At 35.0% G+C, this 288,358-nt stretch overlaps 3 protein-coding genes across 4 annotated transcripts; 1 reads left to right on the plus strand and 2 right to left on the minus strand.

Moving 5' to 3' along the window:
- Positions 1–17,952: 17,952 nt before the first annotated feature.
- On the plus strand, positions 17,953–30,731 carry LOC123314653. The gene is made up of 3 exons (XM_044899981.1): positions 17,953–18,153; positions 23,055–23,249; positions 30,388–30,731. Exons 1-3 carry the CDS (start codon positions 18,081–18,083, stop codon positions 30,615–30,617), a joined length of 498 nt encoding a protein of 165 aa, XP_044755916.1. The 5' UTR covers positions 17,953–18,080; the 3' UTR covers positions 30,618–30,731.
- A 4,948-nt stretch (positions 30,732–35,679) lies between these two features.
- Positions 35,680–221,151, minus strand: LOC123314026 (irregular chiasm C-roughest protein-like). Of its 2 annotated transcripts, XM_044899139.1 has the most exons (12): positions 220,692–221,151; positions 184,600–184,659; positions 135,869–135,923; positions 93,398–93,684; positions 68,876–69,309; positions 54,115–54,394; positions 48,617–48,868; positions 47,664–47,957; positions 47,248–47,334; positions 46,808–46,927; positions 42,909–43,168; positions 35,680–38,299 (listed from the first exon to the last, which is right to left on the minus strand). In XM_044899139.1, the coding sequence occupies exons 4-12, from the start codon at positions 93,663–93,665 to the stop codon at positions 37,760–37,762; spliced, it is 2,535 nt and encodes an 844-aa protein (XP_044755074.1). In that variant the 5' UTR covers positions 93,666–93,684; positions 135,869–135,923; positions 184,600–184,659; positions 220,692–221,151; the 3' UTR covers positions 35,680–37,759. The 2 variants fall into 2 exon arrangements, with proteins under 2 accessions (XP_044755074.1, XP_044755077.1); XM_044899142.1 differs by lacking the exon at positions 47,248–47,334 and having other exon boundaries at positions 220,692–221,150.
- Positions 213,961–214,986, minus strand: LOC123322578 (histone-lysine N-methyltransferase SETMAR-like). Its single transcript, XM_044910523.1, has one exon. The coding sequence runs from the start codon at positions 214,984–214,986 to the stop codon at positions 213,961–213,963; it is 1,026 nt and encodes a 341-aa protein (XP_044766458.1).
- Positions 221,152–288,358: the final 67,207 nt, after the last annotated feature.

The following is a 288,358-nucleotide window of genomic DNA, read 5'->3' on the forward strand; positions in this document are numbered from 1 at the left end:
GAACTTACAATTCGAAGATATTGCCGCTACCGTTGAATTCATTAGAAAAATTGATAGAGTGTTTGACATTCTTAATTCTAGAAATCTGTTCCGGAGAGGGTTTAAAGTCTTTTTCCCTGAGGTATGTTGAGGAAATTTTCAGTGAAACTATAGAATATTTAGAATCATTGGAAATTGATGATACCAACATTCTTTTTCACTATCGAAAGACATTCGCTTTAGGATTTATTTCGACCATGAAGAGTGCACTAGGGCTAGTGTAGAATGTTCCATCAATCAAAATTAATGAATGATGAACTTCATGGAGATCCTCTACTATTCGTCAGAAAATGACTAAATTAATTTTATTTAATAATTGTTAAGCAAATGTAACATTTTTGTCCCAATTATGTTAAATAAAAATATTTCAGCAATTTTGTTCTTTACTTTTTGATATGATTCCTTTTATATATTGAACTATTTTGAATATTTAAAATCTCTCGCACTGACACCAGAGACGACTGTCTCTGCTCCAGAGACAACTCTGTCTTTGCTGACACTGCTTTTCATGATTCCAAAGCTTTATCCGAGGCTTTTCAGAAGATCATTTCCTATATTCTTGCCTCAAGATTATAATTAATATTTATATTCAAATTACTCTAAAGCTTCTATTTTATTAATTCATCAAGGCTGCAAGGTTGATTATTAAAAATTCAAGAAATTATGATTAACATCATAAATCACTAAAAAAAGTGCAAAATTTTTAGAAATTTCGATTAGAATGACAAACCAATGATTAATTATTTTTAGAACGAACCGACTCGTTGAAAGATTTGAACAATTTCGGAAATAGAGAAAGAAGTGAATTTTTCCAATCAGTATCAAACCTTCAAATATTTTCAGTTCATTCTTTCATTCCCGCACATTGAAATGTTTACGTTGCTAATAGCAACGGCGTGCGAGAGAGAAAGGTTGCTCTACATCTTCCCTTTCACTCTTCCTCATTTTGCCTGTATCGCGATGCCATTCCAGTTCCCATAGAGTTCAATGGATAAGTGATGTGTGCTTCAGAATTCTTCTCAACTTCCTTTGTATTTTGTTTCCGGCGATATGTCAAATCAACATAATTATTAAATATACAACGAATATTTTGGTTCCACTATTTATCGTATATTATATTATTCAGTATTTTTTGGTTAAAGTTTTACTCAAATAAAACAACCAACTTCCTTAGCAACATTTCGGCGGACTATTGCGGCCGTCTTCTTAAGGCTCATTCAAAATATGACTAGGGATTATTTAACAGCTTCTGCACTTCAGAAGAAAAATCTTATCTGTTCGAGATACCTGAAGGTTCTCGAATGTTTTATAATTTTTTAGTTTTCTTTACTTCGTTTCATTCGAATATTTAAATTGCATCATCGATGCTGTGGGCTGTGGCACCAATGTATTCAAGTTCGCATTTCTTCATTCTTGAAGAGGAAACTTATGAGAATAATTGTTCCTCAGTTTGAAGCTTATGTGCTGTAACGATACTTGATTGTTTTAGGCCTGGTACTTTCACCTTCGAATAAATGTTATTCAATGTGAACATAGATTAAATTAAAATATAGATGGATCACTCTGACAAGTGGCGCCACCTATTGTTATGGTACACTAATCACAAAAATTATTCTAAATTTGATCGTTAGGTGTCACTGCATTTTGAGCTTTCGATCGTTATCACTCGTGAATGACCGTGATCTCCGCCGAATATTCAAACGACTAATCAAGATATCTATAGACCGACAGATGTATTTTTGATTATCTATCAATTTACGATTTGACATAAATTCCTAATAAATTATTCAATAGGCGAAGCGAAATGTCTGCAAGAGTGAGGTCGTGCTGTGTTTTTGGGTGCAAAAATCGTGATGCAATCCCAAATAACCCCCAATCTGAGCAAGAAGGTAATTCATTACATTGAATTAAAAAGACCTCAAAACCTTTATTGAACAAGTTCATAGGATGTTCGCTACTTCCCCAAAGTACAATTAAACATCGCTCTACTATACTCTGGAGGAGGCAGGGTTTTCTCACTGAGGTTTCTTCTCTGAGCTCTTGTATCATACGCCGAATTGTATGGTACCTCATTACATCAACCTCTACTGAAACTTTTTCATGTCAAACATATGCTTTATTGTTTGATATTAAAAAATGTATTGCTGATATTCAATAGAATTTGCGTATATTTTGTATAAATATTGAATTGTTTTTGTGATTACGAATTATGGTACTTTATGAGAAATGTTTTTGTGTAATGAATAAGTTTTGTAATTAGAATAAAGTGAATTTAAAAGCTAATTTCAATTATAAAATGAATCCTTGTTTGAATAACAATGCAATAAATTTTTCAATTATGAACTGATTTTTTTTCGATTCAGGATCAGAGAAAAGTCCAGATAAAGATTCGTATTATTCGTTATCTCACTGCAATTTCTTAATGAGCAATTCATTTTGAATCTTTCTTTGGGTTTCACTCAGAAATTTTCAAATATATTCTGCCTTGATCATTACAAGCATAGATTAGAGTTATGTAGATTGGAAACTTCCATACCACGAGACGAAACCGTTTTTTTGCGCCCTCTCTTAACCTGGGGTGAATTAATAGGTGTTTCTTTCAATATACAGTTAATAGATGACGCTAGAAAAAAGTAGATTTCCTTCAACTTCATTCACAGGACAAGGAGAGAAGTGTGTTCTGTCATTTGAAATTTTGAAGATTAATCTTTTCGAATTGAAATGTTTGAAAATATTTTATATATCCTAGTTTAGGCAGCGAGTTATTATTCCTATAATTTTGTGAGGTTTTTTTCATCCCCTTCAGGTAATGCGAAGAACATTTTTAGTTAACTGTTTTATTTTTACCTATTGAATTATGCATTTTCAAATGGACTTGTGAACATTCGATACATGTTTGAAGTTGTAACGAACGATACTACCAATTTTACTCACTTATGAAATGACTCAATTTTAATATTTTTCAACTATTGATCAAAAAGGTATCGGAAAGAGTAAATATCAAAAGGGAAAATATCAAACTAGATTTCCGGATATCCGATTAGAAAAAAAAATTCATTCCCGTGCTGGAGAAGGCGTAATTCTACGTGAAAGTTACGATTGCGGCGACTGTGAAATAGCTTATCATGAAAAACTTTCCTATACCTACTAAAATGGTTCGAATTTAAGACTGGACTCCTGGTATAAACGAAAAAATAAACCTTTATAGAGTATATTTTATTACTTGTTGATCCATGCAATTAATAAAATAATACTCTAAAGAATGCCATATTATCCTTATTTTTTCCTTTGCATTAATCGGTTTTTTACTTTGAAAATTATGCGAATGAAAGAATACTACTGCGGTGATTTATTCGTATCATAAAAACACTAAACTACTGATATTTCAGCTGAACTAAATACCAGTACATTGGTGTTTATGTTATTTGATACGAATAAATTGTCAAGTAGTTTTCTTGCGTTCACATGGACAACTCGAATTTCCTGCAATGTATGGAGAATATACTGAAAACACAGAAATTATACTCGTTCTTTTTGTTTGACAACACACAGCTTTTTTTTCAAAACCAGATCTACTCAAGCTTCACCCCAGTCCACCAGAGGTCGCGGTGAACAATGTTTCAAAATATTGTGAGAGTTTCCTATCTACACCACCTTAATCTATGATTACAAGAAAATTAAAAATGAGCGTTACAGATTCCCTTTCTATTTGGTTTCGTCGAAAATTAGTACATGTACCGTAAAAACAGATGACGCTGAAGTTTGTTTTTCGAGTGGTCGATCTATTCTCTGTTCATTTAATCTATGAATGTGAATAAGTATCTGTCAAATAATTTCCTATCTGAAGGATAACTTATTTCGGTGCTTTCAGATGAAATTATTTGACGAATAACAATTCTATGAAAGTGTGGTATACTACTTTTCACTGATTAACGTAAAATTAGACACCGCATTGTAGAAATTGTCATAATTCCAACTAGAAAGCAAATATTTCGTGAAAATCACACAAAGAATAACCACACATCAAGAATTTAAAAAATTCAATCCATAATGATGTACCGACATTCAATCTATGACAAATAAACTCTTATTATTAAGATTCAATGACAGATTTATTCGATTAATAACACTATCTGAAAGTGAAAAGACAGCATTTTCACTTATCCTACGAATAAGACTTATCTATCGAATAAATTTATTTATTCGAACGTGAAAGTACTGGGCCTTAAATAAAAATCAAGCCTCGTTTTCTATCCGTTTCCCTGAATTTTCCAGTTGAAGCAATGCAACACCGTCTGATGGAGATTTCAGTTTTAATATAGTTATTCCGTTTCAGTTTAGAAATATTTTTCAGGTCCTGAAAAATTAAATTCAAATTCCGTAAAATTTCCATCAGTTATCCGCCGTAATAATTCAAAACAAAGAAAAAGTGTCTTTCTGCATTCGGCGTTGTTTTTCCGTCCACAAAAACACACCGAATTCAGCATAAAACAACGTAGATTGCAGATAACGACAGTTTCTTTTTCCGATAAAGAGATAACCGCCACCGAGAATAATTCTTCTGGGGAGAATATTCGAGAATACCGAAATTTTGGATGCAATTTTGATCACATGACCGTCCACATGTTGGAAAGTTGATAAATAGGGCCGCACCACCAGACGAACGTCATTTCTTTCATGATTCGTTATTCTTGATTCATTCTTTATTCGATACTGTGTTCTTAACTAAGGCCCGGTACTTTCACCTTCGAATAAATTTTATTCAACGAATAATGACGTACCGACATTCGATCTATGACAAATAAACTCTTCTAATTAAGTTTCAATGACAGATTTATTCGATGAATAACACTATCTGAAAGTGAAAAGACAGCATTTTTACTAATCTTATGAATAAGACTTAATAAATGCGAATAAATTTATTTATTCGCACGTGAAAGTACCGGGCCTTAGTCATTCTTGATTGATTCATTCTTCCTTCCTATTAGGGTTTTTTCTTTTTTTTTTCATTTCTCTAAGTGGTGGTGTGACCGTACCGGAACAAACTGTAAGTCTTTTCTTGATACCGCATACTTCGTGATTCAAAGTTGAATTCTTTTATTTGTTTAATTGTGTTAATCCTTGTTGTTAAGCCCCCTGTTTAACGCAGACTTCTGTCGCCTGGCTCTCTGGTGAACCAAGACCGATCGACAGGAGTCTCGAAGTCGTTCCGCTGGTAATGCTTGGCGTGTACACCCAAGGTTGATACGGAAAGACCACAGTAACCTAGCCCGTTCTACCCCTGTTGTGATCCGTTTAGATCTCCCGTTTACCGCATGCTTCTGTCTCTGGCCTGGCTGTCTGGTGACGGAAACCAATCGGCAGAAGTCTCGAAGTTTTTCTGCTGGTAATGCTTGGCGTGTACAGGGTGGGCAAAATTCGTTGTCTACTGAAGGGATCTCGAGAACTATAGCAGCTAGAAGAAAACGGATGACACATTCTCGAGCTCTTTTTTCCTTACTATTCCAAATCTGAAAACAGATCCAGCCTAACGGTCATAGATTTTGAGATATGAACGAAAATTGAGAAATTGTCATTTTCAATGAATCTGAATAACTCGCTTATTTGAACTCGTATTCGAAATTCGTTGCTACATTCTGCAGGCACTTTTTTATGAGGAATTCGAATATGATATTAAGAAATTTTCCGATTCAGTCATTTTCGAGATACGAAAGGGATATCTGATTTTTCAAATGTAAACTATAGTTGAAAGTTTTTTCTTAAATAAATCAATCAGGAGTACTACGGTGTGAAATTTATTTATGTCAAAAACCAAGCGCTTTCGGTCTAAAACAAGACCATCATCAGGGTTTTCCTAGAAGGGTGAAAGAGGTTGTATAATACAAACAAATACATAGATATAGTAGTTACCCGTCTAGGAAACTATCGCAATTGTCGGCGAGTAAGTAAAGGCATCGCAACAATAGATCAGGTACACTCAAAATGGTAAAACTAAAAATTTCAGAAATATATGAAAATCATATCAACGACGCAATTAAGGGGATCATAAACAATCATAAGAATGACATAAATGTAGTAATGACATGAATATCATAACCTCGAGAAACCCCGAGAAAGACAGGAAAGACACATCTCAACTATCAACATATTGTTAAATATGCCGACCGTAGGGTGACCTGAAATAAATATGGTCATAGGCGTAGTGGTCAAGGGGAATCTCGAAATCATTACAAATTAAAATTAAAAATTAAATATTAAATTTTTTTTCTTTTTCAAATCAATTACATTACATTAAAATTGGGACACAATGCGGAAACGAACACCCAAAAGGACACCCACATGACAAGGACCTCAAGAGTTACATCAAACTCTTAAATAAAGGAGTGAAACTATTATTCAAATTTAAGTTCACCTGAGTGTTTACACAATTCGTATTTGAACTCAACTCACGTAATATCTCGATATCTTCTAAAAGGTTCATCTTAATGCTATATCTATTTGTTGTAAGTCTATGGAGGATCTTGGAGTTATGGTTGGGGCTGAATGAATGGCCCGTGAAATTTAGATGGTGACCAAATGCCGATGACTGAGGCCTATTTAAGTGCTCTTTTATTCTAACTTCCAATCTTCTTCTTGTCTGTCCAACGTATGAAACATCACACTCGTTACATCCCAACCTATATATGCCGCTACAATGCAAACTTTTCACTCTATCTTTGGAATTACATAGAATATTTCCCAGGAAGGAGGAATTAGAAAAGGAGATCTTCACCCCATCACAAGAAGCCTCAAGTATGCGTGAAATGGCGTTAGAAAAATGTCCCAAGTAGGGAAGAGAGAAGTATCTCCGATTCAAGTCAAGAGGCCTAGAACAATAGGCCAAATCTTGTCTTTTTCTGGACAATATGTTGTTACGGAGCCGATCCACTAAATCTGGGTTGTAACCATTATTATAGGCTATTTGTTTAATTATGTTGAATTATTTTAATAGGTTTTCTTCAGAGAGGGGCACATTGAGGGCTCTGTGGATGTAGCAACGTAAAGACGCCAATTTATGACTATTAGGATGATGGGAATGTGCCGGAATGATGTGGTCTGTTTGTGTGGGCTTCCTGTATATTTCAAAATCGAGAAAACCGCTATTTGGTCTGGAGATAGAGAGGTCCAGAAAATTGATCTTCTTATCAACTTCCAATTCAAGGGTGAAATTCATGTTGGGGTGAATGTCATTAATGAAGTTGAGTAAGGTGTGGGCATCATCAGGGGAACCATCCAGTATGACAAAGATATCATCGACGTATCTGTACCAGCGGACTATACGTGTCCATCTGCTTAGGATAATTGTCTCAAATTTTCTCTCAAGAAAACGGTCAGCTAAAAAGGGGGATAGAGGACAGCCCATGGCTAATCCTTCAATTTGTCTGTATACTGTTTCGTTGAAGACGAAGAAATCCTGGGACAGAGCAAACTTCAGCAAGGTAAGTATGTCAGTCAGATCAGATTCAGGGACATTGAATTCACGGAGAAGCTCAGCGACGAGAGGAACACAATCATTCCTTGGGACAGAAGTGAACAAGTTACAAACATCAAAGGAAAGTAGGATGTAACTATCCTTCATCTCAACATTGCATAACTTATTGGCAAAGTCAACTGAGTTCAGGACAGAATATTTAGGTTTATAATTAGTTAATCTCTTTATAAGGCCATTCAGAAAGGAAGACAGGTCGTACGTCGGGGTATTGGAGCGGCATATATAGGTTGGGATGTAACGAGTGTGATGTTTCATACGTTGGACAGACAAGAAGAAGATTGGAAGTTAGAATAAAAGAGCACTTAAATAGGCCTCAGTCATCGGCATTTGGTCACCATCTAAATTTCACGGGCCATTCATTCAGCCCCAACCATAACTCCAAGATCCTCCATAGACTTACAACAAATAGATATAGCATTAAGATGAACCTTTTAGAAGATATCGAGATATTACGTGAGTTGAGTTCAAATACGAATTGTGTAAACACTCAGGTGAACTTAAATTTGAATAATAGTTTCACTCCTTTATTTAAGAGTTTGATGTAACTCTTGAGGTCCTTGTCATGTGGGTGTCCTTTTGGGTGTTCGTTTCCGCATTGTGTCCCAATTTTAATGTAATGTAATTGATTTGAAAAAGAAAAAAAATTTAATATTTAATTTTTAATTTTAATTTGTAATGATTTCGAGATTCCCCTTGACCACTACGCCTATGACCATATTTATTTCAGGTCACCCTACGGTCGGCATATTTAACAATATGTTGATAGTTGAGATGTGTCTTTCCTGTCTTTCTCGGGGTTTCTCGAGGTTATGATATTCATGTCATTACTACATTTATGTCATTCTTATGATTGTTTATGATCCCCTTAATTGCGTCGTTGATATGATTTTCATATATTTCTGAAATTTTTAGTTTTACCATTTTGAGTGTACCTGATCTATTGTTGCGATGCCTTTACTTACTCGCCGACAATTGCGATAGTTTCCTAGACGGGTAACTACTATATCTATGTATTTGTTTGTATTATACAACCTCTTTCACCCTTCTAGGAAAACCCTGATGATGGTCTTGTTTTAGACCGAAAGCGCTTGGTATTTGACATAAATAAATTTCACACCGTAGTACACCTGATTGATTTATTTAATAATTTATCCTCTGGTGTGCACAGCCATCCCCATAGAAAGTTTTTTCATCTTGCTGCAATTTTTTTGCTGATTTCAAAAATGTATCATATGTTGCTATTCACATGAATATTACACGAGAAAAAAATTCAAAACATTTTCCTGCTTTTCGATTCTCTGTTGAATTATAAGTAGGCTGGGTTACCATAGCAACCGTTGAATATGCATTATATTTTGTGAACCTGAGCCTCTATGATTGAAATCACGGATTGCTGAATAAATATTTCGATGATTAATTTGCCATCGTTTGTTCTCGCGATGTTTGGCATGCTTATCTTACGATGGTTCACAATTCGAACACTACCGTTGACATAAGAACCTATTTTTCATCATCTTACTTCTGTAAAAATAATTATAGATAGCCATCGTATTTTATTAATAATATTACTGACTCTTATAGTTTCCTTCATAAATAGAAAAACGATAATTGAATAAATTTTCTTCTTTAATAATCAGACGAAAGACTTTTACTCTCTTTAAAAGGATATCGATTTCGATATCGATATATAAAAGAAATAATTATTCGCCAGTAGGTGATTCCTATCGCAAAAGGTTGAGTTCACATAGGATTATGTGAAGTTTACGAACCATAATGCATTTTCAACGGTCGCTATGGTTACGCCAGCCTACTGAAAATTTAACAGTGAATCGAAAAGCAGGAAAAAGTATTGAATTTTGTTTCATACATTATATTCATGTGAATAGCGACATATGATACATTTTTGAAATCAGCAAAAAAATTGCAGCAAGATTAAAAAACTTTCAACTATAGTTTACATTTGAAAAATCAGAAATCCCTGTTGTATCTCGAAAATGACGAGATCAAAAATTTTATTGATATCATATTCGAATTCCTCATAAAAAAGTGCCTCTAGAATGTCACAACGGATTTCGAATACGAGTTCAAATAAGCGAGTTATTCAGCTTCATTGAAAATGACAATTTCTCAATTTCCATTCATAACTCAAAATCTATGAACGTTAGGCTGGATATGTTTTCAGTTTTGGATTAGTCAAGAAAAAAGAGCTCGAGAATGTACCTTCCGTTTTCTTCTAGCTGCTATAGTTCTCGAGATCCCCTCAGTAGACAACGAATTTTGCCCACCCTGTACACCCAAGGTTGCCACGGAGAGACCACGATAAACTACTCCTTTATCCTGTAAATTGTTGCATTGTGTTCACCTGCATCAACCCCGTCCCGTTTATTGAATAGTTTCAATTCTGATTGGCCTGTACACTGAAAATCACTGAAAGTGCTCGGGATCAAACCCATTGCTAAATTAACCGATTACAGAGACTTGGATCTTTCTGAGACACCCGGTTACTATTTTTGTATAAACCCCGTACATCCTTGATTGTCTCAGAAGGAATCAAAGTGACCGCTATTGATTATTTTCTTTCTTTAATACCTGATAGTTTGACTGAACATGATTAATTCGAATATTGTTTAATTCATTAATTTCACTGTGTTGAGTTTGAATTTCTGATCACCGTGACAAGTTAATTATTGCATTTCTGTTTTCCTCATTTCTCGACTTGGAAACAACTGTATGGTTCACTGTAATTTAGATTGTTGTAATAAATTCGGTTTTAAAGTACTTGTTATCGCTACCACTTTAGATAACCCCGAACTCTGTCTTCGACTAGTAGGTACCTGGGTGGGTTTGCTATTTCTCCCTATTGAAAGAATAGCTGGCGCTTGAGATTAAACCCTTTTTGCGAACCCGTTACAGTGCGCATAATACAAGGTGAACTCGTACAAATATTTTCAATGTAAATTATTGAGATCAAAAGAAACACTCATTCCTATAACATTCTTTCCGAATCGGATCTGTTTGAAAGATACAGGCTGTTGGAAAACCATAAAAAAAGTTATTTTCAGTTCTATCCAGTTTTATCGAATGAAATGGATTTCGGAATATAGTTTTTCATTTATTTGGTGAATCTTTTTCGAACAGAAGATATCACCCACGTTTTCCCGTATTCTAATTATGACCATTATGTATCATAAAAATACCAAAAATTCAAAGAACCCAACTATTGAAACTAAGTTGGACGTTATCTAATGAATATTTAAATGTTTTGTAAAATAAAAGTATTCTTCATATTTTAACGAATAATGCGCCGTTTTCGAGTAATTCGATGTTCAAATATATCTGTGATATTCGGAAAATTGGGTAGGTACTTTGGCTGAATGCAATCCTGTTCAAATAATCCACAGACGTGTAGTGTCATAGATTTAGCTTCTTATTTCTTCAGGGGTGGCATAGCTCATTGTGAAAACTTAAAATGGCTACATCTTTTTATCAGGGCCGAATCGGCAAAAATGGTATGGAAAAAAGTTTTTTTTTTTTAATATTTGAACGAGTCAAAGACTCACCCTGTATATATCGACATAAGATTTGCCCTTGCCCTCACCGCATCAATTTCGGCTTTAATCGCCAATAACTTCATACATCATACATACCAAAGTTGCTCGACACCCTACTAGTGAAAAAAATATCACCATGCTTCAGGCATATATTTATAGACGAACAGCAAGGATTCATACCGAAAAGATCAGTCGCGACCAATCTTCTGACTTACTCAAATACAATATTAGAATCCATGAAGAATGGAAAACAAGTCGACTCTATACAGGGTCTTTCACGAGGAACCTCACCCATATTTATACGGGAAACTACTGAACGTATTTTCATGAAATTCAGCACTTATAAGTATTTCACGATGCTGATGAAATCTAAAATATTTTCAAGGCATGAGCACCTCCGGTTTTTCCGGAAATTACGTCAACTTCCGTTTTTCAAATTAGAACACCATTTTTTTATTGCATAAATAGATTCCTTAGAAAATTTCAAGTTATTTTGATGTAACATTTGGTTGGAAAATTCTCTCTGAGCGGGAAAATTCGAAAAAAAAATCGAAAATAGAGCTCCGCTGAAACAAGATTAACTTCGAGGTTTTTGGATGGAAAATTTTCATTTTTTGGATTTTTCAAGATGTAAGATTGATGTATCCACTTTAAAAATCGAAATCGCGATTCATGGATACAGGGGGTGAAAAAATCGCTTTCAAAGTTAGGGATGACAAAATCGTGAAAAATCAATTTTTTCAAATTAGAACCCCATTTTTTTATATCAGATATTGAATCTACTTTAAAAAATAATGTGAGTGTATGCATCACACCCTTGCCCTAAAATGGATATTTTCTGAGTTATTCACAAAAAACTGTTTTTCGTCTTGAATTTTCAGCTATTTCTTTTCCCTTCACGTCAAAAAGATGAAATTTTCAGGAACTGTTATTTGAACCATGCTGTAGATTTTTCACCCCTTCTTGAAACCGACTTCAAGTTACTATTAGGAGAACCATGGCAAACTCTCGCAGTTATAACTAGAGAAGATGCTCAAAGTTTTGACCGTTAATTTCTAGACATTTATTTATACGTCTCAGGAATGCTTCGTTGCTCTTCCTATTTCATCGGGAGGAAGAGATCTGCAAAAGTGTTTAAAAACCAAATTGAGTTTCAAAACTATGAATCTAAAAATCTAAACAAACCTGAACGCATTTCTGACTCGTTCTATGCAGTCCTCTTTATTAGTCAGGGGAGTTGAGTAGACAATATTTTTTATCCTACCCCAAACATAATAGTCTAAGGTCGTTAAATCGGGAGAACGTGGTGGCCAAAGATGTGGACCATTGTTCGCCAACCATCGATCTTCAAATAGCCTGTAGAGGATATTTGACACATTGAGTGAATTGTGTGGAGGCGCGCCATCTTGTTGATACCATAAGTCATTATGGTTCTGTACTAGCGGCTCAATTATTTGAGTCAATATGTCAGAATATCTATCTCCTAAGGGAGAACATTCTTTAAATAATGCAAACATGTGTAATGTTCTATCTTACCCGTTAAAGTCCCATCATAAATGTGAACATCGAGAATTGCATTATTTTTGATGGCGCAAAAAACATTGAAACTCCAGGTCTCTTGAAAGTTCCATTGTCTGAAGTGGTGGTTTTTCTCTTCATCCCAATAATGACTGTTATGCCTATTGAAAGAACCATTCTTTGTGAATTTAGATTCATCTGTCCAAATTATACAGTCCAAAAAGTTTTCATTCTCTTGAAATCGAATCATCATAGCTTCGCAAAACTCTGTTCTCCTGACGAAATCAGTTTCCTTCAAATGCTGTACCCTATTGAATTTATATGGGTACATTTTATGTTTTTTTAATATTCTCCAAACACTCGATTGAGATAATCCCAGATCAATCGCGGCATCTTTGAGAGAATTTTGAGGATTCACACGAAAATATGCAAGAACTATAATTTCGTTGTTCTCATCTTCTACTACACTTTTTTCTCTGTGTATAGTTTTCTTAACGAAAGATTCGACATTTCTCAAGTTTGTCATGGTTCTGTTAATGGTATCTCTCGTTGGTCTGGGTCGGTCAGGAAACCTCTCAATGAACAGTCGAATCGTTCTATCTACAACTTTATTACATTCTCCATGAAGTAGAATGAGATTTAAATAATCTTCATTGGTAAAATTAGGCATAGTGATCGATTTTATAACTTAATACGAATTATCACCAAATTAATAGTAAACAAAAAATGCTACTGAATAAAGAGGAATTTGGCAGATGTAATTAATGATATCTATCATTAAAAAAAAGAATGTAAAACATGGTAAGTTTTTGCATATGGTTCATAAGGAATTATTTATTTATCACTGGAGAGAAAACCGATGGCCGATTAGTTGAAATAAAGAGGTTTCCGATACAAATTCAAATCAAAATTCGCCATCTATTTAGGAACAACCTGTAACTTTTTTCTCTTGCATATTAGGGTAGTAAAATCTAAAACATGGTTTAAGTAACAGTTTCTGAAAATTTCATCTTTTTGGCGTGAAGGGAAAAGAAATAGCTGAAAATTCAAGACGAAAAACAGTTTTTTGTGAATAACTCAGAAAATATCCACTTTAGGGAGAGGGTGTGATGCATACACTCACATTATTTTTTAACGTAGATTCAATATCTGCCATAAAAAATGGGGTTCTAATTTGAAAAAATTGATTTTTCACGATTTTGTCATCCCTAACTTTGAAAGCGATTTTTTCACCCCCTGTATCATAAATCGCGATTTCGATTTTTAAAGTGGATACATCAATCTTACATCTTGAAAAATCCCAAAAATGAAAATTTTCCATCCAAAAACCTTGAAGTTATTCTTGTTTCAGTGGAGCTCTATTTTCGTTTTTTTTTCGAATTTTCCCGCTCAGAGAGAATTTTTCAACCAAAACTGAAAAATGTTACATCAAAATAACTTGAAATTTTCTAAGGAATCTATTTCTGCAATAAAAAAATGGTTGAAAAACGGAAGTTGACGTCATTTCCGGAAAAACCGGAGGTGCTCATGCCTTGAAAATATTTTAGATTTCATCAGCATCGTGAAATACTTATAAGTGCTGAATTTCATGAAAATACGTTCAGTAGTTTCCCGTATAAATATGGGTGAGGTTCCTCGTGAAAGAACCTGTATATACAGATTTCAAGAAGGCATTCGATTCGGTTGCTCATTGGTAAGCTCATTATAAAAGCACTAGGGATCGAGTCCCCGTTATTAGATTGGTTAGCCGATCGAATAAAGAACATTAAACTAAAAGTGCTCATATCAGGTATATGTTCAACGGAATTCATTATGGACTCTGGTATACTTCAGGGTTCACCTATTTCGGGACTCTTATTCCTGGTATTCATTAACGATATAGGAAAAGCTATTAGATTCTGTTCATTCCTACTTTTCGCAGATCACTTTAAACTCTTTCGTCAAATAACATCACTAGAGCGCCTGTTACATTAATCTATTACATTCAGATACAAAATAAACTCGATTTGAATGCTATTATGGAGTGGAGTTCAGCAAATGACATGGAATTCAACATAGAAAAATGTCAAGTGATGAGATTCAATAGATTAAAATCACCACATCTGTTTGAGTACAAAATGGACCAGGTAGTCTTGAGAGAGTAGTCGATTGTGAAAGATCTTGGGATGTATTTCGATACGAAAATGAACTTTATACATCAGATACAATATGTTACGAACAGAGCGTTCAAAATGCTCGGATTCATGAAAAGAACAATGAAACATTTCAACAATTCAAATGTTTTAAAGACAGTTTACTGTAGCAATGTCAGGAGTATCCTTGAATATTCCACCATCGTTTGGTCACCGGGTTATGCTGTACACAGACAAAATATCGAACACGTTCGAAGAAAATTTTTAAAATGGTTAGCCTTTGAGTTGGGTCTTCCCTTATCAACCGAGAGCTACGAGGTTGTTCAAACCGAAATGAATTTAAGATCACTGGAAACGAGACGAGAAAACTTCGACATAATGTTTGTGTACAAACTATTGAACAATTTTGTCGAAAGTGTATACCTATTGAATCGAATAGGACTAAACTGTAAGCCAATATTGTTGAGATCCAGGGAAACGTTTCACGTAAGGTTCAACCCTACCAACTACACTATGAATGGTCCAATCGATAGAGCACTTCGTTCAGCGAATGGTTGCGACATGGATCTATTCTCTGCATCAATTTTTTCACTTTAAGCGATATTTCGAATCGCAAGGCTTGATTACTAGATGAAAATTTGGAGAGTTTTAGAAATTCATGTTTATTTTTGATATTATGTTTTGAATAGTACACTCACTTTCAAAAGTTTTGCACCCCCCCTGTAGTGGAGATAAAATAATCAAGATTCACAACAAATTGTTACTGACAACAACAGAAACTTTTTGACCACCAAATTAAACGATAACATTACGAAACAAAAAATTTTCTTGCGTTTAAATATCGATTTTGTCAAATGTGTGCCTTTCTGCGGACCAGTAGTTTTTCGTTTTAAGTACCGGTTAGTTCAAAAACTGTGTAATATGCCCAGAAACGAGTTGTCTGAGTTTGACAGAACTAGAATTATTGCTCTCTGGCAAGGTGGGCTCTCACGCCATCAGATAGCCAATAGACTAAACATTATTCGAAGCACGGTTAGCAGAACGATTAGGCGCTATGAGGAAACTGGTGGAGTGCATAATAGACCTCGAAATGGTCATCCTCATGTTACCACGATTCGAGAAGATCGGTATATTGCCCAATCAGCCCGTAGAAATAGGTCAGTGACGGTACCAACACTCAGGTCGGAATTCCAAAAAGCCCACAACCGTGTAATTTCATGTGCTACAATTCGTAGAAGAATGTTAACATCAGGATTGCGGTCCAAAAGGCCTCTCAGAGTTCGTTTATTAACAGTTCGTCACCGAACCGCTCGTCTTCAGTGGTCGCGAGCTCATCAAAACTGGCATTTAGAAGAATGGAGGAATGTGCTATTTACAGATGAGTCACGGTTTGGGTTAGTAAGTGATGACTACCGCTTAAGAGTTTGGAGGGAACCAGGATGTCGAAATAGACCTGAGAGAGCTATTCAAGTTGCTCCTTTTCGCGGTGGCACTGAAATGTTTTGGGGAGGCATAATGTTTGGAAGAAGAACGCCACTAATTCACATATCCGGGACGATGACTGGTGCATATTGCCTCGAAAATATCATAAATCCTGTAATTATACCCATGGGTAATGAATTAGGGGCTCAATTTATCTTTATGGACGATAATGCCAGGCCACATAGCACTAGAGGTGTTCAAGAAGCCCTGGAAAACCAAAACATTATCAGATTAGAATAGCCCGCGATGTCTCCTGACATAAATCCTATAGTGCATATATGGGATCATGTCTCCAGAGCCGTTTTCCGTCGAAATAATCCACCACGAAATTCACAAGAACTTATTGTAGCTGTTACCGAGGAATGGATGAATATTCTGCAGGAAATAATCAATAATTTAATTTTTGGAATGCCTAGACGAGTGAATGCATTGCTGAGCAACAGAGGCTCAAATACTGCATATTAGTTTGCTCTTTTATTAATTAACTTTTAATTTTCCGTTTAAATTTAATTTTTGTTTTTGCAATTTTTGATTCCTAATTTGTATTTGTTGTTTCAACTTCATAATTCTATGAAATGAAATTGATTTCATTTTATTTCTGTAAAAGCCTTTCATTATCCTTGAACCCGAGGGTATTATTTTTTTTTTCAAAGTTTGAGATAGCCTTAATAATTAGGGGGTGCAGGACTTTTGAAAGTGAGTGTATTCTTTTTATTATAATGTAAAATGGCTTGTCCGTATAAATAAATAAATAAAACTTTTCAACCCCCTTGTCGGGAATAAACTATATATTGTAGGTACTGTTTTCGCAAGTAATAAGACATTCTAAGAGTGACCACGTTCTTGTAAGGTGTATAGGCGGCTGGAGAATTTACCAGAAATGGACAACGGCAAGTGGCACTTTGACCGTCATCGACGGTGTGAGGAACAGCGGAAGGAACTTAACTAGAAGGGAATTTACATAACTTTTTAAGCATTTATAGAGCTATCGAACACATAACACTACCGTTAACAGCAGCTGCCAACTTCTTTGTGCTATTGGCTCAGATCTTTGAATGAGACTCCACATCCAATCAAAACATCAGTACTGCCCGGAAAAACCTATTATTTGTGAGCGAAATCATCCGCCGAAACGCTTAGCCTGAAGAAGGCGGCAATAGTCCGTCGAAACGTTGCTAAGGAAGTTGGCTGTTTTATTTAATTTCCTTTAGCCAAGAATTTCTGCTGATTTGCCACTGATATCGTGTTGAGGAACAAAAAATAGGTATATTGTTCCATTTCATAATACGGTAAAGGGTTCATCAAAGAATAGCACACATGACGTGAATTCTGAATTGAACCAAGAGTTTAATTGGAGTTTGTCATGCGTTCGAAAGATCTCAATGGAATTGACGATTGACAGACCTTCGATAATGGGGTCAGACCTTTGGACACATTACAAAACATTCAGGGCCTCTAACTTCCGTTATCAGGTGTTTGGAAAAGAAATGTTTTCGGCTATTGAATACTGTAGAAAACTGATGTCTTCGATCATATTATTTAAACACCTCAAATCAAGTTTTTTCGATATTCCAATTTATGTATTACCTGAAGAAATGATAGATGGCAGAATTGTCAGCCCTTTATTGATTCCTCCTGACGTCACGATGATAAAACAAGGGAGGGGATAGGCGCTATGACGTCACGGTGGCATCCACGACTAGGCGCTAAAACTCGGACAGACAAGCAGACGTCTCTGACTGATAAATCATTTTGCTACTAAGTGTTTTGTTTCGTTCTCATTAATACTCAGTTTTCTATGTTTGTGCGAGGACGATCAACGTGAAAATGATTTGCACCACAGTTTCGTCCATAAAAACTATTTGTGCAATGGTACTGCTCATGTTGGGTTATGCAGAATGTGAGTTGATCGTTAATTCGATTACGTTTGATCCGTATTCGAAATAGATTCGTTATAGTCTTAAAAATCCATATCTGTGGAGTGACAAGCCGGTAAAATTTGAATATTTCAAAGAGAAGCGCAAACTTCTGATACAGTGGTGTCATTGGAGCTCAGAAATCGAATATCAAATAGACATGGATTAGTCAATCCAATGATAATTCTGATTTGCTTTCCTTATTCCTTTTCTGATTCGAAAAAAATTTGTTTCATGCATTAGTAATGGTAATCCGAACGTCGATCCTCGATCGACCTAATTTCTTCCTAGGCAGGTGTAAAACATCGGAGCTATTTTGACAATGCGGTCAATGCGAATTTCTCCAATGATATCCATCCATTTCCAAGCTCAAAATCATAGTTAAAACAAAAAGAAACGATTAAGTGCAAAATATCAAGTTTGTTTCCGCCTATTCTAAAGAAAAGCAAGAATAGTGAGGTATTGAAAACAGATTATAGCTAATAAATAAAATACAAATTTTTTTAATATATTTTGAAATATCTGTAACTATTTTTAGAATTTCGGCACTCAGGTATATTCTTGCATTTCGACGATTTTTCAATATGAATTTGGTCATAATTTCGATGAATTTCTCATTCAGCTGAAAACCATTTTAGTAATTTTTATATAATGTTCTGCGTTCTGCTAACCGTTCTTTTTTGGTTACGTAAGGTTATTCATTGAAAAGAGGCAGAAGGCAAACTCTACGTAATGACCACACGTGGTTTGATGGGATCGAATATGGAATTGCTAAGTGAAGTTAAAATAAAGCAAATATTTTGTTACGTAATGATCGAAATTTCTATTGTTTTCTCAGGTGTTGCTAACCATTTAACGAAAGTCACTCATGAAGCAAATTCATCTGAAAAAAAGGTCCTTTTTTTCGATGAAAACAATAGAAGCACATAAATAAGCAAGCCCTCACGTCACTGCCGGTTTACTGGGTGCTTGGGGCAAAAGGGACCAGCAAAATTTTTTTGAAATAATAATACTTTGCATATACCAAGTCTACTCTGGTCTCATCAGTGAACATGGCCATCCACTATGTTCCCTTGGCCATTCTATAATGAGCAGTTCTGTGCCGTTAAGTTGGTATCCTCAAACACCTCGTGAGTGAAGATGAAGTCGCTTATAACATAAGAGGTTGATGAAACACGATCAAATGTATGCTGGATGCGATTTCTAAAGGCAGTGGAAGGATCATGTCGATGTCTTTGAGCGTAATTGACCAAATTACTGGAGAACTGGAGGTCTTCCACTACATGGTATATTTACGACAGTGCAATCTTCCTCGTATCTCTAATCCGACACATGAATAACCGAAAATGTCAAAAATTTACCCCATTTTTAACGTGTGTTCAGAAAAAATTTGGGTCAAGTAGGCTATGGAATTTTGAAAGTCGATATTTCGTGTCCAAACGTATTTCTTAGCTTTTGCTGTACTATTTTAGTTAGTACTTTTTAGTATATTTTAGTAGGCATTTTGGATTGTTGTTGAATATTAAAATTATCAGGAAATTATAAAGATGATTTTTGCGGACGTGTAAAAAGCATTCATCATTGAATCCCACTTCAAAATTGGGGAGAAAATAGAAGGAGAGTGAGTGGAAAGAGTTAGCGACATTCCCAATGTATATCCAAATGTTGCTGAAAGAATCAATATTTCGAAAATACTGTTCTGCGATGCCTTGAAGGAACAGGTATGTTCAAGTAAAAAAAAGTAGTGGTCGACCAAAGAAGAAAACCTCAGAGTTATTCAGCAATAATGAAAATATGATGACTGAAGACAGAAGCTCCACGAACCTCTGTCTGGGTTTGATCTCAAGTGGCTGGGGTATCTGTTGGCATATTTTATGCCTCACGATTTTGAATGAAAGTTTGTTTTCATAAAGATGGACATGTTATCAGAAAATTGAAAAGATTGATAACCTATTCTTGTAGCATCCAAAAAAAATTGGAGTTCGATATGCATCAGTCAATGGCAAAATGTGGGACCTATTTTCTTTTATGGAACTTTAAGAGTAGAACGTTATGAATAAAGAGAAAGCATCATGCCTTTTTATTGCTAAATTGAATTTTGATAAGTTGTCCAATATTTATTTTCATATAATTCAGTTCTTTACTTCAGTCATAGATTTTCAGAAACGACCAAATCAATTCAATATTTATACAGAACAGAATTAATGGACGTATTGAGATTCTTACTGTGCTTTATTTATATTATCGAAAAAGTTAGAACTTTTTTACAAAAAAAAACATAATACCACGATTCGTTCAAGATTCATGTCTCTTACGTATGAAAATATACATCTGTTAAAATTTTTGCCAAGAATTTTTCTAACGGCCTCAGATTGTTTGGATTCTTGTGATCTGACTCAATGAAAGAAATGCTTTCGCAAGTTAACTCTTCCTTAAAAGTGCCTTTCCACTTTCTATACAAAATTATGATGTATAGTTTAATGTTATCATTGTTTACATTTTGGGAAGATGAAGTTATTCAAGAAAAGACTTACGGTCAGACAAGGAATATAAACGTTTAAAATTCCATAGCCTACTTGACGACAAATTTTTTTGAACGCACGTTATATCACCTAGCAACAAAAGAAAAAGAATATAAATCGAGAACTTTCACAGAAGGCACATTAACGCGCGAAATACAGAAGAGCAGATGATTGCTGCGGTGGAATAACATTCCCCAGAATAAAATTGACAATTTAGTTGTTTCAATACATTGACGTGTGAATTCTGATTATTGATTCATGCAGAGTTGTTGGGATATTCCACAAATTGTTTTTTTCTATAATTGAAAAAATGTATATTTTTTAAGTATGGCTATTTAAATTTTTTCAACCCTGATCAAACCTTAGCGTCTCCAGGAACGTTCTCAGTTATAAACCTTTTTTCCTCAACGAAATTCAATTTTTGTAAAACAATTTTCAAAATACCAAGGCTTTAGACGATGTGTTTATTAATCTCATACATTCATATCATACTTATTATAGGAGGGTCATAGGAGTTATCGTAATAAGTAAACAAGCTATATTTTTTATTCAATTAAAATTTTACACTAGATTGACTTTTGTAATGATAATTGCACGGTCAGTTGTGTGGATGGAATTTTATTGAAAAATATAGAATATGAAATACTATAGGGTACTCAATAACGAACTCGGAGAGTAAAAGGCCTGAATTCATGTGCTCTAGAGATGGGGCATTCTATGGATTAATGACATAACATTCTCCCCTTCGATTTTATTTTTAATTTAATCGATTATTATCATGCATATTGTACAACACTATTGATGTTCCAGCTATAAGTAGGAATTAACAATTCTATCACGCACATACCTTTCTGTGATGTAATTGCAATTTTCCAGAGCACGAAAGCAGAAAATATTTCATACCAAACTAAAATAGTAAACAGAGAAAAAATGGTGTGGAAGTACTCTTTCCACACGTTTCCGTTGCACTACATTTCGCTCCAATATACAGGGTGTTTCACGAGTAAACCGACATATGAAAACCGCGAATAGAGGGCATTGAGCTGGTTTCAAAACACCAGATATAGGTGTCATATGGGTACTCCATTTCCGTTATACAGGGGGTTTTCCGAAATTTCTCAAATTTTCGTTCGGATTAAACTCCAGACATTCTTCATGGATTCAACTGAAAATTAATATTTAGGTTGATGTTGCTAGTTTTAAGGAAACAGAACATTAAAGTTTGACAAAAATGAGGACCGAACTCTGTGAGGCTCATAATTTCAACATCTTCGTCATCTGCATGTATTATTGTCTCAGAATGAATGAACCATTGGTATGCCCCACATTTTTTCGAAGTCAGGCGTCTTTAGAGAATAGAGCACTCCATGAAAATGGCTAATATATTACTGTTTCAGTATAGTAAAACTTTTGATACCTTTAATAAATATTTCTAATTCATCGATAATTGTAGCTAAATGACTTCTTTTCGATAGGAATTCCTCTTACGATTGAGTCATTTGCTCAACTACACACTGTGTCCGTAAAGTATGGAACAATAAAGTCATTTTTAGCTGAACAGGCCGTTTTAAGAAATAATCCTGAAACACGTCGATTTTTTATTTTTATTCACCGTATTTTAAAATAATAATCTAATATACAGGGTGAACTACTTTCGAGTGATGACGTCACCGTAATTTTTTTTAAACGGAACACCACCATGTTGTCTCAATTTTCGAATTACTCTAGCTGAGCTGATACCAAAAATGTATCACATGTTGATGAGAAATAATTTCTTTCATATTCTGTCTGCTAGACCACAAGTACCAAACATGTTTGGAAACAGCTCATTTTTATTAATCTGAAAATGTAACAAACTACAGGGTGATACATTTAAACCAATTGCCGCTAGACAATAAGTATTTTTGATAATATTGTTAATTTGTCTAATAAAGAATGTTACGCGTTACTTTATGAGCACACACAAAACTATTGTATTTTTGTCCAGCCTGTACCAATTGCAATCAACATGTGATACATTTTTGAAATCAGTTCAGCTAGAGTGATCTGAAAATTGAACCAAAATGGGGGTGTTCCATTAAAAAAAATTACGGTGACGTCATTACTCGAAAGTAATTCACCCTGTATATTAGATTATTATTTTAAAATACTGTAAATTAAAATCAAAAATCGACGTGTTTCAGGATTATTTCTTAAAACGGTCTGTTCAGCTAATAAAAATGACTTTGTTCCATACTTTACGGACATAGTGTATATTGAAACGTATATTATTTAATTTTATCAACATGTATCAATTCAAACAAGTTGCAGTATATTAGAAAATTTCAATGCATAATATGTCAAAATTCATATTTCTCTTATAGGTCAAGCAAAACACCGACAAGATAAACGATGGGTAGATAAGTCAATACTTTGTTACGAATGTAACTCAGAGTATGATCCGAGGTGTGGAGATCCATTTGATAATTACACTATTGGAATCGTTAATTGCTCACTGAAGCGGCAACCAGAATATATCGAATTTCCCCCAACGCTCTGCCGGAAAACAGTTCAAATAGGTAAATATAAATATATTAATATGGATGAATTATATTTACAGAAAAACATCACAAAATATTTTCACTAATTTGTTTGTTCAATTCAGTATTTATCAAGGTTAATTGGTAGTTATCTCATTTACAGGTTATTTCTAAATTGAGGCGAAAGATTTCAAGAGGGAAGCCCTAATTTTTTGTTTTGGGCATACAAGTTGATGCATCATTAAGTTAGGGGAGAAATCTTTTCATTGAATATCTTCTAGGTATATGAAACAATTTTAAGAAAATCCACCCCTCTAATATTTTATATCATAATTTTTTATGTTTACGAAATTACGAATCAGACAATCAATTTGAAAAAATATATTGAATAGGCGAATTTCCTGTTCTCATACGTTATCTCTAAAATTTTTACAAAAAATTATAAAACTCTTTCTATATGATTAAAAATTTGTTGAAGAAATTATATAAATTTAACCCTTGAAATATTTTCGGTTATTTCTTCAGGCTTTATTTAACATTTAACAGCAGCCTGCCATTTTTTGCCCCAAACATACTATATGTTTTTTGAGTTATTCAAAGATTCAATTTTTACACAATCCTACTGAAAACTGTGCAGGAAATTTGTTTTCCATGATAAATTGACTTTTCTAATTTTGTCATATAAAGTAACACTTTCTAAAACTCATTGACGTTTTGAAACGTTTAACTTTTCGCAACCCAACCAGTTACGTAAAGTAAAATATTTCGCAACTTTCATAGTAACGGAGTGAAAAATTGAATAATTTCCGTCACTAGACGACTTTGAAGGAAATTCCGGGAGGAGCTTTCAAAGACGTTTTTGGTACATTTAAATTGAATTCATAGCAACATCCTATTCAAAATTAGAACAAATATTGTGTGAACACGTTGGGAAACACTATTATTAAATTATATGTATCCAAGCTGAGTTTTTGACTAGTGTAAATATTTTAACAGTAAGATACAGGGTGTTGAAAAATCATAAAAATGTTCTATATCTCACAAACGGTTTTATCAAATGAAATGAATTTCGAAATAAAGTTTTTCATTTATTTGATTAATCTTTTTCGAACACAAGATATCACCCACATCTTCCAGTTTTCTCATTGTGACAATTACGCACCATTAAAATAACAAAAATTTAAAGAACCCAACTCTTGAAACTACCAGTAAATTGGACGCTATCTAATGAATATTTGGTCGTTTCTTCATATTTTCTCGTATAATGCGCCGTTTTCGAATAATTTGATGTTCAAAAATTAAAAAGTATCAGTGAAATTTTAAAAATTGGGTACTTTGGGTTAATACAACTTTGTTTAAAACAGCGGTTCCCAACCTTCTCTTGGCCAGGGACCTCTTTTATATTATTCTTATTACCAGGGACCACCTATAATAAACCTGTAATAAATCTGAAAATATTGATGCAGCCGTTCGGTCTTGACGATTATTTAATTGATTACCTACATCTTTTTGGAAATTTTTCGAGTCACCTTTCGAGTGGATTAACTCTCAATAACAATAACCGTAGATGGAATTGTGCAACAAATTCTGAAAGAGCAACTCTTCTAGTAATAAATCTGAAAATATTATGGAGCTTGATGCAGCCGTTCGGTCTTGACGATTATTTAATTGATTCCATCTTTTTGGAAATTTTTCCATAGTCACCTTTCGAGTGGATTATCTCTCAATGACAATAACCGTAGATGGAAATGTGATACATATTCTGAAAGAGCAACTCTTCTAGTAATAAATCTGAAAATATTATGGAGCTTGATGCAGCCGTTCGGTCTTGACGATTATTTAATTGATTTCATCTTTTTGGAAATTTTTCGATAGTCACCTTTCGCGTGAATTAACTCTCAATAACAATAACCGTAGATGAAAATTTGATACATATTCTGAAAGAGCAACTCTTCTAGTATTAAATCTGAAAATTTTCTGGAGGTCGATGCAGCCGTTCGGTCTTGACGATTATTCAATTGATTCTATCTTTTTGGAAATTTTTCGATAGTCACATTTCGAGTGGAACGGTTTTGTTACTAAAAATGGGATTGGTGAGAACTTGTCCTACTATTTCCTCAAATTTGAATAAAACGCATTGGTTGACAAGGATATATCTATTTATTTGCGCCCTACAACTTTCGAAAGAACAAATCAAAACATAAGTAAGACCTAAGGAGTAGCTTCTATTATAATAATGTTTTCCAACTTCATTCTATTTCATTTTGTTGTCAACAGAAAAGGACAGCCCATAGTATCCAAGATATTTTGAAAATAATATACCAATTATGAATTACAATATGAGAAATGAATAAAGAATATAAACTCAGTTAATACAAAAATCAATATCCATCATCCAAATTTTATATTGATCGCATTATTCCATTCAAATCGAAGTCAATCATCGTGAAAATATATTCGAAAACATTAATACCGGGAATTTCTCTTTCGCCGAAGAAGTAGGTTATTCTGGTTACTCTAGGTAACTGTCGACCCCGTGAGTGCCGTGCCACCAGGCAATGCATGCAGCCAGCACACCCTGAGCACCTAGCGTGACCCTAGGATGGATAAACGATTATTTCTGCTGGGTCGTTTTAACGATTATCCATAAAACTGTATTCCACTATACACAGTGGGAAAATTTAGGTTTCTTCATGTAGAATTAATGGAGGAAAACGAAAAGATGTAGCTACGAAGTTTAAGAAACTTTAGTAACCGTATTTTTTTAATGATATGGGCCTTAAGAGGAGTTTATACCACGAGACTTTCTCGCCATCCGTATTAGTCGTAGGGGTAAAGACTACCAGAATATGAGGTGTTGCCAGAACACTAGAACGATCACTAGAAGTTGCGAATGTTACAATAGATTCCACTTTCGTCGAAATGATTGCAGCACTTAACGAACGTCTTTTTTCAATTTCATCAGGATACGAATTGTAGCGAATGGAGAGACTTTTCAATACTTTTTTTATGTGGAAATACATTGAAAAAATCGTTTCACCTCGAAAATTGAATAACATGAATGAACATTTGTTTTTTCCATTTTTTTTTCATTTCACGAATAAAAAAATTTCTGGCTTTCCGGACAGACGAGCTGAGTGAATTGAATTTTAATATAAATCAGTTGTTTCCATAGAAATACCAAACGAAAAGAAGTCCGACTCCCGTACTAAATTTATTGACACTGTTATTTGTAATCTATGATTTCTAGGCACTACAACAGCGCTGCTCCAAAATCGCACCGACGGAAATCGGAACTACTGCTCTGCGGCATCGGTCGTAGGTGGCAGGCCAAAACCTATTCATTCGATTTGAAATTTTGAACCCCAGTAAACTTTGCGTCGTCTTACTTGTAATTCACAAATGAAACTATTTTATTCATTTGCAACAAAACTAAAGATACTACATTAGGTACCGATAAATTGATGACAAATTTGTTGATTGAAAAATGAATCGTGATTGTAAAAGTATTCAAGTACAAATTATTGGAAAATAAAATAAAAGCAGTTTAGGAAGGAGCGGAATTTTTATTGACCCTTAAACCATATCTCTAAGGAGTTGTTCTGCAGAAAATGATATTGGCTAGGAATATTTTTTTTTTTTTTATTTAAAATTCTTGTGCTTCGACCGCTGAGAGTCATTAGCACAGGCCACTATTTAGAAATTTGGAGTCACATGTGTGATTATGTGCTATATCATTTTGGGTGTATACTCTATATTAATGAGAGTTAGTACCTGATCTATATCTTATAATAAAGTTCGATTTCTTTGAGGAAGTTAAGTGTCTTTTCTAGTTCTTTGTTGTTATTTCCCAACGCAACTTCTATCCGCGCACTCACTCCGCACTCATGCCGTTTTGCCTGAAATTTTGTGCACTCACTTATTACGTGTTTAACTGTCACTCGTGTTTCACATAGGTCGCACTGTGGAGGTTCTTCTCTTGAAAGAAGGAATCCATGTGTTAGTTTTGTGTGTCCACTTCTCAAGCGGCTTACTTTAATCTGGTTTCTGCGTCCGCTTGGGTAAAATGATTTCCTCAATGGGGTTGGCTTAACGTTTTTGAGATGTGATGGGCTATCTATCCATTCTTCTTGCCATTTGCTTTCTATTTTCCTCTTCACCTGAATATTGGCTTCTTCTCCAATGAAGACTCTCTTACAGTGTTGGCTTTCAAGTGCCTCTTTAGCTGCTTCATCTGCTAACTCATTTCCCTTTATTCCGGTATGTGAGGGTACGTATATGAAGGTGACTGTTCTATGACGCTGGTTTAGTAGGTAAAGTAGATGTTGTATTTGTTGGGCCAGAGGGTGACGGGGGTATGTTTGTTCGATGATTTTAATTGCGCTCAAGGAGTCTGTACATACTACGTATTGAGCTTGTTCATGTTGCTCATCGAGTATTTCTAAAAGTGCGTGGTGTATTGCCGTCAATTCTCCTGAGAATACACTTCCTTCCATCTTGTATTTTCTAATTTCTCTAGGACTAACTACCGCGAATCCAACTGTTTCTCCTCCGTCTGTTGATGATGCATCAGTATAATAGAATTGTGCGTTGATATATTCATCCTGTATACTCTTGAAATGGTTGTGAATTATTTGTTGGTTTATGTGGTTTCTGCAGTACTTTGTAAGCCTGGTGTTAGTGTGAGCTATAGGGACGATCCAAGGCGGTGTATGGCTGTTATACGCCTGAAGCTAGGAATATTACGACATAACTATGTATTACATTAAACCAGAAATGAAATATGAGTATTCTTGTAATTGCTCCTGTTGACTGGATATTCGAAGTCTTCTCTTCGGTAAACTCTCTGTTTCTTCTGGTAAACCATTTTCGAGAAATATTTGTTGAAGGAATGTTGAGTTTTCAAATACTGAAAATACATCCATAAATAAGTAGGTACTCAGTTGCAAAATTGTACTTCATCTCAAATTAGTAGGATTTTCATAAGAATAACGCTTGGTTTTGTATGAACTTTGGGTATTCAACTCGGTCGTATTCCTTTGGCGGTATGTGCTGGGGTGAGTTCACGCCATTTGAAGAATGGCGTGCTCTTGGGTGATTGTTTCGTCCCACTGCTAGGGTCGGACTCATCAGGTAGGTTAATGAACCCTAGCAGCTACCTACGACAATCGCCGAAGCAGCGTAGTTTGTGCCTGCTATAAACGCCGGTTACGTCGAGGGTATCGAGTTATGTGTCGCCGGTGGCGCCATCGTTTGGCGTATGCTGCACCGCAATAGACGTATAACCTACCCTGTGATCGCAACCGTCGTGCGCAGTGATGCCATCGTTTGGCTACCCTTGGTACCATCATGGTGAGATGGAGTATTCCTCTACCATGGGTACAACTACGCCGCCACAACACTCCCCCACCAGCGGCGCTGACTGGGGAAGCGATGCGATACGGTAGGCAGGGTACCGCCGTTTACGGAGATGGGAAAGGGCGTCTAGAGTAGCGTCAGAAATACCAGAGATGGGAGCGTGCATTGTGAGCGAGCTATTGTCTCAACCGGTCTGGCCTTCTGGGATACGTCGTTAAGACGGCCCTCCCTCATCACGTCGGGGTCACCACTTTGGCGGTATGTGCTGGGGTGAGTTCACGCCATTTGAAGAATGGCGTGCTCTTGGGTGATTGTTTCGTCCCACTGCTAGGGTCGGACTCATCAGGTAGGTTAATGAACCCTAGCAGCTACCTACGACAATCGCCGAAGCAGCGTAGTTTGTGCCTGCTATAAACGCCGGTTACGTCGAGGGTATCGAGTTATGTGTCGCCGGTGGCGCCATCGTTTGGCGTATGCTGCACCGCAATAGACGTATAACCTACCCTGTGATCGCAACCGTCGTGCGCAGTGATGCCATCGTTTGGCTACCCTTGGTACCATCATGGTGAGATGGAGTATTCCTCTACCATGGGTACAACTACGCCGCCACAATATTATTGAAAAAGATAGAACCTATTTACAAAAAATAAAACATAATACCACGATCCGGTCAAGATTCATGTCTTACGTATGAAAATAGTGGACATCGGTTAAAATTTTTACCAAGAATTTTTCTAACAGTCTCAATGGAAGAAATGCTTTTCGCACTTTCGGCGAATTCAAATTTTCCTTGAAAGTGTCTTTCCACTTTCCATACAATACAAAATTACAATGTATAGGTTAATGTCATCATTGTTTACATTTCGGGGAGTTGAAGTAATTCAAGAAAAGACCTACGTTCAGACACCGAATATCAACGATTAAAATTCCATTGCCTATTTGACGACAAATTTTTTTGAACGCACTTTACTGAAGGTAATTTTGTTTTTTCAAGATTGACAGCTCATTATGAAAACTTAAAATGTCTATATCCTTTTATCAGGGCCGAATCGGAAAAATTGGTATGGGAAAAACGTGTTTTATTTGACCTCAAAAATCTACTGTTGAAATATTTCAAGGTCAAAGTCAAAGACTCACCCTGTATTGTGTATATTTAGCTACAAGCTGAGCACTTATTCCAGCACAATATGTCAACTCTAAAATTTCCATGGAATATTTGATCTCTGTTTCGATAATCGTTCTTGATTTTTAAGTTCAAATAGGTAATATTGGTCGAGTTGAGATCCTCATGTTTAAGAGGAGTTTATACCACGGGACTTTCACGCCATCCGTATAAGGCGTAAAGGGGGAGAGACTACCAGAATGTGAGGTGTTGTCAGAACACTTGAACGATAAGTAGAAGTTACGAAAATTAAAATAGTTTCCACATTCATCGAATAGATGGCAGCACTTAACGAACGTCTTTTTTCAATTTCACCAGGATACGAATTGTAGTCAATGGCGAGACTTTTCGAGAAATTTCTTCATGTGGAAGCTCATAGAAAGGATAATTGCATCTCGGAAAGTTAATAACATGAATGAATACTTGTTTTTCAATGAAAAAAACATTTTTTTCGTTTGACGAATAAAAATTTTTTTATTTTATTTCTGACTGACGTAAGATATTCATTTTCTCTTTTCAAACTGACCACTATAACGGTGTTGACCCCTCTTAAGGAGCTGAAACCTTCTGGTTTCTGCTCAGCTACCTTTTAATATACATGATGTTAATAACTAACTCAGTTTTTCAGGAAATGGCTAATCATTTATAATTTTTCAGTTAATGGAAAAACTCGAGTCATCAGATCATGTGGTTATATTGTTAGCGACAGAGACGACCGCGAGTGTGCTAAGAGAAGTGGAACTCATGATGTTCAACTGAGATACTGCTCTTGCACAGGATCTCTTTGTAATCACAGTTACAAACTTGGTCCTTCCAGTTTGATTATATTATTTTCGGCGATCGCTCTACTAGGAACAAATTTACTTAAATTAGGAAACAAATTTTAATTTCAGAGCCTGGCGATCCCGACCAACAAAAGGTCACATTTAAAAATGATAGAAAATTTCAAGCTCAGACTGGAAATCAATGATTTGAAAAAATAATACATTCCGAAAAGTTGAAAAATTTCATTTTACTTTTCTAGTTCATTATGAATATTTCCTTTTACCGATTCTGAATATTTGAAATTTGTTAAAGAATTCAAATTATGGTGTCATTCAACCTTTTTAAATTTAAAAATTAATAGTCTAGAATTATCATATCAATTCTCGTGAAAAGACTGAAAAATATCAATTCAGAAATTTTGAGCAATCTTCATCTTTTGACTAAATATTTTTTTCCCTTAAAAATTATTCGAATCATTGATGATCAGAATCAAAGATTAGTGAAATCGGCAAATTCGATCGAGGTTCAAAACTCATTGTCGAAGTTCCTCGAGTTCAAATAATTCTGAATCGATCTCGAAAATTTTAAGCTTATAGGAATTAAGGATCATTCAAGGCTAAGCTGAGAAGAAACTTTTTGATAGGATTTTTGCAAATGAATGCTGCCATAGTGGGCTTTCTAATAGTTCAAAAGTTAGATTGTTCAAGGTAACACTCCCCTGTTCGGAGAAGCAATACAAATACGTATAAAATGGCTTCGACACCGGATATGTTATATCCGAGTGTAGGATTAAAACTAGCAATGGACTTTTTTCGTTTCGGAATGAAGTGAATCATGATTCACTTCATACAAAATCTCGCCTAAATAATCACTCTTTTCACACCATATTCTAATACCTTCGATGAAGAATTCACATAGCTTCTTTTCAAGAGGGAAATATAATTTTTTTATTCAATTTTTATACATAGATATCAGTTCATAATAATCATTACTTGAAATGAATAAATACCCTTCTATGCGAAGTGAATTGTTCCAGTATATTGAATAATCCCAGGAGATATAAAACAAAGGGGTCACTATTTTGAAATTCAATAAATCGACAGCTTAATTTTCCCTCATTGTTTAGGAGAACCGGAATTTTGAACAATATATCTGATTTTATGTAATACCTTTATTCTCAATAGAAATAGCACGATATTAAAGTGAATTGACAAAAGAGCAATTGCTGTGAACAAATGAATAATAGCATAGCACTATTCAAATTTGTGCATATCATTTTCATTTTGCTAATTTAATTAAGAAATAATTGATCAATTTTAATCGAATGGAATAGGCGGCATCACACGGACTCAACTCTGTTAAAATTAAATGTATGAGAAATATTGTGAAGTAGACAGATATTTGTTTACTGTATATTATTGAATGATGAATGTTCAAAACATTATGTCGACAAATTTCTGAGGAATGGCTCTGTTCTGAATTCTGTCAATTCTTAGAATTTCTTGATGTTTGATGAATTTGAAAAAGTTTCATTTTACTGAAAACTATTATATAATCATTGTTGTTTGGAAGATATTTCAATGTTTCCAATTGTCTTTATTGTGGAATAGACCATTCCTGAAATTTTCTTAAACACTGTTTTGGTATTTGTTTCCAAATCAAAATACCATAACGCAATTTTCTCTGTAACCAGAAATTATATGTTGAATTTGAATATTGAATTGAAAATTAAACATTTTTATTGAATGTCACTGCCATATGGCCGAGGCCACACGTTTTTAATTTCTAATATGCTTTTATTGATTCTTGTTTTATTTCAGTTAGGGAAATAGACAATGCTTAAAAATTTTAGAAGAACCTGCTGATAAATTAACAATTATACTTGAAACACGTTAACTTTATGATGTTGCATTATTATTACAAAATCTATAGTTTATACTAGTTGTTGTTTACAATATGAATTCAAATTAGCTATTTAATGTGTTTTTATAATAGGCTTACAATTAAAAAAATTTAATTTAATTTTTTATTGAATATTGTTTGATATTATGGTGGATCAACTATGTATTTGTATACATGTTCCATTCTGAAAAGTCAAAGAACTGTGGTTGGAAAATATAAATATGTCCAAGTGGATCAAAAGTTCTGGATCAGCCATAGACAGCTTCCCATAATAAGAGATAAGATAATTGGAAAAACAGTTCATTTCAATATGTCACAATATGCCTTAGGCCAAATAAGATCAGAACGAAACCATCAGTTTTAATTGTACAAAAGCATTTAAGATCGATCGGATGATTGTTAAGTACAACAAAAAGTTATCATCCTTACAATAGGATCACCTTTTTGGATCAGTGACATTTCTTACATAAACCAATAAAACATTTGACTGCGGCGAAGAAAAACTCTTAATATTTGGAGTAAAACTAGTGGTTAATCGAACTTTAATCACATAAGGGAACAGGTTGAGAAATGGTGTATTCTTGAAATCAGAAAAAAACGTTTGAAAATAATATCATAAGTATGAAAAACAATATTCAATATTCTAGCATTACGAAAGAACATTTTTCTAATTTTCAAATATAAGCAAGAGGAACACTGATAATATGTGGATAATTTATAATTTGAAAGAAGTAAATTGTAGATAGGGACAGATACCCTGTCAAACTGTGCCATTCAAAATGTTAAATTTAAATATTATCTCTGATCTTTACATCAGCCATCCAGTTCTTTGACATTGAGTAATTTTCACAGGGCATATTTATTGAATTCATTTTTGGGTTTAAAAAAAAACAATCATACTATTTTATATCGAGAGGACTATTATATCCATTATTGAGTGCTTTACTTCGTACCAAAACAATTTCAGAGATTACTATGGGCCTGTTCCGATATTGCTGGTTTTACTGGCCCGCAATCGAATAACAATAGAACTCGAACGACTGGGCCAATAGGCATCGTCTCTGAAATACTGACAGTACTGTTCAGGAATATCGGAACAGACGGTATGTAGAGCACTATGCATATTTATTGGGTTCATTTATAACTTTTAACAAATCACTGTCAAATTTTCGAGACATTCAAGGTTCCTTATGATTTCTACTTTTGTTTTGTTATACCTATAATATCCACATGCTGTAAATTACTCAATTTGCACTGACAAGGGCGACTAAATGACAATTATCCATTTATATGTGACTGTGCCTATCTGTTGAGTAAAAATTGTAATTGTGAATTGAATGAAACCTCTCGAAATATTGTTCGAGAATATCTATTGTAAATAAAATAAACTAGACTCGAATTAATATTTTGGCATATTTTCAGATGGATACTTATCCAAAAATTGTTTGCACCGCTATTAATTTTTAAGCTCAACTGTAAATGTTGTATGTTGAATATAAATAGTTTTGGAACTCATTTTATTCCAACTTGCTTATCCTAGCATTATGACTAATTGCTAAAATTTTATTTTGGGGTGGGTTTATTGTAAGAATTTATAATAATGAGGCATTCAGATGCAGTAGAAACTAAAGTTAACTGCACTACGGTGCAGTGGCGTTAGACTGTAAAATGGGAAAATGTAGGAACCTACGAAACATGCTTCAATTTCGAAATAAACTTTTATATCGTCATCTGCATATTTCGTATAGTAATGTTTGTGAAAGAACCTATACGCTGGACGACCAAAATGTGCAGAGCAAGAAATAAGCTTAAGTCAGTGGCGGATTTGCCTGAAGGCCAAGTAGACCGGCGTCTAGGGCGGCTAGATATATTAGACGCGGCCAATCGTGACAAAAACAAAGTGAAAATTATTTGACTGAATTCAAAATTCTACATGGCAGAGGGCCTAGGTCGGCCAAGACTCCAAATCCGCCACTGCCTTAAGTCATATGCATCCTTCTGGCCTAGAGTTGAGGCCCCCGCAAGTTGGAACAAGCGTAATGAAACGGTAGAAAAATGAATGAGCATTTCTGAGAATAATATTAATCAATAAAGTTTCAGGATTTTTTCTCAACAATATCACTTAAATTCGAACTTTACTAACGATACTGAAGTTTTGAATATGAGATATTTTGAATATCTCATTAAGGTACTTCAAAAAAGATACTAAAAATATCCTTTAGGCGCGAATGGCATTTGTGATTTCTAGGGGCGGATACGACCAAGTTGAATCTGTGCCTTATGCAACGATGATACAGGCTTTTTCATATCTCCTTTGCAATAATTTCAGAATACTGTGAATATTTCCCGCCATTGCAGACCATCTGTCCTAGCAGTCTAGTTCAGAACCTTTCTTCTTGGCCAGGGACCTATTTTATATTATTCTTGTTAGCAGGGACCACCTGTAATAAACCTGTATCAAATCTGAAAATTTTATGGAGCTCAATGCAACCGTTCAGTCTTGACGATCAATTTGATTTCATCTTTTTGGAAATTTTTCGACAGTAACCTTTCGAGTCGATTATCTCTCAATAACAATAACCGTAGATGGAAATGTGATACATATTCTGAAAGAGCAACTCTTCTAGTAATAAATCCGAAAATTTTATGGAGCTCGATGCAGCCGTTCGGTTTTGACGATCATTTAATTGATTCCATCTTTTTGGAAATTTTTCGATAGTCACCTTTCGAGTGGATTACCTCTCAATAACAATAACCGTAGATGGCATTGTGCTACAAATTCTGAAAGAGCAACTCTTCTAGTAATAAATCTGAAAATATTATGGAGCTTGACGCAGCCGTTCGGTTTTGACGATTGTTCAATTGATTCCATCTTTTTGGATATTTTTACGTAGAATCACAATTGAAGTTTGCAAATAAGAACTCGAAGCGAAAATTATAGATTACTCTATAATCTTTGGCTCGAAGGTTATCTTCAAAAATGAATATATTTGCGACGTTCTAAAATTTTTTAGTTTGTATTGACTCTACCACTGATTCTACAGTGACTCTAACGAGACAGTGGCGACAATCGTGGTCTCGTTTTTCATCGTTTTAGCAAGAATATGGCGGATTTGGTCACGTGAGGTGACGTGAGCCATTCCGCATTCCGAATTAGAGATCATAGCATTGAAATCTGTGCTTCTAAGCCGCCATATTCTTGCTAAATTTCCAATTGTCGCCACTGTCTCGTTAGAGTCACTGTAACTGATTCTATTCACTAAGAAGAAGAAAAGACACTTATCAAATATTTAGGCTCTTTATTTTACAATCACAATGTTTTATAAATATTGCTATCATAAAGAATTAAAAAAAATTATACATAATGATAACATTTCCTAATAGGATAGAAAATTCGCAAGAATATTTCAATATATACAATTTGAGCTATAATTCTATCATTTATAATCACTCGTAACACTTTCATACTCTATAAAAAACAAGTAATAAAGTATTTTTACACTGAAATACAAATGATAGTTCACAATGTTGAAAAACAACGATTTATTTACAATGTAAAAATATACAGTAATTTACATTAACTATGTTTTCTCAGTATCATAACTAAATTTGTTGTGGCACATATTGAAATTATTTCAAGACAAGGTAAGAAATTCCTTCGAAATATCGGCGAGTGTTGTTTAAGTACAATAAAATAGATAATCAGCAATACAAACATTATTATACTTGAAATTATTCACTGAGTTCAAATCAAAAAATTTTGACTGCAGCCGTTGCAAAATATCAAGAAGCTATTTATTGAAAAAAATATACATATACATTATTAAAAATTTTTACTATACAAAAAATATCTTTGGTATATACTTTTCTCATTTATAACAAGAACATGTCAATAACAATTCAAAATATCTAGTACAAAGCATAGTTTCCAAATTTATTACTCAAATATCAAGAATTAATTTTTCTAATTTTGTGATTTTTAGTACATCAATTTGTTAGAGAGTATTCACTGTGAAATTAATAGTGTGGAAGCTCACAGATACTTTCTGCTCATTTCTGATGTAAAAATTCAGAAAGCTCCTTAATCACGACATTAATTGAAGGGTTTTGTGGAAATTGACCAGTATATTCGATTTTTGATATGTACAGAAGTGAAAAACGACAGATATGTTAGGCTAATCTATTGTTGGCCCAAAATTATCCAATTAGTATTATTATTGGGAACATCTACATGCATGAAAAATTCACACTGACTTCAAATGGCATCTAGTTGAACAATTTTGCGCAACAATCACATTCGATGTTATGTGTTATAAAAATCATTCAATTATATATCAATAAATTATTACATAGCGTTGTTACAAAAAATAATAAGTTCTGTAGAAAAGTCGATATGACATAACGTAACTGATGACGATTTTTATTCAAACAAAGTATCCAAGTATTAAGTATCTAATTTTCATTGATGCAATGAATTTCAAAGTCTTCAATCCGTTTCACGAACTTTAAAAACGAATCAATTTGAGGCACGAGAAATTTAATCCTAAGCATAAGGAAATACTCAACAATTTTGGATTTGATGACAAAGGGATAAGTTCTTAACGTATGGGCAAGTATTGATTGTATGTTTTGAGGATAGACTTATATATGACGAAATCAAATTCCGAAGATGAGATGAGGTGATGTATAGTACTTTGGCCATCATGATGACCTTCAGTGAAAAACTCGGTTCGTAGGAACGATGTATCGGAAAATTAAAAATATGTTAAATAATATTTTATTCAAGCTGTGGACGGAAGCGACTGGTTTTAACCTATGGAATACACATTATATGTATTGATAAAAATATCATGGTTTCTACCAAACACGATCTATTAAAACAGGATACAAGAGTGGATTTCTTTGGTTGTATTCCTTTATTTTCTCTGTATGTAGTAAAGGTTCTCTGCATGTTGAAACGACGGAATTTGTATGTTCAGATACGGATACGAATAGAAAAAATTGTTCGATTACATGATCAACAATACCATAAGCAGATAAAGATACTGGTATGCTTGTTCCTGTGTATGACACCATGAAAATTAAGTATTAAATTGTTCATCCTGCAGAAATAGCATGCATATTTTCCCTCACTCTATAATACTGAATTGGAATTCTTAAAAATATGGACAGTAGCAGTTAGAACGACTTTTCCACAGAACTGAAAGGAATTGACCAATACTGATATTATTTACATAGAACATTTTCGCATAAAAATCTCTACAGAAAAATAGTGGTAAAATTGATATCATTTTCGATTGATAGATTCTCAGTCTTTTCGTAATTGAAAATCACTTGAAGTCACTGCAGTGTCCACGCTTTATTATACATGAGTCGCCATCGTACCGCGTTTGATGGTTGTGGCATTCGATGTGGGAATAATGTACTGACTCGTGGGTGAGTTCGGAAGTCTTGTCATCTGCGGTATGGAACCGTTCGAACCGGTCGCCATGACACTATTCACTACATTAGCACTTGCGGTCATCATGGCACTAGAACTTACTATTCGCGAATTATCTCTAGAGTATGGAGGGGGTGCTGGAGTAGCCACTGGATTGGCTGTATTTGGGGTTGGAAGCCCTACCGAGGAGCTCCTGAGGTACGGATTACCGTATGTGGCACTGAAACGGGGATCTATTCCCAAAGAGGGTAAGATCCCGTTGGGGATACTGGTAGGCATGTCGTTCAGTTGCATACTATTGGCACCTGAAGATAGCTGGTGAGATTGCAATGAGTTCAGTTGCAGTCTGGTGGATTGGTTGATCGTTGGATCCATCGATGTTATCGGGGGTTGCATCATGGGGGGATTATAGTCCCTCGAATAATCTACGTAAGGTACATAGCCGTTGTTATTATGACCATCCTGAAACAAAGTATTTCATGGTTACAAACTAATAGGCTGGAAATAAATCTTTTGCGACTACAGCGTTCAAAGACAATTTCGTCTTGATGGCTATCTGACTTTGACCGCTGAAAGCACTATCAGGGAAAACATACGAATCACTGGTTGCCTGGATTTCTTATGGTGAACAGAGAATGTGTTTATGTATAGACGGTTATGTTACTCGATGAGGCTCCTACCTACTATTGAAGAAATGCTAGATATTATCTAAAATCTAAATAATGTGTAGATGGATAATACATGGTAGGCCTGCAGTATCTCCAAATCTGAATACCTATGTTTTCGTTCTTGGGAGTAATTTGAGAACTGTCGTGAAGGAACCATACATGGCGGATTATTCATTGCGGGGTGAAGTGAGTGATGTGAGCCTTTGACTCGAACAAATATCTAAACAGTAGATTCTTGAGGTCAAAAAAAATACTTTTTCCATGTAGCATTTTTTACGAATCGACTCGGTTTAAAAGATAGAGGGTGTTCAAAAACCATAAAAAATGTTTTATTTTTTTCCTTTACCATTTTTTCCGAATCGGCTCGGTTTAACAGATACAGGCTGTTGAAAACTCTCAAAAAATGTTATTGTTAGTTTTACCTCACAAACGGTTTCATCGAATGAAATGAAATTCGGAATATAGCTTTTCATTTATTTGATGAATATTTTCCACAAGATAACACCCAATTCTTCCAGTTTTCTTATTCCCAACAAACACAACATACAGCAACTGTACAAATACTGCACAACAAGTGCCACCAGAATGCAGCACAGAGATTGCTGTACTGAAACTGCACAGATTCTGTATTGATAATTCTGCATTTTCAAAATGCAATTTTTAATGTACAGTAACTGCACAGTTTCTGTATTGATAATTCTGCATTTTCAAAATGCAGTTTTTGATGTACAGTGACTGCATAGTTTCTGTATTGAAAATTCTGCATTTTCAAAATGCAATTTGTGATGTACAGTAACTGCACAGTTTCTGTATTGATAATTCTGCATTTTCAAAACGCAGTTTTTGATGTACAGCGAGTGCACAGTTTCTCTATTGATAATTCTGCATTTTCGAAAAGCAGTTCTTGATGTACCGTAACTGCACAGTTTCTGTATTGCTAATTCTGCATTTTCAAAACGCAGTTTTTGATGTACAGTGACTGCATAGTTTCTGTATTGCTAATTCTGCATTTTCAAAACGCAGTTTTTGATGTACAGTGACTGCATAGTTTCTGTATTGATAATTCTGCATTTTCAAAACGCAGTTCTTGATGTACAGTAACTGCATAGTTTCTGTATTGATAAATCTGCATTTTCAAAACGCAGTTTTTGATGTACAGTAACTGCACAATTTCTGTATTGATAATTCTGCATTTTCAAAACGCAGTTTTTGATGTACAGTAACTGCACAGTTTCTGTATTGATAATTCTGCATTTTCGAAACGCAGTATTTGATATAGAGTTAATAATAGAATCTAGAATAATAATTCATAGGAATTCCTTAAACTTAAACATATACCTTCTTCAAGAAGTTGAGAATTCGATTATGAAGGTTAAAGAAACATTTCGTAAACAGATTTAATTCAATAATTGAAGAATTACCAAAATATGGATTATACCCATGGTAGAAGAATACTTCATCTCACCATGGTGGTACCAGAATTAGCCAAATGATGGCATCACTGCTCTTGACGGTTGCGATCACAGGGTAGCATACACGTCTATTGCGGTGCAGCATACGCTAAACGATGGCGCCACTGGCGACGCATTACTCTATATCCTCCACGTAACCGTCGTTTATAGCAGGCACGAACTACGCTGCTTCGGCGAATGTCGTAAGTAGCTCATAGGGTTCATTAACGTACTGTCACCCCCAAGAGCAGGCCATTCCTCAAATAGCGTGAACTCATCCCTGCACTTAACGCCAAAATAACAAGTGAAATTGAAAATTTCCGATTTGCAGAATCGATTTCCTGTTTATAAATAGGAAACTTTTCTTCATAGAATATTAATTGCAAGTTTCTATATAGTTGTTACACAGTGACTGCTACATTTAAAGTGCACCTTACTGTACAGTTTGAGCAATGTCTATTGTATATAAAATACAGCTTGCTGTACAGTTTTTGCACTTAACTGCTCCATTTGAAGTGTAGCTTGCTGTACAGTTTTTGCACAGTGACCACACTGTATTTAGAGTGCAGTTTACTGTACAGTTTTTTGCATAGTGACTACTGCATTTAAAGTACAACTTGCTGTACAGTTTTAGCACGTAACTGCCGCATTTGAAGTGCAGGTTGCTGTACAGTGATTGCAACACCATCGCTGTTTTTGAAGTGCAGCTGTGGCTGTATGTCGAATGCAGTTTGTACTGTACAGTAACTGCAAAGTCCACCGGGACATATACGGTCCTTTTTGGTGCAGTTATTGCATTACCGTCACTGCAGTCAATTGAAGCAACGAAGTACAGTTTTTGTACAGTGACTGGATTTCAGTGTTTGCTGGGTTATGACCATTACGTACCATAAAAATACCAAAATTCAAAGAACCCAACTCTTGAAATTGAGTTAGACGCTATCTAATGAACCTTTGAACGTTTTGTGAAATAAAAGTATTCTTTATATTTTCTCGTATAATGCGCTGTTTTCGATTAATTTGATATGCAAAAATTAAAAAGTATTTGAAAAATTTGGTATTTTGGCTTAATCCAATCCTGTTTGAAAAATCCACAAACGTGTCACAGGTATAGCTGGTTCTTCTCAAGGTAATTTTGTTTTTCCAGAGGTGGCACAGCTCATTGGGAAAACTTAAAATGGCTATATCTTTTTATCATGTCCGAATCGGAAAAATTGTTATGAAAAAATAGTGTTTCTTTTGACCTTAAGAATCTACTGTTGAAATATTTGTACGAGTCGAAGATTCACCTTGTATATTAGGTATACTAGATTTCAGTTAGCTTTCTGACAATGAAAATAACACTCCACCTAAGGTCAGATCAAGATCTATTCTTTCGACGATTTTCTCAACTTCGTTATATACAAAATTTTGCACAGGCGACTAGGACATTTATACACCATAGATAGGCATTATGAAACTAAGGACAACGATGGAAAGAAGGATACATGTTCTGATAACCTTTTGATTCGAGTAGCGCCTTATATGAAATAAAAGAGCGGTGCTTTAGGCAATCAATAACCTTCCAAAAATAACATTACAATGCCTTACAAATTTGAAATTTAATAATATGAAATTTTTGATAGCAGGTGCTGTTACCTGTTATTATCAATTCACAATTAGCTGCTTTGATTGGAGAAGAACCATTTTGATGATTGATTGAAATTCGTACGTAATTTGGAATTTGTGTGTACCCATTTGAATCAGGTGTTAGAAAGTTTCAGTTTATAATTATTTCAAATGCAGCCTTCTTGCAAATATCTTAAACGTGGTATAACGTTAGGTATTATCTCGATTAAAGCTTCAGTTGTGTATGAAGATAGATTATATGGAGAAGTATGTAGCAAAGAATATTGCAGATGATAGATGATTGAATATGTGATCATCGTAACATTTATTGATCAATTTTATGGAAACATGGGTTGATGCTGCTTCAAGGATCGATTGTGAAGCAAAACTCGCAGATAAATTATCTCCTGCGAATCAGCAATCAGCTGTAATGCATGCTTCATTCGGGAATAAAATTTCACGAGAAAGCGAAAGAGCGGAAATGAAATTCGCACAATACATATTTCAGCTTTATTCCGAACAGGTCCAAAGTTAGGACAGGGATGCGAAATTTCCCGCATTCCCACTTGTCATTTTCAATTATATTATAACGGTTCATTTGAGCGAGAAACGAATTAAAATTTGAGAAACTGCGAGTGAGATCCGAGTGGATTATTAGCTCGTTCCGCTCCACTAATCAATCGGCGATAATATATTTGGGAAGGCGAATTTGTATAAGAAGAAAGTTTTGTGGTTCTTCGATAACTTAAATTAGTTCGCGGTACGGAAGATTGATCCCATGGAAATATTGATTGCTTGTTACCAGCTATCTCTGGAGCTTTGAAGTTCACTTAGTAAAAAATATTGTTGGTCTCACACTGAAACAATTAGTGAGAGTGAAGAAATGCGCACCCTTCATCTGAATGAAAAGGAATATTGAATTGAATTCATGATATATTGTTCAATTTGATAATATTTGTAGACTATTGAAAGAAGCTTGAAAACAGAAGCGAAAGCTAAGGAGTTTATAAAAAGTATAACGAAGTTATACCTATCTTCGAAGATTCGATAACATACACCTACCTTGCAAAGTAGTGAAAATATCAATATACTTTTTCTGAAAAATAATGATTATTCTCTGAAAAGTGGGTCAAAAAATGTGAAATTGAGGAATTTCATAGTAATTTATCATATTATATTTTATACTCCCGAGATTTCTATATTAATAAATCAAATTCACGCTTTGAGACATCTGATAATTGAGACTTGTCTGTTCAGTGTTCATCCTCCGACAATTCTCAGGTACGACAAAGAAATATCTTAATGAAGGGCATTTCAAAGGTTTAAAAAAAGTCTAGCACTCACCTTAGGAAAGCTGGGTTCAGTATAGTCGGCTGAATACCTATATACATCCTGTCCAGATAAGTTGACAGGACCGGCAAGTGGCACACCAATCCTTGTGATCACTGATTCACTTCCGGTTTCCGATTCTGCCCCTGGAATATAATCCAGATCGCAGTGGACGTTACTGTTCGAGGATCCTGTTCGTAGGTCGAGTTTCAAGTCGGAAATATTCGAAGATCGGTCGGATTCTTTACATTGTTTTTCCATCGTGTTCGTGTCGCCTAAAAAAGGATAAAAAAAAAACTTGAATAATGGAGATTGCAGATATCAACTTGAAGAAAAGCTTAGTTTTCATAAAACTATTTGAAGGTGAGGCTTTTTTAAACAGAAGGTAGAACTGGTCAAAATGAAGCGTTTCACCAAAAATCGCCTATATAAGTCTTTCAAAATGACAAAGTTGAAAAAAAATTGAAAATGATTATTGAAATAGATCCTTATACGACCCTATAGTCTATCCAAATCCGAGAGGCCAGCGTAAACAAACTGACTAACGCGTGATCTTATTTGAGGTACTCCTCTTATTGGTCAAAGCTTCAAGAACGCCATATATGTTTGCAGGCGGGAGTAAGAAGCCCTCCGCAGAACCGCATTACGTTTGATTCATTGATTGTATGCGTAAGGGTACGTTCATACCGAAGATGCATGGATGAGCGCGGTGGAGGTCGCGGTCGCGGTCGAGGTTTACATCGACGTCTGGCAATACATGTCGAAGATGCTTTCCTTTCAGTCAAAGCTCATAAACGAACTGAAAAATAAATACGTTACCCTGGTGAATGTCACGTGATTTGAAGAGCGCCACTAAGCGTGCAAGGTACATCGCGGCAACAGCCCGATCGCCATATAAAATCAAACTATTTTGTTCTGCTATCGACATCGCTGAAAACCGCGATGATGAGCGACGAGGGTGAACGGGTGAAACATCCTTGGTATGTACGGTTTCATTAGAATATGAAGGTTTGTTCTGACATCGATGTAAAGATCGCGACCGCGACCTCCACCGCGCTCATCCAGGCATCTTCGGTATGAACGTACCCTAAGCGTATTGTTGTGCAGGACTGCAGAGGTCATTCATTGCTTTTTCTTTCGTAAATTGGTTTATAGTTGTAGCAAGTTATTCAAGTTACAAGCATTTAAGATAACGCCAAGTACTGATACTGCTGAGGAATCGCGTGTTGACTTAAGTCCTCCAAAAAAGGGACGTCTGAAACGACACTTCAGTGCCGATATAAAAGAAATGATTTTGAATACTTATAAAATTGAGATTATTCAAAATGCAGGAATGTGTTTTTAGAACTCCGAGTTGCTGAGAGACTTGGCTCGAAGTGTTAGGAGAATTATTTCCGAATACATAAATTCCGGTGTTCTATCACAGCCGGCAACAAATCAAAATCGGACCACCAAATGGGAGTCCTTATCAGATTTCGATGAAAATGTAATACGGCGAAAAGTTCACGAGTTTTTCTTCAGAAATGAACACCCGGCTATAGAGAAAGTATTAAAAATAGTTAATGAAGACTCGAACTTGCCAAATTTTAAGAAGAGTACCTTTTCTATTATATTGAAAAAACTTAATTTCAAATATGGACGTCGCCAACGCAACAGTCTTTTAATGGACCGTGACGACATTAAATGATGGAGAAGAAACTATCTCACGAAAATTAGGGCCTTCCGTGAATAAAACAGGAAGATTTACTACATGGATGAAACTTGGGTAAATGCCGGTCATACTAAATCCAAAGTGTGGACCGATGAAACAGTTACATCTTCTCGGCAAGCGTTACTTGCTGGACTATCTACTGGATTAAAAAATCCGTCTGGTAAGGTCTTGAATTTTGAGTGTAACCCTCGTTTAACACTCGGTTTCATAAAGCTTGATCAGAGAATCAACGATCGATTGACGGATGAACGTCAATTAGTTTTCAGTCGATAAGTTGGTCATAAGCATTCTGAATATCATTGTTGCGCCAAATAATTATCTATACACGCCCATTTAATGATTCTCAACTGATACTCCTCCAATATATTCGGAAATATGAAAGTTTCAATGATTTCCTTCGGGAAATCGAATGCCAAATCGTTGATCGAGCAATCAAAGTTTTGTGAAACTTGATGTAAGTTCCTTTTTGGTGGAAAACAATTTCAACATTCTCTTTCAAATGAAGTGAATATATTTTTCCAGGCAATGGGCAAAGAATTATAGTGTGTCATATTGGCAGTGACACTGGTTTTTTAACTGGAGGACTCTGGATTATCCAATCCAAAAAAACTGGTGACTACCATGAAGAAATGGATGGTCAGTCCTTCGAAAAGTGGTTCGAGGGTATACTTCCTAAATTGGAGGAAAATTCTATAGTAGTTTTAGATAATGCTCCTTACCATTCAAGGAAAATGGAAAAAATTCCTAATTCACAATTCAGAAAGAGTGATATCCAACAATGGTTGAGGGAGAAAAATATTGATTTCACCCCTGACCTCATAAAAGCGCAATTGTTGACGATAGTCAGGCAGAACAAAGAAAACTTTGAAAAATACATCGTGGATGAAACCGCAAAGGCCCAAAATATTACTGTACTTAGATTACCACCCTACCATTGCGAACTGAACCCTATTCAATTGATTTGGGCCGATGTCAAGAATTTTGTGGCAGATAAAAACACCACATTCAAAATGGCTGACGTCCAAAATCTTTTTCAAGAGGCTCTCTCACGGGTTACTTCCGAAAGATGGAGAAAGTGCGTGGAACATGTCAAACAAAAAGTTGAGGTGGACATGTGGAAATTGGGAAATATTATGGATGATATAACACCAGTCATCGTCAACTTAGAAGAAAGTTCTGCATCTTCTGACGACACTACGTACTAGTCACTTTTACAAAAAATACACATTTATATACATAGTATGTATTAAAGTGGGAACTTTAGATTAATTGTTCATTACTGAGACTCGTAGATAAGCATACATATTTTTCACCGGAACTGGAACACTCAAAAAGTTTTAAAATATAACGCTCTCGGAATAAAATTTATTAGTACACCTCTTCGTTATCACGTTCTTCACGCGTGATCACTGCATGCTGCAATGTTTACGGCTGGCCTCTTGGATTTGGATATACTATAGATTGTTTGTTAGCTGAATGTAGTGGGAAAAAACTTATCTCCTGATTCGACCATGTGGTTTCGTTTAGGATATTGGCACGTTCGATATTTACGTGGTAATGAAAATGGGAACTTAGGATTGCCGAATTTTTCTCCTTATTTTTTAGTAACTTACACGATTTTATGAAATGGCTAATTTCGATACGAACTGACAGAAGAGACTTAGGACACAAGTGTAAAAAATAGAATATCTACTTCAAAATCTCACCAATGAAATTCGTCTAAATTATTCACGAATTTTTTCAAAATGGGCATCACAATCTTTTTGTTCGAACATTCCAACAATCGTTGTAAAAATTGGATGAAATGGGGAATCATAGCATTTTGTCAACATAACTAATATAAGCACTTTCAAGAAACTGCCTCGAGTTTCTACATGTTTTTTAACCCTAAATTGCACGATACAACAATTATGATTCTCTCAAAAGTGACCTGATGCATCTAATCTGATGAACATGGTACTGAACCATTCATTGGCCATATGTTTATGTTTTGTTTCGTTTTTGCGATGCCGGATTCAATTTCCACAGTGCCGTATTTGAAATTCAATGAAATTTTGTCAAACTTCTAGGGGTTGTATCTCAGCCATCTTGGACATTTTATACAGGCAATTTTTGGTTGAACGACTTATTTTGATGAGTTCTACCTCCTGTCAATAAAAAGCCTCACCTTCTAAATTCGAAAGATAATTTGTAAAATACCCACCTTCTCGAGATGGCTTCTTAGCGCTTTGTCGTTGGCACAGGAAAATGATCATTATGATGACAATTACAATGACCACCAATAGAACTCCGCCAATGATGATGATAAGTAGCGGGAAACTTTCTGCGGAAAAAATGGAAATACATGCTTAAAATGAAGTTGTCAAAACATATAAATTTCTATAGTGCGCTACTTGATAGAACAAGAAAAGAAAAAATACTCAACCATTATGAATCAAGGTTATATACAGAATTGAAATATGGATCTGAAAATGTTTTGTTGCTATACCAAAATTGATAGTCAGTTTTGCTACATTGAAGAAAAGAGTCCCAATCCAGACAATTCCGAAATTTTTTAAACTATACCAATATCCAAATTCTACTCCACATCAACACTCCCTCTATTAAGAGGCGAATGCGAAATTCTAACTACGTTTTACCTACTTTCAAGTTCCAAAAAGTTGTCAACCAAGCATTTCCAGACCCACACACTCCGGTAAGAATTTTTCAGAAACTCAAAGATTGTGCGATCTATAACAAAGCATCATAATAGTTTCCGAGTTAATGCACAAACAAACTTATGTGGAATCACCAACTTTTTGATATAGGAAGTATTCATGATAAAGAAATTTTATTGAGATCATTAACTTAAAACAGATCACATGATTTTCACAAAATGAGTTTTTAAACCACGCACGATACGTGTTTCGCTATCGCAATAGCGTCTTCAGGTGAGTGAAGGCAAAAATTTAGCTGAAATCTAGTCAGGTGATGCTTCTGCAAAATACGGGGTGATTCAACATTAAGTCCGGTGTAATTCTCTCACTGAAGTATGATAGTGTAGGAGAAGTCATACTCACTTTGCGGCATGAGGTTAATTTCGACTACATCACTTCCGTACGGGTTCGATACGCTGCAGTTGTACATCCCGAAGTGCCTTTCCTGAGATTCCCGGATGATTAACGTGGACTTGATTCCTTCAGGAAGGGGATCTTCCAATATGGAATAGTCTTGGTCGTGAAGGTCAACCTCTTGGCCGTTGAAAGTCCAAACTACGCGTTCGGGTGCTGGAATCGAGAAGGCTGTGCACTCGACGCGGACGTTGTCGCCCTCTATGCCGAACTGGGTCTTGTGGCTGACGATTGCTGGAGGACCTGAAGAAATTTCCTTTTCAGTAATGAATTTCATCGTGTTTGAGGACAACAGGTGTCAGACTCGTAAAAAGTGGAGAGCTTGAAAGGAAAAGTTCCTCTCGTCTTTACTCAGATCGTGGGAAATCAAAAACATCAAACTCAGGTTAGGTTAGAATCATGTGCCTATGTTAATATCCTATTTGAGATACAGAAAGGTTGCTCGAATCTACTCCGACTATATTCAGTTTCTAATTAGGCTGTAGATAAGATCTGTCAACGGATAAATGACCTGTCACTTCAATCTGAGATAGCACCTGAGCATCCCAAGTTTTCAACCCTATGTAGCTTGATTAGGAGACTGTCTTTTGCTCTGTCATTTTCATGATAAACCTCGTGAAGACTATTGATTTTAATTGAGGTACAGCACAAAGGTGTTATTCTTTTTGGAGAAAGCTTCTTTTTCAATTTGACAAGCCATTATTGCATAAAATCGGAATATTTAATTCTGAACTTATTGAAACAATTTTTGTTTGTAATGAATAATTATCATTTGATGGTAGATGTTGGTTACATAATTTATATGTAGAGTGAAGCAATGAATGAGACATGAATGAGTTTTCACGGTTCTGCACTAGTTTGTAGCATGATAAATCTTCCGCCCATTCAGTCAGAGTGATTACCTTTCAAATAGATCGAGGCCTCAGCTCCTATTTCAGGATATCCAGGGACATGAGCCGTGCAGAAATATTTTCCTGCTGTACTTTCGTCGACGACCAGAGTCAAATTTGGACTAGTACTTATTTTCTTTCTGTGGTCTTTATGAAACCAGGCTATATCAGGAGAAGGATTGCCGTCTACGTCACAAGATAATGTTATACTGGAACCAGTATCAGCCTGCGTCGTTTTAGGTCTTGATCTGAACTGTGGTCCGTCTGTGAACAAAAAGAATTAATCAACTCTTAAAATTTCCCACTTCATCTACATTGGTTATGCGAAGAAATGTATCTTTATAATCGTAATTTCAAATCTTTTTCTATCAGACTTCTGCAAACAGTTACTTCTTTCCAGAATCAGATAGGTATTTTCTTCAGTTCCGTAAACTAAAATGTGCTCCTATAGTGTTTCCACGGTTTATTATTCCCCACAGTCTGAAACTTTATGAAACCGCACGAATAGCTCAAAACCAGAAGGCAATAAATACTGAGCGTGGTGCACGATGAGGTGAATAATGCATTTTCATACACACATACTAGATACGCTCTATTGGCTTGTTCCGGTCTGCTTTGTTCACGAACAATTTCTAAGTTTTCTAGAATCCATAGATAATTTTAATTTAGAAGGAAGTTTGAGGAAACTATAGGTGAATTGTGAGATAATGCATCCAATAAACGATGTGCAGAATTGTGCCTATAGAGTATAGAGACTATTATTACTGACTCGAAGTCAAGGGCGGCCCGAAGCTGAATTTCTAGGGGGGGGGTAAAAATAAACAACATGATTGTGTTTTCAACAAATATATAAATATATACATTATATATGAACTGCGTATGTACAGGGTGGGCAAAATTCGATAAGATTGAATGGCAGCTCTGTAACCGTATGGACTAGGGCATGTTAGATTCTACAGATACTTTTTCATGTAGATTGCAGTGGCATGATGTAGATGAATTGCGACAATCAGCTAATGATATATGTAGCATAAATCTTTGCTCACAATGAAATTGAGTTCCGACAATGTTGATGAGGTTACAAATGAGTTTTCTAAAGGAAAAAGAAGTTTCCCTGAATTTATCAATTGAACTGAATTACTTTATACAAAGCCTTATAGTCACTGCCCTGTGATTTTATTCAAAGTGCATGTAAATTAGTAATGTTTTATTTATTTTGCTGTTAATTTTATTTTTATTATTTCTTCTGTCAATTTTATTCGATTATTATATTATTTTGAAGCCTTAGTCGTGGCCCTTTTGATTGGAGCCAAAGTTGATATTATTGTTAATTTAATTTCATTATTATATCTTTTTTCATTGCACACAATTTTTTATCGAATGGTACAGGTACTCCAAGGGTAAAATGGAAGTGTAGATACTTTCGAATTAATCAAAAGTGTCACACATTGCCAGCGTCGTCCATCAAGTTCAAAATTCGACATCTCTCAAAAGTTACAATCGAGGATTTTAATACTAATTAGGTTCAGTGCATCCTTTTTCATTTTTCATTCGTTTTGAAGTGAATTAAAACATGATAGTAGCATAATATACTATAACGATTTATTTCATACTGGTTTAATAACTTAAACCTCGTATCGTATTTGTTGTTGTAGCCATGTAGCCTCACTACGCTAATCCATATAGGCCGTTGGATGCTACACTGTCGCAGTTATTAACACGCTGGGATCCATCCCATCCTTCGGATAATTTCAACAAACTTGATCAAGAGAAGAACTCCCTTGATTGCTATGAATTTTACATGAAGCGTCAACCGAATTTTGTAACTCGTTGGCAGAGTGTTCGGTGCATGAATTTTGTAAATGAAGGGGTAAATATCGTTAAACTTTCTTCTGGGGTGTGAAAGTTGAAATTTTTCTGGCTGAATGTCAAGAAGTTCGGACAAGCCGGATGGGCGGGCTGATTGGATAACGACTCTTTCGAAAAAGTTTTCAAGGAAATGGGGAGACTACACTTACGTTGTGGTAAGCGCAAAATGGTTCGTGTTTATCGTCATGGATGATTATTCACCCTAAAAAAATTATATAACGTCGAATCAACTAAAAACCCATATTAAAATGAGGATTCCAAGAAAATGTTGACAAAGAGGCTTTAGCATCTACTCAGTTCCAACTCTACCATTTCATGGTTCACTCAAAGATTTAATGAAAACTTCCAAGTTAGTCTCCAGAATTTTACCATTTTATCATTTTTCTTTAAAAGCTCCTCTTCTTCTAGATATATAGAAATATGTACATATGTACACGTGATATTTTCAGTATGCTGCACTGAATTAACTTTCAAAAATTCTTTTTTTTTGTTTGTCGATGCAAGTCACAGTTTTTCCAGGACTACTACTACTGTTCATGATGACTTCTTGAGCTCCAAACGCTAGATAATATCCTAAACGCTTCAGAAGAGGAGCACGGCTAATGAATATCTTCATATTCATTTTATGAAGAACAGATTGTCCAATGATCACTGCTGGCTTATGATCTTACATTTTTTCAGATACATTGGCAATATTAACTGCTTGCTGTCAGGTGTTCAGTTAGGCGGTCGTTTATTTGACATATGAAGAACATGAAGAGACATGGGGTCGAATATGCATCCCTTCTGAGATATGGGGTCTCAAAAAACTCACTTTTTCGTCGATAAAATTGAAAGGGCAAGGGATACTTCGTGAAAATTGTTGATCTGCTAGTTGTTCTTCATTATACTAAATCTAAACAGAGAAATGAGGAATTCCACCTAATGTTTACTGTAGTGGTGTTTTCAGGCGTGACCGCTATCAAATCTAACTTCTCTCAAGATGCAAAAAAATCTCATTCTCTGGAACCTTCGAGTATTGCCAAAAAAGCTACTCTTGGTCTAAAAAAGTAGGAAACATTGACCAATTTCCAAATATTGATATATTGCTATGAAGAAATTTCTCTTACCCTTTCAATTATATCATTTTTATAAACCAATATACAGGGTGAGTCTTCGACTCGTACAAATATTTTAACAGTAGATTCTTGAGGTCAAAAGAAATACTTTTTTCCTTTTCCATTTCCTCCGAATCGACTGGTTTAATAAAAGATACAGGCTGTTGAAAAACCATTAAGAAAATGTTATTTCTAGTTCTATCTCACAAACAGTTTCATCGAATGAAATGAATTTCCGAATATAGTTTTTCATTTATTTGATTAATCTTTTTCGAACACAAGATATCACCCACGTCTTCCAGTTTTCTCATTATGACAATTACGTACCAAATTTTGAAACTAAGTTGGACGCTATCTAATGTTCACGAGTAATTTGATGTTCAAAATTAAGAAGTATGTGTGAAGTTTTAAAAATTGACTGAATACAACTCTGTAAGAGGTTCACAGATGTGTAGCGTCAAAGATTTAGCTAGTTATTCTGAAGGTAATTTTGTTTCTCCAGGGGTGGCACAGATGATTATGAAAATTAAAATGGCTACATCTTTTTATTAGGGCCGAATCGGAAAAAATGGTACGACCATTAGGTACCATAAAAATAACGAAAATTCAAAGAACCCAACCCTTGAAACTATTAGGACGCTATCTTATGAATATTTGAAAGTTTTATAAAACAAAAGTATTCTTCATATTTTATCATATTATGCGCTGTTTTCGAGTAATTTGATGTTCAAAAATTAAAAAGTATTTATGAAATGTGAAAAATTGGGTACCTTGGCTGAATACAACTCTATTTAAAAGATCCACAGATGTGAAGTATCACAGATTTAGCTAGTTATTTTAAAGGTAATTTTGGTTTTTCAGGGGTGGCATAGCTCAACATGGAAACTTAAAATTGCTATATTCCTTTATCAGGACCGAATCAGAAAAAATGCTATATAAAACGTGTTTCTTTTGACCTTAAGAATCTACTGTTGAAGTATTTGTACGAGTCAAAAACTGACCCTGAATATTGAAAATAGTTGAGATGTAATAGATTTTCAAAATTGACGCCCACTACCTTTTTACAGTCATACGCTTCATATATTTAGAAATGATTCCCAAAATTCTAAACTTTCTATTTGAAAGCCACTTTTGTTTTCAATGAAACAGTTTTTCTTCCAAATGTTTATCAAAGTAATAATATCTCTTTGCGATTCCTGAATACAACTCATTCACTTCTAGTATGAAATTTTACATAATAGAAGGTATTTTCTCAGTGAATAGTTTACAATAATTGGAATGAGTTTCCCATTGAAAATTTCAAATCTAATGGAAATATTGCATGGCGAATCATTCTGAACCAGCGCATTCGCCAATCTGCAATATATCCATCACCCTTAATTTTGGATATACACTATACAGAGTGGGTAAAATATCCAATCAGATAACGAAAAGTTCTTGTGGAAACGAAAGCGTTACAAAGTTTTTAATTAGTAATATAACTTCAATTTGCTATTCACCTAACATTATGTACACGTTACACTATACAGGCTGGTCCAGATCGTAACCAAGAAATTTTAACCACGTATTCTACATAAAAATAAGCCCTATTTTGTCAAATAAACATATGTCGAGAAATGTTTCCTCTCCGAGATAAGGGGTGTTAAAATTATAGAAAAGAAAATGTTTTTTATCAATAACTTTCACACTGCTTGAAATTTTATTATGAAATTTGAGAAACAGGTTTTGAGCGTCAAGGAGCACTTTTCGTATAATATCATTTCTTTTTTATTCTACCAGTGGCGTCCGTACTGCAGCGAGACTGAATATTTTCAGATAAAAAAATGATACGCACTGGTTTTTCCGACAATAAAAATTACTATTTAAATCCTTATTTAATTTGGTACTTTTTGCTGTACGAGGCACCGTTTCCGCTTAAAAAAATAAAACACATTCTCATGCACGAAGAAATAGCCAAAATTTGATATAGCAAAAATAGTCTTATTATTATGTAGGTACCTACCATATCAAATTTTGGCGATTTCTTCATGCATGAGAATGTGTTTTATTTTTTTAACCGGAAACGGTGCCTCGTACAGCAAAAAGTCAAGAGACCGAATTTGATCCAAATTAAATAAGAATTTAAAAAGTAATTTTTATTGTCAGAAAAACCAGTGGCGTATCATTTTTGTATCTGAAAATATTCAGTCTCGCTGCAGTACGGACGCCACTGGTAGAATAAAAAAAGAAATGATATTATGCAAAAAGTGCAACTTGACGCTCAAAACCTATTTCTCAAATTTCATAATGAAATTTCAAGCAGTGTGAAAGTTATTGATAAAAAACATTTTCTTTTCTATAATTTTAACACCCCTTATCTCGGAGAGGAAACATTTCTCGACATATGTTTATATGACAAAATAGGGCTTTTTTTGATGTAGAATACGTGGTTAAAATTTCTTGGTTACGATCTGGACCATCCTGTATAGACTAGTGAAAGTCAAAATTTGCGAAAACCAATAAATATCAAATGCGTTTATGATATGGACGAAAGTATTCACTTACAGCTGACGTCTAGAGTCTCGCTCTCTTCGCTCTTCCCAACAGCATTGTGGACCTCACATTTCACGATCGAATCGTGATATTTCCTCGTGATGTTGTGCATTATCATCTCCGTCGTATAGTCGCCAATGACTTGCTCGTCGTTTATGAACCACCTGTATGTTACATCGGGAGGGTTGGCGTCAGCCTTGCACCCCATCCGGACGTCTGCGCCTTCTGGAATTCTGCCGTTTGGAGAGGCTCCAGAAATGATGGAGACAGTCACCTTCGGTGCGTATTTCACCTGGAAAGGAAAGGAATGAAGATGCTAAGGACGGAATATTCACATGTGACGGGGACATATTGTAGTTGCGGAAAAATCAATATGAAGCACTTCCAGATGACCTTTATGTCAGCTTCGGAATTCATCCATAGTAAGAGATTGAATAATCCGGTTTATGCTTGCATTCGGACATTTTTAAAATGGTAATTGAACGTGTTCACAAAACATCTTGAGAAAGAATATATTCAAATGGCAGACTTCGTCGAATTTTTGTTTCTAGAAATCGAAAAAAATTAGGAATATTCGAAGTTTTTTTGATTTCATGCGGCAATATAGAATGAAAAAAGTATGTATATAAAATCGTTCTGCAGCTCCAGCCGAAACTTAAGCCACAACAAAAAAGAGATACTCGGGAACCAATAGGAAATACTCCTTCTGACGAAAATGATGTATTTTTTATGAAATATCTTTGAAACGTCACATTTTGAAATAACCATTTCAACCGTTTCCCAAAAAATTATTCTAAGCACTTAAAAATGAAAAATAAAAATGGGTATTTAAAATTTAAAGCGTTCTGTGAGAATTGCACAAGCTGGCAACATCGACTGAAATATGCCTTGTTAATAAAGGACAACAAATGCATTATCTTGATGAGATAGACAAAGATGGCTGTCTATGAAGTCTGCGACGAACGAGGAAGGTCGTAAAATTTTATGGGATTTTTATGGCCGGCAGTTGAAGCTCGCCAGTAAGTACGCGCCTGTAGATCAACCGCTGTTATTTTATAAACAAGCCATTGTTCTTTTTATTTTCTAGTAGACGCTGTTGCCAAATCTTAAACTTCGCACAAAGCGATTTAAATTTTAAAACCTCATATTTGAAGGATGATTTTGAATAGTTTCCGCGGTGAATTTGAGAAAATCATGAGTGAAACTCATAATTATTCAGTTTGAACTTGCATATGCAGTGATAACCCAAATTGAGGAGAATTCCCCATTCTCGATAACTCCCGAGTTCTGATTTATAGGGTCTGTTCTACTCTTTTAAAGAACAGTTTCAATAATCCTTAGAATGTTCAGTTTTAAGACGTGAAAGCATAAATATAGTTCAGTTTTTGGGAGCATATTTCTAGAAATGATTGTAGGATTGTTTTGTGTATTCATACATTTCTTCAATAAAGAATAAATTTTTCCAGTCATTCCAACCATTGGTTCCGAAATGTCGACGAAGTTATAAAAAGCTTTTGATTTGTCCAACTCTCTACGATACCACTTTCATCCTATAGCATGGACGAGAATACAACCGATTCAATGTTAATATTAATTTAATTTTAATTTTCGAATTGTGAGCCGAAAATGGTTCGATTCAATAATGAACAATAATTGATCCAATGGTCAAAGTCAGTTCTGTTCATTGCTCTGGAGACAGAGTTCGGAATTATCTAAGCTAGTAGCGATTACAAATAAACTATTCTATATATGTAGATATATAGACATGGGTTCACACGTTATGGAGGATTGACGAAAGAAATACCTGTAGAATAACCATGGGTTCAGACGCCAGGATTATTCAGGATATTCGGATTAGCCTTCTCTACTAATGTGTAAGAAAACCTTAAAACAAAGGCGAGAAAAAAATTTGGAAATATCTGTCGTCGTCGATGAGTTTAGACGCCATGAAGGAAATTCGAGAAAAGAATACCTTTCCACAGGGAGCATGCCATAGACAAGTCTTTGACTCGTACAAATATTCACAGTAGATTCTTGGGGTCAAAAGAAAAACTAAAAATATTATTGTTTTTATACTTTCCAACAGCCTGTATGTGTTAAACCGAGCTTCAAGAATCTACTGTTAAAATATTTGTAAGAGTCAAAGACTCACCCTGTATAAGGGTTTTCAAAAATGATATAATTGAAAGGGGAAAAAAATTTCCTCATAGCAATATATTAATATTCGGAAATGCGTCTATGTTTCCTACTTTTTAGGCCAAGAGTACCTTTTTTGGCAATACTGGAAAGAGCTATGCCACCCTTGGAGAAACAAAATTCCTTTCAAAATAACTAGCTGAATCTGTAAAACACTACACATATGTGGATCTTTTGAATGGAGAGTTGTATTCAGCTAAAGTAACCAATTTTTCGAATTCCACAGATAGGCACATTTTGATTTTTGGTATTTTTATTGTAGTAATGGTCATAATGAGAAAACTGGAAGACGTGGGTGATATCTTTCGTTCCAAAAAGATTAATCAAATAAATGAAAAACTACATTCTGAAACTCATTTCATTCGTTAAAACCGTTTATGAAATAGAAATAAAAATAATATTTTTTTGATGGTACAGCAGCCTGTATCTTGTAAATCGAGCCGATTCTGAAAAAATGGTGACGGAAAAAAGTGCTTCTTTTGACCTCAAGAATCTACCGTTGAAATATGTGTACGAATCAAAGACTCACCGACTCACCCTGTATAAGGGAAAAAGTATCAAATAACTTCAAGAGAAGCGATTATTTTTCGATTCGATTGTTTAAGATCATCACTGACACCATTGTGAGCAGATGCAGCATTGAAGGTAAACGATTTTTCTCAACAGTATTTATGAAATCTTGGAAGAACCAATGCAGTAAACCTTTTAACACAAGTTGGTTGTTAGGACAGTCGGAAACCCGCTTGATTAAAATTTTATATTCTTTAACTGTCAAACTACACCAGAGTACTGGAAATGCCTCGAGTAATCAGAAAACACACGGTTTTTTTCAAAATTAGATTGAAGGTTGTCTGGAAAGGAATTGGATGATTCGGTTGTCCAGGTGCTTCAGAACGCAATCGGCGAATCGGAGTTTAGTAATCCTACGAGCTTTGATGAAACGGTAATCTGAGCATTGAATCATGCCGTCCATGCATCATTCGATATTCTGGAGGTTTCAAGCACGTAGATAACCAACAAGTTGACAATAAATCCTTCTCAACAACCATGGGGTAACATCCTACCATTAAGCGGCGTGAATGGGGCGAATCAGACCGATTGGCATAATGGGAAGAGATGGAATGCAATCCCCAGTCTCAGAATTTACGGGAGGATCATTGCTGATGTATAAGGCAGGATTAATTCGTATTTTATTCTAGGTAGCATGAGTTCATACTGGCAATGAAGACAGACTAGATAAAAGGCCATTATTCACTTTAATCTACTTATAAATACTACTTATAGTCCATTCACTTTTATTTTAGCACTCGTTTGGCCATGGAAATTTGACATATTTCACTTTGTATAGTACGAAAATGTGGGTTTTAAATCGGCGCTATGTTATACGTTTTAAGCAAAAGTCTCAATAAATACGTGTTTTCTTCAAAAAATAAATTAATTCGAAAATATGTGATTAACATAACTATTATACATTGTGTCCGCGGCATGAGGCAGTGGTCGATTACTCTAATTCTATTAACTTTACAAAATAGAGTTTGAAATAAAACTTTCCTCTTTTTATGAATGGCATCTCCTAAAATTATTTAGAACTATACAAAGTGTTTCGTTTCTTCTGCACAGCTATCAACTTCGTTATTTTAAATGGAACACCCGATATATTTTTACATTTTGAATTTCTTGTTAAATTTGAATATAAGTTTCATAACACCACTATATCTGAATTCTCAACAGTTTTCGAGAAATTTGATTTTTTATTTATTTTGACAGTTTGAGGTACTTACATAAAGGACTATAGCTCCGTCCCTATTCTATGTAATCGATTCAAATTTTGACTGTTTCTAGTCAATATATGATACACAGAAAATTTTCTTTGTAAATAACCATATTATATGCAGGGTCCACGAAAACGTAGATCCATAATCAAAACAGAAATTCATCAAAATCTTCATTTTTTTTAAATGGCGACCCATATTTTTTTTCTGTTCATTATAAAAACAACTAAAAGCGAAGAGAAAATGTTTGAATAATGAACAGAAAAAAAAGGGTTGCCATTTAAAAAATAAAGATGTTGAAGAATGTTTGTTTTGATAATGGAGCTACGTTTTCGTGGAACCTGTATAATATGATTATTTACAAGAAAATTTATAGTGTATCATTTATTGACTAGACACAGTCCAAATTTGAGTCAATTACAATAGGGACGGAGCTATAGTCCTCTATGTAAGTACCTCAAACTGTCAAAATATTAAAAAAGTCAATTCTGAATAGCACTTCCTGATACTCCGCCCTTGCTTTTTTTCAATAACTTTCGGCATTTTGGTAATATTAATCAGAGACTCTGGTATTAATGAATACTAGCAAAGATATTGTTGATTTTAGTTGTGGCAACGTAGCGTTGACATTAACCGTATTTCATGAGTGCCAACCTTACTCCGTTCTAGTTACAAAAGCTCTAGAAAATTATTTCATGGCCAACCGAATGCTAAAATAAAAGTGAATGGAGTCATAAGTTTGAACTTATGACAGATAATAATCATACTCAAACTATATATGTATAAGATTGAAACTTTTATTCTGTAAAAAGTACCAATAATAAAGATAATAATATATTTATTTGAAAAAATTACGAAAAGAAACATTCCTCTAAGAAAAAAAGTTCGCCTTTCGCCTACAGTATTCGCAATTTCCTTTTGAACATTGGTAGTCTCGGGTGCACAAGTCCCTAGAGCGTTGAATAATTTAATTTCGACGTGGAGAGAAGATTTTTCAGTCAGAATATATTAACCGAATAAATAAAAAAGGTTTTATCTGCCCTGCAATGTTGGTGCTTCTATACACATTCAATTAGTATGGATGTAGAGACATTAGTAACAGTACTCTATAGACGGAAATACAAAAAAGAGTCATCCACTGATGCTTTCAAATTATCTATGTTACATTAAAAAATTATTGCCATCAGAGTAAGCCTTGAAAGTCCAGACCCAGATTAATATCTGGTCAGAAGATCCCCAGAAATTTCTGTAGTCTCGGTCGCAGAACTGAACTATATAAGTATAACCTACCTCTATTAATATTCAGACCACAAAAAAAAGTTCTCTATAAAAATTTATATATAAAATCCCATTGAGTATTGGAATTACCAAGATTTGCTTAGCAGCAGGCTCATACGGCTGATGTGGAAATTTGTCTGAATGGTCTAAGCAGCCTTGGACATAGTAAAAGGAAGAAGAAGAAAGATTCGAATTCATAGCAAATGAATCCGCATTCAAAATTGATACAACCATTCTCTCAATTTGTTTCCATTGACAATATAAACAAAAGTAGAAAATTTAAAATATCTTCCGTCAGTGCATGGACATCTAATAGGTCTACGAATCAGAGTGTATTCCCAATACCAACCTGAATTCCGCAAATCAAAATCTTACTTTCTTATGAGCTATTACCAACCATCATCACTGGTATTCGTGTCCTGACTTTTTAAATATTCAACTATGTAGTGGCAAAGAGGACAGGGGAAATAAAAATCCTTAATGAGATGCCGAACTTGTGACCTTCAGAGAGTACACATGTTATTCTGCTTTGTTCTCAAATAAAGTGTGTTATTCGCGATCGGAAAAATTCAAAAAAGTTATAATTTCAGTGCATAAGTTCAAGAACAGTATCTTTACTGACGGAATTTTCATTTTTCGCTCATATTTCCGCGGAGACGCGGAAATAAGGAAGCAAACAATTTCTATAAACAGTCCATTTTTTTTGGAAGTAAACAACACCTGGAACAAGATAAGGTGAGCCATCAATGTGGTAAAGCTGACCACACACAGTGAAGACATAAATATGTCCTCAAATCAGAATCATTCTGCGTTCATACAGAATCAAGACGATTTCCTAGGATTTCAACCAACTCAAGAAACATCAAGGGCATTTCAAATAATAAACACAACCGTCAATAATCTCAGCAACACCCTGTCACAAGAAAGACAGCCAAGTTCAGAAGATCCAAGACATAAATGGCAGTGTGTTGGAAAACGGAAAAGGATCCACTCACCAGATGATAACAACAAAAAACTACATACATACCCAACACCAACAGAAAATCGTTTCTCAGCGCTACAGTCTATCGAAATAGAAAATCAAGAAAATGAACACTCTACCGGTACACAAAACCATCATACCCAAAGAGAAATTACTCCGCCAAAACCACCGCCAATATATATCTACGGTGTCAATGATTTCAACGCCATGATCGAGAACCTGAACACAGTAATAGAATCAAATTCATATTACACAAAAGCATTAAGTAATGAAACTGTAAAAGTTTGCCCTCATACCTCTGAAACCTATAGGAAACTTGTACGACATCTACGAAATGAAGCAATAATACATCACACATACCAAATCAAGGAAAACAGAGCCTATAGAGTAGTCATCAGAAACCTCCATCATTCCGTACCCCCTGAAGTAATAAAAAGTGAACTAGCCAAATCAGGCCACAATGCACGCAACATAACCAACATCAGACACAGAATAACGAAAAAACCTCTGTCAATGTTTTTCATCGACTTAGAACCCCAACCTAACAATAAAAAAATATTCGACCAAGAGTTCATTAGTAACACTAAAATTACAGTGGAACCCCCAAGGAAAAAAAGGGATATAGTGCAATGTACCCGCTGTCAGGAATATGGACACTCAAAGACTTACTGTTTCAAACCATACAACTGTGTGAAGTGTGGTGATCAACATAACACCAAAGAATGCCAGAAACCAAGAAATACTCCAGCAAAATGTGCGCTATGCGATGGTGACCATCCGGCAAACTACAAAGGTTGCTCTGTCTACAAAGACCTTATCCAAAAACGAAACTCAAGACACAGGTCAAACAGAATAACGAATCCCTCACAACCCCCCTCAGCCCATATGATGATGATGAAAAACAAACACAGGAAATAGGTTCACAACTCGTGAAGTTCCTAGAAGAATTCAAGAACATGTTTTCCCAACTGATGAATCAAAACAGCATGATTTTGAATCTGCTTCAATCTGTCATTCAAAAGATAAATTAAAAATGGATACTAAAATATTGAGAATTGCAACATGGAATGCAAATGGTCTGGCAAACCATAGACAGGAGGTGATTACCTTCCTAGACATCAATAAGGTGGATGTACTACTAGTTTCAGAAACTCATTTTACTGAATTGACAACCATTTCTATACCATACTTCACCTTGTATCACACCACCCATCCCGACGGTAGAGGACACGGCGGGTCTGCAGTTATCATCCGGAACACAATCCCACATCATGAACTAGAAAAGTTCCAAACCAGAGAAATTCAGGCTACGACAATTCAAATAAACTCCAACATAGGAAACCTCAACATCTCCGCTTTATACTGCCCACCACGACACAACATCTCTACAGACTTGTATAACCAGTTCTTCAACACCCTAGGAAATAAATTCATCGTGGGAGGCGATTGGAACGCTAAACACACCCATTGGGGTTCCAGACTCATCACCACCAAAGGACGCAACCTACTGCGAGCTATGACGGATGCTAACTACAGTCACCTAAGCACTGGGGAACCAACTTACTGGCCAACCGACCCTGGGAAATTACCTGATTTACTTGATTTCTTCATATTGAACAACATTCCAACCCAAACTTGTTCTATAGAATCCAACTACGATCTGTCATCCGACCACACACCTGTCATCACTACCATGTGCCCCACCATAATAAACATGAGTGTTCATCCCAAGTTGACCTCAGCACGAACAAACTGGGATAAATTTACGACCTATATTGAGAACAATTTGAACACCAAAATCAGCATAAAGCAACCAATAGAAGTTGACGAAGCTGCACAACATTTCACCTACATCGTACAACAAGCTGCATGGTTTGCAACCCCCCAGGAAGAACAACCCAATGAATACATGAGAACCCCTTTATTCATTAGAAAATTGATTGCCGAGAAAAGGAGAGCCAGAGGAAAGTGGCAGAGATCCCGTAATCAAAATGACTTGCATCAATACAGAACATTATCGCGAAAACTTTCAAGAACACTTAAGGAAGCACAAAATTCTATGTTCGAGAACTACATGCAGAACCTATCTCCTGATGATCGTAGCCTGTGGAAAGCAACAAAAAAGTTTAAAAGACCCACTCCTCGAGCCTCTCCAATACGAGCCAACAACAACCAGTGGGCACGCACAAACCAAGAAAAAGCAGATACATTTGCAGAGCACCTCTACAACGTGTTCGAAGAGCCTGATGAAACATCTGACTCCCCAAATATAGAAGAACTGCTTGATACACCTTGTCAAATGTCACGACCGATCCGACACATAAGCCCAACAGAGGTTAAAAGGGAAATAAAAAAACTTAAAGACAGAAAATCCCCCGGGTACGATCTTATAACATCTGAAATCCTCAAAAAACTGCCTAGAAAAGCAATTGCTTTCCTCACCACGATTTATAATCGCATTCTGCAATTGTGCTACTTCCCTGTCATATGGAAATACGCCAACATCATAATGATACACAAGAATGGTAAACCCCCAGAAGAGGCAACATCATATAGACCCATCAGCTTGCTACCCATACCCAGTAAAATATTCGAGAGACTACTACTCGAAAGAATTCGCGAAGAGCACAATCTGGCAAATATTCTTCCCAACTACCAATTCGGCTTCAGGGAGAACATGTCCACTATTCACCAAGCCCACAGAATAGTCAACACTATTGCTAAAACTCTCGAAGATAAACAATACTGTACTGGAGTATTCCTCGACATAGCGCAGGCCTTCGACAAGGTGTGGCACACAGGACTGAAATTTAAGATCAAATGTACCCTGAACCACAACTACTTCCTCCTTTTGAGTTCTTATCTAACAGAAAGATATTTTTCAGTGAGGTTCAACGACGCCACGTCAGACCATTACCCTATAAGATCTGGAGTACCACAAGGTAGTGTTCTAGGTCCTTTGCTCTACCTCTTATACACGTACGATCTGCCAGTTAGTAATTCCACGACCGTGGCCGCCTTTGCGGATGATGTCGCTGTTCTCTCAGTTGACGAAAACCCAATCATCTCATCAACTAACATGCAGAACCATCTGAACAAACTGAACTCTTGGTACAAAAAATGGAGACTCAAAATGAACCACTCCAAATCAGTTCAAGTGACGTTCACAACTCGCCAAAGCAATTGTCCCCCAGTGGCAATTGATGGATTACCTCTACCAGTTAAGAACAATGTAAACTACCTTGGCTTGCACTTGGATCGACGACTCACTTGGGAAAAGCACATACAAACAAAGAGAAAACAACTAGACATCAAATCCAGACAGATGTACTGGCTACTGGGGAGAAAATCTAAACTTTCGGTCAACAACAAGGTATTACTGTACAAAGTAATGCTGAAACCCATTTGGACATATGGCCTGCAACTTTGGGGTTGTGCGAAATCATCAAGAATCAACATAATACAAAGATTCCAGTCAAAAACTCTCCGTTCTATGGTAAATGCTCCTTGGTACGTAAGCAACAAAACCCTACATGAAGACCTTCAAATACCGTTTATAAGCAAAGAAATCAAAACAGTTGCCACCAACTACCAAAACCGAATAACGGGCCACACAAATGACCATATCGAAAATCTGTACAGGAATGGACCACCCAACCGAAGACTAAAAAAATTCTGGCCTGAAGACCTACTAGAGCATCAATAAATAAGTGCTGGTGCCAGTGGGCACCTCAGTTCCACGACTATTACTTTCATTTGTTTTACTTAATACTCCCTGTGAAGTAGATTGTAAAAAAGCAATAAACGATACTAAAAAAAAAAAAAAAAAAAATGAGATGCCGACGTTTCGACCTCTCGTTCAAAGAAATATGAATCATCTCACCGATACATCTCCTTTTATAATTTTTTTCCTTTTCTAAGATGACGTGGTTTTCGTTGAAGTGATGGCAGCTAGAGCGGTTTTTTCATTTTTAACTTCATTAATGGGTCTACAATCATATCTGTGCTGGTAGACTCTATTTTTAAGATACTGTTTGGTCATACCTATGTAGCATCTGCTGCAGTCTTTACAAGGGATTTTGTATATTAAATCCGACTGCAAACCATCTGGAGTTTTATCTTTGATTTTCGAGAAGAGGGAACTGACGCATTTCAGTGGATAGAAAGCCAATCTTGTAGAAGGGTTAGTTTGTTGTAACGCTCTACTCATGTTTTCAGATAAACCCTGTATATAAGGAAAACGGTAATATCTGGTTCGTTCATCACCTCTCGAGCCTGCATTGTCAGTGAGCACTTTCCTTTTATATTGATTAAGAACACGTTTGACCAAGGTTGTTGGGTAATTCTTTTTTGTTAGTAACTCAGTTATTTTCAGTTCATTTTCTCTGTGAAATCTTTCATCACTCAAATGAATAGCACGGAACATCAAGTTTGTTATCGTTGCTATCTTTTGGGATGTGGGGTGTTGTGATCGGTAGTTCAACATTCTACCAGACGAGGTGGGTTTGGTATACCAATTGGTGCTTATAGTTCCATCTTCGTTCCGAATCAACAGTATATCTAAAAATGGTATTGTTGCCTCGGACTCCCGTTCAATGGTGAATTGCAATTTATGATGAACGTTATTGAATTTGAGTAGTAATTCGTCAGATTTCCCTTTCGGTATTGAGAAAATAGTGTCATCTACATATAATTTAATGAAGTGGACATCAAAGGTCAGCGTTCTTAAGCTTATCGTTATCACTTCATCCTATTACCAACTTGAATTCGGTTTTCCACAGCCGCCTGAGATGTCCATAATTCTTGAATGAAGTCTACACGATTCTGATATCGATATTAAGCATAGTTCTTGAAAACCTTTCTGGATCAAAAATATTTTATTATATTCACATTTGCCGAAAAATGATACCATAAAAGATAGAAACGGATGAAAACTGGGAAAGTGTTTTCAGAGTTAAGAAATAAACCTCATTTCTAAGAACATTTACGTTTGAAGTGACACTGTTCAGGTATATTCTACATCCAGGGAAAGCCTTGGAAATTATGTTTACGTTGATATTGTAACATTTAATTCGAGAAACTTTCAGTAAATTGGATTAACGCTTGCTCGTAGTAACAGCCATGATTTTCTTCTTCGTTGAGCACCAATCGGATTTTTTCAGCATGATTTTTTCAATATTTACCTTCCAGAACCTGGTTGAGAATGTCAACTTCGGCATCTTCATTACTCAAAACCTAAATATACCAACAAAATTTGAAGAAAGCTTGGAATTCTTTCCTTTGAGCTCGACTCCAAGAATTTATTATTCAGAATAGTGAACTTGATGAAATAATAAACTACACAGCTAGACAGCAATTAACTCTCACCAATTACTTCTAAGCAATTATGTGTCCGCCTTCACTCGTCATGAATTTTTCACAGTTCTGGTTAAGAAGTCATAAAATATTTAATTCGTAAAAACTGATCGCGTTCCTTCAGCACACGAAGACCAAATCAATTTCACTTGTCTGTCGTAATGCCAAATGATAATATCCGCCATGCAGTGACAGTAATGCCAACCTACGCCAGGGCTTTCCATTTTGGGAAGATCGATGTGTCTTTTCCGCCTATAAGTTGAGTGATGCGTGAATTTTCGTATTCTGGTAATTTTCCCGGAAAGTTAATTTCGTCAGTAATGTCTGGATGAAAAGACTACCCATGTTCTTCGATGAGATTGCTATCGTACATATTTCGTGATTGATGATGATTATTTACATGTATAGTTATTAGTGTTGATCTCGGCGAATCACTATATAGGCCTGATGTCCACAGTAAACAATTTAAACATTAATCATTTATAAGGGCTGATTCTGAAATGAAATTCAATTGCATAAAACGTGTAGATACAGAAGGTCGCCTTGTATTGGCTTTTTTTGTCAATTTTGAGAAATAAACTGTTTGATGTACCATCGAAAAATTTACTGGACGCTCAATATTTCAGAAAGAAGAAATAGAGGTAGTCCCTCCAAACAACAATAAATTTCAATGTACATGTAAATAGTCTTAATCAAATAAAGCGTAATTAATTCAAAAATACAATTAATGAAAAACTTAACACTGTATTTGGTTCGTACAAATATTCAAACAGATTTTTTAGGTCATAAGAAACACTTTTTTCCTATACCATTTTCTCCGATTCGGCACGGATAAAAAGATATAGCCATTTTGAGTTTTCAAAATTATCTTAGGAATAACCAGCTAAATCTGTGACACCGCACATCTGTGAAACTTGTATTCAGCCAAAGTACCCAATTTTGAAAATTTCACACCTACTTTTTAATTTTTGAACATCAAATTACTCGAAAACGGCGCATTATACGAGAAAATATGAAGAACACTTTTATTTAACAAAACGATCAAATTTTTATTTGATTAAAACTTGGTTTCAAGAGTTGGTTTCTTTGAATTTTTGGTATTTTTATGAAACGTGATGGTCATAATGAGAGAACTGTTCGTGCTGGATGATATCTTGTGTTCGAAAAAGATTCACCAAATAAATGAAAAACCATATTCCGAAGCTCATTTTGTTTGATGAAACCGTTTGTGTGATAGAACTGAAAATAAAATTCTTTTATTGGTTTTCAAGCGCCTGTATCTCTTAAACCGATCCGATTCGGAAAAATGAGAAAAAAAAAGTTTTTCTTTTGACCTCAAGAATCTACTATTAAAATATTTTTACGAGTCAAAGATTCAAAGAATTTGAAGTGCATTTAAGCTTAAAGCTTTCTTCAGTGTCATTTTCACGGCCAGTGCTATAATCAAATTTAAATTTTTAGCTTGAAGCTTCCTTTAGTGTAATTTTTAGTAGGGTTAAAAGAATATTAAAGGAAATAATCTTATACACTATATATTCTGAACTCCCAAATTTATTTCATACAGGCTGACATGTTTCGGCGGTTAAGCCATTATAAAGAAAAGGAACGTTCCTTTTCTGTGACATAACCTCATGTTGGGGATTTTAATCATTCATATGCCGACAGTTTCAATAACGGGATTTTTGGATTTACGAAATTGAAGGTAGTTTCAGATTGTTTTGTTCTCGTGGACATTTAAAGTTTTCTCTCGACTCGAACCAGAGTTGTTGATTATTCCATTATCTGACTTGAACTCGATGTTTCATAAAGTAGGTTACCATGTCCTTAAGATTTTGGTTCTCCAAATATTTAACAACTTGAACAACTTAATTCTGGTAACTTTGGTTCAATTTTAATGTTCTTCAGATGGCTTTCATAATGGCTTAACTGCCGAAACATGTCAGCCTGTATGGAATGAATTTGTTCAGAATATATAGTGTATAAGATTAATTCCTTCCCTATGAATTTACACTATGGGTTTTCGAGATTTGATTTTTTCAAGGGTTGAAAGAAGCTTTTAAATTAAAAACTTTCAGTTTGATTAGGGTTAAATTTTAAGCTCGATCATGAAACCGGCCGTGGGTATGACATTTGGAAAAAGAAATTGATGCTATGCATAAAGTGTCAAATTTTTAGGTTAGGAAGAATGGCATTTTGGATGACGTCACTGGAGGGAAAAAACCTATCTGTGATATTTACCTTTTAAATTGTATGAGTCAATATTGTCGATGATAGTATTGAGTATCAAAGTGAAGTCAATGATAATAGTCAATTTTCTATCATACTTTCAAATCACCGCTAAAGGATAAATTAGTTATTTTTGTATCTAGTGCGCGAAATGCTACTTTGGTGATCGAGAACTGATTTTTTTCAACGAGGCGCAGCCGAGTTAAAAAAAATAGTCGAGATCACCGAAGTATTTCGCGCATGAGATGCAAACAAAATTTTTTCTACAAACGTCAAAAATATTATTCTAAAATAAGTAACATGCTTAGCCTAATATGAAAAAGAGTATTGAAATTTCAGGATCAAGTGCTGTCACCTCTACGGCAGTTGCTTGCGAATCAAAAATGGATAGTCTTATCCAACTCCCAAATCTACGATATCACGAGCTGAATCTGAGATATCTGGTTTAGGAATATCTAATTATTGGTTCGTGCACTGGCTGCACCATTAATGTTAATATTGTGAATAATAAATTAAATTAGGTAGTGTTAAATTTTCTCACAATTTGAAAGCCTTAATTTTTGTTATACATACATTAATAAATGAATGATTTCTTGGATTTTTGCTTGATTGAGGAACATGAAGGTTAAGATATAAAAATCCCATATAGTTTACATCCAGTGTGCGAAGTAAGTATTTCGCACACTACTTCGCGCACGGTGTCATGGTAACGAAGCAAAATGAAAAAAAGGGTCACTTCGCATATTTTTGTCAATGCGCGAACCTTGTCATTTTTTGACGTTTGTAGAAAAAATATATTATTAATCCTGTGATTATAATCACAGCACGAAATTTTCTCAGAAAATTGATAAGGATTTATGACAGCTACTCGAAATCACGAAACACTTGTGTGCCCACATGGTCCTGTCAAAGTCAGCTGATCCGAAATGCCTTATAGTCAGAAGAAATATTCGTAAAAACTAACCTCTAATTTCAATTTCGCCGATCTGTGAGTTCTTTCCGCAGTGTTCTGAGCCTGGCACGTAAAACTCGTATTGTGGTGATCCTTTCTCGGTGTCAATTTCAGAATGGACTTGGCGGTAAATCTTCTGCCATCCGATAACTCCTCCACTATGTATTCTATGCCCTCCGTCAATACGTTTCCCATTCCGTCTATCCATGTGATTTCCGCGGCAGGCTTGCCACCGTGACTTATGCATTCCAGTTCTATTTCTCGGTCCTCGGTTGTTACCAAATAATCGCCCTGTACAATTTTTGGAGGCTCTGGAGGAACCAGGACTGTCAGAGTCGCAAAATGACTGCGGATTCCTAGCTGACCCAGTGGCCCTGGTAATACCTGGCACTGATACTTGGCATCATCTTCGAGCATGACAGGGTATATTTCCAAAGAAAAATCACCTGAAACAAATTAAATTTATGTGGTTTTCAAAACGGAAGAACAATGATATTATATTATTTTCGTGAAAAATATTCGTCCATTCTTGTTCTTGGACAATATTAGACAGTTTCTATGTAGATCATCGTGATGTTCCACGAGAATGAAGAATAACACATCTGTGGATCTTTTAAACAGGCTTGTATTCAGCCAAAGTATCCAATTCTTCAGATACTTTTTAATTTCTGAACTTCAAATTAAGTGTACTTGAAAACGGCGCATTATAAGAGAAAATATAAAGAATACTTTTATTCTACAAAACGTTCAAATATTCATTACATAGCGTCAAACTTGGTAAAGGAAAAAAGTGTTGCTTTGACCTCGAGAATCTACTGTTAAAATATTTGTACTTGTACGAGTCTAACCCCCGGGTTTCATTCAAAGATTGATCGAGGAATCAACGCTTGATTAACGAATAGACGTCAATTTGTTTTCAATCAATAATTCAGTCATGATCGTTCAGAATATAATTCTCGTATCAAATTGAGATGTTCATACGTCCAATCAATCATTCTCAATTGCTACTTCCTCAATATATTCAGATATTAAAAGGTTTCAGTGATTTCGTTTGTGAAATCGAGTGACTGTCAAATCGTTGATCGGGCAATCAAAGTTTTATGAAACCCGCTGTACGTCTCACACTGTATGAAGCATCAGTTAACACATAATCCATACATCATAAATAAATATATAAAAGGTTTATGACTTTTCCAAACTCTCCAGTAATTGAAAGCTGGAAATCGAGAAATATTTCACTGACGCCTAAAAAGTTGAAATCATTCATAAAACCCTGTATTATTCATAATTTTCACATAACTATGAATGTGATAAACGTGTTTCGAATCGTATGACCATTTCTGATGCTAAACAAACTCCAACTTCCACTTTGTCAATATCTAGTTCTGAACTTTTTCCCTAAGGCCATTAGTGTTTAATAAAAAAGAAGGTTTCTCTTCATTAACTCATGCTATGAATGTAACATGAGGCTTAAGTGGAAAAGTTTATTATTTATACCCTATAGATTGGGCAACTTTAAAACAGAATATATTCCAGAAGTTCAGTTAATAAAGTTATTGTGACTGCCTTAGGGCTCGGAATAATATACATCATGGGACCCGTGTTTAGACAAAAGTTGGGATAACTTCTTGCATAATTAACAGCGCAGATAGTGGAATAAACTAAAGAAACGATAGGAGGAGAAAGTTGGAAAGATACGAATTCGCAGTTGTGAGATATAAAACTTAAGGGTGTCCAAATGGATGGAATAAAAAATTACTTATTGGAACTTTAGCATCTAATTGACAGTTTGAGAGAGATCAGATAGATACACTATGGATTTCTTCCACTTTTCTTCATAAATATCTAGATGGTGACAGGCTTTTTTCTTCTTCTACTCTTGACTACTCTTGAAACAAACAATCTCAATTTTCCTTAAATATAACCTCCATTCACGTGAAATGTTTTAATACTGATACCACATACTGTTTTTAGAATAATGTGACGAAATGTAAGATATTGATCACGAATGACAATGCAGAATAGGTCTTAAAGCTCCAGGAAAATATCCCCCGGTTTCACAAAGCTTGATCGGAGAATCAACGCTTGATTGACAATTTGACAACGACAATTTGTTTTCAATCGATAATTCAGTCATGAGCATTCAGAATGTCCTTCTTGCATCAAATTATAATCTATAAATGTTCAATGATTCTCAACTCCTACTCCTTCTCAGAATTGAAAAAAAGTTTCAGTGAATTTGTTTTGGAAATCGAGTGACTGTCATATCGTCGATCAAGCAATCAATGTTTAATGAAACCCGCTATCATCAGACAAACACACTGATAATTTCTTTATTATGCCAAGTATAATTTTCTAATTGGGATATTTTTCGATGCAAATTAATAGTTTCTCGATCTAGTAAAACTTTTTTGTTCATATTTATGATCTGCTCAATTGAGGGGAACGGTTCAAAGATGTTCAGGAATAATAAGTCATCTTGTGAAAGTTGCAGCTTTTTTCAATTTATTCAATTTTCCTGTCCGCAGGGACGCGTATTTTCCACAGGTCGAGCACGCTGACATTGGGCTGCCTGATTTAAAAATTCAATTAATGCTTATCGAAACGGTAGACGATAACAAGACTTAAGGTTCTATCGAAAGCTGAAGCAATTTTCGTTCACAAATGGAAAGCGACACGGAAGGCAATGAATATTATTTCAGGCTGGCGGTTGAGTTTGACAGCTCCAAGAGCTAATGGTGGTTTCTAACTTTTATTTTCATTGTTAATGAGGAAAATACGAAACTGGAAAAGCGACGTCAATGACGGTATATAAAAATTTATTCAGCGAGAATCGATTAAGTGACGAAACTACCCGGTGAAAAATATTTGACGTACATTTTAGCGTATGATTGATTGGCGGTTTTTTACAGATCGATGTGAAATTCAGGGTGCTATTATCGAAGCCACACCTATTAAAATGAAGACAACACATTTTTTTGATATGTATTTTTACGATTTTTTTTTAATCTTGGACAAAAATAAAAAATCCTCCTACTGTTTGTCCCATCCACAACAATACACTTAGATAACTAGTCATACAATTAATTCTCCCAAAAGCTGGAGTTTTTGTTAGGGATTCTATTGAATGATTAAATGACTTCATCCTATTATTTTGCTTGGAAATTGTTGTGGATTTTCTCTCCCAACATCTAAAACCGCAAGGAATAGAAATTTAAAATTATTTGTAGAAAAAGCTTCACAAATAAGAAGCTCTCAAAAGAATAATGATGTTGATTTTTCGTCTGAGGAAGCAGTTTGAAAGAAGCTATGAAACGTTGTGATCTTTCGTATTATTTCGTATTATTTCAGCAACACTGCTGTGAAAAATCTACTTCTGAAAAATACATGCCTAATGTATAACTTTTACGGGAAGCGAGCTCAGAAGAGTGAGGATTCCTACACTACGTCTTCTTGAAGATTCGTCCTGCTTAATCGAAAAAAAATATCAATTTCGGCCTCCTCAGGAGCAATCTGAGCTTTTTTGAAACTCTTGCAGAAAGTGGTACTTGCCAGCACGAAACTCTGGTTTGCATCGTTCGGTCAAGCAGTTGAGTGCGGACAAGACACTTTCCGCAAGAGTGGAGAATAATATTTTTTCTTCAAGGGCTTGAAATATATAAATATATCCATTACACGAAGCAAATCAAATTTGATTCGATTAATTCTTATATAATGACAGACATAATTCTGCATGTCGTTACCCAAAGATTATAGAGTAGAAAGATGGGAAAGCGACTAAAGTGATGTGAGCGCCATCTGTGTTTCAAATGTGTTACTAAAACCATATAAGTGGTTAAAATATAAATTTCAGGGCCATTTGCAGAAACATATGAAATTTTGTAAAATTTCAGATGCTATATCAGATAATATGTTTGATTCTTGAACCACCTCTTGTTTATCTGGCTCCTTCTATTTGCTGATTATTATATTTTTTTGTCAGGCCCGGATCTACGATTTTTTCTGACCGGGGCAAAAATTCATGATGGCGCCCCCCCCCCCCCCCTTCTAAGGTTCGTAGGAAAAATCTAATTGCATATTCGTCATCGCTTTCAACCCGAGTTATTTTTTTCACTAGTTCGAGGTCGTATAGATTATGCAATTCGATTTTTCCTAAGATGAGTACTTTGGGAAAAAAATCACTCTTATTTTTTTCCCATTGTTCCATCAGAAGATATTTTTTCTCATTATTCCTTTAAAAGTTATTCTTTTCCCAAAATACTCCCAAAAATTGCATATTCGTAATCTACGACCTCGAATTAGTAAAAAAAATGACTCGGGTTGCCATCGTTCGAAAAATAAAAAAGTTTGTATTTACAAGAATGTCGTTTGCAACCCGCCCTCGTCTATCGTTTTTACCCGCGCTTCATGAACGAAATTATTCCGAACAAAAATTTATTTTTTTAGCTATATATGTCGACCCGGATCATTTTACATATTAATTCAAGGTCGAAGATCACGAATATGCAATTAGATTTTTGGAGGATCTGTATTTTGAGAAATAAATCACTTTTAGTGCAAAATTTCGGAAATATTCGTCAACTTTGAGGAGCTGTAGCAGCTAGAAAAAAGGCACTAGTCATATGCTGTTTTTTTGGTGCTGAATTGGTTCTTTGCAAATATAAAAATCCACACTTCATTCATCTATCACGAACAGTTCAGATTTTATGAATTTTTCCTCGAAGGTCCAAAATTTCCGATTTTCCATCGACCATAACTTGAAAAATGATTTTTTTTTTAAATATCTGTTTGCATATTCGTGTTCTACGCCCTCGAATTAGTGTACAGAATGAAGTCGGTTTTGATCGGAGACCAAAAATATTTTTCAAAAAATCGCCAACTCTGTATATCTTTCATTTTGTGACAAAATTTTAAAACACTCAATTTCGTGAAACTTTTGTATAAGACATTTTTTTGTACCTCTCTTAGTAACAAAGTTAAAGGGGGGCTCATATTATGGTGAAAAACTCGGTACATCTATGGAAAATTTGAAAAAATTTCAATCTTACCGATTTCCACCAAAATTGGTGTTTTTACTAAGGCATAGATTACGAATATGCAACCAGAATTATGCTGAAAGGATTAGTTTTCAAGTTATTGTCTATAGAAAATCGGAAATTTTGGCCCTTACTTCCAGATGAGAAGGCGATGAGTCGGCAGGCAAAGAAATTACTGCTTGCGACGCAGTGTGAACATATCAGATCTTTCAACCTATTTCACCCAAGTGTGGCGGTCATTCGTAGATGACTGAATAATATGCAGTTAATTGATCCCTCATTGATTTTAGGCATAGTGATGATATATCATGTTTCCATTCTACACTTTCCATTTTAGAACTAGGAAATTAATTTTTTCCGAGAAAATCAAAAGTAAAAAAATTTTAACCTCTGGTTGATTTTGGCGCCCCCTTGAGCTGGCGCCCGGGGCAAGCGCCCCGCTTGCCCCCCCCCTAGATCCGGGCCTGTTTTTTGTATAATTTCTTGGCGGAAACCTGAAAATATCGTTCGAAAATTATTGCTTGGTGAAGAACTGTGAATCAAATAAAATGGATTTTCCGAAATTAAGTTTTTTACTTTACTGAGGTAAGTATTAAAGCTCGTAACAAGTGACTCGGTCAGTCATTAATTTTATTTTCAGTGCTCCGAAGTGGATTAAATTTTCAGGGTGTTAAGACAGTGACTTGAGCAAACACTAATGACTACACAATGTGCAGTGAATATTTTACTGCAAGTCAATTGAGGAATGATTATACACGTAAATTGTTTAGTGCACGAAGCATCCCTTGTATGAGGGGCTCATTTAGGGTAAATTATGACTTTTATACGTCCATTCAATGATTCTCAATTGCTAACTTCAATATATTCAGAAATTAAAAGGTTTTATTGATTTCGTTTTGGGAATCGATTGACTGTCGAATTGTTGATTGGACAGTGTTTTATGAAATTTGCTGTGAGTGTTTTGTTCATTCATTAATCGATTTGTATATTGGGTCATAAAGAGAGCCATAAAAACAACTATATTGACGGTCTAATATGTAACTTACTTTTGTGTCCTATTCACAAATTTCAAAGCTCTATTTGTTGCCAATTTTTTTACATTGCAAATAAAATATAGAACATTCGACAGCGTTTTTCATTGCTATGAATTGATTCCAAACAATGTTCAGATGAAAATTAACATCCTGATCACAAAACAAAACCATATTTTTGTTTTGTTGCTCAAAATGTTTCTTTTCTGGTATCAACAGAGTCCATATTGAAATTCAATACCAGAAATGGAATTTGAATTTCATAACAGTTTTCTGTATTGACACTACGTTTTCATCTCCATCTCATTGTCAAATGTGTGAAATACAGAACTAAATGTAGTCGATTGTTAGTACTAGAGATACGAGGGTGTTTCTTATCTTTCTACTCTATAATCTTTGGTCGTTACCACCGTTATCTCATCGTTTTAATTTAATCTTTAACATATGTGTGCTGAAAAATCCCCTGCTACTTCTTTCCAGCACGCAAATACGTGTTTTTCACGCACTGCTTGGAAAAGTGACTCTTTGCAACTCGAAATGCGTGCGGAAAAAGGGTTGAACGAGCACGCTTGTAGAAAATGCCGTTTCAATCTCACTAAGAGGGAGAAACACCATGTAAGGCAAACTTCAGACTGAATAGTGCATTTTATTCAATATGTATAGATATAGATAGTGTAGTCTTGACTGCTTTGAGGTATGAATTAGGAATGATCGGCTGGGGCTTGAACTTCACCTTCCTGAAATACATGAATTATTTCTGGAGTAGGTCCACTTTATGGGTACCTAGGAAAATACGATTCCGAGATGTGAAACAAGATTACTTAGGTGCAATAAGACTCAACATAATGCCGAATTTATTAGATTTTACGATGTAATCTGCTGAAGTTGATCTAATAAATGATTAATAATGTGTCGTCCCTCCGTACAAGGAACCGTAAAAGGGTACCTTCATTTACAGCTTTCCAGTCATCACATGCCCCCATAAATTCCAGGACCCGGGACGGCCAATAATATTATTATTTTTTACGACATAATTGTCTGTGATGGCTTTATCTCAGTCTGCCAGGTCCCGCGGCAGCACTTCAGACTTGTTATATCATTGGTTATTTCCAGCTATAGGGCCTGGTCTCCCGTTTCAAGATCCTCAGCCTGACTGTCTCGGATAATTCCTCCCAAGGCGATGGCGATATTTACCCTTAACCTGTCGTTTCAGATAACACGAACTTGTGTGTGGGTATATTTTAATGTAATAAGTTCGCCATTTCCCTAGTCTTATCGCAATCATGCGGCAATAACAATGGATTTCCTGAGGATATGGATATTTTAAACCAACAGAACTCTTTTCTTGCTGGCAGTCGGTTGGCCATGGAAATTTGACACATTTCAATCTGTATAGTACGAAAATGTGAAGTTATGACGCTTGTCAAAACATTTTTGGGTTTTAAATCAACGCTTCAAGTTTCTGTTATTACGTATTTTATAACATACTCGAATCTCTTCGGAAAATATGTGACGAACATAATTGAAGTTTATGCAAACTGATTGAAGGCATATCAAATCCAGTTATTTGCATGGAATATACAAGAGATTAGTATAATATCATAATATGCAAGAGCTTGAGGAGAGTTTATGTTTGTTATCTTGTTTGGCTAAAGGTTGAATACGTTACATCAGTTGTAGATTTCAAAAATATTAACCCGAAGATGAAATGCATATGATGCAGTGGTTGGGAATAGGTATCTCCCGAAGGAATTAACAGATAATTACAAGAATGTTAAATTCTTCAACAAAAATCATTTTGCATCCATATAAGTAAAAGGAATTAAAGGAAGTTTCAATCAAGATGAACTTCACCTTTGAACAAAAATTTCACATGAATAAACAATTAGCAGAACAACTGGCGCTATTTGTGGCTGTTCATCTTAATGCATTGATATAATAATAATAATTAGGTATTTATTGGTAGCTGAAGACATTTACAAATTATAGTAAAAAATAGAAAAATCCATTTTCGGGAACTTATTCTACGATGTCGTTCATCGCAAATCCTGTAGTAAACTTTTCGCATTAATTCACTCAAACATAAAATTCTCAAATGCCACCACATTTTTGGGTGTCCCAATAGAAGTAAATTCATTGTCATCCTCTTCATTCACAATCTTTCTGATTGTTGAAATATTCAGCTGAAATATAAGTGGTTTAGATTCAGATGAAACATAATATAAATTCTCTTACATTGAATATGTTCGCTACCGTCCGACGTATTGTGGATTTTAGAATATCAGGGTATAACTATTTGAATGAGCGGACCTGAATTTTAAATAGCATTTCCTGAAACCCTGTCTCTTTTTTCAATCACTTTCGGCATTTTCGTAATATTAATTGATATAAGTTGTGGCAACAGCGTTATGACATTGACGCAGGGGCGGATGGGCTACCTCGAACCGGCCCGGGAATTTTCTTCCAGACCGGCCCACTTCAAGAACGAAAAAAGTACTTTTAAGGTGGGGGTTCAATGGAGTAGCTAGCATGAGTTACCATGAAAAAAAAAATTTTGATGAGCAGCCCCTAAAGATGGCACCAAAAGCAATTTTCAAATGTTTTTTTACAATTCAGAAAAATGTCAAAAAATTGAGCAGACATTTTGTGGGAGCGAGAAGCCAATGAAAAAATTGGGCCATGTTCCCATATAATTGCAAGGGATATTAAAGAACACCTCTAAAATCGTTTCGCGAGAATTTTTTTTTTCTTATTTAAACAATACTTTCGAGAAATTAATTTTTGATTTCCTGCTTAAGTTAAAATTTTCACCTAGTTGGCGGATAGCATGCAGACAACCACCAAAAAATTGGTATATAGAACAACTACTCAATTTGATTTTTGTACATTTTCTGGTTTCTAAGAAGAAAATCAAACATTTCTTTTCATATGCTTTCTTCAGGAAGCTGTATATAAACATGGGCTGCTCAAAAAAAAATATATTATAATATATGAAAGACCCCACTGTTTTTCGACTATAAATCGACTCTTAAATTAACTACTTCTTTATAATCTGCATTATGTTAGTTTTATATTTATTTCAATCCATTTTATTCCAAACAACTCTGAGTAAATAGAATCAACGAAAAATGCATCTATGTTGTCTATAGGTATGGTTGAAAAAATGAAAATTTTCAAATTTTCTCACATTTGACATCAAGTATTTTTTGAACCATACACAACATGGATGCATAGTTTTGATTTCAAATTTCCTATAGCGAGCAAGCTTCTGTCAAATAATATTAAATAAAGTAATAAAGTAAAGTTTGGTAGTGTGATATTAAAAACAGAGGTTTAATATCACATAACTAAATTTTACTTTCACACCCCGTGTCCCATGGACTGGCAACTTAAAACATTCGTATAGGGCAAGTTCAGCATAATAATCATACAAACACGTGTAGAGTTTTTTGCAACTTCTATATTTCATTACGTTTCAAGCCACCCTGTTTATGCCAGTTGTTCAGGAATAATTTATTTTTATCAATATTATTTTCAAAACTTATTGAAACATATATTTATTGGTAGTTTTCCCAACATTCATTTCGAATTGGTTTTCAATATTTGTAAAAATAAAAATATCGACGTCAAATATGTTCCGCCGAAGACAAAAAAATGGTACGAACTGACCAGCCCTCTGGCCCAACAATCGACCGGCCCACCGGGAATCTTCCCGGTTTCCCGGTGGTCCCATCCGCCCCTGCATTGACGACATTTCATGAGTGCCAACCTTACTCCGTTCTAGTTACAAAAACTTGAGAAAATTATTTCATCGCCAACCGACTGCTAAAATAGATGCGAATGCAGTATACCTACATGGTCATTCGTCATTCCATAGATCTCAAACACTGTCAATCATTGGCAATGATTATATGGGGGGGGCACCCATAGGTTCTGGAGGGGGCACATATAGCTTGATAGCTTCTGAAGGCTTTTTTTAAGGTTCTTGATACTCTAGAATCTAGATGATATTCTAAATTTCAAAAACAATTCAAATCCGATACTAACTAACAAAGGACGTAATTTTTCGAACCGATTTAAAGACTAATACTAATACGAGAAATTTTCAGTTAATTCGGTTTCTAACAACGTTTCAAATGAATGCATTATAATTCATGGCTTGTTCATGCTTGTCCTTTGTCATTGTTTTATATCCCTGCAGCTATGTGTCTGAAATTCCATCTGTACATTCTATCATTGTATGGCGTACACAGTTGATTGGAGAATTATTTCTGTATTTATAACTGGAGCATCCGCCACTCCGAATCCAAACATAGTTCACAGACAATTCGAACGATCAATACATTATCGGATAAGTATTTAATTTGGATTCCGGAAACATGGAGCACCGATTGAAACATTAATAAATATGAAGTCTCTGAGAATGATTGTTGCATGGTATATTACCTACGCGTATACAAAGGTCAGGCAACGGGACATCTAGGGACAGGAAATATCCCATGAGAGAAAGAGAGAGGAAAGTTAGAGATAAATCGCATCAGTTAAACAAATGAAGAATTCTAAAACAGTTTCCCTCGCTTGAACTTTATAAGCTGTGCACAATTGATATAAAATAGGTAGAACAGAACATCTTATATTCAGTCACGTTATTCGTCTCTTCATTTCGCGCCTGGTTTTGTCTATACATCTTTGTTCAACTTATTTACCTGCCACCTCTAGACAATTTTTGCCGAACATGTATACGGGATTCGCAACGAAACTGAGTGGTACATCTACGGTGGCTGGATTCATAAAGAGCACCAGAAGTTCGAACATTATATTCCTCCGAATATAAAACTTAATCAATATTTCTCAGCAGTGAATTGATTAACGTGGGTATGATTAAGTTTTTTTTACTCATTACACCAGGGTTTCATTAAGCTTGATCGGGGAATCAACTCTTGATTGACGAATAGACGTCAATTTGTTCCCAATCGATAATTTAGTCATGCTCATTCACAATATCATTCTTGCATCAAACTATGATGTTCATACGTCCAACCAATTATTCTCAATTGCTACTTCTTCAATACATTCAGAAATGAAACGGTTTCAGTGATTTCTTTTGAGAAATCGTGTGACTGTCAAATCGTTGATCGGACAATCAAAGTTTTATGAAACGCGCAGTTACTCTAAGGATGTACCTTTGAGTATTCAACTCACTTGATTTTGATACTCAATGGCTGTACAAAAACATGTTGTATGGAAAAATAAACTGTAAAGTTATACGAGTATGAACCATAGTTATTCAGCTATTGTATTTCCTATGACGCCAATAGATTCGAATTAAGTACAATATTTCGCGTTGAGCAGATTGAAGTGCAGAGGTATTCGGATGTGAAAATTTAATAGGATCTGCATATTCAATTTCCCAGTCCAAGTAGAATTAAGTCATTTCACGGAAGTTTATTTGGTACAATTAGACCTCCAAGTGTGTATTCCGGTGCATGGAATATTCTCCAATTAAAACCAGACTAGCATATCCCACAAAACACGTTTTAATATCTCATGGAAGTATGTTTCTTCCGTCCCAGTTTCCCTTTTGAAATTCACCTCGATATCTGGATTGTGATAGAAAACTAATTGGTTCGGTGTTTACAAAAGTCGTAATTTCGATGAAAACCTAAGAGTTTCCGATAAGTCCGATGACGTATTTTGTGCAAATTATTGAACACCTAGATTGGCCATACATTCGAATGATGGTGTCTCTTGAAATACAAAACTTTAGTGTTAAAACGAAAATAGATAAAGCCTAAAGAACGCGAAAGCATTCAACACAGTTGGTCTAAACTGTCTGGGAAGCGTTTTATTGTGAAGTAGGACAACAAAATCGATTTATACCATAATCCAAATTTGTTATCGTTCCTGTGAAACAGTCTGAGTTAATTCAGGATGAGATGCAGAAGTGGTATATTGCACCTACCGCAGACACAGCATAGCTGGTATATCAAAAGAACTACTCAAATAGCGAAAATAAACAGAGTGACATGAACACAACACTCTCTGTACCTGAATTCGTTTGAAATATTTTTTAGTCTAGTTAATCAAGGATAAGGAAGAAACAGTTTTTCAACCATATTATCTACAAAGTGATTTTTGTGTTGCAGTTTTCATAAAAAAATTAGTGCCTATGCGATAATTGTGTTTGAATATTATGACATGGTATTTTTTCAAAATATCTCCTTTCCTGCATGTCTAATCGTTTCTGTATCCAGTATGAAAGTTGCAGATGATAAAATTCTATACAACTTTTGTCTGAAGCGATTTTTCATACCCTTAACCGTTTTCGAGATAAGGAAGAGGAGCTTAGCAATACATGCGAAAGGGCAAGGCCAATGTTTAATCCCAGTCTAATGTACATTCATCGCCATAATATACCTATATCAAAAACGTTCAAACGTATAAAAAATTACTTGAATCAAATTTGTAGAAAATGTTATGCTCTACAACTTCTATAATGAATGCGAAACCAATTTGAAGCCCAGGGGAGGGGATAGTCCAAAAAACTGATTTTTGTAACCTTTAATTGTTTCGGATTGTTAAAACTGTCAAATTATATTTTTTCTGTTATTTTTGAATCATAAGCTTCATATTGAGTAAAGAATCCACCGCGTTATGTTTTCACTGTCGTAAAAGTGAAGAGTGAATTACATGTCCGATTTATCGACACTTTTTTTTTTTTTTTTTTTTTTTTGGTGTAGCAGGGGGAAAATCTGCAAACAGACGAACACACCCTCTCCTGAGGGGGAACAGTGTGGGGATTCTCACTCTCCGAGCTCGAGACCCACTAAAAACCCTTAACTGCTTCTTCATAGGTTCCGGGCATTTTGCCTATTAACCAGTTGACTCTTATGGTTTCTGGACTCTCACACGATCATAGTCGTGTTGATATTTGTATGCTGCCTATAGCTTTTATAGGTTAAGCTCTTCTTTGGTTACATTTAAATCCTTACCTGATCTCTGGGTCTTCGGTAGTAGGTTCTTGACCTTCTAGCTTCTTCCGTTGGATCGTAGTCGACTAATCTTCGTAGTTCCTCATTTGGATGTTGTTTGGCTTTGTCGAATATCCTTTCCGCCTTTCTCTTCATAAATTCTGTAACTGGTTCCCATTCCAAGTCCTTGTAGATTTGTTTGTTCCTAACAAACCAGGGTACGTCCATCGCCATTCTAAGGAGTTTATTCTCAGTGGCCTGTATTTTCTTGATGTGGGTCTTGGCTGCGAAGCCCCATGCCGCCGATCCATATGTGAGTTGTGGTCGCGCAATTGTTTTAATCATCGTCAACTTGATGTTCTTATTCATATGACTTCTTCTGCCTATGAGTGGATAAAGTTTACTCATTGCGGCTTTTGTTTTATCAACTGCACATTTGATGTGGTTTTTCCATGTAAGTCCTCTGTCAAGCGTCACTCCTAGGTATGTTGCTTCATTTTTCCATTCAACCTCTACTCCATCAACTTCAAGGTTTTCTTCCATCCTCAATCTTCTCTTTTGCAGTAATATTGCTTGAGTCTTTCTTCCATTGATTTGGATTTTCCATTTGATGCACCATTTGAGTAATTCATCTATGGCTTCCTGCAGTCTCCGGTGTATGATCTCTGGGCGTCGATGTCTGAACGCTATTCCTGTGTCATCTGCGTACAATGTGAGCATATTTCTAGCATTCTTCGGGATATCATAGACGTATATTACATAAAGCAGAGGTCCAAGTACCGATCCTTGAGGCACTCCCGCTTCTAATTGTCTGATTTGAGAGGTTGCTCCATCTATTTTCACATAAAAGTTTCTATTCCTCAGATAGTTCCTTATAATCTTGCATAGCTTGGTCGAATATCCTGCTTTTTTCATCTTGTAGATTAGGCCTTCGTGCCATACTCTATCAAAAGCTCTCTCGATATCCATCAGAACTAATCCTGTGGCCTGTTTGGTCTGCATTCCTTCGGTGACGTATTCTATGAGCCGTAGTAATTGGAGTTCAGTCGAGTGTTCTCGTCGAAATCCAAATTGTTCGGGTGGAATTATCTTCAACATTTCTGTTTCCTCATTCAGCCTTTTGGCGATAACCCTCTCGACGACTTTTCCTAGTGCTGATAATAGGCTAATTGGTCTATAATTTTGAGGAAATTTCCGTTCCTTTCCAGGCTTGTTGAAAACTATCATTTCTGCAGTTTTCCATCTCTTTGGGTAGTATTCGGTCCTCATCACTCCGTTTGTTATATTCGTCAAGGCTGCTATTCCTTTTCTAGGCAATTTCTTCAACATATAATTCGTTATCCTATCTTCTCCTGGTGCTTTCCGGTTTTTCAGTTTCATTATTATCTCTTTGATTTCTGTTGGTGAAGCCGGTTTTGGAATGATTTCGGTTTCCGGTGGTTCCATCATCAGTTCTTCGTTTGCCTCCACTTCTTCTTCTAGATCTTCATTGTCATCATCATTTCTATAATTTATTCTGGCTTCTCTCTCAATTGAGTCGGCAAGTGCTTCGGCTTTTTCAAGTCTCGTATATACCATTCCGTTTGCTCCATGCAGTGGAGGTATAACTGTCTGTTCTCGTCGTAAGCGTTTTTGCATTTTCCAAGCCGAGTGATCTATTGTATTCAGTTCCCTTAATCTCTGGTGCCATCTGTTATTACGCAGTTCTGTTAAAGCATTTTTCAATATCTGACTATGCTTATTCAGTTTCTTCTTGTCTTCTTCTCTTTTTGTTGTTCTGTAGATTTTCCTGAGTCTTCTGTTCTTTTTTATAAGTTCCTTTATATCCCTTGGCGTATCTCCATGTGAATGTTTCGGAATTGGTTTCCTTATTCTCTTGGTGCTTTCTTCATAGGCTTCTTTTATTTGATTTTCCAATTTTTCAACTGCTTCATCTAATTCATCCCGGGTGTTTATTTGGGGAATTTCCGTGATTTTCTCCTGAAGTAAATTCTTATATTTCTCCCAGTCTGTGCGATCCTTGGTTTGTGTCTCTTCTTCGTTTCTTGGGCCATGTCCCACTATGAATTCTATGGGATTGTGGTCTGAAGTTCCGTCTTCTATTGTATCAATGCTGATTTCTTCAGTGATGTCTTTCATTACGACAATGTCCAGTACATCGGGTAGTCCATTTACTCTTGGTATGTAGGTCGGTATATCAGGTCCTATCACAACTGCATTAAGTTTTTCAGCATAAATCTTCAGTCTTCTCCCTTATCTTATCGACACACGAAGAAGAAAGACATTTTACACCACCTTCAATTCCGCCAATCAGGTAGAAAAGGGGTTCAATTCGTTCGAACCACCCTGGCAGGTTCAGTTTTCCAGAAACCGTTTTTACCCGAAGGCAATAAAGCTGCTCCTTTATACACCTATACTCGTTACGCGTCGTACGTGTAGCCCGAAGCTTTTTTATCGTCAATCAACCCCGAATGTCTATTCTACTGACCCTTCTTCCACCCCGTCCGGCGTATGTTAATTGGGTACTAAAGCTAACGGCAGAATTGGAGGCCTTAATATTCAGTGTTTACACAGGCGAGCATACGCTGACAAGTTGGTCATGCTTTGTGTTAGAAAATTCAACAATATTATCAGGCCAGAAAGATATTTGAGCGCTGTCAACCCTCAAACCGCTACTTTTCTTCACATCCAAAGACTATTTACAAATTCAGGATAAGAGACAGCAAGCAATTGATTTACTATAAATAATAATAATAATGACGGAAAAGTCAAAGGATGGGGTTGCCAGAGTTGGAAGAGTAATCAAGTTTTGAAAACAATTCGAAGATAATAGAGGATACTAAATTTTACCTAGAAATAATTTTTCTCAATTATTACCTTTCACAATATGACCCCATCAGAGCACATACCACATTCGAATAAATGTTATTTCCCAATATTCAAATTGCGCGCTTTTTGGCTGTCACAGTGACAATTAACGGATGACAGATCGATATGTGACTAATGGCATGTGGAACGCGGATTGGCCACGTCACGTGACAAAATCCGCCATGTTATTGAAAAAACGAGACCAGTGTCAAACGATTGACCGGTACAAAACGATTGATCAATATATATGGGGAGTCCGGGAAACTTGCTCAGGTAGGAGACTTGAACCACCTCAAATATTTCATATTCATTTCATATTGTTTTTAACACTATCTGAAAAGTTTAATGAGTGCGTGGTGTTATTTAATTTTGTTTGTCTCATTGGTTAATATTGTTTTACAAACGATGAGCCTTTCTAATAATAATTTCAAGGAAACATCTGTTGAATAGACTGAAAGGGAGAGCAGGAGACTTGACCCATGCTATGGTCGTGAGACATAATCAGTGGTCCAAGTTTCCCGCACTGAGCTAAGATAATAGTTTGCTTCAAAAAAAGAAAAGTGAATAATAGAAATAAATATAAAAAAATCTACAAAGGTTAAAAAAAGTAAAAAAACTTTCGGAAATAAGCGAGAGTGACACAATATGTACATATTTCATTCGCTGATACATCTGATGATAAAAATCTTGACATAGAATATCGTTGGTCATTGAAAATTGTTTTCTTTCAATGTTTTTCCTGATAAACAAACCTATGGTCAAGTCACTCTCGCACCCTGTTCAACTCGACCAAGGGTTAGGGAGACATGAGCCAGTTTTCGGTTCCTAAAAAAAGAATTGCTGTACCTACTCAACTATACTCATAAAAATTCAGTAAGCTGTGGATAATAAATTCACTGTTAGTTTTGATACATCGAATGAAATTCGGTATTTCTATAAATGAATGTGTTTTCACAACTTGTTTTGATACCAATCCAAAAATTTAAACTTCAACACCTTGTATCTCAAAAGAAACGCTTGCAGTTTCATGTTCATTGGACCTTTTTTTCTTGAATCTACCCTCTTCGTTTGCGCTTCCAGTTCAGGAACAACTTGTAGATATATTGTACAGATTTGGGCTCTACGATATATTCGGGTGTTATTTTTTTTATTTTGTTCAGTATTTTCAATTCTATAAACATTTTCCATTTACCTGAATAAACTGTCATTATTATAGTACTTAATTTGTGTGAATTTGTAATATTCGTAAAAGTGAAACCCATGTACCGTTCTCTTCATCATCGCTCAATGTTCGATTCTCGATTTATTCGAAAATCCCGACTTCATAAAAATAGCCGACAATTCGGGAAAACAGAAATCACTTCTATTCTTCGCGCGTCCCTTCGCCAAACGTATTGTTGTCAATCAATCATGATCCAGCTTTCTGTTGTTCGGCGGAACTCAATTCGTGGTCTTTCAAACAGGATGATGATTTTTTACCTCGCCATTTTTCAATGGCCGTATCTGCGACGGTTAGAAATCGAAATATGAACAACTGAGGCTGGCCATTCGAAGCGATCGCCAGATTTTGTAATATTACACCAAAAACAATGCGTATTGTACTGATCGAAATTCTATACCTATATATATGTGAGCCCGTTCAATAGACCTTAAGGTCGCAGTGAACTGTAACCCCTTCTCACTATAATAATAATAAATGTGAGCCCGTTCGTCCAATTTTTCGATATGTTGTTGATTACTCGCTTCTACTTTCGACGTGATTTAGTCTGTTAAACAAAAAGGACAGGTTTTTTTGATGCACTCGGACTACAACAATGGATCCGTATTTTGTTATGAAAAAGCATCCGTTCAAAATTGATGCCGTTTGAAAAACTGAAATTAACCGGCAAATGTTTGGATTAAACGCCGGCAGTCAGATGATAACAGACCTAGGAACTGAAGCTCTGTTCAGTTGAATTTTTTATCAGACTATTATAGTTGGGGAGTCCAAGAGAGAAATTGGGAATTTACTTGAGCGTGTCAGATTAATACAAGGGGACATACCTTGGACCCTGTAGAGTACCTCTACCAAAAAGTAGACCTGTATATAGGGGGAATTGTCTAGGACAGCCTGTCAGAATAGTAAAAAAAAAACGATCATTGTACATACTCGAGCGTGTCCGATTAAGATATACTTCATTCAATTTTATTTTAGCAGTCGGTTGGCGATGGAAATTTGACACATTTCACTCTGTATAATACGAAAATGTGCGGTTATGAAGCTTATCAAAACATTTTTGGGTTTTAAATCAACGCTATGTTGCTCGTTCTACGTAAAAGTTTCTGTTATTACGTATTTTATCACAATGTCGAATCTCTTCGGAAAATATGTGACGAACATAATTGAAGTTTATACAATCCAGTTATTTGCATGGAAAATACAAGAGATCAGTATAATATCATAATATGCACTAGCTTGGGGAGAGTTAATGTTCGTTATCTTCTTTGGCTTACATCATTTGTAGATTTCAAAAATATTAACCCGCAGATGAAATGCATATGATGCAGTGGTTGGAAATGGGTATCTCCCGAAGGAATTAACAGATAATTACAAGAATTTTAAATTCTTCAACAAAAATCATCTTGCATCAATATAAGTAAAAGGAATTGAAGGAAGTTTCAAGTTAAGATGCAACTTCACCGTTGAACAAAAATTTCACATGAATAAACAAGTAACAGGGTAACTTGCGCGTATTTGTGGCTATTCATCGTAATAAATTGATGTAATAATAATAATAAGGTATTTATTAGTACCTTAAGACATTCACATTGTATAGGACAAGTCAAATGAAAAATAGAAAAATCCATTTTAGGGAACTTATTCTCCGATGACATTTATCGAAAATCCTGTAGTAAACTTTTCGCATTAATTCACTCAAACATAAAATTCTCAAATGCCACCACTTTTTTGGGTCTCCCAATAGAAGAAAATTCTTTGTCATCCTCTTCATTCACAATCTTTCTGATTGTGGAAATATTCAGCTGAAATATAAGTCGTTTAGATTCAGATGAAACATTATATAAATTCTCTTACATTGAATATGTTCGCTACCGTCTGACATATTGTGGGTTTTAGAATATCAGGGTATAACTATTTGAATGAGCGGACCTGAATTCTAAATAGCACTTCCTGAAACCCTGTCTCATTTTTCAATCACTTTCGGCATTTTCGTAAAAAAATTGATATTAGTTGTGGCAACGGCGTTATGACATTAACGACATTTCATGAGTGCCAACCTAACTTCGTTCTAGTTACAAAAACTTGAGAAAATTATTTCATGGCCAACCGACTGCTAAAATAAATTTGAATGAAGTATATATGTGGTTAATTATACTCTGTGTCCGTAAAGTATGGAACAAAGTCATTTTCAGCTGAACAGATCGTTTTAAGAAATAATCCTGAAAAAGGTCGATTTTTCATTTTAATTTACCGTATTTTAAAATAATCTAAAATGTATACAGGGTGAATTACTTTCGAGAAATGACGTCACCGTCGTTTTTTTTTAAATGGAACACCCCAATTTTGTCTCAATTTTCGGATTATTCTAGCTGAGCTGATTCCAAATATGTATCACAATGATTCCAATTGGTACAGGGTGGACAAATATGCAATAGTTTTGAGTGTGCTCATAAAGTAACGCGTAGAATTCTTTATTAGTCAAATTAACAATATTATAAAAATACTTATTGTCTAGCGGCACTTGGTTTAAATGTAACACCCTGTAGTTTGTTACATTTTTAGATTAATAAAAATGAGCTGTTTCCAAACATGTTTGGTACTTGTGGTCTAGTAGACAGACTATGAACAGAAAATGTATCAACATGTGATACATTTTGGGAATCAGCTCAGCTAGAGTAATCCGAAAATTGAGACAAAATGGGGGTGTTCCATTTAAAAAAAATGACGGTGACGTCATTACTCGAAAGTAATTCACCCTGTATATTAGATTATTATTTTACAATACGGTAAATTAAAATCAAAAATAGACGTATTTCACGGTCTGTTCAGCTAAAAATGACTTAGTTCCATACTTTACGGACACAGTGTATGTTGAAAAGTAATATATTCTCTCAACCTGACAATTCGAGCGTGACGAAAATGCGTGGCCAAACTTCCAAAAAACAAAACGTCACGTGTATATTCTCGAGCGCGTTGGCTTTTTTTCTTATATCGAGACTAATCATTCGGGAATAACGGAAAAAATATAATCTGACAGTTTCAGCAAGAAAAAACAATAAAAATTGGTCATAAAGGTCACAAATATCAGTTTTTTTGAATTATCTCGTCTCCTGGGCTTCAAATTGTTTTCGCATTCATTATATAACTTGTAGGGCATAACATTTTCTACAAATTTTGTCCGAAGCAATTTTTTCTAGGTTTGAAGCTACATTAGAGTGGGTTTCTGCATTGACCTTGGCCTTTCGCATATGTGGCTAAGCTCCTCGCCCTAATCTCCTCTAACTCGAAAACGGTTGAGGGTATCTACAACTTTCATGATGAAGACAGAAATGATTAGAGGTACAGGAAGGGAGATATTTAAAAAAAAACACGATAAATATCAAATTCTCGTTGGATTCAGATTTGGAAAATAAATCGACATACGTTGTATATTCGTTATATCCATTACATAATGCTACATATTCATTGAGAAGCTCTGGATGGAGTTCACATTGACCCAAATAAATGAAACATGTATCATTAACATACTCGAGTGTAAATGGTTAGGTACTTCCTATCTATTGTCCGGGAGAAATCATGCACATTTATGGACGTACTCACCGGGGAAACATTTTAATGTAAGCCCATGATCGTAAATAATATATATATCATTATCACAGACCTATTAACAGCACGAATGTTATCATCTATATTTTAAAAGGGTATACATACATATCCACTGAATAATCACGACTTGAAATATTGTATTATCTCATGTTAGCACATAGATAACAATTCTGTCGGAATATACGGATGCTACGTATATGTGGGTTAACATTCCTGCCCACCTACACCTAACTTTATATCTCAATTTTACACCCCGCGATATTTTTGAATCTATTTTACTAATGTTTATACAGCTGATATCTCTTCCTTTCAGGTAACTCGAAACAATGGATGGAATAATGAATACAGGTTGACATCATCTTGTCATTTTTTATAGGCTTGAACTAATTTTTATTCTTAATCCAACTGAAGGCATAAGTGGGTGATTGAGTGATTGATTTCGAGGGTTGTAAATTGGTGTCTGAGAGCAGTAACTGACGAAGTTAGAGTGATCGAAACAATATTTGGTGCTTCAAGGGAAGCACCTCCGAAACATAAGAACTATACAGTGTGCGTCTTTGACTCGTACAAATATTTCAACAGTAAGTTCTTGAGGTCAAGAGACACACTTTTTTTCTATACCATTTTTTCCTATACGACCCTGAAAAAAGATATAGCGTTTTCAAGTTTCCATAATGAGCTGAAAAAAAACAAAAATTACCTTCAGTACATCTGTGGATGTGTAAACAGAGTTGTATTCAGCCAAAGTACCCAATTTTTCAATTTCACAGATACTTTTTAATTTTTGAACATCAAATTACACGAAAACTAAGCATTATACAAGAAAATATGAAGAACACTTGTATTTTACAAAACATTCAAATATTCATCATATAGCGTCCAACTTAGTTTCAAGATTTGGGTTTGCTATTTTTATGGTTCGTAATTGTCATAATGAGAAAACTGAACCAATCTTGTGTTCGACAAACATTAATCCAACAAATGAAAAACTTTATTTCGAATTTCATTTCATTCGATAACAGCATTTATCTTTTAAACAGAACCGATTCGGAAGAAATGGTAAAGGAAAAAATTGTTTCTTCTGACTCCAAGAATCTACTATTGAAATGTTTGTAAGAGTCAAAGACTCACCATGTATATCAAATTGAGAATAATGAAACTTTATTCGCCAGTTGACAAATATAGAATGATTTTTCAATTGAATTATGATTATTCGTTATTCATGACGATTTACGAAGTCTAGAATAAAATAAAAATTCAGCGAAGAATAGAAGCAATTTCTTAGAAAAACAAAATCAATATTTTTCAAAAGTAAAAAAAAGAAATATTGATCAGTTGAAGAATAGAAATTTTTATCAATCAGATTAAGATAATTTAAGTCGATTTTCGAAATGATAAATAAAATTCTGTTAAGAGCAGTGATAATAAAAAAAAAGAATATTTTACAAAATTCAACCCCCAATTTTGAATAAATTTCTCGTTTACAGTAAATAAAGTCATGAAAATTTCATAGTAAACTCCTCTCATGCCACCATCGTATCAAAGTTCGAAATATAGTAATTGTTATGTATATCTAATCCTATCCTGCATTATTTCATAGTTAACACTTGAAGATATATATTTCCTTATCCAAGGAGGAAAAAATATAGGTCCTCCTCCCCTGAAAACGGAGACAATAGTGGAAATAAAAACCACGTTGCTAAAGTCCCCGCTTCGAGCTTTTGTTGTAGGTTAGTATGTGTATATAGGCAACAAAAGGAAATAAGCACTAATGTGAAAGAATGGACAAATGAAGTTTTCTGTCTTTCTCCACTTATTTCTATTGTCAACTACGTACTCTGCTCGAAGCGACACAGATTTCAGTTATTTTCGTCGGATTGTAACAGGAAAAATCTTCGAGTACGCAGCCAGATTGTTCCATTTTCCACTGCTTGTGCAGAATGACATTTAATTCTGTGGTTATAACCAATGCCTGTAGAAGTTGAGCTGATGGTTCGTTTTAGTTGTTTGGGCTAGGATTAATTCCTCTGTGAATAATTCACAATAATCACATTTGTAACAAGATAAAGTTTAATGTGGTTTTATTAGCTCGTTAAAAGTTATAATCGAAACTAGAAAAAATAAAAATATTCTCTAGCAAACTTCGAAGGTTCAAATCTTCGGAGAAATGGCCTGAGATTTTGTCAAGCTAACACAAGATTGATTAATAAACCTATAGAAATTGAATTGCAAAACTTTTTTACTATGATGAGTTATTTGACCACTGCATCGCTCTCGAGCAGTGAAAATAAGTTTCTACTTTAGTTATGGATTTAAATCAAGCTACATTAATTCAATATTTCGAGGTTACATAATAAAAAGGTTTCCAAATTTCACAGAAGGCTTAGCTTCAAAATATAAAAATTTAAACTTCGCTATTCAAATTCAAATGGAGTTGAGAGCTTTTTTTGAAAATTACTGAAGATAACTTGTAAAAATCGAGTATAAGTATGTGCTGATAACTTGCTAATTTATATAACTTTTTTACCGTACGAGTTTAGTTCGAGTGGCTTTTTGATTTATGGTAAATTCACAATTTCTCCCATTTATGTACAACTGCCTGTTATGTGTGGTGAAGAGTTCTAGTGCTTTTCATTCGGATTTGGAAAATCCGTGTGGTATGTCAGGTGTTCTTAAATTATAAATATGGTTTTAAAACTTTAACTATTTTTCATAGGAGGGTTATAATTTTGTTTCCTTTGTTTGATTCCGAATTTTCATTATTGAAAGAGATTAATCAATATAGGGATGTGATGAATAATGAAACGTTAACTGTTTATCTAAGCTGTTTTCTTTCACGGTTTGTTTGAAGGCTTGAACATAAACAGACTGATGAAAGTCATCGGAATATATTTTATATCCGTATGCCTGAAGTGATTGATTATGTTTACCATTATGTTTGTATTCATTAATTGGGAACCACCCTTTCACCTTCTATTCCATTCTCCATTGTTATTCTTTTTTTCAGCCCAATTTTTCGGCCAATGCTTTCATCGTTTTCCATACATTCTATATTTACTTTCCCCTGAAATTAATTTCCAGGAGTTTACTTTGCCCTAATGGATCTTCAAGATATTATAGCAACCATAAATCTACCCGATATTCATTAAAAATTTGGACAGCTGGTTTTATGTGGCTATTCCACCGAGGCCACAATCGAGCTTTCAAGTAGTGGCTTCTTTTAACACCTCTATAATTTTCACCTGGTTGTAACAGATTGTTATTAATAGTTTCTAATATAATGGAGGCGTAGGATTTCGAATAATAGCGCTTCCTTTCAATTTTCATGAAATCACTGGTTGTAGTACAGCGGAAAAAAGTACGATGAAGAAGAAGAAAATACCCTAATTGGAACATCTCCGAATGGCCAGCGACCGAGGTCTTCCAGCCAGAGAATAAACGAATGAAACAGAAAATAAGAACACGTGTGAGACAGTACTTCAATAAACAGTGTCCAATCGTGAAGGGTTGCCTGACTCGAGTCAGGCGCTTTTTGTCCCAGTCGCTTGCGACACCTTGCGGTCAGAAAAATAACACTTAGTCTGTCGATCACGACAATAACAATTTCATCGTCAGACGCGCCGAAATTTTTTCTCGTATAACAAATGTAGTCCTAGCCGCATCTGTCATTATAAGTGAAATCATCTAATCATTAAACCAGAGTGATATTGAGCAACTTTGAGTGGTGTACCTTGTGTCTTCTATATCAGCGAAGTGATAACCACATGACTGAAGTAAATTGAGCGAAAAATAAAAATACTAACCTTCCTCGTCACTGCCAATCATAGAGTATCTGTCAAATCCAGTCAGATTTCTATGCGTGCCAAGTCCGAAGTCGTCTTTGGTCCATTGCAGTATTCCCGATTTATCTATGACTCTACAGGGTAATGTAACCCTGGATCCAACAACCGCGGTCTGATCTTGTGGTTCCATGGCAAATTTTTGTTCTTTTAACATTGGCGATGCCATCCCTGAAAGGGACATCATTGCTATCCGTAGGAGGAGAAGGAGGAATTTGTGAGATGAAGTCATCGTGATTGTCTTGGAGATACTGCAACAAAATAATGTGATGAGTAAATTTTTTTAAAAGGAATATTGGGAAAATATTCATACTAAGACGTTTGGGTATAAATAGCTACTAGAAAATGTTGTGGTGATTTTGATGAGCGTTTTTTTTTTAATCTTTGAGAACCTGCAGACGCTTTCCCCACCGCTGAAAGTGCATACATAATAGAACCTTTTTTTGTTTCTAATGTAATCTTTAAAATTCACTAGAGATATTCGATAACTTCTGTGAACTTTAACTGCAACGTATACCATAAATATTTTGTCATCAAAATATAGTCAGAGAACACAAGAATATCTTCCTGAGAGCACTCGCCTCAAATACAACTCGAGCATAAAATCATTTTCAATTTTTTCTTTGGGAAAGGTGCGTTATTGTTCAAAAACTTCAGATTTTCTAAATTAATCTTGAATCTTGAACATTCATGAATACAGGTTAGATATATCATGCAGTTGAAAGATAATATCTGGCCGCCATTTCGTTTTATCAAAGTCAGAAAATGTTGCTTTTGTACTGTAAAAACAGGGTCTTTATAAATGATTGTAACATCGAAATTAGCTTTTAATCACTCTGTGCTAATCATTACTAAAAGTGTTCGAACTAAATTCGAAATTGACACAATACGATATTACAAATTACAATAATCCATAAGGACCTCAATAAGGAACTTTTATGACGTTAAGAAGAGAAACACTCTAAAAACAAGAGGATTTGCCACCACTAAATCAAGATTGTTCTCACTGGCTAAGTTAGTTCAACTTGGAGGATAACAATGTAATTTAATGTACAGAGAGTGACTCAAACACGAACAATACGAAGAGGAATTTATTTTGCACGTGAAGCAATAAATTAAATAGAAGGATATTTCTTCAGTTCGTTAGCAACAATTTCTCACCGGTAATGGGATCGGGAACTCCGACCGCAAGAACATAAACTTAATTCGGATAAAAAGGAAATAGATAGCAACGTATTTAGGAAGGTATTACAGCCGTCCGACCCAGATCTCCGACCACAGATATATCTCCTGGATACCGACTTTGTGCACATCTCTGAACTGTTGAGATTATCGCGATTGTCTCGCGAAATACGATTCGAACCAGAGTAACGGGAATCTGAAATCCGGGTTGACCAACGTCAATTTGATGTTTCATTAAACAAAACGTAGGTACAGGCTGGCAGACACCCCTCCTTTTGGAACGGTCTGAGGAATGTATTCGTAAAATTCTAAATACTCGGCAGATTTTATTTGAACCTATGATACTTCATTCATTGGGATCTTAAGTGGGAGAAAGAAACTAGTGTAAATATGCAAACCAATTTTTTTTCCTAAAAGAAAAATAATTGTCAAATTTGAAGAAGAAATATCTATTTCGGTTTGGTGACCCATATTATTGAACAGAGGGAGTAAAATGTAACACACAAAATTTTTGTCTTCAGTATTAACTATTTTGTAGGAAAATGTTGGAACAGGCCAATTTTTATGCTAAATTACGCAACTTTTCATGTACGAGGATGTATTGATATCTAGTCAGCCTAGACTAGTTCCATGCATAAAAAAATATTGCTTTACCATAGCAACGAACAATAACTCATTAGAAGTGTCAGTGTGAAGTTTGAGGTAAAAGAAGTAAACCAGAGTTACGCGATAAATTAAAACAAAGAAGATGTCCACAGAAATTGTGAAAATCGAAAAGTTGGAGTATCGAGCCATCATCAAGTAGGTACCTGTATTTAAAAGGGTTAAGAGGTAAGCAGATTTACGAAGATATGCTTAATAGCCTTGGTGATCAATGCCCTTCGTATGCGACCGTGAAAAATTGGACTGCAAGCTTCAAAAGAGGTAAATTTTCCATTCAAGATGATGACCGATGGGGAAGGCCAGTTTCTGTGTCAGTCCCCGAAAATATCGATGCAGTTCATGACATGATTTTATCAGACCGTCGAATTGGGCTAAAACGGATATCTGAATCACTGAATATTTCATACGAACGCGTTCATCATATAGTTCAAGTCAATTTGGACATAAGAAAAATCGCTGCAAAATGGATCCCCAAATGTTTGAATGTTGACCAAAAGCGTGCCAGGGTAGAAGCATCGCGTTCGATCTGTGCTCGATTTGAAAACGATGTAGACTTCTTAAACCGAATTGTTACTATGGATGAGACTTTGGTACATTTCTACGATCCAGAAACAAAGCAACAATCGATGGAATGGCAACACTTTGGTTCTCCAAGACCTAAGAAGTTTCGTGTCCAAAAATCAGCTGGAAAAGTTCTTGCTTCAGTTTTTTGGGATTGCCATGGAGTAGGTAATCATGATTAATTTTTTGGATAAAAGTAGAACAATAACCGGAGGTTACTATTCGACATTACTGACCACCGCTGACCACTCTATAGGAAAAAATTAAAAAGGAAAGATGCGGAAAGCTATCCAAAGGTGTTTTGTTTTTGCAGGACAACGCCCCTGCACACAAATCTAAAATTCAGATTTTTGGCAGGTTTCTGCAAAACGATTTCATTTAGAATTCGGAATTCGTAAGATTTTGTTTCTATCAAGAGAATAACTCTGGAAATTTTGCTTTACCAGCTGATTCAGACTATGGAAAGTTGGCTTATAGTTGGGGAGCCGAAAAGGGAAATTCGGGGTTTGCTCGAGCGTGTCAGATTAATATAAAGGGACATACCTTGTACCCTGTAGAGTATCTCTACCAAAAATTAGACCTGTATATAAGGGGAATTGTCTAGGACACCCTGTCAGAATAGAAAAAAAAAAACGATCATTGTACATACTCGAGCGTGTCAGATTAAGATGTATGTGGTTAATTATACGTTGAAAAATAAGTATTCTCTTTCTGAGAATTTAAGCGTGTCGAAAATGTGTGGGAGGGCGCCAAAGTTGCCAAAAAAAAACCGTCAGGTGCACATTCTCGAGCGCGTTGGCGTTTTTTCTTATTTTGAAGCTAATATTTCAAGAATAATGGAAAAAAAAAATCTGATAGTTTTAGCAAGCCGAAACAATAAAAATTGGCCATAAAGTTCACAAAAATCAGTTTTTTTGAATTATCTCATTCCCTGGGCTTCAAATCTTTTTCGCATTCATTATAAAAGTTGTAACATTTTCTACAAACTTTGCTTCAAGCAATTTTTTCTACGTTCGAACGTTTTTGAGATATATGGCGATTAATGCGAGGTGTTTAGCGATACATGCTGAAGCGAAAATTCACTCGTTGGAAAAAAGTATATTCTGAGGTTCAGTCACAGACAACACTAAAATTTTCGTGACTTATTTCGAAATTGTCATCATAGAAATACCTTGTCATTTTGACAATTGGATGAATGTAGATTAGACTGGGATTCTACATTGACCTTGCCTTTTCGCATGTGTGGCTAAGCTTAAGTTAAGAGTATGTAAAATTGCTTCAGACAAAAGTTGTGTAGAATTTTATTATCTACAACTTTTATAATGGAAACAAAAACGATTAAAGGTACAGGCAGGTAAATATACGAAAAAAAAAAGAATTTTTATCATATTCAGATTGTCAGATTGAGAAAACCCCCCCTGATTAGTGTCAGATTAATGGGGGTCAACAGGTTTACAACACCAAGATTAATCATTTGTATGAAAATCTGACCCGCTCGAGTATGTACAAGTAACGATTCTTTTTTACATTTTCAAAGGACCACTGTGTCCTTGCGTCACGTCCAAATTGTCAGTCCCTTGAAAAGTAGCTTCCTTTGGGTCCAATTAACATATCCTCCAAAAATCTGACACGCTGGAAAAGAAATTTTTTTCACCATTTTCAACTCTTCCGTACGGCCAGTCCCACCGCTCAAACTGTCAGATAAGCATGAATTCATTATCAGAGACACGTAGGGCATATATAGTACCTTAATCTGACACGCTCGAGTATGTACACCCGACGATTTTTTTACATCTTTGAGACCCTGCAGACGCTTTCCCCACCGCTGAAAGTGCATACCTCATAGAACCTTTTTTTCTTTCTACCATCTAATCTTCAAAATCCACTAGGTCTCCACGACGCTCGAGTAAATCCCGATTTAGCATCGTCGGCTCCCCAACTATTATTTCAATATCATTTTATAAGCAACATAATCTCCCAACTTCTTCTTAGAATCACAAGCATCTAACGTAGAAGCATTTCTACATACAAATTACTTTTCTTTTCAGATATTGGGCGAGAAACCCTCAAAGTTTCAAGAGAGAATATTGCACCAGACCTGCAGATTTCCCCTGAAACGCATTGTTTTCATTCCATATTATAGAAGGAACCAGCTGATCGTCAAAGAACATATCAATTAGTTCCAAGATAGGAATAATTACATTAGCAACGTAGGTCGCGTCTTGAACTCCCTCCAATGGCAGTTCCAATTAGACATCGCTGGGTGGCACTCTTCTGCTTGTCGTTCGACTTATCGCCTATAAAGCCAGGAAAGAGGGAAAATCTCAATTGCGACTCGGCATGTTGCGATCGCTAATTACGTAATTTATTTATCCCGAGCTTCGACTATATCGAACAGGGCCTTTGAGCTTCAGGGGATTTCTTAGACCTTTCCCCTGAACAACTCCGACTAATCTGGATGTAAATGTCCCTTTGATAACAAGGTGGCCTTTGTGAAATATTTTGGGAGGATTTCCTTACTGAACTCGGAATCATTGAAGGATGAAATAATGATAATCTATCCAATAAGACGTGGGAGGTAAAGGTAGATAATACCAAAGATAATAAGAAAATTTTCGTCGAAGATGAAAAACAAAGAGAGCAGAGGTTGATTTTAGGAAATTACAAGCATTTCACGAAACTGTGCCCGATCAGCTATATCATGTTGGATTTCATAACGAAATCACTCGAATCTTTTTCAATATTATCAATAAACAGACATTTTCCTTATTATTATTCTGTCCCAGTATGAATTCGAAATTCATAGATATGTATTATGGCAATCAAAAAAGGAGAAAATCCATTGTTGAAAACCATCACGTTTATCTCTATGGAGAGTTGAGAGAAGGAGAACGATCACGGTACTAAAAATGTGTCTCCAAAATCGGGAAAATAGGAGTCGCTGCGATCGCTAGGTTGATCGATAAGGGGTGGGGATTTAGGAGTCAATTTTAAATGAACAGCCTTCATTTTATTTTAGGTTATGTGTCATCGTAGTTCTGATTTTTCAAGTACGTTTCTGCAAATCTATAATAAATATGAATATTCTGAATTATATGCAATAAAATACAATTCACATTATAACGAGTAATCAGCTTTATTCATTCATAATAAATGACGAAATCAATGAGATTCGAAAGAAATCAATGATCAAAAAAACGATACCTACATATTATGTTTAGCATTTTTTATTGAAAACAGGATATGTTAGTTGGTTTAATGTAATCTTCAAAATTAGAATCATTCGGGGCAACTGTGCGCACTTTTGCCTTTCAAGCCATACCCTGTTTCAATTGTTGAAGCTAGGAAAATTAAAACATATTCATAAGATAGAGAATTTTCTGATCTATAGAAAAACATCAAAAAGCAAACCAATAAAAACGTTTTTTTTCCGCAAAGAAAAATTTAATAGTGAAAGTCGGAGTGCGTTCACATGCCCCGAATTGCGGGTAAGTGTGCGCACCCTCACGGGGTAAGTGAACGCAGTGCTTAGTGAACCACACAATCAAAACAAATTACAAAATAATGTCATCCAAATGTTACAATATTAGAGAAATGCTGTTTATTGTCAATATAGAAGCGAATTTTTACAAGCACTGCATTATTGTTCGTGCCACCATTCCTGGTAAACGCAACACTTGATACATTCCCCTGTTAGTGGCTCTTCATATTTTTCTGAACAAATAGGACAATATTGATCGAATCTTAACCAAGAAAATCAACAATGTCATAATTTATTCCTTACTGAACTAATGCCCATATAATGAATCAATGCGCACACTTACTCGCGCACGCTTTCCCCAGTAAGCCAAAATTTGAATTGACGTTCTTATAGAGTTGGGCAGCTAAGAGAACCTAAATTTTTTTATTATATATTTAGATTAATATGCCCATGATCGAATAAAATATTGTTTAACACTGTCGGACTCAGAACTTGGACCTGGCAGAATTTGCAGAGATGCTAAAAATTAACGAAAAAACTAGTGAATTTGATTGATTGCAAATAAAAAGTTAACGAAACGTTGCACGGCGCACTCCTATGAAAAACTAATATGGCGATTCTGCGCCCTTGCTTCACCCAAATGAACCCCTCTTTCATACATTGCATAGTCGAGATATACGCACTGCGCACACTTACCCTCTGAGCTCAGTTACCCCGACTGACTCTATATACAGTCTCAGTGAGGAGTAGAACATATCAAGACAATAAAAGGCAGCAATCTCAGATTTATCACTCATTAGAGTAGATTCTCTTTTCAATACTCAGCTGAGAACCGTTATAAACCATATATTATGTTATGATAACAAAATTCTTCAAGAATATCTATTTCTGAACCATGTAGTTTTATTGGTTAGATATTCTTTTTCAGAAAAGTCCACTTATCACGAGGGATGACAATTTCGATTTCGTTTATAATGAATCCATCATCTTTTTTGATATCTTCATCGCAAAAGTGCTCTTGACAAACAAATTGATTCCGAGTCGATTCTTGAGGTAAGGTTTTTTCCAATTATCTCTCAAAAATACAGTCTGAAATTTTATCTCTTCTCTTTTTCTTTCCGATGCCAAACCACTCTTACACTATCGCACGCTTCAACATTTCACCATGGTCATATGTTGTTCTCTTATCAAAAATCAAAAATATTAATAATATTCTAATCATCTGTCACCAGGAAGACAGTTCACTCAGCTAACTTCAACTAGTTTAAATCAAAATTTCGCCATCTTGTGATCGCCAGCGCGGCCTTTGGCAAAAACATGAACTACCTATTGGTACATATTTCAGAGGACAAATGATTTGTTCTCTCAAAGCAGCGATCGTTCTCCTTCCCTCTATTCTCCATATTTATCTCTCAGAACCATGTGGATATAGAACAGCTTTCCAATTTATAAATTCTGTGACAAAAACATAGAAACGTCTCGCGTACTCCAGAGAAAAATACGAGAACCCGAAACCGACCGCATTTTTCCAGCGAGACGGAATGGGGTTGGAATTTTTTGTCGTTGAATTAGGAAATGGGAATCCCCAACCTACTTTGACCGTAGTTAACGCTTTACAAGGGCTGAGATATTCGCCGCTGCAACCCATCTCAGAAAGCAATAAGTCTCTGTCTTTCTGGACCGCTAGATGGTGGTGCGGCAGCAACAAGTAAACCATAGATCAAGATCATTTGTCCGTCTCCACGGAGTGCCTTTTGTAATTAACTGGTCTTAGTATTTGACCCTCGATATGTCAACTCTGAGCTGAGGATTTGCCACTCGGCGCCTATTGTTGAGGGGGGTTCTGAGGGAACACGCTAATTTCCGGATATCCGGAATAATGAGACCTGAATAATGAACGTGCAAATGGAAATTCGTCAAGATGAAAAAAGTCCACTTTCACCAGATCTTTGCAACCATCGTACTCCATTCTTCCGCTGCTATCATGGCAGAATGAGTAAGCTGCTAGATAATCAGGCAAATAGTGAGGCCATTCTAAGGACATGTAGAAGAGTTTGTTTGAGGACTGAGAGGTTGGGCTAGTTGAGCATACATATACTCCATTCACTTTGATTTTAGCACTCGGTTGGCTATGGAAATTTGACACATTCCACTCTGTAAAGTACGAAAATGTGAGGTTATGACGCTTGTCAAAACATTTTTGGGTTCCAAATCAGCGCTATGTTGTCCGTTCTACGTAAAAGTGTCAGTAATTTCGTATTTCATTACAATGTCGAATGACTAAGGAAAATATGGAGTCGAAAACTAGCATAAATGACGTTTATACGAACTGATTGAAGGCTGCGCCCCAATATTTATTTTGTCGAGTTCTTGGAAAGCGATTAATTCTTACAACTATTACTACCTCAATAATCCCCTATAACTTTCAGGTTTGGGCTGAGGCCCAATTCAGAGATCTTCGATCAGACACAAGGGAAATTCTGTTACAAAGCATTCAATTCAAGTTCTGTCTATTCAGTTCCCAAAGGGAGTATTCCAGATGAAGTTTCGATCAAACCAACAGGTCCCCTATTGACAGTGATTTCAATTACGCGTTTATTTGTTCCGAATGACAACGATTCCCTCTTGAAGCCGATTGCAGGGCGTTCAGATGGGTTTTTAATTGATTGATGGGTACTCTGTTTGTCTATACAGAATATACAGAGTTCTGTGAGATTCCCTGAATGTCGATTAAATCTGGAAATATGGATCAGGTTCTAGAACGAAACCTATGGCATGAGAGGGCATCTCGGAGGGCATACACAAAATTAAACCCATCCGTTGAATATATTATGAAAGGTATACTTCATTCACTTTTATAAAAGAAGTCGGGTGGCCATGGAAATTTGACACATTTCGCACTGTAGGAAAATGTGAGGTTATGACGCTTGTCAAGTTGGGCTGCTCTCGAAGATCAATCTCGATTCCAGCTAATCCTAAAGACCTTTCACCTATTTATAAAGACAAAATATGGAAATTATGGAATGATTCCAGATCAGTCAAAAGCGAAATTTATCAAACTATGATCCCCTCCCCCTTGACTAAAAAAACTTCCTAGAAAATATATAACTATGACCTAAGATATACCTTTTCGCATTTTGAACTGACCACTGAAACGACTGTAAACCCCTCTTAAATGCTGTGCCCCAATTAGTTTGGGCACACTGCAAACGATAAGGCTTCACTAACAGACGTAGATGTAGATGAAAAATGAAGGAAAGCTTTCTGGTGGAATTTAATGGCACTATCAAATCGAGAAGCTCATTGTGGGTTTCTTAAGGCCCCTTCACGTTGTATTCGACCAGAAGTCGATGCCGATCTTCAGACGTCACATCTTTCATTAAATTCGGATCAGAGAAATACTGTTCACTTGATGTCCACATCTAAAGATTGAATTTCCATAAGACCAGTACCTATACTCCATTCACATTTATTTTAGCAGTCAGTTGGCCATGGAATAATTTTCTCAAGTTTTCGTAACTAGAACGGAGTAAGGTTGGCACTCATGAAATGTCGTTAATGTCATAACGCCGTTGCCACAACTAATATCAATTTTTATTACGAAAATGCCGAAAGTGATTGAAAAAAGAGACAGGGTTTCAGGAAGTGCTATTTAGAATTCAGGTCCGCTCATTCAAATAGTTATACCCTGATATTCTAAAATCCACAATACGTCAGACGGTAGCGAACATATTCAATGTGAGAGAATTTATATAATGTTTCATCTGAATCTAAGCGACTTATATTTCAGCTGAATATTTCCACAATCAGAAAGATTGTGAATGAAGAGGATGACAAAGAATTTCCTTCCATTGGGAGACCCAAAAAGTGCTGGCATTTGAGAATTTCATGTTTGAGTGAATTAATGCGAAAAGTTTACTACAGGATTTTCGATGAATGTCATCGTAGAATAAGTTGCCGAAAATTGATTTTTCTATTTTTTATTTGACTTGTCCTATACATTGTAAATGTCTTAAAGTACCAATAAATACCTAATTATTATTATTATATCAATGTATTAAGATGAACAGCCACAAATACGCGCCGGTTGTCCTGCTAATTGTTTATTCATGTGAAATTTTTGTTCAAAGGTGAAGTTCATCTTGATTGAAACTTCCTTTAATTCCTTTTACTTATATTGATGCAAGATGATTTTTGTTGAAGAATTTAACTTTCTTGTAATTATCTGTTAATTTCTTCCGGAGATACCCATTCCCAATCACTGCAACATATGCATTTCATCTTCGGATTGATTTTTTTGAAACCTACAACTGATGTAACGTATTCAAATTTAGCTAAAGAAGATAACGAACATTAACTCTCCTCAAGCTAGTGCATATTATGATATTATACTGATCTCTAACATGCAGATAACTGGATTTGGTATGCCTTCAATCAGTTTGTATAAACTTCAATTATGTTCGTCACATATTTTCCGAAGAGATTCAACATTGTGATGAAACACGTAATAACAGAAACTTTTACGTAGAACGGGCAACATAGCGTTGATTTGAAACCCAAAAATGTTTTGACAAGCGTCATAACCCCACATTTTCGTACTATATAGAGTGAAATGTGTCAAATTTCCATGGCCAACCGAGTGCTAAAATAAAAGTGAATAGAGTATACCTATATCTTATCCAACCTAATGAGTTCGATGACAGTCGCGATAACGCTGGCAAGTATGCGAGAAAATATCGAGTAATATGAATAAGTCAAACGTCAAGAACGCGGACCAAGAAGACGTTACTAGTAAGGCAAACAATGACGAAACGAATGAACCCTCATTATTTGAACAGCGCCCTTAGTCGTGAGGTTCACCTGAACCGACGTCAACGGTGACATCTTGCGATTAGACGCCGCAAGAATTTAGCCCTCTCCATGGTTGAAAGAGACAGGATGAAATTCAACTGTACCGGTGATTAATTAGTTACAACGAGCAGGCACCAGAGCTGGGGGCTTCTAAGTGCGTCGGAATTCCGCCGGATATATAATTAAAGATTCCGGTGGCTGCTGGAAATGATTCTTCTGGTTGCGCCTCTTACGCGGTAATATTGAAATATGCATTGTGTGAGAAGTAGGGGAGTCTTTATCGATGGGACTGCGGTCTGAAAATTGCAATCGCTATTATGGTGCTCCAGAACTTCAACATGAAGGAGTTTTGGGGACCGTTCTCGTGAATGCGGCATTTTATGGAATTTTGGAGGATAAACCATGTTCTACGAAGGCCTTATATCACGGGATTTCGAGATTGTGATGTCAAAGTCGAGATATTATTAACGTATAAAGGGAGAGTCTTTGATTCCTACAAATATTTCAAGAGTAGATTCTTGAGGTCAAAAGAAACACTTTTTTCCTATACCATTTTTTCCGATTCGGCCCTGATAAAAAGATTAAGCCATTTTAAGTTTTCACAATGAGCTATGCCACTCCTGGAGAAACCAAATTCCCATGAATAACTAAACTTGTGACACTACAAATCTGTGGATCGCTTAGACAAATTTGCATTCAGCCTAATGCAAATATGAAGAAAATATGAGAAAATACGAATACAACGTTCAAATATACATTAGATAGCGTCCAACTTATGGTTGTATTCTGCTTTTCATTCGTAAGTTACGAAACTGTAGCGTACGATCGATCTGTAAGTTTCAGATCACAGAACACTAATTTCAGATTGACAGATTCGTAAATAATGCAATTCTGGAAATGATTCTGTCACTATCTCATTGACAGTGTCACTTTTGAACTACTTATCGTAAATAGTTACGGATTCCTGTAAGCTACAGACCGCTAAAAGACGTCCAGAATTGCAATTTTCCTGCAAGCTTATGAAAAGGTACAGGTTGGCTTACAGATGAAAGCAGAATACCACCTAGTTTCAAGAGTTTGGTTTTTTGAATTTTTGGTATTTGTATGGTAAGTAACAGCCATAGTGAGAAATTGGATAAAATTAAACGACAACTTCAACAAAATATTAGGAATTATTTCTTCCTAATACAGAACTTGAAGGTCATTTTTGGATTCCTCAAAACTCTTGGGTTCTTGAGTTTGGGCGGTCCAACTGTCTGTTCAACATAAGTTTTTGACCGTTGGTTCAATTATTACAGTATTTCGTGAATAATGAACCGATTTTGAAAATTTCAATTGGGTTGTGTACAGGGTGGGCAAAATTGGTGATATACCTGAACTACAACTACAAGTTTTTCAACGAGGTAGAGGAAAATGCATGGCCCATTACGGTCGTCATTTTTCTAGAAACTAATAATGCCATCAACTGCATTCCTCTATATTCTTTTGTTTTCGGGTTATAGGCCAAAATTAAAATTTCAACTTTGGTCATTATATTCGTTTCTGTTTAAGCTAGAATGTAAAAATAAAAACATTATGGAGACACTTTTTTGATAGCAATCCAGTGGCGCACTATGATTTTCTGCAACGGGTATATTTGCCGAGCTTTAACATAAAGATGTGTTTTTTCTTATGAAAACACTAGTTTAAAATGTCTTAGAAAGACTTAGGGTGATGTATAATATATTTCTGAAACGGGAAAAGAATGGCGATTCCTTCTAAGTCATTTTAAACTACTCTTTTCATAGGAAAAAACACAACTTTATGTTGCAGCTCAGCAAATAAACCTGTTGGACAAAATCATAGTACGCCACTTGATTGCTATCAAATATGTGTCCCCATGATGTTTTTATTTCAACATTCTAGCACAAACAGAAACGGAGTTTATGACCAAAGTTGAAATTGCCCAAATTTCAATTTTGGCCTATAACTCGAAAACAAAAGAAGATAGAGGAATGCAGTGCAGTTGATGGCATTACAAGTTTCTCGAAAAAAGGCGACCTTAATGTGCCATTCATTTTCCTCTATCCCGTTGAGTTAAAAGTTGTAATTCAGCTATCACCAACTTTGCCCACCCTGTACAGAACATTAACAACTTTCAAACTAACCAACACTCGACAATTCTTATACATGGTGTTTCATTGGTAAATGAACATACAGTAACCTGAGCTAGAGCTACCCTAAGGGAGTCCAAAAAACCCATATATGATAGGTATAATCAATTTCATAACCGAGATACAGGGTGCTTCATGTATTCACCTAAAATTTCAATTTCTCATAACTTCTGAACCAACCAGTATAGTCGGTTGATATTTGGAATATATGACTCACTTGCACAGACCGATAGATTCACATTTAAATTTCCAAAAAATTCCAGGTCCGTAATTGAAAAATATGGGACATCTTCCAAGCTGGGATTCAACACCCTGTATATCAAAATTTTTGGATTTGATGGAGATATTTGGAAAGAGCAGAAAATTTTCAATGAGATTCAGTAGATTTCATTGTCCCGCACGTCATTTTGCTCAAAGGAAACTCCAGGGAAAGCGAAGTGAGCAATGTTTTCTTTGCTTATTTTGGTTACAGGTTCTAATACCTGTGTGAGTGAATCATATATTCTGAATATGAACCGACTATACTGGTTGTTTCAAAAGTTATGAGAAATTAAAATTTTAGGTGAATACATGAAGCACCCTGTATCTCGGTTATGGAATTGATTAGACCTATGTCATATGGATTTTTTTGGACTTGCCTAGGGTAGCTCTAGCTCAGGTTAGAGCATGTTCAGTTACCAATGAAACACCCAGTATATCAAAAAAAAATTGGGAGTTGATGCCACCTTTCTGGGGGTGATTTTTTCGTAATTCGTCCCTCTCAGAAGATAAGTTGATCTTTTTTTTTTAATCTTCGAAAATTCTTCGTTTCTGAGATCTGAGGGGGGTCAAATTTTCGTTAATTGCTTTTTTATAGGTATGTCTTTTCGTTGGCCACCAAATATTCAATTCAGTTCACCTTCGTCCATCTGAAGATGCTACTGTAAAAGCGAAACATGTGTACTGGTTGAATAACTCGTGTCAATTTTCGAAACTGTTTTTCTAGTCTGCTGTGGGTTCCTTTAATGATGTCTGGGGGGTAGAAAACAGATCTCTCACTTTAACCAGAAAATTTTGCGTGTTTTTCAGTTCAGAATAATAGATTAAAACGACCCGCCCACTGGAATAATGAAGTAGCAAAAAATGTGTTTGCGAGTAGCTCAATTCGATCGTCGCACAGTAATCTTACGTAATTATCTCCTGGCGATAAATTAGGATTTCGCAAAACCAAGCATTGCAAGTTGAAATGAAATTTGCTAAAGTGCCAACACGTATGAATCATAGAAGAACCTAATCTAGTAAAGTAATTACATATCGATTGGTGGGTTAGGCGGATGGGAAATGGCCGAAATCGAATAAAAAATAGAGCAGTTGTTCCGCGTTTGATGCATATTGGAAACGCATATTTCAGCTTCCGTCCGAAAGCGAAAAAATACACGAGAAGGCCATTTGTATATTAACTTATCAATGCTGGTTGATTCAATGCCAATAATCTTCAACGCATACAGTTCGGATATAATGAAAAAACTATATCCCCCAACCATTTTTATTCGTTCGAAAACATGTTTTTGTTTTTCATCAAAAGTAATCGATATACGGTTCAAGTTCGTTGCTCTGTGTTAGTTTGTTTAGGGATTTGAAACCGAAACAAATTAATAAATGAATAAAATAACATATTTCAGGATGAATAAACCCGAATGAAAAACTTTCAAATTAGACTTGATTGAACAATGGTGTATAGAAAATGATATTTTAATGGGGGAACAAATGTAAAAATAAATGCAAGCAGTAAAAATTGTTAACCATGGAAATATACACGAAAATATAACTGAATATATGAAAACCGACATTTCACACTCGATTGCGTACATCCGTATGCAAATGCAAATTTACAAAAAATTCAAGGGGTGTATCACCCCCTTCGAAAAATACTTTGGGTCTTTTATGTACAGGGTTGGCAAAATTGGTGATACCTGAACTACAACTTTTTAACCCAACGAGATAGAGCAAAATGAATTTACCATTCATGGCGTCTTTTTTCGAGAAACTTATAATGCCATCAACTGCATTCCTCTATCATCTTTTGTTTTTGAGTTATAGGCCGAAATTTAAATTTAAAGACATTATACAGACACATTTTTGATAGCAATCCAGTGGCGTACTATGATTTTTTCCTACAGGTTTATTTGCTGAGCTATAACATTAAGTTGTGTTTTTTCTTATGAAAACAGTGGTTTAAAATGATTAAGAAAGAATCACTATTTTTTCACCGTTTCAGAAATATATTATACATCACCCTCAGTCTTTCTAATTCATTTTAAACTACTGTTTTCATAAGAAAAAATACATCTTTATGTTATATCGCAGCAAATATACCTGTTGGAAAAAATGATAGTACGCCACTGGATTGCTATCAAAAAAGTGTCTGTATAATGTTTTCATTTCAACATCCTAGCTCAAACAGAAACGGAGATTATGACCAAAGTTGAAATTTTAATTTTGTCCTATAACTCGAAAACAAAAGACGAAAAGACTATAGAGTAATTCAGTTGATGGCATTATTAGTTTCTCGAAAAGAGACGACCGTAATGTGCCATGCATTTTCCTCTATCACGTTTGGTTGAAAAAGTTGTAATTCAGGTATCACTAATTTTGCCAGCCTGTACATTTGAGCAGCCCCTGTTTATAAACAGCTCCCTAAAGATGTCACCTGAAGGAAATAACGGATAATAACAAGAATGTTATATTCTTCAACAAAAAAGCATCTTGCATCAATGGTTTCGAGGCAAGAGGAACTTCACCTTTAAACAAAAATTTCACATGATTTAACAATTAACAGGACATCCGGCTCGTATTTATGGCTGTGTATTTTTGATACTTTGATAATAATAATAATTATATCCCTTGAGACATTTACAATGAATAGGACAAGTCAAATGAAAAATAGAAAATTTAATTTTCTGGGACTCATTTTACGATGATATTCATCGGAAATCCTTTAGTAACTTGTCATTATCTTCAATTACAATCTTTTAGATTGTCGAATCATTCAGATAAAATATATAAGACGTTTAGATTTAGATGAAACATTATATAAATTCATTTACATTGAATATTTTCGCTACCGTCTGATATGTTGTAGATATTAAAATATCAGGGTTACCTATTATTTGAATGAGCGGACCTGAATTCTAAATAGCACTTCCTGATACCCTCTTCTCTCTTTTTCAATCACTTTCGGCATTTTCGTAATATTAATTGATATTAGTTGTGGCAACGGCGTTATGACATTAAAGACATTTCATGAGTGCCAACCTTACTCCATTTTAGTTACAAAAACTTGAGAAAATTATTTCATGGCCAACCGAATGCTAAAATAAAAGTGAATGGAGTATATGAACAGCTAAAGCACATCATTCGAAATGAAGCGAATCTCCTCTTTCATTCGACGAACTCTATAGAAACTATCTACGACATCAGAAAACATGCATACGAAATTCGAAAATGTAGGGATCTGATAGAGTGGATTGTTGGAGATGGAAAAGTCTGCTCATCCGCCTTGCCTTTTCCTACATGATCGCTCAAAACAAGTATTATTTCGGCGAAGCACACTGAAGACTTCGAGTGAAATATGATGTAGCATGTCTTGCACAATCGATGAAATTAGACTTCTTCGTTCGTTCAAGTACGATCAACGTTTCGTAGCAATACCTATACTTCATTCACATTTATTTCAGCAGTCGGTTGGCCATGAAATAATTTTCTCAAGTTTTTGTAACTAGAACGGAGTGAGGTTGGCACTAATGAAATGTCGTTAATGTCATAACGCTGTTGCCACAACTAATATCAATTTTTATTACGAAAATGCCGAAAGTGATTGAAAAAAGAGACAGGGTTTCAGGAAGTGCTATTTAGAATTCAGGTCCGCTCATTCAAATAGTTATATACCCTGATATTCTAAAATCCACAATACGTCAGACGGTAGTGAACATATTCAATGTAAGAGAATTTATATGTTTCCACAATCAGAAAGATTGTGAATGAAGAGATGACAAAGAATTTCCTTCTACCCAAAAAAGTGGTGGCATTTGAGAATTTTATGTTTGAGTGAATTAATGCGAAAAGTTTTACTACAGGATTTTCGATGAATGTCATCCTAGAATAAGTTCCCGAAAATTGATTTTTATATTTTTCATTTGACTTGTCCTATACATTGTAAATATCTTGAGGAACCAATAAATACCTAATTATCATTATTATTATATCAATGTATTGAGATGCACAGCCACAAATACGCGCCAGTTGTCCTGTTAATTGTTTATTCATGTGAAATTTTTGTTCAAAGGTGAAGTTCATCTTGACTTGAAAGTTCCTTTAATTCCTTTTACTTATATTGATGCAAGATGATTTTTGTTGAAGAATTTAACATTCTTGTAATTATCTGTTGATTCCTCCTGGAGATACCCATTCCCAACCACAGCAACATATGCATTTCATCTTCGGGTTAATATTTTTGGAATCTACAACTGATTTAACGTATTCAAATTTTAGTCAAAGAAGATAACGAACATTAACTCCTCTCAAGCTAATGCATATTATGATATTATACTGATCTCTTGTATTTTCCATGCAAATAACTGGATTTGTTATGCTTTCAATCAGTTTGTATAAACTTCAAGTATGTTCGTCGCATATTTTCCGAAGAGATTTGACATTGGGATAAAATACGTGATAACAGAAACTTTTACGTAGAACGTAAATATTTTGACAAGCTTCATAACCCCACAGTTTCGTACTATACAGAGTGAAATGTGTCAAATTTCCATGGCCAACTGAGTGCTAGAATGAAAGTGAATGGAGTATACTTTGTTGTTACATCGTCTAATATATTCGTTTTCCGATAAATCGATACGGGTTTCTGAATGATTAATTGTTTGTTGAGTGTGTCTGCGTAGCGATAATTTTGATTGATGCATCAATAATGGGGAAATTTGTCGAGCATTTCCCACACAGATTCGCCGATGCGTTTTTATTGATGACTAGATGACGGAGTCGTTAAAATAGGATCAATTATCTGATTGATATCACGCAAATATCAAATTGAACAAATATGTCTAATTGAAGGAACGGAACGGCTGTGATATTCACAAACGTAGTTTCATCATGCATTTCTATTTCCACAATTTCGGTGGACATCTTCTTTCTTTCAATTTATTGCGTAACTCTTGTTTTCTTTTTTGACCTCAAACTTCACACTGACAATTCTAATGAGTTATTGTTCGTTGCTATGGTAACGCAATATTTTTTTCATGTATGGAACTGGTCTAGGCTAACAAGATATCAATACATCCTCGTGAGTATTTCATGTCATAGTGATTGGGAATCGCAAGAATCCCGAAATTCAGTCTTTGGAAGTTTACCCAGCAGAAGATAATTATGTGATCCCAGACTTCTTCGAACCGTTTTTATATGTGCAGAATTTTGTTGAAATATACCAATTTCATGAGCACCGAGTGGAGAGGTAAGACGGGAAAATCAGCTGATTTAAAGCGAACGGCTGCATATTGAAGGCCGCAAAAAAAGCAAAACGAAAAAGATTAACCGGAGCGTGAACAGCAAATACGATCCGGCAGCCAGATCAGAAATGAAAAAATAGCATCAACTCATGAATAAGGAAAAGCAGAAAAGTTTCAAGGAATTGACAAGAAATTTCTGTAATTTGTACTGTAACATTAAATAATTCATTGTTTATCTCATTGACAGGAATGGAAAACAATAAAATATAAAATTTATTTCTTTAACTTTGCAGATACAGATCGATCGGCATAGTGAATAACGCTATTCTGATATCATGAAGTGAGGAGCAGCAACATATATTTTTCCACATTGAGGGTCGATAGACAAAAGCTTCGGCCTCATACTCATCAAATAAAACGCATGCAATTTCCCACAACGCTCAATAGTTTTTATGACTAGTCCACGGGTACTCCTAATACTTGTGTTGAGTCTATAAACACCACTTAATAAAGATTCTATTATAACTTCGATGCCTGTATGTGGAAGCTTTAGGCATGACCACGGGACCAAATTATACAATGTTTTCATGGTAAATTAATATTACTACGAAAACAACGGTTGTGCTACCATTGTTGAAATATGCCACGGGTATTTCGCAAATTCTGAAGAATTGGTTCAGGAGGGGAAACTCGGGGAAAAACTACGAATTGTATGGTATTTTGTGCTTTTCGAAAATACACGAAAATTACATATGTGTCGAGAGAAAATAGATTAATTTAAATATGTATATATAGATTTTCATGGAAAAGTTTTCACATAACGCAGACATGACATTGTTAATATCCTCAAAAATTCGATTGAATACCGTGGATTCGAGTGAGTTGGGACGATTTCGAAATTCAACTTGACATATTTCGAAAACGGTGAACTATTTTCATGTGAGAAACAGGTTCCAATATGCTAAATGACTCAGAATATTGATAAGGATATATACCATGCTTCAGAATTCGGATAAAAATTAAAAAAAAAAAAAATATATACGTACTTGTGTCAAGTCACCCACCGAGTTGGGAGGCTTGGGACACAAGTTAAAATCCATTGATTTCTCAACTCTCAAATGAAATAGGTGACTTGGGGTGTGTATAGTTTTGAAAAATTAAAATTTGTGATTATATAGTTGAAATTCGGTAAGGAAATTAAATGATAAACCCCTATTACAGCGAAAGTAAATATATTGCAACTCAAATGTAAAAAAACTAAACAAAACAAGGGAACTTTGATTTCTTTCATCTTTGGTGATTTCTTTGTAGAAATAACGTAAAAAATAATATCCTGCGAAAAATCGGCATATTTCCTGCTGCCAATGCGCCGCTTGTATCTATTCGGCATTGTCCCAAGTCAACCTATGAAACAACAAAACAAATGAATGAGATCCGTGTTGCCGTTTGATTTGTAAACAACCTTGTTTCATGACATATCTCATATTCCAATATCCCACGTATCCAGAAAAAAAAATTACACATGCACAAAGTGAAACACATGTACAGGACACTAGAAAGTATAAGGACCATAAAAAAACGCGCTTTTACTGTCCTGAATTCGTTAATTTTTCCTATCAATTCAAACGCTCTGGTCACGGTAAACTAAACAGGAATTAATTGTTAAGTTAAACTAACCGAAAAGCGCTACACAATCTTATAAGTTTGTCCCTTCACTCATGAATGGTAAGAAACAAGGAAATCTGCAAGGGGGGTAATTGTCCCAAGTTACAGGACTGCCCCAAGTCACCCGAATCTACCGTACCTATACTATAACAAAAAAATTTCACTCTTCTTCTCAATTAAAACCATTGAATGCCAGTCCAGTCATTGTATCTAAATTCGGTTAGTGCTAAAAGAAAAAATTCTGATCCCTTTTCCATTTCGCAGATTGTTCCTCGAGGCCATTAAGACCGTATCTTTCTTTTCGTTCCGTTTCACTCTTCGTTTACACTTAATAACATAATCTTGTTCGACGGAAAACGTAGCTTCACGAAGCTGATGCTCCTTTCATACCCTCTTTTCTATGTGGAGAAAATGTAAAGAACCCAATCCCAAAAACCTGAAATGTATTTCGATGAATAGAAAAAGCTGGAATCAAACACGTACTTTGAGATGAGTAAGCGATGGAGATCTTTTTTATAACAGTGAAAAACAAAGCGAATTTTGTAATTCAAACCATTTTCAGTCCATAATCTGTCAAGCTGATATAATTATGTTTTTAGAGGCTGATGAATGATTCTCAGAAACTCTAGATCTCAGATGAAGAGGTTTCGTTGCACGTTGAATACATCATCATATAGGTGTTGTTGAATGAACCGTTTCACTGAAAATAACTTATAAAGACTTGCGCAAGAAGACGAAGTCTTTTTAAGTTTATGAACTAGAACTAGATTCTTTCGTGATCTGCATTATCGGAAAGCTACTCAAAAACGTGAAATCGAGGAAGACGTGTTCACTGAATCAACCATATGATTTCGGCCACAAATAGTTTTACAAGAACTTTCATCTACACTCCATTCACATTTATTTTAGCAGTCTGTTGGCCATGAAATAATTTTCTCAAGTTTTTGTAGCTGGAACGCAGTAAGGCACTCATGAAATGTCGTTAATGTCATAACGCCGTTGCCACAACTAATATCAATTTTTATTACGAAAATGCTTAAAGTGATTGAAAAAAAAAGACAGGATTTCAGGAAGTCCTATTTAGAATTCAGGTCCGCTCATTCAAATAGTTATACTCTGATATTCTAAATCCATAATACGTCAGACGGTAGCGAACATATTCAATGTAAGAGTATTTATATATGTATTGTTTCATCTGAATCTAACCGACTTATATTTCAGCTGAATATGAGAGGATGACAAAGAATTTCCTTCTATTGGGAGACTCAAAAAAGTGGTGGCATTTGAAAATTTTATGTTTGAGTGAATTAATGCGAAAAGTTTTACTACAGGATTTTCGATATATGTCATTGTAGAATAAGTTCCCGAAAATTGATTTTTCTATTTTTCATTTGACTTGTCTTATACATTATAAATGTCTTAAGGTACCAATAAATACCTAATTATTATTATTATTATATCAATGTATTAAGATGATCAGACACAAGTACGCGCCAGTTGTCCTATAAATTGTTTATTCATGTGAACTTTTTATTCAAAGGTGAAGTACATCATGATTTGAAACGTCCTTTAATTCCTTTTGCTTATAGTGATGCAAGATGATTTTTGTTGAAGAATTTAACATTCTTGTAATAATCCGTTAATTCCTTCAAGATAAACCCACTCGCAACCACTGCATCATATGCATTTCATCTTCGGGTTAATATTTTTGAAATCTACAACTGATGTAACGTATTCAAACTTTAGCCAAAGGAGATAACGAACATTAACTCTCCTCAAGTTAGTGCATTTTATGATATTATACTGATCTCTTGTATTTTCCATGCAAATAACTGGATTTGGTATGCCTTCAATCAGTTTGTATAAACATCAATTATGTTCGTCACATATTTAACGAAGAGATTTGACATTGTGATAAAATACGTAATAACAGAAACTTTTACGTAAAACGGGCAACATAGCGTTGATTTAAAACCCAAAAACGTTTTGACAAGCTTCATAACCCCACATTTTCGTACTATACAGAGTGAAATGTGTCAAATTTCCATGGCCAACCGAGAGCTAAAATAAAAGTGAATGGAGTATATTTTATATCATGTCACTAAACTGTACTTCTACAAATTCTTCAATATTGTTCAAACAGTCTCGTAGGAATGTCGCGTAGGTAAACAAAACAGATATTTTCAGATTCCGTGAAAAATGATTTCAACAAAATTAAAAAAAAGTATAATGATGGACAATTCCACAAAACTGTTCTTGGTACACTGCTTCAAGCCACTAGAAACTGTTTTACTTGCAAACTGAAGGAAACGACTGAATGTTGCTTTGAATATTTTCAGTGCCACTGAAAGTCATGTAATTACCACATATAAAAACACACTACCAATATTTGAACATTTCCGCATGAGAAATCCAACAACTCTGTGCAGACTGCCAGTATTCTGTTTTCGAATTTCCAACGGGCAATATCTCCCAGATAGTAATGAACAAACTACCTTAAATCATTGATAAGAGCAAACGAAAATCATGGCTCCAATATGATTTTCCTCCCCTAGAGAAACCCTTTAATCTCGTCCAGTTTGCGAAATCCAATATAGCCTTGACGTGGACCAGATATTTATCTGAGGAATTTACATTTTATAAGTAATTCAGAATAAATGACCCAAGGATATGGGGGTAGGGAGGGTTTGCTATTTCAATAAAGGGAAGTACAATGTTTCCTGTATGCCTCCAAAACAGCTTAATAAAATGAAACGAGATGCAATTCAGAAAGATGAAACAGTTTTCTGATCTTGTCCTCCGCTGTAACCGATTATCCTACCTTTATTAAAATTTCCCCTGAGGAATTCATATACGTACACTGAAGTAGGTACCGATGCCGTTTCAGAACGCCTATATTTTTCGAAGAGAAATGACCTTTTGGCTCATCAAACTTGATGTTAAGTATCAAAACGAAGGGGATTCACATAACCTGCGCATACTATGAGTATGTCCAGATAAGAGGGATATCACAGGATATGAGTTTTCCTGATGTTAAATAGATAATTTCACCAGATTTCGAATAGGCTGATATGAAGAGATTCTTAGAACGTATACAGGGTGAGTCTTTGACACGAACAAATATGTTAACAGTAGATTCTCGAGGTCAGAAGAAACACTTTTATTCCTTACCATTTTTTCCGAATCGGCCCAGTTTGAAAGATATACAGACTGTTGAAAAACCATGAAAATGTTATTTTTAGATCTCACAAACTGTTTTATCGAATGAAATGAATTTTGGAATATAGTTTATCATTTATTTGATGAATCTCTTTCGAACACAAGGTATCAGGTATCACCCACGTTTTCCAGTTTTCTCATTATGACTATTCCGTACTATAAAAATTCAAAGAACCCAACTCCTGAAACTAGGTTGGACGCTATCTAATGAATATTTGAACGTTTTGTGAAACAAAAGTATTCTTCATATTTTTTTTTCAAAAGTTGAAGAATATCTGTGAGATTTGAAAAAAAAATTGATCAATAGCCTGAATTACGTACTGAGTCAGTTCAAAAGTAGAAATTACCACGTGAGAGGTAATAGAAGGAATATTGAGTAATTTTCAGTTATTCCTGAATTTCAGCGTAATTTTGACATATATCGTTATGAAAATCTTTGCGCCCATTTTGAGGGAGTAAATAAAGATATTTTGAAAATCTTTTTTTGTGGTGTGTGTAGGGTGTTCAAAAAAACAATTTTTGTTATATATACAGCGTCCGAATATAGACCAAAGTTACATTTCTTTAAATGTAACACTCTGTATTTGACCTCCAAAATAGAAGGACAAGCTCAAATTATGATGATTTTATTTAGATCACTTTATACCTTAGAAGGACCATTTACGAGATAATGGCGAAAATAGTTTACTAGTTTTGAATTAAAAATCGAAAATTGCTCAGAAACTATCAGGTTAAGATTTAGGAAAATTTTATGAAGATAGTTTAGAAATTAATTTTTACGTTCAACGAGATATAGAAATACACGGTGTGCCATTTGAAATAAGAAAGTTTTCGATGATTATTTGTAGTTGATGTTTGAGAATTAATTATGATCACTCTGTATATTCCAGAGTTGAAATTTTCTTTTAAATGTAGGAGTAGCCAACTTCTCTACTCGAAAAAATTCTGTCTATATCGCTGGCGTAACTATACTTCATTCACTTTTATTTTAGCAGTCGGTTGGCCATGGAAATTTGACACATTTCACTCTGTATAGTACGAAAATGTGGGGTTATGAAGCTTGTCAAAACATTTTTGGGTTTTAAATCAACGCTATGTTGCCCGTTCTACGTAAAAGTTTCTGTTATTACGTAGTTTATCACAATGTCGAATCTCTTCGGAAAATATGTGACGAACATAATTGAAGTTTATACAAACTGATTGAAGGCATACCAAATCCAGTTATTTGCATGGAAAATACAAGAGATCAGTATAATATCATAATATGCACTAGCTTGAGGAGAGATAATGTTCGTTATCTTCTTTGGCTAACATCATTTGTAGATTTCAAAAATATTAACCCGAAGATGAAATGCATATGATGCAGTGGTTGGGAATGGGTTCTCCCGAAGGAATTAACAAATAATTACAAGAATGTTAAATTCTTCAACAAAAATCATCTTGCATCAATATAAGTAAAAGGAATTGAAGGAAGTTTCAAGTTAAGATGAACTTCACCTTTGAACAAAAATTTCACATGAATAAGCAACTAACAGGACAACTGGCGCGTATTTGTGGCTGTGTATCTTAATACATTAATATAATAATAATAATTAGGTATTTATTGGTACCTTAAGACATTTACAATGTGTAGGACAAGTCAAATAAAAAATAGATAAATCAATTTTCGGGAACTTATTTTACGATGACAGTAATCGAAAATCCTGTAGTAAACTTTTCGCATTAATTCACTCAAACATAAAATTCTCAAATGCCACAACTTTTTTGGGTTTCCCAATAGAAGTAAATTCTTTGTCATCCTCTTCATTGACAATCTTTCTGATTGTGGAAATATTCAGCTGAAATATAAGTCGTTTGGATTCAGATAAAACATTATATTATATAAATTCTCTTACATTGAATATGTTCGCTACCGTCTGACGTATTGTGGATTTTAGAATATCAGTGTATAACTATTTGAATGAGCGGACCTGAATTCTAAATAGCACTTCCCGAAACCCTGTCTCTTTTTTCAATCACTTCCGGCATTTTCGTAATAAAAATTGATATTAGTTGTGGCAACGGCGTTATGACATTAACGACATTTCATGAGTGCCAACCTAACTTCGTTCTAGTTACAAAAACTTGAGAAAATTATTTCATGGCCAACCGACTGCTAAAATAAATTTGAACCATCCTACACACACCACAAGAAAAGATTTTCAAAATATCTTCATTTACCCGGTATAAACAATTGAATCGCCGATGTCACCCAGTCGTTATATTTATCGAAATATGTCGAAAAACAGTCAAAGAATGAAAGTGAAAACAAGTTTTATTGACACTAAAGTTCAAGTTTCTTTTCTCATAAAAAACAACTAAATTGGAAAAAAAAGAGACGGGATGACATCAAGACGTCCTTTAGCTTCACGTAAGAAATTGAAATCGTAAATAAGGAACTAGTGAATGCCGTTTTTGAATGGAGATTCTTGAGGTACTACTGGTTGATGCCCTTGTATTGATTTATGTCCAAATTATCCCAACTTTTACCAGCAAAGGTCAATATAATTCTTCCTTTACTGGCAATTTCAATCAGTTTTCTCAATATTTAGGGTTGATAATCTGGAATTGAATATGTAAGAAAAGTTTCCTTACGGTGAAACGTTTTCCCGAATTTCCAGTCGAGTCCTCTGACGCGCGATTTCCCAGCGCTGCTGGGACTAAACCAACAGGAACAGAGCTTCTCAATTCTTCCTCCGTCCGTTAACATTCACGGGAATTTGGTGGGTGAAGAGGGGGGTCCCCTATTCGCTTATTCAGTCGCTGCATTCGTCCTTCGAAATCAAAAGCTTTTATCGCGTAACTGTGAAATGTTTAGTATTTTCATTCGGAATACGGCTGCTCACTTACTTACCGTTAGAAGATGTCAAAGTATTTACATAATGGATTGAAAAAACAACGTTTGAATGGAGTAGTTTCTTCGTTTGCCTCTTCGATATCGTGCGATGTCGCACCCATAAATATTTAAGGTTAATGGAATGAGCTTGAATTGAATATTTATGGGAAATGGATGGCTTCTTACGATACGCTATTTGCGAAGGCAAAAGGCAAGTTTTCTCTGTTTGATGTTACTTTGTTCTGATTCTTCTAATGGCATTATTGGTCTGGGATAATTTTCTTAATGTACCCATACACGATTGGGACACACTTAAAATTTATCAAGTTTCTTTTTAGGTCAGTTTCTGCTCCAAATCCACATAATATATCACTGTTTCCAAAGGAAATTCATTTTTTACAGGAAATTGTCCTTTTTGAAGCTTTAGTTCTATTAATTATCGACAAAATTTCAGGATGTGAGTTGACAATAATTGATTCTATGTTCCTGAATATATGAAGAAGAAGTTGATAATTTTTGAGTTGGAATGTATGAATAAAAGTCCATTTTCTGAGATTATTAAATTTTATGATATACCTACCTAATAAAGCAATGTCATTTATTTTTGATTTATATGATTATTTTGGGTCCTTCTAGTGGTTGAAAGCGCTGACAGTATGAAAATAATATATCGATTCATTCGTTCTCCTGTGTTTAACATTATTTTGACTTGACGGACTCGATTCCTCCTGCTGATTCAGGGTGAGTCTTCGACTCAAACAAATATTTCAACAGTAGATTCCTGAAGTAAAAAGAAATATTTTTTTCCTATAACATTTTTGCCGATTCGGCCCTGATAAAAATATATAGGCGTTTTAAGTTTTCATAATGAGCTGTGCCACCACTAGAAAAACAAAATAACCTTCAGAATAACTTGCTAAATCTGGCAGAGTTGTATTCAGCCAAAGTACCCAATTGTTCGAATTTCACAGATAAATTTTTGAACATTAAATTACTCGAAAACGACGCATTATAAGAGAAAATTTGAAGAACACTTTCATTTCACAAAACGTTCAAATATTCATTGTATAGCGTCCAATTCAGTTTCAAGAGTTGGGTTCTTTGAAATTTTTGTATTTTTATGTACGTAATGGTCATATGAGAAAACTGGAAGACGTGGGTAATATCTTGTGTTCGAAAAAGACTCATTATATAAATGAAAAACTGTATTCCGAAATTCATTTCATTCGATGAAACCGTTAGTGAGGTAGAACTGAAAATAACATTTTTTATGGTTTTTCTAAAGCCTGTATCTTTTAAACCAAGCCGATTCGGAGGAATTGTTAAAAAAAAAGAGTTTTTCTTTTGACCCCAACAATAAACTGTTAAATATTTGTACGAGTCAAAGATTCAACCTGTATAAAATTTTCCACATTTCCTGGAGTATAAATAAAAGGTGAGAAGTTTAACTAATTTTTCTTATTACTATCTCTCGAGTTTCCCTAAGAAAGCCAGAAGAAAAACGTCGATAATTTTCATTTGAAAATTTGTTTCGGATACAAATACAATATTATCTCAGAGACCAATATGTTTGGTTGCAAAAACAAAATTCAGTTATTAGTTATGGATTAGTTTGTTCACCTAAATTGTTTTTTCTCTTTTGGGAGAAATAATTCAAACAAACCAAAAATAATAATATGGTACATTCCCTCTGGCGTATTTGCTTATTCCATATTTCATATTCGGCAGAGAAAAAAACATCCACTTCTATCGACGATCATGTGAATCCCCCTTGAAATATGTAAAACGCACGTATATCAAACCTTTGTCGTTCATAAAAAATACGGAACAGTTTATATCAGTCCTACCATCCCCTAGAGACAAACAGGACAGCGAACAGAATTTTGTAAGAATGCTACGCGCTACTGAAGTCGAATCTCTAGGATAAACATGTACAGCCGAGTTCTTCCCATGAAATAGTAACGTAGAGATTATCTCCCTTTTCGGTATTTCAATAGAAGACTCTATGGAATGAAATGATTCGAAAATAAGCAGTACACAATTTGAAAAACAGTATCAGTATGAAAAATATATAATTGTGTCACCCAAGAGGAGAGCTGTAAATGCTGTAGGATAGGCATATGCATGTTGTGTATCATTGATCTCCCCCGATGCCAAAGAAATTGTACATTTACAACATTGCCAGACATTTTTGAATGTTATGTCATAATAGATGAACTTATACTCTTCTTCCTTGGTTCTTGCGTGAGCGGATCTTATAATTTTGGATATAATTGAATATTTTAAGTCAGTTGGGATTATTCGGTAACTGAGAGATGCTGTGCGGCATACAGGCTCCAAGCTTAGGCTACACAGGGTCTCAAAATAAAATACACTGCGCAAAAAAAATAACGCACATTCTGAAAATCTCAATTTTAATGAAAGTTAACTCTACATTGACTTTATAACTTATTTTTATGTTCTCTCGGGAAGGTTTTGAACGAAACAAGACACATTAAATGGAAGAAAAATTCAGGATTTCACCGAATCTTACGTGAAAGAAGAGAAATGAACAATGTTCAAAATACTGAAATGCTGGTAAGTGATTTAATACTTGATAATTCCACCCCTTACGTTAATTACAGCTCGGCAACGACGGTTCATACTCAAAATGAGTGATCTTAAAATGTTCTGATCTAATCCTTCCCAGATTTCTCTGAGTTGGATTCCTAAGTCATTAAGAGTAGCTGGATGATTTTCTGAACTTCTCAGACTTCTATTGAGGTTGTCCCAAACCTGCTCAATCGGATTGAGATCTGGACTTCCTGCTGGCCATTCCATTCGAGAGACTTCAACCTCTTCAAGGTAGTCCTGAACGATGCGCGCACGATGGGGTCTGGCATTATCGTCCATAAAAATGAAATTTTCACCAATGTATGGGGCAAATGGCACTACATGCTCTTCAAGAATGTTCCTTATATACTTATCAGCATTCATAGCTCCATTATCAACAACCACTAGGTATGTGCGAGCAGTCAAAGATCTTCCACCCCATACCATAATCGATCCTCCCCCGAAACCAGTAGTATTCAGGAAATTGCACTGAGCATATCTTTCATGTGGACGTCTGTATACAAGGGAACGTCGATCACAATGGTAGAGGCAGAATCTAGACTCATCTGTGAAGAGAACTCTTTCCCAATCGGCCTCTTCCCAATGGATATGCTCTCTCGCAAAATCCAAACGCGCCCTTCGATGGGCTGGGTTAAGAGCTGGGCCTCTTGCCGCGACACGAGGCCTTAAATCATATCCTCTGAGGCGATTTCTTATTGTCTGAGTGCTAATTTGCACTTGATGAGTTTGCTCAAGCTGAATTTGAAGGAAGCGAGCGGATGCAAACCGTTGTCTCAACGAAGAAACTCTCAAGTAACGTTCTTGAATGGCAGTTGTTACCCGTGGTCTACCCTGTCCTGGTCTTCGGGCATTCATACCTGTCTCTCTGAATCGCTGCAACATTCTGGACACACTTGTATGGGAAACTCCAAACTTTTCTGCAATTCTTGTGTATGTCCACCCTTCTTCTCGCAAAACTACCACTTGGGCACATTCCTCTTAAATCAAATTGCGTGTTTCGATCGAGTGTAGAAAATCAAACGAAAGAAAAACTATTGATCACTAGAATTGATCGAGAACAACTGATTTTAGAATGGAGCCAATACATTCAAAATCTGATGATATCATCTTTTTTTATTCCTGCTGGGAAAAAACATCTGTATTGAAGAAAACCGTTGAAAGTGGATAACATATGCATGCATAATTCTGATAAAAATAAATATCATTGAGAAACCTTCAGTTGTAGAATAAATTTGAGATTTCCATAATGTGCTTTAATTTTTTGCGCAGTGTATGTATAATTGTGTGTATACTACCGAATAAATAGTAGCATACAAATAACCATCGGAAATTTCAAAGGAAAACGAGCAACGACAGCAACTCGCAGAGAAAAACTGCTGGTTCAACAAAGTTATGAAATTTGCCTTCGGATAATCCGTCTGCCCAATAAACCTATCTCAAAGTAACTGCCAGGAGTTTTCCTTAAGGTAATGCTTAAAGGAGGCCGCAAAGATTACGTTTGCCTCAAATTCAAAAAGCAGCCACTTCGATAGAAGATGTGTCATTGCATGAGTGTTCGTGAAGAGGCAGGTTTCGGGCAGAAACACAAAAAATGCTGTGAGCGCTCCTGAATTCAACAAAGGCGCACGCATTTCACGACGCTATACGTGCATACATTATAAATATATGGCGGAACACGCCCTTTTAAAATTTAATACGTCCTAGTACGCCATTTGTTCAGGGGCGTACGTGTTATGGATTAACAGGGTCTCGGGGGAGGCGGTAGAAATTGTGCAAGTTATTATGTGAGGTGGTTAACGCGCCCTTTTCTTAATGGGGGCAGGGAGAACGTGGGATGATGTGGAGGATGCCACATCAAGTCGCTTCACGATCGTCTGAATTGTTGCGAAGTATTAAGCTGGTTTGGCATTGAATCTAAATGTCAAATTCGTATTGCTGGAAGGAAATGACAGCGTCAGGCATTTTCAGCGGTTATTGTTTGATATGATGATATGCAATAATATTTGGTGGTTCAGGATGATTCTCAGGCGAACTAGAACGAGAACAACAGAATGGAGTAAACAATACCTAGGTTTATAATAAATGTACATATTTGAGGCTTATAATCTGCACAATTTAGACTTGATGCGATGGCGGACGGAATTCAAATTCAAGATGTCATTCGAGAAATACCAACCCATTTGTGTAGGTAGAATCATAAAACAAGAACACATCCAACATTTTAATCGCCAGCGAACTCAACATTATGTATGTATAATCAGTTAAAACATTACGGTTGTTGAGGACAAGGAGATAAATCATAACTGAATTATTTTCGCATTTCATAATATCTTTTATCGAGAAAAGGTATATGATGGAAAGCAATTCCATAGGAACTCAGTTGCATCTTTATACACAGAGTGAGTCTTTGTCATTTAAAGTTTTCATAATGCTATGTCACCACTGGAAAAACAAAATTACCTTCAGAATAACTAGCTAAATCTAAGACACTTTTCTTTTAAATCTTTTAAGACGATTTTAAGAAGAGTGTCATTCGATCGAAGTACCTATCCAATTTTTCGAATTTCACAGATATTTCTTATTTTTGAACATCAAATTACACGAAAACGGCGCATTATTATACGAGAAAATATGAAGAATACTTTTATTTTACAAAACGTTCAAGTTTTCATTAGATAGCGTCCAACTTAGTTTCAAGAGTTGGATTCTTCGAATTGTTGGTATTTTTATGGTACGTAATGGTCATAATAAAAAAACTGGAAGACGTGGGTGATATCTTGTGTTCGAAAAAGATTCATCAAATAAATGAAAAACTATATTCCGAAATTCATTTCATTCGATAAAACCGTTTGTGAGGTAGAACTAAAAATAACATTTTTTATGGTTTTTGAACAGCCTGTATCTTTTAAACCGAGTCTCTTCGGAAAATATAGTAGGGAAAAAAAGTGTTTCTTTTGACTTCAAGAAACTACTGTTAAAATATGTATTTGTACGAATCAATATTAAATACACATTTTTACTAAGACCATACATTTTGAGATTTCTTTTTCCAGTGCTAGAAACCATAAACAATTTTTCACACATGAAGAGAAAATACAGGATGCAATTCAACTGATGAACTTTCAACTGAATTAGCGTTTATAAATAGCATACATCCTGCCTCATTTTAAACACCGACCTGTCATCATACTTCCTAAACCTGGGCGGTCTTTATACTAAGTAATGAAATTGGATGAAGAAATTCTTATCTGATATTTTATTTTAAAAATTGGAACATCTGCTTTGAATGAACTCCTACCTCAACTATACGCAAACCAAATGTACTTCTAAAATATGCTTAGACGAAAACGCAAATTCAGTTCAGCTTTTTGTTGTCGCTCTTGATGTTGTCACGAAAATTTTACTCAAATTAAAGCCATCCCTGGAACCATATGTCCTTCACCGACATTAATCATTCAAAAACTTGAAGGGGTGGCTTTGGTCGCTGAGGAGTCAGAAGGGTTTTGAAAATAAATAAATTATGTAGTGCATTATGAGGGTGGTTGAACCAGCCTCCGTTAATAGGTTTATAATATTTATATCAACCAAACTTGGTCCACTATCAGCGGGTTTCATAAAACATTGATTTTCCGAGCAACGATTTGGTTGTCACTAAATTTCTAAAAGAAAATCAATGAAACCTTTTCATTTCTGAATATATTGAAGAAGTAGCAATTGAGAATAATGGAATGGACGTATGAACATCATAATTTGATGTGAGAATGATATTCTGAATGATCATGACTGAATTATCGATTGACAACAAATTGACGTCTATTCGTCAATCCAGCGTTGATCCCCCGATCAAGCTCTGTGAAACCGGGGGTATGTCCGATATGACAAGTGTTTTCATATCAGGAAGAACAATACATCCATTCAGATATCCGAACCAATAAATCGACAGTTCACAAATCTGGTTGAGTTACTGTTCTTTTTAGATGCAGAAGCAAAACCGGCATAGGTCATTATTGAATATCGAGCTCTCACTTCGAAAATATCTTGATATTTCCCTGTCGATGGTTCTCCTTCCTCCTACGCAAGTGGGGGATCAGAAATATGCGGAATTCACGACAGGAAAGACAGAAACAACGGTTTCAGGCCACGGTAGATTTAACAAGGAAAAGTACTGCCTCCGCTGTGTATAAATCTCGACTGATAAAACTGGGGGAAATATAACCCGCCGTCCCTATCGTTCGGTGATATACGACTTGTCAATATACAAATAAACACAAATTATCGCTTCGATTTCATATCGGAATTTTATCGGTGGCATGGCGAGGCGAGCAATAAAACTTTGCTATTGTTGCCGCTTTTTGGGTTACATCCATTCGTGAGTGTCTACATAGTTCATATTTAGACGTGGTGTGGAGAACGCGAGAGTATGAGAACTGGAGGAATAATGGATGCTTTAACCCGCACATTTTGTTGATTTGTTGAGGTGTACCAAAATGGCGAATGCGCTGACCTCGCTCACTCTCCCTCTATCTTTCCCCTTTTAAAGCTATTTTTTCAAATGATGCAGAAGCAGAAGCACAGATTTTGCACCCCAGTTTGCGTTTCGGAAAGTGTATCGGGTGTAGCAAGTTGGAAAATAATTCCGAGTGAAAGTATTTCTTTAGTTTTTGTTGATTTATTATAATATTGCTCATGTGTTCAGAAAAAAGTCAGCCAGCAATTTGTTCGCAATTAATGCATTTAGATGGTTCGTTATCAGTTTCTTTTGACAAATCCTGCCTTTTTGCCAAAAATTCATCTTTTCAAACCCAATTCAAGAAACCTTGGATATCAATCCAATCATTACAAATTGATTTGAAATTTGGCATCCTTTTCGAAGGACAGTATAAAACCAACAACGTCGTACGTTTATCGAATTCATCTCTCATATTAAAAAAAATTTTTGATGAATTTGTTTCTAGAATTGCCTGCTAGTCAACAGCTCAAAGAAACGATTTCGCTAATTTGGGATTGAAAGTTTATGAAAGTGCTAATAGGGATTAGCATTTCAGATTTCGTCAGAGAATGGTGATATTGGATATTGCAAAGGATTCAAAATAATGAGACATGAGCTATTCAATTAGTAATCTCGAATTTTGCATAAGGACTCTTAGTTTCTTTTTTCTACGTTTAAGCCAAAACCTCTTACTTTTTTCTTATATTCTTTTAATCTGACAATTTAAGCGTGAAGAAACTGTGTTAGAGGACGCCAAACCTTCAAGAAAAAAAACGTCTGCTCGGGCGCAGTGGTTTCTTTTTTTTTGAAGCTGAAATGATCCAATATTAACGCAACATATAATCTGACAGTTTCAGCAAGCCGAAATAATAAAATTTGACCATAAAGTTCACAAAAATATTTTTTTTTAATAATCTCCTCTCCTGGGCTACAAATTGTTTTCGCATCCATTATAAAAGTTGAAGAGCATAACATCTTCTCCAAATTTTGTCCGAAGCAATTTTTTCTACGTTTGAACGTTTTCGAGATATATGGCGATGAATGTACATTGCACTGGGTTTCTACATTGACCTTGGCCTTTTGCATGGGTGGCTAACCTCCTCGCACATATCGCCCTCTAACTCGAAAACGGTTGAGATTATGTTAAATTGCTTCAGACAAAAGTTGTATTGAATTTCATTATCTACCAGTTTCATAATGAATACAGAAATGAGTAGAGGTACAGGAAGGGAGAAATTTAATAAAAATGCCTTGTTATTCAAACTGTCAGATTGAGAACCCCCCCCCCTCCTATTAATGTCAGATTAATGGGTCAACACGCCTGCAACACCGAGATTAACCATTTGTATGAAAATCTGACACTATCGAGTATGTAAAAGTAACGATTTGTTTTTGCATTTTCAAGGGACCGCTGTGACCTTGCGTCACTTCCGAATTGTCAGTCTCTTGTAAAGTAGCTTCCTTTGGGTCAAATTAACATGTGCTCTGAAAATCTGACATGCTCGAAATTTTTTTTTACCATTTTCATCTCTTCCGTACGGCCAGTCCCACCACACAAACTGTCAGATTAACATGAGTTTATTATCAGGAACACGTAGGGCATATACTTTCAGTATCTTAATCTGATACGTTCGAGTATGTACACCTGACGACTTTTTTCACATCTTTGAGACCCTGCAGACGCTCTCCACACTGCTGAAAGTGCATACATCATAGAACCTTTTTTTCTTTCTACCATCTAATCTTTAAAATCCACTAGGTCTCAACGACGCTCAAGTAAATCCTGATTTAGCATCGTCGGCTCCCCAACTATAAAAAACCATGTTGAACATTTTTTGACGTATGTGGAAATTGGTCTGAGAAATTGATTCATGTTTTTTCATGCCTCCATCGTTCTCGATGTAATATATTTTTCTTTTCATGAACCACGAATATTCTCGAATGAAGAATAAAATAAATAGACGACCGAAAAGTCCGTATGAAATTTCAGTACCCTGAAATAACCAAACAGTATCAGTATAATGTTAATTCCAATTTTTCTTCATAAAAGCGTTATCCGGGGGTGTTTTCAGAACATTAATAAATTCTAGTGGAATTGAATATTCACTTGCTGATACTCGAGTGAAGAGAAATAATAATGAGGAACTGAGATTCAATCTTTCACAAATTCGGAAGGAAAAAAGATTTCAATCCAATTTCGAAACATACATAAAAATCCAATTCCATCTCTTATTATCAAGCGTTATTTTGGGACGTTCGTGACCCATCTGAAAAAACAGGCGGGGGACTAAAACGTGTTGTAGGATACAGAATACAATCAATCCTCCTTCGGTTTCCTTCTATTGACATTTCCACTCAAACCTATAGCTGTTTTTATTTCGCGTATTATGAGATTTTCCACGTTCTCAATTCATGTTTGACAAAAGCATATCCCTGGAAAGATAATCGAATATTGTTTTTCTGGAACACAGATTATTCCGTAAAATAAGCGAAATGAAATGTGATACGGAGACCTGGAAAAACGATACTCGGTTAATGGACTACTGAAATAACAGTAACGATATCTGACGAAAAGTAGGAAAATGAAAAAAAAAATAGGTTTTCAATAGGTTGGCGACCCAGAAATTTCGAGAATTCCTACAACTGAAAAAGAATTTAACTCTGAATATAATAACGACTTCATCATGTTTAGCTTCACGTTATTTATAATTATATGCAAACTAAACCTAGACTGTACAGGGTGGGCGAAATTGGTGATACCTGAACTACTTTTTCAACCCAACGAGATAGAGGAAAATGAATGTACCATTCATGTCGTCTTTTTTCGAGAAACTAATAATGCCATCAACTGCATTCCTGTATCTTATTTTGTTTTCGAGTTATAGGTCAAAATTAAACTTTCAACTTTGATCATTATCTCCGTTTCTGTTAGTGCTAGGATGTTGAAATGAAAACATTATACAGACACTTTTTCGACAGAAATCCAGTGGCGTAGTATGATTTTTTCCAAGGGGTATATTTGCTGAGCTAACTAAGGGATGGATTTTTTCTTATGAAAACAGTTGTTTGAAATTACTTAGAAGGACTGAGGGCGATATATTTTTGGAACGGGAAAAATATGGCTATTCTTTTTAAGTCATTTTAAACTATTGTTTTTATACGGAAAAACATATCTTTGTGGTATAGCTCAGCGAATATACCTGTTAGAAAAATCGTAGTTCGCCATTGGATTGCTATCAAAAAAGTGTCTCCATAATGTTTTTATTTTATCATCCTAGCACAAACAGAAACAGAGATAATGACCAATGTTGATATCGCCAAAATTTAAATTTTGGCCTATAACTTGAAAAAAAATGAAGATAGTGGCATACAGTTGATGGCCTTATAAGTTTCTCGAAAAAAGACGACCGTAATGTGCTACTCATTTTCCTCTGCATATCTTGTTGGTTTAAAAAGTTCAGGTATCACCAATTTTGCCCACCCTGTACAAACCAGATAATAGGGAATACTCCTTCTGACGAAAATTATGTAGTTTTATGAAATATATTTGAAACGTCACATTTCGAAATAACCCTTTTAAACGTCTCCAAAAAAAATCAATTTTAGTACTTAAAAACGAAAAATAAAAATGGGAATTCAAAATTTAAAGCGTTTCGTTTCTATTGCACAAGTTGGCAACATCGACTGAAATATGCGTTGATGATAAAGGACAACAAATACACTGTATTGATGAGATAGTCAAAGATGGCTCTCTATGAAGTTTGCGACGAACGAGGAAGGTCGTAAAATTTTATGGGATTTTTATGACTGCTTGCTGTTGAGGCTTGCCAGTGAGTACACGGCTCATGATGGCTGTAAATCAACAGCTGTTTTTTATAATCAAGCCATTGTGCTTTATATTTTCTAGCAGGCGCTGTTGCCGAATCGTAAACTAGAAACGAAGCGATTTAAATTTTAAAACCTAATATATTATTTGACGAATGATTTTGAATAGTTTTCGCGGTTTCATGTATGAAACTCATAATAATTCAGTTTAAACTTGCATATGCTGTGATAACCCAAATTGAGGTGAATTCCCCATTGGGTCAAAATTCGAAATAACGATATTTGTGAACATGGAGGAGGCTTTAATTTGTGCTTTATTGGTTTCGTTACGCAAATGTCTTCAAAAAACCTTATGTTGCCTCGTCCACACCGCATATGTGAATAGAGATTTTTGGATATGTCCGGTATGGGGTATGGGCGGAATCAATCCGAACGCTTTTCAACAGTTCGATGGCCTGAGTTTGGTCGAGGCGCCGTACATGAAGGGGATGTTTGCTTGGATGTGGACGGGATTGGAATGTTTTCATTCTAAATCTGGAAATGGCGAACCCATGCGTATAATATGCAGCGTTTAAGGTAACACTGAATTTCCGCAAGAGGATATTATCCGACCTAAATGTTCTGGAATTTCATTACAACTCCAGTGCCGAAAATATTCGGGCCTTCCCAAAAAACTCCCATTCGCGGTTCATTGGTTATTTCCGGCATGGTTAATAATTTTCCGTAATTAGGGAGAATATTCCAAAATATCAAATGATTAAATTCAGGTGCTCCCGAGCGTTCATATCGACCGGGAAAAAATGAACTTTTTCTTCTCGTTTCCGGATGGCGTAATTAAATTCCACAGATCCCCTTCGTCGTTATGCGAAAGGAACATGACAAAACGCGGGACGAGAATATTGAAACTTTCATATCGGGAAAATTAGGAGCAGTTCCTGAACTGTAGGGTGTCGTAGTTTCCACTCCGGTTTCATAGGGTGAATAGCTTCGACGCATTTCCATCAACGATTTCCTATTCCGTATATACTTTGCATCACAGGTGCAAGGAAAATTTGTACAATTTGCCTAAAATTTTTAGCTATATCATCAATTCTTCTAGTATTTCAACACTAGAGAGTTGAACCCCTATTCACTCTGAAGCCACTTAAGTTGTATCTGTAGATGGTAGCAACTCATTTTTTTTGCGTGAAGATATCATGCCCAAATAGGTAACGATAGATAATAGTAGAGTGATGATGAGATGAATATTTTGAGTACAGCAGTTTTTTTTATATAGGTATCGAAAATTGGCTCATGTCTCCCTAACACATGGGAAAGTTGAACAGGGGGCGAGGAAGACTTGACCATAAGTTTGTTTATCAGGAAAAACATTGAAAGAAAACAATTTCTAATGACCAACGATCGTCTAGGTCAAGGTTTTCATCATCAGATATATCAGCGTATGAAATACACATTTTTTATTTCAGAGTCACTCTCACTTATTTCACGATGTTTTTTACTTTTTTGAAACTTTGTATATTTTTTATATTTATGTATTTCTATTATTCAATTTTTGTTTTTTGAAGAAAACTGTTATCTAAGCTTAGTGCGGCAAACTTGGACCACTGATTATGTCTCCAGACCATAGCATGGGTCTCCCGCACCCCCTTTTAGTCTATTAAACAGATGTTTTCTTGAAACTTTTACTATCATTGAAAAGTCTCATCGTTTGTAAAGCAATATTAATCAATGAAAGCAATGAAACTAAATAACACTTACTTATTAAACTTTTCAGACATGGTAACAAACAATAATTATTCAATTTCTTACTTCCTAACAACAAAATCAGGTTCAACCCTCTCACTCCCGAACTGTACTGATGGCGGCCAAAATGGAGCCGCCACTAGTTGTGCCTTGTTACCAGTATGTCGCAAGCTATTAACGATACCGGTAGCGCGAAATTTGAATTGAAATATTTGAGGTGGTTCAAGTCTCCTACCTGAGCAAGTCTCCCGGACTTCCCCTACATTTTGTTCGACTCGTAGGAATGGATATGCGATCATCAATCGTCCACGATATTACAATCACAACGAAGAACTATGTGTAATGAGCGATAAGCGTGGCTACGAAATATTTGGAGATCTGCCAACAGTGCACCTAGATTTGTCCCTATCCCAAATCCGACAGTCTACACGTCATAAACCGTGGCTGTGAAACTATGTATAACTTCACACTAACACAGTTGCTAGGTAAATATACACAACTCAAATCTGGGGCTGTAGTTTATTCACTCAATTTTGCCGCTTTGAAAAAGGCAATTTTCAGAAGGTATATTTGTCGACTACAAGAATCATGTTTTAGTTTTGCTGAAGATTAAATGGGACGCAAATTTCACTTCGTTGGCTTCTCGATCTTAGCTTTGCGCCAAATAATCAAATATGCGTGATTTGTTACATTATATTTGGAGAGAACTTGGTTATCGACCTGTTTCGGAAGATATATGAAGATAACGGTCACTAAAATAAGTATTAAAATAGCATAATAAAGAAAGAAAACTGCGATGATATCGCAAACACTCAGCAGATCACTCAGCGAATTTTTCGTGGTTCAATTGAAAAATATTGTGATATTGAGACAACAGATGTTTTCGGAGAATCTTATTCGGATATTTAAGCTAGTGATGAATTTGATGAATATACCGAAGAATCTCACTAATTTAAATTCCCTTGATATGCCTTCCTCGTTTTACTGTTTGACGTATTTAAAGTATATCTCGTATTATATGTATATTTTCCTGAATTTATATTTAGTTTACTGACTGATGGCACTCAAATACTGAATTAAACAAATTTGCATGATGATGAAATATTCTTCCACTTAGAACAGATTAACAGATTTTCTCAGAATGAACAATGTGACAGTCGTATAATCTATTTTAAGTTCAATTATGGATTTTCATCAAGTATCGCCCAAATCAATTCAACAATACTATTGCGACGATGCTATACAAAACATTTTCGTCATGGAGGTGTGAGTCAATTCAAAAATTCTAAGACATTCACTTCGAAACCTTTCAGTACGAAGCAGCACAGAATAATTCTGAGCTAACTTTGGAGTTACAATTATTTATAAAGGCCCCCTATAATAGATTCATGATGAATACTTGGGAATGATACACCGTTCAAGACTGAAATATTGAATTAATAATAAGTAATTCCCAGAATTCGGAATTTATCATTCATATTCAAATGATACTTCATCGTTAATACAAAAAAATGGATTGTGGATTGGATTGTGAATTGTTCTTGTATAAATCACGTAATGTGCACCATATTTTTCGCATTTGCTTATAATGCGAATTACTTCATTGACTAGTAGATTCTCCAATTCGGTAATAAGAGAGTTTACTGTACCAGAATGACCCAGACTCCTTAACGGCTGAACCCATGCAGATCAATTTATCCAGTGAGCTTTCGCTTCATTTGGCCAAGAAAATAAGATCAGAAAGACACATAGGAATCGAATTCGAAGACACGCATGACCCGAAAAGAGAATTTAGTGCATCATACCTGGAGATACCATCATGGCAACATATCTGGCTGGATAATAACAATAATCCGGCATTAGACTAACGAATTACTGCATACTTTTGACAAGCAGTATTATAAGCCCATGATTACTTTTGGAGGACTTGTTATTCATCGCTGGGCGTTCGGCTGAAATAATTACTGCTTATTTCCAAACGAGTTGCTTGTTAGAAATGATCCAATTCACTTCCAGGCTTATATACCTGACACGATCCTATTAAGGGAGCCTCAGGCAGGTACCAGGCCCGGCTTATGAACGAGAGAGATGAAAGTAATTCACACATGACAATTTGAACGACCCTCGACAATGGCATTGCAATTGTAGCCATTTTTACATTTATCACAAAACTCATGTTACAGATGAGTTTTATATACATGTTTTACAAAATAATTTCAATGATGAATATCTCGGAATAAAACTAGATTCTTGCTTGAATTTTAAAGGTTCATTTGGAGCGTTTATGTCTGAAATAAAAATCGAGGAATAATCTAATTAAGAAATTAGCTGCTTTATTTTAGGGTGCTGATACCATCACGTGCTCATCTCAATAAAATAATCTTCTCAATGATTCAATAAAGTTTGATACTGAAACCACCAGACCTACATATTCGATATAAGATGGCAGTCTTGAAGTCTTGGAATTTATTTCAATGTATATCAGCTATATTGCAATGCCAGAAATCTTGTAGACTTTTATGGATTGATGCTTTAATTTATTCTAGTCACACACAGATTTGGCATTCGGAATGGAAGTCAAATGGTGAGAGTTTAGCCCATTTAGAACCGTGAAGGAATACCGCTTAAATGAAGTTATGGAAACGACTGAAGAATAAATCAATAGTTACAAGCTCTCTGAGGGCAATTGAGGCCAAGCCATGTTACCAATTTGACCCATACATAAATGAATAACTCATTAAACTACCTTGTGCATTTTTAATCATTCTCAAATATGAGTTTCTCACGAAGAAAAATTTGAGTGTCTCATGTCGAAAACCAGACCCCATTCATTTTTATGCAAGCAGTTTGCTGGTCATGAAAATTTGGCACATTCTACTCTGCATAGGATGAAAATCTAGTGGAATATACTCGTATAAAATATTGGAAAGTACTCTTCTTTCGGGAAAAATTGTTGTATTGTCCATGTCTCAGATTCATAGAATCAGTAAATAAATCAACGAATAAAATCCCTTCAGTCCGAGCTTCAGTCGTTCAATTTTTGGGCATGCTATTTTGAAACGTAAATACTTTTAAATTGTTTACAATAATGAAAAACAGTATGCGTATGAATAAAACTACAAAAAATAATTAATATATCAGTATGGGTCAATCCGTCGATCCTGAGTCATCGTAAATATTGATGAAACTTTTTTTTGATAGTTAAAATCATTCGAGTACCTCATTTAAGTTCTCCATAGAGAATGTTTCATTGTTGAGGTCGAAATCAGAGCAGTCTTCGAGTTCACCACGTTTTAAAGCCTAAGCTTTCAATTAATTATGGATCAACTTTTTCAACATAGACCTAATGATCTTCAACAAAAAATAGATTCCACACGTTGCGCTGAGTTAATTGAAAATTACTTTAACACCTTTTCTCAGTGGACAGTTTAACGTGCGGATTGAATACTTAACCGTTATAGATATTCGATTCTCATATCCCTTAATCACATCATGTAAGATAATCGTTTTATTTTATAACCAGATAAAAAATTATGGAGCAGGTATGACAGATATTGATGAACATTCAGTTTTTTTTAATTCGACAGGTAGTTCGACCCAGAAATTTGAACTGAACTTACCTTATCAGAGAGGCTTAAAGCATTTCAGCGAATCGTTCCCGAAACATCCAATTATCTGAAAAGAAGAAAGTAGAAATTAGATAAGAAATCAAATTCCAATTGTGCATGAGTATCAATGTACCTTTACGTCGACCTGAACAGGAAATGACTAATTCCAGAACGAAAAGTCGACTATTTTTGAAATCCAGTTCTTATCGTCCTGATTCACTTTTCGTACTGATTTACTTTTCGTCCGACTAAGCAATCTAGATACCGGGACGATTGAAACAATTTTGTGAATACAGAATTCGATGAAAACATAAGTGCCTGTGACAATAACAGTCATTTCCTGAGGTCAAATTTATTCTTTACGAAATCGGCTAGATTTTACGTAGTCTGAATGTTTGTGTTCAATATAATCAAGAATGGATAGTGATAACGATATGGATAACAGTAACACTTGAACAGATCTCAGGTATGAGTAATTACAGACACCTAGATGAGACCATAAAACGAGTAACTTCTGTTACTGTCGTAGAGGTATGTGAGGTCGACGAAACAATGTAATATGCACCTCGTTAAGAAACTGTCTATATTGTATGGCCTGCTTGACTATAATAGACAATTTTTCGTCCTTGGTACATAAATAACTATTTCACCTAGTTGTTGGTTCTTTTTTTCTTATTCGCTAAGAATAAGAATCTGATGATCTCCTTCGATGGCAAAAAGCCTTTGAGGGAACATGTAGGTATTGGGAACTTTGTTATAACACTGTAACTTATATTGATGAATGCACCGTTTTCTGTATAAAAATGAAGAATGGCGAGTAATTATTTTCCAAATTGTCTAATTTTTAATTCTCTTTTTTGGCGATTTTCTTCTGTCTCTCATTTTAATTTCTATTTTCAGAGCTGATCAGTCACTTTCAAGTATTCATCTAGCTTTCATCGTACAGGGTGGGCAAAATTCTTTGTCATCTGAAGGGATCTAGAGAACTATAGCAGCTAGAAGAAAACGGATGACACAATCTCGAGCTTTTTTTTCCTTACTATTGCAAATCTGAAAACAGATCCAGCCTAATGGTCATAGATTTTGAGTTATGAACGAAAAAATTGTCATTTTCAATGAAGCTGAATAACTCGCTCATTTGAACTCGTATATTAGAAATCCGTTGTTACATTCTACAGGCTTTTTTTTATGAAGAATTCGAATATGATATAAAAAAATTTTTATTCAGTCATTTTCGAAATACGACAGGGATTTCTGATTTTTCGAAAGTAAACTATAGTTGAAAGTTCTTTCATCTTGCTGCAATTTTTTTTCTCATTTCAAAAATGTATCATATGTCGCTAGTCACATGAATATAACGTAAGAAAAAAAATTCAATACTTTTTCCTGCTTTTAGATTTTCTGTAGAATTTTCAGTAGGCTGGAGTAACCATAGCGACCGATGAATATGCATTATGGTTCGTGAACTCCACATAATTCTGTGTGAACTCAACCTTCTGCGATAGGAATCACCGACTGTCAAATAATTATTTCTATTATATATCGATATCGAGATCGATATCCTTTTAAAGAGAGTAAAAGACTTTCGTCTGATTAGTTAAGAAGAAAATGTATTCAATTATCGTTTTTCTATTTATGAAATAACTTAAAGAGTCAGTAATATAAATAAAATACGATAGCTATCTATAATTATAATTTTTACAGAAGTAAGATGATGAAAAATAGGTACTTCTGTCAACGGTAGTGTTCGAATTGTGAACCATCGTAAGATAAGTATGCCAAACATCGCGAGAACAAACGATGGCAAATTAATCATCGAAATATTCATTTAGCAATCCGTGATTCCAATCATAGAGGCTCAGGTTCACAAAATATAATGCATATTTAACGGTTGCTATGGTAACCCAGCCTACTTATAATTCAACAGTGAATCGAAAAGCAGGAAAAAGTATTGAATTTTTTTCTCGTGTAACATTCATGTGAATATCAACATATGATACATTTTCGAAATCAGCAGAAAAATTGCAGCAAGATGAGAGAACTTTCAACTATAGTTTACATTTGAAATATCAGAAAACCCTGTCTTATCTCGAAAATGACTGGATCAAAAAATTTATCAATATCATATTCGTATTCCGTATAAAAAAGTGCCTGTAGAATGTAACAACAGATTTCGAATACGAGTTCAAATAAGCGAGTTATTCAGCTTCATTGAAAATGACAATTTCTCAATTTTCGTTCATAACTCAAAATCTATGACCGTTAGGCTGGATCTGTTTTCAGATTTGGAATAGTAAGGGAAAAAGACCTCGAGCACCTTTCTATAGAAAAATATGCGGTCAATTCACTATCAAAAATATCCTATGAACAAAAACCGGAGTGAACAATACACTGATATTTTCATCACGTTCCACAAAAATACCTAATTCACACACAAATTCCTAAAGCTCAACCTCAAGGCATGTAACGGAGGAGAGGAACGGAATTAATTCTACAATTCCCCAGAACAACCTGAATGTTAATACTGTCACAGCATAAAGTCGTTAACGTGATGCGCCAAAGGTAAAACAAAGAAAATCGTAGGGCAAATAAGAACCCGCGGGGGAAGTAGGGAAGGGACGGGGGGTAAATTGCGGACTTCCAGGAACTTCGGGGAACCATACAAAGTTTTCCCCGTCCCTGTCTTCCAATTCGGAAGTCCTGGGGTAAGACTTGAATACTTTATTCAAACTGTGTTTATACACATCTAATTTGATCAATGGCAGAGTCTGGAGATACCGTTGATATGTATGCTTCCCCAGCAATTGCAATAACTTCAGGAACCGCAGTATTTTCCATTGAATATAGAGCATTTAAAAATTTTGAAATATCGATTTGTTCTTTATCCGATATCTGCGCCTGTCTGAACAAATCTAAAGATGCGAAAAACTAGTCATGTTATAAAAGATAAATGGGCGGAAGCTGATAGATGGATAGATAAATAAACGTCTTTATTTCAAATTATATTCCCACATAGAAAACCACAAAATGAAAGAGTGTCCTGAATTATCACAAGAAAAAAAAACAATCAGTTTGCACCTAAATAGACTTCAAAACAAAATGGCTCTAGCTCTACTAAAAATCTCGGTTCTAACTTTGAACTGCTTGTGATAACTGATAATTTTAAGATTATAAGGTGATTTATTGAAGATCCTAACACACATATAGGATGGATTTTTTCAGAAAGAGGAAATCGATGATATGGAAAGTTAATATTTGCTGTTCTTGTATTATAGGTCGTATTTGTGTTATTTTTTATTAACTCAGTTTTAGGTTTATATAAATAAATTAGACACTCATGAAAATACAGTCCATAAGCCGTCAAGAAACCCTGCTGTTTGAATATTCCTCTGCATGAATCTCCGAAATCAGGATTCTCTTCTGATTAATAAAAATTTACTTTACTGATGAGCTCACTCCCCAAAAAATTATTCCATATCTGATCAAAGATTGATAGTTTGCGTAGTATATTATCTTCTTCGTATCATTGTCCATGCATTTATTGATTACTCTGCCATAGCACACTGTCAAGAACATCCCAGTTGGCAGAAACGAGATCGCAAAATGGACAAAGCTGTCTGACCGAAAAGCAGGTCCCAATAAATGGAAAACAGCGGAAGTCATAGTGTGCAATAAACCAATCAAAGAGGAGAAGTTCCCACAAAACTACAGACCGATAAGTCTACTGTCGGCGTTAGGAAAAGAAGTAGAAAGAATTATAGCCAAGAAAATATGAAACTAATACCACCAGAACAGTTCGGATTCAGAAGAGAGCATTCAACAGAGCAACATTTATTAAGTTTGGGTTCATATTATCATCCATGTTATCGAATCAATAAAACTATTATCAGGTATTTGGATTATCTATTTCACCACTCCCTATTCAATCATTACATCGACGTTTCAGTCGCCAATCGGACCTTTTTCAAGGACAATTATTAAGGCTCACAGAATACATTACAGAAGGATTCCAAAATAAACAAGCTACGGGTCTTGTTTTACATAGACGTCGCCAGAGCATTCGACAGAGTAAGGCATGAAGGATTAATATATTAGATGAGATGTGCTGGATATTCGATCAAAATATGCAAGTTGATCAGGCATTATCTCAAAAATAGAAAATTTCACGTGAAAGTGGAAGGAAGATGCTCCACAACAAGAGATATAGAGGCTGGAGTACCCCAAGGGTCAGTACCTGGGCCACTTCTATACAACATATACATTCACGATATTCCGAAGAATGCAAGAGCCATGCTAACGTTATATGCTGACGACACAGGCATAGCAACTCGACACCGCAACCCAGAAGTAATATAACGAGTTCTACAAGAAACGATTGACGAAACAATTGACTGGTGCATAAAGTGGAAAATCAAGCTCAATGGACAAAAGAGCCAAGCAATATTACTTCAGAAGAGCAGACTGCGACCCACAACAAATCTAGAAATTGACGGCGAAGAAATCGACTGGAAAAATGAAGCCAAATATTTAGGAATAACGCTTGACAAAGCAATCGACAAAACGAAAACAGCGATGAATAGACTCTAATCCTCTGATAGGAAGAAAGAGCCACATGTCGAAAGAAATTAAATTGAAGATTATTGCTAGGCCTCAACTGACTTATGGATCAGTTGCCTGGGGTTTCGCGGCAAAGAGCCATATCAAAAGAATTCAGGCCACTGAAAACAAGCTGCTACGATGTGCAATGCACCTTGGTTTGTCAGGAATAGACAGATTTATAGGGACCTAAAATGGGAAACCATAAAACCATAACGGAATTCATGAACAGAAAAGCGAAGAAATTATTCGAAACAGCGAAAAACCATCCGAATCAAGAACTCAGGAGACTAGTGGACTACGACCCAGAGGAAGACAAAAGGAGGATGCGAATTCAATAAAAAAGAGATTAAAATAACAACAGAAACTTATTGAAAAATCCAATAAAGTATTATCCAATAGAGGATAAACAAATAAATCCCAGCACGATAGTGTGCGAGAAGAAAACCTACTAAGAGATGAACGGTTTATAGGCAAATGCCCGGAACCAATATTCAAGCAGTTAAGTGTTTTCAGTGGGTCTCGAGCTCAGGAGAGTGAGAATACCCACACTTGTTCCCCCTCAGGAGAGGGTGGTTCGTCTGACTTGCAGATTTTCCCCCTGCTGCACAAAAAACAAAAACGAAAACTAGATAACGAAAATAACGGGAAATGGAAATGTCACTTCAATAAAACCTTATTTACAGCTCGATGAAGAGGGAGGAAACAATAAAGAAATGAGAAACAGTGAAAGCAACGAGTTTTTCAGTTTCAACTTCTGCTTCAAGTAACGTTGTCTCTGACCAACAACGAACTTCGACTACTTCAGTCATAAATTTCAATAACTAGGTTTAACAGTCTTCATGTGTCTTTAATGAATAATAAACGTTTATAATTATGTCTGCATTTATTTTAAAGGACCTGATAATTTTGCACTAGTGCAAAATTATCGCCTAATTGTATGCTTGTTGCCTAAAACAACAATAAAAATATAGTTGGAACATTGTTGAAATGTCAAATTTGACAGATGAAAATAAATTCTGCCATCATTTTGCGATAATTGCACTGCATTCACATGGGATTTTTGACAAAAGGGAAATATACAGAAACGCGACTGTAGTCAATGTTTTTCAGCACCAACGTAGTTTTGGTATAAGTTAATGAAAGTTATATCGAGCCGTCGAGGAGAGTTCTAATGAAGCTCTTTCAAGCGTGAGTAATAAAATATAACAACAAGAAAGTGCGACAAATTTGGCGTTCGACAAGTTTTCCAGTCCGAAAGCTGTTGAATTTCGAAGGAAAATAAAAGAGGAGTCATCTTCCAATATTTGGATTCCATAGAGCACACTTTGCGGAACGCCCCGGGTTTCTAAACCCCAGGAATTCATTCCAGATTTTCGCAACATTAGCGATTCCTCGTCTTTTGACCTAGTTCGTGTTACGTCAGCTTCTCGATATTTCCTGCGCCCGGCCTAGCATCACTCTTAATTCGGAAATCGAAAACAAATTTGTTTCCCGCGATTCCTGGAGTGGACTCGACAATATTGGAATTTCAATATCTGATCGGACGAACGGGTTGCCAAAAGAAAATCGGTAATATAATGGGATATTGTTCGTGCGTTCGAAATTAAAAATTGGAAAACTATGGCTGGCCGCATCCGAATAGCTGCTGCCGGGCCTGAATGATGCGGTTTTTCCGAATCATTTGCCAAATTCGATATGGGAAATCCCGTTAATATTTTCGTGGAGGCTCAGGTGGGATTCCAGATTGACGAAATAGCATTTGATGTGATCGAATGCAAGGATTATTATCTTTTGGTAGCGGGAGAATTAATCTTTCAGATGATTATTGCATACGATGAACAGCAGAAATTAATTTTGATGTATGGGTTAGGATGAATCTGAATTTCAATATTTTTATTTCCAGGGCCCTGAAGAAATTATCATAATTGGCAGTTCAAAACGAAGAAAAGCGTGACAGAGACTTTATTTGCTGGAAATTTTGAGTGAATGCAAATATCATTATCCAAATGTACATTCTGAATATTCGTCTATAGATATGTATATCTATGTTCGAAAATATATACTCTATTCACTTTTATTTTAGAACTCGATGGCCATGGAAATTTGACACATTTCACTCTGTATAGTACGAAAATGTGGGGTTATGACGCTTGTCAAAACATTTTTGAGTTTTAAATCAGCGCTATGTGTATGTATTTCATCAAAATGTCGAATCACTTTCGAAAATATAAGGTCGAAAATTTATACTTACTGATAGAAGTCATACCAAAGCCAGTTATTCGCATGGAAAATACAGGATATCAGTTTTTAAATATATTTATTTTCGCTATAGAAGAAAATTGAATTATTGATTAATAATATGCAGTAGCTTGGGGAGAGCTAATGTTGGCTTTCTTCTTTGGCTAAAGGTTGAAGACGTTAGATAAGTTGTAGATTTCCAAAAAGTCAACCCGAAGATGAAATGCATCTGATGCAGTGGTAGGGTATGGGTGGATATCTCTCGAAGGAATAAACAGATGATTAAAATAATGTTAAATTCAAATCAGTCGAAATCAAAAAATCCTCTTGCATCAATGGAAGGCAAAATAATAGAGGAAAGTTTCAAGGCAAGAGAACCTTCAAACAAAAATTTCACATGAATTAATAATTAACAGGACAACTGGCTCATATTAATGGCTGTTTATTTTTACTACTTTGATATAATAATAATAATTACCAATATATTTATCAATCATTTGAGACATTTACTATGTATAGTACAAGTCGAATGAAAAGTAAAAAAATTAATTTTCTGGAACTACTTCTACGATGACATTAATCGAAAATCCTGTTGTAATTTTTCGCATTCGATCACCCTAAAATAAAATTCTCAAATGCCACCACTTTTTTGGGTCTCCCAATAAAGGAAATTCTTTGTCATCCTTTTCATTCACAATCTCTCTAATTGTGGAAACATTCAGCTAAAATATAAGTCGCTTAGATTCAGATGAAACATTTTATAAATTCACTTACATTGAATATGTTCGCTTCCGTCTGATATATTGTAGTAATTAGAATATCACGGTTACCTACTATTTGAATGAGCGGACTTGAATAATTCTAAATAGTAATTCCCGAAACCCTGTCTTTTCTCTTTTTAATCACTTTCGGCATTTTTGTAATATTTTGATATTAGTTGTGGCAACGGCGTTATGACAGTAAGGACATTTCATGAGTGCCAACCTTACACCATTCTAGATACAACAACTTGAGAAAATAATTTCAAGGCCAACCGAGTGCTAAAATAAAAGTGAATGGAGTATACAGTATATATAATATACAGTATACAGGTATATAATTAAAAAAAGAAGAGAGGTAAAGGAAAAAGTGTTGCTTTCGAACTCAAGAATCCACTGTTAAAATGTTTGTATGAGTCAAAGACTCACTCTGTAGTTTTTTTTCATTATACTTTCACGTGAACGGCAAAAGTGTTCTTGGACAATAAATACACTGATATTTTATTTATGCTCAATCACTTTTCATTTCGAATATATAATGACAAATTGTATAAATCGAGGTATAAATAAAATGGTGCTTTTATAATTACATATTTCAATAAATTTCATCCAAATCTCAATTGAGGAAGTAAAATCAACAATGGTTCAATAAATGAAAAATGTTGAATATCTCTCTTCCATTTTGACGTTTAAAGACGACAACCCACAGCAACAAGGATAAAAGTTGACATTTATTCGTACAGTAAAATAAAAAAAATTTAATTCACAAGTGGAATAAAATAACATGAACATAAGTGGATAAACGTCATCTTGCTCTTGTTGCTATGGAATAATGCCCTAGCAGTAGTCAATCGAAGCGACACCTTTCCTGTCATTTAATAAATTAGATAATTTTCTAGAAAGTGTAATTATTTCATTCCTAATCAAAATTGAATAAAATTCTGTATAAAACACGTGATTTAAAGATGTTTATTCAATCGGATAAATAAACCTCCTCTCTCTTCGGAATCGTGGGTTAAACTAAACTATAAATAACTATACTTTGATTGATTTTATTACATTTGACGTCAAGCATTCACAGAACCATATACAACATCGATATCGTATCAGAAATTCGATTTCAAAATAAAAAAAGTCAGAAATTGTCTCCAAACCAGGAAATTTCAAAAACATTTTTTTTACAAAAATTCGATAGTTTTAACTGTAGCACGTAAGGATAGGCCTTGAAAAATATCATCATATTGATGGTTCACTTTTTAATTTTATTCAATGAATAAGTCACAAAATCTTTAAACACACTCTAGGAACTATGTTATCTTCACGAAATTCGATTTGGACATTGTTAAATCAAAAACCATTGATTGTAGTTTTGAAAAAACATCTTTTCGTTACGATACAGGAATTGGTCGATAGAAATAGAAGTGTTTGGGAGCCCTCTATATGCAGATTCAACAGATATGAATTTGGCTGATTTTCATATTTAAGCTATTTTCGTTGCATATTTGTTGCATTTCCGGCTGAATAATTATGGTAGTAATTTTTTGATCGTCCCTTTCGAAACCAAAATATCCAAATTGTTAATTCCGATTCTCTTTCATTATGCAAATAATTGTATGCATATTAAATATATGGAGTCATACGAGATTGATTTACATAATAGTTTCGTATTTCCAGACTATACTCGCTACAATGGAGTCGAAAATTGTGGTTTAATGTGAAAATGGCATGTGTAGTATGAGGCCTTTGTTTTTGTTCATTTTCATAAACGATCGTTGAATCGAAACATCAAGAGAATGTAGAATGGTGTACGCAGAATGTCCACATGACGTATAATGTCAACAAGTTGGCTTATTATGAAGTACGATTTAACTACAGGTGAACCAAATGTAACATGATAATTTCAACGACAATATCTTTTTCAATATAACTGACATAAGCACTTTCAAGAAACTGCCTCGATTTTATAATTTTTTTTTACCCTTAATTGCACAATACAACAATTATGATTTTCTCGAAAGTGACCTGATGCATCTAATCCGATGAACTTGATACTGAACCATTCATTCTCCTGCCATATGTTTATGTTTTGTTCGTTTTTGCGATGCCGGAGTCACCTTCCACAGTCCCATACTACTTGAAATTGAATGAAATATTGTCGAATTTCTGATGAGTTCTACCTTCTGTCAAAATAAAAGCTTCACCTTTGAAAACACCCTGTATATACACATCAATTTCATTGTTTTGTTGATCATCTAATTTGAACAATCATTTGGAGAACATAAGTGACTGACTAACTTCAAACATGCTCTCTCTGAATGTAGACAAGACAGTCTACATAACTTTCGGTAACTACCATAGACATAACCCCATGGGTTTAGTCTATACTAACTACTGTAATAGCGTTCCACAGTCTTTGCACATATGTATAAATGGGAAATTAATAAATAGGGTCGATTCGGTTACATACTACTACAGAATGAGGTGGGACAAGCATGTTGAATATTTGCTGAATAAGACAAAGTACTTGGTGTTTATATTTCACAAAATTTGTAAGATAATGCCCGGTGAGATTCTTCTTATGCTATACTATGCATTGTTTCATAGTGTAATAAATTATGGAATAATTGCTTGGGGTGGAGCTTATTCGAACTGTCTAAACCTCTTAAAAAATCAACAAAAAAGAATATTAAGGATTGTTAATAAGAATAAAGTTGCTCAGGGCACCCCTCTAGATGTTGAAAATTTGTTTTTACTGGAATCTCTGAAATACCATTATGACAACCTTAAGAGTGAGTTTTTACGGTCAAGAAGTATCACTAGGAACAAGAGTGTTCAATTGCTAACAAGATTCAGGACTGTAAGTTCTAAAAGTAGTATTGTTAGAGCAATAGGTGTTTTTAACTCTCTCCCAAATGAACTCAAGGTTTTAAATGATGGTTGTTTCAGGAAAAGTAGACTAAAAAGGTGAATTGCAGCTAAATACTAATGAGTTTGTATGTTTATTTTTATTATATCATGAAAACATTGTATTTCATAGATTGCTATCTGATAAGATTAATTGCTTTTTTTCATATTGTTGGTTATAAGTTGTGCAAATACGGTTGACCCAATCGAGCTCACCAACAGGCAACTCGATTGCCTCTGTGAGATGCACATATTGTATTTGTGTATTTTCGATTTGAATAAATAAATAAATGAATAAATACAGTATAAAAATATCCAAAATTGCATTAACCACTATCACACCACTAGTAGGTAATGGATTTCTCTTAAAATTGAGAATACTTGATAAAGTTCAAATACCTCATCATCTTACTATCAGTAATACTTTTGTATCGAGAAATCTGTGTTTTTTTTCTACGTGGTATAGAACGAATCCAGTGAGATTGAAATCGAGAATTTCTTGGAACTCTTTCCACTGCAATTTCATCGACACTAAATACGAATCACATACATGGGTGTTTTGCTCAAATTCCACAAAACCCGTCCTTCTGTAAAGCTTCCAACAAAGCTTTCTCGCACAAGACGTATCTCCAGGCACTTATGAGAGCCACCTATAGCAGATTAAATTCCCATTCCAGCAGCGTTCTGTTTCAGTTGACCGAACTCGAATTGTTTCACCATACAGCCGTAGGAGCGCAACAGATGTTGGCTGCTTGGACGTGGCTAAAGAATTAATTAGATGGTCGCAATCTGACTCGACATAATGACATTTTTGGGATTGGATTCCCTTCTACTTAACGAGTGGCAGTCTGGAATACGTTTTTGCCAATTAGAAATGGAAGCCCTTGCTTGCTCTGAGTTGTGGCCAGCTATTTGACGAGATTAAACCTTTGGGCAGATATTGTCCTCAGGAACATCAGTTGTTGGGGACTTGCGAGCGACGTGCATTCCCGTACAATTTGAAAGGAATTTCATTCAGTTCAATGAAAATGGTAGATTCTATTTGTTGCGGAGATAATTGGAGAACTCTATATCATTCTATCGATGCATCAAGGTTAGAGGAATATAGAGAGATGATTCCTCGATGAAAATAACCAGGGTTAGTTCTTATAATTTTTTTTCGAAATCGACCTCCCTTCCAAGATATAGCCTTTGAAAGACGATGACGAGTTGACAGTTTTTAAATTTTTCTACGGGTTTTAGAAAACAGTGAGTCATAAAACTGAACATAATATGATGCAGTAAGTAATTGTTACTCAATTTTGAGCCTTATGATTTGCCTTATGATTTTCCTCCAAAAATTGTTTTCGTGGGATAGATTTTCGAAAAACAAAATTCTCTTATGTATATTTAGGGATGCATTCCGATCCTGAATTTCTTGATTTTATTCAATCAATCTGGGCCAAATTTATTCAAAATAATAGGTAAAAAAGGTACAATAACTTATTTGCAATTCATACCCCAGGAAAATCACTATGAAAACAAATTCTTCAGTATTCTGAAAAAAACTTATATTCCCTCTAAAATCCCAACTCAATTTGTTAATCCAGGAGAATCCTAAACACGCAATATCTGTTGCTTCAGTGCAACTGAGGTATCCGGAGTAAGAAAGAAACGCCTCTGTTATAAGTGAATAATTGTATTACAACAAAGTTCGAGGTTGACGATATTGATTGGTTTTCTTACTTCCCTACGAAGGATATTTTCTCGGATATTTTCGTTGCTTTGCAGGTCGGAAAAAACAGAAAATTCCCTCAAATACAGGGTGTCCCAAAACTACTTATACCACTAGAGAGTAGACCAAATACGACCAAATACTATCGAATGATACCCAAATTAGTTCAGCGAAAATGTTCCCTTTCCAAAATAATTAGAATTTTATGAAAATACCAAAAATTGCCGATTTTCGAACTTTTGCTTTCAATCACACGGCCAATTTGTGATTGAAGAAAGCGTTTTTCGTCCATATAACTCCTAAATTATTGCATTATCAACCCTAATTGAAATTATTTCGAGTAGTTAATCGAAAGTGAAATAAATAATGTTATTTACCAATTTTCAATTCCAGAGAATGGGAAAGTTTGCAAAAAAAAATTTTATGATTTTTTTTAAACTAGAGGGGGTTTCTTCTGAGAAATAAAAATTATGTAGAAAAAAGAAATTGCTTCAATTAACATTTACTAAGGTTTTCGATTAACTACTTCCTTAATTATAAACTGGCCCTGTGATTGAAAAAAATTGTTTGAAAATCAGCGATTTCAGGTATTTTCATGAAATTCTGATAATTTTGGAAACAGTACATTTTGGGTCAAACGGGTATAATCCATTAATTTTTCTATATAACGTATCAAGTATTGTATTCCTCGCTTAATTTTATCAAAGTACCCCTTTCATACCTTTGCACAGAGCCTTAAAAGCCATATCCGTGTATGTATGTGTATGGATTAATTCCAGGATTTCAAATGAGTAACTGCATTGAATTGAGGTTCTATTGCAGACTGTTGACCGGTTTTGACTCTTCGGAAAAATATGTATTGCTGTTTAAGTAAAAATCACTATATCCAGGCAATATGAATTATTGGATATCGATTGAAATTCAATCCGGGAGGATTCTGCCTTTTCTGAAAATTAAAAAACAAGTTTAAAGAGTCCACGTGTATTTTGTTGGATCAAAATAAAAATTGGGCCGATTGTTCGGTAGGAATAGATCATATTTGGATCAATTTACTGAAGTGTCATTCGGTAATTTCAAAATTAAGAATCAACGTTTCTATGCAGTCTCTGTTTCTATGTGTTGACAATTAATGTCAAATAAAAGCTACAATTCAGAAGATTTTCGAAAATTGATTTTCGTCTGATGAAGGAGTCTGATATAGACTCCCAAACGTTAGGTATTTTATATAATTATAATTTCAAAGTTCTTTTTTTCAGTTCCTTGTCAGGCAACAAATTTTTCTACTTGATTTGCTCCTGACAAATTAGTGCAAGAATTTACGCAGGAGAAAATCGTTTATTTAAATTTTTTAATTGATTTTGTTCGAGAGATTGGGAGTGAAAACCCTAAAAAGTTTCTGAAATTATTCATAGTAAAAAATAGTAAATTGAAGTATAAGTGGATATAAGGTACATACATTATTGTTCGAAATAGAGTAAGACCCGTTTGCACCAAACACACTTAGTGTTAAGTGTCCCTTAAAATGAACCCTTAACTTAAATTACGTTGCACCAACTGTTAACTGATATTTAAATGGTTTAAGCTAACCTTAAATTTAGGTGCTCATGTAGTGACCGCTTAAATATTTGAGGGCGGGACTCTAACCTAAAATAATTTGTTGAACTGTCTGCAGAACTTCGAACTTGTTTAATGGATTTTGAAAATTGAATGAATTCATTACTGAATACCAAGCCTTTTTTTGCCTTTATTGTATTGCCATCAGTCATTTTATTTTCAATTTTGTGTCACAAATCATACTGTAGTGTAGTTAACAACAAACTCTTTTCTTCTGTTGAGAACTTGAGTGCCCTTTGTAGATTACCACCACCTGCTTGACAATCATTCACCGTATTCGTACTAACAAGGGCAATAAGGACATTTTCTTCACGTTCTTCTTCAACATATGTAAAACAAATTCACACAAGACCGTACAAAGAAAGTGTTGTACTTATATAAACTTAGGTATCTTTTTTTTGACAATCCATTTCATTATCAATAATAATGCTAATTCAGCAACAAAAAGTTGTCACTCTTTGATGATTTACTTGAAACTGACTGACAGGACGATAAAGTTAGGTTAATGAAATGACAACGATCATCGGCAACCGACCAACCAATGAAATGGCTTTATTGGACTAGCATGAAGTTGCACCAAAATAAAAAACAGAACTATCACTAGATATAAAAACTTAAGGGCCCCTTACTTAAGATTCTGTTAAGCCACAGTCATGCAACTGGGATTAAAATTAAGCGTCCATTAACTTTAAACGACACTTAGTTAAGTCCTCGTTTTAAGGGGTATTGGTGCAAACGGGCCTAAGTGTTTTAAAGACCGCAGTAATCAAGGAATACTTCACACTATTTTTTATTGGCAGAATTTGAAATAATATAAATACTGATTGAAAAATCCCAACATTTTCATTTTCGACAAGCTGCGGTTTTTTCATTTAGCTCCGTTTTACGGTACCTAGTTTTCTAAAAATTCTGAATGAACTGCTTTCTCTGACAAAGTTTTTATCTCTGTTTTGTGGCTTTCAATATTTCGATTAGATTCGACCGTTAATTCTCCTCAATATTCGCTATAGAAACCATCGTTTTTGAAAACTATAAGATTGTGTTGGTGTTTTTTATTTAGGACAAGCCGAAATTTCTCAAAGAATAATTGAATATTTCTTATATCGTGTTCCTCATTTTTTGTTGATCGAAAAACGCCTTGGAACAGGGGGTAGGAGTAGGACTGAAAGTGGTTAGAACTTCATTAGGTCATTCCACTGTGTAGAATATATTGTATCCCCTTTCCCAGTTATAACGAGGAACTGACGGAAAACCGCACCCATGACGATGACAACATTATTTGCTCAGTATACCGAACAATTAATTATTAGCAGGGCAACCGTCTCCACGCTAATTTTGTTAAATGGGACGGACCACTTTTATCATCAAATTCCGTCATAGCCGCCTGTCTCCCGTTCGTGTTACAACAACGCGAGACGTGATATTTGTTCGTGGGGATTATTTTGTATGTGCACTGCATATTATGTAAAATTTCGCATGAAAAATTGCGCGGTTACACACTGGTTATATATTTTTTCGCGTACATGGGATGCTTGTGTTAAAAGGATAAACGTTGTGTAAACAGGAATTACCAAGATGGATGGGAATTTATTTCTTCATCCCCTGAATTTTTCATTTCGTTCGTTGAATACACTATCAATATGTTATTGGATAAAACCGAATAAAGGACAGTGAGATTGTGGAATGGAAAAAAAACACCTGTTATGGCCATGGGCAAACATTTGACAGCTTCCAACAGACTCGTTTCATTCCACCATTTGTTTCATAGGAACTGAACTGAAAGTAGAATTCAAATTGTTGATCATGATTACACCGAAATTCAACAAAGCTTTGGAATATTGAGCTTGGAAAATCGAAGAAGATAAAACGATATGTGTATGCTTTTCAAAATAGTTAATGGTTTACTTTATGTCCCGAAAATTCTCGAATCTATCGATTTTAGCGTTCCCGAGAGAAGGCTAAGGTCCCGTGAATTGTTCGCTGTTCCATACCGTAGAATTAATATTACTCAAAATTCTCCACTCTGTAGAATGCTGTCAACATTTAACTCATATTCCTGTGATGTTGATATTTTCAATATAAAACTCCATCAATTGAAGAAATTTCTGAAGTTGAAGTTGCCCTACGTTTCTTAGTTTTTTCATCATTTTTAGATTCATATTATGTTTCGTTTTCAGTTTATAGAATAGTGTGAATTTTCATTTCAATGATTTGGTATTTTGTATGATATATATATATATATCTATATATATATATATATACATACGTTACGGGCAATGTAAATAATTGGGCATTGTTTATAATGCCCGGGCAATTTAAAAAGTGCCCAAAACGATATGACAAAATGATAAATTATGTGGCAAATATTACATTGCCCGGTTATTATGTATAATGCTAAAAATCAGGTGGGCAATTTGAAAATTATATATTATTCATATTTCTTATAAAAAATAACAAATTTTTCCATACCTGACTGACAAAGTAACAAACAAAACATAACAAATAAAATTTCACATGCTGACAAACAAACCGGTGGGGTGAAATAAGTACAAACAAAACGTAAGTCCAAATAAAACTAAAGTATTAGATATGTACGTACTTTCAAATTTATATTCACACAAAATGTCAATACGTAGCAATACAGGCCAATACAGGCTCTATTCATTAGAGCAGCTTCCACTTTGGTGACATTTCGAGTTACATAGTTTTTTTTCTTTATGACACTTGCGCTCGTCGGATTTACAGCTACCTTTAAGGCCACATCGACTATAGCCTGTCTTGGATGACAATCTTGCACATTCTCTTAGTTAAATCTCTATCTGTGGAATATCTTCGCCATTCTTTTCACATAGGTTGTCCCTTTTGTGTCAATTAATCAAAGTGCCCAAAGAAATAATAGCGGTATTTATAATGACCGGGCAATGTGAGAAATTATTGTAAAGTAATTCAAATTTATCAAATTGCCCGATTTTAATGGTCATTATTCATAATAACCAAGCATTATGAATACTGACCTAAATAATTACATTGCCCGTAACATAATATATATATATATATATATTGTTAAACTGTGAATTCTGTATTGGGTGTTGCCACCTGTTTGTTTTCCTATTTGTCTCAAATAAATAAATAAATAAAAAAATAAATTTAAATATGTACAGGTTGTGTGAGTTAAAGTGTCCTTATTGTGGAAACAATACACTTGTCTGTAATCGATTGAACTTTTGTTTTTTATAACCCAGCTCAATACAGGGTGCTCCGTTTTTTACCTGTTTTTATCAACTATTTATTTTAAATGGAACACTCTATACCTATTATTGCATTTTTGAATTCCTTGTCGACTTTTAAGGAAACTTTGGTATGACAACCATGGTCCTATATAGCACTGATTCTGAGATATTCGACTTTCTCCTAAACTTTTGACAGCTGTAGGTGCTCACTAAAATAGTTAATACTAGTTTTCTAATGAATGTATCAAAACCAAATTTTGCCCAGCTCTTGTCAACATATTGTATCATACCTGACATCTCTATTTTTAGCAATCTGATATACAGGGTCTTCAAAAATTGAAGTTGAATATTCAAATGAAAGTTTGATCGAAACTTAATTATTCAAATGGCAACCTATTCTTTTTCCTATTCATCATATAGAGCAGGTTAAAATGAGCAAAAAATGTATTCAAACTTTTTCTGTAAAGTGAATAGTTTGAGAAATATGGACGAAAAAGTGCATTTTCTCGTAAGAACCAACGATAATTATTAATTAGTAGTGCTGCTGTATAGTTGGCTTCAATTTTTTTGATAAATTTAATTAACTAGATTGAGTTATGAAAGACAAAAAGACTTTTACTCATTATCAGTACTCGTTCCCAATAAAATTAAATTATTTCAATTTTAAAGGGAGACTCAACTAACAGATACATTTTTTCAAAATAATCAAGTTGTTGTCTGACAACACAAAAGAAAACTAAAAAAAACACAATAAGATAAGTGCTAGTTTCCATAGTTACCATATTTCATCAGCTTAATTAATTAATTATCGTTTGTTCTTACAAGAAAATGCACTTTTTCGTCCATATTTCTGAAACTATTCACTTTACGGAAAAGGTTTAATAAATACATTTTTTGCTCATTTTAACCTGCTCTACATGAAAAAATTAAGTTTTGATTGAACATCCATTTGAATTTTTAACTTTGATTTTTGAAGACCCAAATATCTCACAATCGGTGCTACATAGGACAATGGTTGTCATACCAAAGCTACCTTGAAATTTGACAAGGAATTCAAAAATGCAATAATATACAGAGTGTTCCATTTAAAATAAGAAAGTTGATACCAACAAGGAAAATACAGAGCACCCTGTACTAAGGTGGATTTTAAAAAATAAAAGTTCAATCGATTACAGACAAGTTTTGTTCTCGACTTATTTTTCTAGCTTTTTAGTTTCCACAATAAGGTATAGGGACACTTTAACTCTGACACCCTGTATTTTGTCATGTATGTTGTTAGTTTTGAATAACATGTTTTTCTCAAAAGTGTAGTATTTATTCAACTCGAACTCTCCATAATTCGAACTTTTGGAGCAGATCCTTCAAGTTCGAGTTATAGAGGTTCATATATATTTTTCTTCAAAATTTTCTTTTACTTACTTTTAGTGAGCCTCAAACCGCATGCACCAACTCAACAAAGAGGAGTATTACCGAGAAATACACTTTTACATATATTCAATTTTTTTTTCGGGAATTCTTGTGATTTATTCAATAACCCAAACACCAGGATATACTGGAGATTTGTGAGAAATATTTCCCAAGTTACCAGCCATTTATATTGAAAATTTAAAATTTGCAAAAGATTACCCTTCTTTTGCCTACCCATCACAAGCAGGCCTGCCAGATTCCTTGCCCCTTATGTACTATTTTTATCACTCAAATGCACAAGTCTATAGCAGATGTCTGATTATGATGCACTCCCCCAGCATCCCCTGCGTAAAAGGATATCTTGCCGTAAACATCCTCAAACACTCGGATGCCTGATGCTCAACCCCTTCACCTAAAATAAACTTGGAATTATAAGATCCCCCCCACATCCGCTTGCCTCCTTAGCCCTAAATATATTGGAACACCAGATACCAGTCTTGGATCCGACGGTAAATCTACTCTTTATTTCATCCGATGGAATCCGATTCTCATTCCGCATCTGTGATTTTCGGGAATTTTCAGGACGGCTGTAATTACTTAATAACTATCATCAAACAGACGAAGGTAGCTGGTACAGTCGTTGCCTCCTCCCTACCTTGATATTTTGTTCCTTCTACGAATCTCCTCATTCCAAGCTTCGGAGCTCTTGGTGTGTAATTAGGCGCAGAATTAAATGAGCAAACTGAGCAAATCTGCGAATCAGCTGTACTATTTGCAGATTTACACGCCATCGCTTTTGCACCAAAAGTTAATTTTCAGTTCGAATGTATTATGTGTATAGCCTAATACATTATATCATCAAAAAGATCATGAGGCCAAGGGAAATCCTCTTCCAAAAGCAGAAATCTAACCATCCGTTCTCCAATGCACAAGACTTCCAATGAAAAATTTCAAATGGCAGTGGCTAGTTTGAATATCAAGAAATGCTTCTAGTAGAGCACAAGGTACACCTCCTGCTGAGGTGTTATGGTTATGAATAAAATATGTAGGTATATCTCTTCAAGAATTATTGACATCTCGAACGTTCGTGGAAAATCGAAAAAAATATGTTGGTAATGAAGCCTCGGTAACTAGCTCGGTAATAACCCATTCAGTAATATTTCATGTTGCGGAATTTTGGTAATTGGAATATACACTGACCCCTAGACCGTACCCATTCAAGTCTTTATGCCATTATATTATTAATAATATAATATAATTAATAATATAATATAATTAATATTATTATATTATTATATCATCCTGAATCTAGAATCAGTTGTGTTCTGTGTAGGCTTTGTTACTGTGTCCTTACGCCACCTTAGGCACAGCATTGTTAAGGACCGAAGATATTTTGAATTTTGTATTGCTGCTTATTTTCTTGGTTTAATGAGGAATACTCCTTCTGACGAAAATGATGTATTTTTTATGAAATATCTTTGAAACGTCACATTTTGAAATAACCATTTCAACCGTTTCCCAAAAAAAATTTATCTTAAGCACTTAAAATGAAAAATAAAAATGGGTATTTAAAATTTAAAGAGTTTCATTTCAATTGCACAAGTTGGCAACATCGACTGAAATATGCCTTGATAATAAAGGACAACAAACATATTATCTTGATGAGATAGAAAAAGATGACTGTCTATGAAGTCTGCGACGAACGAGGTAAAATTTTATGGGATTTTTATGGCCGGTTGCAGTTGAGGCTCGCCAGTAAGTACACGCCTGTAAATCAACAGCTGTTATTTTATAAACAAGCTGATCATGCATTGTTCTTTTTATTTTCCAGTAGGCGCTGTTGCCAAATGGTTAACTTGAAACTAAGCGATTTAAATTTTAAAACCCCATATTTGAAGAAATATTTTGAATAGTTTCCGCGGTACATTTGAAAAAATCATGAATGAAACTCATAATTATTCAGTTTAAACTTGCATATGCAGTGATAACCCGAATTGATTCTCCATTGAACATGTTTTGAATATAATGGGGAATTCTCCTCAATTTGGGTTATCACTGCATATGGAAGTTCAAATTGAATAATTATGAGTTGCATTCATGAATTTTTCAAATGCACCCTCTTCATTTTTAAGTATGTACTTGAAATAATGTTTCTTGGGAAACGGTTGAAATGGTTATTTCAAAATGCGACGTTTCAAAGATATTTCATAAAAAATACATCATTTTCGTCAGAAGGAGTATTCCCTATTGTAATTTTCAATGATAATTCATTTGCTATGAATTTGCGTATATCATCACTTCAGATCTTGGAAAAGGAATGGCCATTTCAATGCAACGATTGCATTTGTTGTCGTCCACACATTCGATACATCTCTGTCTAGTGCAACACTAAGGTAGTGGTGTTACATGAATAAATTCATATATAGTCCATTCAAGAATTATTTATATCTCGGGTGGCTATGGAAAATCGAATTTAAGTTGGTAGTAGCCCATGATTATTTAATCATGAGTATTCCAAATATCATCATTGCATCATATTACGAATACGTCCATTTAATGATCATCAGTTGCTTCTTTTTCAATATGTCCAGGAACGAAAAAATTAGTGTAGTCCGCTGTTAATTAACCGAAAATATCGATCTAACAAGAATTTGGAAACAGTAATGAGCACAATAATGTTGTGTATATGCTTGCTCGTCCAGAATAGGGATCATCGAAGGGATAGGTGGAGTTCTATTCAAAAATGTGATAGCGCAGTTTTGTTTGAAATCTGAAATGCACGTATTTTCTTATACGAATGAATATCATATTGATATATTTAATACCGAATGAGCTCCGTTTTCAGTAGATACTTGAGATGAGGTACGGTTCAAAAGGAGACGAGAAATGTACCGAGATATTCCAAACCTTTCCACCCAACTCGAAACTTATCCTTCCAAAAAAGTTTCGAAATTAATCAAGATTTCAATTTTCCTCACCTACTTCTTGGCGTTATACTTGAGCTTCCATTGATGATTCAGAAATTGTTATTTTCTCATTTGAATAATTCGAAAATTAAATTAAAACTTTCCGCATAAAATTAGAACTTGGAGGTTATAAAGTTTAATTTTTCCATTAGGACAATTAGTAAGGGGCCGTTGGAGGGCAAGAGTTCTCCATGTACTTTTTATGCGTGGCATAAATAAATACTTCATCTTCGATGTCCCAGGAACTTGGCCTGAGTTGAATGGTTCTCCTGAGTGCGAAATTATAAAAGCAATATAGATTTCGAATTACAGGGTAATTATGGAGAAGATCATATAACCATAATTTTTAGGCAGATTTCATTACATCTTTTGTTTATTTTGTGGGCTCCGTGGAACAAAAAGCAAAACAAACTCAATTCATTTGCCGACGTTTCGTCAAATTTATTGACATCTTCACAGGCTAAAAATCAATAAACAAGAGACATAGTGAGAAGAAGGAATCAACAACCGAACAAACAACAAAAACGGTCCGATTAAAAACAACGATTGACAATTGAAACAGTAATAAAAAACACAAGTGGAATGAAAGTGAGACATTACAATAAATAATTTGAAATGATGGACAGAAAAAATAATTGAAACAAACATACAATACCTCAAATTGATCAAAAATATCTAAATTCAGACATTGTTCCGCGGTTAACTAAACAGCTTTCCCTAATTTTGAACACTGAAACTGAGGTGGTTGTCCCATATTATCTTAAGACAGGAAGAAAATTGTTTTCGAAATTGAAAGATAAGACATCTATTTTGTTTACACCTAATTGTATCTATTGCATATCCTGTAGTAATTGTGAGGGCAAATACGTAGGTCAGACGAAGCAAACTTTGAATAATAGAGTTAGGGGACATAGGTCAGACTGTAACTTAGCAAGAAAGGATCACAATAAAAAGGATAACACAGCTCTGACGGCGCAATCGATTCAAGAAGACCATCGTTTTGATTTTCCATCCTAGATGTTGAGAGTAATCTTTCGAAAAGACTTTTTAAAGAGATGGTCTTCATTAGTATCACTGACGATACGGTAAACAATAGGACGGATACGAAAGGCCTATCCTGTATATATAGCCATTTAATTGATAAAGTGAAGTTGAGATATGATTTCAGAAGGTCCACCTAGTATAATACCAATAACACCTACATAATGATAAATATTTAACATTTTGGATTTTTTGTGTTTGGGTCTCATATGTTTGCCGGCTTGTTTGGAATCATTCTGATTGTTTTACTCGTCGCTGACACAGTAATGATGTTTTTAATGAAGAACCTAATTATTTCAATTTTCATTCACGGAACAATGTCTGAATTTAGATATTTTTGATCAATTTGAGGTATTGTATGTTTGTTTCAATTAGTTTTTCTGTCCATCATTTCAAATTATTTATTGTAATTTCTCACTTTCATTTCACTTGTGTTTTTTATTACTGTTTCAATTGTCAATCATTGTAGTTTTTAATCGGACCGTTTTTGTTGTTTGTTCGGTTGTTGATTCCTTCTTCTCACTTTGTCTCTTGTTTTCTGATTTTTAGCCTGTGAAGATGTCAATAAATTTGACGAAACGTCGGCAAATGAATTTAGTTTGTTTTGCTTTTTGTTCCACGGAGCCAACAAAATATACGAAGATATACTTAATTGTTGGAACAATTAATTGAACCACCTCTATTGGATTGGTTTTCACATATATATTACATCTTTTGCTATAACCAAATATTTAATTGAAAAATGGAAGGATTTGGTGTGTTCAAGGCATATACAAGTAATTACTCGTTTAGAGCGTGTTACATTTGGAAAGTGGACTGATCGAGTTACAGATTCAATTATAGAAAATATGAAACGAAGGAAGATTGAAGATATCGAATTATGTTGCGGATACCTATATGCTATAACTGTTCCCTTTCTCAGGAAAAGATTAAAACCGAGACATTTTTCTCATTTGATTTCAGAAATATAGTTAATTTGAAATATTTTCAAATAACCATATTATTATTGGATTTTAACGTAGTTTGAATCATCGAATAATTAAACCACACTGTTGATGTCTTTTGTCGTTGTGCCAGTTCCGAAAAATAGGCCAACAACACATTCTCCGAGAAAGAACTGCATTTCTTTTACATCTTCCCTTCCATGAATCTTGAATACGGTGTTTCGTAAATTTTCCGCGATTTAACTGTCAATAATTTTTATAACGCTACTTTTGTTGCTTCTACTAACTGTGGTGGAGTCAGAGAAAAATCAGAATCAGAAATTTTTTCGCTTTATGTTATTCAGAAGAACTACTAAGTTGGCAATTTTCAAATCATATTACAGAATTAAATTGACAGATATTTGTTTACTTTAAAGGCTCTCGATAAAAAGCTAATACTTTTTTCCCTTGTATAATGAATAACAACCCTCGAGTTGAAGTAAGCGGTTTCGAGTAACTTCCTATGTTTTTTTTATATATTATTCTTTGCGATTGTGTATGTGAGGACGAACCAAAGGAATGAATTTTAGGCCCCAATATCGAAAAAGCCAGCCCTATGTGCCTCAGTAGCAGTAGGAATTGCCAGGTGTTTCCTCTCACATCCACATGATCAATGAAAGGTCGGAGATATTAATAGAACACGAAAGAAAACTTGCTCTTTGCCGTGAAGAGTGGCACTGAAACATTCTGGTATCGATCGTTCTTAAATGTTCATCTTCCGACCTCGCCCCGAAATGCAGAATCAACAAATTGCAAATGCCAAGTGCCACACCACCGTCGACTAACTGGAATATATAGCAGTTGAGTGCTCGCCCTCCAAAATAGGGGCCAATAATTCCGTTATTCCTGTTGCTGATATTGCACTGCGACCCTGCAGCGAAAAAAGTATAATTTCATTTATGGATCTGGACCTTCTGCTTCTATTGGCATTTTGTCGGATATTAGATTACTTTTTCGATCCTAATAAATCTGGACATCTTTTTTTTATCGACTTTTTCCCGGGCCGTAAATTTCGTCCGAGCCAGCGAACGGAGGACATTCGAACTTTGAAGTGGAATTTTCTACCTCCGGGTTGAGCGTGAGATAACTACGTTTTTCATCGACCATACCGCAGGAATTACTTATTCATTCTTGAATTTGCAGGGGGAAAGACCGAGAAAGAATAAATTTTCCCGGAACAGTACGGATTAAAGTGATTGACGACAGTGAGAATTTGTTAATTCCACACAATGTCCACGAATAAATTCCCTTTTTTATAAAAACGAAGATACAAAAACATCAAAAGTGTGATAAATTTAAAAAATTATCAATAAAACAGCCAATTTGATTTCTATGCTCCTTTTTTCAGTTTTTCTTACCTGAAGGACATCATTACCCTAGAAATTTTCATTTTGGATTATGCTTAGAATTCACATGATGATAAAATGCAAGTCGATTTTACCTCACTTATTATGTTCTAACATTCCATTGTAACCTATTTATTAATTGATCTTTCTTCGAAAATTTACAATTGTAAGCGTATTTTCGGTAATGGCAGTTTTCCCATACTATTCCTACTATTTCCTTTTTGCAATAGTATAGCATACTCTGAGTATTTATGACTGTCAAGGTGGTCTGATTCATCCTCATAATATTTTTTCGTCGATCTGATCAAAAAATTACATTTTATGTACTAATTTCCGGACGAAAAGTAGACTATGTTTGAAGGCGAGTACTTTTCGTCCTGATTCACTTTTCTTACTGATTTACTTTTCGTCCGGCTGTTCGTCCCTAAGCAATGTATTAGATCCCGATGCGATTGAAACAATTTTGTGAATACGGAATTGTCAGCAGATGACCATTGGTATCAGAACTTTTTTTCGTAAAGTCGACAATGAAGATCAATGAATTTTTAGGCTAAAATGGAGTGTTATTCGAAGAAAAAGAAATGAAATGATACTTACTGTTTGCAAATCTGAGATGATTGAAGTGTAATAATTTGTATTCCGCTCTGAGTCTATAGCATTATTGAATGAATAAAGAAAAAACGAACGATATACACGGTGTCCGTTGTTACCTTTCATGTAAAGAAATGATTGATAAGTGTTTTTCTTTTGAAACTTCTATTAGATCATATACTCAAAAATTTCAAGCAATTTTATGAATTCCTCCCCACCGCCACTGATGAGAATCAGTTAATTTTTTTGTGACTGAACGATTCAGTTCATCCGAAAACTCCCAAGAAGGTACTAGATTTCAATAAAAACCGTCAAATTTTGATAAAGCCACCGCAAATTCACTGGACTTAGGAGGTCTTATTGAAGATTGTATGTAGATGAGGTTCAGTTTAGGACCTAAGTTGTTATGAAGTATTCATCATATTTTGACCTCTAGAACCACCCAACCAACCCCTGAAATATATGAACGTTAAGTATGCACACCCTGTATAATGGCATATATACTTCCAGAACGTATTCATGTGTTCCTAATCCGATTGAGCAATCAAAAATGACATAACCAAAAAATTAAGTATGTACCTAAGCCCAATAACATATCGAGATGAAAATATATTAGGTATATAATTCATAATTGTATTAAATTTATCTTCTGAGCCTTCTCTTTTTCGTTGAAGTAACAATTTAATCATGAGCCTGTACATGACACACCAATTTTCAGACAGGAACATTACCGTACCAAACATATATTTTGGTGTTACTCTTTTTGTGCCTCCATCGATTTCAGTAGAAAGCCTGCTTCAAAAAATAACCTTCTCTTTAGTATACAGGGTGACAATTTAAAAACGTGCCAGGCCAATTATTTCGCGACAAGAATGTTTTCAGAGAAAATGCCGGAACAGGTAAATTTTTGAAGGGAGGGGGACACATTTTGAGCAAAATTGTAAGCTGAAATCTCCTCAACCCTAAGTGTAAGGGCTATCACCCCTAAATTCTCAACAGGGAATAGGGGATGAGCTATACCTCAATTGAAAGATCACTTAACCCTCTACATAAATAATATGGTTTGCAAATTTTTATTGAGTCCTTGAAGTAGTTACAGGGGCTGACAATTTGAAAACTTGCCAGGCCAATTATGACTCGTCAAGGATGTTTCCAGAGAAAAAGACGAAACAGGTCAATTTTTAAAGGGAAGGAGACATATTTCGAGCCAAATTGTAAGCCGAAATCTACACAAATCTGGATGTAGGGGCTATCGCCCCTAAATTCTTCATAGAGAATAGAGGGTGGGCTAAACCTCAATTAGAAGACAATATGTCCCTTTACATAATACTATTGTTTTCCAATTGAGGTATAGCCCACCCTCTATTCACTATTAAGAATTTAGGGGTAACAACCCCTACACCTAAGATTGAAGAGATTTTGGCTTACAATTCTGCAAGAAACATGGCCGCCTCCGAATAAAAATTGATCTGTTCCAGCATTTTCTCTGAAAACTTCCTTGACGAGAAATAATTGGCCTGGCAAATTTTCAAATTGTCACAGTATAATGTATAGGTATAATTGATAATTATCCAATTATTTTCACTTTATTAAAATATCTAATAAATATCCGTCAAGAACATCACAAGTACGGGTATACAAATAACTGATAATGAAAACACGATACGTCTCAACTTTCAGGGAGTTTTCGTGAAAAGGAAATGGAAGAGAGGAAACATCCAAGTAGGTAATTGTTTTGTCCTCAAATTCTGAAGTTGTTCCAAAAAAACCTTGTTCGAGACATTATCGAAGGATCGGGAAAATCACTTGTAGATGATATATATCTCGGCACCCCTATTCCTAGGACAAATTTTCCGAAGTTTTAAGTGAACTTTAAGTCCGGAGCCGAAGCCCTACAAGCGTTAGCAAAGCTCTCTGTTCAACACAAAGGGCTATTGGAAGCTGAAGTTGATTATAATATAAAGCTGTTTACTTTGGAACTCGTTTTCCGTCAAAATCGAACATTTATATTAATCAGGGACTGATTGTGCCGGCTTTCCGATGGAGTTTTTAGGGGATTTTCTGACTGCAGAGAAAAAGTCGGTTTTTCAACTGTTCGGGATTAATGAGGGGAGTTTCGCTAACAAGTATTTTTTGAAAGCATCAAATTATATCCCATCCTAAAGCGAATCGACGCTTCTATTCGGTTTCGCCTAAATGCGTGAAGGGCCCTTAACAAGCTGAGAGACGCAACTGAGGAAGCAACTGTTATCAAAGTCCAAAATCGATAACGTAGTTCATTTATACAGACTGACCCGGATAAGATGAGAAACATCTTAACGTGAGATAGAGAACACCTAAAGATTCACCAAAAACCCCCAATAGTAGTAGGTCCTTTCGTTTGCATAAAAAATGTAGCACTTTTCTACACTCCATTATAGTATTCGTTTGATGATTGAATTTACACCAGTGTAGAGGACGTGTAGTTTATCTACATATCCTTTTGACTATGTGTAGATAAACTACACTTCCTCTACACTGGTGTATATCAAGTCGAGTGTAGAAAAGTGCTACACTTTTTATGCAAAAGAAAGGACCTATTATATAGGAGTTCTAGATCCTGATTTGGAGGGTGTTTTTCAAGTTTGACGTTAGAATAAAACCATTCTATCTCCTGAACGGAATCACCGATTTATCCGAAATTTGGAATGAAAATAGATTGCATGAGGTTCCAGAAAACTGCAATCAAATATCATTCGATTTGCAGGACCGTACCACATAAATTTGGACAGTTCTTAAGAGTTCGCGAAATCACCCTGAACAATAAATTTCATGATTTCTTCGATATGCATGGCGCCATCCAGGTTGCCGAGTACTGATTTTCTTCTTGATAGTGACAATAATTTTTGTTTCATGTCGATATTCAACATCATACTTATCTAATAAGGAAGTGAATTTTGAATTTTTATGAATTTCATCAGTGAGTTTGTTATATAATTTTATTTGATGTAATTTCTTACAGTTGGCTTAGTTTTGTTTTATTTCAATAATTTTTTATCCATCAATTCATGAATTATTTTTGTTAATTTAATGACTTAAAAATAAATCATTGTTGAAAACCTATCCTTGAGTTACTCTTCAGGAAATTGACGTATATTCAATTGATTAATTTCATACAGATTCAAACTTCACTTCGTTATGATATTAGTACGATGTTGAATATCGACACTAGAGAAAAAATTGTTTTATCATGAAAAAAAGTTAAAAGTGCCATGCAATACTATTTGGCGAATTGAATAAAGGAATCTTAAAGTTAACGCATATATCGAAGAAATCATGAAATTCATTGTACAGGGTGATTTCGCGAACTTTCAGGAACTGTCCAAATTCATGTGATACGGTCCTTCAAATCGTATGATATTTGACTGCAGTTTTCTGGAACCTCACAAGTCCGTGATTCAGTTCAGGAGAAAAAGTGCTTGTAATTTCCATTCAAATTTGAAAATTACCCTGTAAATCAGAATCTATATAGAACTCCTAGATACTGCATATGGGGGTTTTTCGTGATCCTCTAGGTGTTCCATATCTCCCATTAAATGTTTCTCATCATATCTTGCTTGGAAACTCTGTATAACATATTAAGATCTTGTATTTCTTGGTATTACATCACTTATACTAGGTACGAAACTGATTCAACTACATTGATAGCACTATTGATTATGGTAAATACTCCAATAGGAGGAATATGTTCTTCTCATTGTGATGTATAATATGCCTTTGTACACCAAGAACACACAAAAAGCTGCTAATTCTTAAACAATCAGATACAACTCCTTTCAATTCACCTAACGTGAAATGGGATCAAAAATTGATAACCATATTCTTTGAAAATTCCCAAAAACAATTGAAAATATATATTCATTGAATCATACATCAATTACAATGAATAGAGTGTATAACGTCAAATAACAAAATAAAAATTATATGCACCATAAGAACAGTGAGAATCACTCAAATTTTTTCTACCTCATTTATCTACACTTCAACCTCATGGAATAATTAAAATCCAAACGTCACCTTATATCAATGAACATATATATCTCCAATCCCTCCACGTTTATACGAATTGAATTCGAATATATGGGGATTGAAATCGTAAATAACAAAAATCGGAAAGGGCAGGCAGAATTTATCACGCAAATCGTCAATATCGATAGGGGGATACAGCAATGACGATGCAGGACACCGCGGCTGTGTAAAAATATATTGACGTTGTAAATTTTAGGGCAACGCTAAGCTTATCAGCTCCCGAAATTAATGTCAAGCTTCGTCCTTTATAATGGGCAAACCGACATCCAGGAGGAACAATATGAAATTTAATTTCTATACATATATACATGGTGTCCCAAAATGAATACCAAATACTCTCAATAATATCCTGCATAAAATAGCTGGTACTTCATGGGGTGCTGATGCAACTACTCTTCGAACGGCAGCCCTAGCTTTGGTATTTTCTGCTGCTGAATATTGTTGCCCCGTTTGGGTTAATAGTGCTTATGTGCAAAAAATTTTTGCATAGCTAAATCTTTCTATGAGAATTATTAAAGACCCTTTCTAAATCCATACTGCGCTACAGCCAAAAGCTTGTTTGACTCAATGAAGTTAATGATTTGATTATACATAACCAATATTTAAAGCATTCTAGCTTGTTTCTTTTATGACTTGCAAATGATAATGTTTTTGAAAAGTCTCAAAACTAGTCGTTAACACCTTATGAAGATTGTGGGACGAAAGAACTTTTTTCCTCGTTCATGATATGGTTTTTTTCAGAGGTGTATATTACGTTTTTGCGTCGACTTTACAGGTACTAAGTACTACCTGTTTGCTGTCCTCGGCTACGACGCCGTAGTTGTCAATTTTTTCAGTGTTACTGAAATCAATATTGCTATCACTGAAATCTAGCTGATATCGTGAACAATTAATTTGTCAGCAAATGACAGATATTACCACAGGTATTTTTTATTAAATCGTGGATTCAAGAAAATTACTCAATGCCTCTTACCGTTTCTGCGGACGAACAGTTTTTAGACGGAAAGTGTATGCGGGCGAAAAATACCAGTTCAGTCGACTTCTCGTTCAGAAATTAGTAATTGTTCTGGCGTAAGAAATCTTAAATTGAATTTTCATAATAAAATGGTAATTATATTCCATTTAGGCCCGGCACTTTCACGTGGGAATAAATAAATTTATTCGAGAGATAAGTCTTATTCTTAGTATAAGTAAAAATACAGTGTTTTCAGATAGTGTTATTCATCGAATGAATCTGTCATTGAAACCTAATTAAAAGCTTTTATTTGTCATAGATCGAATGTCGGTACGTCATTATTGCTTGAATTTTTTAGATTCTTGATATATGGTTATTCTTTGTGTAATTTTCACGAAATATTTGCTTTCTAGTTGGAATTATGACAATTTCTACAATGCGATGTCTTATTTTAAATTAATCAGTGAAAAGTAGTATACCGTGTTTTCATAGAATTGTTATTCGTCAATTAATTTCATCTGAAAGCACCGAAATAAGATACCTCAGATAGGAAATTATTTGACAGATACTTATTGACATTGAATAAAATTTATTCGAAGGTGAAAGTACCGCGCCTAAATCGAAGTTGAAGTTATACGCTCGGTTATAAAGTACGTGGTGAAAAAAAAAAGTCTTTCGACTTCATCACAGTGAACAAATTCGAAAAATTTCATTTTATTTTCTCTGTACCTAGCATTCAGCATAAAATATAAATTCGTAAAGAATACTCATCAATAATTTAAACTGCTCTGTTATTTCACATGATGAATTTGACAATGTTGTCTAAAATGTATTTTATCTAAAAGTTATGTACTCCTCGAGATATATCATTGACGATTCTCCTGAAGAATAATGCACTAGAGGCATATTCGGAAAAGTGTATATACCTATACAAATATTTCCCATAGCGAATAATATTTCTTCTTTTTAATATGCGAGGAAGTAGGTATGTATAGACATAGAGCAACCGTACCATTTATTTATGTATAATATAATTCCGAACGAAACGTATTCGGAGCGCTTACATTAGATCTTATTATTTTTCCATTACGATAAAGTAACATCGATTGATGGAACTAATAAAATTACTGGAAAAGCTAATAGTGATCGAACCAAGCCTTACCGTGGTTTTCGGTGGGATCATTAGTGATAAAATTATAGTTTAACGAGAGCCAAGAGAAAGACTCGTAAAAGAATATCGATAAAACGTGATTGAAATGAGAATAATGATGTCTGATTCCGAAGCGGACAATCTTTTTATTGGCAGTGAATTCTAACTACGTTTGAATGATTATACCTTTCGATTCATTAATGAAATTCGATTGAACAAAAACTAAACCAAGCCTAGTAAGACTTTTGGAATGGTTACAACCACAGCCAAATATTGGGTAACAATTCATCAACTTGAGCTAGGATATTACTATGACTTTCAAATTTACTGAGCTCATTGGTGCAAAGCGAAGAATAACGCGGATAAGTTACTGTTCCTATTCCAAATTATATCGTCTGGTTGGTCCACTGAAATATGACTTACATATGATTATATAATTATACAGGGTGTCTGTAAACAAATGCGAAGGAATTGAGGAGATTATTCCTCGATAAAAATAAGGTGGGGTAGTTCCTATAATCTTTTTTCGAAATCGACCTCCCTTCCAAGATACAGCCTTTGGAAGGCGATGACGAGTTAACAGTTTTTAATTTTTTTACGGGTTCTAAAGAACACTGAGTCATAAAACTATACATAATATGAAGCACTGAGTAGATGTTACTGACACAATTTTTTAGATCTCATAACTTCATTATTAGGGGTTGGAAATAACAACCCCTTATGATTTTTCATTCAAAAATTGTTTTCGTGGAATAGATTTTCGAAAAATGAAATTCTCTTATGGTTTCCCATTTAATTCTGGAGAAAAAAGTTCCTTGCAAAATTTCGATATACAGTCGATGCTTTTCTCGGAATGAATGAAAACTTACATTGTTCATTCTATTCATCTCTGCCTCATAGACCTTCGTATTCTTTCGAATATCCCGGTAGTATTTTTTATGTTATTATTTATTCCGTGAAAAATATCGACTGTATCGAAATTTTGCAAGGGTCTTTTTTCTCCAGAATTGAATGGAAAACCATAAGAGAATTTAATTTTTCGAAAATCTATCCCAGGAAAACGATTTTTGAAGGAAAATCATAAGGGGTTGTTATTTTCAATCCCTAATAATTCATTCATTCATTGCTGTATCCCGTTGCCGGGAATGAATCTACAAAAAGACGAAAAACGGGAAAAAACAAAAAGAAAAGAAAAAAAATAAGGAAAAAAAAAGGTGCGAACCGAGGTGCTTCATGCAATATATAGATATAGTTTTATGAGTCTGTGTTTTATAGAACCCGTAAAAAAAATTTGAAACTGTCAACTTGTCATTGCCTATCAAAGGCTGTACCTTGGAAAGGAGGTCGATTTCAAAAAACATTTATAGGATCTACCCCTGCTTATTTTCATCGAGGAATCGTGACCTTCGTCCTTCGCATTTGTTTAGAGACAACTTGTATATTATACCACTCGTTTAATATTGCCTTACAGACAAACACTGACTCACACTTCATAGCCTAATAATGTATACATATTTTGAATATTACACAAATGACATTTAGGATAAATCATGACAGTTTCTTGAGACTACTAATATGCCGAAAATTATAACGAAATATCTCTCACCCTCTCAAGTTTATCAAGGAAAAAGTGAGAAAAGTTCCCGGTTCTGACACCTCATTTCTCAGAATGGGGTGCATATTTAATTTCAAGTCTCTTTACGGATGATTAATTTTCTCGAACATCCTGCATTTTTGCCGCATCCGCAGTGAACACCTTGTAGATATCAATAACGACGTCAATTGAATAATGTAAAGATATATCTGATATGACGTATTTCATAATGAAGGTGGGTGTAAACCTACTTCCTACAAAACAAACTTAAATAAGAACTAAAGAAGATCGCCAATATATGCTTTTTTATTCAGAATTAAATCCTTATTTTATGTTATTTGCTGCATGAACTCACCCTTTGGATTGTGGCAAAAACAAAGTAGGTAATGAGGGGTAAGATTTGAGAATCAGATTACCCACTGAGATTCTCACACTCCCTGGTATATCAAACCCTACTAACCCACCGGAAAACATAAAGCTAACATCCATTAACGGCAACAAAAAAAGGTCATAAAAATATCAGCGCTAGGTCAAGAAACTCCCACGAACACGAAGAACTGAACATATGATATATTCTTCAAAGGAGGGACAATTCCAACATGGAATTAATCATTTCAGGGCTCATCAATGAGGGACACATGGTGCATTCTTGATATTGTAACTGGATAGCGAGCGGATGTTGACGCCATGGCAGAATATACTGGGAAACTGGTAAAAAATACCTCCGACATATTCTTCGGTAGAAATAATAGGGTGTTTATTACGTGGAAAGAGAGTATACCGCGAATATAAGATTTCAATTTTCGATCTGGAATATGCCGAGTATGCGATTACAAGAACAGGGATAAAAAAAATTTGTTCCATATAGATTCTTAGGTATCTTAATGGGAAAAATATATTCGACAAGGTAATACAAAGCTCTAGAGACAATAAATTGAAAAAAATTTAAATTGATCATTGTGATTACGAATGGTCCCAACGGCATGTAACAATGATAGCGTAATGTTGAGAAAATCTTGCTGGATATTGTGAAGAATAACAGTCACTGGAACATCTATAATATATATTTATTACTCTCCTAGAAACGTTTCGGCTAATGTGTAGCCTTCATCAAGCTGTTAGATCGTTGGATATTTGTATGAGTAATTGATTTTCTTTCAATCGCACCACATCGATTATTTGTTGTGAATGCTTTTCTGGATTCGTTTTTTTGCATTTTATGACTAAATTTTCAACGAACTTTTAATAATTTATTCTGAAGCTTGATGAAGTCTACATATTAACCCAAACGAAGAGCATTAAATATATATGGGGAGTCCGGGAGAGTTGAACTCATTTTTTTGCGTGAAGATATCATGCCCAAATAGATAACAGTAGATAATAGTAGAGTGATGGTGGGATGAACATTTTGAGTACATCAATCCTTTTTTTAGGAACTGAAAATTGGCTCATGGCTCCCTAACCCATGGGATAGTTGAACAGGGGGCGAGAGAGACTTTACCATAAGTTTTTTTATCAGGAAAAAACATCGAAAGAAAACAAATTCCAATAACCAACGATTGTCTATGTCAAAGTTTTCATCATCAGATGTATCACCGAATGAAATACATATTTTCTATTGCAGATTCACTCCCACTTATTTCCGAGATGCTTTTCACTTCTTTGAACCTTTGTGTATTTTTTATATTCATTTCTATTATTAATTTTTTTTTTTTGAAACAAACTATTATCTAAGCTCAGTGCGGGAAACTTGGACCACTGATTATGTCTCCCGACCATAGCATGGGTCAAGTCTCCCACACTCCCTTTTAGTCTATTCAACAGATGTTTTTTTTTTTTCAACTATTATTAAAAAGGCTCATCGCTTGTAAAACAATATTAATCAATGAAAGCAATAACTGAATAACACCACGCACCTATTAAACTTTTCAGACAGTGTAACAAACAACAATTATTCAATTTCTTATTTCCTAACAACAAAATCACGTTCAACCCTCTCACTCTCGAACTGTTCTGATGGCGGCCAAAATGGCGCCGCCACTAGTTGTGTCTTGTTAAGAGTTAGTCGCAAGCTATTTACGATACCGGTAGCGCGAAATTTGAATCGAAATATTTGAGGTGGTTCAAGTCTCCTATCTGAGCAAGTCTCCGGACTCCCCCTACCTAGATGTTCCTTTCACTTATTATCCACACTATTTACAAAATTTTGGAACGAAATATTGAATTGAATTACAGAAGCATGAAGTTCATTATCATATTATCAATGAAAATGACCTGCCAACTTGACCCAACTAGTTTACGAGTTTTTTTTTATCGGAAGAACAATTAGAAACATAACGTATATTATATATTCCGAATAAGAAAAAAATATAGGACTGGAATATGTGAAAATAATTGAAAAAAATGAAAGTTACCACTGAAAAAAAGTGACGGACTGAAAAAATCTTTGACCACGCAACTGCATTCTACATGAAAAGTGTCTTTTACGGTTGCAGAGCTGCCATTCATCCCATCGAGTTTTGCCACCCCCTATTTTGATGATACAGCTTTCAACAATCCCTGCGTGTCGCATTTTATTTCCTTACTAAAAACGTGGCGATAAAACTAAAAATATATTCTATAAGAATTAACAAAAAATTATAAAATAAACCGCAGCGACACATTTTCATATTCAGATGATAAAGGGGTTATTTTACGGGGTGTTTCTTATTTTCCACAATTCCCGGAAAATTAAATCAAATATGTGAGTATGCTGAGTGTTAACAGCACATGGAACATACATGGAACTCATAACAAGATGCGGCTGTTTACAATTTGATAATTGTATGTAATTTTGATGCGGAAAGCCATTTACATGTCTAGTGAAACGTACAAATTACCCGTCGTACCTGAAGGCATAATACCTTTCACGTGATCCCTTGTCATATACAACAAAACCATTCTCCATTAATAGAAGGCTCAAGGTAAATAGTGTTCTGCAGCAGATTAGGAATGAGGACCACGGAACAATTATTCACGTCTATATACTGAAGGAATATGTTCCCATTTTAGCACTTATGCTCACAAAATTAGGGAAGGCCGTGGTTGGCTGCATTGTTGATTACCATCGCCGAGCAAATGTGCATGGTCGTTCATGTCGCAGGATCATCTGAAATGTTTCCGGCTTCGAATGCCAAATGCAAGATTTCGAGTGGTAACATGTACAGCGAATTTATTCCGGGTGAGTTATTGTGATTTGCTTCATGCACGAATTATAATTTTTCGACCACAATTGGAAAATTCAGACATCTACGTCGCTGACAACATTATGAATGGAATTTGTTGACTATGGTTGTTGCCTTGCTCTGGGAGATTTTGCGGTTGGTTGTCGGAAAAGACAATAACTCAGAGTTATACGAAAGGTGAGCTTAATAGTATTTTATCGATGCTCAACAAGCACGAAATCCACTTTTGTGTGTTTATTCTTAGTAATTCACAAGATATTATTCAATCAAATTGTTTTTTAATTTTGACATATAAAGTGACACTCTTCAAAACTAATTGACGTTTTGAAACTCTCCATTTTGCTGGCCTGGGCTACGTCGCCGTATAGATACCAATTTCCTCGGCTCTGGTGGAGTGTTACAGATATACAGGGTAAATTTTTGACACGTACAAATATTTGAACACTATAGGTTCTTGAAGTCAGAAGAACACCTATTCTATAATTTTTTCGGAATCGGCTCGATTTAAAAGATACAGGCTGTTGTAAAACCAAAAGAAAATGTTAGTTTTAGTTCTCATAAACGGTTTTATGGAATGAAATGAATTTCGGAATATAGTTTTTCATTTATTTGATGAACAGAAGATATCACTCACGTCTTCAAGTTTTCTCATTATGACAATTAAGTACGTACCATAAAAATACCAAGAGTCAAAGAATTAAACAGTTGGACACTATGTAATGAACGTTTTGTAAAAGACAAGTATGCGGCGGATAATGCGCCGTTTTTCGGTAATTTGATGTTTACAAATAAAAAATATCTGTGAAATTTGAAAAGTTAGGTACTTTGGCTGAATACAACTTTGTTTGAAAGATTCACAGATGTGTAGAGTCACAGATTTAGACAGTTATTCTGAAGGTAATTTTGTTTTTCCGGGGGTGGCACAGCTCATTATGAAAACTTAAAATGGCTTTTATCAGGGCCGAATCGGTAAGAATGTTATGGAAAGAAAGGGTTTCTTTTGGCTCCAAAAATCTACTGTTGTAATATTTGTAAGGGTAAAAGATTCACGATGTAGTATCCACATGATATTATTCAACTAAATGTAATGCATATATCCCAATATACAGAACCAGAAATTGAACCAAAAAACGGATAAAATTACATTATATCAGAAAAATAAATAAAATACAGTATAAATGAGGTCAGATTAAATTATTTCTGAGCCTATTCTTCAAGTTAGTTTGGGATAAGTGAAAAAAATCCAGTTCACTAAACCTATTGCTTGAAAATGGTGGCAACGCGCCCTGCAAATTTAATGCACAGGGTGGGCCAAATTGGTGATACCTGAACTACAACTTAACCCAACGAGATAGAGGAAAATGAATGTACCATTCATGTCGTCTTTTGTTTTTGAGTTATAAACCAAAATTTAAATTTGGGCGATTTCAACTTTGCTCATTATCTACGTTTCTGTTTGTGCTAGGATGTTGAAATGAAGACATTATACAGACACTTTTTTGATAGCAATCCAGTGGCGTAGTATGATTTTTTCCTACAGGTATATTTGCTGAGCTATAACATAAAGTTTTGTTTTTTTTTATGAAAATAGTAGTTTGAAATGACATGAAAAGAATCGACATTTTTTTAACGTTTCAGAAATATATCATACATCGCCCCAGTCTTTCTAAGTCATTTTAAACTACTGTTTTCATAAGAAAAAATACATCTTTATGTTATAGCTCAGCAAATATACACGTTGGAAAAAATCATAGTATGCCACTGGATTGCTATCAAGATAGTGTCTGCATAATATTTTTATTTCAACATCCCATCACAAACAGAAACGGAGATAATGACCAAAGTTGAAATTTTAATTTTGGCCTATAGCTCGAAAACAAAAGAAGATACAGGAATGCAGTTGATGGCATCATTAGTTTCTCGAAAAATGAATAACGTAATGTGTCATGCATTTTCTTTTATCTCGTTGGGCTGAAAAAGTTGTTATTCAGGTATCACCAATTTTTCTGTTTTTTAACCAGCTATGAACCCTATTAAACCTCCAAAATGCCGTCGGGTTATTTCCACCAATATTTTCTGGTTGGACTAATGGAGGGGTCTCGATGATAATGCTCCATTGCTTCAATATCCGAACGTTCATATCAATTTATTCCAAATATTTTCATTTTGAACCGACCGATTCGACGGCATATTAATCAAAAGCGAAATCGTACGCCGCGTCGTGTGTATATATAAAAATCGATGATGAATATCAAATATTTCTCGGATACTTGGGCCCACACACGAAATCCATTTCACAAATCTACATTTTTACGCCGGCAACCCAGTCAGCTGTAATCGATACACTCTACGCGTTCGCCGCCCCCATTAACCAAGGCCACGAATACGGATCGGAAACATTGTTCGACCCGTACGAGACAGTACGAGTTGATACGGGAGCAGCCTCGAATTCAATTCGGGATACAACGCCGTCTCCTGGGAATGTTTTTCCGCTGTCCGTACTCGTGAAAATGTACCCGGGTTTGACGCACAACATTTCGGTGGGTGCATTTACTTGACAGATTCGTGAAACAAAATTGCGGGAAAACGATGTTTCACCCCGCCAGCTACAGGCATGGAGATGGAGAGAAAGCGACACTTTTCGATAGTTTTTTTAAAGAAAAAAGAAATCATCTGAAGAAACTCCTGGTTATTTCAAGATTTCCGTGAATATCCTCTCCTAGTCCTCCAGTAAGCGAGAAAGAGTATCTAGTCGATTTGTGATAGTGCAATACTTTTCGAAATTTCTTTGAATTAATTGTGGTACGTTTGGGTTGTTTAGTGCTATTGGAAATTTTTTTTATTGCCTACAGTTCTCAAAGCACCACAAATTTATACTCAAGGCCAGCCAAACACTTGTAGATTGTAGAATTAAGGGGAGCTACATTGCACTGCGACCTTGAGTATGAATAAGTGGATTTTCACGACTGAAATAGACTCATTTTCTTCTTAGAAACCAGAAAGCTGACAGAAATCAATTCTATGGGAGCGAGAAAGCAATAAAAAAAAATTTTTCAAAGATGATTCCAGCTCATGCGACGCAGACTACTCAGGCTGATATATTTTTATTCTCTAGAAACCTTTACTTTCATCATGGAAATTACCTGAGACTTCAATTGTTAAGTAGGGAAAAACTAATCAGTTTTTCCATAATATAGGGTATGTCGTTGACTCGTACGAATATTTTAACAGTAGATTCTTGAGGTCAGAAGGAACACTGTTTTCCTTTAAACACCAAAGTGATAAAGCAAAGTGTTACGAGGATATATTGAAAAATTCTTAGCCTACTATTGAAACAAAGAGTAAGTAGTTGATACTCTTTGATAGAACCACACAAAATTTCAATGTCAAATTTTATTACTCAACATATTCTCCTCTTAATTGAATACATTTATTACAGCGAGTCTGCAACGTCTCTAGACTTAAAAAAAAAATGTTTCTTCTTGCTGTGCAAACCAGACTTCCACAGCTTTTATTACCTCCTCGTTGGAAGAAAATTTAACTTTTAAACTTTTTTTCAGTTGAGGAAAGAGATGATAGTCCAATGGAGCCAAATCTGGCGAATAAGGGGGTTGTTCTAGAAATTCAACGTAAATCACGAATTTCTTGCATGACAACATGAGATTTGTGTGCAGGGGCGATGTCCTGCAAAAACAGAACACCTTTGGATAGCTTTCCGCGTCCTTTCTCTTTAATTTTGTCCCTTAGAGTGGTCAGTGATGTCGAATAATAATCTCCGGTTGTTGTTCTACCCTTTATGCAAAATATCAATCATGATTACTCCATGGCAATCCCAAAAAACTGAAGCAAGAACTTTTCTAGCAGATTTTTGGACACGAAACTTCTTAGGTCTTGGAGAACCAGAGTGTCGCCATTCCATCGATTGTTGCTTTGTTTCTGAATCGTAGAAATATCCCCAAGTCTCATCCATAGTAACAATTCGGTTTAAGAAGTCTACATCGTTTTCAAATCGAGCACAGATCGAACGCGATGCTTCTACCCTTGCACGCTTTTGGTCAACATTCAAACAGTTGCGGATCCATTTTTTTTTCTCATGTCCAAATTGACGTGAACTATATGATGAACGCGTTCCTATGAAATATTCAGTGCTTCAGATATCCGCTCAGCCCAATTCGACGGTCTGATAAAATAATGTCATGAACAGCATCGATATTTTCGGGGACTGACAGAGAAACTGGCCTTCCCGATCGGTCAAAAACCTCTTTTGAAGCTTGCAATCCAATTTTTCACTGTCGCATACGAAGGACATTGATCACCAAGGGTATTAAGCATATCTTCGTAAATCTGCCTACCTCTTAACCCTTTTAAATACAGGTACTTGATGATGGCTCGATACTCTAACTTTTCGATTTTCGCAATTTCGGTGGACATTTTCTTTCTTTTAATTTATTGCGTAACTCTGGTTTACTTTTTTGACCTCAAACTTCGCACTGACACTTCTAATGAGTTATTGTTCGTTGCTATGGTAACGCAATATTTTTTTGATGCATGAAACTGGTCTAGGCTAACTAGATATCAATACATCCTCTTATTATTTTACCATGAATAATCACCGCCTGAAGTTTGTCACACCTAGTCACTGACAACCTATATACCTAGCGATTTTTTTCTTCATTTAGGTAATACCCGAGGCTAAAGTATTCCCAGCAGTTTCAATAATTTCGGCAGCCAGGCAAAGTATACATGTTCTCATAAAAACTATGCTGCTTCTTCTCCAATCGATTGTCCGGGGAGAGAGAAAGTCCCTTGTCTTATGAATCCCAAAGTTGGATCGAAGTCTCATTAAAGTATACGCGGACCTCGATTATTAGGACATAATACGGAGTCCTCATAAAATCTGCTGGAACCTCAATTAAATCCGCTTTGTCCCCAAGTCATTGAAAGTCCAGGTCACCATCAAGCAGAATACTCTATAGTAGTATTTTGAGTATTCCACGTAATTGCAGGGTCCAATTTCGAGTTCCTAAATGAGTAATGATGTCTCTTGAAAGCTATTCGATGAATAACGAACGCAGAAATTCCTGAAATCTTTTTTCAGACAATGGGTTCTTTTCCAAATCCCCTAGATTGGTGAAAAGGCTTGTGTTTCATTATTAAACCGCAACAGAGAATTACGGTTTTCAAGTGATGCTGAATTGTGAGTCCCGCGTGGCTCATATATTTCGCCCAGAACGTGAAATTTCATATAATTTGAGACATCCGGCCTATGCTTGCTACCGGCAGAGGGGCGGTATGATTTTGACCCTTTTTGTGGATGATACTTCAGTGTGCAATTTTGCTCTCATTGTGAAGGGGGTTACCTTCAATCTTTTATTCAGTTATGTGCCTCGCGAAATTACCGTTGAGGTTTTCGACGCGTAACCATTATAATGAAGTTCAGAATATTCGCAAATCTTCATTATGGTGGTTACTAAAAAAAAAAAACAAAAAGGGAATGTGGAAGTATGTAGATACTTGAATGGGAAGGTATGAACCGTATATTCTGTCTGCTGAGGGTATTTGTCGGGAAAATAAGCTTAACAGAAGCTTGGAAATTATCGAGTGTGAACTAGGTGATGATAGAATAAACCTACTATGTCACAGAAATAATGAAAAACATGGGGTTCTGCTGGCCTACAGCAGTGACATGGTTGTTAAAGTCACATTTTCTTCGCTAGCCGAATAGAATGTAAAGTAGATATCAGATATTTTGTTGTAGCATTTTCAACCGAGTGTAACCGATCTAACATGCGTTCAAAAAAATTCGTCGTCAAGTAGGCTATGGAATTTTGAACGTCGATATTTCCTGTCTAAACGTAATTCTTAGCTGGTGCTTTACTATTTTCCAGGTGAACTGTCATTTTAGAATTTTGGGTTGTTGTTGAATTAAAATTATCAGCAAATTATAAAGATGGTTTTTACGGACGTGTGAAAGACTTTTACTATTGAATTGTATTACTATTGTAAAGAAAATTGGAGGAAAATGGAAATATTCTGTTCCGGCGACTTCATTGAAGCCTATGTTGCTGTAGATTATTAAGAATGAATTTTTCCATTGTACTGTTTTGCGATGTGTTGACGAAACAGGTATGTTCAAACAAAAAAGGAAGTGGTAGACCAAAAAAGAAAACTCCAGAGTTCATTAATAATGAAAACATGATGACAGAAGCTCGACAAACCTCTCTTCAGATTTTATCTCAAGTGGATGGAGTATCCGTTGGCATATGCCACCCGATTTTGAAAAAAAGATATCCATTTGTTTCCATAAACATTGACATGTTATCAGAAAACTGAAAAGGTTGTGATTACCTAACCTTGTAGCATCCGAGAAAAATTGGAGTTCAGTATCATACTGAACTGATGCATACTGACAGTATGCAGCAGTCAAAGGCAAAATGTGGACCTACTTTCTTTTATGGAACTTTAATAGCAGAACGTTATGAAGGAGAAAGCATCATGCCTTTTTATAGCTGAATTGAATTTTAATAAATTGTCCGATAGCTATTTTCATGTAATTCAGTTCTTTTAGTTGAGTCATGGATTTTCAGTAATGACTGAATCAATTCAATATTTATAGAGAATTAATAAACATATTATTGAGAATCTTACTGTGATTTATTCATATGACTGAAGTAACTAGAACCTTCTTACAAAAAAACATACTACCACGATCAATTCAAGATTCATGTCTCTTAAGCCCGTTTGCAACAGCCGAGAATTCTCTGGAGAATTCTCTACAAAATTCTCGCAAGAAAAAAGCAGAAATTATTTTGTATGCAATTGAACAGAGAATTCTACCGAAAGTGCGTATGTAACGGTAGATAATTCGCGGCGAATGAATTTTCGAGTAAATTATCTAGAGAATTCTCGGCTGTTGCAAACGGGCTTTACGTATGAAAATAGTGGACGGTTAAAATTTTTACGAAGAATTTTTCTAACCGCCTCAGATTTTTTGGATTCTTGTCATCTCATACTCATACTCATACTCAATGAAAGAAATGCTTTTCGAACGTTGGGTGAAATTTACAGGTAATCTTTTCTGAAAAGTGCCTTTCCGTACAAAATTACGATATATAGGTTAATGTCATCATTGTTTACATTTTGGGAAGATGAAGTAATTCAAGGAAAGACATACGTTCTGCCACCGAACATCAGCCTTCAAAATTTCATAGCCTACTTGACGACGAATTTTTTTGAACGCACGTTATATTTGGACCTTTAGCATTTTTCTCCCAATGTTATTCACTTTTACACGACTATCAAATAACCTACTAGGTATTATACTTAGTGCTATTTTTTAAGAATGCACCATGCGACGAAATAATGAATAACATGAGGAGGTGGGTATCAAGGTATCAACTTTGGGTGATTTCTCCCCAAAAATGGTTTGGGGCTTCTATACAGGGTGTCTGTAAACAAATACGAGGGACCTAGGGAGTTGATTCCTCGATGAAAATATGCAGGGGTAGTTCCTATAAATTTTTTTCGTAATTTACCTCCCTTTCAAAACACAGCCTTTGGAAGGCGATAAGTTGATAGTTTTTGATTTTTTACAGATTCTAAAAAACACTGAGTCATAAAACTATACATAATATGAAGCACTAAGTGGACGTTAATCACACAATTTTTTTAGAACTCATAACTTTATTATTAGGGGTTGAAAATAACAACCTCCTTCAAAAATTGTTTTCGTGGGATAGATTCTCTAAAAATAAAATTCTCTTATGGTTTCCCATTCAATTATGGAGAAAAAAGTTTCCTGCAAAATTTCGATACAGTCGATACTTTTCTTGGAATAAATAAAAACTTACAAGCAATAAGTCATTCTATGGAACATACGATGAAATGGAATGAACAGTGATTAGAACTGCTTGTAAGTTTTTATTTATTCCGAGAAAAGTATCGACTGTTTCGAAATTTTGCAACCATGAGAGAATTTTATTTTTCGAAAATCTATCCCACGAAAATAATTTTCGAAGGAAAATCATTAGGGGTTGTTATTTTCAACCCTTAATAATAAAGTTATGAGATCTAAAAAATTGTGTAAGTAACATCTAATCAGTGCTACATGTTATGTATAGTTTTATGACTCAGTGTTTTTTAAAACTCGTAAACAAAATTAATAACTGTCAAGTCGTCATCGCCTTCCAAAGGCTGTATCTTGGAAGGGAGGTCGATTTCGAAAAAAATTTATAGGAATTTTTCCTGCTCATTGTCATCATCAACATAATTGTTTTCTTTGATGTGATTTCTCACCAGAAAATCAAAGAACTCAACTCTTAAAAGTAAGTAGCACGCTCATTAATGAATATTTAACAGTATTTTTCATATTTTCTCGTTTTCGAGTAATTTGATATTCGAAAATAAAAAATATGTGTGCAATTCAAAAAATTTGAATCTTTGTCTGAATGCAACATTCATTCATTTGGCAAAATTAAAAAGTGAACCATCAATGTGCTATAGTATTTATACTATACATTATACATGTTTTTTTATATAATTAAGAAATGCAAGTCTCCAAAATGATCTAAATGATGACGGATCGGATGAAATATGCCCGGAACACGACGGTTATTTAATTAACTAACACATAAAGACTTTGCGAACAATCCAAACAAAGTTTTGAATATTACGTCAATGATGTAATGCTAATATGGATGTCAAATATAGTACTTAATATAACATTAATTGGAAAATTTAAGCGTCAATCGACATTATTTGCACACCGTTAATTAATTATTTCAGAAAATTCATGGTCACATGTGTAATATCGCGTCATAAATTATGAGTGATGCCAATATATCGGTGAAAATCGAACAGCGTACTAGATATTTCAATTACCAACCAATTTATGAATTGGGATGACGAGAACGAGGAAGAGAACGTAAAAACGCAAACGACCAAGTGGGATGAGCGGTAGAAATGTTAAATGTGAGGTTTACCAATGATTTAACTGAATTATGAATAACTTTATTAAATCGAGAGACTAACTGTTGATCGAATTGGTTTCACATTAATTTTTGACTTTCTACTTTGTAATTCTAATTGTGTTGAAGTTTTTGCATGCCAAACATCCACCAAATTTGATAACTTGCACGGCCTGCTCCTTATCCCAAAGATACCAAAGCAATGAAACCAAATTTAGCAATGATCCAAACGTTGGTAACGTTGGCTTAATTTGCCAATTGTAGCCAAAATTGCCGGTGAGAGTTTGTTCCAAACTCGGTTTCAAATTAGTAACAACATGTTTTTAGTTTGAAGAAGTAGTCAGATAGATTCTATCTGACGCTTAAAAACAGTTGAAAAGCAAACTCAGAAGACGCTACTAGCTATACTCCATTCACTTTTATTTTAGCATTTGGTTGGTCATGGAAATTTTACACATTTCACTCTGTATAGTACGAAAATGTGGGGTTATGATGCTTGTCAAAACATTTTTGGGTTTTAAATCAACGCTATGTTGCCCGTTCTACGTAAAAGTTTCGTAACTCAGTATTTTATCACAATATCGAATCTCTTCGGAAAATATATGACGAACATTATTGAAGTTTATACAAACTGACTGGAGACATACCAAATCCAGTTATTTGCATGGAAAATACAAGAGATCAGTATAATATCATAAAATGCAGTAGCTTGAGGAGAGTTAATGTTCGTTACCTTCTTTGGCTAAAGTTTGAATACGTTACATCAGTTATAGATTTCAAAATATTAACCCGAAGATGAAATGCATATAATGCAGTCGTTGGGAATGGGTATCCCCCGAAGGAATTAACAGAATTACAAGAATGTTGAATTCTTCAACAAAAATTATCTTGCATCAATGTAAGTAAAAGGAATCAAAGGAAGTTTCAAGTCAAGATGAACTCCACCTTTGAAAAAAAAATTCACATGAATAAACAATTAACAGGACAACTGGCGCGTATTTGTGGCTGTTCATCTCAATACATTGATATAATAATAATAATTAGGTATTTATTAGTACCTTAGACATTTATCTAAGACATTTACAATGTATAGGACAAGTCAAATGAAAAATAGAAAAATCAATTTTCGGGAAATCATTCTACGATGACATTCATCGAAAATCCTGTAGTGAACTTTTCGCATTAATTCATTCAAACATAAAATTCTCAAATGCCACCACTTTTTTGGGTCTCTCAATAGAAGGAAATTCTTTGTCATCCTTTTCATTCACAATTTTTCTGATTGTGGAAATATTCAGCTGAAATATATGTAAGTCGTTTAGATTCAAATGAAACATTATATTTATGAATTCTCTTACATTGAATATGACGCTACCGTCTGACGTATTGTGGATTTTAGAATATCAGGGTATAACTATTCGAATGAACGGACCTGAATTCTAAATAGCACTTCCTGAAACCCTGTCTATTTTTTCAATCACTTTCGGCATTTTCGTAATAAAAATTGATATTACTTGTGGCAACGGGGTTATGACATAAACGACATTTCATGAGTGCCAACCTTACTCCGTTCTAGTTACAAAAACTTGAAAAAATTATTTCATGGCCAACCGACTGCTAAAATAAATGTGAATGGAGTATACTATCGTAGTTTTCATCGATACTCTTCTCCACTGATAATTCAAGTCTCTATATTTGGATATTCTATGAGGGACGTTGGGATCTACTGGCGCCCAAGCAAAGGCAAGGAGCTGCAACAAGAGTGCGAAAAAGGACTATCACATCAATAAAAGTGGAAATTTCAGTTGGCCCAGAACTCACAACTGAAAAAATCCATTCTACTTTTATTCCATATTTTGTTACATTTACTTGTCGATACCATTAAAATCTGGAAAAAACGAAAAATATCTCGGTATTATATTACAGTATTCGGTGGATTTTACAGCGATTAATCTTACTCTGATGCGAAACTCCTATTTGATGTCGATGCTACTGCGGTGTAAAATGGGAAACTGAGTTTGTTCTCAGTTCCAGCAACTGAAGAGATTATGTTTCTCAAAGCCCCCCCGGAAGTTAATTTTCTATTTAATCTTCTGCAAAGTGAGTTGAGACACTTCCTGCGAGGCGACATTTTGCATGTAAACAAAGATTTCATGAAGGATATTCATTTACAATTCAGGAGCAGCCTGATGGTGCTTGAAATTACTCAGACGTGATGCTGGTGTCTGATGAGCGCTTTAAAAAGGGTTGGATATCTGGAGTATTTCATGCATTTCTTCCATGGCGAGGGTACAAGCTTCTCATACTTGAGAAGCATTCCACGTTGTTTGTTCCGAAATGGAATGGTGACGTTTTTTTTTTCTCGAGACTGGAATGCTTGTCACGATGGCGCTCCGTAAAGACATACCTTACGAACTTGATCTGTTAATCCGGACGCTTTCGGAAGCAAATTATCTGAATTTCGACGTGACAATGAGAATTTTTAAGAAGATTGAGCTGAACTCTAAACTGTAGAGCTATAATTAGTTCTAATCGATTTTTTTGTTGGACGAAATCATTCGAGAAATATTTCTTATTCTCATATTCCAATTATTTAAGCTCTTTCGACAGCTGTGATAATTTTTGTTTGCCATACAAAATTACATGGAAATGATTGGGTCTGTAGAAAGTTTTGTCATAAAAATGTATGAATTGCTAATCGATATTGCTGACAGAATTGAAAACTTGAATGTTTCTCGAAAACTAAGCGTCTTTTCGATTAGAGAATAGGTTTTTCGATGAAAGTGGTCGACGAATTTCAAATTTGATACCCAAAGAATCGACAAATGAGAGACGTGGAAATTATGAAAGAATATACCGAGGAATATACCCTTCTGCTCAATTGAATGATACGCTTCTGATCTGGCATCTATTGAATTCCAGTTTGTGATATAAGTCGAATCGACCTTAAATCGGTGACATAACTGGACACACTACATACACAGGGAATCAGAATTTCATGTAGATTCAGAATACAGATAATAAATTGGGTAGTCCCATTTGAATAAGCAGGGTGGTATCGTTTTTCACTTCTTTCTAATCACCCTATAATGCCAATTTAACTCATGCGTTAATCATAGCTGATTACGCCAAAGTTTGAATCATTGTCTAAAATTTCTAAGAGTTATCATCTGATCGAGCACTGTTGTCTCACCTTGTAGAATTGGTTCACAGAATATTCGAAAATCATGAAGCAAGCCTTCATTTTGTAGAGCAAAGAGCAACTTCGTATTTTATGACAATTTAATAGAGAAAGCAATCATTCCAATGGAAACAAGTCCGATTATTCTGATTTGGTACGTCATTCAAGCTTATTAAATTTATCGTATAATAAATGGGAATTTGTTTCGACCTACCTGTGGAGAATATCAAAGGTAATTCGATTGTAATCGTTCGGACCTCTCATGAAGATGTATCTGAAACAAGGAAAAAACCAATTTATATCATCAATTAGCCACAGTGTCAGGAATCATCTCTCTTCATTATATGGAGAATGAACAAAAACATAAATTAGTTCGAGCATGGTAGTCTCAGGATTTCGATATTCATTCTCAGACAGAAAACTCTTCTTTTTTCACGATTTTCAAATCAGGATTCTCCTTTACTGCTTGAAATATTTATGTTATTGGTACAAGAATTCGTTTTATTTTAAGCGCCATTATTTTGATTCGGTTTCTTTAGCCTTGGAAAAAGTTGAAAATAGTTTTGAAGTCACTGAACTACGAGGCATCTTAATCTAGATAATATAGAAGGCGTCAAGGATCCCAAAACATAAGTTCAAGTTATAAAAATAGATGGAAACAGCCTCCAATGCTTCGGGGGCCCTATGCGAAAATCAAACAATAGATGACAGATACGGAGAGACATATACATTTTATTTCCGTGATAAGTATAGAGCTCCTTAGCTTTTTGTTATAAAAAAAGGAACGGTCGATAGAATAGTGTAATGAACCAACAAATATTTATAGATAAATGTAAAAGCCAGAATAATTTACCTATTACTAGCATTCGTGATGAGTAATGATCCAATACTACGCTATAAGCGGGAGATGAGTCTGTGAAACGTTTAGTGAACCATTTTAAAAACAGAACCATGTGTAGGTATTTTATTTTCGGACATCCTATATACATATTAAATATTTTCAGGGAATTGACGAACCATTGTTTGAAAAAAAATCATAGATATAGTTGGGTCACACTATATATTTTAGGTTATTGTTTTTGATGTTCGTTGTTTTTATAGATAATTTGTTAGCCGACTGGAATAGTTCGATTTAAATTTATAATAATTGCATTTCAAGGAGTGTTCTCCGAATATTTCTTATTCAAAAGAATAATACTGAAAATCATTGTCAGCGAAAAAAGGCTGATGTAGACTTGGAAACGTTACGTACGAGGATATATTGAAAAATTCTTAGCCTACTATAGAACCAAACAAAATTTCAATGTCAAAATATTTTGTTACTCAACATATTCTCCTCTTAATTGGATACATTTATTACAGCGAACCTGCAACGTCTCTAGACCTTAAAAAAAAATGTTTCTTCTTGTTTTGCAAACCAGACCTCCACAGCTTTTATTACCTCCTCGTTGGAAGAAAATTTACGACCTAAACTTTTTTCAGTTGAGGAAAGAGATGATAGTCGGATGGAGCCAAATATATAATTATTTATATAATTTTTTGCATGGCAACATTAGATTTGTGTGCAGGGGCGTTGTCCTGCAAAAACAAAACACCTTTGGATAGCTTTCCGCGTCTTTTCGCTTTAATTTTTTCCCGTAGAGTGGTCAGTAATGTCGAATAGTAATCTCCGGTTATTGTTCTACCCTTATCCAAAAAATCAATAATGATTACTCCATGGCAATCCCAAAAATCTGAAGCAGGAACTTTTCCAGCAGATTTTTGAACACGATTGTCGACATTCCATCGATTGTTGCTTTGTTTCTGGATCGTAGAAATGTACCCAAGTCTCATCCATAGTTACAATTCTGAGAACAATTCGGTTTAAGAAGACTACATCGTTTTCAAATCGAGCACAGATCAAACGCGATGCTTCTACCCTTGCACGCTTTTGGTCAACATTCAAATGGATCATGGGAATCCATTTTGCAGAAATTTTTCTCATGTCCAAATTGACGTGAACGCGTTCGTATGAAATATTCAATGCTTCAGCCCCATTCGACGGTCTGATAAAATCATGAACTGCATCGATATTTTCGGGGACTGACACAGAAACTGGCCTTCCTGATTGATCATCATCTTCGATGGAAAATTTACCTCCTTTGAAATGGAGTGAAACTTTTCACCAAGGGTATTAAGCATATCTTCGTAAATCTGCTTACCTCTTAACCCTTTTAAATACAGGTACTCGATGAGCATCTTCTTTCTTTTAATTTATTGCGTAACTCTGGTTTACTTTTTTGACCTCAAACTTCACACTGACAATTCTAATGAGTTATTATTCGTTGCTATGCTAACGCAATATTTTCTTATGCATGGAACTGGTCTAGGCTAACTAGATATCAAAACATCTTCGTATATTCACATTGTTGAAATACCACTCATTAAGCAAAATTGTTTGAAAAAACCTGTTACTGAAAGATATTTCGAGAAAAAATTCTCAAAAAACTTTATTATTATTTCTTGTGTTTCAGGAGTTGATTTCCGATAAGAATGTAATCATTCGGAATATATTTTTTTTCTCCGATGTGCTATATAGCTTCACCTGATTGCATTCATCCTCGCATTTATCTAAAACCACGAACTTCGAGCATTCGTCATGTATAGAACTTTTTTCTCACGAGTTTCAGCGTTTTGCTCGGAATCTCAGAGAGAGCCGAATGAAAAAGTAATGACCTCAGATGGACCACCGCCATATTTCATACAGCGATACAAGGCGTTCCTATAAAACTTCACCGACTTCCAGAATAGAGGAAAACTAATTCTATCGAGCGATCTGGGGTCATACCACTCATATTTAACATAAAATAGTTTGGTACAGTCTTGGGAACGCCGTCAGAGAATCGAATTAGGTGGTTCCACTCCAACATTGGGTATCCTTTAAATGTTTCATACAACAGTAATATGGTTGGAAATGCCTGGTGTAGTTCCCGGTTTTATTACAGAAGTGCTTGGCGCAAGTTCGCCATTATGGTTACTTACCGTTTTAAAACTTCGGATCGTATTACGTTCGATAGAATTTTGTCGGGTTTGGAGTTTTCGAGTGGGGCTTTTTATGAGCACTATTCATCCTCTAACATTCGCATGAAAAGTGTATGTGGAAGGAAGAGGAGATGGAAGAAGGGGTGGAGATCCGGGATACACATGCTGCCTCAATAAGTCTCTTAGCGTCGTAAAATATCGATACAGTGAATACCCGAATATCCGAATTGGATATATTTGACACCTTTACGAATCGATAAATTCAAATAAGGGTATTTCATGGCAGAATACGACGCTTTTAGTGATAAAGTTCCAAGGGCATATTGAATGTTCCGCGAGATAGAACAAAATTAATTAGTTTCGGAAAAGAGTGAAGAAAATCGAAACGAGATCGAATAATAATTTTACTCGTAATTATACAGGCTGCCTGTAAACAACCTCCTCGATGAAAACAAGCAAGGGTAGTTCCTATAAATTTTTTTCGAAATCTACCTCCCTTCCAAGATACAGCCTTTGGAAGATGATGACGAGTTGACAGTTTTAAATTTTTTTTACGGGTTCTAAAAAACACTGACCCATAAAATTATACATACATGAAGCACTAAGTAGATGTTACTCACACAATTTTTTTAGATCTCATTACTTCATTATTAGGGGTTGAAAATAACAACCCCTTATGATTTTCCTTCAAAAATTGTTTTATTGGGATAGATTTTCGAAAAATAAAATTTTCTCATTGTTTCCCATTCAATTCTGGAGAAAAAAGTCTCCTGCAAAATTTCGATACAGTCTATACTTTTCTCGGAATAAATAAAAACTTACAAGCTCTATACGAAGGTCAATGAGACAGAGATTTGATGCATGTGTTTTAGCGGGAGGTAGTCATTGTATGGAACACTCATACGATGAAATAGAATGAACAGTGATTAGAACTGCTCGTAAGTTTTTATTTATTCCGAGAAAAATATCGACTGTATCGAAATATTACAAGAGACTTTTTTTCTCCAGAATAGAATGGGAAACCATGAGAGAATTTTATTTTTCGAAAATTCATCCCACGAAAACAATTTTTGAAGGAAAATCATAAGGGGAAGTGATTTTCAACCCCGAATAATGAAGTTATGAGATCTAAAAAAATTGAGTAAGTAACATCTACTTAGTCCTTCATATTATGTATAGTTTTATGACTCAGTGTTTTTAGAACCCGTAAAAAAATTGAAAACTGTCAACTCGTCATCGCTTTCCAACGGCTGTATCTTTGAAGGGAGGTCGATTTCGAAAAAAATTTATAGGAACTACCCCTGCTTATTTTCATCAAAGAGTCATCTCCGTAAGTCCTTTGCATTTGTTTGAAGACACCCTGTATATTTTTCCCAAAAATCTTGCCTTTCATAAAAGAACCGACAAGAAAGTTTTTCAATTGAAAAAGCTTCCGAAAGGTTTAACAATTTTCAATTAATTTCGAGACACCTGTCTAGGTATTTCGGCTTCTGAACTGCAAATACTATGTAGAATGTGCAGAATAACATAACTACAAAATTTTAATATATCGTAAACACATCTGCAGATATCAATTATGAAGGAACACTATGAAAAATAACCCCTTCTTGAGACATTCGAATAATGACAGACGATGCCATTCCCGCGTGATTTCCGATTAATCCTCGGCTAAAATCTTCAAGAAATATTTCTCGTCAAACGTTAGGTTAGGGAGAGTTGGGAATTAGTTGTGTGGAAAGTCGATAATGAGGAACTTCGAATCGATTAGGCATCACGAATCCTTCGAAGCCGATTCATTCTAACCCCATCTGGAGAAATTCTCACGCCATTTATTCCTAGATTGTGGGAAGGTCGAACTAAGTACTTCAAGGCTGATTACAACTTTGTCCAATTGATTTGATTATAAGACTCAGGGAAAATGCCGCACGAATCTATATAAATGCCCGTATTCTAAAATACTTTCGTGATGGACCGACGCAATAAATCAGAAATAAATCTGACACTGACAATCTTGCGTGTAGGAAACAAGTGGATCGATTCGGACTGGCAGTAAGAAATTCATAGAAGATGTTGAATACTGGCATGTTTGTGTTGCCGAACTCAAATAGTGTCCTATGGCGAGACGTGGAAGAATTTATTAGCCTCCCCAATAAATTTATGATGAAGTTGGTGGGGAGTTATCGTCGGAAATTTGATGCTCTGATACGATGAGAATCCCTCAAGTTTTATAATTTTTGGGGTATCGATTTATCGAGTGGCATGCCATATCAGAGTTCACTTCATGCATGTCGCGTGCCTTTGAAAATCGTTGGATGGAAAACCAAATCATTGAATTAACTCAATAATTTCTGGGGTTTTTTGTTGAAACAGTGGCGCAAGTGGGGACTTGATGCATAATTGAACTCCACAATTCAAGTAGAGTCATTCGGGGTAACTGAGCGCAGAGGGTAAGTGTGCGCAGTGCGTATATCTCGACTATGTAATGTATGAAAGAGTGGTTCATTTGGGTGAAGCAAGGGCGCAGAATCGCCAAACTAGTTTTTCATAGGAGTGCACCGTGCGACGTTTCGTTAACTTTTTATTTGCAATCAATCAAATTCACTACTTTTCTTGTTAATTTTTAGCATCTCTGCACATTCTGCCAGGTCCAAGTTCCGAGTCCCTCAGTGTTAAACAATGTTTTATTCGATCATGCGCATGTTAATCTAAATATATAATAAAAAAATTTAGGTTCTCTTAGCTGTTCAACTCTATAAGAACGTCAATTCAAATTTTGGCCTACTGGGGAAAGTGTGCACGGGTAAGTGTGCGCATAGATTCATGGGCATTAGTTCAGTGAGGAATAAATTATGACATTGTTGATTTTCTTGGTTAAGATTAGATCAATATTGTCCTATTTGTTCAGAAAAATATGAAGAATCACCAACAGGGTAATGTTTCAAGTGTTGTGTTCAGCAGGAATGGTGGCACGAACAATAATGCAGTGCTTGTAAAAGGCGCTTCTGTATTGACAATAAACAGCATTTTTCTAATATTGTAACATTTTGATGACATTATTTTGTAATTTGTTTTGATTGTGTGGTTCACTAAGCACTGCGTTCACTTACCCGCAATACGGGGCATGTGAACGCACTCCGACTTTCACTATTAAATTTTTTTTTGCGGAGAAAAAACGTTTTTGTTTGTTTGCTTTTTGATGTTTTTTTATAGATTAGAAAATTCTCTATCTTATGAATATGTTTTAATCTTCCTAGCTTCAACATTTGAAACAGGGTATGGCTTGAAAGGCAAAAGTGCGCACAGTTGCCCCGTATGACTCTATATCAGAATCACCTCTTTCTATGGAGCCATTTTATAAAGAACTGATAATGACCTGAACAACCTCGTAAAAAACTATATGTTCTAACATGAAGGACAGATAATACTTACTAATGATTAGCTGCTAAAAATTTTTAAACAGATGTATTTCGAGGATGCATTCACATGTAAATGTATTATGTGACATGTGAGAAATAATAGCTCGAATAATAGTCATTGAAAAATGGGAGGAAAAATTACACCACTAGGACCATCTATAAAACCAAATTCATCAAAACGGATTATTTCAAATTACAACCTATTATGTTTTTGTTTCAGTCGATTCTACGTAAAAAAAGGAGAATAACTCATAAAATGTCTGAAATAGAAACTTTCAGAGTTATCAAGGAAACTTGAAAGATGAAGAAGAACCATTTCGCTACTTGATTATTCTGTCTAACATTCTATATTCCAATCTACGATTTTGACCATTCATACGTTGTAAGTAATAAATTATTTATTGGGATTGTTGAGAATCCATCAACAATTGAGGAAATGTCAAAATTATACAGAGCGAGTCTTTGACTCGTACAAATATAAACAGTTGATTCTTGAGGTCGAAAGAAATACTTTTTTCCGCCGATCTCTCAATAATAGCACTGTTTAACGTACACGAAATTAGCTGTTAATGAACCCGTTTATTGGTTAATTTCCTATTAATGCATTATTGTCATGGGTAATCGAACATAGAAGTATTCAGCAGCTTCCCAAATAATTATTTTATTTGTATGTCGCATTGATTTTCGTAGTACCTACGCGGGTGAATTGGGAAGAGGTGAATTGTGGAGGTTGTAGAAAAATTATGATGGTTAGAGAGTAATCAATATATCTATGTACTACAACTCCAGCTTCCATCACCCTACACATTCTTTAACAGATATTATAGGTAACGATATCAATGTGATTCACCAAAAATGTCACAACTCGAATATGCCTTCTCGAATTGTTCGATCTGCCGCATAAATATCAACATTCCGATATGAACATAGAAAATTTATAAGGTGTCAAATTTGACTAGGTATCGATAGAACATTTTTGCAATCAAGAATTCTCATTCAATTCAAAATGTGGTCGACGGAAAAATCTTGTAATCAACTCACTTATTAATTGAGCGAGTAATGATCTCGCACATTAACGTGCTCGTTTCGCTCGCATTTCTCAATCATTAATCGCTTTCATTAATAACCTAGTTGATTAAATAACTATTTCCTATACCATTATTTCTGTTTCGGTCCTGATAAGGATAAGTCTTAATAATGAGCTGTGCCACCACTGGAAAAATAAAACAACCTTCAGAATAACAAGCTAAATCTATGACACTACACATCTGTGGACCTTTTAAACAGAGTTGCATTCAGCCAAAGTACCCAATTTTCAAATTTTATAGATACTTTTTAATTTTTGAACATCAAATTACTCGAAAACTTCGCGTTTTAGGAGAAAATATGAAGAATACTTTTATTTTACGTTCAAGTATTCATTAGATAGCGTCCAAATTAGTTTCAAGAGTTTGGTTTTGGTATTTTTATGGTACGTAATGGTCATAATGAGAAAACTGCAAGACGTGGGTGATATCTTGTGGTTGGAAAAGATTCATCAAGTATAGGAAAAACTATATTCAGAAATTCATTTCTATAAAACCGTTTGTGAGATAGAACTAAAAATGAAAATTTTTTATGGTTTTTCAACAGCCTGTAACTTTCAAACCGTGCCGATTCGGAAAAAATGGTGAAGGAAAAAAGTATTTCTTTTGACCTCAAAAATCTACTATTAAGATATTTGTACAGACCCCTATTGGGTATAGGGTTCATTCAGGCAACCTTCTATTCTTACGTAGAGTTGACTGAAACAATGAACAATATAGGTTGTAATAAGAAAATTTTTTATGTAATCATCTCCTGCATTTTCGCCGCACAATAAACACTAGGCATAAATGTTTATGAAGTATTTATTTCCTACTCAAGCTACTTTACGAATTCTCTTCTACATTATATTTTCAACATTTACCAAATTTTTTTCTTTTAGGAAAGAATCTCGGAAAGAATATAATTCAAATTGATAATTTTCAATCAACTTCCATCGAGACGTATAGGAACCATTACCAAATAGGTGCCAGAAATACTCGCAGAAACTATACCAGAATTTCAGAAAAAAAATCCACTGCCAGCAATCTGCCACCTGCATCAATCCAAGGTATGAAAATTGTCAATTGGGGCGATAGCAATCAAACCGAGTGCTCCTATATACGTGAGAAATGCGAAATATTCACATCAAAGTTAATTTTATGAATCGATCCAATTGTGGTTATAGCGCACACGAATCCCAGTAATGCCTCTGTTCATGCCGATTTCTAAAGACTTCCTCTTTCCACTTACGTGTGTTCCAGATTGCGCCATATTAAGGGCAGCGCCATTAGTCAATAACCCACTGAAAATTACTGGCAACCAGCGCTTTTTCCAGATATTTATAGAAACATTCCCATTATGTGATTATTGCGACATTCACAAGATGTTTGTATGAAAATTGCAGTGTTGAAAGAACGTTCAGTCGGTGAAGAATTCCACATTCGATTTTTTCCGATGTTGGACGTATTTAACTTAATTGCTTTCAACATTTTTCGACGCGGTAAAAGGAATTACGTTAATCTTTATTCCATTGGATTTTTAAAGCTGGTGTCTTCTTCGAAGCTGCGTGTTCAATCATGTGGGACTTCGTGAGGAGCATAAGTCCCACGAATATCCCCATCTAAGAACCGTTGCGATAGAAAAAGCGAATTTGGAGAGCTGATTTTTCCGGATTGAACAAGGATTGTTTTTCCATTATAAGGCTCTCAAACTGTCCATACTTCCTTTAATGCTAACTCTAGGATAACCATGCAAATAACAGGCGAGATTTAGACTAGTTAAATTTATCTGCAGAAAAATTGAAAGTGAGCAGAAATGAAGTTTGACGTTTGAGATCAAAAAAGTAAACCAGAGTTAATAAATTAACAGAAAGAAGATGTCCACTGAAATTGTGAATATCGAAAAATTGGAGTATCGAGCCAACATCAAGTACCTACCTGTATTTAAAAGGGGTAAGAGGTAAGCAGATTTGCGAAGGTAATATTAATACCCTTGATGATCAACCTTCGTATGCGACCGTGAAAAATTGGACTGCAAGCTTCAATAGAGGTGAATTTTCCATTGAAGATGATGACCGATCAAGAAGGCCGGTTTCTGTGTCAGTCCCCGAAAATATCGATGCAGTTCATGATATGATTTTATCAGACCGTCGAATTGGGCTAAAATGGATATCTGAAACACTGAATATTTCATACGAACGCATTCATCGTATAGTTCACGTCATGGACATGAGAAAAATTGCTGCAAAATTTATCCCCAAATGTTTGAATGTTGACCAAAAGCGTGCAAGGGTAGAAGCATCGCGTTCGATCTGTGCTCGATTTGAAAACGATGTAGAATTGTTACTATGGATGAGATTTGGGTACCTTTCTATGATCCAGAAACAAAGCAACAATCGATGAATGGCGACACTCTGGTTCTCCAAGACCTAAGAAGTTTCGTGTCCAAAAATCGGGGGGAAAAGTTCTTGTTTCAGTTTTTTGGGATTGCCATGAAGTAATCAGGATTGATTTTTTGGATAAGTGTAGAATAATAACCGGATATTACTATTCGACATTACTGACCACTATACGGAAAAAATTAAAGAAAAAAGACGCGGAAAGCTATCCAAAGGTGTTTTGTTTTAGCAGGACAACGTCCCTGCACACAAATCTCATGTTGTCATGCAAAAATTTCGTGATTTAGGTTTTGAATTACTAGAACACCCCCCTTATTCACCATATTTGGCTCCTTCCGACTATCATCTCTTTCCTCAACTGAAAAAAGTTTAAAAGATCGTAAATTTTCTTCCAACGAGGAAGTTATAAAAGCTGTGGAGGTCTGGTGTGTAGAGCAAGAAGAAACATTTTTTTGAAAGGTCTAGAGACGTTGCAGGTTCGCTGTAATAAATGTATCCAATTAAGAGGAGAATAGGTTGAGTAATAAAATATTTTGACATTGAAATTTTGTTTGGTTCTATGGTAGACTGAGAATTTTTCAATATATCCTCGTAAACAACAACAAATAACATTTATACTCGCATTTCTATCGATAGATGTCATGCGTTTGAAATAACTCTCGAAATGAATATTTCAAAAATAGAATTCTAAGTTTAAAAGAAAATATACGATTAAATAAAATTGTATAACAACGAGTACTAAACTATTTACCAGAAAAGAATTTTGATTAAGCAAGATAAGAGAGTCGGTTTTCCTAAGAATATGTTTCTAAAAGGACGTCCTGTATCCAAATAATACAAAATCAATCTTGTTGAGAGGCAAGAAGGTACAGCGCGCAGCATTTGGGCGGTAGCCAAAACGAAAAGCACCAGTCGGGCAAAATGTTATATGTTAATAGATATATTGCATTTAATGCCCCATATGCGACAGAGTTGTAGGTCTCCGACAGTGAATTTACTGCTATATGAGGGAGATACCGAAATGTATTTTGCAACTAGAACTTGGTAGATTGTTGCAAGACGATATAATATTTACGACTGTAATTTCCTATTCCGGATGCTGAATTATAATTCACACCCTATATCGAAAACAGGTCAGAATTGACACTGGAATTTCTGCTAGTTTGTTGGATATGCCAATCACTTACTTTCCCAAGCTCTTTGTCAAACCTTGATTATTTTTGTATAATTTTAAGCCCTGTTTTTCGCTCTCCGAAAAGCAAACGATTTTCCACATATCAGCAGAAAGTTTTTTTTTCATAAGAAGTTGGCTGAATTGAAAACTGTGGTCATAAGTCAAGAAAAAAGAGTGGAAATTATTTTTGTTTTCATGCTAAATTCCGAAGGTTGATGAATTCGACCAAAATTGGTTCAATAGAAGCAGTTGAGTCACGTTTTTTATCCGAACTACGATATACTGCTTTATGCCGATTGAAATTTTTCACGGAAAAATAATAATCTATATCCGATCCAAACATGTGCAGCATAAATTGCAAATTCCACAACGAGAAATCAGATTTTCATAACCAGTTTTTGTTCATTCCGTTCCGAGATATGCAAGCATGGAATGATGCTGTCCAGTGACGATTTCGTTGTTCGCTCAAATTGCTGAAAATTCCGCTTAAATTTCACATCGCCACTAAAATTCGTTGGAAATTTCGATGGTTTCATTCCAAATATTTCCCACGAATAATCATGGATCTATTATATCCCATCAGGAATAGCGACGTACCTTTAAATTGACCATTTTGACTCCAAACATACCGGAATTTATCTACAGAGGCCTGAGGTTTGTTAAAAATAATATACATAGCTAACTATGATTTGAGTTAATTTTTTTGAATTCAGCAACTCTCCAGCCTTTAGCCAAAGAACAACCAACAAACTTTCCTCAAGCTACTGCATATTATGTGTCAAAAATTCAATTTTCTTCTATAGCAAAACTAAATAATTTTAAAGACTGATATTTTATTTTTTCCATGCAAATAACTAGATTTGGTATGTCTTCAGTCAGTTTGTATAAACGTTAACCAGTGTGAATGCAGCCACGAGTTCCAGCCACGCGTTTGCCTCGGCGCCTCGGTGAAGCGGTCGGTCCGCTCGGGGTGTATCTTGATTCGTAATGAAGGCTAGTACGGGATTGATATTGAAAAGTGGTAATGAAAATGAAATTAAACGATGTTCTCGAAAAGGGGTGAGGTTACTGAGTATCTACAACCATTCTGAACTATTAATAGGAATGAATAACGAGCTAGTGGGTCAATAATTGGAAATTTTCTAGTTTCGAGTAAAATTGAGATATTTGAATTTTTTTTTTGGTGAATATATTCTATTCACAATGCTCTTCAAGACCTATATACCACCTGATTTTGTCGGGCACGAATTCACCCCCCACTACCCCCAATATGTGTTTGAAAAATTATGCTAAGTCAGGTAAAATTGAGATATTTGAATTTTTTTTTTCAGTGAATATATTCTATTTACAACGCTCTTCAAGACCTATATACCACCTGATTTTGTCGGGCACGAATTCACCCCCCACTACCCCCAACTTGTGTGTTTCCGAAAAATTAAGCTATGTCGGGAAAAATTGAGATATTTGATTTTTTTTTTCAGTGAATATATTCTATTTACAATGCTCTTTAAGACCTATATACCCACTGATTTTGTCGGGCATGAATTCACCCCCTACTACCCCCAACTTGTGTGTCTGAAAAATTATGCTAAGTCGGGTAAAATTGGGATATTTGAATTCTTTTTTCAGTGAATATATTCTATTTACAATGCTCTTTAAGATCAATATACCCACTGATTTTGTCGGGCACGAATTCACCCCCCACTACCCCCAACTTGTGTGTTTCCGAAAAATTATGCTAAGTCGGAAAAAATTTAGATATTTGAATTTTTTTTTCACTGAGTATATTCTATTTGCAATGCTCTTTAAGATCAATATACCCACTGATTTTGTCGGGCATCGATTCACCCCCCACTACCCCCAACTTGTGTGTCTGAAAAATTATGCTAAGTCGGGAAAAATTGGGATATTTGAATTTTTTTTTCAGTGAATATATTCTATTCACAATGCTCTTCAAGACCTATATACCACCTGATTTTGTCGGGCACGAATTCACCCCCCACTACACCCAACTTGTGTGTTTCCGAAAAATTATGCTAAGTCGGGAAAAATTGAGATATATCAATTTTTTTCGGTGAATATATTCTATTTACAATGCTCCTCAAGACCTATATACCACCTGATTTTGTCGGGCACGAATTCACCCCCAACTACCCCCAACTTGTGTGTTTCCGAAAAATTAAGCTAAGTCGGGAAAAATTGAGATATTTGAATTTTTTTTTCAGTGAATATATTCTATCTACAATGCTCTTTAAGACCAATATACCCACTGATTTTGTCGGGCATGAATTCACCCCCTACTACCCCCAACTTGTGTGTCTGAAAAATTATGCTAAGTCGGGTAAAATTGGGATATTTGAATTCTTTTTTCAGTGAATATATTCTATTTACAATGCTCTTCAAGATCTTTATACCACCTGATTTTGTCGGGCACGAATTCACCCTCCACTACCCCCAACTTGTGTGTTTCCGAAAAATTATGCTAAGTCGGGAAAAATTTAGATATTTGAATTTTTTTTTCACTGAATATATTCTATTTGCAATGCTCTTTAAGATCAATATACCCACTGATTTTGTCGGGCACGAATTCACCCCCCACTACCCCCAACTTGTGTGTTTCCGAAAAATTAAGCTATGTCGGGAAAAATTGAGATATTTGAATTTTTTTTCAGTGAATATATTCTATCTACAATGCTCTTTAAGACCTATATACCCACTGATTTTGTCGGGCACCGACTCACCCCCCACTACCCTCAACTTGTCTGTCTGAAAAATTATGCTAAGTCGGGAAAAATTGAGATATTTGAATTTTTTTTTCAGTGAATATATTCTATCTACAATGCTCTTCAAGACCTATATACCCACTGATTTTGTCGGGCACGAATTCACCCCCCACTAACCCCAACTTGTGTGTTTCCGAAAAATTATGCTAAGTCGGGAAGAATTGAGATATTTGAATTTTTTTTCAGTGAATATATTCTATTTACAATGCTCTTCAAGACCTTTATACCACCTGATTTTTCGGGCACGAATTCACCCCCCATTACCCCCAACTTGTGTGTTTCCGAAAAATTATGCTAAGTCGGGAAAAATTGAGATATTTGAATTTTTTTTCAGTGAATATATTCTATTTACAATGCTCTTTAAGACCTATATACCCACTGATTTTGTCGGGCACCGATTCATCCCCAACTACCCCCAACTTGTGTGTCTGAAAAATTATGCTAAGTCGGGAAAAATTGAGATATTTGAATTTTTTTTTCAGTGAATATATTCTATTTACAATGCTCTTCAAGACCTATATACCCACTGATTTTGTCGGGCACCGATTCACCCCCACTACCCCAAACTTGTGTGTCTGAAAAATTATACTAAGTCGGGAAAAATTGAGATATTTGAATCGGTGCCCGACAAAATCAGTGGGTATATAGGTCTTAAAGAGCATTGTAAATAGAATGTATTCACTGAAAAAAAATTCAAATATCTCAATTTTTCCCGACTTAGCATAATTTTTCAGACACACAAGTTGGGGGTAGTAGGGGGTGAATTCGTGCCCGACAAAATCAGTGGGTATATAGGTCTTAAAGAGCATTGTAAATAGAATATATTCACTGAAAAAAAAAATCAAATATCTCAATTTTTCCCGACATAGCTTAATTTTTCGGAAACACACAAGTTGGGGGTAGTGGGGGGTGAATTCGTGCCCGACAAAATCAGGTGGTATATAGGTCTTGAAGAGCGTTGTAAATGGAATATATTCACTGAAAAAAAATTCAAATATCTCAATTTTACCTGACTTAGCATAATTTTTCAAACACACATTGGGGGTAGTGGGGGGTGAATTCGTGCCCGACAAAATCGGGTGGTATATAGGTCTTGAAGAGCATTGTGAATAGAATATATTCACCAAAAAAAAAATTCAAATATCTCAATTTTACTCGAAACTAGAAAATTTCCATTTTATTGACCCACTAGCTCGTTATTCATTCCTATTAATAGTTCAGAATGGTTGTAGATACTCAGTAACCTCACCCCTTTTCGAGAACATCGTTTAATTTCATTTTCATTACCACTTGTCAATATCAATCCCGTACTAGCCTTCATTACGAATCAAGATACACCCCGAGCGGGCCGACCGCTTCACCGAGGCGCCGAGGCAAACGCGTGGCTGGAACTCGTGGCTGCATTCACACTGGTTAAACGTTAATTATGTTCGTCACATATTTTCGACTTCATATTTTCCGAAGTGATTCGACATTGTGACAAAATACGTAATAAATGAGACTTTTACGTAGAAGGGTCAACATAGCGCTGATATAAAACTCAAAAATGTTTTGACAAGCGTCATAATCCCACATTTTCGTACTATACAGAGTGGAATATGTCAAATTTCCATGGCCAACCGAGTGCTGAAATAAAAGGTGTATACACGTGTATACGAAGATTATAGAGTAAAAAGATAGGAAACGAAGCGACTTAAGTGATGTGAGCGCCATCTGTGTTTCAAATGTGTTTTTAAGGCCCTAAGACTGGTTGAAATTTTAATTCGAGGGACATATGAGATTTTGCGAGATGTCAGAGTCAGATGGCCATTTTGATCAAACAGGTTTTGGATGTTTTGATTCTCGTATCCATAGACAACCTCGTATCACCTTTTGTTTTTCAAGCCCGTTCTAGTTGCTGATTATTGAAACTTTTGTCTAATTCCTTGGCGAAAACCTCAGAATATCGTTCGAAAATAATTGTATGGTGATGAACTGTGGATCAAATAAAACGAATTTCACTAAGGAAAATGGGAATGTTAGTATTAAAACAGGTAACATGTGACTCGGTCATTCAAAGATTTTTATTTTTATTGATGTATGCAGGAAGCATATCTTGCATGAAGGGCTCATTTATGGGAAATTATGACTTTTATACGTCCATTCAAAGATTCTCAATTGCCTTCAATATATTCAGAAATTCAAAAGTTTTATGGATTTCGATTTGGGAATCGGGTGACTGTCAAATTGTTGTTTGGAAAGTCAAAGTTTTATGAAACCTTCTGTGTGTGTTTTCACAGAAAAAACACCTTTCACGTACCTATAGCAGATAACCATATACTCTTGTATCCTATAGTGAAAGCTCTATTCTTTGTCCATAATTTCAAATTTTTGTAAATTTTTTATAGATTGCAAATAAAAATTTATCACATCCAACAGCGTATTTCATTGATACCAATCGATTCCAAACAATGTTCGGATGAAAAATAACATCCTGGTCACAAATCAAAACCATCCTTTTGTTTTGTCGCTCAGGATGTTTGTTTTCTGGTCTCAACAAGGTCAATATTGAAATTCAATACAAGGAATAGAATTCGAATTTCGCGCCCCTCAATTATAAAACAGAAAACTGTTATTAAACAGTTCTTCTGTATTGATAATACGTTTTCAGCGCCATCTCATTGTCAAATGTGTTGTCACTGGCCAAAATGTAGTCGGTTTTTAGTACTAGCGATATGAGGGCGTTTCCTATATTTCTACTCTATAATCTTTGCGTGTATATTTTTTATACAAGACTGCACCGTTAAAAAGAAAATTGTTTTTCTGGGTATATTCAGTGGCGTGTGGTTTCACCGTCATTCCTGTTATGTACCTACATTATTCTCGTAAAAGCTATTTTATGAATAGACAGGTTCCAACCCGTATGAATCAATCTCGCCAGCATACTAAAACCCTGTCAGATATCCACCGCCGAGCCGGTCTGAGATCCAGAAGACCCGGATCCCGAACATACGAGATGTCACTTTTATTTCCTCCAGTTTTATGTTTATTGAAAAACTCCAGTACAGGTTTGCACGAGCATCGAGAGGCGACGCGAACGGAAAACAAATGCAAATCAATTTCGGATCCGAATTTAGTTTTATTAAGAGTTTACGCTCTTGGGATTCGCCAATGGCTGCGTTCGACTTTTTGTTCGTCTTGATAACTTTTCATTCGATTTTTACCCACAGTATTTCTGTTTATTCTGGTACGTTCGTCTCTTGACGTTCTCCTTTCCGATGCCCGAATATTTGTTTCCTGGGGGAAATTCAACAATTTCGAGTGGTTTCCGAGGCACCCGCTGTTCGAGACCGAGTTCGAATTTAATGATATTCGGGAAAAGGGTTTTATTTGAATACGTGCAAGTATTCCTCAGGTGGATGAGTCCAAGTACGAACTAACGTGTGGAAGTTTTTCGCGTAACCTCATTCGCGAAATAACCATGGGACTCCTGATGGAAGCGTATATTTCAGATACGTGAGAATTTCGATTACATATCACAAAAGAAGAAGATTGTGATAGAAAATCCAGTTCATTTCACGGAGAATTTTTTCGAATGTTCGTTGTTAAGTTATTTTTTAATGGTAATTAATGATATCTAAAGTCTTGATAATGATATAGAAAGGTTGATATTTCATGAGAATTATGCTTCACTTTTGTAGTTATTTATAATCTTAATAAATTAATAGTAAGAATAAAAACGAGAATAAAAATATATTACAAAAATTTTGACGACAACACTGCTTATTGAGGGAAGCATCACAAAAAGTATACCCCATTCACTTTTATTTTAGCAGTCGGTTGGCCATGGAAATTTGACACATTTCACTCTGTATAGTACGAAAATGTGGGCTTATGAAGCTTGTCAAGACATTTTTGGGTTTTAAATCAGCGCTACGTTGCGCGTTCTACGTAAAAGTTTCTGTTATTACGTATTTTATCACAATGTCGAATCTCTTCGGAAAATATGTGACGAACATAATTGAAGTTAGGAAAGAAAGAATATATTGGGAGTGTTGGACACTGTTTATTATCTATTGTTCACTAATACAATGGATGATAACCAAGTTACTATAATTGAAGTTTATACAAACTGATTGAAGGCATACCAAATCCAGTTATTTGCATGGAAAATACAAGAGATCAGTATAATATCATAAAATGCACTAGCTTGAGGAGAGTTAATGTTCGTTATCTTCTTTGGCTAAAGTTTGAATACATTATATGAGTTGTAGATTTCGAAAATATTAACCCGAAGATTGAATGCATATATGATGCAGTGGTTGGGAAAAGGTATCTCTCGAATTAACAGATAATTACAAGAATGTTAAATTCTTCAACAAAAATCATCTTACATCAATATAAGTAAAAGGAATTAAAGGTAGTTTCAAGTCCAGAGGAACTTCACCTTTGAACAAAAATATCACATGAATGAACAATTAACAGGACAACAGGCGCGTATTTGTGGCTGTTCATCTTAATACATTGATATAATTATTATAATTTGGTATTTATTGGTACCTTAAGACATTTACAATGTATAGGATAAGTCAAATGAAAAATAGAAAAATCGGAAACTTATTCTACGATGACATTCATCGAAAATCCTGTAGTAGGTAAACTTTTCGCATTAATTCACTCAAACATAAAATTCTCAAATGCCACCAGTTTTTTGGGCCTCCCAATAGAAGGAAATTCTTTGTCATCCTCTTCATTCACAATCTTTCTGATTGTGGAAATATTCAGCTGAAATATAAGTCATTTAGATTCAGATGAAACATTATATAAATTCTCTTACATTGAATATGTTCGCTACCGTCTGACCTATTGTGGATTTTAGAATATCAGGGTATAACTATGTGAATAAGCGGGCCTGAATTCTAAATAGCACTTTCTGAAACCCTGTCTCTTTTTTCAATCACTTTCCGCATTTTCGTAATATTAATTGATGTAAGTTGTGGCAACGGCGTTATGACATTAACGACATTTCATGAGTGCCAACCTTACTCCGTTCTAGTTACAAAAACTTGAGTTGAACCCCTTTTCACTCTGAAGCCACTCAAGTTGTATCTGTGAATGGTAGCAACTCATTTTTATGCGTGAAGATATCATGCCCAAATAGGTAACGATAGATAATAGTAGTAGAGTGACGGTGAGATGAACATTTTGAGTACAGCAATTTTTTTTTTTAGGAACAGACAATTGGCTCATGTCTTCCTAACCCAGAGAGGAGAGTTGAATAGGGGGCGAGAGAGACTTGACCACAAGTTTGTTTATCAGGAAAAACATTGAAAGAAAACAATTTCCAATGACCAACGATTGTGTATGTCGAGGTTTTCATCATCAGATGTATCAGCGTATGAAATAGGTGTTTTCTATTTCAGAGTCGCTCTCACTTATTTCCGAGATGTTTCTTACTTTTTTGATCCTTAGTATATTTTTATAATTATCTCTATTATTCAATTTTGTTTTCTTGAATCAAACTTTTATTTGCTCAGTGCGGGAAACTTGAACCACTGATTACCTATGTCTCACGACCATAGCATGGGTCAAGTCTCCAGCACTCCCTTTACCCTTTTAGACTATTCAACAGATGTTTTTTCGAAACTTTTACAACTATTTATTGAGAAGGCTCATCGTTTTGTAAAATAATATTAATCAATAAAAGCAATAAAACTTAATAACACTAAGCACCTATTAAACTTTTCAGACAGTGTAACAAACAAAAATTATTCAATTTCTCACCTCCTTACAACAAAATCATGTTCAACCCTCTCACTCCCAAACTGTTCTGATGGCGGCCAAAATGGAGCCGCCACTAGTTGTGCCTTGTTACGAGTATGTCGCAAGCTATTTACCATACCGGTAGCGCGGAATATTTGAGGTGGTTCAAGTCCAGTACCTGAGCAAGTCTCCCGTACTATCCCTACGTTATCCGAATTTCAAATCCTTCATTCATTTTTCAAACCTATTTTCGATTCCTTCCATGGACCCTGAGAAGAGGGGGTGAGCAATTCACCCTTCCAAGTTCTGCAAATGAAAGAGCTATCGAAATATCGTTCTCTAGGGCTTTATAACTACGTACAAATTTACATTTTGAAACCTAGTTTTATTTTTTTTTTCCGATTATGAGGAATAGGGATGAAATTCCCCCTTCTAAGTCCTGCAAATGAAAAAAAATTCTCGGAATATCGTGCTCTAGGGCTCTATAAACACGTTAATCGAATTTCAAACCCTTTATTAATTTTCAAGACCTAGTTTCTATTCATTCTGCGGACCTCGCTGTGGACTTTGAGAAGAGGGGTGAAATCCACCCTCGAATCCACCCTTCCAAGTTCTAAAAAAGCTCTCGGAATATTGTTTTATAAGGCCTTATGAATATGTACACAGAATTTCAAACCCTTTATTCTGAGATCTATTAATTTTTCAGACCTAATTTCGATTTATTCTGTGGAATCTGAAGAGGGAGGAAGGAGGTGAAATTCACCCTTTCAAGTTCTGCAAATGAGGAGGCTCTCGGAATATCGTTTTTTAGGGCCTTATGAACATTTACAGAAAATTTCAAAGCCTTCACACCATTTATTCCCGGAGTTATTCCTCTAATACCTACTCGAACAACAACCTGAATTCTGCAACTCAAAATCCGAATCAAAATCTCCCTGAATTTGCATCGGAATTGGCTTTTAACAACATTACCTTTCCGATAATTTCGATTTTCCACAGTCGCCTGCGATTTCAATAATTCTTGAAGCGAGTATATTTGATTAGATATTGCCGACCACTGCCGAGGATATTACCACCGTCACTGATGAATTCCAATAGGTATACTCCATTCCGAGCTCCATTCACTTTTATTTCAGCACTCAGTTGGCCATGCAAATTTGACACATTTCACTCTATATAGTACGAAAATGTGGGGTTATGAAGCTTGTCAAAACATTTTTGCGTTTTAAATCAGCGCTATGTTGCCCCTTCTACGTAAAAGTTTCTGTTATTACGTATTTTATCACAATGTCGAATCTCTTCGGAAAATATTGACGAACATAATTGAAGTTTATACAGACTGATTGAACGCATACCAAATCCAGTTATTTGCATGGAAAATACAAGAGATCAGTATAATATCATAATATTTACTAGTTTGAGGAGAGTTAATGTTCGTTATCTTCTTTGGCTAATATTTGAATACGTTACATCAGTTGTAGATTTCAAAAATATTAACCCGATGAGATGAAATCGAGGATGAAATGCATATGATGCAGTGATTGGGAATGGGTATCTCCCGAAGGAATTAATAGATAATTACAAAAATGTTAAATTCTTCAACACAAATCATCTTGCATCAATATAAGTGAAAGGAATTAAAGGAAGTTTCAAATCAAGTTGAACTTCACCTTTGAACAAAAATTTCACATGAATAAACAATTAACAGGAAAACTAGCGCTTATTTGTGGCTGTTCATCTTAATACATTGATATAATAATAAAAATCAGGTATTTATTGGTACCTACCTTGAGATATTTACAATGTATAGGACAAATCAAATGAAAAATAGAAAAATCAATTTTTGGGAACTTATTCTACCATGACATTCATCGAAAATCCTGTAGTAAACATTTCGCATTAATTCACTCAAACATAAAATTCTCAAATGCCACCACTTTTTGGGTCTCCCAATAGGAGGAAATTCTTCGTCGTCCTCTTCATTCACAATTTTTCTGATTGTGGAAATATTCAGCTGAAATATAAGTCATTTAGATTCTGATGAAACATTACATAAATTCTCTTACATTACGACATTAACGACATTTCATGAGTGCCAACCTTGCTCCGTTCTAGTTATTTCATGGCCAACCGACTGCTGAAATAAATGTGAATGGAGTACATATTTAAATATGGTTCACAGGAGTGAATGTTTGGAATGAATTATCATGGACTACTAGAAAAAGTTCCTTATTCGTTCCACTATAAAATCTTAGGGAGCGTAATATCCGAGGTAATATCCTAAAGATTCTAAAGAAAGAAACTGAGTGAATTTCAATCAACGTCCATATAAGCGCGAAGATGTTTCATGCTCGGTTTTGTGTTATGAGAAAATATCTTGCACTAAACCAAAAATGGGGACTACCTTCAATGATTTGATCAAATTGCACCGTAACAATGAATATTATAGTATAACAGTGCTCTTTCCAATAATATATATTCCAAATTTTTGAGCTCCAAACTCTTCAGAGTCCTGAAATCGACCCGGATTAACGAGGCACCAGAAGTTCAACCAGATGAAGTCTGGCTGCAGCAGTCCTCCAATTTACATATTCAAGATTCTGTTCGTACTGCGGATGAACGTTCCGAGATGGAAAAGCCCGGAAAAAGGGTGAATTCGTTCGAATGTATCCATGCATATCGTCCGTACGAATTTATGCGATTATCTTCCTCAATATTCATCTCTGTATTTCGAAGATGCTCAAGCAATTTATCGATGTATACGGGTTCGCGTTGGTTTTATATTATTCGTAGTTGAATCGAGATTTGGGTGGTATTAGGATTTAGGCTTGAAATGGATATCGAAATGATATTAAAGTCATATCTGCAGAAACATTTTTTGAAAGCTTTCTGGTCCATTCACATATCATAAAGATACTTTTCCGCCAATCGGTAGGAAAATTTGACATTCCATACAAAATATCTCAAAGAAAAAGATGATATTTTCTAACAGTTAGGAAATATTCATTTCCCTACTATAAGGAAATGATTAATTTATATTTTGAAATTCTCGATGAATTGCAGAATATATTTTAAAATCAGTTTGTTATATTTACAGTAATTTGACTGTTAGTAGAATTAGTGAAAATTGGAGGAACATTATTAGAACTATGAGAAACATTTTAGAAAACAGAAAACATGTGAGGTAGTAGGGTTATTTTGTTGAATATTTTATACTGTGAAAATTTTATTCGCCACCTCAACCTTATTGTTAAGAGATTAATCGATATACGAGGATATATTGATATCTAGTTAGCCTAGACCAGGTCCATGCATAAAAAAAAATTGCGTTACCATAGCAACGAACAATAACTTATTAGAAGTGTCAGAGTGAAGTTTCTTTTGAAATGGTGCAATCAGAGCTTAAAGAGAAGATTTACAGACATTTTATCTGCAATTATCCATTGGTGGATGGCGTTGCTGGGAATATAATCACCCTGATATTTGCGAAAAAGCGTTTGCTTCAATGCGATAGACTTTTTCGATTTCAATGAACCAGAATATTCAAATTTGAAATGCCCAAACTACTTAATGGAAAAATAATAGTTTGAGTTCCTTGAGCGTACATATTAGGTATATGCTAAAATAAAATACATAAAAAGTTTTTGCGGTGGAACGGTTGTTCTCATATTCTTAGCGAAATGTCTTGACCAATGACAATTTTTAAGAATAAGTTTTTATGAAGATCAACATTGTAGACCACTAACTGCCGAGGTGACTGCTATTTGTAATTTTAATGATTATATTATTATTGAGGACTATTCTGATGATATTGTTGATTTTTATCTTTATAAAACTGGATATTCCTTCACAAATAATTAATTCGATAATATACTAATGAGGAGCTTGTCTTCAAATGACATTTTCAGAGCAAATTTGACTGCACGTCTAAGAAAAATATCCGAAGATATATTTCAGGCATTCACCATTGACAGACGCATACTCGATTAAAATAATCTGATCTACGCAGATGTTCTAGACTTTTGGCGAACAGAAAATTTCTAATATTCTTTTTGCCTCATTCCAGAATGTTTCCTGAGGCCGAACAAAGTCTTAAATGAACAGAATAGTTATTTTCCTATCAAGTGCGGAAAGTGCTCGGGAAAGTGATACTTGCCCGCACGAAACTGCCGTTGCCCGAACGATGCGAAGCAGGGTTCGGGTAAGCAGTTGAGTGCGGGCAAGACACTTTACGCAAGAGTTAGGAACAATATTTTTTCTACAAGCGCTTGAAATATATAAATATATCCATTTCACGAAACAGATCATATCTCATTTGATTAATTCATATATAATGACAGACGTAATTCTGCATGTCATTACTATGGGTGTCTCATCGTTGACGTTCTATGCATAGAAACATGATAGAATTTAATTTACTCTATAATATTTGCGTGCGGGAAAAACCCCTGCTAATCCATTCCCGCACGCAAATGCGTGCGGGAAAGAAATAGCAGGCGTTTTTCCCGCACGTTTTGAGAAAGTGACTATTTGCAACTTGGAATGCGTGCGGGAAAAAGGTTGAACGCGCACGCTTGTAGAAAAAGTATTTTTTCTACAAGCGTGCGCGTTCAACCTTTTTCCCGCACGCATTCCAAGTTGCAAAGAGTCATTTTCTCAAAGGGTGCGGGAAAAACGCCTGCTATTTCTTTCCCGCACGCAAATGCGTGCGGGAATGGATTAGCAGGGGTTTTTCCCGCACGCAAATATTATAGAGTAAATTAAATTCTATCATTTCTCTATGCACAGAACGTCAACGATGAGAAACCCAAAGTAATGACATGCAGAATTACGTCTGTCATTATATATGAATTAATCAAATGAGATATGATCTGTTTCGTGAAATGGATATATTTATATATTTCAAGCGCTTGTAGAAAAAATATTGTTCCTAACTCTTGCGTAAAGTGTCTTGCCCGCACTCAACTGCTTACCCGAACCCTGCTTCGCATCGTTCGGGCAACGGCAGTTTCGTGCGGGCAAGTATCACTTTCCGCACTTGATAGGAAAATAACTATTTTCTATTATAGAGTAGATTAAATTCTATCATGTTTCTATGCCTAGAACGTCAACGATGGGAAACCCATAGTAATGACAAGCAGAATTACGTCTGTCATTATATATGAATTAATCAAATGAGATATGATCTGTTTCGTGAAATGGATATATTTATATATTTCAAGCGCTTGTAGAAAAAATATTGTTCCTAACTCTTGCGTAAAGTGTCTTGCCCGCACTCAACTGCTTACCCGAACTCTGCTTCGCATCGTTCGGGCAACGGCAGTTTCGTGCGGGCAAGTATCACTTTCCGCACTTGATAGGAAAATAACTATTTTGCATAAATAGTTGTTCCAACAAAACACAAATTCAAAAATTAACTTTTGTGTTAACATGGGTATAACGTGTCGAAGAGACTATGAATTTTGGAGGCTTAATGTTCCCTGTCTGAAATACATTTCAAGCATGTTCTCCGATACGAAAATTCGAAAAAAAATTCCTGTTACATTCGCGAGAATTCCTAGTAAATTCATGGAAATGTATGTATGTATATATGAAGGAAAAATGGCACGAGTTACTCTGAAATGAAGGCAATATTAGGAAAATAAGGGAAATTTTTGGGAACTGAGGAAATTTTTTCAAGAAGAGGCAATTTAGTGTACAAATTTTCATCAGTGAGAGACCCCTCGTAGCCAGGTACTAACACTAATTATTTTCATCTCCTACTGTCTTTTCGACATGAGCGATAATACGAGTACGTCCACCGACGCATTGCAGGTGGATAATAAACAACAGTGGGGAACGCCAGCAGAGTTATCAGATATTTAGTAATGAGGAATGCGGAATTCGGTAATGTACAACCGAGTGTACAACACTGAATCAATATGAATCGGTCCAGCAATATCATGTTGTTTTTGAGTTTTTTCCTGAAACGAAGCGGTGAATTCATCGCTACGTATCTTTCGCGGTATCTTTCATCATATGCCCGATGATATTTCACAATCGACATAATATTATGAGGATATTTCGAAAATTCTCGTATTCGGGCAATATTTTTACAAATGTATTGGAGTTTGATTGAAATATACCTAACAAATAGTATCATAATGAATAATGTCGAGGATAATGTCCTCCTATTTTTGGTATTGACCGGTATTGACCATAAAATCGAGTATGATAAGAGCTTGGATAAGAGTCACCCTATTCGAGTATCTTGTACCTTCCTCCAAATGGTTGGAGTGAAAATAGAGGTGAGTGTTATGAAACTTTCATCACTCGGTTCATCATTACCAGCAATTAAGACAAGCAGTCGATTTTATTTCTAATATTGTCCGCACCGGTAGGTTCGAGTGACTTGGGACAGTCCTGTAACTAGAGACAATTACCGCCCTTGCAGATTTCTTTGTTTCTTGCCAATAATGAGTGACGGGAGAAACTCATAAGATTATGTAGCGTCTTTCCGGTTAGCTTAACAATTAATTCCTGATGAGTTTGCCGTGATCAGAGCGTTTAAATGGACAGGAAAAATTAACGAATTCAGGAGAGTAAAAGCGCGTTTTTTATGGCCCTTATACTTTCTAGTGTTCTGTACATGTTTCACTTTATGCATGTATAATTTTTTCTGGATACGTGGGATATTGAGATATTAGATAAGTCATGAAACAAGGTTGTTTACAAATCAAACGGCAACACGGATCTCATTCATTTATTTTGTTCTTTTATAGGGTGACTTGGGACATTGCCGACGCATTGGCAGCAGGAAATATGCCGATTTTTCGCAGGATATTATTATTTACGTTATTTCCACAAAGAAATCACCAAAGAATGAAAGAAATCAAAGTTCCCTTGTTTTGTTTAATTTTTTTACATTTGAGTTGCAATATATTTACTTTCGCTGTAATAGGGTTTTATAATTCAATTTCCTCGACGAATTTCAACTATATAATCACAAATTCTAATTTTTCAAAACTATACACCGTTCCAAGTCACCTATTTCATTTGAGAGTCGAGAAATCAATGGATTTGAACTTGTGTCCCAAGCCTCCCAACTCGTTGAGTGACTTAGGACAAGTATATTTTATTTTTTCGAAATTTATACCCGAATTCTGAAGCATGGTATGTATCCTTATCAATAGTAAGAGTCATTAAGCATATTCGAACCTCTTTTTACCTCTTTTTCAGATAAAAATAGGTCACCGTTTTGAAAATATGACAAGTTGTATTCAACAATCGTCGCAAGTCACCCGAACCTACGGTATGCATAAGTATCCCCACAATTATCCTGCATAATTTTTCAAATGAATCATCCACAAACTTCAATCACCTTGAATAACACCTATAAAATTATCTGGAATGGTATATGTTTACTTGGTATTGTTTTAGTTATCTCAATAACAGCATCTAGATCATTCATCTGACGTGAGCTCAAAAGAATACGTCATCACTAGTCATTTCAAGACTTTTTTTATGATGATTAAATTATCATGATTCCGAGCATGATTCATTGTTCAGCAGGAATGAGAAAAAAAAAGAAATTCTCTAATAATATCTAAGGGATTCGAATTCAAACTCGACTCAGTCAACGATAATGAGGTAACTAGTTCTTCCGCCATTTTGTGTAAATTTATTCATGCGGACTCTTGTGTGGACTGCAATACTCGAAGGAAATACGTAGATATTTTAATTGGATAACTGGAATACGAGCACCAGTTGGGGCCTCTATCTGAAATAATATCATGAACTCTGTAAGTTGAGATTTGGTTTTGATTGAAATATTCCATTTTTCCAACTTCCATTAACACATCTTTCCTTCAGAAGGGAATTCGTTCACTCTACTAAAGAAAAATCTAATTTGAACTCACAAAAGGAAAGTTTATACCAACCGACAGGAACCACCGAGAAAACCACATACCCACGGCCAGTAGAAGGCCAATTCTATATCATTCAGGAAATCCAATCATATTTTCACAACTTGGTCATTTGGGATATAGCCGAATATATGCCAAACAGGACTATCGGTTGATTTTTCCTCGATATTGTTAATTATTTAATGAAATCATCAATTGAAAACTGTCACATCGCATTGCTATAAAATTTTTGGTTATTATGAATCTATGATCAAAACCTTATTTCCAGCCTTATTTCAAGTGTATATTCCTCGGTATATTCTGTGTTCTACTTGATATATTTGTATATTTTGTAGTTGTTTATGAAATAAACGAGGAAATAAATGATCGTGATCCATAGATCCCTCAAATAATCTAGGAAATGAAGGATTCAAACATGTTTGTTGGTCAGCAATTGAGAACAACCATTTCCTTCGCCATTTTGTACGATTCCTTTAATCCGTATGTTGAGAAAACGTTGAGGAAAATATTTTGAAGAAAACAAAAAGTTTTTTTCTCGGTTTTCTTCATTTTAAGCCGTCATTCATTGAGTAAACTGTTCTACACTATCAATAAAAATAAATAATTTTTTCTGATTTCAATGAATTTCTAGATTTAACGTTCTCACTCGTTTTCAAATACTTTGTTTCACAACAAAATTCAAATTTGGAATAATGGAAATTTGTTCGAATCGATAGAAAGTTTCATTATCATTGTTTCTGATCAAAAAATTTCTCACTCGCTAAGTTTAAAAACAATTACCAAAAATGCGCATAAGATATTGCAGGTGACGATTTGACCATGAAATAAAAAACAACAGGTAAGGTAATCATGATTTGGAATTTAAAGCAGAGGTGCTACTATAAAAGTAGTTTTTTTCATTCCCAGCGCATTCGCCATTCTGTACATTCATGCTAAACATCAAGAATATACGAGGAAGATATTTCCTCGAATATTTTACATTCTTGTAGAACAGAAGTGCTTTCTTGAGATAGCGAAAAACAGCTCTGTAAATATGGAAACGCAATATTTGTTCCCAACTATTAATTGCTTTTCACTCGGCTTTCCATGTCTTATGAAAGAAAGCAAGTATTTCTACTAATTTGTTGGAGCACCATGCGAATACTCATTAGATCTTGTAACCAGTAATGTTTTGAATTCGTCGATTGATTGCAGCATTTTTTAAATTTTCGCTAGTGTTGGCCCCAAACTTGGCCCCTCTAAAAGATATATTCGAGGATATATTTTATTTCACAGTGAGATTGAAACGCATATGGAACTTGGAATACCGAAGGAACTCGACAAAAATATAGTGTAATATTTTTAATTCAGTTGCGTGTTTGCCGCATATCGCGGCATTCAATCACGAAAATTATGGAGGCGTATGCGAATTGCTTTTTGTTGGTTCGTCAAATTACCGTGGCGCTGAATGGAAAAATGGTCATACGCAGAGGATGTAGTTATTTAAGCCAGAATTGAAACCCAGATTGTATCGGACGATGGGATTGGATTTTCGATTGCATTATATGGAATAGGTGCTCGGATAGGTGGAATTGCAAAAAATATCTGCGAGAAGGGAACTGAATATGCAAATAAAGCAAACAGATTTTATTTATCGTAACGCCTTCGGTAAGGCTTTATCATCAACTTCGTCTCATTCTCGCTTGCATGTGTCTGATTTCCACCTATACTGCATTCACATTTATTTTAGCAGTCGGTAGGCCATGGAAATTTGACACATTTCACTCTGTATAGTACGAAAATGTGGGGTTATGCAGCTTGTCAAAACATTTTTCGGTTTTAAAATCAACGCTATGTTGCCCGTTCTACGGAAAAGTTTCTGTTATTACGTATTTTATCACAATGTCGAATCTCTTCGGAAAATATGTGACGAACATAATTGAAGTTCATGCAAACTGATTGAAGGCATAGCAAATCCAGTTATTTGCATGGAAAATACAAGAGATCAGTATAATATTAGGTTGGGGAAAAAGAAATCCATTATTTTTACGTGAACTTCAAGACTTTATTTAACATATTTTGCATTGTCCGATTTAGGTCAAATATGCACCATTTTGGTCTATAATTTGTTGCCATTTTAATGGTAGCTTCATTATGCCTCTCTCATAAAAGTCTTGGTACTTATTAGCGAAAAACTCCAGCAATTGATTTTCACACTCTTCCCTTGATGCCAATTTCTTATCACTAAAAAAGTTTTGCAATGCAAGAAAAAGATGGTTATCGCTTGGTGCGAGGTCCGGACTGTATGGTGGATGCATCAAAACTTCCCAACCAAGCTCCTGGAGTTTCTGACGAGTCACTATAGAAGTGTGTGGCCTGGCGTTGTCCTGATGGAACACGACACCTCTTCTGTTGGCCAATTCTGGCCGTTTCTGGTCAATTGCTCGCTTCAGACGGTCCAGTTGTTGACAATAGATGTCTGAATTTAATGTTTGGCCATATGGAAGCAACTCGTAATGAATGATTCCTTTCCAATCCCACCAAACGCAAAGCAGAACCTTCCTGGCCGTTAGTCCCGGTTTGGCCACCGTCTGAGCTGCTTCACCGCGCCTTGACCACGATCGCTTTCGCATAATGTTGTCGTATGTGACCCATTTCTCATCCCCAGTCACCATCCGTTTAAGAAATGGGCCAATTTCATTACGTTTGGCCAAGGCTTCGCAGATGGAAATTCGATCCATCATGTTTTTTGGTGTTAATTGGTGTGGCACCCAAACATCAAGCTTTTTTTTAAACCCAGCTTTGTCCAAATGGTTTAAAACTATTTTGTGGTCGATCTTTAACTCCTGGGCGATGCTACGACTACTAACATGCCGGTCCACTTCGATGATTTCAGTGACTTTGTCGACATTTTCGACGACGGGCCTGCCTGTGCGAGGGGCATCCTTAACGTCAAAAATACCCGAACGGAATCGACGAAACCAAAATTGCGCGTAATTAGCTGTTACAGTATCGGGACCATAAACACTATTCACATTTTCAGCCGCCTGACTTGCATTTTCGCCCTTATCAAAGAAAAACTGTAAAATGTACCGAATTTTCTCTTTGTTGACTTCCATCTTTAACGCCGTGTAACTCAGAACTGAATGGACAAAACAAAAAACTGCAAACGAATTCTTTTAGTGCGAACTGTTACCTTGACAACGAGCATAAATTTGAAATTGTTTGATCGATAATTTACGAGATATCGATCACTACAGCCATCTACCGAAAAAATAATGGATTTCTTTTTCCCCAACCTAATATCATAAAATGCACTAGCTTGAGGAGAGTTAATGTTCGTTATCTTCTTTGGCTAAAGTTTGAATACGTTACATCAGTTGTAGATTTCAAAAATATTAACCCGAAGATGAAATGCATATGATGCAGTGGATGGCAATGGGTATCTCCCGAAGGAATTAACAGATAATTACGAGAATGTTAAATTCTTCAACAAAAATCATCTTGCAGTTTTATAACTAAAAGGAATTAAAGGAAGCCAAGATGAACTTCACCTTTGAACAAAAATTTCACATGAATAAACAATTAACAGGACAATTGGTGCGTATTTGTGGCTGTTTCGAGGGCTATTCATATCAATATATTGATATAATAATAATAATTGGGTATTTATTGGTACCTTAGGACATTCATCGAAAACCCTGTAGTGAACTTTTCGCATTAATTCACTCAAACATAAAATTCTCAAATGCCACCACTTTTTTGGGTCTCCCAATAGAAGGAAATTCTTCGACATCCTCTTCATTCACAATCTTTCTGATTGTTGAAACATTCAGCTGAAATATAAGTCACTCGATAAGTCATTATATAAATTCTCTTACATTGAATATGTTCGCTACCGTCTGACTTATTGTGGATTTTATATTATCAGGGTATAACTATTTGAATGAGCGGACCTGAATTCTAAATAGCACTTCCTGAAACCCTGTCTCTTTTTCCAATCACTTTCGGCATTTTCGTAATAAAAATTGATATTAGTTGTGGCAACGGCGTTATGACATTAACGACATTTCACGAGTGCCAACCTTACTCCGTTCTAGTTACAAAAACTTGAGAAAATTATTTCATGGCCAACCGACTGCTAAAATAAATTTGAATGAAGTATAGATATTTCACTTTTTGATTGAATGACCATAATGTTGACCTTTTTACCCTAGCACAATCGCCAGAAAAAAAACGATCTAATTAAAAATGTCTCGGAAAAAATCTGAATGAATACTTTATTTCTTGCCTAAACGATAACTGCTCGGATAACTGTCGTTTTGGTTTTTGGTTGGATGAATTTGAAGAGTTGAATGATAAAATTAAGTATAGTCTGGGGTAGAGTAGACGAGGTAAAGACTCGGGTAATGAGTAGTTAATGAATTTTTCAAGTACGTAATTAAGCTCGTAAATGAGTATTGAGTTGAATGGAGTTTTTGTGATTATCATTCGAATCGATTCGAACTATCTTCACTACTGTTTCAAGAGCTGCTTCGCAATGTATAAGCGTTTTCACAAAAATGGAAACATTAAGCGAAGAAAAAGAAATGGTTAACCTAGTGGTTGACCAAAAAACCTTAAATTGGATCAATGGGGTTGAATATACAGGATGAATCTTTAACTCGAGCTTTGACTCCTACAAATATTTCAACAGTAGATACCACGAGATACCACGAGTGTGGATTTTTCAAGTAGAGTTGTATCGAGAGTTGTATACAGCAAAAGTACCCAATTTTTCAAATTTCACAGATCCTTTTTTATTTTTCAACATAAAATAACTGAAAAACGACGAATTATGAGAGAGAAAATATGAAGAATACTTTTATCGATCGGTTAAATTAAAAGTGTTTAAAAAATTGTAAATTCTGTTCAGAATAATGTCAACTTCTAGGTCAACTTACAGACAAAATAAAAATTTATGAAAAAGGAAAAAGAGCACAACGAGGAGCACAATGAGGTGACAGTCGTAACTAATAATAATAATTGTCGCTCGAATTGACGTTATTATAACTACAAAGCGAAGAGTTTTTTTGGGCGACCAAAAATTCTAATAAGATATCAGATTCGAGTAGACGAAAAGGAATGAAATATACCACATATACTTGCTTCCGAGCTCGTCTCATACCAATAGTTCAATCTAGCTCGAAATTTAGTTGAAAATTAACAGAATGGAAGCCATCCTTAATCAATTGACAAGTGAAATATAACCCAAAAATTCGAATGAGAACACATGGCAATTGAAATAAAAATCTTCGTTTCACTCCTACTCGAAGAAATGATCTTTCTCGTGATCTTTCAATTGCGTTCGTGAATTAAATAAGCGGTGAAGAAGTAGCCCTCCTTGACTTCTGCAAAAATTCAATAATAATTCCTCGGAAATTTCAAATAGCGACGAGTCCCAAATTCATCGCAAAAGAATTCACTTCACACAGCAATTAATGAAAGACATGACAAAACCGTAGAATTTAATTCCAGCAGTAAAAATAAAAAAAGCCATTTTTTCCTTGATAAGTGGAATTCGTTTAATTCACGATGAGTCTGACAAGGAGAGCGAAAGAAGTAGTAAAACGTCGCCTCCTTTCAAAGTCCCTGTTTCCATTCATTCCAGACTTTACAACCTAACTAATTCTAGAGGGAATGATTCTTGAGAAGAGGCAGATTGGAAAATTGAAGAGGGTCATGAAAACTCGTGTTTCGGAAATAATTTTTCGTCCAACACTCATTCCCTGAACCTTTTCACCAGGAATAATTTGAAGAGAAGCTTTTTGTCACTGAAACGGAAGTTGGCTACCGAACGTATGTTTCATAGTCAATCAACACAATGAAACATATTATGCATATCTCTCATGTCGAATCCTAATATTCGTAGTTTCCGCATTTCTTAGCGCAGAGTAGGAAAAATTCAACAATGGTAGGAAAGGGAGTTCGAAAGGACTGAAAGGGAGGGTGTCAACAAAAACTTTCAATTCCTCATATCTCGTTGCACGGTTTTACGTGAGGAGATTCGTGGAAAAACTCCCGTTGAATTTACATTCGTGAAAGGAAAACGGACCGCAAAAGTCACTAAATATATTTTATTATTCCGTATAGTTCTTTCCTTTCACCACAAGGACCATAAAAGCCTGGGGAGGGTTGAGAATACATTTTCCTCAAACCAGGCGAGAAAAGAATTTTATTCAACGTTCGAATCTCAACGATTCCCGATAGCGATCATTATGGTTAACATGCACGAAAACAGGGCGAGATTACACGTATCGAATGACCATATGAAAATTATTCACCAGCCACCCGCTCGGTAAATAAACAGAACCACTCATGTTGAGGACTTTCAACTGAACATTCCTGTTGGGAGCACGGAAAAAGGTTTTTTTCCCGAACGCTATTTCATGCGATTCGTGCATCCCATCTGATAGTGATGTGTAGTACATAATTAACATGCTCATTTTTCTGGTTGAGAATATAAATATGGCTTATCGGTGATCGATAATAGGATTGTTTTGTGATATATATCGAGTTTAACAAAAGCCATTTTCATAATTTTTAGGTTGGGAATGCTTTGTTCGTTATCGTAGAAAAAATTCGTAGAAAGTTTTTTCTGAACAATGGTTTCGTGAAAATGAAGCTAATTTCAAACAGTGAACTCCCTCGGTTTAGCCAACAATATTAATAAATAGCTGAAAGGATTGTTCATATAAAATTACACAATAATGTAATATTACATGAAAATTTAATGGGAAAACGATTGAGTAATGGATGAAGGAAAATTGCTTATGATATTTCAAAAATTCGTTAGACTAAAATGGTGTTTTTCAAAAATGTGATAAAATCTGAGGATAAAATAGGTATTATCGACAATTCTTTGCTCGGATAGCTGAAAATGATAAATATTCTGACAAATTCCCAAACCTTGAATTGGAAAATTGAGAACCCTCAGGAAAACCCCGGAAAACCACTGAAAATTTCAAAACTCGCAGAGCAAGTACCAGAGTGAATTTAGTGGTAGGCGAGGTGGTAGGTTAAGTCGGTGAAGACTGAATCTATATAAAATATGAGCTCGAATATGAGTATCTATATGAGTATGTCGAGGAGTATGTATATATTCATTTTTTCTCGCATTTTCTGGTAGCTCGTTTTATTCTATCCGATGATCAGAATAATACTAATAAAATTTAGGATTCGCTCGACATCTTGAAAAATGATTTTGTGAATTCTTTTTCAGTATGAAGGTTTTAGTGCATTATCTCTCATTCTGTTTTTTCGATAAAAGTCACTTGACATATTTTGTAGAACTCTTCGAGCGCTATTCAGAACTCTCATCAGAACTATTCTACGATCAAATTTTGCCAACATAGGAAATATTGGTTTTAAAATTTTGGACCTTATTTTTGCTGATAAATTGAAAAGTTTTGTTTTTTTGATAAATGTCACTTGACATATTTTGTAGAACTCTTCGAGCGCTATTAAGAACTCTCATCATAACTTTTCTGCGATCAAATTTTGGCAACATATCAAATATTGGTTTTCAAATTTCGGACCTTATTTTTGCTGATAAATTGAAAAGTTTTGTTTATTTGATAAATGTCACTTGACATATTTTGTAGAACTATTCGAGCGCTATTCAGAACTCTCATCAGAACTTTTCTGCGATCAAGTTTAGCCAACATAGGGAATATTGGTTTTCAAATTCTTGACCTTATTTTTGCTGATAAATTGAAAAGTTTTGTTTTTTTGATAAAAGTCACTTGACATATTTTGTAGAACTCTTCGAGCGCTATTCAGAACTCTTATCAGAACACTTCTGCGATCAAGTTTTGCCAACATAGGAAATATTGGTTTTCAAATTTCGGACCTTATTTTTGCTGATAAATTGAAATGTTTTGTGTTTTTGATAAATGTCACTTGACATATTTTGTAGAACTCTTCGAGCGCTATTCAGAACTCTTATCAGAACACTTCTGCGATCAAGTTTTGCCAACATAGGAAATATTGGTTTTCAAATTTCGGACCTTATTTTTGCTGATAAATTGAAATGTTTTGTGTTTTTGATAAATGTCACTTGACATATTTTGTAGAACTCTTCGAGCGCTGCGCTATTCATAATTCTGATCGGAACTGAAATATATCCAATTTTTTTCTCTGAAAATTATTTTTTTCGAGAGTCAAAAACCTGTGTTCTAATTTTTTTTTGATTTTCGCAGAACTCTTTCTAAAAACGATCAAGAACTCTAGAACTCTTCCTTCTTCAAGGAAAAATAGCATCAGAACTCATTTTTTCGAAAAAGACGGCGCTGCGTGAAGTTAGCGCCACCAATTTGTTTTTTTTATTATAATCCACGATTTGCCGAAACTATTAAAATTTTTTATCAGGAACTCCAGAACTCTTTCAAATCTACTCAGAACTCCAAAAAAAAAAATTATATTTTTCGAAAAAGTCGGCGCCAACTCCACATGAGACTATCTCTCAAGGACTCTCTTCATAATTTTTGTTTTCGTAAAAATTGTATATTTTTAGTTCCATATCCATTTCATCGGAGGGTGAGGAATAATAAAAAATCGATCTTAAATTCAAAATGTCATAACCTCGGCCATAACGACACTGATTCATTGTTCGAACAACTGTGTGGAATTAAGTTCATTTCAAGTTGCGGTATGGAAATTTTGTTTGCTGCACAGTCGTAATTTATAATTTGTTGGGATTTCACTGGGCGGAAAAAAAAAATTTTTAAATCATCCGAACCCGCACTGATCTAGTCTACTCTGATGAAAAAAAAAATTTACTCACAGCACTGATATTAAGCAAGATAATCCAAAGGAGTTTCAGGATTGAATTCACTCGAATTTTCGCAGTATCTCAGTAATTATCCAAATAGTGCGTTATGGATAGGAAACTTCAGACACTTATCCGTATTTGTCACTAATAACCAGCACATATATCCTGTGGAATCACTGAAAAATATCGCTCATCGCACATGAACTCTCACTGAAAATGAAGGAAGATTGTGTGTATCCAGAGCCAAAGGTAATACTCGAGTTGAAATGAGGAAGTGTGCGGATCCAAGACAATTCCCCTGCGGAAACGATTCGGCAGAGCAAACAAAAGCACCTGTCGCGAAAGATTTCGTCCGGAAGTTCTGAAAAATCGTATACCCCGACCGACAACGTGACGTGCGCTCGTACGTAGCTGTTCGACGACTGGTGCGGGCGCTCAGGTCCGAGCTAGACGACAGCCAAAGCAATACTGGCGACTGGTTCCCTTCCAGAACCGGAATAGAGAGAAACGGGAATATCTGGATGTCCTGGCTGTAGAAGAAGACGAGAATAGCTACGTAATTATAGCAGAATCTGAAACAACCTTTTTGCAGCAGGTTCAAGTAGCGAGCCTCCACTGTTAGCGAGATTGTTTAGATTTGACGAAAGGCGAAATATGGATTAATTGGGATAATTGGCGTTTTCGTCGTTGGATCAGGCATCGGTTATTAATACTCAGTACGGGATCATGTCGTGACCTCACCCACCAGACGGAGGGGGCTTTCCCCACGGCCAATTTCTCGATAGGTGCAGGGTGCAGGAGGTTTCCTCCACCCCTTCAATAGGGAATACTCCTTCTGACGAAAATGATGTATTTTTTATGGAATATCTTTGAAACGTCACATTTTGAAATAACCATTTCAACCGTTTCTCAAAAAAAATTATTTTTAGCACTTAAAAATGATGGGTATTCAAAATTTAAAGGATTTCATAAGGATTGCACAAGTTGGCAACATCGACTGAAATATGCCGTGATAATAAAGGCAACAAATACATTATCTTGTTGAGATAGACAAAGATGGCTGTTGTGAATGCGGGGAACCAGAAGAAACCATAAATCATCTAGTTAATCATTGTCCAATTTATAAATTTCAGGATGGTTTTAGAGCTATACATGCAGTTTCCGAATCTTTTTTGAATTGGGTTGTCAATTTTAGGTCAATCTGACATATTGAATCTAATTTTATTATTTTACGTTTTTCTGCTTTTGTTTTCTCTTTATTTCAGACAAAAGTTTCTGGTATCTTGGAGAAGACTTTCTGGATTTTCCTTTTTGTTGGAGAAAGAATCAATTTTTGCAGTGCGAGATGCCCTTCAATATGGAATATTTCAGCTTATTTCGTGAACAATTACAATCCACTACACTCACGGGGAGAAAGGGTTTTTTTACTGAGGTTTTTCCCTAAGCTCTTGTATCATACACCAATTTGTATGGTACCCCGTTACGCTAACCTCTGCTAAAACTGTATCTCATACACATGCTATAATTATTGTTTGCTGTTCAAGATTGTAATGCTCTATATCAAAAGAATATATATATATATATATATATATATATATATATATATATATATATATTGTATATATATATATGAAGTCTGCGACGAACGAGGAAGGTCGTTAAATTTTATGGGATTTTTATGGCCGGTTGCAGTTGAGGCTCGCCAGCAAGTACGCGCCTGTAGATCAACTGCTGTTATTTTATGAACAAGCTGATAGGACATTGTTCTTTTCATTGTCTCGTATGCGCTGTTGCCAAATCGTAAACTCCGCACAAAGCGATTTAAATTTTAAAACCCCATATTTGAAGGATGATTTTGAATAGTTTCCGCGGTGAATTTGAAAAAATCATGAATGAAACTTGAGTTTAAACTTGCATTTGCAGTGATAACCCAAATTGAGGAGAATTCCCCATTGTTAAGTAGAAAAATAGAGCTTACACTTCAGTCGTTTTGAAATCTGGCCGAAGTGTTATATAGCCGGGGTCCGGGGTTATAGCAGGAAGTTTATAAATCTGAATTTTTATCAATCCGTGTTCACACCATTCACACATTCAAATCAGTTTGCGTCAACGGCTTGTAGTTGGGGAGCCGACGATGCTAAATCGGGATTTACTCGAGCGTCGTGGAGACCTAGTGGATTTTGAAGATAAGATGGTAGGAAGAAAAGAAGGTTCTATGATGTATGCACTTTCAGCGGTGGGGAAAGCGCAGGGTCTCAAAGATGTAAAAAAAAATCGTCAGGTGTACATACTCGAGCGTGTCAGATTAAGATACTGTATATGCCCTACGTGTCTCTGATGATGAATTCATGCTTATCTGACAGTTTGCGCGGTTGGACTGGCCGTACGGAAGAGTTGAAAATGGTAAAAAAAACTTTTTTTCTAGCGTGTCAGATTTTTGTAGAATATGTATATTGGACCCAAAGGAAGCTACCTTTTCAGGGAACTGACAATTTGGACGTGAGGGAAGGTCACAGCAGTCCTTTGAAAATGTAAAAAAAAATCGTTAGTTTTGCATACTCGAGAGTGTCAGATTTTTATACAGATGGTTAATCTCGGTGTTGTAGACGTGTTGTCCCATTAATCTGACACTAAACAGGGGGTTTTTCTTAATCTGACACTTTGAAGATGAAAGAAATGCTTTTTTTTTCGATTATTCCCCTGCCTTTACTTCTAATCGTTTGTGTATTCATTATGAAAGTTGAAGATAATAAAATTCTACACAACTTTTGTCTGAAGCAATTTTGCATACTCTTAACCGTTCTCGAGTTAGAGGGCGAAAAGGACGAATATATTAGCCACACGTGCGAAAGGGCAAGGTCAATGTAGAATCCTAGTCTAATCTACAATTATCAAAATGACAAGGTATTTCTATGATGACAATTTCGAAATTAGTCACGAAAATTTTAGTGTTGTCTCTGACTGAACCTTAGAATGTATTATTTTCAACGAGTGAATTTTCGCTTCAGCATGTATCGCTAAACACCTCGCATTAATCGCCATATTTCTCAATAACGTTTGAACGTAGAAAAAATCGCTTAGGATAAAATTTGTAGAAAATGTTAGGCTCTACAACTTTTATAATGAATGCGAAAAAGATGCCCATGGGAGGAGATAATTCAAAAAAACCTATTTTTGTGAACTTTATGGCCAATTTTTATTGTTTCGGCCTGCTAAAACTGTCAGATTATATTTTTGTCATTATTCTTGAATCATTAGCTTCAAAATAAAAAAAACGCCACCGCGCTCGAGAATGCATAATTGGCCTTTTTTTGGAACTTTGGCGGCCTCCCACATATTTTCGTCACGCTTAAATTGTCAGATTAAGAGAATATTTACTTTTCAACATGTAACTAACCACATATATCTTAATCTGACACGGTCGAGTATGTACAAAGATCGTACATGACAATTCCCCCTATATAGAGGTCTAATTTTTGGTAGAGTTACTCTACAGGGTCCAAAGTATGTACCCTTTTATTATTATTATTTATTAATTTAACACGCTCGAGTAAATCCCGAATTTCCCTCTTCGACTCCCCAACTAACGCGTTTACACCAAACGAACGCTTAAACACAGAGGCGGGAGGTTCAAATCAAACTGTTTACGCTATCACGATTGGAGAGTTGTTCATTCGACCACAGCCGGTCTATAGAGACTCTTTAGGAGGCTGTGGATTCGAGATTTAACCAAGTTTCCCAGAAGTGCACGAACATGGCACTCGGGTTATCGAAATTTGAATTCGTACTGCGCATATCCCAGTCATTTATGTGTATACAGTGTGGTCCAACGAAACTTAACACCTAAATTTTCCTACTTTAACATGAAAATGTGAAAAATTTCGCTTTTTGTATCCTCGTAACTGCAATCCCCTTAACGAGGTGAGCACAAGCCCTTGATTTTGAATAGAGATGAGGGGTGTTGCGATACCTCATGTTGAAGACCTTATCCTACGTAATCCTGAAATTCCGCTTCAATATTTCCATCGATAACGAAATAACTGTGAAACTAGTGAAAGAGAACCTACTTACTTTTGTGATTGGTAACCGGCGACCATCTATTGTACCCCTATTCTGCGGTGCGCTAATTGACCGAAGCAGCAGCCCCACTCTCGGTGTTTTTAGATGCGGAAATTAAAACATTTTCTTATCATCCCCTTTGTTCACGTTTTTGAATTGACCTCACTTAACTAATTCTCTTTCTAGTCTTGTTCTACTCGATAGGTAATGAACTCAGGTGTGAGTGATTTCAGAATCTTCAAACAGATTTATAATCCTTATTAGTACAATTAATATGCCACATCGAGTCAAATCATTATTTGTCTGCTCAGAACTATAAAGTATTAAAGTATATTATATTTTTATAATTTATATAAATTTTCTGACCTGTCTAAATTTTATCACATGGAAATGGGTATGTAGCACCAGAATTGAATACTTCTCACGTCTTCTCATTGATAATGAATACTGATTTATTGTATTCTAATAATAATTTCTTGTATTGGAATCAGCGTATTTCATTCTTCAAGACAACAAATTACTTCTGTCGAGTTTCAGATGAATGAATCCTCATGTCCTCCAGGGTGGACCCTGGATTTAGTTGTTTTCCTTCAGAGCACGATGTGAACTTCTCAAATATGGTTCAACGGTCAGTGATAAGCTATGATACTGGTTGATAATCTCTCGTCCTTGACTCCACCCTGGAAGGCCCGCTCTGGTAAAAATTGGTATGATCTACTCATTGTAATTTGTAGGTACTTTCATTGATACATTCTCATATTCATTCATCTTGCTTGATATACATGTTAGTTTTCAGCCTTCTGCACTTCTCGAAACCATCGATTAGTGGTTTCTCTCATTAGTATCTCAATGTGTACCTCTCATAATTTATCAATTGTATCTTCTGTTTATCTGATGGACATTCTAATCGTGCTTACTTGTAAGCAGTCCGTTTCTGTGAATGTTGCATTCATTGATAAATTTTTACTTTCTTTAAGACCAACGTAAAGTATATTAATTATAATATTCTTGCTCTTCTCAGATTAATTATTTTTGCTCTTCTCATTCAACTTATAATTCACGCTCTGCTCATAGTTAAATTATAATTCTTGCTCAACTCACATTTAATGTATTGATCAGACTTAGACAATTTAGTTTCACCTCTTGGCCTATTGCACTATTACAACAAGGTCTTCTCATTAAAATTCACTATTTCAACCGTCTGTTCTTCTAACGGAATATAAAGAGGCTCTCGCAATCAATTTTCATGGATTGCTTTGTCATTGTAAACGTTGTGTTAATTTTGAATTTATTGAACTCCTCAAAGTCTAAGTCTCACATCAAGTGACTCATTTGAACTGCTCTGGATTATCTCTGATTTTAGTTGAATAATGCTTCTGTGAGTCTGAAGATGTTGTTGATATTTGTTTTCTGATACTGTATTAGCTTCATGCAGGTGAGCTGACTTATTCATTTTGTGAACAATATACAATAAATTTAATTTTTTGTGTTCTAATTAATTTTCTGTTAAAATTGGCATCTCCATATTATATTATCAATTCAATATATTTATGCTTGGCGAGGGTATAGAAAATTGCAAATTTGGGTGTATGGCAAGTAAAATATCTTTTTTAATTTGAAAAATCACCAATTATATATATATAATTATATTATAGTCATTTTTCAGAAAATTGGAGATGTATATATCCATCTTTTTCCCTAACCTCTCACAGATTATAGTGTGCTTTCTAACGATCCCACACATGGTATATGTTTCCATTTGGAAAAGAAAATGGGGGTTATTAAAAATCTATCGACGAGTTTCATCGTTTTCATTTTGAGTTATTGGTTGAAGAAATATTAATTTTATTCCAGACTTATGCCCATCCCTGTATTTCGCAGCATCTATTATTATTTCATGCAAATAGATTTAGCCAAAATGTTTTTGATCTCACCCAATGTGAAACTTTCACTGTGCAACTTAACAGCTATGATCAATAAGTTCATTTGAAGAAGGCATTCATGATTATACAAAGTTAAGAAAAATATAGACTATACTATCAAGTAAGTAATGGACAGGAACAATGGAAAATGAAGAAAAGACCTTCGAAATGTTGTATAACATTCCCTATTCTTGAGGAATATCTTTGGTCGCTAGGAGAAGAACAACATAATTTGTAACAGAACATGCGAAATCTCTCATTAGTCGGAGACTTATCTCCATTCACAAAATGCTTTTCTTATTATTAATGTAACAAGGCAAGTTGGGAACTCTTCGTTTATGAATCAGAAGTCTCATCATTCCAATTAAATCGGAGATATTTTTTCGAGGAAGTTTGGTATAAGAATTATTTTTCTCAGAAAACATCATGCGTGACTGGAAGAAGGAGAATTTGTCTAATTGAACAAAATCTATGTGCGTCAGGACCTCTGTTGAATGCAGCTATTTATATCGTAATCTTTCTTTCTTTTCGTAATATTGATAAACATTCGACAGACTATGAGATCGTGGATTCCATGAATATTGTAAGAATATTCCACGATTTATATGAATTTCTTTAATATGCGTTTCAGTCCCTCAAATTATGTTTTCTATAGGCAATGTTGTCAACGGGAAGCTCATTCAAAATTATCCAGCTGTTATTTTGTTCTATCCCTACGGGTAGCCTGGCACAATTTCTGTATACAATACAGGGCGAGCCAGAATTTGTAATCAATAGTTTTTCGAAGAATGATTCTCAACGGAGCTACAGCTTTTCAACTGTGCAACTCATGAGAAGAATTTCATTTATTCTCGCCTCTCATGAAGTACCGAAGCTAAACTCATGAAAGTCGGAATGATACTTTTAATCAGGAGCACAAATATGTGAATTATATTTATGTTTCATACATATTATTTCTCATTTTTCTAACGGATGCGCCATTTGCATGACAAAGAAATTCGAGCATGCTATGGATAACAGTTTCGGATGAACCTATTGGAAATTTTCATTGAGTTTGAGAATCATAACGAATTTCATGATTTTTACTGCGGTAGTAAATAAATAAAATACAATTCTACTTTGTCGTATTGCTTATTCTCCAATTTATGTATGAAGGTTCGTGGGAGTGGAATAAATTTGTACATAAGCGCCGTTTCGCAACTTCATTGTTGCTTCTTCAAAGCTCTATTCTTAAGAAACACATAGATAATATACAATAATAATAATAATACAGAATGTATCATTGTATTTTTTCCTTTTCCTTTTCTTTTTTTTTCCCTTCCTTTCATTTCTTTCTACATACCTCACTTGTATATTCTCGAGCACGGTGGTTTTATTCTTTATTTTGAAGCTAATGATTCAAGAATAACGGAAAAAGATAATCTGACAGTTTCAGCAATCCGAAACAATAAAAAATTTCCATAAAGATCATAAAAATCACTTTTTTTGAATTATCTCCTCTCCTGGGCTTCAAATTGTTTTCTCATCCATTATAAAACTTGTAGAAGATAACATTTTCTACAAATTTCGTTCGAAGCAATTTTTTCTACGTTTGAACGTTTTTGAGATATATGGTGATGAATGTACATTAGACTGGGTTTCTACATTGACCTTGGCCTTTCGCATGTGTGGCTAAGCTCCTCACCCTTATCGGCCTCTAACTCAAAAACTGTTAAAAGTATGTAAAATTGATTCAGATAAATATTGTGTAGAATTTTATCATCTACAACTTTCATAATAAATACAGAAACGAGTAGACGTACAGGAAGGGAGATATTTTGAAAAAACGCCGTGTTATCATCTTCAAACAGTCAGATTGAGAAGGCCCCCCCTAACAAGTATCAGATTAATGGTGTAACAGGTCTGCAACACCGAGATTAACCATCGGTATGAAAATCTGACACGCTCGAGTATGTACAAGTAACAATTTTTTTTGCATTTTCAAAGGACTACTGTCGCCTTGCTTCACGTCCGAATTGTCAGTCTCTTGAAAAGTAGCTTCCTTTGGGTCCAATTAATATATCCTTTTTTTATCTATCATTTTCAACTCTTCCGTACGGCCAGCCCCACCACGCAAACTGTCAGGTTAACATAAATTTATTATCAGAGACACTTAGGGCATATATAGTATCTTAATTTGGCACGCTCGAGTACCTATTTTTCTTTTTACCATATAATCTTCAAAATCCACTAGGTCTCCACGGCGCTCGCCTAAATCCAGATTTAGCATCGTCAGCTGTCCAACTATTATGGTTGATTGGGTTGTTAGAATGATAATTCAAGATTCTACCGAAGCTTGTTGGTTTAATATACCATTCTGTCATCAATTCTTCAATTTCAGTTCTCTGAACTTACACATTACACACTATTTTCTTGTTCTCTTCGTTTTCCATGGTGAACTTTATCTTAGGGGCTTCAAGTATAGGTAGATGTTTGCTACTTCTAAGATATGAAGAAGTAAATGAAAGGAAGAGGGAAAAAAGGAAAAAAAATACGAAAAAATAACAAGCTTATAATCTCTATTTAATAATAGAGATTATAAGCTTGTTGTTTTTTCCTATTTTTTCTCCTTTTTTCCTTTTTAATAATTTATTATTATCGTATATCTATTATCTACGTGTGCCTTTGTAGAGCTCTGAAGAAGCAACGATAAAGTTGCGAAACGTCGCTTAAAGAAATGATTTTACGTCGTATTTCCAAATGTTTCCACTCCCACGAAGATTCAAACATATATATTTAAATTAAATACATCTCAGTGGTTGTACGTTTCAGAAAAAACTATTAGGATTTCCTCCAATATTTTGCATCGTAGAACACTGTGGTGAGTTCTTGACCACTGGAGCAGCGAGTATATACAGCAAAATGTGACCGAATAAATAGTTATTCGTAGTCTTTATCTTGCATATCTAGAAAAACGATTTTTCCTCAAATATATCCTATACTCGTACATAAATAGTAACGTTTGCAAGCATTCGTAGGCGAGTGAATAAAAATAAGCTAGACGTCGCTTCATCTCAAGAAGCCATTCAACAAATGCTTTTTCCACATCGCCAAACCAGAAATGCAAAAAAACATTCGTCCCCCGAGTACTGCGGATTTATACCCGGAAATTGGGAAATAGTTTCAATTCTAGTAACCCTCATCTCAAAGATTAATACAAAACAGTTCAATTGAATCCAAAGGACCACGCCAGCCGTTTATTCCGCATAGTTTCTCCCCTTTGGTGAAGGTTTGATGTTTATCTTATCTGATTTGTTTCGACCTCCACGGTCCCTGCCAGTATGTCTGCGTAGGGAACAATAACGCAAGAAGCTCCCTCCCGTTTGCGATGGTTTCGATTAGAGTTCGCCGAAAAACAAACAAATGGGAGGAAAACGAGAAAGATCGCATTTATTTCGGTTTTATTTCAATTATTTCGATTCTGGTAGTGAGCATCTGTTATTGAGGCATATTTCCGTCTTTGAGGAGTCTCATGCCTCGGAATTGCCATGTGCGATTCTCTGCGGGCATGGAGATATTTTCCAAATACGAAATAGGAATTACTCAAAGAGGGAGTTCTGCTATGGTTACAATCTACATGAATTGCATGAGTGCACACCAGTGGCACTAGAAAGGTGACTCCATCATGCATCATGTTTTCAGAATATTCCTCCGACTGAAAGATCTTTCTTCAAACTTCAAACATACAAAACTCAATTCCTTCACCGGAAAAGTTACTCGAATTCCATTGTAATAGTTATTTTGCGGAAAGTGATACTTGCCCGCACGAAACTGCCGTTGCCCGAGCGATGCGAAGCAGAGTTCGGGTAAGCAGTTGAGTGCGGGCAAGACACTTTCCGCGAGAGTTAGGAACAATATTTTTTCTACAAGCGCTTGTAATATATAAATATATCCATTTCACGAAACAGATCATATCATTTGAGTAATTCCAAAGATTATAGAGTAGAAATATAAGAAACGAAGCGACTAAAGTGATGTGAGCGCCATCTGTGTTTCAAATGTGTTTTTAAGACTGGTTAAAATTTTAATTCCAGGGACATATGAAATTTTGCGAGATGTCAGAGTCATATGGTCATTTTGATCAAACAGGTTTTAAATGTTTTGATTCTCGTATCCATAGACAACCTCGTATCGTCTTTTGTTTTTCAAGACCGTTCTAGTTGCTGATTATTGAAATTTTTGTCTAATTTCTTTGCGAGAACCTCAGAATATCGTTCGAAAATTATTGTATGGTGGAGAACTGTGGATAAAATTTTCAGGGCGTAAAGGCCTGCAAACACTACTGACTACACCATGTGCAATGAACATTTTACTGCAAGTCGATTGAGAACTGTTCATCCACGTAAATTGTTGTATCCCCTGCATGAAGGGCTCCTTTAGAGGAAATTAAGACTTTTATACATCCATTCAAAGATTCTCAATTGCTTTCAATATATTCAAAAATGCAAAAGTTTTATGGATTTCGATTTGGGAATCGGGTAACTGTCAAATTGTTGTTTGGAAAGTCAAAGTTTTATGAAACCTTCTGTGAGTGTTTTGTTAATTCAATTATAATATTATTATAATATTGTGTCATAAAGAGACCATACCATGAAGAAATCATAAAAGAACATGAATAAATTATACTGACGGGTTTGAATACAGGTCTTGTATACCTCTGTAAGGTTTTTTCAATTGTGGTTCTGAAAATTTTGTAAATAATATGTAAGTAACGGAAATGTGTATCCTATGACGGTAAATTGAATTTTGGTTCATATCAATTTCTGATATGAATTGTACAAATTCAACTCAGTTTATTAATTCAAAACAAAACGTTTTCAACGTTATTAAACAGTTTTTCTGTATTGATAATACGTTTTCAGCGCCATCTCATTGTCAAATGTGTTTTCACTGGCCAAAATGTAGTCGGTTTTTAGTACTAGCGATATGAGGGCGTTTCCTATCTTTCTACTCTATAATCTTTGGATGAATTCATATATAATGACAGACGAAATTCTGCATGTCGTTACTATGGGTTTCTCATCGTTGACGTTCGGTGCATAGAGACATGATAGAATTTAATTTACTCTATAATATTTGCGTGCGGGAAAAACCCCTGCTAATCCATTCCCGCACGCATTTGCGGAAAGAAATAGCAGGCGTTTTTCCCGCACCTTTTGGGAAAGTGACTGTTTACAACTTGGAATGTGTGCGGGAAAGAGGTTGAACGCGCACGCTTGTAGAAAAAATAGTTTTCTTTTTATTCCTTCTCTCAGAAATTCTTATATTTCACTCTATTATATTATTTATTTTCTTTTATTATATTTCATTTTTCATTCAATCTAATCCTAAATATTTGTCAGTACAGACTATGACATAAGAGCGAAAGAAATCCTCTCAAGAATCGAACAAACCTTATAATTGGCTTCCCAGATAAATCAAAACTAGTTCGGCAAAGACTAAAAATAAATGGCGAAGAAAAGAACATGAAACTCAGAAAACTAACTCAAGGAAAAAAAAAGTTTCAGGAATTTTGGATATCGTTAATGAGAACGTTTCAGAACGTTTCCTCTGTTTCTTTCTCAAGGCTAAAGAACATATCATTACCGACACCAAAAACCCAGCATGAAGAAACATACCAAGACTTTCTCCAATAATCGAGTAACATGATAAAAATAACAAAATCTTTAATAATGCAACATGATGAAAGCATTGAAAGAACGCAAGTCTCCTCGATTTCAACAAACTCTTCATCGGCTGCATAAAAATCTTTTTAGGTTATATCACAAAAATAGATAACCAGGCAAAAATAAAAACACAAATGAGATAGGCACACAACAATATTTCTTTATTCCTTTTTTATCTTTCTCACACATTAATTATATCATTTTTATCTATGATTTTAATATTATACTCAGGTGTTTTACATCTTCTCTGTAATTAACAGTGTTATTCATTAACACTAATAATCAGAGCCACAGAGAATGTGCCGAAATCGAAGTTGAGTAGCCATAGACCGGTTTCGCTCTTGTTTGAGCTCGTCAGTACCGCACAACCAGTGGCGGCCCGTCAGGGACGGCAGGGTCGGCAGTGCCGACCCAAAATTTCGCGAGCAGCAAAAATGTGAATGCTCACTTGTGTAAAATAATAATGTATTAGAAATTCTCCAAACATTACATAGCTCTCAATAAATTTCATAAAAATATTAGGTATATGATATCTGATATCAATGGAATATGGAAAACTTTGAAATACGCTGTTTCAATTTAAATCCTACTCGGTCCGTAGACAAAATACGCTCATCTCCAATCGAGCTATGAAGATAGCGCCGCAGATGCCTTCTCTAGCGACCGAGTGACCGACCGTTCGTTCTGTTCATTCTAGTACGGCATGCCGGATCTAGATTGTAAACATATCGAAGGAGCGCTAATATCAATGAGTCAAATTGCTTCAAACTTGAATAATTTTTGTTGGAATTTCATTCGGATAACAATTAAAATTAGATAAGCCTCTTATTTAATGTTTTTTCCGTCAATATCCGATAGTTTCAGTTTCACATAACAAATTACAAGAGATCGCTGTTATTTAAAACGAATTTTTAATGTATTTGTTAATTTTTAAAAACGTGAGTGCTGAATATATAATACTAATGAAATTCCGACAATTTTTTAAGACCTCTTCAAAGAATAAAGACCAAAACTATGATGAAAGTTGATATTGTTGGCTCAATACTTCGCACGGTGTAGGACATATAGGTCCGGCAGGCAGCGACCCTGCCGACCCTAGAATGCCTCGCTTCGGTAACTCGAAGAATGATCGTTCGGGATATCTCGATTGTATCGTTTGCGCTCGAGGTGATGTTAATTTCTCGCAAATCTCAATTTCGTTAGAATGCACATTTGTTCGTTTTTCCAATTTTATTTTATGGATAAGCATTTTTAGAGTAATTTTATTTGTTATATATATTTTCGGTTCTAATTTTCATATTTGTTCCGAAATTATGTTTATTTTTCAAGTGGTATGCAGGGCTAAAATAGTTATTTCTCAATCATTTTTTATTTTCCGGATAATCTTCAGAGATTATTGAAACAGAAACAAAAATTTTGGCGAAACTCCACTATGAAAAACTAACGCAGCCAGTGCAGTACCCTATGGTGATGTGGAAACCTGCATAATACATAGGTATAGAAAATATTTGAAAAAAAAAATATATATATATATATCTGCCGACCCACAATAAATATGCTCGAGCCGCCACTGCGCACAACTCAATCCAAACGATGCCGAATGAAGCAGAGGAATGTATGTTTTGAAGTGGACGAGATTCGAATATTCTCAGACGTTGTAAATGCACCAAAAAAAATTTATTCGCGATTTCGGTGTCCTGAGGTGGTAAAAAATGAACATGAGAAGATTTGCAAAAAAAATTAAATACTGGAATTCAGAAGAACAAAAACAATTCAAAAAATTATATGAACATATTTGATCACATTATATCTACAACAAAAAATATGAGAAAGAAAAACATGTTAGAGGATCCATCAAATAAAAAAACGAGCGCACACTTAATCCAAAACATTCTTCCAAATTTGTCGGAATCTTTCTACACTTTCGTATTCATTAAAAAAAATTCTAATAAATTTGAATCAATGAAATATGAAATATTTGGCCGAATTTCTCGTGAAAGCTATAAATTATAATTTTCGTCTGCGCCACTGAGCTGAGGTCAAAAGGTAGACACTATAATGTATCAAGCGCTCATCCGAGCCATAAAATATCCATAAAAATGTGTTCCATAAGTGGAAACAATAAATTTATTCAATTCAATTTGTTCAAGTCATGAAGGAATGGAAGAGAAGTGCATAAAAAATGAAAAATATTAGGTAGCTCCTCTGGTGCGATGACAACCATTGGAAATACATTAGGTGAAGAAGTTTCGGACTTCATTAGTAAGATACCTGTAACTACGACCCCACATAGAGCGAGTCCTATGAATATATCGTTTTATTTCATCATGGGCCGGACATCAGAAACCCCAACTTTCCATGGTTTGACTGATATTTATGCTGCGTTATCATTTAATTATCTCAAAGTAGACGAATGTAGGACGGGGTGTCTGGTTACATCAGAGGGTCAAAGTATCAGTTTCAATGGGAGATGAAATGTATCGTGTTGCGGGTTACGCCGGTGAAGGAATCCATTTTTTTTTTATTAGGATCCTTACTCTACGTTATTATTACGATATATATTATGAAGACGTGAATGATGGGGAATAGTTAAATTTTATATTAATATGCTCTTCATTGTTCAATGGAAAAAAATGCAGGGTGTTACATTTGAAAAAAATTGAAAAAAAAAAAACAATTTGAAATTCTTCATATTTGGACATTCATAACAGACACCCTGTATAAGAGAGGTTTATCATTCAGAAATGATGACTAGGCAAATTCTTAAGTTGAAAAAAATCCTGATCAAAATCATGTCTCTATCGCTTCTGGAAATCGATAAAGGGCTTTTACCGAACTACTGTTTGGTCGAAATTTTGCAGTTTTTTCTGAATAAGATCCGTACCGTTGGAAAAATATCCCAAATATTTTGCATCATGGTAGAGGTATTGAAGAGCATTGAAAATATGCAAAAATATAAGGGGCGTTCCATTTAAAAAATCACTCATTTGTTGAATAATTTTATTTGGGAACACCCTGTATATCAGAAAATAATTTCCTGAGATGCAGAATTGAAAGTACAAAGGAAATGCTTTATAACTTAATTCCTAAAACGTCTGGTTTGGCAGCTATGGAAGCCTAACGCACTAATGCAGGACCCTGTATATTGCTTCTGGTGTATATTATGATGTTATTCATTGTAAATTGAATGTAGTTCTGTTTGTAGTGTGATGCAATAATAATTTATACATATAAATTTCAAAATGTATGTAAATTTTGCTTCGAAATTACCCTTCAATATCAGGCTTGTTCGTGGAACGGTTCACAACGGTTGTGAACTGTACAGAGCAAGCGCAAATGGATTTTCGCTACCCTGAAATGGAATTGCGCTTGCTCTGTACAGTTCCCAACCACTCTACGAACAAACCTATCATAAAAAGTATCGGAAAAAATGAAATACTATCCTTGTGGACAAAACGGTATAGCCATTGTTTCTCAAACACGTGACAAAGTTTATAAGGTAAATTATTAAATTGATAATAATAATAATAAATACTTGAAAAAATTATCACCTGTAACTGTGGATCTTGCAAAGAAACATCTTCCTCTTTGTTTCTCCACTTTTTTTCGATTCAGCGCAGAATATGGCTATACTGTAAAAGTTATTTATAGGGATTTTACTTATTTAACTTCTAAACCTGTGCAATAAATGTATATTACTGTATTCTACAGAAAAAACCCATTTTATAATATATAATACCTACTTATTAGAGAATCTTGAAGAAAATGAAACATTATTTTAAAGCTTACTTGCTTCAATGAACTATTTACTATTATAATCCTAAATTGGTAAAATCACCTTCAATATATTACTGAAAGGGCATTTTACTATTTTCGTGTCCAATCGGTTCATTTCCTGAATATAAAAAAATCTTTCTTATTTTTCTATTATTGCCTGTATCATTGAGTTATATTATAATTCATAATTAATGATCATCAAAATATAATTAATTGATAAGTGCCACAAAATGTGCCATATTCAGGGAACATCTCATTATACAATATCTTTTAAGTTTTCAGGATTCCAAAGTTTCGTATTCCATAACTTTAGACAGGTCATCGATTTTGAATTCCCGAGTCTAGGAGGAAGAAGTATTTTAGTCCGTATTATCCATTCCAGCAAAATTTTCGGTCGTGGTCAAATGAATATCTACCAAAACATCAGTCAGATAAACGAAACTTTTAATAAGATTCCGATATTCACGAAGTTTCTCAGTGGAATATCTTTTCGAATTCGAGTAGTTCTAATTGGCGTCTTCGTATTGGTATTTTTTTTGTGGCCGCGAAGCAGCATTTCTGAATAGAATCTATTTTGCCTTTAATTGACCAAGTTCTTCATTCCAGGATGAAATTCAATATATTATCATGATAGTTACGAAGTGTTCTGGTTAGCTAGCAAGGTGACCTACCTGATCGATGGACGTATGTTGATAGGTGTTTTCTGGTGTAGAATTCCCACTCATTGAGGGTCCTAATGAAAAAATTATGGTAATGAATTAGGATCAAGTTGATCTTATACTGGACACTTTTGTATACAAAAATCTCCAAAAAGTCCCAAATAGCGCCAATAAGCCATCGCCGTACGTCTAATAAGACGTGGAGAACTAATCATAATTTTGTGCCGAAAATTTGCACGTTGTGATTTTAGAAAATGAGATTTCTACCTGAAATATTTTCAGACCTCTGCAAATTCCGGTTAACCGGAAACAGCCAGCAGTGAGATAGCTGATTTGATGACAATTTTAACCGTATAACACACCTTGGCTAAAAACTGAAGACCGCCTGATGATTTGTGGACGAAATCCTTATTATTACACACGTTTTTCATTCGATTCGATTTATCAATCTCGCATTTTTGGATATCTCAAGAGCCAAGATGAGGTCCCTTTTTGCGGAGAATGCAACAAGGTTATTCCAAGTAAACTCAGCATGTTCCACGATGGGCATTTGGGATGTGTACGTAATACTTCATGAGTGTTATATCTTCACTTATCTGAAGATGTTATTGAGAGCGAAACACGTCAAGATAATATTAATTATATTAGCTGCAGGAATTATTAACATCTCAGGCGGCTGTGGAAAATCGAAATTATATTGGTAACAGCTAATTAAGTCACGATTACACAGTTTAAGTTCGAGCCAAAAGCCAAGGTCAACCTGTCAAAATTGTACGCAATTGTGAAAGTTTAGCTGAGTTAAATTTAAACTCAGCTTGAACTTGCATTGTACAACTGGGCCTAAGTAGAATTTTAAGTTACCCAATTCAGGTTGGTGGTGGAAACAACACTGAATAATACCGGAGGAAATTTTGTATTTTGTTATGTTCGTTTAGGTTATTTTTAACCGAACAAATCGAGAAAATAATTGAGATATATGTGGTTAATAACATGTTGAAAATTATATATTATCTTAATCTGACAATTTAGGCTTGACGAAAATGTGTGGGATGGTCATAAAGGTCACAATAATCAGGTTTTTTGAATTATCTCCTGTCCTGAGATTCAAATTGTTTTCGCATTTATTATAAAAGTTGTAGAGCATAACATTTTCTACGAATTTTGCCGAAGCAATTTTTTCCACGTTTGAACGTTTCTGAGATACATATATGGCGATGAGTGTACATTAGACTGGGTTTCTACATTGACCTTGGCCTTTCGCATGTGTAGCTAAGCTCATCGTCCTTATCACCCTTTAACTCGAAAACGGTTAAAAGTATGTAAAATTGCTTCATACAAAAGTTGTATTGAATTTAATTATTTGCAACTTTCATAGTGAATACAGAAAAGATTAGAAGTAAAGGAAGGGAGATATTTTTGAAAAATGCCTTGTTATCATATTCAAACTGTCACATTAAGAAAACCCCCCTTGATTAGTGTCAGATTAATGGGTCAACACGTCTGCAACACCGGTATTAACCATCTGTATAAAAATCTGATACGCTCGAGTATGTACAAATAACGATTTTTTTTGCATTTTCAAAGGACCGCTGTGACCTTGCGTCACGTCCGAATTGTCAGTCTCTTGAAAATTAGCTTCCTTTGTGTCCAATTAACATATCCTCTAAAAATCTGACACGCTCGATTTTTTTTTACCATTTTCAATTCTTCCGTACGGCCAGCCCCACCACGCAAACTGTCAGATTAACATGAATTTATTATCAGAGACACGTAGGGCATGTACGGAATCTTAATCTGACACGTTCGAGTATGTGCACCTGACGATTTTTTCACATATTTGAAAACCTGCAGAAGCTTTCCCCACAGCGGAAAATGCATACATCATAGAACATTTTTTCTTTCAACCTTCTAATCTTCAAAATCCACTAGGACACTCGAGTAAATTCCGATTCAGCATCATCGGCTCCCCAACTCAAATATTTGTCCACAGAAACAACATTCAGCTGTGATTCTATCACACCTATCGAACAGAAGCGAAATCAGCGATATAACTCTTCAGGACATTGAGTTTCATGATGAAGACGTGCTGTAAAATATTCAACATTTTTCACGATAAATCGATATGTCGCTGACCCAGACAGCACAACTAATTTCGTGAAAGCAAATAATCGTACCTGAGAGAAAAAGCTCGGATCACAGATTTCGGATGTGATATCTTTTGAGAATCGATACCCAAAGAATAAATTAGACATTTAGACGATCCGAGTATATTAATAGCGCCTGACCTTTAGTATTTTATTACTTGCATCCGTCAGTCTTCACCTACCTGAACGTCCTATTGAAAAACCACCCAAAACAAAATAAAAAAGTTCCATTAATAAGCTGAAGTGGACTGGTTGCGGCGACTCGCTGTCGGAACGCGTTGAGGTTTTCTTCAGCAACCAAGCTTCGCATAATGATACCAAGGTAATCGAATATTCTTGGAAAATGATCTGATAATATTAGATCACCTACCTTCTTGAGGCATTGCTTTAGAACTCTACGAAAACTGAATGGAAATTCTTGCTCAATATTCAATAAATCCCATACCTAAAATGGAAACTTTCAGAGCTATATAATATAATATACAGGGTGAGTCTTATCACTTGTACAATTATTTTAACAGTGGAATCTTGAGGCCAAAAGAAACACCTTTTTCTTTTACCTTCTTTTCTGAATCGGCTCGGTTTAAAAGATACAGACTGTTGAAAAACTATAAAAAAAATTATTTTTGGTTCTATTTCACAAACGGTTTCATCGAATGAAATGAATTTCGAAATATAGTTTCTCATTCATTCGATGAATATTTTTCTAACACAATATACCACAAACGTTTTCCAGTTTTCTCAGTATGACCATTGCGTACCACAAAAATACCAAAAATACAAAGAACCCAACTCTTGAAACTGAGTTGGACGCTACCTAATGAATATTTAAACGTTTTGTAAAATAAAAATATTCCTCATATTGACTCGTATAATGCGCCGTTTTCGAGTAATTTGATGTTCAAAATTGAAAAGTATCTGTGAAATTCGAAAAATTGGGTATTTTGGCTGAATACAACTCTGTTTAAACAATCCACAGATGTGTAGTGTCACAGTTATTTTGAAGGTAATTTGGTTTCTCCAGGGGAGGTACAGCTCATTAAGAAAAGTTTAAATGAGTAAAACTATATCTCTTTATCAGGGCCGAATCGGAAAAAATAGTATAGGAAAAAGGTGTTTCATTCGACCTCAAGAATCTGCTGTTGAAATATTTGTATGAGTCAAAGACTCACCCTGTATACGTAGACGGAAAACTTAAAATAAGGAAAAACAGCGATTTCGTTCTTCTTGATTATTCTGTGTTTTCGGAAACAAAGGAAAAACACTAAAATGTCGACATTATATCAATTGTTGATATATTCTTTTAAATGAACTGAAGGGTACAGGGAAACAACCATCGATGTCGATTTTCCTTATAGCTGAGAAAAACTCGTTTTCAACTTCGAAATCCGTTCATATTATTTGAAATATGATAAATTAAAAACTATTGTTCTCGAAATGAACATTATTAATAATATTATACATAAAATGAGTGCATTACATGAAATAACTAGATAGACATCGTTAGTTCTTTCCCCGCACGGTAAATCTTCGGAAGCGATTTAACCTATGACTGAGCTAGTTTCATGCCTGTTTTAATATACCATAATATACTACTTTTCATTCTGAATCGAATGGTGTGTGACATTCGAATTGACATCAATGGCTTTTTCCCTTTACCCTTCAACTGCCTTGCATTGCAAATTCGGTTAGTTTTATGGTTTCTGATGAATTTTCGAATACATTAATTGAAAGTCTGGCAAAGTCAGCAAAAAGAATCAGAAACATACTAATAAAAGTATAGAAAATATGTATGTTATCAAATTTAGTCACTTCGGTACTCAATTGAAGGTATAATTGACCATTTTTCTTGCAAATGAAATTGATATTCACTGAAGGAATGTCGGTTTTTCAATGAAATATATGAATTCGAGCTTTGAGCCGCAATTTTTTGTTCTTAATTACTAGTGTGCTTTTTTGTTAATTTTCTGATTATATGCGATAAAAGAAAATTAATTATATTATAAAACATCAGTATATAGAAAAGTGGTAATCTACTTCACTCATAATAAGCAAGAAGTGAATGAAATCCCCAGGAAATCATTGAATTCTACATTTTTTTCCGATTCGGCCCTGATAAAAAGATATACATAGTCATTTTAAGTCTTCAAAATTAGCTGTGCCAACCCTGGAAAAACAAAATTACCTTCAGAATAACTAACTAAATCTGTGAGACTCTCGGTGATACTACACATTTGTGGATCTTTCGAACAGAGTTGTATTCAGCCAAAGTACCCAATTTTTCAAATTTCAGATATAGCCATTTGAAGATTTCATAATGAGCTATGCCTCCCCTGGATAAACGAACTTTCCTTCAGAATTACAAGCTAAATCTATAACACTGTACATCTGTTGATTTTTTAACAGAGTTGCATTTAGCCAAATTACGAAATTTGCCGAATAAGATAAGATAAGATAAGATTTATTTATACTGAACATGCAGTAAGAGTCAGTGTATACAAAAATGATGGCACATATAACAATCAAAAACGTAAGTATATAAACAAAACAACAAATAAAAATTAAGAGGTAGCAAGTCACTCGAAATCATTGTTTTGATAATTACCATCCAAGAATTCTTGCACAGAATAAAAGGTTCTCGAAGACAAAAATTTTCTTATTTTAAACTTGAATTTATTAACTGACAGATCTCTAATTCTCCTGGTTAATTTGTTGAAAAATTTTACTGCAGTGCAATTAGGAGACTTCTCGAATGAAGAGGTCCTGTGGGCAGACGACCTTATTAAGTGACCGTGTCTTGTTTCATAATTATGACTAGATGATACAGATAATTTTTTATTGTTGAAAACCAAATTACTCGAAAAAGGCGCAATATACGAGAAAATATAAAAAATACTTTTATTTTACAAAACGTTCAAATATTCATTAAAAAGCGTCCAATTCAGTTTTATGTGTTGTGTTCTTTGAATTTTCGGTATTTTTATGGTACGTAATGATAAAATTGGAAGACGTGGGTGATATCTTGTGTTCGGAAATGGTTCATGAAATAAATGAAAAACTATATTCCGAAATTAATTTAATTCGATGAAATCGTTTGTAAGAGAGAAATAAAAATAACATTTTTTATAGTACTAGAGTTTCCCTGAACTGATTACTGCGGCGTGACTGTGGTAATGGCGCTCAACATTTCACAGTATTGTAAATATGGCTGCCTTCATATGGTACATTTGTTGGAAAGTCGCTAAAGCACACCAATTTTGAAATAAGGCGACTATGTCATTTTGTACATATATGTCGTTTTGTACGTATTTCCCCTATACACACGGAGACAGTTTTTTATCTATTATTCTACCTATTATGATTTCAACTGTTATGTAATTAAAAAACGAATTCATTTAACCCAGCTTTCTGGATAATCGAAAAGAAACCACCTGTGAAAGATCCTTCTGTCCCACATGACGAACGTAAAAAATTGCCTACTCCCATTTCAATTTTTCCGCTAACAAAGCCACGGATTAACTTTTTGCAGTGCCTGTCGAAACTTTCACACGTGGAATTATCCGTTCGTTTTAATTGCTAGGGATCGGAAGGGCCGCCAAGTTCTAATTTATCGGACTTACCGACACAGGTCAGCTCAGCAGCTCTGGACCCGACACGGGAGCTTCGGAACGAGCGAGATGCAAACTCACGTAGCGCTGCCAACTGCATAAACTGCCCGCACTTTATAATGAACTCGATGTGTCGATGAATTGTGGAAAAATTTGAACGATTGACATTTTTAGGAAGTGTTCAATAAGAGGACTGTTTCAATTCTGTTAAATTCAGCGAAATGAAAAAACAAAAAATAACGTTTAAGAAATGTTCATTTGAAAATAATTCGATTATTTAATAAACTCTCAATAATAGTTATTGGCGCAACCAGTTAGTTCCGCAATGAGCGCAAAAAAACGCGAATTACGAAAGGTAGTGTTACCCAACTAATTAAAATATGAAGTACCAAAAAACTATATGAGCCTCCCTCGCAGATTCCTTCTAAATCATCTAGTCAAACCGGAGTTATTTATTTCAGCAAGCAACTAGTTAAGAAAAGCAAATATTTCAAAACGTCATTGAGCTTCAAAAACTGCCTCTTTATATGTCAAAATAAAAAAAATATATATTTTTTCGTCGACCTAAACAAAAAATGACATTTGATGTACTGTAATTTCCAAATGAAAAGGAGACTATTTTTGAAGGCGAGTATTTTTCGTACTGAATCACTTTTCGTACTGATTCACTTTTTGTCCGGCTTTCGTCACTAAGCAATAAAGCAATATATTAGATCCCGGGACGATTGAATTAATATTTATAGATTTTACAAAAGCCTTTGATTCTGTTGTACATGAAGTTTTACTGAGTAAGTTAGAACACTACGGTGTTAGAGATAAACAGCTTGATCTCCTCAGAAGCTATTTGAGGGATCGACCACAGATTGTTTCGGTAACTTTTGATGGAAGAACATACCGCTCATCAAGCGTCATCATAAATCAGGGTGTTCCGCAGGGAAGTATTCTTGGACCCCTTTTGTTTTTAATATATGTTAATGATTTGCCTTATATCATTCCCATGTGGAAAGAATTCTTCACCAATTTTGCAGACGACACTAATGTCGTTGCCAGTGACAAACCCCCGGTCTCACAAAGCTTGATCGGGGAATCAACGCTTGATCTACGTTTTTTGTTTTGAACCAATATTTCAGTCATTTGTATTCATAATATCATTCTATAGGATCAAATTCTGATCCATATACATCGACTCAATGATTCTCTATTGCAGCTTCTTCAATATATTAAGAAATGAAAAGGTTTCAGTGATTTCGTTTTGGAAACCGAGTGACAGTCAAATCGTTGATCGCGCAATCAAGTAATCTTTTCCCAACAATGTCCCAGACGTGTTCTGCGAGTGGAAGAATTCAAAATGAGCCAAGCTACTTCTAGTTACATGTGGTCGTGCATAGTCCTGTTGGACAGTATGGTACAAATGACTTTCTCAACAAAAAGTTGGAAATCTCGCCTTTCAACACGCCTCCTTTTTACCCTTGCATGGTCATTATGTATGCCCAAACAGAATCTGGATTCATCACTAAGAATAATGCTATTCCACTCAAGGTTCCAGTTCAGCTGCACCAAGCAGTCGATCACTTTGGTGCCTTGGATTTAGAGACGTAGGACACTAAGAACAGTATGAAAGTCCAAAATTTCTAATCTGGCGATGAGCAGTTCGCTTTGTAATTGGCCTGTCATTTTCTGCAAATAAGGGATCCGCTATCCTTGTGTACCTAGAGCGGTCCCATACAGCGAAAGGCCTGAAGCGGCGACCTTGAAATGGGATAAACCGACTAAGAGATAAAAGGTAAAATTTTTACCATTTTCAGTTTTGCTTTTCTTGAAATGTACAGGGAGTTTATGAGAAAATCATCATTAAGTTGAACAAATCGAATTGTCAAATATTACAACAAAGGCCTGGTACTTTCACCTTCGAATAAATTTTTACTATGTGGTGAATAAGTATCTGTCAAATAATTTCTAATCGGAAGGATACCTTATTTCGGTGCTTTCACATGAAGTTCTTGGACGGATATTAATTCTATAAAAACCCGGTATAGGTAGTAGGTACAGGTAGTATGTAGGAGCACAAGAGGCATTAAAAATACTTCATTGCCATGCATATGATTGTATGAGTTTAAGCAAAGGTTAGTGTAACTGGGTACCATACAATTTGGAGTATGATACAAGAGCTTTGGGAAAAACCTCAGTAAAAAACCCTATCTCCCTGTAAGTAGTGTAATGATGACAAATTTGTTTACAGAATTAGCTGAATTTATACTGAAGGGCTTCTTTTCCATCGATATAAAAATTTCTTCATCCTCTTCTCATTTCGAAATAATATCTGAAACAAAGAAACACAGCAGAAAACGAGAAAAAAAGTGAGTAATTAAGCTTTCATCAAAACTTATTCAAAGACTTGATGTTGAATGGTGAAAAAAAAATAATCATAGGTACATAACTTGTCCTTCAATTGCCCTGGGGGGAATATAATCTCTGTGTCGAAAACCTTCTGCTGATCTTGCTGGAGGATCACCCTCGTCGTTAGAAATGCCTTCAGTAGTAAATTAATAATAGCCAAAACTTGCTTTTGACTGGGAGGGTCTTTCGACTGGGTCTAGTCTTACAAGTGAAGACTCTTCTGTTCTTCAGTTGTTCGAGGAACGCTACAGGACCCTTATGTTGGGGAATCATCTCCCATAGATATACCAGTGGTTCTTCAGTAGAGACTTGAAAAAACGAGAAATAAATTTAAAAAACTTCTGATACTTTTCTGACGAGTATAATAAAACTACAAAATTGAGTATATATATATACCTTCACCCACCTGAACTAATATGATAATGTAGTGTTTGAAAAACTTATCGTATTGAAAATATCCAAATTTTTTTCGTACTTATTACGCTTTCAGCGCTTCCTATCAAAATGTCGTTGTTTTTTGTAGAAAGAATAATTCAATTCGAATATTTCATCAGATGAAACCACGATGGGCCTTTCGACCGCTACTATAAAACTACTTGAAACAATGAAAACAATCGTGAAGCTGTTGCAATTGTTCGTTATGAGAAACCTTTATTCTTCAAATTGAATACGGTAGTCGGCTTGATGAAGAAGTCATATGGATGACTCACTTTCCCCCTGTTGATTAGAAGAAGCATACGCACCCTTATTCCATTGTACAATTCTATTTTTATGGCACGAGGGTGGCTTTAATTAGGAGAGGTTTACTGAATAATTTCTCCCTTTTTATCGTCAAAGTCACCCATGTACTCCATTATGAATTCACCACTTCATACGGATATCCAATTCACTAAGGTCAAAGTTTTAATCGCTTCATGAAAAACTTCGAATCCTGCATTTAGGCGAGGTGCCGAGAATACGAAATTAACTCACCTTTCTCAAAGCGTTTCATCCATCTGAAATTAAGGTATGATGCCAAAAAGTGCCTTTGGAAATTAAATGTAGTGTGTCTAAAGAAATATAGACAAATCATGCCGGCGGTGATGTTTTTCTAACATTCCGTTTGATATTTCAATCCATTTGTGTAGAAGTTTAGTTCAGACAATTGTGAAATTTAACTGATTAACATCATTCAAAGGTAAGTCGTTGGAAATTCAGTGATGTAAATAAATAAGCATGATGGCACTAACCCCGGGTTTAATAAAGCTTGATTAGGAAATAAACGCTTGATTGACGAATACATGTCAATTATTTTTCAATGGATAATTCAGTCAGGATCATTCAGAATATCAAATTATGATCCATTCAAATCCATTCAATTATTCTACTCTAATTGCTACTCTTTCAATATGTTCAGAAATGAAAAGGTTTCAGTGATTTCGAGTGGCTGTGAAATCGTTGATCGGGCAATCAAAGTTTCATGAAACCCGCTGTTAGATTTTCATAATTTATTTCAAGCGTTATCTAAACCGTAAATGAATATTTTCAAGAAATCAATCAAGTAATTCGCGACAGGATCGGCATATCACGAACATTCACACTTGAAAAATTGTTTAAAAAATAAGAGCAATAATCAATACCTATTGGAATATTTGAAAGTATGTGAGCATAACTTAGCTCAAAATGAATACCGTGTTACATTCATTCTTTAACCGTGAGTTCCCTGATTTAGTGAAAAACATCATCAAACTACAGGGTGTTTAGTAAAGATGCAGCAAAAATGCAGGAGGAGATTTCTTGGCCAAAAAAATTAATTTTTCGTGAAGAAACATGGGACCAATCTATCTGTGTCAAAAATAGAAATTCTTTTCAGGTGTTCGTTGTTAAAATTGAAAGAGACATTTCAGTGAAATTATTGATTTGTGGATAGCCTTTACTAATTCTGAAAAAAATGAGGGTTATTCGTCTACTGTTCTTTTTAGGAGTTACCTCCCTCTGTTACTCGTAGAGTAGCCTACGCTACAAACAGTAGGTAGATGACCGTATTTTTTATTGTATGAGTTGTGCCCATTGGTCATTGATTTGTGAAAAACATATTATATAAAATTCGTAAAAACTCATATATGCTACTGGTAATTCAAAGTTATATTGCAGCGACATGGTGATGACAGTTCGAACTAAAAAGTTAATGCAGTCATTGTCATTTTTGAGGGGAATTTTGAGATTTTCGTCGAATAAATCCTTTTTTCTCGGTTTACAGTTTATCTTTTCTCAATTTTTGAAGATTTTTAATCGAAACTGGATCCAAGTAAGTTAATTAGTGTCAATTCTAGGTCAATAAATGTCATGAAGTATTAGTATTCATGAAAAAAATTCCGACTATGTTCTGAAACAGCTTATTAAGCAATATTTTTTGAATCCGAACATCTTGGCTCTTTACACGTTCATAATAGAAGGAAATTGATTATATGGAGAGACACAACTATAGTATCTAGCCTTCTCTATTATATGCAATGGCTAAAATTTCAACATTGATGCAGAGAAAACTTGTCCAAGTTGAACTGGAAATCAGAAATGATTTTCTGAATGAATTTTGTGTGAATGTTATCGAAATTCATATGTATATCAACTTACTAGGTCGAAAAAGTCCTCTCTGAAGGAAACAGATTTGTTATTTGTGCTAATCCTTTCATTTTGAGGATATACATCCAGGTTTGCTAATTCACCTATTATACTCCGTAACTACCGTATCTAAATTGAAATGTACAACAATGTACAGTACAATACATAATATGTCCTTAACCATCAACATTCATTTCCTCTTGTGAAATAAACACCTTTACACCTTTTTTTTTATCGAAGATTGGCTCAGAGGATGCAAATTATGAAAACTTCACTAAGCTTCCTCTATTGTCACGATATAGATGAAGATATTTTCTACAGATTCACATATATTTTTCATGAAAACTTTCATTGAAACAACAATTATTCTCCTTTCCTCGATGTAAACAAACAAAAGTGTACTTTTAATTTACAAAAATTAACACCAGAGAGCGTATGTTTGGAATTCCTAATTTTGTTTGATGACTAAAAATGTATTGTTGACATTCAAAGGAATATATACATACAGGGTTGGGATAAAGTTTGGCAACAAATTAATATATTTAAAACGGAACGGACGGTAATTTTGAAATTTATTGTCAGGAGGTGAATGGCAAGCACTTCGAACATTTAAAATGATTTTTTTTTAAATTATTTTCAATAAATTTTTTCTACTAGTAAAAGCCCTGTGTTTCTTCTTTTTATAGATTTTCATAAAAAAAAAGTCATGAAAAGCAGAAAGAGTTATCTAATACAAAGTATTTCGTTTTATTTCTCACTATTGATACAAATAACAACGATTTATTTATTTGAATGGATTTTTTCTCAAATGTACAAAAAGACTGAATTTCTTCTTTTTACAGATAATTTTTACATGGATCCCGATATGGACAGATCCGAAACAAGGTGCACTTTCAGAATCTGCAGAAATATACAGGGTGTCCCATTTAAATATTTAAATAAAAAAAGTCTTGTCATTTCCAGTTAAACCGGAAGTATCTCATTAATGAAAATATGCTCATCAGATGCATTGTGGTCCATTACACTCAGCTGCCAAATTTCAAAAATATCGCCCGTTTTGTTTTAAAGATATTAATTTGGTGCCAAACTTTATCCCAACCCTGTATATTATTTCGTATGGAGCACTAGATGTCACATCAACAGAACACATATTGAAATCTAGATTACGAACACAAATAAAGATCAAATATAAAAAAAATACCAGAGGAAATACATGAAGTGGGCATTGAATACAACAACGTAACTTCGTATCATCGATACGAAGGAAGGTTCTGAAACTTTGAAAAATTATTTTGATTCGTTATAAAATGAAAAATATCCTGAGTGACGTCACATACATACTCTCCATTGAAAATATTTACTCAGGGTCAATTCCCAGCAAATTTATACTTTTCGATCATTTTCATCCTTGTGGTTTGTTTGAATCGCGGCAAAGTGTGAAGCAGTATAGGTATATGAGATGATTGGGAATAACCTGTCCGGGCAGTTACACCGATTACAAACGCCGGACTGGAATCCGCTAAGCAACTGCCACCTGTCTCAGCGCCCCCTTCTGATTGGTCCAGTTCGTGTGCTTTTTTACTACCTCAGATCGGCCTTTTAAATGGAATAGATAAATTTATTCTCGCTCAAGGTTCGACTAGGCAGAGCTCGTTTCGAACGAGATCAAGTTTTGTCCATCGGAAGATATTGATGAAGCAAATTAGCCTCGGTGATAGAATCGATGCTATAGGAACATGATGGTCGTGAAGAAATCAGACATTTCACTTAATTCTGTGTATTCACCACGATTTGAGAACACCTCCAGGATATGTTGAATTTAATTCTCAAATATTTCATTTAAGCTTCTTCTGAAAGCCAGAGATTATTTGGCAATTAGTATAATTACCCCTGGATTACCTGATGGCTTTGAAAGAAAAATGCTGTTCATTTGGAGCATGTTGGTGTTATAATGAAAACTCGTTCGAAGTAAATTTGTTTTTTATAATCCCCAAAACGTGAGAGACCACTGGTAATCTGTGATGTTTATAATTGATTTTACAACAAGATTAACTACATCTTAGGAGGTTTTCCATGTCAATTCCTACAGCATGTGATCTAACGCATATCTGTAAATATTTTCAAGGAGAATCATTCTTCTCCTGTTTAAATGATGGTTGGCAGAAGTAATTTCTGTTTTTTCTACAATATATGAATATTCAGCGAATGGTTTCTGAGAATGGCCTGTCTATTCGGGGTATCCACGTCTGTATTTCAGTGATCGATCTCAGTTCAGTCCAAATGGGTCTAAAAATTCTGGAAAATTCTGAGTTTCTCTAACTCTTGATGCTTATAAATTTTTCTACAATTATTCAATTTCATTCGGTACATTTGAAACGTAGAGAATGATTCTTTATCTTGTTGTAACTGACCTTCTAATTGATTGTCACCAAATACTCCCTTACCATTCGTGCTAGGTGATTTTTATGTAATAACTACTACTTTTTTCATAAGAAAAAACACATCTTTATGTTATGGCTAAGCAAATATACCTTTGGGTAAAAATCATAGTACGCCACTAGATTGCTATTAAAAAAGTGTCTGTATAATGTTTTCATTTCAACATCTTAGCACAAATAGAAAAGGCGATAATGACCAATGTGTAAATCACCCAAATTTTAATTTTGGCCTATAACTCGAAAACAAAAGAAGAGTAATGCAGTTGATGGCATTATTAGATTCTCGTAAAATAACGACAGTAATGTGCCATGCATTATCACCAATTTTGCCCACCCTGTACAGGAATTTGAAATGTAAAATATTTTTTTTTACTGATCAAGCACAATGTGAAACATGCAATAATAATTACCCAAGAATGATATATCAAAAGTATGTTCTTCACCTATATGCAGCAAATGTAACAAAATCTAAAAAAATATTATTAGAAAATCAACATTTAATAACTTAAACAAAATCAAAGTTTAAAAAAAAAATCTCCGTAGTTGAAGCAGAAATTCGAATTTTATTCAATAGCGGCGAAACTACTCATTTTAAAGGCATGAAATGTTTGGGACACCCTAACTAGTTTTTGACGAGCAAACGATGGGAGTTACAGAATTATAGGGTTGCCATTTGAAAAGAAATGAGATATCATTTTTTATTGAGGCTCACTTTGGAGCCCTATTTCAGACACAAGAAACAGTATCAGCGTACTTCCTCTTGTTCCACTTTCGCAAAAAGCAATTCTTACAATGACGGATTTGGAAGATATGGACACTAATATGTGACAATCTTTTTTTTCAAAAAATTTGATAATCAGGCTATAATTCAAAAATCGCTAAAATGGTTGTGCATATCATACATCAAATCAGTGTAGAATTGGACGAAAAATTCGAATATGTATGAATATACAGGGTGTTGCATTTGAAATAACGAAGTTACATTCTTTTCTGGTAAAACCGAAAGTAGATTCCGCTTGAAAATATTTTACAATTCAGGTTGATATACTCTAAAACGAATGTCCAAAATCATGAAACTGTAATGCAATTTCTTCATCGAATACGTCTAATGAAACACTTGAAAAAATCACCCTGTCTTGATCAGTATCAGAATCCTACTTTTATATTTTATTAATAAACCTCATCGATATGATTTACAAGGGGAATCAAGAGAGATTATTGATTTATTGAGAGTATGTGCTCGAGTTACCCACTCTAAGAGGACTTCACGGAACATTTTACCAAATTTTTATCGTCAACTTAATGTCTCTCGTATATGAACACTAAAGAGAATTACTTTATACCCCAATTCCCGTTGAACCATCTGAAGGAGCTCTAAGTACTCATCCTTACATTTTATTTATTAATCTCTTCTCAGGAACACTTAGTTCATTCCTTCCTTCAAGAATCCATTATCTTCTTATATTTCTCCCCACAAATATCGCTTATACGGTCCTGCTAATGCCTCTTCTCACGGATTTTAAGCTCAAAGCGAACCCTTTTTGATGGTTCAGTTACGACAATGAAAGCATTTAAATCTTAATAAGCCCGCTTTGTTGCTACGTAAAAATCCTTTTGATGGGAAGTGCAACAAAGATTCGCTGTCTTAGAAAAGGAATTTTCTGGATTACGAACATGTAGTGCCAATACATACAATGGGTTCATCATGTAAGGATCAAGAACTTTTTTCAACTAGAAACTGAATAACTGAATTAGGCACATGATTTTCAGTAGGTTGAGTTATTTGATCACTACAAGTGTTTGGCTATCACAATAGATTCTTCAGGTGCGTGAATTCATATTTATTTATAAAATACCATGTTCCATTCTCAGAGCATGCAGGAATTAACGGAATAATACAATATAATATACCGGGTGTGTTCGGGATTGGGACGGAAGGACCTTTGTTCTTTTGTTTTTTTTTGTTTTTCTCTACGAATTTTGCGACAGGGTGGTTGTTTGACAAAATCGCCTCCTTGAGCGACAAGAAATGCAATCGCTAGAATAATAATATTGAAAGAAAAATTGTTCGAAAGTATCACTTTTGGGTTTCAAACAGATTGATCGGGGAATCAACGCATTACAATCTTTAACAGCAAACAGTAATTACAGCATGTGTATGAGATAATCAGAACAGAAAATCGCCAGGGCTAGATAATATATCGAATGAGCTGTTGAAATACGGAGATCAAAAATTGATCGTGGAACTTATAAAGCTCTTCAACAAAATATTAACATCCAAAAAATCCCCTAAAGAATGGAAAAAGAGCATAACCATTCCTATATTCAAAAAAGGGGACATGAAATCACCAGAAAACTATAGAGGCATAACCCTACTTAGCTCAGTAATGAAACTTTTCACAAAGATCATAGAAGCAATAATAAGCGAGCATGTGAACATATCAGAAGAACAACAAGTGTTCAGGAAAAATCGGTCGACTATAGATGCTATTTCCGTAGTCAGGCAAATAGTGGAAAAGGCTATAGAATACGGAAAGCCCGCATACATAGACCTCACCAAAGCGTTCGATAGGGTAAGATTAAGTGACGTAGTGGATATCCTTGAAAAGAAACAGGTACAGAAAACAATAATAGATATCATAAGACAACTTAATCACAATACATCTACCCACATATTAGTTAATCAAAACCTAACAGAGGAAATAAAAACGCCAACAGGAATTCGACAAGGAGATTCTTTAAGCCCCCAGCTTTTTAATCAAATAATGTACGAAATAATAAAAAAGTACAAAAGGAGGATTATGCGCTTCCAACGGTAATAATCAAGATTATCTGTTTTGCCGATGACGCCCTGATTATAGCAGAGAACGAAGACGATTTGCAACGGCTCCTGAACGCATTCTATGTAAAAGCTAAAAATCTCAACATGCAAATATCCATCACAAAAACCAAAACCCTCGTCGTTTCCAAAGAACCAGTGAGATGCAAACTTTCTCTGGAAAATAAAATCATCGAACAAGTTATGTCATTCGACTACCAAGGCATAAAAATTACTTCAAGCCAAAATAGAACAAATGAAGTGAATGGACAAGCGAAAAAAGCCAGCCGAATATCAGGTGCACTACGGGACATCATCTGGAGTAATACGTTTATGAATAAAAAGGCTAAAGTTAGGATATACAAAACTTGTGTTAGACCGGTATTGACTACGCTATAGAAACAAGAGCTGACAACAAAAAAAACTAAAAATATCATTCGAACAACTGAAATGAAAATACTAAGAAACATCTCAGGCTACACACTAAGAGATAGGAAAAGAAACACTGACATAAGGCACGAATGTCAAGTAGAAGACATTGTCAGGTGGGGACGTATGCTTAGAAGAGCTTGGAATGATCACGTGGACAGGATGACTACGGGAAGACTAGCAAAAATCGCTAGGGATGGTATACCACGGACACGACGCCCCTTAGGAAGACCCCCAAAGAGATGGATGGATTTGTGGTCATCAATATCTCAAGAGAACTGAGAGTTGGAAAACACAGGCCTAAGGCCTATGATATGTGGAAGAAGAAGAAGTGTATGAGATACAGTTTGAGCAGAGGTTAGCGTAAGCGGGGTACCATACAAATTGGTGTATGATACAAGAGCTTAGGGAAAAACCTCAGTAAAAAACCCTTTCTCCGAGTGAGTGTAGTGGATTGTAATTGTTCACGAAATAAGCTGAAATATTCCATATTGAAGGGCATCTCGCACTGCAAAAATTTATTCTTTCTCCAACAAAATGAAAAATCCAGAAAGTCTTCTCCAAGATACCTGAAACTTTTATCTGAAATAAAAAGAAAACAAAAGCAGAAAAAGGTAAAATAATAAAATTAGATTCAATATGTCAGATTGACCTAAAATTGACAACCCAATTGAAAAAAGATTCGGAAACTGCATGTATAGCTCTAAAACCATCCTGAAATTTATAAATCGGTCAATGAGTAACCAGATGATTTGGTTTCTTCTGGTTCCCCGCATTCACAACTAGGGCTTTCAACTGAATTCCACGTGAAAAGCATACATACAGAATACATCATATTTTCCTGGGAAGATCAAAACCAGGAACTCTATTCGAGGGATCAGTAACTAATTCTTTGTTGAAAATAGTGCACCTATTCCATTCAGACTGCCAAAGTTCTTTGCCCCTTATATTCGAATTAAGAAAAGAGTTGGACCATAAAGGTTTTCGCGACTTCAGTCTTGGCATCGTATTTTCTGAAATGTAGGACAGAATTGGAAATGTGTCGGAAAAAGATTGTAATTTATTCCAGGAATTCATAACCGCAGTCTGTCTACGAATATGAGGAGGTACAATGTTCGAGAGAACTGGTAACCATTGAATAGGTGAAGATTTAATAGTTCCAGTTATAGTTCTCATGGAAAGATTCAGCTATGGATAAATTTTTTGCACATGAGCACTATTAACCCAAACGGAGCAACAATATTCAGCAGCCGAAAAAACCAAAGCTAGGGCTGCCGTTCGAATAGTAGTTGCATCAGCATACCATGCAGCTAGTTTATGAAGGATATTATTCCTCTTCATATCCAAATACAGAAATAAGTAGGTATTTGCTTAATTCCACCAACTGCATCTCTATCGAAGAAGGTTCATTCTTCATTAGAAAGATATAAAGTTTGTATTGATATCTGTGAAAGGAAAAACGAATAAACCTAGGTAATTGAAATTATTAATAGAACCGCATTTCAATAATTCAGGTGACTTGATGATGGTTGGAAAAAATCGAAGGATCTTATTGATTCGTTGTCAGATTCGTTGTCATTTAATAATAGCTCGAGCCAATCTTCTGAATGTCAGGCTATCCAATTATTCATTTGGCTGAAATAATAAGTATTACATACGTCATTATCTAGCCAGATATACAGGAATCATGATGGATTTCTAAATGAAATTGAATGATGATGAATGATTTACTGAATTGATTTTATTGGATGTCCAATGGACGTTTTCACTTTATTGAGTGTTTTGTTTTCTTTCAGGATGGACCTGAAGATGATTCCTTGAGAGGTCTGAACATATGTAGCCATTGTATTATTAAAGACATTTTGGAGCCAACGTAGGTTTTGTTTCTTTCCCGTTGTATGTTTTCCCTTTCAATAATGTGTCTTTTTTTGCTCAACATCTTTCATTATTTTTAATCTGATCGGGGCAACATTTTATGGATCACATCCTACACTATAAATAAAAAAATAAAAGCTTTTAATACTGAAAGGAATCTTTTCCATTGAGATTAAAATTTCTGTTACCCCTCTTCATCTCAAAATTATATATAATGAAAGAAAACGAGAAATAAAAATAAATAATGCAAGCCTTCATAGATCTAATTCGAAAACCTGCTGATAACTTGAGAGAAAATAATTAATCATAGGTACATAACAATTAATATACAATAGGTACAATATACAATGAATGTGTATATATTTATACATATATACAGGGCGAGTCTTTGAATCGTAAAAATATTTTAACAGTAGATTCTTGAGGTAAAAAGAAACACTTTTACTTTTCCTGTACCATTTTTTTCCGATTCAGCCCTGATAAAAAGATATAGCCATTTTAGGTTTCATAATGGTAAAACAAAATAACCTCCAGAATAACTAGCTAATTCTTTGATACTACACATCTGTGGATCTTTTAAAAAGAGTTGCATTCGGTCAAAGTACCAAATTTTTGGAATTCTATACATATTTTTTATTTTTGAACGTCAAATTACTCGGAAACTATATTTCGAAATTCATTTCTTTCGATAAAACCGTTTGGGAGAACAATAAAAATATAACATTTTTATGTTTTTCAACAACCTGTATCTTTTAAACCGAGCCGATTCGGAAAAAGTGGTAAGGGAAAAAAATTTTTCTTTTGACCTCAAGAATTCGATGTAAAATATTTGTACGAGTCAAAGACTCACCCTGTATATGCTATGGTTTTGAAAAATAATAATTTATTGTTAACAGAGAAATAATAAAAGTTTATAACAGCACAAAAACGAGAATATAATAACATTAATACAATGGTTGTGCATTACACTGTGGAATGAGATTAGGCGTTGATAGAGAAGCTTCTTCATCCTCAAAATTTGAATGTCTGAAATATTTGATCAGGGAGAAAAACGCTGCTGCATTAAGCATTTTTTTTATGTGACAGACTTCTTGAACGATTGACGGACTGTCCGTCACAATGACGGACATATAATTCTTTGTAACGTTTCGGAGTCTATATCAGACTCCTTCATCAGACGAAAAAATCTACTTTTGAAAATCTTCTGAATTGTCGCTTTTTGTCTGACATCAATTGTCAACACACAGAAACAGAGACTGCACAGAAACGTTGATTCATTTAATTTTGAAATTACCGGATGACAGTTCCTTCTTTAGTAAATTGATCCAAATATGATCTATTCCTACCGAACAATTTGCCAAATTATTATCTTGATCTAATAGAATACACGTAGACTCTTTAATTTTTCGTTTAAAATGGTCTGGTTCTGTCATTAAAATTTTAGTGTTGTCCCAATCCATCATGTGGTCTCCCGTATTAGAACAAATGTGATCTGCGATTTGTGATCGATTAATTTCTCTATTTTTAATATTATTTTTATGTTCGCGTTTTCTTATTTCTAGAGGTCTGGACGTTTCACCTGTATAAGTTTTACCACAAATACAGGGTATGTTGTAAATACAATTTTTTTCGTCTGATGAAGGAGTCTGATATAGACTCCGAAACGTTACAAAGAATTATAATTTCAACGTTATTTATTTTGAGTTCATTGTCAGACAACAATTTTTTCTAGTTAATTTGCTCCTGACAAATTAGTGCAAGAATTTACGCAGGAGCAAATCGTTGATTTCATTTTTAATTGATTTTGTTTCAGAGATTGGGAGTGAAAACCCTAAAAAGTTTATGAAGAGACCCAATAATATTGTTTTCAATGTCGAACTAAGTTAAAAGATATTCAGATTCAGAATGAGAAACTTGGAGAAACAAAAAATATACTGAATAAATGCCCTTAACTTTTTGTATATATGCCATCAAAATAGCATCTAAAAATATGTAATGGAATGCAAATATAATTTTTACTAACCCAGATAAGAAGTTCAATTTTTGCTTGTATCCACTTGTTCCATTAATATGATAATTGAAAGGAAGTTTTTTGGCCTACAAAATAATTGCGTTTCTCTTGAGTATCTAACTAATTACCATTTCCTATTTGAAAGTAAATTGGAGTTAATAGAGTAATAAAATTTTCAAAACGGTCATTCATGCAATCCATTGATTTTATTCAATTTTAACCTACTAATTACCAGGATGTCGCGTCACATAATTCTCTCAATTCTTCATATCGTTGTCTTGAAATAATATTCTATTGACAGTGGACACGACGGAGGATACATTTCTGCATACATTCCAGCGGTTGATTCATGTAGCCCAGATTCTTCTGCTGCGTTTAGCTTCCAAAATATCTGGGCTTAAACGATTTAACGGTATTTTCGTCGACATTAACATAGCACCTATGTAAATGACTTGGTGGACTACTACTTTTTATAACATACCTGCACTTAGCCAGAGATAATTTTCAATAATTAAGCCATTCGAAAAAAATTAATGGAGACGACTTTGTGTGTGGAATCCTTCATTGTTGTGAACGGTATCAATTTGGAGAACTTAGGGGCAGAAAACTGTGAATCCCATTCAGGTAATAGCTGCCACTAAGAATCAGAATAATCGTTCGTTATTCAACCAGTAATTACTAATGATTCAGATAACTCAGGTAGATGAACTTATTAACCACTTAAATTTGTTACATATTCAATTCGATCAAATTTGGATATGACTTGGTTAATTCTGAATAACGTTAACTATTTAAAATCGAATGCGAACTTTTCAGTCTTCAAAAAAAGGATACAAATTTTAAGCTATCATGAAACTTATTATTGTCATTGATAATACATCAGGATTAGAGGCATACTCAGCGGAAAATCTTTTCCACCTATGAAGTTCGCAAAAACTAAAAAAGTAATTGGTTTTAAGATGAAAATAGTCGTTGCCTTGTCAAAAATATAACAGTAGGCGTTAGTGCATGCTTGAGAAGGGACAAGAGAAATTTTGTAGAAATGATAGTCTTTCATTATGCTTAACAAGAAAATAAGTTGCTCTGTCAACTGTACCTACCCTTATTTTTCGCACACAAGATACATCTTTGGAGCTCAGAATATGAAAATTGCTTTAATGCTCTGAACCCAACCGTTTTCAACTGCAGAAATGTAGAAAACACTGACACATTTTTAAACATTCATGTAAAATTTGGGTGGTCGTATTCTAGTAAGCCAGTGGTTCCCAACTCTTGGTCCGCAGAAGCCAAAATATGGTCCGCGAACTCAGAACATGGAACTTAATTCGAAGATTTTCAGTTTTTTATTTGATTTAACCGCTTCTCTCAGACCAAACTGTTTATTAGATGGCGTTAGTGAATAGAATCAGTAGTACAGTCAACACAAACTTGCTGAAAAATTTGAGAACGTCGCAAATATATTCATTTTTGGAGATAAACTTCGAGCTTTTATTTGCAAACGCGATTATATGTAAAAATTTCCAAAAAGATGTAATCAATTAGATAACTGTCAAGATTGAACGGCAGCATCGAAAAATTTCCAAAAAGATGGAATCACTTAAATAATCGTCGAGACCGAAAGGATGCATCGAACTCCATAAAATATTCAGATTTATCACTAAAAGAGTTGCTCTTTCAGAAGATGTATCACATTTCCATCTATGATTATTGTTATTGAGAGATAATCCACTCGAAAGGTGACTGCTGCATCGAGCTCCAGAAAATTTTCAGATTTATTACAGGTGGTCCCTGCTAACAAGAATAATATAAAAGAGGTCCCTGGCCAAGAAAAGGTTGATAATCCCTGTAGTAAGCTATACATTTTTTCCAGCTCCATTGAAATTGAATTTTTTTTGAGCATTTATCGACAGACATCTACATTATCTGTTGTCATCTCGAACCGCTCTTTTCCTCTATATCTATAATATTATAATTATAAAGTTCATGTTTCACTCTGTTTTTCACAAAATATTAATGTTTCAAAAAGGTTAATGTTTTCATTATTCGTTTCAAACGAAAGGAATTTAGACACATGACACCTGTCATACCTGACACAAATCTGCATCGAACTAGTAAACCACCATCATTCAGAATATCAATAGCAATACCATTTCGTCGAGAAAGACCGTGGTTTCGGTCTCATTGGACCTCGTTTGACCCACACAACTTATACCCCGACGACCCGACGACAATGGAATGAATTTATGGCCCCTTCATTGGATGTCAGTACTGTCAGTAGCCGGTTTCATTCACCTACCAGAAGGCGATATCAATTTATTTATTCTTCTTTGAAATTTGAAACAGAAATTTGTTGGTTGGGTCCAGGACAGTCGATAATTTCCGAATATACACTTGCTATATTTGAATATGGTTTTATAACACAACTATGTCTGAATCTCAACGGTTTTCGGGAAATTTGACTTTTTATTAATATTTTGACAGTTTGAGGTACTTAGGGGAGACTAGGGAGCATTGATACATGGGGAGGCTTGATACAGGCTTATATCCGCGGTCTGTAGCCGTTTTCAAAAGTATTATACTAGTGAATACTATTCTTTGGCAGAGGGCATTGCGTGACGTTAATCTGTAAGGCTAACAGTAGTTTGTTTGTGAAATATTCAACAAAGAGTGTTTCGAGGTGAGAAATTGTAAGTTTTTACTCATGTTACCTAAGGGTTTTATGATCATGCATTAATTCTTCGGCATAAACAAACATTTCACTGGGAAATAGGCATAAAACTACTCCATTCACAGTTTTATTCGGTTTTCAAAATATATAGTATAAGATGAAAACATGAATCACTTCAAAAATTGCTTTCAGGGAGGTTTGAGACATTTCTCGTGGGGAGGCCTGATACATGTATCATCTTCAAAAAATATTCCGTAGCTAGTTGGATAGGCCTACATGAAGGCGTTTTCACCATCCAACATATCAAGGGGATTTTTAACAACTGGAATTTATCCATACAATCCCCATGTATTCAACGAGGCCGACTTTTCTTGTGCGCAAGTGAGTAACCGACTATTTCCTGATTTTTCTACACCTATGGGACCAAGGCAAGCCAGTATCATTGCTGACCTACCTACTGAGCTAAATAATCCTAGTACATCCAGCAGCATACATAGCCAAGGCAGAACAAGAACCAAGAAAACCAAACAAAAGAAGTATACGAAAGAAAGAGTATGTAGACCGGGGTATTTCGGACAATGACAATGACAGGGTTGAAGAATATGATTGAGAGGGCGAAGATGTAGCCTATATATATTGCAATGGTTCATTTTCATCCTCTGGATCACACGAATTCTGGATCAGGTGTCAGGTATGCTCGCAATGGCGCGACGAAGAATTTGCGGGTATTGGAAAAGGCACAAAAATATTTATATGTGACATTTGCAAGTGATGCCAATGGGACGTATACTATCAATTGTTGTCTCATGCCTCCCAGTGCATCGTATCAATCCTCCCATATGTGGGGAGGCTTGAGACAGTTTGCACATTTTTGTGTTCAACGTTCTGTACAGCATAGGATGTTTATGTTTTGAGACTTCTATATTTATTTTGATGAACGATTAATTGAAGAATTATATAATATAAGAAAAGTCCTGTTTCTTCATAAAATTCAGTTTCCAAAACAAAAATTCCAAAAAACGTATCAACCCTCCCCAGTTTCCCCTACATAAAGGACTATAGCTCCGTCCCTATTCTATGTAATTGACTCAAATTTGGACTGTGTCTAGTCAATAATTGATACACTGAAAATTTTCTTTGTGAATAACCATTGTATATACAGGGTCCACGACAACGTAGATCCATTCATTATCAATAGAAATTCATCAAAATCATTTTATTAAATAGCAACCCATATTTTTTTACTGTTCATTATTTAAACATTTTTAGTTGTTTCAAAGAATGAGCAGAAAAAAATATGGGTTGCCATTTAAAATAATGATAAAAAGATTTTGATGAATTTCTGTTTTGATAATGGATCTACGTTATCGTGGACCCTATATATAAAATGGTTATTTACAAAAAAAATTTTAAGTGCATCATTTATTGACTAGACACAGTCCAAATTTGAATCAATTACACAGAATAGGGACGGAGCAATAGTCCTTTGTGTAAGTACCTCAAACTTTCAAAATATTAATAAAAAGTAAAATTTCTGGAAAACCGTTAAGAATTCAGACATAGTTGTTTCATCAAACTTATATTCGAATTCAACAAGGAATGGAAAAATGTGAAAATATATAGGATGTTCCATTTAAAATAACAAAGTTGATGGCTGTGTAGAAGAAACGAAACACTTTCTATAGCTCTAAATAATTTTAGAAGATACTTAAAAAGAGGAAAGTTTTATTTCAAAGTCTTTTTTGTAAAGTTAATAGAATTAGAGTATTCGACCGCAGCCCCATGGCGCGGACACCCTGTACGTGCCACAATATCCAAACTTCAAAAATGTCATCCACAAAATTGTTCTTTGATTATTGACAATTTTATGCAAATTATTTAGAAATTCTTCTCTTTGTCGTAATGGTCTGATGAGTAACAGATCTGTAACATCCTCGAGGAGTAAGTTGAGACTGGTTTTGTTCATTAATTAAATTTTCCATTCACCATTTCTCCAACGCCAAGCGTTGAAAGCAACAAATTCTGGTTAAAGTTATAATATGTCTGTCGTGAATTTTCCCCTAGTATACACCTTAATGAAAACTCAACATCGCAGGTTGTGAATCATCGTAATTCAAAAGAGAGGGTTGGTAAAGTTTTGGGTGAGTCAAGGTGGAGAAATCTGCTAGCGAATATAAGCTCTATTAGTCATACCAGTATAGCAGCTACATATATTGCGTGTAGGAAGAATATTCCCTCGTTTTTACGTTGAAGGAAAACATTTAGGGAAGCATTACGAGTTCAGGTGCATTGGAGTAATTTCCGTTTCTCTCTTAGCTATTTTATGACAATAATTAAAAAAGTATTGGGATGAAGGTATATTTAATAATGTACGTTGTGGGTACAGTCAATCTGTCACGAAATAGGGAAGGCATAAATATACCTCCAGCTTTCCTCAACCACACGATGTTTTTCAATAGTTAAACATGGTATTTACTGAAGATGCGGCAAAAATAAAGTAGCCTCATGGGTCAAATATGCATACCTTCTGCATACCTAGCTGAGTGCCAGAGCTACGCTTTCGCTGGTAAAACCGAAGAGCCAAAAATATTTAGTTGAAATTTTCGACATGTTATTATTCTTTCATCCCTCTAAAAAAAAGATATGGTTATACACCTATTACCACCCTAAACACCTCCACTCCTCTCGTCCTCTCCATATGCATTTTGCAACGGAAAGCTAATGCTCTTAACCAAACTGTTCTGTTTCCAAAAATTTTTGTTATATTTTGGTATTCGTTGTGAGGTATGCTACAGGTACTTCACATACGATACATTAATATATGTGCTTTTTGTTTGTCCCATCCAGAGCCATAGTAGTCACTAGGCCAACTCACGCGATAGACTAGCGGTGGAAAATTTGTTATAAAACAAAAATACTTTATAATTGTAGGTAAGCACATGTAAGAATCATGCACTAATTTAAATCTTCTGGAACTTTTTAGGGTTTTCACTCCCAATCTCTTGAACGAAATCAATTTAAAATTTGAAATAACCGATTTGCTCCTGAGAAATTTTGGCACTTATTTGTTAGGGGAAAATCAGTTATAAAAAATTGTTGCCTGACAATAAACTGAAACAAGGAACTTTGAAAACATGATCTGATATCTGTGATCTATTAATTTCTTTATTTTTAATATTATTTTAATGTTCGCGTTTTCTTAGTTCTAGGGGTCCAGACGTTTCACCTGTGTAAGTTTCACCACAAATACAGGGTATGTTGTAAATAAAATTTTTCGATTTTTATTTTTCATTCAAAGGTTTAGTTTTTGTTGAATTAATTAAAAAACTCCCTTTTATTGAAAAAACAATATTGAATTCAGAAAAAAAATGTCTAACCAAATTCATAATAATGATCAGGAACAACCAACAAACCGTCAAGAACAACCAAATTTATTGAACGTAATTCCTTATGTTAATGGCCTTTCAGAAAAAATGAGAAGAATTGTTTTTAAAACAAAATGATTTAACATCTATAATAACCAAAACTAAAGCTTAGAATGAAAAACAAAAATAAAAAAATTGTTTTTACAACATTCCCGGTAGTTGTGGTGACTTATACAGGTGAAACGTCTAAACCTCAAAAAATAAGAAAACGTAAAAATATTATCAAATATAGAGAAATGAATAGATCACAAATCGCAGATCATGTTTGTTCAATACAGTAGACCACATGATGCACTGGATTAACACAAAAATTTTAATAACAGCACCGGATCATTATAAACGAAAGATTAAAGTGTCCCCGTGTATTTTTTGGATCAAAATAATAATTTGGCCAATTGTTAAATGGGAATAAATCATTCATTCATTATTCGGTAATTTCAAAATTGAATTAATCAACGTTTCTATGTATAAATGAATAAAGCTACAGAAGATTTTCAGAAATTGACCATCGTCTGATGAAGGAGTCTGATATAAACTCCGAAACGTTACATAATTATAATTTCAAAGTTCCTTTTTTCAGCCAAAATTTTTTACTTGATTTGCTTCTGACAAATTAGTGCAAGAATTTACGCAGGAACAAATCGGTTCATTCAATTTTTTGATTGATTTCGTTCCAGAGATTGGGAGTGAAAACCCTAAAAAGTTTCAAGAGATGCAGAATCCTTCCAGATTAAATTTCAACTAATTGAAATATTGATATTTTTCATGAACTTCAATAATATAGGTATATAAAAAGATAGACATGGTTAGAAGAAGTGAAGTTAAGCATTTGTTTCTTCGCTCAATAGGTGCGTATTGGCAAATCCAAATATCTGCTAGCAACTAAATCATTGGCCGAGAATGCCAGGAAATTAATACATACTCTGATTTCTATGTACCATTAAGAATGAATGATATTTTTGTTACATATTCAGCTATTTGTGAAGTATGTAGATATTTTTTATATTCTGAACAGGAATGTGTGCTAAAAAACAGGTTGGGGAAAGTAATTATGAAAAAACATTGCTATTAGATTAAAATAACAATTTTTTGTGGTTGGTACTATTAATTTATTTTTTTTTATTTTGTGCTACAGGTTACAGGATATCTTGTTCGAGTTCAGTTTTCTAACGATTAATAGAACCAATCCGAAAATTATCAACAATCTGAATTTAATTTGGCGTAGTCGTTTAATTATTTACTGAATTCGGAAGACTCTATTTGGCTTCTAGGGGAGAAAATGAGTCTAATCCGGCGCTGGCCTGTGCATTTATTGACCTGCATGTGTATCATGTTACGAAAATTATTATATGAAAACGTGAGGAAAATTCCCATTTTTCACACCTCATAACTCCGAAAGGGTAAATATTTGACTTCAGGTTTCCTCGCAAAATATAAATGTATGCATTTTGACAAGAAATCAACTCATGCATTCTTGCCGCATCTTGAGTAAAAACCATATCTACCTTTTCTTATGCAACAAAGGAAGTCAATTATTTTTGTTTTTGATTGGAGAATGCTCACTGTATAATTCTGAATGTATACTGCGTGTCCCAATTGTAACCTCGCATCCAATACAGGGTGTGTACTTGTAGGCAATTTGTTTCTTGTATGAGTTCATTGTCAGGCAACAATTTTTTCTATTTGATTTGCTCCTGACAATTTAGTGCAAGAATTTACGCAGGAGCAAATCGTTTATTCCAATTTTTCTATTGATTTTGTTCCAGAGATTGGGAGTGAAAACCCTACCAGAATGATACTAGAGGGAGTCTCTGTTTTTATAAAAGGCAACGTACATATTTTTTCGAGAAATCATCAAGAATGCCAACAGCTAATTGTAAAAGTTTTGGTTCGATAACTCATTACAAAAATGCTTTATTTCAATTATTGAGTAGGTATTATTCCAAACAATCATTCAGATTTATTGAACAGAGTTCAGTACAACGCTTTATACTGATCAATAGGACGATTCAATTTTTATCAATGAAAGGCAACTTTCAGGCAATTGACCTGGATATACCTAAGCTTAGAAACCTATATGTAATGCAGTATTCCAGAATGAATAGAAACCGACAAATCTAATAAAAGTGAGACATTCGCTACTTTATCGTGCAGAAATGCAGCACACAAATAGAGCTTCTGTCTTTCGTACTGGGTTACATGTCTGGTCAGTACCGAGGAAACAGATATGCCATACGTAGGTAATTCAGTAGTGGAAGGCGTGCACGGGTCAAATTTCGTGTAATGTATCATATTTTGCAACTCTGAGTCACACTTTGTTGCCTTAATGTAGAACCGATGACAAATTATACCTCCCAGTTATTCGTTCCAAAATATTTCTTAGTAATGCTTTGCCCAAAACTAATCTTTGCTTGGTTCTTAGAAACCTGAATATGTGTTCACTCGGAATATGTATAAATAGAATTTTTCTGAAATAAGGAAAATGATATTTGAGACCGAAAAAACACTGCCAGTTGTGAAAGGAAAACAATATGAAGAAGCAAGCCTATTAAAATTTACATTTATTAAGTGGTCCCAATGAAATGTAGTAATATTTTCATATCATTATACCCTACTCATTCATAGGAATCCAAGGGGGTCGTCAATGGTGTTGATAAAACCGACAACATCTTTAGGAGCCTTGGCTGAATGGTTCTCAAGTCAGCCAACTGCACACTTGCTTACCATGTGTTCAGCTGTTTCTGCTTCTGAGCCACTAAGGTTACAAAACTCATCTGCTGAATTTTCCAAACCGACAGTGCCCATCAGCAGTCTCACCATCACCCAAAGCTCAACTCGTGACAGCTTCAGCAGCTTTCTGATGTAGGTCAGTGAAATCATCACGAATTTCTTCGACAGAGTAAGTCTATGAGTGTTTCTCCAGAAGGTTATTCTGTTGGTCCACTCCCATTGTCGGATCGCTGCTTTATGTTGGTTTTTTTCAAGCCCACAGAAAGGCTCAGGTCCAGCAGGTGTTAACCTTGGTGTTTTTTGCAAGTTCATCGGCTTTTCCATTTCCTTCAATACCACAATAGCCTGGTACCCATAGTAGAGTAACTTTATTGCCTCTGGCCAATTGCTTTATGGTATTACAGCACTCCCATGTCAGCAGATATATTTTCTTACTACATATATTCTTTTGAATGTAAACAATACATTTTTGATTATCAAACAATATTGCATATGTATGAGTTTTAGCAAAGGTTAATGTAACGGGGTACCATACAATTTAGAGTATGATACAAGAGCTTAGGGAAAAACCTCAGTAAAAAAACCCTGTCTCCCCGTGAGTAGTGTAGTGATGACAAATTTGTTTACAGAATAAGCTTTTAATACTGAAGGGCTTCCTTTCCATTGACATAAAAATTTCTTTACCCTCTTTCCATTTCGAAATAATATCTGAAACAAAGAAACAGAGCAGAAAACGAGAAAAAAGACGAATAATAAAGCCTTCATCCAAACTTATTTCAAGACTTGATGATGACTGAAGAAAAAAATAAATAATCATAGGTACATAACTTGTCCTTCAATTGCACAGGGAGGAATATCATCTCTGCGTCAAAAATCTTGCTGATCTTGGTAGAGGATCACCATCGTCGTTAGAAGTGCCTTCAGTACTCAAACTAATAATAGCCAAATCTTGCTTTTGACTGGGAGGGTCTATCGACCAGGTCCAGTCTTCCAAGTAATGATTCTTCTGTTCTTCACTTGTTCGAGGAACGCTACAGGACCCTTATGTTGGGGAATCATCTTCCATAGATATACCAGTGGTTATTCAGTAGAAAATTGAAAAAACGAGAAGGAAATTAAAAAAACTATAATACTAGTGTACCTACTGTTGTAATATACATTATTATACGCTAATATAAATGGCTTTTTCTATTATTTTGAGATAATGATTCAATATTAACGGAAAATATATAATATAATTTTTGAATTATCTAGTCTCCTGGGCTTCAAAATGTTTTAGAATTTACGAGTTTCGTCCGAGCATTTTTTTCTACGTTCAAACATTATCGAGATATGTAAAATTACTTCAGACAAAAGTTGTATAGAATTTTATTATCTAGTTATTACATTTAAGAGTAGCTTTTTATATAATTTCTGGTATTTGTATGGTCCGTAATAGTCATAATAATGAGGGAATTGGAAGATGTGGATGGAATTTTGTGTTCGGAGAAAATTTCGAAAAACTATATTCATAAAATCTTTCCATTTCCTGAAATCGTATGTGATAGACTCAGAATTACATTTTTTATGTATTTCCAATAGCCTGTATCTTTTTAAATGAGCCGAATTGTAAAAAAATGGTAAAGGAAAAACGGTTTTTTTTGACCTCAGGTATTTTCTTTTGAAATATGGGTATGCAGAAGTCGAAGACATATCCTGTATTGAGTTCCATAAAAATTATATGTCTGAAAACTCCACGAGTAATGAGCCGGTGTATTCTATAGTATTGACTAAAAAGAAGGGAATTAATTAATGTAATAAAACGAGATTTTCAACTTCCATTCAATGGCGAAGATACTCCGCCGCATCCAGTACACCTTCAGGGAAGCAGCGATGATATTCATCTAGAAAAAACACTGAAATATAGCTCCAAACAAGCTGAATTGAAATGAAAATATCTGTATGTGGTCTACCTCTCGTTAATAATCACGGTCAGCGCTTTCTCCGTCTACAATTGCACCTGCTTTTCCACATCCCGAACGTATTATAATGCCTTCGAACGAAGGAATCATTCGAGGAAGATGAGGCCCAAGGCTAAAATCCGTATTATTGCCTTGTTTCAAAGGATAGGCGTACCGGGTGCACCTGCTCGTGTGTCTCAAATCTGGTCCAAGAGGGATATTCGACCTTATCGTCATGCTTGAATTATGTCTTTGGCGTTGTTGCCATTCAAGGATATCTGGAATTTCCCAATGTTTATGAGAGTATGGACCACGGCTCATATTTCGAGTTTGAATAATATTGTTCCGCAATAAACTCGAAAATAAGCTTTATCTACGGCTAACAAAACAAACGCGCTTTTTCAATAGTTTGTGATTTATAGGTATTTGGATTTAATTCTACGTTTCTTGTATTTACCGTATTGGATATGAATGAGTTACTGTTGTCAGTCATGAAACATCTTACACAGAGAACAATAAATTCAGGTACATTAACGATTCTCAATGACATTACTCTTTTTCAACTGTTTTTGATGTGATTTATAAGTTTTATATTGAATAATTGTTGATCAAAACTGTATTTAACTGCATTCGAGAGTCCTTTTAGTTGGGGAGCCCAAGAGGGACTAGCCTGTCAGAATAGTAAAAAAAAAACGATCATTGTACATACTCGAGCGTGTCAGATTCAGATTTATGTGGTGAATTACATGTTGAAAATTATTTATTCTCTTAATCTGACAGAAATGTCTGGGAGAGTGCCAAACTTGCAAAAAAAATCGTCACGTGTACATTCTCGAACGCGGAGGCTTTTTTCTTAATTTGAAGCTAATGATTCAAGAATAACGGAAAACATATAGTCTGACAGTTTCAGCAAGCCGAAAAAATAAAAATTTGCCGTGAATGCAACAAAAATCTTTTATTTTAATCCCCTCTTCTGGGTTTCAAATTGTTTTCGCGTTTATTATAATAGTTGTAGAGCATAACATTTTCTACAATTTTGTCCGAAGCAATTTTTTATACATTTGAACGTTTTTGAGACCCTGGCCTTTCGCATGTGTGGCTAAGCTCCTCTCCTTTATCACCCTCCAGTTCTAAAACGGTTAAGGCTATGAAAAATTGCTTCAGACAAAATTTGTATAGAATTTTATTATCTACAACTTTCTTAATGGATACAGAAACGACAAGAGGTACTGTAAGGGGAATATTTAAGAAAAATGCCTTGTTATCATCTTCAAACTGTCAGATCAAACCCCCCCCTGATTAGTATCAGATTAATGGGTCAACACGTCTGCAACACCGAGATCAACCATCTGCATGAAAATCTAACACGCTGGAGTTTGTACAAGTATCGATTTTTCTGCTTTTTCAAAGCACTGTGTGACCTTGCGTCACATCCGAATTGTCAGTCTCTTAAAAAGTAGCTTCCTTTGGGCCCAATTAACATATACTCGAAAAAAAAATTTTATTACCATTTTCAACTCTTGCGTACGGCCAGCCCCACTACGCTAACTGTCAGGTTAACATGAATTTATTATCAGAGACACGTAGGGCATATACAGTATCTTAATCTGACACGCTCGACTATGTACACCTGACACCTGATTTTTTTTATATCTTTGAACTTGCAGACGCTTTCCCCACCGCTGAAAGTGCATACATCATAGAACATTTTGTTCTTTCTACAAAATAATCTTCAATAGCCACAAGGTCTCCTCGACTCTCGATTAAATGCCTATTTAGCATCGTCGTCTCCCCAAATATGTGATAGCAAGATCAATAATAAATTTATTTTCCCCTTCTCTCTCTACTTGACTTGTTCTCTCTCTACTTGTTCTAGGTTTCTTCTGTAATAACCCTATTGGATATGGTAATATTGTAATACGAAAATGAGCCACTTTGTCATCGTTCATTGAAGAATATCCCATCCAGAGAGCAATATAGGAGTCAGGTAGATTTACGGTTTTGTTTGACAGTCGTCTTTTTCAACTGTTTCTGATTTGGTATTAAACTTCACTCTCCGTTTTATTTACCTTATGGTTATGGTAATTTATTCATTACAGTGTTGCCTTTCATAAGCAACATTTTACGCAGAGATTACAACATAAGATTCAAGAAAATGCCAAATTAATGATTTTGTTAAAAGTTGTCTTTTCTTTGTCATTGTGATTTGATGTAGTGATCTTTATTCTATGTTTAAAATATCATAACCTGATTGCCTATGGTAATGACTATTATATATTATATGTTGTCGCTTATAAAACGACATCCTACCTACTCAGTGAACAATATTAGATTCAGGCACAATAACGATTCCGAATGACATTCGTATTTTCCAACTGTTTTTGATTTGATATTTAACTTCGTTCTACGTTTCCAATATTATTTTCTTATTGGATATGATGATATTGTAATGACTTATTGTTTTGTCGGCCAGAAAACAACATACTACACAGGGGCGGATGGGCTACCTCAAACCGCCTCGGGAATTTTCTTTCAGATCGGCCAGTTTCAGGGATGAAAGAAGTAGTTTTAAGGTCCTCCCACCTCCCGATCAGTGAGGTAGCTAGAGCAGGAGGCGCCATGAAAAGAACGAATTTTTGTTTGGGCAGCCCTGATAGCACAGTCGTTAAAAACTGAGTACACGAATATGTGGAATTTATGCATATTAAGTGAAAAATTTGTGATACGGCGATAAACAGTTCGCATTGGAATTGACATGCCATGATTTGACCATTGATCCATGATCTTGTGATCATGAACGAAGGGATAAAGTCCTTTGGTCTCGCGAACAGTGGACGTGAAGTGGTCCCATAGAGCCAAAAGCCTGAGGCTGCGATCTTGAAATGGGGTAGTTTTTCTGACACGTCCTGAACCTCAAGCATTTCGCGTAAGGCCTTCTTGGTTTCATACCCGACAACAATCCACTACCTTTACTACTCTGTGAATCTCCTTGGCTATTTCTCTGAGGAGCAAACTGACCCCTCAATTTGCCCACTATCAAGTTTGCTAAATTATAGATATGGTTGAAATGATGTTTCTTACCCTGACTTAAACAGATACATGGATGTATTGATATCTGGTTAGCCTAGACCAGTTCCATGCATAAAAAAACATTGCATTACCAGGCCAGTTTCTGTGTCAGTCCCCGAAAATATCGATGCAGTTCATGACATGATTTTATCAGACCAAAAGCGTGCAAGAGGAGCATCGTATTCGATCTGTGCTCGATTTGAAAACGATGTAGACTTCTAAAACCGAATTGTTATTGATGATGAGACTTGGGTACATTTCTGCGATCCAGAAACAAAGCAACAATCGATGGAATGGCGACAATCTGGTTCTCCAAGACCTAAGAAGTTTCGTGTCCAAAAATCTGCTGGAAAAGTTCTTGCTTCAGTGTTTTGGGATTGCCATGGAGTGATCATGATTAATTTATTGGATAAGGGTAGAACAATAACCGAAAATTACTATTCGACATTACTGACCACTCAAAAAAAAATGAAAGAGAAAAGACGCGGAAAGCTATACAAAGGTATTTTGTTTTTGCAGGACAACGCCCCTGCATACAAATCTCATGTTGCCATGCAAAAAATTCGTGATTTCGGGTTTGAATTACTAGAACACCCCCCTTATTCACCTGATCTGGCTCCATCCGACTATCATCCCTTTCCTCAACTGAAAAAAAAGTTTAAAAGGTCAAAAATTTTCTTCTAACGAGGAGGTAATAAGAGCTGTGGAGGTCTGTTTGGCAGAGCTAGAAGAAACATTTTTTTTAAAGATCAAGAGACGTTGCAGGTTCGCTGTAATAAATGTATCCAATTAAAAGGAGAATATGTTGAGTAATGAAATATTTTGACATTGAAATTTTGTTTGGTTCTATAGTAGGCTAAGAATCTTTCAATATATCCTCGTATGTGATGAAATTCCGGTGTCGGTAAGAATTTGTATTCAAAATTGAATGAAATAAAAACGATACGCTGATTCGGCAACGATGTTCAAAGAAGCCAAATCAAGCAGTAGAGATTTAATACCATACTTATCTAGCAACAAGGAGAGAAGTAGCCTGACTTCCTGTTTGTGGGTGTGTTGAAGAAGTAAGAAGCCGCACTAAACCGCAAGACCGACGTAGTAAATTTCATGCCCTCAGAAAATACGTAGGTACTTGTCCCTTTTCGATGCCCCAGGCACAAAAGAGACAAAGCTACCTCCACTCTTCTGCCACTCGAGAAATGAGATCACGCATGCCACCTGTTCATTCTGATTTTTGAATGTTTTTACCTGCTTTGACGGCAGATGCAGTCAGTCGATCGAGAACCCTACGAAATTATCAAGGACGGGTTGGACTTTTTTTCGTTTCCTTTCTTTTGTTTTCTTTCACATCGAAATACGCTAGTCCAGGATTGTTATTATCTTTTTTACAGGTGGAATGGTGGGCTGGCGTAAAATGTTTCTCCCGGCGATCATTTACCCGATAAGTGCGTGATATTCATTCAGGATGATATGAAAAGATCATTTGGAAATTGTTCAAATAAAGAGGTATCTTTTTTGTGAGAATATTAATTCTTTTCACACGTTGAGTAGTGTATGAACGTTATTTGAAATTAGAAATTGATAGGATATTCCGCCATGAATTTCATTCACTAATAATAGGTTGCAGAGATCAAATCAGATCTGAATTCTAAATTATAAATCCTATATTCATAATATTTCCGAGTATGACAATATATGGCAAAATTTTTTAATTTATTCAAAGTCTATGCAACAATGTTTGTTTTGGTTTCTTTTTGATTCTAATTCCTTCAAAAACTTCGCGGGTGATGAACATTTGAAGGTCAGTGGCGTAGCTTGCCTTAGAGGGGCCCTGTATCAAAATATGTTGAGGGGCCCTAAGGAAAGGTGAAGTAAAAATAAAAGTAGCAAAAAATGTTCGATTAGTATCGAAATGATTATATGTACTTATAATCAAAAGTTCTAACTCATACTTGGTGCTGGGAGCGAAATAATACACAAACAAATAACATACAAAAAATATAAAATAATATACAAACAACATAAAATGATAAACAAACAAATAATAAACAAAAAATACCAAAAATTACGCTTTTCTAGCATTTATTTCAGCAAATCTATTTATCAAATCAGCCATAGCTGATGACGATTTCAGTTTTTAAGTTATTCCCCCTCTATTGACAATAACGACATGTCTGACAGCCGTTCCTGTTCCATTGAAGTCCTCAGATAATTTTTTATGAGTTTTAATTTTGAAAAACTCCTTTCAGCGATTGCAGTTGTAACCGGAAGGGTCTGAAATAAAAGGCATGCAGTAATATCGTCAGGAAAACTGGATGCAAGGCTATTGAATTTTATCAGGACTATTTCTAAAAGTTCTTTGATGGCACAAATTTTCTGAATTTCAGATTTTAAGTATTCGTATCTATCTGAATGATCGATTCGGTGTAATGGACGGGATTTTGAAATGAATGGTTGTCTTAGCAGTTATTCTCAAAAATGCTATTGTAAAACTTGTAAGAGGTGTTGGATAACATTTTTAGGAATTTTTTTCTTACAGGTATTCGGGGGCCCCTAAAGACTGGGGGCCCCGTATCACTGATACTGCTGATACCGCGGTAGCTACGCCCCTGTTGAAGGCATTTCTCTGCACCATGATAGCAAGAGATACTGTTAGGCTTTTAGGGAAGGTAGACGTTTTAAAACATCGCCTTCGAAACCTGCAAGATACTGAAGGATGCATCAAGAAATCGCAGGACTTGGCGCAGATTAGCAAGATTTGTTTATCGACATTAAAATATGTGCATCGGCTTGGAGGGCAAATCATTTTCAAATACCGAAGAAAAACCATAATTATATTGATATGGACTTTGAGTTTGTTTCCATATTATCGTATAGTTTATTTTTAATTCACCCCTTAGATGTGGCATTCCATCAAACCGCATCCTATGAGACATAAAATGTACTTATATTTTCATGAGTGATTTACACACTTGCCATATAATCATTCAAACAAATCATTTTTCAAAAATCCTGTCACCTTCGAAATCTTGTTCGAAGGAGAACGTTTTTGATGCCGTTTTTTCTTCTCAATTGCCATTGCCAAATCATTGTCTTGCCAAGACTTCCACTTAAGTGTTTGAATAAAGAGAGTTAGTCCAATGACACATCATAACAGAGATAGGAGACACTATCGATGATAGTAAAATCGCAGTGGGCGGCAATTTCGAAATACTTTGATATTTAAAACTTTTTAGTACGGTGCAGTACTTACGCCGGCTTTCAAATCCGAGGGACGACATTATTCAGGCGTTTTTTCGTGTTTTGTGCATTATATTCATGGTTTCGTTACAGAGCGCCTCAACTATGGTGAGTAGAGATAAGGAGAACGATCGCCGTTCTAAAAATGTGTCTTCAAAAACGGGGAAAATAGGAGTCGCTGCGATCGCTAGGTTGATCGATAAGGGGTAGGGATTTGAGCGTCAACTTGAAATGAACAGCCTTTATTTTATTTTAGGTTATGTGTCATCGTAGTTTTTTCTGATGATTTTTCAAATGCGTTTCTTCAAATCTATAATAAATATGAATTTTCTGAATTTTATGCAATGAAATTCACGTTATAAAGGGGACTAAGTGATCAGCTTTATTCTTTCATAATAAATTACGGAATCAGTGAAATTAAAACGAAATCACTGATAAAAAAAATGATACCTACATATGTTTATCATTGTTTTTTGAAAACCGGATATGTTAGTTGGTTCAATGTAATCTTCAAAATTATATACATTCACAGTGTAGAATATATCAAGACAACAAAAGATAGCAATCTCAGATTCATCACTTATTAGAGTAGATTCTTTTTCCAACACTCAGCTGAGAACCGTTATAGACTATATAAATATTATGTTATGCCAACAAAATTCTTCAAGAATATTTGCTTCTGAACCATGTAGTTTTATTGGTTAGATATTCTTACTGAAAAGAGTCCACTTCTCACGAGGGATGACAATTTCGATTTCGTTTATAACGAATCCATAATCTTTATTGATATCTTCATCGCAAAAGTGCTCTTGACACACAAATTGATTCCGAGTCGATTCTTGAGGTAAGGTTTTTTCCAATTTTCTCCCAAAAATGCATTCTGAAATTTTCTCTTCTCCTCTTCTTTCCGATGCCAAGCCACTCTTATATGGTCATATGTTGTCCTCTTGTCAAAAATCGAAAATAATAATATTCAAATCATCTATCAACAGGAAGACAGTTCACTCAGCCAACTTCAACTAGTTCAAATCAAAATTTCGCCCTCCCGTGATCGCCAGCGCGGCTATTGGCAAAAACATGAACTACATATTGGTGCATATTTTAGGGGACAAAAAATCTGTGGTCTCAAAGCAGCGATCGTTCTCCTTCTCTCTCCTCTCCATATAATGCACAGAACACACACAAAAAAGGCCGAATAATTTCGAAATTTTACTTGAAAGAAAATACAATATAAATTTTAATAAGGATAAATTCAGATGCATACCACCCGACGATATGAATATCGACAAGTGTTACGATCTGAATTGAACTAGCCAATTTGTCATCGTCAAGGCCCCGAATGGAGTGCGCTCCATACGCTGAATTTATCCTTATTATTTTATTCATTGCCTCCCCGTTTAGGCGTGATCATTCTTCATTAATATAAATTTTATTCCCTGTAATTGTGAAATGCTCAAAGCAAGCGAAAGGCACAAATATAATTAAAAAAAAAACGTTTCTATTGTAAGCGTTTAGTCAATATCTATAAGGTTGGCAAACGTTTCATTGTAGTTTGTGCAAAGATTTATAGAAGTGAAATTTTTTTTTTATACTGACCGACCGGAGATCGCCATTTCAATGAAATGATTATCATAAATTGATGGAATCTGGTAAGAAAACTACTGAATTATCGTTTTTAGACGATATTGCTTTATATGATTGAAGGTTACCCATATACAAGCCCCTATTAAATCTGATTTATGTAGAAAAGAGCGCTTACGTTAAGAAGTAGACTGATTGTAACGCCCCGGATAAAGTACCCATCTACCAGATTCTTCGATCGCATGCAATTAATCCAATTTTCTTGGGAAACTGAGGATGCCGTTGTAGAGAACACGCCTAAGTGGTCATACTTTCGGTAGTCAAGATGTTATTATTTGTAAATAAGCGTCGGGTATAACATTATTGAATATTAAAATAAGAACGGATAGGTGAAGGAGGAAGGTCTCTAATGATCGGGTAACCTGGATGTTCCAACTCAGGTAGGTGATTCTGGGGGAATGATTCTATTATTTGCTGTGGAATCTGGGGCTTAACAAACGGTGGAAAATGGGCTGAGGAAACGGTAATCGTAGTTGTTTATGGTCCGCCCCTTTGCTGGTTTCTGTGTGGGAACTTCATTCAAACACAAATTAGAAAGCAATTTTTCAGTCGCAGGTGTGTAGGAGGAAATGTTTCGCTTCCCAACTTGAATCACGTCGCTCAAATGCGATTTTATTTATACTCTTCACTGTCAATTTAATCAAATTGGAAGAGTCGACTTGTTTTTGGCTGTTATCATATTTGAAATCAATTGTCACCGAATTAATTTTAATATCCAATATATCGGCAAGGGATACAAAATTGGATATTTCAATCAAATATCATAATTTTGAGAAAGAAACACAACTCAGCTTCACCTATTTATTTATTCATCCTCATGAATATAGAGTCAAGACTAGTTCAAGACAGGAAAATGTTATGGGGAGTTCGGGAGAGTTGAACCCCTTTTCACTCTGAAGCCACTTAAGATGTATCTGTAAATGGTAGCAACTCATTTTTTTGCGTGAAGATATCATGCCCGAATAGAAAACGATAGATAGTAGTAGAGAGATGGTGGGATGAACATTTTGAGTACAGCAATTCTTTTTTTATGAACCGAAAATTGGCTCATGTCTCCCTAACCCATTGGACGAAAGTCGTTCGCATACTAGAGGGTAATTGTCCCTGACAGAAACCTATGGTATACACCAAACAGGCTTCTTGAACCTGAAGGTCCCACTTGGTCCACCGATGGCTCTGTGATGCCCACTGGGACAGGAGTGGGAATTGTGGGACCTCGTTTCAATCTGTCCATCCCCCTAGGGAAGGATTGTTTAAGTGCAGGCTGAACTGTATGCTGTTTTGACCTGCACACTGGAGAATATCCGCAGAAGGTACTCCGGAAAACACATCTATATTCGTTGTGACAGTCAGGGAACTCTGAAATCCCTTTCTGAGGAAAGGGTAAACTCACACCTAGTAGAGGAATGCAGGGAGGCTCTGCGGTACCTAGGCTCTGATAATATTGTGAAAGTTATCTGGTGCCCAGCTCACGCAGGACTTTCGGGGAACGAGAAGGCAGACATACTTGCAAAGCGGGGAGCCCGCTCAGCTCTTGTTGGTCCGGGACCGGCGCTGTCTATCTGTCGTACATCTGTCAAGAACTTCTTCAATAGATGGCTAGACTGAAAATTTTCCTTCGAATATGGAGCATGAGAAGTGGTCTCAGACAGTCGAGGCTTCTCATTAAGAGACCATCCTCTGTGCCTGAGGTCAAAAACTCTTAGCTCTTGAGAAGAAACAACTGAGTCTAGTGACTGGAGCAATGACTGGCCATTTGTTTAATGAACACTTAAATTGAATGGGACTGATTAGCTGTTCCCTGTGCCACTGGTGCAGGAGCACGGATGAAACGGTTGAACACATTCTGTTTTTCTGTATCAACCTTGAGGACTTAACGATGACACACCTAGGAAACACAACACCCACAACTCCTATGGTGAGAGAGACATCCCTCTGTCGACTTGTGGCATTTTTGTCAGCATGTCACAGAGTTTAAGTCTCTACAACTACAAGCGGACGAACAATGGGTCACGAGGCCTCAGTTCAGCCCAGTGGGGCACCGCACGTAGAAGAAGAAGATGAAGAAGAAGAAGAAGAACCCATGTGAGAATTGAACATAGGGCGAGAGAGACTTGACCATAAGTTTGTTTATCAGGAAAAACATTGAGAGAAAACAATTTCCAATGACCAACGATTGTCTATGTCAAGGTTTCCATCATCAGATGTATCAGCGTATGAAATACATATATTCTATTTCAGAGTCACTCTCACTTATTTTTGAGATGTTTTTCACTTTTTTGAACCTTTGTATGTTTTTTTATGTTCATTTATATTATTCAATTTTCTTTTTTTGAAGCAACCTATTATCTGAGCTCAGTACGAGAAACTTGGACTACTCATTATTATGTCTCCCAAACATAGCATGGGTCAAGTCTCCCGCACTCCCGTTTAGTCTATTTAACAGATGTTTTTTTGACACTTTTACAACTATTATTAAAAAAGCCCATGGTTTGTGAAGCAATATTAATCAAGAAAGCAATAAAACTAAATAAAACCACGCACCTATCAAACTTTTCAGACAGTGTAACAAACAAAAATTATTCAATTTCTTACTTCCTAACAACAAAATCATGTGTTCAACCCTCTCACTCTCGAACTATGTATTCTGATGGCGGCCAAAATGGAGCCGCCACTAGTTCTGCCTTGTTACGAGTATATCGCAAGCTATTTACGTTACCGGTATCGCGAAATTTGAATTGGAATATGTATTTGAGGTGGTTCAAGTCTCCTACCTGAACAAGTCTCCCGGACTCCCCCTACATATTCAGGGGGAGTCTTTGACTCGTACAAATATTTAAACAGTAGGTTCTTGAAATCAGTAGAAACACTTTTTCAGTTTCCAAATAAAATAATATCAGACAAATTGATGACAATTGCTTGAATTGTTACTTATTATAGTCATCTGTTATTCTTAGTCTTATTATTTCATCTCTTTTCTTGAATCTTTTTTTCATATCATTTTATGGACTCTATGAATTTCCCTCTCACAAATATTTCTGTACCTCCCGTTAGATTGTGAAAAAAGAGTTGTTACTATATCGTTATTCTCATTCACCCTCAAGGATTAATAGAGCAATGAATCCCTTAAATAAGCAGAACCAAGCCCCATGTCGAGGAAACAAATATATGTAGTTTAATGTACTTAATGTATCATGTTATATCCGACCTATATAGTTTGGTGCGCTAGGTACAGAACAACCGTACTCCTTCTCAGTTAGGAAAGCATATTCTCGGTTTGCGTGAATCTCAGTAGGTTAACCACATCGCTATATTCTATTGTTTCAGTTTTAATGCGATTCCCACCTTCCTATTCATAACGTGCACTTGCAGTTCTGACCCGAATTTATTAAGTTACTTGTGATCCTGATGAATTCATTTCCTTGTATGTTTACATAGGACTTGAGTAATTGTGTGGAAGGCTTAACTGTTCAAAGTGAGTTTTCAGACAGAACGGTCATAGTAGTTGGTTTAATTAATGTATAAAATACAGCCTGAAGCCACATATTCTTCAGTACGTGCTTTCGACGACAGTAAAAACCTTTGAAAAAAGGAAAAAAAATTATAATCATTAGAGAAATGATTCCGAAGCCAAAAATAAAAAATTTGACTTCAAATATTCATTATATTCACTTGTTACCGATACTCTCCTCAAAACTCTATATCCATATAGTTTCATAAAAATAACATTGATAGAGAGAAAATTATCCGAGGCAGAGATATTACAAATCCGGAAAACAATCGGAAGCAACAGATTATTTGATTGAAGATTTTATAATTTTGAAATTTATGGTGCAGCTTCAAATCGTGAAGCTAATGAAGCTGATAAGGTATATATCTAATGGACATCTCTTGTCACGTCTCGTTGACCTGGATATAGCCATTGTCGTTCATAAGTTTATCCGACAGTTCATATAATGAGTGAAATTTCCAATCAAGGAGCGCTCTCATCCGAAATTCTGTTAGCCGAGAATGCTGCATCAGAATTTATATCAGAAAACTACAGAAATTCGTATTATACATAGAATATGATAAGTTACAGCTATGCATTGGGGAGAAATCAACTGGAACTGGATATTTAGGGTTCAATAGGGTAAAAAATTGAGGTGAAATTTAACTTCAATTTCCGGAAAAAAATTTGTTTTACTTCTCCCTCCTAGCCTTAGTGAATGAAATCTATAAATGTATTGAAAAGTAACTGGAAACTCTTCTCATACATCATCTTTTTGCTATGCGAAGAAAAAAATATTTGTCCCTATTTTGTTTCGAATTAGTATGGGCCAGATGAAGCTTTATCTCTAAGGATCCCACGGCAAGTTTTTGCTGCCTTACACTTTTACATTCGCACCCTGTCAAAAAAGGAAAGGTTGAGAAAGAATTACCCAGCGCTAGTGATTTACAGACCATTCCTGACATGAGTATGACTCTAAGAGGTGTTGGATAAAGATTCAGATTTCATGAAGGCCTGTTTAACCTGAAGAGCAAAAACTCGTACAAAGTTTTACAAGTTTTTCCTACACGAAACTCATCTACAGGATTTCGGGGACCTATTCTCATAACTTCACCTTCTTAAATATGAAATGTTTTTTATATGACTATTTCATCGGCAATGTTTTCAGGAAAACCGTTATAGTTGGGGAGCCGAAGAGGTAAATTCGAGGTTTACTGAAGCGTGTCACATTAATATAAGGTGAGATACCTTGGACCCCTTAATGTACCTCTACCAAAAATTAGACCTGTATATAGGGGGAATTGTCTAGGACAGTCTGTCAGAATAGTAAAATAAAACGATTATAATACATACTCGAGCGCGTTACATTAAGATATATTATGTAGTTGATTACCTGTTGAATAGTATACACTCTCTTAATCTGGCAAATTAATCGAGACAAAAATGTGTGGCATAGCGCCAAACTCGCAAAAAGAAACGTCACGTGTACATTCTAGAGCGCGGTGGCTTTCTTCTTATTTTGAAGTTAATGATTCAAGAATGACGGAACAAATATAACCTGACAGTTTCAGCAAGCCGAAACAATAAAAACTGACCATATCGGACACAAAAATCAGTTGTAGAGCATAACATTTTCTACAAATTTTGTCCGAAGCAATTTTTTCTACGTGTGAACGTTTTTGACGCTTGATATGAGCCTTTCGCATATGTGTCTAGGCTCATCTCACTTATCACCCTCTAGCCTGAAAACGGTTAAGGGTTGATGCCTTTTAATCTTCAAACTGTCAGATTAAGAAAAACCCCTCCTGATTAGTGTCAGATTAATGGGTCAACATGTCTGCAACACCGAGATTAACCATTTTCATGAAAATCTGACACGCTCGAGTATGTATACTCCATTCACTTTTATTTTAGCATTCGGTTGGCCATGGAAATTTGACACATTTCACTCTGTATAGTACGAAAATGTGGGCTGGTCAAAACATTTTTGGGTTTTAAATCAACGCTATGTTGCCCGTTCTACGCAAAAGTTTCTGTTATTACGCATTTTATCACAATCTCTTCGGAAAATATGTGACGAACATAACTGAAGTTTATATAAACTGATTGAAGGCATAGCAAATCCAGTTATTTGCATGGAAAATACAAGAGTTCAGTATAATATCATAATATGCACTAGCTTGAGGAGAGTTAATGTTCGTTATCTTCTTTGGCTAAGGTTTGAATACGTTCCGTCAGTTGAAGATTTCAAAAATATTAACCCGAAGATGAAACGCATATGATGCAGTGATTGGGAATGGGTATCTCCCGAAGGAATTAACAGATAATTACAAGAATGTTGAATTCTTCAAAAAAATCATCTTGCATCAATATATGTAAAAGGAATTAAAGGAAGTTTCAAGTCAAGATGAACTTCACCTCTGAACAAAAATTTCACATGAATAAACACTTAATAGGACAACTGGCGCGTATTTGAGGCTGTTCATCTTAATACATTGATATAATAATAATAATAATTAGGTATTTATTGGTACCTTGAACATTTACAATGTATAGGATAAGTCAAATGAAAAATAGAAAAATCAATTTTCGGGAACTTATTCTGACATTCATCTGAAATTCTGTAGTGAACTTTTCGCGTTAATCAACTCAAACATAAAATTCTCAAATGCCACCTCTTTTTGGGTCTCCCAATAGAGGGAAATTCTTTGTCATCCTCTTCATTCACAATGTTTCTAATAGTGGAAATATTCAGCTGAAATATAAGTCGTTTAGATTCAGATGAAACATTATATCAATTCTCTTACATTGAATATGTTAGCTACCGTCTGACGTATTGTGAATTTTAGAATATCAAGGTATAACTATTTGAATGAGCGGACCTGAATTCTAAATAGCACTTCCTGAAACCCTGTCTCTTTTTTCAATCACTTTCGGCATTTTCGTAATAAAAATTGATATTAGTTGTGGCAACGGCGTTATGACATTAACGACATTTCATGAGAGCCACCAACCTTACTCCGTTCTAGTTACAAAAACTTGAGAAAATTATTTCATGGCCAACCGACTGCTAAAATAAATGTGAATGAAGTATACACGTAACGATTTTTTGCATTGTCAAAGGACCGCTGTTACTTTGCGTCACGTCCGAATTGTCAGTCTCTTGAAATGCAGCTTCCTTTGGGTCCAATTAATATATCCTATGAAATTTTTTTTACCAATTTTAACACTTCTGTACGGCCAGCCCCATCACGCAAACTGTCAGATCAACATGAATTCATTATCAGAGACACGTAGGGCATATACAGTATCTCAATCTGGCAAGCTAGAGTATATGTACATCTGACGATTTTTTTGTTCATCTTCGTAATCCAGCAGACGCTTTCCCCACAGCTGAAAGTGCACACATCATAGAATCTTTTTTCTTTCTACCATCTAATCTTCAAAATTCACAACTAGGTCTCCACGACTCTCGAGTAAATACCAATTTAGCATCGTCAGCTCCCCAACTAGGAATAATACATACATTAATTTCCTCTTCGAATACCGACATATAATCTTTTATCAGACGTCCATGAAAACTAAATGACTGTCTGCTCGGGCAATTAATATCCCTCAGGAAAAAAAGATACCGTGGGCGAATAGGAAGGAAGCGGAAACGAAAGGCGCGTAAAATAAAAAAACGGAATTACAAGGTTTCCGTTTCCTGTAACCCCCTCACGAGGAGCCTGAAAGAGAATAATGTTTAAAAATAAAATTCTCGCGAACGAGGGACAACCTACGTACCGTGGTGCTCCATCAAGCCGGCTTGTCACAAAAGCTGCCTCGGCCCTTCTGAATAAACAGTCCGAAATAAAAGTGAAACTTTTTTATGAAGATGAACGCTCACGACTACTAATTACTCCGTCGAGATCCCGTTGTTAGACAATTAAAAATAATGCCGTCTTACGGAAACGTTTTTTTGTATGTTTGTGTAATACGCTGCTGAAACTCTCTTGTTTTATGCCAGCATTAATTCTCTTCCTCATAATGTGTTCACATTTGGAGTTGTACAACTTCATTCTGCTAGAATTTTTGCAGGGGTATTTATAGCGGACTGGGAGAAGCGGAATATCACATTCGCGCTTTTGTATTCGTTAATAAATAACATTTCCTCATTCGCTGGTGTAATTGCAACAGCACTATATGGGTGCAAATTCGGAGGGTCCTTGAAAAAGCGCCTTCGTCAAAACTGCTTGCAATCAGGACGACAGTTGCGTCACATGCATAGTCAAGTTTTGAGTGGAAGCTATCGAAATTGCGAATATTCCCATACGTGCTGTTTAAACGCATCGAAATAATGTGATCGTAAAAATTTCGAACACAGGGATGAAAATGGCGATTATTCTTTTTGTTTTCATTGTCGACTTCAGATTCAGGACTTCCAGATAACTATAATTTCAGGGTAATTTGCATCCCATAGATTCCAAACGATTACTTTTTTACGAATAGCAGTGAAATTAAATAAAATATTCTATAGTCCATTCAAGAATGAATGACTTCGCGGGTGGCTATAAAAAAACGAATTCAAGTAATAGTCCATAAGTTCAGATTTTGTGTTGCGGAATTCAGGTTGGTATTGTGAATAAACACTAATCTATACTCTATTCACTTTTATTTTAGCACTCGGTCGGCCAAGAAATAATTTTCTCGAGTTTTGTACCTAGAACGGAGTAAGGTTGGCACTCATGAAATGTCGTTAACTGTCGTTAGCTGAAAGCGACCTATATTGTAGCTGAATGTACTTACAATCTGAAAGATTGTGAATTTAGAGGATGACAAAGAATTTCATTCTTTTATGAGACCCAAAAAAGTGGTGGCATTTGAGAATTTTATTTTAGGGTGAACGCGAATACGAAAAGTTGCTACAGGATTTTCGATGAATGTCATCGTAAAATAAGTTCCACAAAATTACTTTTTCTATTTTTCATTTGACTTGTCCTATACATTGTAAATGTCTGAAGAGATTAATATTATTATTATTATTACATCAAAGTATTAAAAAAACAGTCATAAATACGAGCCAGTTGTCCTGTAATTGTTAATTAGTTCATCTGGCCTTGAAACTTCCTTTAATTATTTTGACTTCCATTGATGCAAGATGATTTTTGTTGAAGAATTTAACATTCTTGTAACTTTCTGGTATTTGCAACTAACGTTGTAACGCGTATTCAACGTTTAGCCAAAGAAGATAACCAACATTAACTCTCCTCAAGCTACTCCATATTATGTAACAATTTTCTTTCATAGCAAAAATAAATATATTAAAACCGATTTCTTGTACTTTCCATACAAATAACTAGATTTGGTATGCATTCAATCCGTTTGTATTAACGTCAATTATGTTCGTCGCATATTTTCAACTTGATATTTTCCGAAGTTATTCGATATTGTGATAAAATACGTAATTACTGGGACTTTCACGTGAAACAGACAACATAGCGCTGATATAAAATCCAAAAATGTTTTGTCAAGCGTCATTACCTCACATTTTCGTACTATACAGAGTGAAATGTGTCAAATTTTCATGGCCAACCGAGTGCTAAAATAAAAGTGAATGGAGTATATACATATACATATATACATTATATACATTTATCAGACTGTAGCGAACATATTCAATGTAAGTGAATTTATATAATCTTTCATCTGAATCTAAACGACTTATATTCTAGCTGTTTCCACAATCAGAAAGATTGTGAATGAAGAGGATGGCAAAGAATTTCCTTCTATAGGGAGACCCAAAAAAGTGGTGGCATTTGAGAATGCGAAAAGTTACAACAGAATTTTCGATGAATGTCATCGTAGAATAAGTTCCAGAAAATAAATTTTTCTATTTTTAATTTGACATAGTAAAAATCCTAAGGGATCAATCGATCAATAAATATATAATTATTATTATATCAAAAATAAAATTAAACAGCCATAAATACGAGCCAGTTGTAATGTTAATTGTAAATTCATGTGAAATTTTTGTTTAAAGGTGAAGTTTCTCTTCCCTTGAAACTTCCTTTAATTATTTTGGCTTTCATTGATGCAAGATGTTTTTTTTTTGAAGAATTTAACATTGATTTAAAAAATGATTATTTTGATGAATTTGTTTTGATAATGGATCTACGTTTTCGTGGACCCTGTATAAAATATGGGTATTTACAAAGAAATTTTTCAGTGTATCATTTTTTGACTAGACACATTTCAAACATGAATCAATTACAAGGAACAGGGTCGGAGCTATAAATAGTCTTTTTATAAGTCTCAAACTGTCGAAATATTAATGAAAAGTCAAGTTTCTCGAAAACCGTTGAGAATTCAGAGATAGTTGTGTTAGCAAACTTATATTCAAATTTAACAAGGAATTCAAAAATGTAAAGATATAAATTTTCCATTTCAAATAACGAAGTTGATAGCTGTGCAGAAGAAACGAAACACTTTGTATAGTTCTAAATAATTTAAGGAGATGCTCTACTTAGAAAGAGGACAGTTTTATAACAAACTCTTCATTGTAAGTTAATAGAATTAGAGTAATCGACCGCTGCCACATGGCGCGGACACCCTGTATAATATAATAGAAACTCTCAGGTATTTGGATAGTTTGTATCTGATAATCCTCTTTACATCAAATCACCCACGTTTCGGTCACAAATCGGACCTTTATCAAGGCTAAAAATTAAAAATATGAAAAATCTTGAACATGGTGAAATTTGTGATTGTGATTTGTGACCGAAACGTCGGTGATTTGATGTAAAGAGGAATGTCGAATACAAACTATCCAAATACCTGAGAGTTTCTTTTATATTATTGTTTCCGCTTGCTCAAACTGTCAGATTATATGTTTTTCGTTACTCTTGAATAATAAGTTGTTTTTGCCAAATAAAAAGGAATTTTTTTACGCTTAAATTGTCAGATTAAGAGAATATATACTTATCGGCATGTAATTAACCACATATATCTTAATACGACACGCTCGGGTATGTACAATGATCTCTTCTTTTACTATTCTACAGGCTGTACTAGACAATTCCCCCTATATACATGTCTAATTTTTGCAAGAGGTACTCTAATCTGGCACGCTCAAATAAATCCCGAATTTATCCCTTGGGCTCCCCAACTATTAGCACAGCTCTACAGCCCGAGCTAAGTAATTCTAGAAACATAATAATCACAAAATCTCAACGAATACATAGCTTATACTAGAGCAACTGAAATGAAGTGTCAGTGAATGTTTCCCGAAAAAAATGCGTTTTCAAGTTTCATAACGCTATCCAAGAGGATATCAACTTTTCCATATTCTTTTGTCTAAAAAATTGCAATACATTGATAATATGCTCTTTGAAATTGCCTACCAAATTCATGGTATTTCGACTGAAGTACAGTTCATTTTCATATTGAGGCCTAGATAAATCTAAGGTGAGGGGGATATAGGTACACATGCCTCTATATAATCCTACTATCAAAGAAATATGAGGGCGACGGGCCAATATGCTACACCTACAGAATAACTGTGAGTAGGGGATGCCGCTTTCCAATTTACTACCCAATTTTCGGAAACTTGCATATAGCTTTCATCACCCCGAATACTGTCGAATATGTTCAACTCCTAATAAAACAAAGCACATCCTCTTATCTCGAGGGGAGCTACCTAAAAATAATCTGAGTTATGTCCACGAGCAATCTCCCTAATATAACACCGTTTCGGATTCATGAAAGCATAACCCTCGAAGTTAAGTCAGTAGTCAGTCCAGCAGCGTAGAAAGGTTGGTAATTGAACTTTAGGGAATCTGCTTTCAACTCAGATGGAATGCCCATATGTAGGAAACCTCAAAAGTCTCAAGGTTCGAGAAATCATATTAGTAGTGGTATCTCTCATAGAATAGTTTAATTCGAAAATTGAAGATCATCCGGATTTATACTATTTCAGTGCTTAGATCAAACGAAACATCTCGAAGTTAAATATTCGGAGCAAGAGCTTACACATGAAAATTAATGTCATATCTGTTTGGTTACGGAAACTATCATCAATGAGAATTTTAAGTAAGTAGGTTGGTTTATAGAACTAATACTAAAAGTTTTCACTGACAAAGAGGGAACTTTGGCTGAATGTGGGGAACTCGTCATGTTGCTTCAGCTATTTATTTTCAATTTTTGAATCTCAATGAGAATTAACTTATCGAATTTCTTTAGGAAACTGAACTTTTAGTGGATCGCCGCCTTAAGGTAATAAAGGTAATAAGTTAATAAATTTCTGCAGCCAATTTACAATTTTTTTACATTTTTTGACCAAAATAATTGTTCTTATTATTCATAGACAATCTAATAGACAGCATAAGCCAAGTCGAGTTAACTCTCAGAAGTGTTTGAAGGCATTGAATTTGAGCAGAAATAGATAAAAAAGATTTTTTTAAACAATAGTTTAAGGGTTATATGCGATTGAAACTAAAGATTTTTCTTCTAAATAAGCAAATAAGCTTTTCTGAACTGATTTTCACGAATAACTCAAAAACTATAGGCTTCATCGAAAAACTTGTTATGAACAAAATTGTAGCTTATTAAAAAAAATAACACAAACTAGTCCTTCACGAACTATCTGAATATAATATGAAACGAGATATGACTCACTTCTTTTGAGTATGAAAAACTACTGAATTTAAATCGTTCAACATTAAATAGAAAAACAAAGACAAATTCGGGAATTTTTATTATGGTTACCTTTTTTGAACTACCTGAAAAGAGCATCCAAATAAGCCTTATTATTATATTAACGGAGCTATGACATTCAAACTTCAATCGTTTTTTTTTAGCGTAAAATTTGTTGACAATACCCCCACCATTACCACCAGAATCAAAAATAGACGTAGTCTTTTAACACTTCTTAGCACTTGAGTACTCTCAGTTATTCAGGAGTTTGGACCGTCTTTGATGTCCGATTTGAAAGAAAAAATTATATAAATTGAGACGAAATTTTTAGAATTTCACGAAAAATTTGATTATTTTTCG

This window comes from Coccinella septempunctata, chromosome 1 (genome assembly GCF_907165205.1).
Source record: "Coccinella septempunctata chromosome 1, icCocSept1.1, whole genome shotgun sequence".
Taxonomy (NCBI): Eukaryota; Metazoa; Arthropoda; class Insecta; order Coleoptera; family Coccinellidae; genus Coccinella; species Coccinella septempunctata.

What these genes read in the sequence shown, in the direction of transcription:
- LOC123314653 (XM_044899981.1), top strand. Translation starts at nt 18,081, where the DNA reads ATGATTTGCACCACAGTTTCGTCCATAAAAACTATTTGTGCAATGGTA. An exon ending in CATGTTGGGTTATGCAGAAT is followed by an intron (nt 18,154 to 23,054) that starts GTGAGTTGATCG and finishes TTTCTCTTATAG; the next exon opens with GTCAAGCAAAACACCGACAA. An exon ending in CCGGAAAACAGTTCAAATAG is followed by an intron (nt 23,250 to 30,387) that starts GTAAATATAAAT and finishes ATAATTTTTCAG; the next exon opens with TTAATGGAAAAACTCGAGTC.
- LOC123314026 (XM_044899139.1), bottom strand. Translation starts at nt 93,665, where the DNA reads ATGACTTCATCTCACAAATTCCTCCTTCTCCTCCTACGGATAGCAATG. An exon ending in GGCCTCGATCTATTTGAAAG is followed by an intron (nt 47,958 to 48,616) that starts GTAATCACTCTG and finishes AAATTTCTTCAG; the next exon opens with GTCCTCCAGCAATCGTCAGC. An exon ending in CAACTTTTTGGAACTTGAAA is followed by an intron (nt 46,928 to 47,247) that starts GTAGGTAAAACG and finishes TTTTTTCCGCAG; the next exon opens with AAAGTTTCCCGCTACTTATC.
- LOC123322578 (XM_044910523.1), bottom strand. Translation starts at nt 214,986, where the DNA reads ATGGAAGTCAACAAAGAGAAAATTCGGTACATTTTACAGTTTTTCTTT.